The sequence below is a fragment of the Rhopilema esculentum genome, chromosome 15 (assembly GCF_057945365.1).
Source record: "Rhopilema esculentum isolate cy_ngs chromosome 15, ASM5794536v1, whole genome shotgun sequence".
NCBI lineage: Eukaryota > Metazoa > Cnidaria > Scyphozoa > Rhizostomeae > Rhizostomatidae > Rhopilema > Rhopilema esculentum.
Genome location: NC_142829.1, coordinates 5,917,969 through 6,206,326, shown reverse-complemented (window position 1 = coordinate 6,206,326; position 288,358 = coordinate 5,917,969). Strand labels below are relative to the sequence as shown.

The window sequence follows — 288,358 nt, the reverse complement described above, 5'->3', positions numbered from 1 at the left end:
AATTGACAGGATCAAAAAGTTTTTAATAGTGCTAAAAACCGGCATCAGAGAGAAAATGAAGACTATTGACTAGTGGAAAATTGTGTTTTAAACAGAATTGGGGAATTTTTGGGCAAAAATCTTTGCTGAAATATCGACCAATTTCCTAAGCCTATAGCCTTACTTTTTCCTTAAAAATTGACAGGATCAAAAAGTTCTTAATAGTGCTAAAAACCAGCATCAGAGAGATAATGAAGACTATTGACTAGTGGAAAATTGTGTTTTAAACAGGGTTGGGGAATTTTGGGGCAAAAATCTTTGCTGAAATATCGACCAATTTCCTAAGCCTATAGCCTTACTTTTTCCTTAAAAATTGACAGGATCAAAAAGTTCTTAATAGTGTAATAGACCGACATAAAAGAGATATTCAATACTATTGACTAGTGGAAAATTGTGTTTTAAACAGGGTTGGGGAATTTTGGGGCAAAAATCTTTGCTGAAATATCGACCAATTTCCTAAGCCTGTAGCCTTACTTTTTCTTAAAAAATTGACAGGATCAAAAAGTTCTTAATAGTGCTAAAACCGGCATCAGAGAGATAATGAAGACTATTGACAAGTGGAAATTCTGTTTTAAACAGGGTCGGGCAATTTTTGGGCAAAAAACTTTGCTGAAATATCGACCAATTTCCTAAGCCTATAGCCCTACTTTTTCCTTAAAAATTGACAGGATCAAAAAGTTCTTAATAGTGTAATAGACCGACATAAAAGAGATAGTGAATATTATTGACTAGTGGAAAATTGTATTTAAAACAGGGTTGGGGAAATTTGGGGCAAAAATCTTTGCTGGAATATCGACCAATTTCCTAAGCCTATAGCCTTACTTTTTCCTTAAAAATTGACAGGATCAAAAAGTTCTTAATAGTGCTAAAAACCAGCATGAGAGAGATAATGAAGACTATTGAATAGTGGGAAACTGTATTTTAAACAGGGTTGGGGAATTTTGGGGCAAGATTCTTTGCTGAAATATCGACCAATTTCCTAAGCCTATAGCCTTACTTTTTCTTAAAAAAATTGACAGGATCAAAAAGTTTTTAATAGTGCTAAAAACCGGCATCAGAGAGAAAATGAAGACTATTGACTAGTGGAAAATTGTGTTTTAAACAGAATTGGGGAATTTTTGGGCAAAAATCTTTGCTGAAATATCGACCAATTTCCTAAGCCTATAGCCTTACTTTTTCCTTAAAAATTGACAGGATCAAAAAGTTCTTAATAGTGCTAAAAACCAGCATCAGAGAGATAATGAAGACTATTGACTAGTGGAAAATTGTGTTTTAAACAGGGTTGGGGAATTTTGGGGCAAAAATCTTTGCTGAAATATCGACCAATTTCCTAAGCCTATAGCCTTACTTTTTCCTTAAAAATTGACAGGATCAAAAAGTTCTTAATAGTGTAATAGACCGACATAAAAGAGATATTCAATACTATTGACTAGTGGAAAATTGTGTTTTAAACAGGGTTGGGGAATTTTGGGGCAAAAATCTTTGCTGAAATATCGACCAATTTCCTAAGCCTGTAGCCTTACTTTTTCTTAAAAAATTGACAGGATCAAAAAGTTCTTAATAGTGCTAAAACCGGCATCAGAGAGATAATGAAGACTATTGACAAGTGGAAATTCTGTTTTAAACAGGGTCGGGCAATTTTTGGGCAAAAAACTTTGCTGAAATATCGACCAATTTCCTAAGCCTATAGCCCTACTTTTTCCTTAAAAATTGACAGGATCAAAAAGTTCTTAATAGTGTAATAGACCGACATAAAAGAGATAGTGAATATTATTGACTAGTGGAAAATTGTATTTAAAACAGGGTTGGGGAAATTTGGGGCAAAAATCTTTGCTGAAATAACGACCAATTTCCTAAGCCTATTGCCTTACTTTTTCCTAAAAAATTGACAGGATCAAAAATTTCTTAATAGTGCTAAAACCGGCATCAGAGAGATAATGAAGACTATTGACAAGTGGAAAATTGTGTTTTAAACAGGGTCGGGGAATTTTGGGGCAAAAAACTTTGCTGAAATATCGACCAATTTCCTAAGCCTATAGCCTTACTTTTTCTTTAAAAATTGACAGGATCAAAAAGTTCCTAATAGTGTAATAGAACGACATAAAAGAGATAGTCAATACTATTGACAAGTGGAAAATTGTGTTTTAAAGAGGGATGGGGAATTTTGGGGCAAAAATCTTTGCTGAAATATCGACCAATTTCCTAAGCCTATAGCCTTACTTTTTCTTAAAAAATTGACAGGATCAAAAAGTTCTTAATAGTGCTTTAAAAAAGGCATCAGAGATATTTTGAAGACTATTGACTAGTGGAAAATTGTGTTTTAAACAGGGTTGGGGAGATTTGGGGCAAAAATCTTTGCTGAAATATCGACCAATTTCCTAAGCCTATAGCCTTACTTTTTCTTAAAAAATTGACAGTATCATAAAGTTCTTAATAGTGCTTAAAAAAAGGCATCAGAGATATTTTGAAGACTATTGACTAGTGGAAAATTGTGTTTTAAACAGGGTTGGGGAGATTTGGGGCAAAAATCTTTGCTGAAATATCGACCAATTTCCTAAGCCTATAGCCTTACTTTTTCTTAAAAAATTGACAGGATCAAAAAATTCTTAATAGTACTAAAAACCGGCATCAGAGAGATAATGAAGATTATTGACTAGTGGAAAATTGTGTTTTAAACAGGTTTGGGGAATTTTGGGTCAAAAATCTTTGCTGAAATATCGACCAATTTCCTAAGCCTATAGCCTTACTTTTTCTTAAAAAATTGACAGGATCAAAAAATTCTTAATAGTACTAAAAACCGGCATCAGAGAGATAATGAAGTCTATTGACTAGTGGAAAATTGTGTTTTAAACAGGATTGGGGAATTTTTGGGCAAAAATCTTTGCTGAAATATCGACCAATTTCCTAAGCCTATAGCCTTACTTTTTCTTAAAAAATTGACAGGATCAAAAAGTTCTTAATAGTGCTAAAAACCAGCATCAGAGAGATAATGAAGACTATTGACTAGTGGAAAGTTGTGTTTTAAACAGGGTTGGGGAATTTTGGGGCAAAAATCTTTGCTGAAATATCGACCAATTTCCTAAGCCTATAACCTTACTTTTTCCTTAAAAATTGACAGGATCAAAAAGTTCTTAATAGTGCTAAAAACCAGCATCAGAGAGATAATGAAGTCTATTGACTAGTGGAAAATTGTGTTTTAAACAGGGTTGGGGAATTTTGGGGCAAAAACCTTTGCTGAAATATCGACCAATTTCCTAAGCCTATAGCCTTACTTTTTCTTAAAAAATTGACATAATCAAAAAGTTCTTGATAGTGTAATAGACCGACATAAAAGAGATAGTCAATACTATTGACTAGTGGAAAATTGTGTTTTAAAGAGGGTTGGGGAATTTTGGGGCAAAAATCTTTGCTGAAATGTCGACCAATTTCCTAAGCCTATAACCTTACTTTTTCTTAAAAAATTGACAGGATCAAAAATTTCTTAATAGTGCGATAGACCGACATAAAAAAGATAGTGAATATTACTGACTAGTGGGAAACTGTATTTTAAACAGGGTTGGGGAATTTTGGGTCAAAAATCTTTGCTGGAATATCGACCAATTTCCTAAGCCTATAGCCTTACTTTTTCCTTAAAAATTGACAGAATCAAAAAGTTCTTAATAGTGCTAAAAACCAGCATCAGAGAGATAATAAAGACTATTGACTAGTGGACATTTGTGTTTTTAACAGGGTTGGGGAATTTTGGGGCAAAAATCTTTGCTGAAATGTCGACCAATTTCCTAAGCCTATAACCTTACTTTTTCTTAAAAAATTTAAAGAATCAAAAAGTACTTAATAGTGTGATAGACCGACATAAAAAAGATAGTGAATATTACTGACTAGTGGGAAACTGTATTTTAAACAGGGTTGAGGAATTTTAGAGCAAAAATCTTTGCTGAAATATCGACCAATTTCCTAAGCCTATAGCCTTACTTTTTCTTAAAAAATTGACAGGATCAAAAAGCTCTTAAAAGTGCTAAAAACCAGCATCAGAGAAACAATGAAGACTATTGAATAGTGGGAAACTGTATTTTAAACAGGGTTGGGGAATTTTGGGGCAAGAATCTTTGCTGAAATATCGACCAATTTCCTAAGCCTATAGCCTTACTTTTTCTTAAAAAAATTGACAGGATCAAAAAGTTTTAAATAGTGCTAAAAACCGGCATCAGAGAGAAAATGAAGACTATTGACTAGTGGAAAGTTGTGTTTTAAACAGGATTGGGGAATTTTTGGGCAAAAATCTTTGCTGAAATATCGACCAATTTCCTAAGCCTATAGCCTTACTTTTTCTTAAAAAATTGACAGGATCAAAAAGTTCTTAATAGTGCTAAAAACCAGCATCAGAGAGATAATGAAGACTATTGACTAGTGGAACATTGTGTTTTAAAGAGGGTTGGGGAATTTTGGGGCAAAAATCTTTGCTGAAATATCGACCAATTTCCTAAGCCTATAGCCTTACTTTTTCCTTAAAAATTGACAGGATCAAAAAGTTCTTAATAGTGCTAAAAACCAGCATCAGAGAGATAATGAAGACTATTGACTAGTGGAAAATTGTGTTTTAAACAGGGTTGGGGAATTTTGGGGCAAAAATCTTTGCTGAAATATTGACCAATTTCCTAAGCCTATAGCCTTACTTTTTCTTAAAAAATTGACAGGATCAAAAAGTTCTTAATAGTGTAATAGACCGACATAAAAGAGATAGTCAATACTATTGACTAGTGGAAAATTGTGTTTTAAAGAGGGTTGGGGAATTTTGGGGCAAAAATCTTTTCTGAAATATCGACCAAATTCCTAAGCCTATAGCCTTACTTTTTCTTAAAAAATTGACAGGATCAAAAAGTTCTTGATAGTGTAATGGACCGACATAAAAGAGATAGTCAATACTATTGACTAGTGGAAAATTGTGTTTTAAAGAGGGTTGGGGAATATTGGGGCAAAAATCTTTGCTGAAATATCGACCAATTTCCTAAGCCTATAGCCTTACTTTTTCTTAAAAAATTGACAGGATCAAAAAGTTCTTAATAGTGTAATGGACCGACATAAAATAGATAGTCAATACTATTGATTGGTGGAAAATTGTGTTTTAAACAGGGTTGGGGAATTTTGGGGCAAAAATCTTTGCTGAAATATCGACCAATTTCCTAAGCCTATAGCCTTACTTTTTCTTAAAAAATTGACAGGATCAAAAAATTCTTAATAGTACTAAAAATCGGCATCAGAGAGATAATGAAGACTATTGACTAGTGGAAAATTGTGTTTTAAACAGGGTTGGGGAATTTTGGGGCAAAAATCTTTGCTGAAATGTCGACCAATTTCCTAAGCCTATAGCCTTACTTTTTCTTAAAAAATTGACAGGATCAAAAAATTCTTAATAGTACTAAAAACCGGCATCAGAGAGATAATGAAGATTATTGACTAGTGGAAAATTGTGTTTTAAAGAGGGTTGGGGAATTTTGGGGCAAAAATCTTTGCTGAAATATCGGCCAATTTCCTAAGCCTATAGCCTTACTTTTTCTTAAAAAATTGACAGGATCAAAAAGTTCTTGATAGTGTAATAGACCGACATAAAAGAGATAGTCAATACTATTGACTAGTGGAAAATTGTGTTTTAAAGAGGGTTGGGGAATTTTGGGGCAAAAATCTTTGCTGAAATATCGACCAATATCCTAAGCCTATAGCCTTACTTTTTCTTAAAAAATTGACAGGATCAAAGAATTCTTAATAGTACTAAAAACCGGCATCAGAGAAATAATGAAGACTATTGACTAGTGGAAAATTGTGTTTTAAACAGGGTTGGGGAATTTTGGGGCAAAAATCTTTGCTGAAATATCGACCAATTTCCTAAGCCTATAGCCTTACTTTTTCTTAAAAAATTGTAAAGGATCAAAAAATTCTTAATAGTTCTAAAAATCGGCATCAGAGAGATAATGAAGACTATTGACTAGTGGAAAATTGTGTTTTAAACAGGGTTGGGGAATTTTGGGGCAAAAATCTTTGCTGAAATATCGACCAATTTCCTAAGCCTATAGCCTTACTTTTTCTTAAAAAATTGACAGGATCAAAAAATTCTTAATAGTACTAAAAACCGGCATCAGAGAGATAATGAAGACTATTGACCAGTGGAAAATTGTGTTTTAAACAGGGTTGGGGAATTTTGGGGCAAAAATCTTTGCTGAAATATCGACGAATTTCCTAAGCCTATAGCCTTACTTTTTCTTAAAAAATTGACAGGATCAAAAAGTTCTTGCTAGTGTAATAGACCAACATAAAAGAGATAGTCAATACTATTGACTAGTGGAAAATTGTGTTTTAAAGAGGGTTGGGGAATTTTGGGGCAAAACTCTTTGCTGAAATGTCGACCAATTTCCTAAGCCTATAGCCTTACTTTTTCTTACAAAATTGACAGGATCAAAAAATTCTTAATAGTGCTAAAAACCGGCATCAAAGATATAATGAAGATTATTGACAAGTGGAAAATTGTGTTTTAAACAGGGTTGGGGAATTTTGGGGCAAAAATCTTTGCTGAGATATCGACCAATTTCCTAAGCCTATAGCCTTACTTTTTCTTAAAAAATTGATAGGATCAAAAAATTCTTAATAGTACTAAAAACCGGCATTAGAGAGATAATGAAGTCTATTGACTAGTGGAAAATTGTGTTTTAAACAGGGTTGGGGAATTTTGGGGCAAAAATCTTTGCTGAAATATCGAACAATTCCTTAAGCCTATAGCCTTACTTTTTCTTAAAAAATTGACAGGATCAAAAAATTCTTAATAGTACTAAAAACCGGCATCAGAGAGATAATGAAGACTATTGACTAGTGGAAAATAGTGTTTTAAACAGGGTTGGGGAATTTTGAGGCAAAAATCTTTCCTGAAATATCGACCAATTCCCAAAGCCAATAGCCTTACTTTTTCTTAAAAAATTGACAGGATCAAAAAGTTCTTAATAGTGTAATAGACCGACATAAAAGCGATAGTCAATACTATTGACTAGTAGAAAAATGTGTTTTAAACAGGGTTCGGGAATTATGGGGAAAAATCTTTGCTGAAATATCCACCAATTTCCTAAGCCTATAGCCTTACTTTTTCTTAAAAAATTGACAGGATCAAAAAGTTCTTAATAGTGTAATAGACCGATATTGAAGAGATAGTCAATACTATTGACTAGTGGAAAATTGTGTTTTAAACAGGGTGTGGGAATTTCGGGGCAAAATCTTTGCTGAAAAATTGACCAATTTCCTAAGCCTATAGCCTTACTTTTTCTTAAAAAATTGACAGGATCAAAAAGTTCTTGATAGTGTAATAGACAGACATAAAAGAGATAGTCAATACTATTGACTAGTGGAGAATTGTGTTTTAAACAGGGTTGGGGAATTTTGGGGCAAAAATCTTTGCTGAAATATTGACCAATTTCCTAAGCCTATAGCCTTACTTTTTCTGAAAAAATTGACAGGACCATAAAATTCTTAATAGTACTAAAAACCGGCATCAGAGAGATAATGAAGATTATTGACTAGTGGAAAATTGTGTTTTAAACAGGGTTGGGGAATTTTGGGGCAAAAATCTTTGCTAAAATATCGACCAATTTTTTAGGCCTATAACCTTACTTTTCCCAAAAAATTGACAGGATCATAAAGTTCTTAATAGTGTAGTAGACCGACATAAAAGTGATAGAGAATACTATTGACTAGTGGAAAATTGTGTTTTAAACAGAGTGTGAGAATTTTGGGGCAAAAATCTTTGCTGAAATATCCACCAATCACCTAAGCCTATAGCCTTACTTTTTCTTAAAAAACTGACAGGATCAAAAAGTTCTCAAAAGTGCTAAAAACCGGCATCAGAGAAATAATCAATAATATTGACTAGTGGAAAATTGTGTTTTAAACAGGGTTGGGGAATTTTGGGGCAAAAATCTTTGCTGAAATATCGACCAATTTCCTAAGCCTATAGCCTTACTTTTTCTTAAAAAATTGACAGGATCAAAAAGTTCTTAATAGTGTAATGGACCGACATAAAATAGATAGTCAATACTATTGATTGGTGGAAAATTGTGTTTTAAACAGGGTTGGGGAATTTTGGGGCAAAATCTTTGTCGAAAAATTGACCAATTTCTTAAGCCTATAGCCTTACTTTTTCCTAAAAAATTGAAAGGATCAAAAAGTTCTTAAGAGTGTTAAAAACCGGCATCAGAGAGATAATGAAAACTATTGACTAGTGGGAAATTGTATTTTAAACAGGGTTGGAGAATTTTGGGGCAAAAATCTTTGCATAAATATCGACTTATTTTTTAAGCCTATAGCCTTACTTTTTCTTAATAAATTGACAGGATCAAAAAGTTCTTAATAGTGTAATAGACCGACATAGAAGAGATAGTGAATACTATTGACTAGTGGAAAATTGTGTTTTAAACAGGGTATGGGAATTTTGGGACAAAAATCTTTGCTGAAATATCGACCAATTTTTTAAGCCTATAACCTTACTTTTTCCAAAAAATTGACAGGATCATAAAGTTCTTAATAGTGCTAAAAACCGAAATCAGGGAGAGAGTGAATGCTATTTACTAGTACAAAAATGTAATTAGAGCAGTGTTGGTAAATTTTAGGGCAAGAATTTTTGCTGAAATATCGACCAATTTCCTAAGCCTATAGCCTTACTTTTTCCTAAAAAATTGACAGGATCAAAAAGTTCTTAATAGTGTAAAAGACCGACATAAAAGAGATAATGAAGACTATTGACTAGTGGAAAATTGTGTTTCAAACAGGGTTGGGGAATTTTGGGGCAAAAATCTTTGCTGAAATATCCACGAATTTCCTATGCCTATAGCCTTACTTTTTCTTAAAAAATTGACAGGATCAAAAAGTTCTTCATAGTGTAATGGACCGACATAAAATAGATAGTCAATACTATTGACTAGTGGAAAATTGTGTTTTAAAGAGGGTTGGGGAATTTTGGGGCAAAACTCTTTGCTGAAATGTCGACCAATTTCCTAAGCCTATAGCCTTACTTTTTCTTACAAAATTGACAGGATCAAAAAATTCTTAATAGTGCTAAAAACCGGCATCAAAGATATAATGAAGATTATTGACAAGTGGAAAATTGTGTTTTAAACAGGGTTGGGGAATTTTGGGGCAAAAATCTTTGCTGAGATATCGACCAATTTCCTAAGCCTATAGCCTTACTTTTTCTTAAAAAATTGATAGGATCAAAAAATTCTTAATAGTACTAAAAACCGGCATTAGAGAGATAATGAAGTCTATTGACTAGTGGAAAATTGTGTTTTAAACAGGGTTGGGGAATTTTGGGGCAAAAATCTTTGCTGAAATATCGAACAATTCCTTAAGCCTATAGCCTTACTTTTTCTTAAAAAATTGACAGGATCAAAAAATTCTTAATAGTACTAAAAACCGGCATCAGAGAGATAATGAAGACTATTGACTAGTGGAAAATAGTGTTTTAAACAGGGTTGGGGAATTTTGAGGCAAAAATCTTTCCTGAAATATCGACCAATTCCCAAAGCCAATAGCCTTACTTTTTCTTAAAAAATTGACAGGATCAAAAAGTTCTTAATAGTGTAATAGACCGACATAAAAGCGATAGTCAATACTATTGACTAGTAGAAAAATGTGTTTTAAACAGGGTTCGGGAATTATGGGGAAAAATCTTTGCTGAAATATCCACCAATTTCCTAAGCCTATAGCCTTACTTTTTCTTAAAAAATTGACAGGATCAAAAAGTTCTTAATAGTGTAATAGACCGACATTGAAGAGATAGTCAATACTATTGACTAGTGGAAAATTGTGTTTTAAACAGGGTGTGGGAATTTCGGGGCAAAATCTTTGCTGAAAAATTGACCAATTTCCTAAGCCTATAGCCTTACTTTTTCTTAAAAAATTGACAGGATCAAAAAGTTCTTGATAGTGTAATAGACAGACATAAAAGAGATAGTCAATACTATTGACTAGTGGAGAATTGTGTTTTAAACAGGGTTGGGGAATTTTGGGGCAAAAATCTTTGCTGAAATATTGACCAATTTCCTAAGCCTATAGCCTTACTTTTTCTGAAAAAATTGACAGGACCATAAAATTCTTAATAGTACTAAAAACAGGCATCAGAGAGATAATGAAGATTATTGACTAGTGGAAAATTGTGTTTTAAACAGGGTTGGGGAATTTTGGGGCAAAAATCTTTGCTAAAATATCGACCAATTTTTTAGGCCTATAACCTTACTTTTCCCAAAAAATTGACAGGATCATAAAGTTCTTAATAGTGTAATAGACCGACATAAAAGTGATAGAGAATACTATTGACTAGTGGAAAATTGTGTTTTAAACAGAGTGTGAGAATTTTGGGGCAAAAATCTTTGCTGAAATATCCACCAATCACCTAAGCCTATAGCCTTACTTTTTCTTAAAAAACTGACAGGATCAAAAAGTTCTCAAAAGTGCTAAAAACCGGCATCAGAGAAATAGTCAATAATATTGACTAGTGGAAAATTGTGTTTTAAACAGGGTTGGGGAATTTTGGGGCAAAAATCTTTGCTGAAATATCGACCAATTTCCTAAGCCTATAGCCTTACTTTTTCTTAAAAAATTGACAGGATCAAAAAGTTCTTAATAGTGTAATGGACCGACATAAAAAAGATAGTCAATACTATTGATTGGTGGAAAATTGTGTTTTAAACAGGGTTGGGGAATTTTGGGGCAAAATCTTTGTCGAAAAATTGACCAATTTCTTAAGCCTATAGCCTTACTTTTTCCTAAAAAATTGAAAGGATCAAAAAGTTCTTAAGAGTGTTAAAAACCGGCATCAGAGAGATAATGAAAACTATTGACTAGTGGGAAATTGTATTTTAAACAGGGTTGGAGAATTTTGGGGCAAAAATCTTTGCATAAATATCGACTTATTTTTTAAGCCTATAGCCTTACTTTTTCTTAATAAATTGACAGGATCAAAAAGTTCTTAATAGTGTAATAGACCGACATAGAAGAGATAGTGAATACTATTGACTAGTGGAAAATTGTGTTTTAAACAGGGTATGGGAATTTTGGGACAAAAATCTTTGCTGAAATATCGACCAATTTTTTAAGCCTATAACCTTACTTTTTCCGAAAAATTGACAGGATCATAAAGTTCTTAATAGTGCTAAAAACCGAAATCAGGGAGAGAGTGAATGCTATTTACTAGTACAAAAATGTAATTAGAGCAGTGTTGGTAAATTTTAGGGCAAGAATTTTTGCTGAAATATCGTTCAATTTCCTAAGCCTATAGCCTTACTTTTTCCTAAAAAATTGACAGGATCAAAAAGTTCTTAATAGTGTAAAAGACCGACATAAAAGAGATAATGAAGACTATTGACTAGTGGAAAATTGTGTTTCAAACAGGGTTGGGGAATTTTGGGGCAAAAATCTTTGCTGAAATATCCACGAATTTCCTAAGCCTATAGCCTTACTTTTTCTTAAAAAATTGACAGGATCAAAAAGTTCTTCATAGTGTAATGAACCGACATAAAATAGATAGTCAATACTATTGATTGGTGGAATATTGTGTTTCGAACAGGGTTGGGGAATCTTGGGGCAAAAATCTTTGCTGAAATATCGACCAATTTCCTAAGCCTATAGCCTTACTTTTTCTTAAAAAATTGACAGGATCAAAAAGTTCTTAATAGTGTAATAGACCGACATAGAAGAGATAGTGAATACTATTGACTAGTGGAAAATTGTGTTTTAAACAGGGTATGGGAATTTTGGGACAAAAATCTTTGCTGAAATATCGACCAATTTTTTAAGCCTATAACCTTACTTTTTCCAAAAAATTGACAGGATCATAAAGTTCTTAATAGTGCTAAAAACCGAAATCAGGGAGAGAGTGAATGCTATTTACTAGTACAAAAATGTAATTAGAGCAGTGTTGGTAAATTTTAGGGCAAGAATTTTTGCTGAAATATCGACCAATTTCCTAAGCCTATAGCCTTACTTTTTCCTAAAAAATTGACAGGATCAAAAAGTTCTTAATAGTGTAAAAGACCGACATAAAAGAGATAATGAAGACTATTGACTAGTGGAAAATTGTGTTTCAAACAGGGTTGGGGAATTTTGGGGCAAAAATCTTTGCTGAAATATCCACGAATTTCCTAAGCCTATAGCCTTACTTTTTCTTAAAAAATTGACAGGATCAAAAAGTTCTTCATAGTGTAATGGACCGACATAAAATAGATAGTCAATACTATTGATTGGTGGAAAATTGTGTTTTAAACAGGGTTGGGGAATCTTGGGTAAAAAATCTTTGCTGAAATATCGACCAATTTCCTAAGCCTATAGCCTTAATTTTTCTTAAAAAATTGACAGGATCAAAAAGTTCTTAATAGTGTAATAGACCGACATAGAAGAGATAGTGAATACTATTGACTAGTGGAAAATTGTATTTTAAACAGGGTGTGGGAATTTTGGATCAAAATCTTTGCTGAAATATTGACCAATTTCCTAAGCCTATAGCCTTACTTTTTCTTAAAAAATTGACAGGATTAAAAAATTTTTAACAGTGCTAAATACCGGCATCAGAGAAATAGTCAATAGTATTGACTAGTGGAAAATTGTGTTTTAAACAGGGTTGGGGAATTTTGGGCAAAAATCTTTGCTGAAATATCCACCAATTTCCTAAGCCTATAGCCTTATTTTTTCTTTAATAATTGACAGGATCATAAAGCTCTTAATAGTGCTAAAAACCGACATCAGAGAGAGAGTGAATGCTATTAACTAGTACAAAAATGTGTTTGGAGCAGTGTTGGTGAATTTTAGGGCAAGAATTTTTGCTGAAATATCGACCAATTTTTTAAGCCTATAACCTTACTTTTTCCAAAAAATTGACAGGATCATAAAGTTCTTAATAGTGCTAAAAACCGAAATCAGGGAGAGAGTGAATGCTATTTACTAGTACAAAAATGTAGTTAGAGCAGTGTTGGTAAATTTTAGGGCAAGAATTTTTGCTGAAATATCGACCAATTTCCTAAGCCTATAGCCTTACTTTTTCCTAAAAAATTGACAGGATCAAAAAGTTCTTAATAGTGTAAAAGACCGACATAAAAGAGATAATGAAGACTATTGACTAGTGGAAAATTGTGTTTCAAACAGGGTTGGGGAATTTTGGGGCAAAAATCTTTGCTGAAATATCCACGAATTTCCTAAGCCTATAGCCTTACTTTTTCTTAAAAAATTGACAGGATCAAAAAGTTCTTCATAGTGTAATGGACCGACATAAAATAGATAGTCAATACTATTGATTGGTGGAAAATTGTGTTTTAAACAGGGTTGGGGAATCTTGGGTAAAAAATCTTTGCTGAAATATCGACCAATTTCCTAAGCCTATAGCCTTAATTTTTCTTAAAAAATTGACAGGATCAAAAAGTTCTTAATAGTGTAATAGACCGACATAGAAGAGATAGTGAATACTATTGACTAGTGGAAAATTGTATTTTAAACAGGGTGTGGGAATTTTGGATCAAAATCTTTGCTGAAATATTGACCAATTTCCTAAGCCTATAGCCTTACTTTTTCTTAAAAAATTGACAGGATTAAAAATTTTTTAACAGTGCTAAATACCGGCATCAGAGAAATAGTCAATAGTATTGACTAGTGGAAAATTGTGTTTTAAACAGGGTTGGGGAATTTTGGGCAAAAATCTTTGCTGAAATATCCACCAATTTCCTAAGCCTATAGCCTTATTTTTTCTTTAATAATTGACAGGATCATAAAGCTCTTAATAGTGCTAAAAACCGACATCAGAGAGAGAGTGAATGCTATTAACTAGTACAAAAATGTGTTTGGAGCAGTGTTGGTGAATTTTAGGGCAAGAATTTTTGCTGAAATACCGACCATTTTTCTAAACCTATAGCCTTACTTTTTCTTAAAAAATTGACAGGACCATAAAGTTCTTATTAGTACTAAAAATCGACATCAGAGAGATAGTCAATAGTATTGACTAGTGGAAAATTGTCTTTTAAACAGGGTTGGGGAATTTTGGGACAAAAATCTTTGCTGAAATATCGACCAATTTTTTAAGCCTATAACCTTACTTTTTCCAAAAAATTGACAGGATCATAAAGTTCTTAATAGTGCTAAAAACCGAAATCAGAGAGAGAGTGAATGCTATTTACTAGTACAAAAATGTAATTAGAGCAGTGTTGGTAAATTTTAGGGCAAGAATTTTTGCTGAAATATCGACCAATTTCCTAAGCCTATAGCCTTACTTTTTCTTAAAAAATTGACAGGATCAAAAAGTTCTTGATAGTGTAATAGACCGACATAAAAGAGATAATGAAAACTATTGACTAGTGGAAAATTGTGTTTTAAAGAGGGTTGGGGAATTTTGGGGCAAAAATCTTTGCTGAAATATCGACCAATTTCCTAAGCCTATAGCCTTACTTTTTCTTAAAAAATTGACAGGATCAAAAAGTTCTTGATAGTGTAATAGACCGACATAAAAGAGATAGTCAATACTATTGACTAGTGGAAAATTGTGTTTTAAAGAGGGTTGGGGAATTTTGGGGCAAAAATCTTTGCTGAAATATCGACCAATTTCCTAAGCCTATAGCCTTACTTTTTCTTAAAACATTGACAGGATCAAAGAATTCTTAATAGTACTAAAAACCGGCATCAGAGAAATAATGAAGACTATTGACTAGTGGAAAATTGTGTTTTAAACAGGGTTGGGGAATTTTGGGGCAAAAATCTTTGCTGAAATATCGACCAATTTCCTAAGCCTATAGCCTTACTTTTTCTTAAAAAATTGTAAAGGATCAAAAAATTCTTAATAGTACTAAAAATCGGCATCAGAGAGATAATGAAGACTATTGACTAGTGGAAAATTGTGTTTTAAACAGGGTTGGGGAATTTTGGGGCAAAAATCTTTGCTGAAATATCGACCAATTTCCTAAGCCTATAGCCTTACTTTTTCTTAAAAAATTGACAGGATCAAAAAATTCTTAATAGTACTAAAAACCGGCATCAGAGAGATAATGAAGACTATTGACTAGTGGAAAATTGTGTTTTAAACAGGGTTGGGGAATTTTGGGGCAAAAATCTTTGCTGAAATATCGACGAATTTCCTAAGCCTATAGCCTTACTTTTTCTTAAAAATTGACAGGATCAAAAAGTTCTTGATAGTGTAATAGACCAACATAAAAGAGATAGTCAATACTATTGACTAGTGGAAAATTGTGCTTTAAAGAGGGTTGGGGAATTTTGGGGCAAAAATCTTTGCTGAAATGTCGACCAATTTCCAAAGCCTATAGCCTTACTTTTTCTTACAAAATTGACAGGATCAAAAAATTCTTAATAGTGCTAAAAACCGGCATCAAAGATATAATGAAGATTATTGACAAGTGGAAAATTGTGTTTTAAACAGGGTTGGGGAATTTTGGGGCAAAAATCTTTGCTGAGATATCGACCAATTTCCTAAGCCTATAGCCTTACTTTTTCTTAAAAAATTGATAGGATCAAAAAATTCTTAATAGTACTAAAAACCGGCATTAGAGAGATAATGAAGACTATTGACTAGTGGAAAATTGTGTTTTAAACAGGGTTGGGGAATTTTGGGGCAAAAATCTTTGCTGAAATATCGAACAATTCCTTAAGCCTATAGCCTTACTTTTTCTTAAAAAATTGACAGGATCAAAAAATTCTTAATAGTACTAAAAACCGGCATCAGAGAGATAATGAAGACTATTGACTAGTGGAAAATAGTGTTTTAAACAGGGTTGGGGAATTTTGAGGCAAAAATCTTTCCTGAAATATCGAACAATTCCCAAAGCCTATAGCCTTACTTTTTCTTAAAAAATTGACAGGATCAAAAAATTCTTAATAGTACTAAAAACCGGCATTAGAGAGATAATGAAGACTATTGACTAGTGGAAAATTGTGTTTTAAACAGGGTTGGGGAATTTTGGGGCAAAAATCTTTGCTGAAATATCGAACAATTCCTTAAGCCTATAGCCTTACTTTTTCTTAAAAAATTGACAGGATCAAAAAATTCTTAATAGTACTAAAAACCGGCATCAGAGAGATAATGAAGACTATTGACTAGTGGAAAATAGTGTTTTAAACAGGGTTGGGGAATTTTGAGGCAAAAATCTTTCCTGAAATATCGACCAATTCCCAAAGCCTATAGCCTTACTTTTTCTTAAAAAATTGACAGGATCAAAAAGTTCTTAATAGTGTAATAGACCGACATAAAAGCGATAGTCAATACTATTGACTAGTAGAAAAATGTGTTTTAAACAGGGTTCGGGAATTATGGGGCAAAAATCTTTGCTGAAATATCCACCAATTTCCTAAGCCTATAGCCTTACTTTTTCTTAAAAAATTGACAGGATCAAAAAGTTCTTGATAGTGTAATAGACCAACATAAAAGAGATAGTCAATACTATTGACTAGTGGAAAATTGTGCTTTAAAGAGGGTTGGGGAATTTTGGGGCAAAAATCTTTGCTGAAATGTCGACCAATTTCCAAAGCCTATAGCCTTACTTTATCTTACAAAATTGACAGGATCAAAAAATTCTTAATAGTGCTAAAAACCGGCATCAAAGATATAATGAAGATTATTGACAAGTGGAAAATTGTGTTTTAAACAGGGTTGGGGAATTTTGGGGCAAAAATCTTTGCTGAGATATCGACCAATTTCCTAAGCCTATAGCCTTACTTTTTCTTAAAAAATTGATAGGATCAAAAAATTCTTAATAGTACTAAAAACCGGCATTAGAGAGATAATGAAGACTATTGACTAGTGGAAAATTGTGTTTTAAACAGGGTTGGGGAATTTTGGGGCAAAAATCTTTGCTGAAATATCGAACAATTCCTTAAGCCTATAGCCTTACTTTTTCTTAAAAAATTGACAGGATCAAAAAATTCTTAATAGTACTAAAAACCGGCATCAGAGAGATAATGAAGACTATTGACTAGTGGAAAATAGTGTTTTAAACAGGGTTGGGGAATTTTGAGGCAAAAATCTTTCCTGAAATATCGACCAATTCCCAAAGCCTATAGCCTTACTTTTTCTTAAAAAATTGACAGGATCAAAAAGTTCTTAATAGTGTAATAGACCGACATAAAAGCGATAGTCAATACTATTGACTAGTAGAAAAATGTGTTTTAAACAGGGTTCGGGAATTATGGGGCAAAAATCTTTGCTGAAATATCCACCAATTTCCTAAGCCTATAGCCTTACTTTTTCTTAAAAAATTGACAGGATCAAAAAGTTCTTAATAGTGTAATAGACCGACATTGAAGAGATAGTCAATACTATTGACTAGTGGAAAATTGTGTTTTAAACAGGGTGTGGGAATTTCGGGGCAAAATCTTTGCTGAAAAATTGACCAATTTCCTAAGCCTATAGCCTTACTTTTTCTTAAAAAATTGACAGGATCAAAAAGTTCTTGATAGTGTAATAGACAGACATAAAAGAGATAGTCAATACTATTGACTAGTGGAGAATTGTGTTTCAAACAGGGTTGGGGAATTTTGGGGCAAAAATCTTTGCTGAAATATTGACCAATTTCCTAAGCCTATAGCCTTACTTTTTCTGAAAAAATTGACAGGACCATAAAATTCTTAATAGTGCTAAAAACCGAAATCAGAGAGATGATGAAGATTATTGACTAGTGGAAAATTGTGTTTTAAACAGGGTTGGGGAATTTTGGGGCAAAAATCTTTGCTAAAATATCGACCAATTTTTTAGGCCTATAACCTTACTTTTCCCAAAAAATTGACAGGATCATAAAGTTCTAAATAGTGTAATAGACCGACATAAAAGTGATAGAGAATACTATTGACTAGTGGAAAATTGTGTTTTAAACAGAGTGTGAGAATTTTGGGGCAAAAATCTTTGCTGAAATATCCACCAATCACCTAAGCCTATAGCCTTACTTTTTCTTAAAAAACTGACAGGATCAAAAAGTTCTCAAAAGTGCTAAAAACCGGCATCAGAGAAATAGTCAATAATATTGACTAGTGGAAAATTGTGTTTTAAACAGGGTTGGGGAATTTTGGGGCAAAAATCTTTGCTGAAATATCGACCAATTTCCTAAGCCTATAGCCTTACTTTTTCTTAAAAAATTGACAGGATCAAAAAGTTCTTAATAGTGTAATGGACCGACATAAAAAAGATAGTCAATACTATTGATTGGTGGAAAATTGTGTTTTAAACAGGGTTGGGGAATTTTGGGGCAAAATCTTTGTCGAAAAATTGACCAATTTCTTAAGCCTATAGCCTTACTTTTTCCTAAAAAATTGAAAGGATCAAAAAGTTCTTAAGAGTGTTAAAAACCGGCACCAGAGAGATAATGAAAACTATTGACTAGTGGGAAATTGTATTTTAAACAGGGTTGGGGAATTTTGGGGCAAAAATCTTTGCTGAAATATCGACCAATTTCCTAAGCCTATAGCCTTACTTTTTCTTAAAAAATTGACAGGATCAAAAAGTTCTTAATAGTGTAATGGACCGACATAAAAAAGATAGTCAATACTATTGATTGGTGGAAAATTGTGTTTTAAACAGGGTTGGGGAATTTTGGGGCAAAATCTTTGTCGAAAAATTGACCAATTTCTTAAGCCTATAGCCTTACTTTTTCCTAAAAAATTGAAAGGATCAAAAAGTTCTTAAGAGTGTTAAAAACCGGCACCAGAGAGATAATGAAAACTATTGACTAGTGGGAAATTGTATTTTAAACAGGGTTGGGGAATTTTGGGGCAAAAATCTTTGCTGAAATATCGACCAATTTCCTAAGCCTATAGCCTTACTTTTTCTTAAAAAATTGACAGGATCAAAAAGTTCTTAATAGTGTAATGGACCGACATAAAATAGATAGTCAATACTATTGATTGGTGGAAAATTGTGTTTTAAACAGGGTTGGGGAATTTTGGGGCAAAATCTTTGTCGAAAAATTGACCAATTTCTTAAGCCTATAGCCTTACTTTTTCCTAAAAAATTGAAAGGATCAAAAAGTTCTTAAGAGTGTTAAAAACCGGCACCAGAGAGATAATGAAAACTATTGACTAGTGGGAAATTGTATTTTAAACAGGGTTGGAGAATTTTGGGGCAAAAATCTTTGCATAAATATCGACTTATTTTTTAAGCCTATAGCCTTACTTTTTCTTAATAAATTGACAGGATCAAAAAGTTCTTAATAGTGTAATAGACCGACATAGAAGAGATAGTGAATACTATTGACTAGTGGAAAATTGTGTTTTAAACAGGGTATGGGAATTTTGGGACAAAAATCTTTGCTGAAATATCGACCAATTTTTTAAGCCTATAACCTTACTTTTTCCAAAAAATTGAAAGGATCATAAAGTTCTTAATAGTGCTAAAAACCGAAATCAGGGAGAGAGTGAATGCTATTTACTAGTACAAAAATGTAATTAGAGCAGTGTTGGTAAATTTTAGGGCAAGAATTTTTGCTGAAATATCGACCAATTTCCTAAGCCTATAGCCTTACTTTTTCCTAAAAAATTGACAGGATCAAAAAGTTCTTAATACTGTAAAAGACCGACATAAAAGAGATAATGAAGACTATTGACTAGTGGAAAATTGTGTTTCAAACAGGGTTGGGGAATTTTGGGGCAAAAATCTTTGCTGAAATATCCACGAATTTCCTATGCCTATAGCCTTACTTTTTCTTAAAAAATTGACAGGATCAAAAAGTTCTTCATAGTGTAATGGACCGACATAAAATAGATAGTCAATACTATTGATTGGTGGAATATTGTGTTTCAAACAGGGTTGGGGAATCTTGGGGCAAAAATCTTTGCTGAAATATCGACCAATTTCCTAAGCCTATAGCCTTACTTTTTCTTAAAAAATTGACAGGATCAAAAAGTTCTTAATAGTGTAATAGACCGACATAGAAGAGATAGTGAATACTATTGACTAGTGGAAAATTGTGTTTTAAACAGGGTATGGGAATTTTGGGACAAAAATCTTTGCTGAAATATCGACCAATTTTTTAAGCCTATAACCTTACTTTTTCCAAAAAATTGACAGGATCATAAAGTTCTTAATAGTGCTAAAAACCGAAATCAGGGAGAGAGTGAATGCTATTTACTAGTACAAAAATGTAATTAGAGCAGTGTTGGTAAATTTTAGGGCAAGAATTTTTGCTGAAATATCGACCAATTTCCTAAGCCTATAGCCTTACTTTTTCCTAAAAAATTGACAGGATCAAAAAGTTCTTAATAGTGTAAAAGACCGACATAAAAGAGATAATGAAGACTATTGACTAGTGGAAAATTGTGTTTCAAACAGGGTTGGGGAATTTTGGGGCAAAAATCTTTGCTGAAATATCCACGAATTTCCTAAGCCTATAGCCTTACTTTTTCTTAAAAAATTGACAGGATCAAAAAGTTCTTCATAGTGTAATGGACCGACATAAAATAGATAGTCAATACTATTGATTGGTGGAAAATTGTGTTTTAAACAGGGTTGGGGAATCTTGGGTAAAAAATCTTTGCTGAAATATCGACCAATTTCCTAAGCCTATAGCCTTAATTTTTCTTAAAAAATTGACAGGATCAAAAAGTTCTTAATAGTGTAATAGACCGACATAGAAGAGATAGTGAATACTATTGACTAGTGGAAAATTGTATTTTAAACAGGGTGTGGGAATTTTGGATCAAAATCTTTGCTGAAATATTGACCAATTTCCTAAGCCTATAGCCTTACTTTTTCTTAAAAAATTGACAGGATCAAAAAGTTCTTCATAGTGTAATGGACCGACATAAAAGAGATAGTCAATACTATTGACTAGTGGAAAAATGTGTTTTAAACAGGGTTGGGGAATCTTGGGTAAAAAATCTTTGCTGAAATATCGACCAATTTCCTAAGCCTATAGCCTTAATTTTTCTTAAAAAATTGACAGGATCAAAAAGTTCTTAATAGTGTAATAGACCGACATAGAAGAGATAGTGAATACTATTGACTAGTGGAAAATTGTATTTTAAACAGGGTGTGGGAATTTTGGATCAAAATCTTTGCTGAAATATTGACCAATTTCCTAAGCCTATAGCCTTACTTTTTCTTAAAAAATTGACTGGATTAAAAATTTTTTAACAGTGCTAAATACCGGCATCAGAGAAATAGTCAATAGTATTGACTAGTGGAAAATTGTGTTTTAAACAGGGTTGGGGAATTTTGGGCAAAAATCTTTGCTGAAATATCCACCAATTTCCTAAGCCTATAGCCTTATTTTTTCTTTAATAATTGACAAGATCATAAAGCTCTTAATAGTGCTAAAAACCGACATCAGAGAGAGAGTGAATGCTATTAACTAGTACAAAAATGTGTTTGGAGCAGTGTTGGTGAATTTTAGGGCAAGAATTTTTGCTGAAATACCGACCATTTTTCTAAACCTATAGCCTTACTTTTTCTTAAAAAATTGACAGGACCATAAAGTTCTTATTAGTACTAAAAATCGACATCAGAGAGATAGTCAATAGTATTGACTAGTGGAAAATTGTCTTTTAAACAGGGTTGGGGAATTTTGGGACAAAAATCTTTGCTGAAATATCGACCAATTTTTTAAGCCTATAACTTTACTTTTTCCAAAAAATTGACAGGATCATAAAGTTCTTAATAGTGCTAAAAACCGAAATCAGAGAGAGAGTGAATGCTATTTACTAGTACAAAAATGTAATTAGAGCAGTGTTGGTAAATTGTAGGGCAAGAATTTTTGCTGAAATATCGACCAATTTCCTAAGCCTATAGCCTTACTTTTTCTTAAAAAATTGACAGGATCAAAAAGTTCTTGATAGTGTAATAGACCGACATAAAAGAGATAGTCAATACTATTGACTAGTGGAAAATTGTGTTTTAAAGAGGGTTGGGGAATTTTGGGGCAAAAATCTTTGCTGAAATATCGACCAATTTCCTAAGCCTATAGCCTTACTTTTTCTTAAAACATTGACAGGATCAAAAAGTTCTTAATAGTGTAATAGACCGACATAAAAGCGATAGTCAATACTATTGACTAGTGGAGAATTGTGTTTTAAACAGGGTTGGGGAATTTTGGGGCAAAAATCTTTGCTGAAATATTGACCAATTTCCTAAGCCTATAGCCTTACTTTTTCTGAAAAAATTGACAGGACCATAAAATTCTTAATAGTACTAAAAACCGGCATCAGAGAGATGATGAAGATTATTGACTAGTGGAAAATTGTGTTTTAAACAGGGTTGGGGAATTTTGGGGCAAAAATCTTTGCTAAAATATCGACCAATTTTTTAGGCCTATAACCTTACTTTTCCCAAAAAATTGACAGGATCATAAAGTTCTTAATAGTGTAATAGACCGACATAAAAGTGATAGAGAATACTATTGACTAGTGGAAAATTGTGTTTTAAACAGAGTGTGAGAATTTTGGGGCAAAAATCTTTGCTGAAATATCCACCAATCACCTAAGCCTATAGCCTTACTTTTTCTTAAAAAACTGACAGGATCAAAAAGTTCTCAAAAGTGCTAAAAACCGGCATCAGAGAAATAGTCAATAATATTGACTAGTGGAAAATTGTGTTTTAAACAGGGTTGGGGAATTTTGAGGCAAAAATCTTTGCTGAAATATCGACCAATTTCCTAAGCCTATAGCCTTACTTTTTCTTAAAAAATTGACAGGATCAAAAAATTCTTAATAGTACTAAAAACCGGCATCAGAGAGATAATGAAGACTATTGACTAGTGGAAAATTGTGTTTTAAACAGGTTTTAAACAGCCTTACTTTTTCTTAAAAAATTGACAGGATCAAAAAGTTCTTGATAGTGTAATAGACAGACATAAAAGAGATAGTCAATACTATTGACTAGTGGAGAATTGTGTTTTAAACAGGGTTGGGGAATTTTGGGGCAAAAATCTTTCCTGAAATATTGACCAATTTCCTAAGCCTATAGCCTTACTTTTTCTGAAAAAATTGACAGGACCATAAAATTCTTAATAGTACTAAAAACCGGCATCAGAGAGATGATGAAGATTATTGACTAGTGGAAAATTGTGTTTTAAACAGGGTTGGGGAATTTTGGGGCAAAAATCTTTGCTAAAATATCGACCAATTTTTTAGGCCTATAACCTTACTTTTCCCAAAAAATTGACAGGATCATAAAGTTCTTAATAGTGTAATAGACCGACATAAAAGTGATAGAGAATACTATTGACTAGTGGAAAATTTTGTTTTAAACAGAGTGTGAGAATTTTGGGGCAAAAATCTTTGCTGAAATATCCACCAATCACCTAAGCCTATAGCCTTACTTTTTCTTAAAAAACTGACAGGATCAAAAAGTTCTCAAAAGTGCTAAAAACCGGCATCAGAGAAATAGTCAATAATATTGACTAGTGGAAACTTGTGTTTTAAACAGGGTTGGGGAATTTTGGGGCAAAAATCTTTGCTGAAATATCGACCAATTTCCTAAGCCTATAGCCTTACTTTTTCTTAAAAAATTGACAGGATCAAAAAGTTCTTAATAGTGTAATGGACCGACATAAAATAGATAGTCAATACTATTGATTGGTGGAAAATTGTGTTTTAAACAGGGTTGGGGAATTTTGGGGCAAAATCTTTGTCGAAAAATTGACCAATTTCTTAAGCCTATAGCCTTACTTTTTCCTAAAAAATTGAAAGGATCAAAAAGTTCTTAAGAGTGTTAAAAACCGGCACCAGAGAGATAATGAAAACTATTGACTAGTGGGAAATTGTATTTTAAACAGGGTTGGAGAATTTTGGGGCAAAAATCTTTGCATAAATATCGACTTATTTTTTAAGCCTATAGCCTTACTTTTTCTAAATAAATTGACAGGATCAAAAAGTTCTTAATAGTGTAATAGACCGACATAGAAGAGATAGTGAATACTATTGACTAGTGGAAAATTGTGTTTTAAACAGGGTATGGGAATTTTGGGACAAAAATCTTTGCTGAAATATCGACCAATTTTTTAAGCCTATAACCTTACTTTTTCCAAAAAATTGAAAGGATCATAAAGTTCTTAATAGTGCTAAAAACCGAAATCAGGGAGAGAGTGAATGCTATTTACTAGTACAAAAATGTAATTAAAGCAGTGTTGGTAAATTTTAGGGCAAGAATTTTTGCTGAAATATCGACCAATTTCCTAAGCCTATAGCCTTACTTTTTCCTAAAAAATTGACAGGATCAAAAAGTTCTTCATAGTGTAATGGACCGACATAAAATAGATAGTCAATACTATTTATTGGTGGAATATTGTGTTTCAAACAGGGTTGGGGAATCTTGGGGCAAAAATCTTTGCTGAAATATCGACCAATTTCCTAAGCCTATAGCCTTACTTTTTCTTAAAAAATTGACAGGATCAAAAAGTTCTTAATAGTGTAATAGACCGACATAGAAGAGATAGTGAAAACTATTGACTAGTGGAAAATTGTGTTTTAAACAGGGTATGGGAATTTTGGGACAAAAATCTTTGCTGAAATATCGACCAATTTTTTAAGCCTATAACCTTACTTTTTCCAAAAAATTGACAGGATCATAAAGTTCTTAATAGTGCTAAAAACCGAAATCAGGGAGAGAGTGAATGCTATTTACTAGTACAAAAATGTAATTAGAGCAGTGTTGGTAAATTTTAGGGCAAGAATTTTTGCTGAAATATCGACCAATTTCCTAAGCCTATAGCCTTACTTTTTCCTAAAAAATTGACAGGATCAAAAAGTTCTTAATAGTGTAAAAGACCGACATAAAAGAGATAATGAAGACTATTGACTAGTGGAAAATTGTGTTTCAAACAGGGTTGGGGAATTTTGGGGCAAAAATCTTTGCTGAAATATCCACGAATTTCCTAAGCCTATAGCCTTACTTTTTCTTAAAAAATTGACAGGATCAAAAAGTTCTTGATAGTGTAATAGACAGACATAAAAGAGATAGTCAATACTATTGACTAGTGGAGAATTGTGTTTTAAACAGGGTTGGGGAATTTTGGGGCAAAAATCTTTGCTGAAATATTGACCAATTTCCTAAGCCTATAGCCTTACTTTTTCTGAAAAAATTGACAGGACCATAAAATTCTTAATAGTACTAAAAACCGGCATCAGAGAGATAATGAAGATTATTGACTAGTGGAAAATTGTGTTTTAAACAGGGTTGGGGAATTTTGGGGCAAAAATCTTTGCTAAAATATCGACCAATTTTTTAGGCCTATAACCTTACTTTTCCCAAAAAATTGACAGGATCATAAAGTTCTTAATAGTGTAATAGACCGACATAAAAGTGATAGAGAATACTATTGACTAGTGGAAAATTGTGTTTTAAACAGAGTGTAAGAATTTTGGGGCAAAAATCTTTGCTGAAATATCCACCAATCACCTAAGCCTATAGCCTTACTTTTTCTTAAAAAACTGACAGGATCAAAAAGTTCTCAAAAGTGCTAAAAACCGGCATCAGAGAAATAGTCAATAATATTGACTAGTGGAAAATTGTGTTTTAAACAGGGTTGGGTAATTTTAGGGCAAAAATCTTTGCTGAAATATCGACCAATTTCCTAAGCCTATAGCCTTACTTTTTCTTAAAAAATTGACAGGATCAAAAAGTTCTTAATAGTGTAATGGACCGACATAAAATAGATAGTCAATACTATTGATTGGTGGAAAATTGTGTTTTAAACAGGGTTGGGGAATTTTGGGGCAAAAATCTTTGCTGAAATATTGACCAATTTCCTAAGCCTATAGCCTTACTTTTTCTTAAAAAATTGACAGGATCAAAAAGTTCTTAATAGTGTAATAGACCGACATAGAAGAGATAGTGAATACTATTGACTAGTGGAAAATTGTGTTTTAAACAGGGTATGGGAATTTTGGGACAAAAATCTTTGCTGAAATATCGACCAATTTTTTAAGCCTATAGCCTTACTTTTTCCAAAAAATTGACAGGATCATAAAGTTCTTAATAGTGCTAAAAACCGAAATCAGAGAGAAGGTGAATGCTATTTACTACTACAAAATGTAATTAGAGCAGTGTTGGTAAATTTTAGGGCAAGAATTTTTGCTGAAATATCGACCAATTTCCTAAGCCTATAGCCTTACTTTTTCTTAAAAAATTGACAGGATCAAAAAGTTCTTAATAGTGTAATGGACCGACATAAAATAGATAGTCAATACTATTGATTGGTGGAAAATTGTGTTTTAAACAGGGTTGGGGAATTTTGGGGCAAAAATCTTTGCTGAAATATTGACCAATTTCCTAAGCCTATAGCCTTACTTTTTCTTAAAAAATTGACAGGATCAAAAAGTTCTTAATAGTGTAATAGACCGACATAGAAGAGATAGTGAATACTATTGACTAGTGGAAAATTGTGTTTTAAACAGGGTATGGGAATTTTGGGACAAAAATCTTTGCTGAAATATCGACCAATTTTTTAAGCCTATAGCCTTACTTTTTCCAAAAAATTGACAGGATCATAAAGTTCTTAATAGTGCTAAAAACCGAAATCAGAGAGAAGGTGAATGCTATTTACTACTACAAAATGTAATTAGAGCAGTGTTGGTAAATTTTAGGGCAAGAATTTTTGCTGAAATATCGACCAATTTCCTAAGCCTATAGCCATACTTTTTCCTAAAAAATTGACAGGATCAAAAAGTTCTTAATAGTGTAAAAGACCGACATAAAAGAGATAATGAAGACTATTGACTAGTGACAAATTGTGTTTCAAACAGGGTTGGGGAATTTTGGGGGAAAAATCTTTGCTGAAATATCCACGAATTTCCTAAGCCTATAGCCTTACTTTTTCTTAAAAAATTGACAGGATCAAAAAGTTCTTCATAGTGTAATGGACCGACATAAAATAGATAGTCAATACTATTGATTGGTGGAAAATTGTGTTTTAAACAGGGTTGGGGAATCTTGGGGCAAAAATCTTTGCTGAAATATCGACCAATTTCCTAAGCCTATAGCCTTACTTTTTCTTAAAAAATTGACAGGATCAAAAATATCTTAATAGTGTAATAGACCGACATAGAAGAGATAGTGAATACTATTGACTAGTGAAAATTTGTGTTTTAAACAGGGTTGGGGAATTTTGGGGCAAAAATCTTTGCTGAAATATCCACCAATTTCCTAAGCCTATAGCCTTACTTTTTCTTTAAAAATTGACAGGATCAAAAAGTTCCTAATAGTGTAATAGACCGACATAAAAGAGATAGTCAATACTATTGACGAGTGGAAAATTGTGTTTTAAACAGGGATGGGGAATTTTGGGGCAAATATCTTTGCTGAAATATCCACCAATTTCCTAAGCCTATAGCCTTACTTTTTCTTCAAAAATTGACAGGATCATAAAGTTCTTAATAGTACTAAAAACCGACGTCAGAGACATAGTCAATAGTATTGACTAGAGGAAAATTGTGTTTTAAACAGGGTTGGGGAATTTTGGGGCAAAAATCTTTGATGAATTATCCACCAATTTCTTAAGCCTATAGCCTTACTTTTTCTTTAAAAATTGACAGGATCAAAAAGTTCCTAATACTGTAATAGACCGACATAAAAGAAATACTCAATACTATTGACTAGTGGAAAATTGTTTTTTAAACAGGGATGGGGAATTTTGGGGCAAAAATCTTTGCTGAAACATCCACTAATTTCCTAAGCCTATAGCCTTACTTTTTCTTTGAAAATTGACAGGATCATAAAGCTGTTAATAGTGCTAAAAACCGACATCAGAGGGAGAGTGAATGCTATTTACTAGTACAAGAATGTAATTAGAGCAGTGTTGGTAAATTTTAGGGCAAGAATTTTTGCTGAAATATCGACCAATTTCCTAAGCCTATAGCCTTACTTTTTCCTAAAAAATTGACAGGATCAAAAAGTTCTTAATAGTGTAGTAGACCGACATAAAAGAGATAATGAAGACTATTGACTAGTGGAAAATTGTGTTTCAAACAGGGTTGGGGAATTTTGGGGCAAAAATCTTTGCTGAAATATCCACCAATTTCCTAAGCCTATAGCCTTACTTTTTCTTTAAAAATTGACAGGATCAAAAAGTTCCTAATAGTGTAATAGACCGACATAAAAGAGATAGTCAATACTATTGACGAGTGGAAAATTGTGTTTTAAACAGGGATGGGGAATTTTGGGGCAAAAATCTTTGCTGAAATATCCACCAATTTCCTAAGCCTATAGCCTTACTTTTTCTTCAAAAATTGACAGGATCAAAAAGTTCCTAATACTGTAATAGACCTACATAAAAGAGATACTCAATACTATTGACTAGTGGAAAATTGTGTTTTAAACAGGGATGGGGAATTTTGGGGCAAAAATCTTTGCTGAAATATCCACCAATTTCCTAAGCCTATAGCCTTACTTTTTCTTCAAAAATTGACAGGATCAAAAAGTTCCTAATACTGTAATAGACCTACATAAAAGAGATACTCAATACTATTGACTAGTGGAAAATTGTGTTTTAAACAGGGATGGGGAATTTTGGGGCAAAAATCTTTGCTGAAACATCCACTAATTTCCTAAGCCTATAGCCTTACTTTTTCTTTGAAAATTGACAGGATCATAAAGCTCTTAATAGTGCTAAAAACCGACATCAGAGAGAGAGTGAATGCTATTAACTAGTAGAAAAATGTGTTTGGAGCAGTGTTGGTGAATTTTAGGGCAATAATCTTTCCTGAAATATCGATCAATTTCCTAAGCCTATAGCCTTACTTTTTCTTTAAAAATTGACAGGATCAAAAAGTTCCTAATAGTGTAATAGACCGACATAAAAGAGATAGTCAACACTATTGACTAGTGGAAAATTGTGTTTTAAACAGGGTTGGAAAATTTTGGGGCAAGAATCTTTGCTGAAATATCCACCAATTTCCTAAGCCTATAGCCTTACTTTTTCTTCAAAAATTGACAGGATCATAATATTCTTAATAGTACTAAAAACCGACATCAGAGACATAGTCAATAGTATTGACTAGTGCAAAATTGTGTTTTAAACAGGGTTGGGGAATTTTGGGGCAAAATTCTTTGATGAATTATCCACCAATTTCTTAAGCCTATAGCTTTACTTTTTCTTTAAAAATTGACAGGATCAAAAAGTTCTTAATAGTGTAATAGACCGACATAAAAGCGATAGTCAATACTATTGACTAGTAGAAAAATGTGTTTTAAACAGGGTTCGGGAATTATGGGGCAAAAATCTTTGCTGAAATATCCACTAATTTCCAAAGCCTATAGCCTTACTTTTTCTTTAAAAATTTGCAGGATCATAAAGTTCTTAATAGTGCTGAAAACCGACATCAGAGAGAGAGTGAATGCTATTAACTAGTACAAAAATGTGTTTGGAGCAGTGTTGGTGAATTATAGGGCAAAAATCTTTGCTGAAATATCGACCAATTTCCTAAGCCTATAGCCTTACTTTTCTTCAAAAATTGACAGGATCATAAAGTTCTTAATAGTGCTAAAAAGCCGAAATCAGAGAGAGAGTGAATGCTATTAATTAGTTCAAAAATGTGTTTGGAGCAGTTTTGGTGAATTTTAGGGCAACAATCTTTGCTGAAATATCGACCAATTTCCTAAGCCTATAGCCTTTCTTTTTCTTTAAAAATTGACAGGGTCATAAAGTTCTTAATAGTGCTAAAAACCGACATCAGAGAGAGAGTGAATGCTATTAACTAGTACAAAAATGTGTTTGGAGCAGTGTTGGTGAATTTTAGGGCAATAATCTTTGCTGAAATATCGATCAATTTACTAAGCCTATAGCCTTACTTTTTCTTTAAAAATTGACAGGGTCATAAAGTTCTTAATAGTGCTAAAAACCGACATCAGAGAGAGAGTGAATGCTATTAACTAGTACAAAAATGTGTTTGGAGCAGTGTTGGTGAATTTTAGGGCAATAATCTTTGCTGAAATATCGACCAATTTCCTAAGCCTATAGCCTTACTTTTTCTTTAAAAATTGACAGGATCAAAAAGTTCCTAATAGTGTAATAGACCGACATAAAAGAGATACTCAATACTATTGACTAGTGGAAAATTGTGTTTTAAACAGGGATGGGGAATTTTGGGGCAAAAATCTTTGCTGAAATATCCACTAATTTCCTAAGCCTATAGCCTTACTTTTTCTTTGAAAATTGACAGGATCATAAAGTTCTTAATAGTACTAAAAACCGACATCAGAGACATAGTCAATAGTATTGACTAGTGGAAAATTGTGTTTTAAACAGGTTTGGGGAAATTTGAGGCAAAAATCTTTGCTGAAATATCCACCAATTTCCTAAGCCTATAGCCTTACTTTTTCTTTAAAAATTGACAGGATCAAAAAGTTCCTAATAGTGTAATAGACCGACATAATAGAGATAGTCAATACTATTGACTAGTGGAAAATTGTGTTTTAAACAGGGTTGGAAAATTTTGGGGCAAGAATCTTTGCTGAAATATCCACCAATTTCCTAAGCCTATAGCCTTACTTTTTCTTCAAAAATTGACAGGATCATAATATTCTTAATAGTACTAAAAACCGACATCAGAGACATAGTCAATAGTATTGACTAGTGCAAAATTGTGTTTTAAACAGGGTTGGGGAATTTTGGGGCAAAATTCTTTGATGAATTATCCACCAATTTCTTAAGCCTATAGCTTTACTTTTTCTTTAAAAATTGACAGGATCAAAAAGTTCCTAATAGTGTAATAGACCGACATAAAAAAGATACTCAATACTATTGACTAGTGGAAAATTGTGTTTTAAACAGGGATGGGGAATTTTGGGGCAAAAATCTTTGCTGAAATATCCACTAATTTCCTAAGCCTATAGCCTTACTTTTTCTTTGAAAATTGACAGGATCATAAAGCTCTTAATAGTGCTAAAAACCGACATCAGAGAAAGAGTGAATGCTATTAACTAGTACAAAAATGTGTTTGGAGCAGTGTTGGTGAATTTTAGGGCAAGAATTTTTGCTGAAATACCGACCATTTTTCTAAGCCTATAGCCTTACTTTTTCTTAAAAAATTGACAGGACCATAAAGTTCTTATTAGTACTAAAAATCGACATCAGAGAGATAGTCAATAGTATTGACTTGTGGAAAATTGTGTTTGGAGCAGTGTTGGTGAATTTTAGGGCAATAATCTTTGCTGAAATATCGATCAATTTACTAAGCCTATAGCCTTACTTTTTCTTTAAAAATTGACAGGGTCATAAAGTTCTTAATAGTGCTAAAAACCGACATCAGAGAGAGAGTGAATGCTATTAACTAGTACAAAAATGTGTTTGGAGCAGTGTTGGTGAATTTTAGGGCAATAATCTTTGCTGAAATATCGACCAATTTCCTAAGCCTATAGCCTTACTTTTTCTTTAAAAATTGACAGGATCAAAAAGTTCCTAATAGTGTAATAGACCGACATAAAAGAGATACTCAATACTATTGACTAGTGGAAAATTGTGTTTTAAACAGGGATGGGGAATTTTGGGGCAAAAATCTTTGCTGAAATATCCACTAATTTCCTAAGCCTATAGCCTTACTTTTTCTTTGAAAATTGACAGGATCATAAAGTTCTTAATAGTACTGAAAACCGACATCAGAGACATAGTCAATAGTATTGACTAGTGGAAAATTGTGTTTTAAACAGGTTTGGGGAAATTTGAGGCAAAAATCTTTGCTGAAATATCCACCAATTTCCTAAGCCTATAGCCTTACTTTTTCTTTAAAAATTGACAGGATCAAAAAGTTCCTAATAGTGTAATAGACCGACATTAAAGAGATAGTCAATACTATTGACTAGTGGAAAATTGTGTTTTAAACAGGGTTGGAAAATTTTGGGGCAAGAATCTTTGCTGAAATATCCACCAATTTCCTAAGCCTATAGCCTTACTTTTTCTTCAAAAATTGACAGGATCATAATATTCTTAATAGTACTAAAAACCGACATCAGAGACATAGTCAATAGTATTGACTAGTGCAAAATTGTGTTTTAAACAGGGTTGGGGAATTTTGGGGCAAAATTCTTTGATGAATTATCCACCAATTTCTTAAGCCTATAGCTTTACTTTTTCTTTAAAAATTGACAGGATCAAAAAGTTCCTAATAGTGTAATAGACCGACATAAAAAAGATACTCAATACTATTGACTAGTGGAAAATTGTGTTTTAAACAGGGATGGGGAATTTTGGGGCAAAAATCTTTGCTGAAATATCCACTAATTTCCTAAGCCTATAGCCTTACTTTTTCTTTGAAAATTGACAGGATCATAAAGCTCTTAATAGTGCTAAAAACCGACATCAGAGAAAGAGTGAATGCTATTAACTAGTACAAAAATGTGTTTGGAGCAGTGTTGGTGAATTTTAGGGCAAGAATTTTTGCTGAAATACCGACCATTTTTCTAAGCCTATAGCCTTACTTTTTCTTAAAAAATTGACAGGACCATAAAGTTCTTATTAGTACTAAAAATCGACATCAGAGAGATAGTCAATAGTATTGACTTGTGGAAAATTGTGTTTTAAACAGGGTTGGGGAATTTTGGAACCTTTGCTGAAATAACGACCAATTTTTTAAGCCTATAACCTTACTTTTTCCAAAAAATTGACAGGATCATAAAGTTTTTAATAGTGCTAAAAACCGAAATCAGAGAGAGAGTGAATGCTATTCACTAGTACAAAAATGTAATTAGAGCAGTGTTGGTAAATTTTAGGCCAAGAATTTTTGCTGAAATATCGACCAATTTCCTAAGCCTATAGCCTTACTTTCTCCTAAAAAATTGACAGGATCAAAAAGTTCTTAATAGTGTAGTAGACCGACATAAAAGAGATAATGAATACTATTGACTAGTGGAACATTGTGTTTCAAACAGGGTTGGGGAATTTTGGGGCAAAAATCTTTGCTGAAATATCCACCAATTTCCTAAGCCTATAGCCTTACTTTTTCTTCAAAAATTGACAGGATCATAATATTCTTAATAGTACTAAAAACCGACATCAGAGACATAGTCAATAGTATTGACTAGTGCAAAATTGTGTTTTAAACAGGGTTGGGGAATTTTGGGGCAAAATTCTTTGATGAATTATCCACCAATTTCTTAAGCCTATAGCTTTACTTTTTCTTTAAAAATTGACAGGATCAAAAAGTTCCTAATAGTGTAATAGACCGACATAAAAAAGATACTCAATACTATTGACTAGTGGAAAATTGTGTTTTAAACAGGGATGGGGAATTTTGGGGCAAAAATCTTTGCTGAAATATCCACTAATTTCCTAAGCCTATAGCCTTACTTTTTCTTTGAAAATTGACAGGATCATAAAGCTCTTAATAGTGCTAAAAACCGACATCAGAGAAAGAGTGAATGCTATTAACTAGTACAAAAATGTGTTTGGAGCAGTGTTGGTGAATTTTAGGGCAAGAATTTTTGCTGAAATACCGACCATTTTTCTAAGCCTATAGCCTTACTTTTTCTTAAAAAATTGACAGGACCATAAAGTTCTTATTAGTACTAAAAATCGACATCAGAGAGATAGTCAATAGTATTGACTTGTGGAAAATTGTGTTTTAAACAGGGTTGGGGAATTTTGGAACCTTTGCTGAAATATCGACCAATTTTTTAAGCCTATAACCTTACTTTTTCCAAAAAATTGACAGGATCATAAAGTTTTTAATAGTGCTAAAAACCGAAATCAGAGAGAGAGTGAATGCTATTCACTAGTACAAAAATGTAATTAGAGCAGTGTTGGTAAATTTTAGGCCAAGAATTTTTGCTGAAATATCGACCAATTTCCTAAGCCTATAGCCTTACTTTCTCCTAAAAAATTGACAGGATCAAAAAGTTCTTAATAGTGTAGTAGACCGACATAAAAGAGATAATGAATACTATTGACTAGTGGAACATTGTGTTTCAAACAGGGTTGGGGAATTTTGGGGCAAAAATCTTTGCTGAAATATCCACCAATTTCCTAAGCCTATAGCCTTACTTTTTCTTTAAAAACTAACAGGATCATAAAGTTCTCAATAGTACTGAAAACCGACATCAGAAAGAGAGTGAATGCTATTAACTAGTACAAAAATGTGTTTGGAGCAGTGTTGGTGAATTATAGGGCAAAAATCTTTGCTGAAATATCCACCAATTTCCTAAGCCTATAGCCTTACTTTTTCTTTAAAAACTAACAGGATCATAAAGTTCTCAATAGTACTGAAAACCGACATCAGAAAGAGAGTGAATGCTATTAACTAGTACAAAAATGTGTTTGGAGCAGTGTTGGTGAATTATAGGGCAAAAATCTTTGCTGAAATATCGACCAATTTCCTAAGCCTATAGCCTTACTTTTTCTTCAAAAATTGACAGGATCAAAAAGTTCTTAATAGTGTAATAGACCGACATAAAAGCGATAGTCAATACTATTGACTAGTAGAAAAATGTGTTTTAAACAGGGTTCGGGAATTATGGGGCAAAAATCTTTGCTGAAATATCCACTAATTTCCAAAGCCTATAGCCTTACTTTTTCTTTGAAAATTGACAGGATCATAAAGCTCTTAATAGTGCTAAAAACCGACATCAGAGAGAGAGTGAATGCTATTAACTAGTAGAAAAATGTGTTTGGAGCAGTGTTGGTGAATTTTAGGGCAATAATCTTTGCTGAAATATCGATCAATTTACTAAGCCTATAGCCTAACTTTTTCTTTAAAAATTGACAGGATCATAAAGTTCTTAATAGTGCTGAAAACCGACATCAGAGAGAGAGTGAATGCTATTAACTAGTACAAAAATGTGTTTGGAGCAGTGTTGGTGAATTATAGGGCAAAAATCTTTGCTGAAATATCGACCAATTTCCTAAGCCTATAGCCTTACTTTTTCTTTAAAAATTGACAGGATCATAAAGTTCTTAATAGTGCTGAAAACCGACTTCAGAGAGAGAGTGAATGCTATTAACTAGTACAAAAATGTGTTTGGAGCAGTGTTGGTGAATTATAGGGCAAAAATCTTTGCTGAAATATCGACCAATTTCCTAAGCCTATAGCCTTACTTTTTCTTCAAAAATTGACAGGATCAAAAAGTTCTTAATAGTGTAATAGACCGACATAAAAGCGATAGTCAATACTATTGACTAGTAGAAAAATGTGTTTTAAACAGGGTTCGGGAATTATGGGGCAAAAATCTTTGCTGAAATATCCACTAATTTCCAAAGCCTATAGCCTTACTTTTTCTTTGAAAATTGACAGGATCATAAAGCTCTTAATAGTGCTAAAAACCGACATCAGAGAGAGAGTGAATGCTATTAACTAGTAGAAAAATGTGTTTGGAGCAGTGTTGGTGAATTTTAGGGCAATAATCTTTGCTGAAATATCGATCAATTTACTAAGCCTATAGCCTTACTTTTTCTTTAAAAATTGACAGGATCATAAAGTTCTTAATAGTGCTGAAAACCGACATCAGAGAGAGAGTGAATGCTATTAACTAGTACAAAAATGTGTTTGGAGCAGTGTTGGTGAATTATAGGGTAAAAATCTTTGCTGAAATATCGACCAATTTCCTAAGCCTATAGCATTACTTTTTCTCAAAAATTGACAGGATCATAAAGTTCTTAATAGTACTAAAAACCGACATCAGAGAGATAGTCAATAGTATTGACTTGTGGAAAATTGTGTTTGGAGCAGTGTTGGTGAATTTTAGGGCAATAATCTTTGCTGAAATATCGATCAATTTACTAAGCCTATAGCCTTACTTTTTCTTTAAAAATTGACAGGGTCATAAAGTTCTTAATAGTGCTAAAAACCGACATCAGAGAGAGAGTGAATGCTATTAACTAGTACAAAAATGTGTTTGGAGCAGTGTTGGTGAATTTTAGGGCAATAATCTTTGCTGAAATATCGACCAATTTCCTAAGCCTATAGCCTTACTTTTTCTTTAAAAATTGACAGGATCAAAAAGTTCCTAATAGTGTAATAGACCGACATAAAAGAGATACTCAATACTATTGACTAGTGGAAAATTGTGTTTTAAACAGGGATGGGGAATTTTGGGGCAAAAATCTTTGCTGAAATATCCACTAATTTCCTAAGCCTATAGCCTTACTTTTTCTTTGAAAATTGACAGGATCATAAAGTTCTTAATAGTACTAAAAACCGACATCAGAGACATAGTCAATAGTATTGACTAGTGGAAAATTGTGTTTTAAACAGGTTTGGGGAAATTTGAGGCAAAAATCTTTGCTGAAATATCCACCAATTTCCTAAGCCTATAGCCTTACTTTTTCTTTAAAAATTGACAGGATCAAAAAGTTCCTAATAGTGTAATAGACCGACATAAAAGAGATAGTCAATACTATTGACTAGTGGAAAATTGTGTTTTAAACAGGGTTGGAAAATTTTGGGGCAAGAATCTTTGCTGAAATATCCACCAATTTCCTAAGCCTATAGCCTTACTTTTTCTTAAAAAATTGACAGGATCAAAAAGTTCTTAATAGTACTAAAAATCGACATCAGAGAGTAAGTGAATACTATTGACTAGTGGAAAATTGTGTTTTAAACAGGGTTGGGGAATTTTGGGGGAAGAATCTTTGCTGAAATATCGAACAATTTTCTAAGCCTATAGCCTTACTTCTTCTTAGAAAATTGACAGGATCAAAAAGTTCCTAATAGTGTTATAGACCGGCAAAAGAGAGATAGTGAATGGTATTGACTAGTGGAAAATCGTGTTTTAAACAGGGTTTTGGAATTTTGTGGCAAAAATCTTTGCTTAATTATCGACAAATTTCCCAAGCCAATAGCCTTAATTTTTCTTCAAATATTCATATAATCATAACTTTCTTAATAATGCTACAGACTGGCATAAGAACATTAATAGATACCTTTTGGTTGGTGTAAATATATGTTCCTTCCATAGCTTTTGTTTTTCCAATATATTTTACCTTGCCAGAATCTTTTGAAAACAGATCAAAATATATATCATTAACGTACTTATATACTTTAGACAATTTTCAGGAATTTTCGGAATCTTCTCTCAAAAATCAACCGATTCTTTACGCCTATAGTCCTACTTTTTCTTCAAAATATTACATGGTCAAAAGTTTCTAACAGTGCCGCAAATTAGCCTCAAAACCATTTTAAATACTTTCAGTTCGTGTAAAATTTACCTTTGAATCACAGTTAAGGAAAGTAGGGGGAAAAAGCTTTCCTAGAAAATCGACTAATTTCCTAAGCCTTACTTTTTCTTCAAATTCCACTTTGCAAGAAATTTTCTATAAAAGCGGTGAAGCGGCATCAAAACAGTACTAAAAACATTTTGATTAGTTTAAGTATACATTTTTGGGATCTTTATACATTTTTTCGGGGAAAAAGTTACTCTGGAAAGTTGAAAATTCTCTTTAGCCTATAGCCTTACTTTCTCTTTAAAGTATAACATTGTCAAAAACGTTTCAAAAGGGTTTACAAACCGGTATCCGAACAGTTCTAAACATCGTTAATCAATGTGAGAATATGTTTTCAGCATATTTTGTATGAATTGATGATGATTGGCTATTGGCATAAAAAAGAGCCAATCAAACGCTAAACTCTTTCTCTCGTGCTATTGCTTTAATCCGCTTCTGGATAAAAATCTTCACTTACCTTTCTAAGCGTTATCCGCCTTTTTTAGTCCGAGTAGTGTCACATGAAAAATGCTTCATTTATTGCATTTTTTCACTGTTTGTGCCTTTTCTGTGCTTTGCATCTTGTTCACGTTCTGAGGTCTTTTAGGAGAATGAAATCAGCCTTGCTTCTGTAATTGAAATCGTTTTGTAAATTAATTTGACAGTTTACGAACTTGAAACAGTCTAGAGTGAATCAGATAACAAATAAATGACAATTTTGTTCTTAAAACGCTTATTTTAAAGATTGGAAAGAACGGGAGGTAGAATAAAACAGCATGTTGATTCAGACATAAACTGTTCAAAACAAAATCTTCTGTTATTGTCATTATGCAGCTCTAACTAGAAAACCCAGATTGTTTCAGAGGATTGGCCCATTTCAATCCCCAACATGGCCTATTTCAATATTGGCTTCTTTTAAAAGCCATTCCAAGAGGCCTTTCATCTGAGAAATTTTAGGCCGGTTTGAGACTCACGCCTGCCTGAGTTTAATTCGATGTTTGGTCAAATCCCTTTGAGTGTTCACAAGAGTAGGTCGAATTGAAAATCGCACCGCCCTGAGATTCAATTCGGTTTTTCAAACCGGTTTGAATTTTCAAGCCGGCGTGAAATATTCATTTGAAAACGATATTTTCAAACTGGGGAGATCTGAACTTGCAAAATCAAAACTATACGGTCCGAACATTTGTGCTAGGTTTGCGAAGTCTTCCGTTGACATTCTAAAGGTCGCTACCCATTCCCCTGGTAACATTACACCATCCCACATATATGTTCATCATTTCTCTGTGCGTCCAGTGTTTTTCCAGTGTTGTCCCTTCTTTAAAAACCTATTCCTGAGTTGCCTGTACCCTTTTTTTACCCTAAATTTCTTGAGAAACTTCCTGTCACAGCGCCTGATCCTTGAATGCGTGAAAACGCAGTATTCATACATTCATTCCAACCAGTTTGAAATATCCATAATGGCCTCTAATGATATGTGAATTTTCTTTTTAGGGCCATTTTTCTATGGCAATGCATTAATGCTTTGGTTATATGTAAAAAGCCTAAATGTCCGAGGGCGATAACATCATCACTGAATTGTGTCGATGTCAGCAAATGTGCATTTTGATGCAAAATTTAGAAGCTCGGCTAAAGATTATTGGCACCTAAAGATTATTGGCACCTAAAGATTATTGGCACCTAAAGATTATTGGCACCTAAAGATTATTGGCACCTATCACACGATTATGTAAGCTATGATTTAAATAGATATTCCATTATATTAGCTAAAAATACAATTAAGCACTAAGGCTCGGAATAAAAAACTTTCTATTTGCTGTAGATGTTGCATAAAACATACTATTCCAAACAATAGAGAGTCGAACAAATCTCTACACGACTTTGAAAAAACTGTTAATATTGACACAGTGGTCCCTCATCAAGTGTTGCCCTCTTTTTGCACTCTAAAATCTAATCACATCTCTGCAACTTTTTAAATGAATGGCAAACCCAGCCCCTCCTCCTTTATCAAGCCTATGTAGGAGTTCTAAAGGTGGGTTCAATGTAAGGGCGCAACATTTACGTGGATAATGGGCTCTTGTGGGTGCTAGGGAGGGCTTTGTGAGATCCAGGGGTGAGGCTACGAGAGCTGTCACGATTTTGAACCTGCATCTGGTGATACCTTTCTCCAAACAACTCGAATTTTTAAAGAAACTTATCAAATATGCCAAAGAAAAAAGGGTCAATTGCCCCCAATCGACTCTGTATCTACACCCCTGTCTGTTAATATGTATAAACTCGAAGTGCGAAACATCTTGTGAGGTATCAAAGGCTACAAGGTCAGAATTATTTGATTTAAGACTGTTTATCTAACTAACACAGTGTCAGAGAAATTTACCAGTATCTTTTCTACCTGTTTAGAGCATCAACTGTGTAAATACAAGCCCTGTTGAAACCATTCTGGAAACACCCTGTTTATAATTCTGAAGCCATTTTAGTCAACATTACAAATGGCTTAGAAACAACTCAAAAGTGTGGTTAGTGAATCATACTACATAAATCATATTATTTGATGGAATCATCCCAGTTAATAACGAATTTAAAAAAAACCCCTTGGAAAAACCGCAGCCTAACATAATAATGGCATATCTCTTTTATAACACGAGAGACAGTAACATTATAATCACCCTTTATACAAAGAAATAGCTGAAGAATGAAATCGAGATCTTTATCCATATTAACAAAGAATCCGCTCAAATGGATATAACGTATTGATTTTGGGTGATATTTAAGCGAAGCAGTAGGGACACAAATCTGCCTAGAGATAAAATAAAACTATTTTAAAGGAAATGTTTGCAGATTTACCTACTTATGCCATGGCGCACCTAAAGAGAGTGAAGTGGGTCCTCCTGATTACTTTTCATAAGATAATTTTAAATTCATGCTACTTTCCATAGTTTCAAAACACCGTTTGGATTGTTGGTAACTATAACTAACGATATTTTGAGAACAGTCACTGTGTCAAAAATTCTTGTCTTGGGATATTCTTTTCTTCGATCGAAATACATTTGTAGGCCTTGAAAGGTTACAAAAAATGTCTTCAAACTTTGAATTGGCCTGCCTTTGACATTCGAATAGCTCTTAAAATAATAAAATCAATTGTTGAAAATGCAAGCATTCTTGAGTTGTCTTACAGGGCATGAAGCTGTGTTCTTGAATGTTATATTATGGAGAGATTCTGCAGCTTAGTTTCAGTAAACTTACTATGATTTTAGCCTTTTTGAGTTTGCTACTATCTCCTTATAAAATCCTCATGAAAATTCCCATGAAATGAAAGGCCTCTCCCATCAATCGTTCTTTCTTGTATGGTTTCAAGATTGTTTTTCGCTTGATATTTCACAAATAATCAACTCTAAGTATTTATTGTACTTTTGCCATCTCTAAATACAAGTGGCTTATCCAACAAAACCAATAAAATTAACGGTCTAGTTTAAAAAATACTTCGAGTGTCTCTTCTTTGAATCAAATTATTGACTTCTGATTCGGATTGACAATCAGAATTTTGAAATAAACTCGTTTTTTTATACGAAACTGGCTATAAGAAACGAGTACTGGACAGTTAGAAAAAATTAAGAAACTTCAATACTCAAAGCAAAACAAAATTAAGAAACTAATAAATCGTGATAAAACTGAGAACAACGAAATTTTGTAAAATCTAAGAACAAGATTGCCCTGTTGGCCTAGAACTTAAGACACAAGGGATAAAAATATACTTCCCACATCTAAATACAGTATCGGAACGGAAGTGAATCTCTTGACGTGATAAAAAGGGTCACGAACATTTCATAACATCATTCATGACATCATGAAACTCTTAAGAAACAATGAGTATTGAAATTTCCAGAACATTAAGAAACTGGAGTACTCAACATCGACCTTTGTTTCTTATAAAAAAATGAGTGTAGATTCAAGAAGCTAGTGGTAGTGCCATTGGTTTTTTGACGAATTAAAGCAAGAAATTGTATATAAGGTTTGACTGTGATTAGTGACATAGGCTCAATATGACGTCAAACTTTTTATTGTCATAAAGCCCAAGGTACATGCAGAGAAAATACGAAAGATTGTACAAAAAAATAAAAACATGGCTTATTCAAAGTTATTCTAGATTGAGTTTAAAAAAATATGCAAAGTCAGCAACATATGTCTAAAATCGGATGAGATATGGCCAATGAAAGATTTGCGAAGTTTGCTAACGGATTACTGTCATTTTGGCTCGTTCATAAAGTGATGAACCACGACTAAAGTACAAAGGATAGGCAAGAACAAAGCAATACAACGACGATAATCCAATGTAGCGAGAATTGTGCTCATGTGCCATATCTCAGCAAACTCGTAACATATTTACCTGATTTGGCATGTGTAGAGGTATTTCATAATGCTCTTCTAAGTTATAGAATCCAAATTCGAAAATTCTAAAAATAGATGATTGTGACGTCATCAATGAAGTTTGCAGTATCTTCCAAAACCCAGCCATAGATTTGTGTAGAAGTTTGAATATTACCATAAATTTTTGCATTCTTATAACTTTGTATTTAATTATAAAGCCCATCAGTTTTTTCCTCCACATTCGATAACTTACAAAACACATTAAGATTCTGGTGATCAGATTTGAGTTTTTGATTGATAGCAAGTTTAGGAATCATTGCAAAAATGTTTAATCGCGATAGAGTTTGCATATACAATTCTAAAGGCAATTTTCACGTACAAACACAAATGCTATAGCTTCTGTAGACCTAGTAAAATACTTGTTTTTGTTTTACAAGAAAAATGCCTGGTCACTGACAAAAGTCCAGCAATGTTAAAAAGTTTGCCATGCTACAGTATATACCACTCCAAATCTTCGTTCTAAAAAACTTCACAAGATTTCCACAAAATTCGCCATTTTTCTATTTTGAACAGCAGGCAACTCGCCAAGTAACCCCGGGTTTAAGGAATGTATCCTGCTTTCAAATACATTGAGTGAGTTGATAAACAGCCCATAATCCATATTATGCATAATCTAAGCCAGCACAATGATCGCCTGAAAAGAGTACGGCGATAACAAACCAAATATGTAGCAAATTTAGCTGGCCAAATTTGAGGAAATGTGGGTGAGATATCATATCATATGTGCATGGAAATAGCCGCAACTACGTCACCCACTATCGGCATTGGCCGGCGCAACGTGTTTGAAAGTTGAGGAGTCCAATTTTTGACTCGCTTCAGTGCTTTGTGACAGGTTAATTTTTCTTATAAAATATGATTTACCGATACCTAGCACTTTTTAATCAATTTCTAGAAGAAGCAAATGGATCATGTTTTGATAAAAGTGGGGAGGGGGTAATCCTTATGTTCTCAAAAAATTCCTTCCTAGCGGTTTCCTTGCACAAAATAGTTGATATTCTTTCTTTCCGTAACGAATTTGTTCTTCAACAAAAAGACATTTACTCTTGGTACCAGACTCACTCTGTATAAAATAAGTGTGAGTCTGGTATCCGGGGTAATAGACATTACAAGTGAGGTTCAGGACATAGAAAAATAAAGCTTGGTCATTTTGCTTTGGTACCTAGTTGTTTTGGGTCAGTCTTCTCCTTCTACATCCTAAGCCAAGCACGCATTTCCAAGGTCGCACAAACGATCAATATTTAACAAACTGTTACTTGCATAGTGCCACGTGTGACGCACGACTTTTACAATAATTAAGTTTCAAATTCTCATGTTTTGGTCTTTTAGATATTTAAATAATAAATCAATGGCGATGGAGCTTAAGCTTAGAGTATATTAGGGGTGATTATTAAGCACAGCAACTTCCAGAATGATCGATTAAAGTTTTTTCTTCTTTGCCTAAAAACTGCATGGTCCCCCGACCCCCCGGTTTCACCGACCATGGTTTTTCATATAGCACTGAGGTTTGAACTATGAATTGCTAAGTTTGATCACCTCATATCACCAAATATACGTAGACACAAACATATGAATATTTCCTAGAATCGCACAGAAGAAGAAAAGGGCGTCGCTGTTGGGAACGTGCACTCAACAGTTACGTAATTGCTGCGTTTGTAAGTAAACTAATGACCTTCGTAATTAGTAGCTAGTGTAGGACACGTGTTAGAGTAGATTGCTTGCTGCTCTATTGTCAGCTAATTAGAAGCTTCTAGAAAGTTCTAATGATCGCTGAGGTAGAACTTTTTAGCACGCGTCACGTAGAGTTTAGTCAGTTGCACGTTTCGCAGTGAACAAGTCGATAGAATCTCAAAACAACAGGTTATGGGCCCAGAACCAAACCACTGCACATGGCTGGAATTGGAGATAAATTCGAAATCGAAAAATTAGATAGGTCGAACTGGCCTACATGGAAGTTTCAAATGAAACATTTGTTGATGGCGAAAGATGTGTGGGATCACGTAGATGGAACGATTTCGTTACCTGACGATAATACAGCATCTAGAGCTACATACGAAAAGGCCAAGCAAAAGGCAATGGCGACGTTGGTAATGGGAATTCAGTCGAATCTTATCTACTTGGTGACATCATGCGAAACACCGAAGGACCTGTGGGATACTCTCAAAGCCTATTTCGAGAGGGATACGATAGCCAACAAGCTGTTTCTCAAGAGACAATATTTTACTTCAAAAATGCTTGAAGGGCAATCGGTCCAAGATCATTTGAAACGTATGAAGGAAATCGCTGATAAACTCCATGCACTCGGGTCTACAGTAGCTGAAGAAGAGCAAGTCGTGGCATTGCTCATAAGCCTTCCACCAAGCTATACAACACTCGTTACAGCTCTGGAAGCTAAAGGAGATGAACTATCACTGGCCTTCGTCCAGCAAGCCCTTATCAATGAAGAGCAAAAAACCAGGCCTTCAAAGCAACCGCAACGACTAAAATAAATCGAGACTCAACATTACACTTGGAAAAGGGCATCAGCAGGCCTTTCAAAGGCAAATGTTACAACTGTGGCAAGGAGTGTCATAAAAGCTTTGAATGTCACAAAAGGAAGCAAGTGAGGCCCAGCAATTCATTTAAAAATGAAACACATAATGCAAAGACTGCAGGAAAGGAGGAAGATGATGACTCAGACTCTCAACTCTTTCTAGCTGAAAATGAACAAACAGAAAATGAGACAAACAGACAATGGATTCTGGATTCGGGTGCCTCGCAGCATATGACCTCAAACAAACTGCTTTTGATTAACTACATAGAGTTCAACCAGCCTGAATTAGTCAAACTGGGTGACGGACATACAGTGGAAGCCCGTGGATCAGGACGAGCTCAAATAACCATGGAAACAAGCCACAACAAGCAGCTGACAATTGAAATGGATAATGTACTCTATGTTCCGAAACTAGCTTGCAACCTGTTCAGTGTGCGAGCTGTGACACAGAAGGGACTCATTGTTCAGTTTGGACATACTTGTTGCTGGATAAAGGACTCGGACGGTAAAGCTGTAGGCAAAGGAAGACTCGTTAAGCGAATGTACGTTCTGAGCTGCGAAACAGATATAACAGCAGCTTATCACCAATCTGAAAGGATGGAAAATAGCAACCCTAGCACGATGGATATTTGGCATCAACGGCTAGGACATATAAATAGAAAACAGCTATTGGAATCAGTCAAGAAGAAGCTCATCAAAGGAGTTGCCATCCAAGGAAATGACGAACTGAACTTTTGTACAGGGTGTGCGGAAAGTAAGATGAGCAGAAAACCTTTCAAGTCAACAGAGGGGATCAAGACTTCTAGAAAATTACAGATAGTTCACAGCGACGTATGTGGACCAATGTCAATACAGAGCTTTTCGGGAAAGCGTTATTTTGTCACATTCATTGATGACTACTCGAGATGTGTCAAAGTCTACTTCATTAAAAGGAAGTCTGAGGTACTAAAGAGGTTTAAAGAATTTGAAGCCTCTGCAACCAATGAAGCTGCATGTAAAATTGGAACCTTGCGTACAGATAATGGCGGAGAGTATGTATCAAATGACTTTGAAAATCTTCTGAAAAGGAAAGGTATCAAACACGAAACTTCTGTTCCTCACTCTCCACAACAGAATGGAGTGGCTGAGCGCATGAACCGGACTCTCGTTGAATCCGCAAAAGCAATGATGAACCATGCCGGACTCAGCAAGACCTTCTGGGCAGAAGCAGTCAACACTGCAGCCTACATAAGAAATCGTGTTATAACCAGCGCATCAGGTCAAACACCGTATGAAAAATGGTATGGAAAACCCCCTGATGTCTCCCACTTTCGTGTGTTCGGCTGCATAGCTTATGCTCATATTCCAGAGGCTGAGCGAAGAAAGTTGGACAAGAAAGCCAACAGACTTCGATTCTTGGGCTACAGTGCAAACCAGAAAGGATACCGACTCTTTGATATGCAGAGCAAGAGAATAGTGATCATAAGAGACGTTAACTTCAATGAAAATGATTTTGGATCTCAAAAACAGTATTTGAAGATGGGTCCAGAACCAGCAAAGGAAGATAAACGGCAAACAGAGCTTACGGAAAGGAACACGGATGCAGAAGAAAGCCATCCTCGACGATCTCAAAGATCCACAAAAGGGGTACCACCACCTCGATTTGGCTTGGATGAGTATGCTGACGTCACAGAAGCAAGACATGTTGTATTCTCAGCAATCATCGAAGAACCAGCTACCATCCAAGAAGCCTTCAATAGTGAATATTCCGCACAGTGGAAAGAAGCAACGGATTCAGAGTATCAGTCACTCATAGAGAACCAAACGTGGGAGTTAGTGAAGCCACCAAAAGACCGAAAGGCTATCGGGTGCAAGTGGGTCTTCAAAGTAAAGTATGACGAAAATGGACAAGTGGAACGTTTCAAAAGTCGTTTAGTAGCAAAAGGGTATTCTCAGAAGTACGGCGTCGATTTTGATGAAACTTTTTCTCCTGCCGTGCGGTTCAGTTCTATTCGAGCCTTACTGGCTTTTGCAGTCAAAACCGAATGCTGATTCATCATATGGATGTAACTACGGCATTTCTGAACGGAGATTTAACGGAAGAAATCTATATGGAGCAACCAGAGGGTTACGTGATACGTGGAAAAGAGAATCTGGTTTGCAGGCTCAAAAAATCCCTCTATGGACTCAAGCAATCACCACGTTGCTGGAATCGAAAATTTAGAAACGCGCTCGAATCACTAAATTTCAGACAAGGCCAAGCAGATCCGTGTATCTTCGTGAAAGGATCTCTTGAAAGAAACAATTTGACAATTATTGCTGTTTACGTAGATGATTTAATCATCATATCTTCTACCCAAGATGAAATGAAACAAATGAAAGTAAACCTGAGAAAGAATTTCAAGATGAAAGATTTGGGCAGCCTTCATTTCTGCCTTGGAGTCAGCGTTGAGCAAAGCGAAGAAGGAGTCAGTCTATCACAGAAGCAGTACGTTGAAAAATTACTGAAGCGCTATGGACTTCAAGATGCTAATCCAGTGTGTACACCTCTTGATCCAAATGTCAAACTTGTAGCAGATGATGGAAACAGTAAACCTGTTGATAACGTTCAATATCAGTCTATGATAGGGAGTTTACTCTATGCTGCCATCGCAACAAGGCCTGATATCGCTCAAGCAGTGGGAGCTCTTTCTCAATTCAATTCAGCACCAACAGAAGCGCATCTTACTGCAGTAAAAAGGGTATTTCGTTATCTGAAAGGAACAATCAATCTTTCGCTGGTTTACAAGAAATCAGAAAGCAAAGAAGTTGCGGGATTTAGTGATGCTAGTTGGGCTGACGATATGCAGAATCGCCACTCAACCACTGGAAATGTCTTCATGATGGCCGGAGGTGCGATTAGCTGGCTTAGTCAAAAACAATCAACAGTGGCTCTTTCAACCGCTGAGGCAGAGTACATTGCCTTGAGTAAAGCTGCCCAAGAGGTCGTATGGCTGAAGCAACTGTTTAGAGAAATAGGAGACAATGTGCAACCTATAACCATCATGGAAGACAACCAAGGAGCAATTTCGATGACAACAAATCCAGTCGGACATAAACGGACGAAACACATCGACATAAGGTATCATTTTGTTCGAGAACAAGTAGAAAAAGGGACTCTGCTACTAAAATATTGCAACACGAAAGAAATGCTGGCTGACTTACTTACTAAATCACTGAACAGAGGTCAATTTGAGTACCTACGCTGCAAGCTCGGAATGCAATAAAACCTGAAAAGAAACTGTTGATTGAGTGGGAGTGTTGGGAACGTGCACTCAACAGTTACGTAATTGCTGCGTTTGTAAGTAAACTAATGACCTTCGTAATTAGTAGCTAGTGTAGGACACGTGTTAGAGTAGATTGCTTGCTGCTCTATTGTCAGCTAATTAGAAGCTTCTAGAAAGTTCTAATGATCGCTGAGGTAGAACTTTTTAGCACGCGTCACGTAGAGTTTAGTCAGTTGCACGTTTCGCAGTGAACAAGTCATTTCATTTTTTCATTTTATAATATTTATACAGGTTAAAGGTTCATACATATGTTTTTCAACCTGACCTGTTTAAAAGAATAAAATAAGAGCTAATAACTATGTTAAAATACTAGTAACAAAAGAAATTTACCAATCAAACCTAATTTACAATATCTAATAATACTAAGGCTATAAAAAGTGAACGTAAAGATGAAATAAAAGTTGTCCCCGACTATAGTTGTTCTTTGAAGGTTTTCAGGGAGGGGGCCAATTTGGTAGCCCTTTCTAGATTATTCCACAGTTTTGGACCGCGATAAGAAAAAGCCTTTTGGCCATTTATTGTTCTTAGCAGCGGTATCTTAAGATCAGTTTCTGATGAACGCAGAAACCGTTCTCTATCATCCGAACATTTTTCGAATAATTTTCTCAAATAGTCTGGTGCAAGCATATTTAGAGATTTGTAAGTTAGCGTGGCTGTCTCCTTTCTTACAAGATTTCTGATGGTTAACCAGCCAAGATTCTGAATTATCGGAGCAGCAGATGCATCGTATGGGCTGCTAGTTACAATTCTGGCAGCTCTATTTTGGATTTTTTGCAACACGTCAAGCTTTGATTCATTACAGCAGCCCCAAACGGAACAACAGTAGCTCAAATGGGGCTCAACAATTCCTCTATACATTTTGTTGAGGATGTCAGATGGAAGATATTTCTTAGAATACTTAATAAGTCCAAGGGCTCGATTAGCCTTGGTCTTGATAGAATCTCAAAACAACAGTCGCAAGGCTAAAGGCTTGGGCCCCTTGCTTCCATTCAACATCAAATGGTAGAGCAGAGCAGACAATCACTAGGTATTATTTATAGGCCATAAATTCATAAAGTTGTTTTCCACAATTCGGATGACAGGGGTAAGTATGAAATACTAAACTAACGAAAGGAGAAAAATTGACGCCTGCCCTTAATTGAAAATTAGATTTGAAGGAAGATAATGATTTCAACTGAATTTGGAGGGACGAACGCAAACCTTTTGTGACAACAAGCCAGTATTGACTTAATCAACATCTTAGCGTTACCAAGTAAATCCTATGTAAAGACAAGACAAGCTTGAGCAAAGGCATCGAAATCCAGGAAGGGAAGTTTTGTAATTGATAAAGGGTGGAGCTGGAATGCCACTGGGTGGGAGCGCTGAGACACTAGTGGTAAATAAACGACTGAACAGTTATTTCTTTGTAGGTTTTGTTTGACTTCAACTGTGACCTTTTTTGAGAAGTTTCAGTGCTTTTCTTCGCTGTAGGACGCAAAATATTATTTACCTTATTTTTAATGTCTCGAGATACTGTGAACATGAGCTGGTGGTGGTAGGTAAACCAACATAGTGTAAAAAGGAGAACTCGCATTTAGGAAAGAGAAATAAAATCACTCGAAATCTTATACCAACAAATCTATATTTTTGAAAGGGGTCATAGCAAGAGGAAAGGAGGCTAGCAGCATTTATTAACAATTTTGCTTCCTAAATCATACAAATTCAAAGATTATATCTCATCAGAAGAAGCAGAAAGGGAGTAAGAGACCAGGTTGTTTAGTTTAACTGGTTGTGAGACACCAAATTTCCATCCGTCTGCCAACAAGGTCCCCTGGGTGCCAGAGCCACAAAATTTTCAGCGCGTACGCCATTGTTTTATAAGACCAGATTGGTTTTGCCGAGCCTCGATGTTTTTAACTTTTTGATAATTTTAGGCTCAAATGTTCTTAAAATTGTTCTTATTTTGAGAGTGATTTTTTTGCAAATATTTGAGAAGTTACATACTGTATATAGTTTTTAAGACGCTTTACTGGGTAAAGTTTAAAAATAAAGCAACGACTGCTAGTGTTTATGAACAAACTTGCATAGTTTTGTTCTGTTGACATGACATAATATAAATTTCAAAATGCGAATTGTTTTTTTGAATTTATTATTTGAAGCTGAGCATGCTCTAGCCTTGTTCTTATTTTTTGGGCAAATCGAGCCTCAGTGTTCTGATAAAGTGTGTTCTTATAAAAAAAGAGTGTTAACAGAAAGCCAAGTTTCGCCACTCCTATCTTCTATCTCCGCGATCCAATCTATGTTGCTCTGATACCCAGGGCACCAGCAAGGGAAACATTGATTGCATTGTGGTTGATATAATAAGAGGAAAATAAATAACAATGAGCAAAATTTTGGCAAATACAAACCAGCAAACCTGAGAAAGAAAACTTACACAAGCAGGGTTTCTAACTTTCGTTTATGTCATGCAACTATTGAAATTCTAATCTATCTTGCAAAAGAGGTTGTTCTATATCCATTACACCAAACCAAAATATTTTGAAACTGCAGCAAACAAACTCAAAGCGTAATTTTAAGAAATATAAAGAGGTTAATCAGTATATGTTAGATCATGGAATTATCTGGATTAAAATATGTTGAGAACGTGTTACAACTATACAAAACACGAGATTCTATGTCAGGTGATGGGAAAATAAAACCCAAATCCAAAGCTTGAATAATGAGTTTTTCATCTCATTTATTTTTTATTTTGCTTGCTTTTGACACATATGCTCAAACGTTTTAAAACGTACTATCTTGAAACGTTGGAAAGGGCGCTGTTTTATAGGCAAATTGTAGGAGCCACACCCATGAAGACGACCAATATATTTGCATTTGTCTTATATATCCTCTGTTGTATATTTGAAATCATTCAAACTAATCAACCAAAAATTGCCAACTCGCAAAAAATCTATACTCTATTTGATAAAACAATCTTTAAGAACCCAAGCTTTGCCAACACAGAATTTTTCCAACAAAAATGCACTCGCTGGCTTTGAGGGCTGCACTCCCCCAGCCCTCCCTCCACGACACCCCTGTTGCAAATTTAATATGGCCTCTTCGTATTCTATAAGCAATCTCGCCCCTTGGAAAATTACAGTTAGGCCCCGCAAATACGAATTGTTTTTTCTACTTATTCTTAGAAGTTTATAAGTATTCTTAGAAATTAAAAATGCCTTGTTAAGAATATTATATTTTAGACCCACATATAAGAAATTTTGTGTAATCTTTTAGGCTATAAAGTTTCTTATTAACCATGATTAAAAATAACTGTTGTAGCCCTCAGCTACAAGGGGTCGTTTCAACGCGTGCAAAGCCTGTAACTTCAGAAATCACAACATAAATGAATACTGGCCTTGTCGGAAGATTATCTTATACGGCTTGCTACAATGAATAATACAGATTAATAAATTAATTAGCGATATGGCAACTAAGCGAAAATTATGGTAACTTCAAGCAACACGAGGCATGGCCTATTCAAACACAAAATTAAGGATGCAACAAAAAAACAAAATCAAAGAACTTCTAAACTAATGCTTACAAACTGTTTGTCCTTGTTCACAGCAAGTTTTTGTCCATGTTTGATCTTCTTATTTGTCTTCTTTTTCAACTTGATACCTTTATCTTTCGTAAACGACGTTAGAAAAACCTTATCTGCTCGAACTGCTTCATCCTTCAGCCTCTCAATTGTGAAAACCACGGAACTCTCTGGAGACCAGAACACAAAAAATGAGACTGATCCTCGAAGCACAGAAAAAGTAAAAATGCAGCAATACTCCGAATGGGCATTGTACGAGCTGTCAAGGGAGCAGTTTGCACGATAAAGTAACTTATCTATTTCTATAAAAAGTTTTCATGTCTGCCAAAACTCTTGGAACACCAACAGTATTTTTGTCATTGACATTTTCAGTTTCCCCATTCCTTAGCAATATACAATTGGAACCTAGACTACCGAAGTGATGGTGTCACAAAACATATATTTTGTAGAATGTTTCAACTTTAACCATATAACCTAAGAAAACATTATGAAATACTTTTAAATGTGCAAACTCATTTTAAAGGCTGTTGCGCAACCGGCATGACAATATTTTGAGACAATATTTTCAAAACTGGCCTAACTTCGTACTGCATGAAAATGCAAAACACAATCCATTTCTCAAGACAGCTGTCGCTAGACATGCTGGTTGCGCAAGAGCCTTTAATGTTACAAATTGGCTAAGACATGGCTCATTAAGCACAGACTTTTCCCCATCAAACCTCTATAATCTGGTCTTGAACCAGATCAGAGTGACAGTAATCTGCTAGCAATTTGAAATCTTTTATTGGCCATATCTCGCCCAGTTTTGAACATAACTAGCTGATTTTGCATATTGAGGGATATTCCATGAAATCCTTTGAAACTATGTGGTCAAATTTAAATTCTAAAATTCTAAAAAAAGATTTTTGATGGTATTACACTTTGGTACTCTATTGCAACATTATTTTGAGGACAAGAGGACAACCTAGCTATTTCGTTAGTCGTGAATTGAAAATAAACAGAGCATCTTAGAAACAGCTCGTGTGTTCCAAGAGCTTTTGGCAAGCATTGATGATGCTTCCAGAAGGTTATAGCTCTAAGTGACAAGTGACACATAAGCCAGGATAATTTTACATGAGGAGACAGAAAGTCACAGGCGTAAAAAGAGCTTTCTTCATAATTGAAAGTATAAGTTATGTTTACTTTGCCAGTAATTGGGAAAACTCTATTTTGCACAAATGATTGGGATGAATTCAAAAAAATCAATGAAGTGTCAGATTTTTATTGGAGGTGTTTAAGTAGCTGTTCTATGCCCATTCAATCTAATGCTCGTTTACTTGCCTGATCATACAAGAAACCGGATTTTGCGACTGAGAATAAGCTAAGAAGATATTGCCAGTCTTTATTAAACTGGTCGAATTTTTAGAACTATCGAACAGTCCTTTGCCTCTCTCTCGTCCTTCTGACGTAGGGCTCATCATGGTATCTAGAGTACTCGCCATAAATACAGAGATAATTATTGTGGACATATTATAATAGGCTAGACCAAAGGAAAGAGAACTGTGCGATTAACACTGGTATTAAATCCAAGGACCAACGCTAACAATCTTCCAAGATATTTTATTGCCAGTAGCTATGACAATGTGCTTGAAAGGATCCTTGATGAAAAAATGTTCTACCCAGGGCTAATAACAAGGCAAGCCTAGTTTGGATTTATCAAAACCTTCTATCTGGATGCAAAATATTGAATAATATATGATAAGAATTAGCAGCCTTACGCAACTGAAATATAAAAGATTAAAAAACAATCGAGAGAGTTGTTGGACCTCACATTCACAACTTGCTGTTGCCTAACCAATCTCTTACAAAGGGACTTCTACGTATTTTAACGCACCCTAACTGTTGAGATTATGTACGACCCCCCCCCCCCCCCCCCCATTTCCATTTAATTGTTGATGTATTCTTTAATCAAAAGTAAATTTACCTCGCATTAAACAATTGGAAGTAGGTCCAACGTAGCATTTTTTACATCCAAGCCACCCTGCATGTATTTTAATGTCTTTTTCAGCAAATAATATTATCTAAAAATACAAATTACAAGATTAAATGGAGGAATTAAACCCTGAATTTTGGAAAGAGTCTTAAAAGAACCAAAGAAATATGTCTATTGGAACAGAGTGCTTCCAAAGAATGCGTTGTTCAATTTCTCCGAGGTTAAACATTTAGAGTTGTTGGAAACTACATTAAAGGAGGCTAATTCAAACTCGTGTGATTCGAACTTTCAAACTTTCTGCGAATTTAAAGAAATAACTCAGTGGTACAAGTACTTCATTTCATTAACTTCTCTTTGAATTGATGTTGTAATGTCATTTTGGCTGCTTTTTAAAGTCATCTCAGTCATATTGTGTTGGGGAGATGAGACGACAAAGTTGGATGAATGCTGGCCTCCCTAGTTGTCGGGCTCGGAACGACTAATGGTATTGCCTGATTTTGTAGTGCATCTTTATTAAAAAACCAATATAATTGAAGAACGTTGTCTTTCTTTGTTTACAACTGTTGTGCAAGTTGTGATAACATGGATAAAGGATATAATACCAGGTTTAAGGGATAACTGGCGAAATCCATCGCATAAATCAAACATTTAGTTATAAGAACCTTTTTACGATCCCACACAGAGTCACACAAAATTGACTGTATATATATGACATATTCTAGTTGATCTATAAAATCAATGTGAATAAAATGTATTCACCATAGAGATGTCTTTACAAATTCGACTAGAACTGATTCTTTCTAGGTAAAACTTCTTTCAAAGATCACTAAAGCGAATTTGTGATCACAAAATAACCTAGACATGCGATATTCAATTGACTTGAATTTTCACCACGAAAGTCGAAAATGGTTCTCTACAAAATTAACAAGATAATGCAATATTCAAGTAACTTTATATCACCACGCTCAAGGATAACTGTTTATCAAATCAATTAGGTGTGAAATATTCCACTAAATCTAGAAGATCACTAAGGAGGATGGGTGTTTCCAATATCAACTAGATATGCAATTATGGTATCACTACAGAAGATGGACATTTCAAAAATCACCCAGGTATTTAATATTCTACCAAACTTAGAATATCTCCACGAAGGTGGGTATTCACAGAATCAAATAGATATGCAAAATTCTGCTAACCTAGAACTCACCACGGTAGGTGTTTGCAAATATAAACTAGATATGCAATATTCTACTAAATTATAATGACACTAAGGAAGATTGCTTTCAAAATCATCTAGAAATGCAATATTCTATTTAATTTATCACTACGAAGGAATTATTTCTTAAAGAATCAGCTAGATATGCAATATTCCACCGACCTGGAATATCACCACGAAGGATTATGTTTGCATAATTAACAAGATATACAGTATTCCTCTAAAACTATAATATCACTACTGGAGATGAATATTTTCAAAATCACCCAGATGCGATCTCTACGAAGAATAGGTAACCACAAAAGCAACTAGATATACAATACTCCTCTAAAACCACACCTCTCGTCTGCAGAAAATCAAAATCATTTTTACAATCGGGCAAAAATTGCTGAGAGTGCTATTATATATCTTCGTTTTATACACACTGGTGACCTAAACTGCTCTACCCCGGGTAGGAGTCAATGTTGGCTGAGATATTTACAGAATCAGTGGGTGTTACCTATCCAATCGCAATATTTATTTGAGGGGAAGGGAAGTGGATGATTTTTGAATAGCTTATTTTTCAGTAAATGCCTTAGTATTTTTTGTCAAAATTGTAGTTTTATCCTGATTACAATATAACAATTTTCACATAAAGCAAATGCAAGGATTGCAAAAGACAGACTATTTACTGTTGGAAGAACAAGCACACTTATTTTCAAGAAACCAAGTTTTGATCAAATTTTTTAACTTTGCCGTATTTTGGGCTGTCTTTGTTAATTCTGGGAGTGAATTCCAAATTTTAGACCCTTGAAAACTTAATGATCTGGTACCATTATCGGTAAGTCTGGTACCACTGACTTCTGAAACATCAAGAGGGCTTTTGAGTCGAAGGCTGTGCGCTGTTTTTTTCAGGAAGAAAATAGTCTTTCATAAAAATAATAATGATTTGGCCGAAAAATGATTTTAGCCGTCGAAAAATGATTTGGCCGAAAAAGCGAAAGTTGGTCGAATTTTGGCCGCATGTTGAAAGCCACAAAAATACAAAGAAAACGACAAATTATTTTAGCATAGAAAATATTCAACATGTTGTTAAAATAATCTCAAAGTTACGAATAACGAATCAAGAAACAAAGTAAAAGATAGCAGAAAATTGAGACTTACAAAAAGTGGGAGCTTTTCTAACAAACAAAGCCATTTTTGATTACACTGTTATTCCACGAAATTAGCAAAAATATGGTTTTTTTATATATTTTGTATAGCTAGCCGAATTTGGCCGTCAAACGTAAAGTATTTGGCCGCCAACCATTCCAAGCATCTGGCAACCCTGCATTGGAGGGCTACTTCCCTTAATTCCTTGGTAAACAATATCCCTTTTCTTCTTCAAGAAATGCAATGAGGCCCCTGGTGAAAGATCGCTTAGACAATGGTTTGGCTTTTAATTTCTCGACAATAGCTTCGCCCTCATTCCCCCATGGCTGAAGCATCAGATCAAAGGAAATTTAACTGGGAAATTTCCAAATCTCCTAGGAAATAAATGCGCGTGAACTGCTATTTTATTTCATATTCGCAATTGTAGCAATATCATTACAGTCATATATGAATGTAACGATATCTTTGAATTAGCAATTAGAAGCTCCAAGGATGATCATTGCAAAAAGTCTCATTTCACGTTGTTAAGCAAGTATCAGTGTTACCTGCTAAAAATAGTTTCCCTTGTATTGCGTCATCCGGGCAAGCTCTATCAGGCCTGCAAATGAAAAAAACAAGTAGAGGATAAGCTCAGGCGATGCATGAGTAAGGGTAAAAAATTGGAAAAGGAAATGAAATGCAATGTAAGGCTTACAGGTTCCAGGAAATTGCAAGAGTGTCATTTTATGTCAAATAAGGGCTTCTTAATTGTTGCAAGCTCGTAATTCTTTGCTTTTTAGGGCAATTTTGCAAAACATTTATTTGGTATAATTTCCAGTTTTTATGAAAGTAAAGATGCAAAATTTCAACATATTATCAGACAACATATATGACTGAACGGATGTGTTAAAGATATCCTCGTTTTGCAGTGCTCCACTTTTCAAATTCTTCCGAAGTCAATGATCACTGGGCCTGGGGAGGGTCTCGCGGTACATCGATGTGCAAGTATATTTGTCTGTTCCCGGCGTCCCCCAATTTCTAGACAGGATTTATTTTCTATTTGGTTTAAATTCGATGACAAAATTTTGGGTGAGGGGTAACCTTTTGGCAACGTGTTCTTAATGGTATGGTTCTATGATTTTGAAACTGCCTTTAATAAGTTCCCAATTGGTAAAATTGGCGTTCCCTGTTGGTAAACAAGCTCTTTGACATTTCGCTTTGTCTCCCCACTGGCGGAGACAAAGAGTGTTTTAGGCCCTACTCCTACTTACTCCCCAATAATGACGGAAGATGACACACCTATTTTTCTTAAAAAAAATAAAATTCAGTGAGTAAGAGCATGCCATATTTTTCACGATTTCCCTAGAGAAAAAGCACTTACTCGGCTTGTATATCGCACTAAACCCCACAGAGCCCGGTGCCCCCACTCCCTGCAAAATAATTTCTGTAGGCCTGCATGCAGACGCTACGGTTCCAACAGAGTCTACAAAGCGGGGACTCCCGCACGATTTTGGGGCGGGTGGCGCAAATAGAATACCAATAAAAAAGATTTTGCATTAAGGTATTTTGTTTAGCAGAAAGAGAGGTGCCGTGGAGAATATCATTACACCTCAATCTCCAACTTTGGGCGAACATTAACTACCTGAAGGATTTATTGCTGAGATAAAGCCTTTTATGTTTAGAACACCCATTTAAAACTGTCATTTGCTGGGCCGTAATGAAACCAATTTTATCCAGAACCTTTTGAAAACCAAAAATGGTTTTTGTTAATACGTCATATTTGCCATTATGTTCGGTTTATCCTTCAGTTTGTGACAATTACAGTGTACGGATAGCTGGTTGAAAAATTTTTAGTCAAGTCAAATTAGTTTTGACAGTGTCGTGTCCTTGACAAAACAGGCCTTAAAAACATTTCTATTATTTTGTTCATAAGATAAAATAAGATAAAAACATAAGATTCACCAATTGTTTACATCCGATTATCCGGAATTCATTTTCCTGAATGCCAATTTAAAAACCGAACTAAGAATTTACGTATTTTAGCATACAAACTTTATTGGTGATGTCATGGGCAGCATTATCATAAGAAAGGAATTGTGGTGAACCCCTGGAAGCCACACAATATTGGGTATTTTCCCTCAACAGGAAGTTTTCAAAGCTCCAGAAATTGTCAAAGCCAGTAACTTTGAAATGCACAGCGCTAAATTATCAAAACCACAGAAAACACTGTACACGGAAAATTTTCCACAATCGATTCTCTAGAGCCAGACAACAGGAGATGAAGCTTTAAATAAATAAACAACAATTGAATCCCAAGGCTTAATAAAATCATTCTCTCCAAATTATTTCGACGCATTTACTGAAATTCTACCACAAAGTAGTAAAGAAACAAAACAATTAGCAAGGAAAGAACGGCCAAATTTCTTCTTCTTGGAAACCAATTCTACACACTGAAGACGGAGTGGTCAGAGGTGATTCCCCTTGGCACTCGACAAAAACGCAAAGATCGTTTGGTCCTTTAATAAAGACAAAGGTTAACTCCCCCAAGGAACGTTAAATCTATATCACAATACATGCTGAAGCATCAATTAACTTTCTTAACCTGAACAGTTAAAAATATCAATATTTATGAAAATACAACGACACATGTGTAAAAATACTAGATTGTTATCAAATTGTGTGTACCAAGCACGTATTAAAGCGGAAAACCCTGCATTTACATCATTCTAATCAAAAAACACAACAGAAAATTATTTGACAATAAGTTGAAGCAACTTACAGAAATAGGCGAATTTGAGTATTTATGCTGCGCTGCAAATGTTTTAGAATGCTTAAGCATAGTAACAAGTTATCTTCGTTCTATCTTATCAAATTTTGATTTCATGGTAAACTGCCTAAATACTCAAAATCGGGATAAAATTTTGTCAGCCAGCTAGATTAAGAAAAAGGCAACTGTGACAGCTACAAATTTAGGCCGAATAATTGATAATTTTATATGCTCTGGTAGATATTTATCTGGAAATATTTACAATGTCAAATACTACGTACAGAGCAATGTCAACAAAAATAGAAGTTAATCTTGGACCCACAAGAAGTTACGTATACTAAAATCCCTTGCCAGAGTCCTCCTCACCAGTAGGAGAGACTGTCACTCGAAAATTGCAGGGGTGTTCCTCAGTAACAAGAGACTGCTTTTGGCTCCTCGTTTGGGTTCGACTCCCATTTGCCAAGAACAACATACTCCTTGGATGTAGCTGCATTGTTTGATCCACAACCTGGGGCATACATGTAATTTGGTACAGAATAAAACACTGTTATTTGTTGGTACTTCGGTGGACTCCGCAGGCTGTTTGCCATGTTCGCAATCAGTTGCAATGTCTGGTTCCTCTCGTGCAACATCAGGCAAACAGTTGATTTTTCAACAACTTTGTACAGGGTTCGTAAATATTCGCATTTTTTATCATTTTGGTGAACGAAGTGACTGTTCAGGTAATTTTCAAGCTTTTGATGCTGACTATAGATGTCCTTAAAATCTATAAAAAATCGACTGCACATATACTTTTCCATCGTTTTAAAATCAGGATTTACAGGCTTAAACTGCTTAACAAGTAAGCTGCAGTATTTGAGCAACCCACCTCCACGAATTTCTTCGGGGTTTTTCGTTGCAATAAGTCTCTCAACCAAATGGTACTTCGCCTCCTCAAAATCGCCATATACTGACTCGGCACTAACTGTTGGATACGAATCTGGGGTTATTCCAACATCAGATGTATCATAGAATTTCAATAAAGAGTCGAGAATGATTTGAAATGAGTCAATGGAAAATTCAAACTGCCTTCTCATGCTGTCAACAAATTTAAGCTCGATATTTCGTCCATCTTTGTTTGCAAGTGCAATCAGAGACCAGTTGTCGGGTTTATTGGTAACTTTCACCATTTTTCTTACGTAAGCTTCTTTTAGGGTACAGCTACCCATCCTGTCCTTGCAAACCCCATCCGGGAGAAAGTCTTTCAGTGACTCAAGTACAGCTGATTTCACTTGATGGAAATGCGACTGACTCTTCAGTTCAACATTGAAAATCAAATCAAGGTCGTTGTAGGCCAAATCATTGGAATTGCAGTCCTCCTGTACATTCAAAACATAACTTGCTGTGCTGCCATTTAAGCGAACGTCGTGTACGATGATCTCTCGATCTGCAAGCTGAGACAGCAGCAGCCTAATAAGAGACTTCGGTTTAACCTCCAGTGTAGGAAAATTTCCACGTCCATGCACCAAAATTGTGGTTCCCAGAACCTCGTCTAATCTTGAAACTTCTTCGCAAGTAAGCATATGTTGACTATTTGCCATGGTTATTGCGTTTAGTAGTTGCACTGCAAGTAAGTTTTAACTTGTATACAGGAGCTTGTCTGTACTGTCAGGAAATCTTCCTGTCGAACACTTGAATCAAGTTTGGATTCTATTTGACAATATTGAGCATAAAAATGGCTGCGACAGAAGGCTTCTGATTGGTTCAATTCTTACGGTTTCTACGCAACGGAGGAAAAATGATATTGACAACTTACAACAAAACCACTAGTACTTTCTAGCCAATAGCGTTTGTGCTTGAAACAAGCAAAAACAAAGACATGCTCCCGGGATCTGTATTAGCACACAATAGAAGAAACAGATCTCTTTTGACTCATCTAATTTACATACAGTGACGTATCAGGGGGGCGTCATTCGCGCTACAGAATCAATGGACTGTGTTTTATTATTAGTCTCTGCATCAATAATTCATGCCGGAATAATTATTTTAGGGAATTTTTAATGCTTATCATCTGACAATCTGTGTACGAACAAGCAACTTAGGACACCACGTGGAAACGATGTGGTTGTGCTCACTCCCACAAATCTCCCACGCAAAACGAAAAATGCCAGAAAAGAGTGAAATTTTACACAGATTTCGTGTTAAGAATTTTAAATGAAAATACTTACGAAATAGCCAGATGTAGTTAAAACCTGACTGAATTTCAATAACCCGGTTCATGAGAAATGAAAGGGAACGCTCGTGGATGAGAGGGGGTGGTGTGTGTTTCTGCTCGGGAGGTGTGGCACATTTAGGGACAAGAAAAACCGGTTTAGCCAATCTACAATGCTACACCAAACAGGTAAATTGAAATTTCAACGATAGGCAGGAATACAAAAAGCAAATTTTAAGGTTTTAAATTTCAAACCAAAATTTAAAAGTGAATTAAAAGTTATTACCAGAGTCACACCGATTCACTTTTTTGACTTGTTTGTAAATATATATTTTTCTTGGGAATTGCTTTAGAGATCGACACAATAAATTTTAGACATAATTAGTTTGTCACATATAGGCTAGAACATATAGAAATAAGCTATTTAATTCAAAATTCGTCAGACGAGAAATTAATTTAGACGAGAGAGGAATTAGGAATATTTAGTCGACTACTTCAAACTCGAGGAACAATTATCAAATTTGATTTCTATGTTTTGAAAACATGAAGTGGTTTATAAGGCAAGTAACTCAGTGAATTAACTGCAGCTGCATAAGTCGAAAATTTGAACTGTGAAGCCTTTGATGCTTACGATTGAAGCAGCTTTGCACCAAAATTATGATGTAACATAGAGATTTCACTTCAATTTGTATATTTGAGTAAAGTATGTTGAATTGAAAATTCTAATGATTTTCAATATAGACGGACTTCATAATGGAGGATGAAGGATTAAGTAGGGAAGTCTGAAACGACGGGGCCCAGGGCGAAGAGCTCGTTGACTTTTTGAAGACTAGACTTGCAGACAGTTAAAAATTTGCAAAGCTTTTTATTTAATTGAGCGGCTTTGCAATGACTGCTTACTTGCATAGCATGAAAAAAGTTTTGAAAAAGTATGGAATATTTTACAAAGCATGAAACAAGTCTGACTCTGAAAATGGGCGTGGTCACAGTTTACTAAAATTCATGTAAAATGTACTCCCGTTAAGTTTTTAAGTGTACCTCCACTAAGATTTGATGTTTTACGGTAACTCAAAGATCTTCTTTAAAAAATATAACAAATTCACAAAGGTTTCTGTTGACACCTTGATGTCGGAATACATTTTGTGGAAAGCAGCATACTGTATCCGAAAGTTTTAGATGAGTGTGAAGCTTGGGGAAGCTGTCTTCTAAATGTGCTATGGATAACGGCATGATTCACGATTTCATACAAACATCTCTGTGAAAAACAGCGTTTTAAAATTTATAACTTCCTGTCATCCAGAGCTCAATAAAATACAGCCATGCGTAAAAATACATGTTTTGCTTTTTAAAGATAAAGGCTGCAGTATTTAAATTATAATATTTGTTATGGAGAAATAGAAAGCCTAAGCACACAAGGTAGAATCATTTTTTTCAGTGATGGCCTAACAAAACGCTAGCTCCACCTTCATCGTCACATAATGATCATCCAGAAACCCCCCGAAATTATCTACATTTGAATCTACTCTTCATTTTTATATTGTTAAGTCGATATGGATTTTTTGCGGGTGATACCTGTTGGATCATGTTACTGTTGCCCTGGAGAGAAAACCATTGATATCAGATAATGGAGGGGACAAACAATTTTGAAAAATCTGTGGCATGTCCACGAGTCAACAACTATCGGAGGAAAATTATAATGCCTGCATTGTGCAACCATCTAAGTTAATCCAATTCGCGGGTTTTTTTCGTCAAAATTTCGATTTCTTCGAACTAACAATGCAAATGAAACAGGTAATTTGCGTTGATCAAGGCCACATGAATCGCTGGTTGAATCATCTTCAGGTACCATCTTCTATAAGAAGGTGCCCCCCTCCCCCAACTATCATTGCATGCACAATGTTTTATTTCAGAAAAATTACAGTAGCTGCAATACAAACCAATAACTTTTTGCGCTTAAAAGCAACTTTTTGTAAACATTTTATACTGAAAAAATAATAGATGACCTAACCTAAAAAGTCGGACCATTGCATAAAATATCATTAGTCACACGAATAACAAGAAACCGAAATTTTCCTGCTTGCAAAACCGACCTGGTTTGTGATGAAGAATAGTGTTGTCACTGAGCTGCAGGGATGGACTTAAGCAATAATGATTGGGGGGGGGTGTTAGACACTAATTGGATTTTGGTGCCACGCCCTTGTCGCATCCCCCTCCCCCTTCCCCGCTAAATCCGTCCCTGCTGAGCTGGTTGATGCATCCAGCTTCAATATTTTTGAAAATTGTGATTCTAAATCCATAATTTTCAAACCTGTGCCTATGCCTTTCGTCATCGCAAAAAATATTACAGGAAATGAAACATACTAGCACAATACAAGCTTGACAAATGTTCCTTGAACTTTTAGCGTGTAAGTACGTCACACGCTCATTGATTGCTCAGAAAACCATTTTTGATGAAAAGTTGAAATGTCAATAAAATTCAAATCTGGCTATTATTCTAAATGAATTTTTAATCTTCACCAATTTTCCAGTCATAATATTTTCACGGAATCTTATTCTTACAGAAATTGAGAACTAGGATATCCTACTGTAAGATGACGTCACAGCCATGCTTGTTAAGTTGAGCAAGTGTTTTTTGCAGAATGCCTCGCCCCCTCCCCGCGTCGTTGGAGGCGCTGCTTGTGAACTGTGAACTATCAACCTGGTTTTCAGTTGACCTTGACGTTGTTTTTTGCGAATATCACTGATAAAAAAACCGGTTAGGCCATGGTTCCAAAAATAGCAAACAATGCGGGATGCAACTGACGTAAACAAAAGGGATTACCTGCGTTGATGTAAATTCAGTCGGCGTGTGACGTAAGTTCTGCAAAATTAGGTAGCATGCGGATGCAGTACAATATGCATGAATAGGATGAGAAAGGATTACATCTATCTTCACAAAACATAGTGTATTCTATTCTTTCTACACAAAAAGGATGATTGCTATTTGCTAACAACAGTCATAGGTCGGAATCGTCTAGTTTCCATACTGCTCGACCTGATAAATAAGCATGATTAATAGTCATAAATTAGTATGATTAATTATTTCAAGTGAAGGGTTAGGGTTAGGCTAAGGGTTAGGGTAAACTAATTACGTCATCAGGTTGAGCAGTATAGAAACTAGACAGCTCCTCATAGGTCAATCCATCGACGAAGTGCATTTCCGCAAGTGGCTACCGCCGCTTCTTGAAAAAAATCATCGATTCTAAAGAAATCAGGAATAATATAATAAAGAAACCCTCTACGAAAATCTCTATAAACTCGTATTTTCTAAACTAAAGAAATTTGTTGTAAAAAATTTTTGAGAAAAAAGATTAGAAACTGCAAATAATAATAAAATTTTGTGTTTATGCAGCTTATAGTTTGTTTCGTAAATAAAATTAAAATTATCAATCAAAAACCTGTATGTTTTGGTGTTGTATTGTTTTTAATCTGACTTCCTGCCTTTTGATTTCTGACCAGGAATAAGTAAGCCACTTCGGATTTAACCAAAACTGTTACAAACTGTCGCATGAAACGGAAACAATTATTTATTACAGTATGGATTTTAGTTTTTCAAAACATATTTTGGTTTTTTGCTATACATTTTGTGATTTTATTTACCTGTTGACTCGAGGAGTGCTTATAGCGACTGGAAGTGCTTATAACTTAATCTTTTTATGTACATTTTACGTGATATTGGGAGCCTCGGATTGTTTTAGCCTCTGTCCCAGCCACTACGTCTCTGCGGAGCCATTTGTGTTTTGTTCAATGCGGTAAAAATTTACGAAACATTTCATGAGCCCTGCAGTCATTGGCGTAGAGTGGTGTAAGCAAAGGGGATCTGCCACCCCATTCCCAAATTGTAAACAACCTGCTGTCTAAAAAGTCGAAAATCAGCGATAGGTTAACGTAAACCCCATTTCGTTTCATTTCCCCCCATCTTAAAGTCTATGTGCAACAAAATTTCAGAGAAAAGCTGTCTGACCCCAAATGGCTAGGGTCACTCAATTCACCTTTCCCACCCTCAATTCACCTTTCCCACCCTCAATTCACCTTTCCCACCCTCTATCTCGCAATATATACCATTTAGTTAAAAGAAGATTTACCAAGTACTAAAATGGGAACTTGTAAGCAAGCCATCTTAATTGCTTGTAGAAAAGCGGAACGGAAACATACGTTAAAAGGCGCAAAAAAGTAGTGCCTATAACAATGACAGTTGCTATGTGCATCGCAACCTATGTTTATTTGAATATGGTGTTCAAACATAAAGAAATTTTGGTACAAAACAATTGGGCTATTTGTTATTTCCCCAAACATTTTTCCTGCGTCAGAAGCCTTGAGCAACATGATAACTGGAATTCCCTTCAAAGAACATTTTGAAAGGCAACAAGAGGAATTAAAATCACCTTTGTTAACCGGGTGTTTTTTGAAGAGTCCTATGAGGTACATTGAGAGACTGTTATGCATACATTTCGTGACCAGATACGGACGGCAGTCAACAATAGACAAAGTCTACTTGATTTAGGACATAGAAAATCGACTTAGAACCATTTCATTGAAAATCACAACAAAAATCTAGCAAGTAAGGTATTCTTGGACAATTTGATGACAATTTCATTGAGTCTTTTTTTCAGTGAGGAATTAATCATCTTCACAACGGGCATACAGGCAAAACGTCCGATATATATCACGAGAGTCGGCCACTGTCCGGTGTTGTAAGTAGTCATCCATGATTGAACGAGAAGTATGTATTCAGTCAGTTATTCCTTCGTTAGGGTCAGAGTCTGCACGCAGGCTAGTTAGTGACAAGCAGGGGTGTAGCCAGCGGAGGGTGTAGGGGTGTAACACCCCCCCCCCCCACCACCAATATTTCATGTATTTGTCGGTAAATCTTCAGTTTCTTTACAAAATCTTTAGTTTATCGGCAAAATCATCCATCAATAGGTCAAATGGACCTAAATTCTTCTCCAACTTTGTTTTCGTCGGTAAATTTTTTCCATTGATGACTCTCCACCCCCCTAGTCTGAAAGGTCAAGCGGCGCCACTGGTGACAAGGATTGCGACAAGACAATTGGCAAAACAGTACTTTCGCGCTCAATCTCCTCATCGCACCGCGTCTAAACATGCAAACACGAATTATTGTGATATTTGCATACACCTTCCCTTCTCCCCTTCATACCAACTCCTTCTCCTATCAGACAATTGGCACACTGCATTAACAAAATACCAAACAGGCAATCAAAAACAAGGTTTTTCCATTGAGAAAATTACCGCAAACAGAGATAAATTTATATTTAAATTTACTAATACCACGAAATTACAAAATTTACCAAAACAATTTTACATTTACAATTATATAAATAGAAAGACTATGCAAAAATGTTCACCAACATGCAATTACCTATCGCAAATGAGATGCGAAGTAATGGATTTCATTGCAATTAGTGAAATTGTGACAGTTGGTTATCAATAAATGATTAAATTGCCCTGTGTCAGGATCTAAGAATTACTTAATATCAAATTTTCTTGGTACCATCTTAAGAAAACCTTGAAGACTATCAAAAATATGCAACCATATTGCGTTTCTGATAAATCTAGAAAAGATTTCAGAAACCGCTTTAGCGTTATTTCCTAAATTTGACTTATTCCCTCCCCCCCCCCCCCCTAAAGATTCCTAAATACACAAAGCCATCTATTCCGCACCGTGTTTGTTACAAAACAACAAAATCAAAACTAAAACAATAACAGAAAAATCATAACAACAACAACACAACAACAATTTTCATAATTACCCTTAAAAGCAACAACAACAAAAACCGTGAAGCTCAGCAAGTATTACGTTGAAAATAAATATAACGTTGCATTAGATTATATTTAATCAACAACATTAACGCTCGAGGGAACACTGGGGGATGTTTAGGTCTGTAGGAAAATAAAAATATAGTTAAATTTCTTGGTTTTTTGGATTTTTTCGCATATTTCATTATCAGGTTCAAATGCTGCTACAGTTAAATCAAGATTACTGCCAGATCAAACAATAGAGGTGCCTTGTTATTTCAAATTGATGGCTCGCGGTTTAGTAACTCCATTCAAATATTTTGAACTTTTTCTACTAGAAGGCCCTGTATGGTTGAAAAACCAATCACGCAAACTAGCAGTACAAGCTACCGCTACAAACCTCTTCTCCTTGATTCTCATTTCGATAAGTTACTTTTTTCGGATAACCCACTGTACCGACACCGAAAAAAATGTGTTACATAAAAAAAGCCAAGAATCATAACGCCAAAAATAGCAGAGACTGAATAAAATGCATGCAACTTCCGTTTTTTTAGTCGTGGATTCAACGGAAATTTGTGGACATTAAAGTTGTCAAGAAGTCTCAAATGGAAAAGCAAAAAGGAATGACTCACACAACCGAGCTTTGGGTTGAACTTATTGCTGACTGTGGTTGGGAAACATTATCCCTTTATAATGGCCGACTAGTACTGGTGCAGTCAATTTGAATCCAACTGGCAGAGAACAGAACAAAAATGCGTATGCATGTGTCAATTTCAGTACGTACAGAAATAAATCCAATGCCCTCTTGTTCATGATCCAAATTGCAGTGATCTTCAGTTTGCAGATGCATCAGTAAGCTCCAACACGATAGGGGTTTCCTGGTGCGTAGTAATTAGGCCCATTTTCCTAAAAATCAAAAGCAGGGAATACATATGAGAACACAGGGTATCAGAGTCACCACAGTTATATCTCTGAAATATACTTTACATGAATTATCTGAGTATATATTTTTGATTTATTCTTTGACACCACATCGCATCGCATTATACGGTTCTTGAGGCTTTGGAACCAAGGGTAATAAACGCAGAAAGAAGCCTTTCGAAACTCATAAAAATTTGTCAAGGATGACGTATACAATTTTAAACAGGAAATCTCACAAAACTCGAATACAAGCAACAATTGTCGGAAAAGGTGCGCAGACGATGATACATGATGTCAATACGAAAATTCAAAACGGGCTACATCTTGATGAGCATACTTCAATTAACTCATGGCAAAATAGGAAGACCTAAGAAGATGATAAAAGATAATAACGACAGTTGCTTAATAAAAGACTTAGATTATAGGTTGAAAACATGGCCTGGCAAATAAGACGTGTTCGACTTCATTATCCCATCTAGAAAGAGTCCGTTTCTTGAAGAGAACCTCTACAACATACTAAAGGCGACTTGAGGGTAACAAATTGAGGCACCACTTGCCACTTCTGCTATTCCTCGATAGTCATGTCACGTTAACGTTTACATATTTTCAAAAAATTCTTTCAATCAAAAATATGGTAACAATACAGTCTGTGATACATCTTAGTTGCTTAATTATAGACGAGAATGTCTCAGTATAAAGCTGACGAAACGAGAATACACCCAAAAAAGCATAGCCAGGCAGACTTCTTGGCGGTGGGTAGGTCTCTTTCATTGCAAAAACTGTGTACCAAAGGCTTTGCCAGTACCTCGATCTGCATCATTTATGAGAACTTTGAAAAAGTGGGAAACTCCAGACAACACAAACAACAATTTGCTCGTTTTTGGTCGTATAAGTTACAGAAAACTATAATTTGCTTGTATTTGGTATATGCTTGACAAAAAACTAACTGGCTTTTTAAATATGTCTTGTGGCCAACTCTAAATTAGTAGTGTGTGCTAAACTGAAGGGAAATGTTGAAACTTTCTAAGATGAGCTAAGATTAATTACGCAACACTTAAGAGACAACAACTTGATTCTTTATTTTGTTGTCAATCAAAGCTTTAGAAAAGCATTAGAAAAGCATAAACCTAAAAACTTTTTAAAAGGAGCAGGGTTGATACCAATTAGAAGATTTAAAAGTATAAGAGCTTTGCTATTTCAATTACATCAACATGGATCTGACACTCTTTTTTGGCCACTAGGTTTTTGATTTTCCTTGCAATTCGAAACGATTTGATATATTCTACCAAACCTGTTTCCTTCCACCTTACTTGCTTCGAATCCGTATCGCAGTCCCTGCTTATTTGACAACACGTCAAGCTTTTTATACTTCCTTCGTTCTCTCCAAGGCTCGTGAATTTTCACGCACACAGGGAGGAACCGCGTAAAAGAAAGTGGAGGTAGGCAAAGGGGGCTTAATCTTTTCCAATGATTCTTTAAAAATACTTGAAACAAAAAAAAATCAATTTACTTTTGGCTTATAGCAGACTTAGCCCTCTAAGCCTCCCTTTAAGCCCTAACTACGTAATTTGCTCCGCAGTCTTTGAACATAGGTTGTCACTCGAAAAAGATTTTTCTTACATATTGCTTTCTAGCCTGTAACATTCAGAAAAATCCATCCTTCGTAAACATTCTATTTGCCTTGCCCTTATAGAAGCCAGATAAGATGATGTGGTAAATAACTTCGAGCCACAAGAAGGTGTTTATTACCGCTACCAATGGCTTGCAATAACCTTCAAGGGATACCCATTACTCTGCATTCTGTTTCTTGCTTGCTTTCTCTATGATACAGCACCTCGAGACTGAAAATTGCACGAAAATACTTTTTACTACTTGCGTGATGTCGTGCAAACATTTCCTTGAAGTGAGGGATTCTTATAAAAATTTCTGTTGCTAATCAAAATAAATTTCTAACAATTTAAGCAATTGCGAATACCTCCATGTTAAGAGACCAACTAGCTTGGCGGGACCAGTCCCTTCCCCTATTCCATTCTTCCATTAACTATGTCAACTTTCCATTGGCAAATCAAGCATAGGTAAAATGCAAATCTTCTACCCAATGTTACTTCATTTTCCTGACCCCTTTTGCTGACTTATAATAAGAGCACTAACGGCTCTTCCATTTGTGACTTTTCCTTATGTATCATCAAGGCAATAAGGAGGTTTAAATGTAACTGACATACAGCCTACTTGGTGTTTCTATCCAAATTTTCTTGATGATGCAGAAAAATATTACAAAATTTTAAAAATATCTGGAAATTTCTCCCGTCTGAAAGTCAGGTAGCTATTTGTCATTACTAAAAATATTATCTTATCTAATCTTATCCGATCTTATCTAGCATTAAAGTGCTTTTTGGCCAAATGTCATTTCCGAAAACACTCTTGGATGTACAGTATATTTTGTATGTACAGGATTGTATGTACACTCTTGGATGTACAGGATTTTAAGTTGCTTTGAAGTACAGTATATTTTCTAGCAAGTAATTGGCTGGGGGGGGGCCTAAAAGAGAGGATGGCTTAATAGGGAGGGGACTTGATATTTAATAAATGCTGCTTGGGGTTAACACCCACTGGGTTCAATGTATCAAGGAGACGTGCTTGTGGTCTCTCGACTCTTCAAAGTGATGCAAAATGAAAAGGCATTGGCAGATGTTTTAAGAACGGCCGACGAACAGAAGCATATGAAGCTAATGGAAGTTTAGTAAAGACCGCGAACAAAATATCAAATAATTGAAATACTGTAGTATTGATTATTGAGTGGACTTAATAGAGAAAGGGGGACTTATTTTTGTAACTTCTGATTAAAAAGAAAACTGCACCTACAACTAACATTTGTGTTACGGAATTTACTCTAAAGGTTAGGTGTTGATGTACCATATTGATTCTAGAAAGCTTCCATTGATTTTGTATTCCTGTTCAAGAGATGAAGGGGAACTTGAAAACTGAGAACTTGTGACATGTCATTGCATCCGTTTCTCTACTTACAAATAAGAACAAATCTTTACCTTTTTACAGTGGATTTTAAATGCATAACTAATATCGCATTCAAATCAACACAAATTAGCTTTAGCTGCTGTTCCAAACCTATTGGAATCATTCTCCAAACAAAGTCTTTCTTTTGTGAAAAGATAACGATGAGAGATAAACCCAGAACACAGGCTTTGCTTGAAGGTCTCGTCAAGTCAGGATTTAGGTTAGTTTATGGCTAAGTCTAAAGATTTCGAATAATATTTGGCCAAATGTAGCCATACAAAGGGCCTAGAAGCGACTAAGATCTTCAAATTGTTCACCAATGCAGATTAAACCAAAAGCAAAAGAGAATGAAACAAAAAAAGGGATTTTGGAATTGGTGCGTAAATGAGTGAACATAAAAATGGCAATTCCTGCATCTTGATAAATAAAGTGATTTTATGAAAGACTGATACCAAAAACTAAAATTATGTACATAAGAGATTAATCTGTAGTGTTGTGAGCGAGGAGCAAGAAGGAAATTCTTTCAGAAATACATTTGGTATGTGAGGTCGGCTCTTTCTGTATAGCATTTTGTGTGTAGCCTGCATTTAAATATCACAAACACTCATAGGAGTAAGTAGTACACTGTCACTTTTAACAAGGTTAACTGATCCCCTTGAGCTCCCCTAGCACAATATCACTGTGCTAAACATAGTTTTGATCCTTTTCAGCGTAATGAATTATTTTCCTGCGAGCATTTTGATTCCTTCCAAACTGTCTAACTTCTTGTGAAGTGTATAAAACTGTTAAATAATTTATCCATGGTTGAAACTGAACTGTGAGAAAAATGTTATAACTATTTTTTGAGACCAATGATCACAAAGTCAAGGGGAAAATAACACTCTGCCAATTACAAAGCTGGTTAGTTTCCTAATCCAAAGATTGGCAATATAATGAATTCATTTAACCTGAACCAGTGCCTATGGCAGGGCCATTTGAAAAACAATTTCCTTTAATCTCAGCCTGCAGGAAGACAATTTACTGGCTTCTCAGGAAAATATCTGGATCAGTGAAGACAAATCACTTTTTGATACAAGAATACGTAAGCACATTTTTAATATGCGATAAAGAGCACCAGACATCTACGCGGCGAAATTAAAAACATGGCTTGATCACGTGACTTTTAGGCAGACAACCGTGACTTAAAACCTTTTGCGTTTCTACCTAAATATTTGGTTAGGCCTTTAAAATTTTAATCGTTTTTCAGGCTAGTTTGTGTTTTGCTAATTCGTAAACTGGAGGCAAGAAAAACGGGCTATGTTCTCTTTATCAAGAACATAATGCCAATAGAAAGAAAACAATTTTGTAATCTTTCCCAAGAATATAATACCAATAAAGAAAAAAATACTTATTTGTTCTCCGTGGTCTAGGATGAACTCGTCTAATGTTCATCTTCTGATAATAAATATTCGTTATAAAAGGTCGCTTTGTAATTGATCTTAAAACTCTACCATCTGTTTGGAAGCTTCACCATTGATTTTAAAGCTAATAACAACAGCTTTGTTTGCTGGAAAGAGATTTCGTAGAAAACTACGACTATGCAGGATAATGCGAGCTTTCACGTACCTGTACATCGTACTCTAATACAAAAGGTGGTATTTGAAGTTGCTCAGGGTTGATGTAGTCATAAAGGTATTGAACACCACTTAGAAATTTAATTTGGTCCTTTATTGTAGCTGCAGAGAATACGGTGAAAAACCAGGTAATGATTCTGTCCCACAGTGATCCATGAACAACGAAAATACTTCGTAAATTAAGACGAAACCTGAAGCGAAATAGAAAAAAACAAACTTAGTATGGGAAAGCTATTGTACAACGGTGGTGGGTACTTAAAAGGCCTCTATTGTAATAAGCTTTAAAATGTCTTCCTGATTTTTTTAAACACCCTGCACTTCCTCTGGTGCAAAAAACCCGTTTCGGAAGATCCCTTTTTTCCTTTGAAAAGACGTTTTACAGGCTCAACTAAACGGACAATCAAACATGCATCAGGTCACTTTGGGCGAGAATGCGAGCGAAAGCAATTATTTGCTTGAGATCCCGTCTAAATGAGAAATGCAGAAAAATGTATGATGTTAATACTCTGTATTGATTTTATCCATGTTTCCTATTTATAAGACTCGACGTCTCTCACTGACTCATGATTGGAAACTTTTATGTTATTTCAAAGATTCCTAGAAATGACACGATAATTAGATAGTGTATATAGTATTTGTGGCTTAGTACAAAGAAAATCGACTAGGCCATGGATAACTAGACAATTTCATGGCTGTTGCTTGGCGTTAAACAATACAACTGTTATGTGAGTTTGTTACTAAAGCCACAAGGTTCCAAATGTTATAATTTGATGAATGTGTGTTTCCCTAGACACCATATAGGAAAGCCTTTAGCAAAATATCAGGAAACTGATTCATCTTACATACAAATGGGCGTGTAGTAAGCTATTACTTGCATTGTTAAACAACTAAAGGCAAAATGATAACATGTATCTGCTTGTCTCATCAACAGGTGTAAAGTTAGTTCCTTGTAGAATAAGACACCAGCATGGACTTCATCCCTAGACTTTTTACAAACTACAGACACTTCCTTTTTTTGTATCGTGACATAATTGATGGCTAACGTTAAAATAGGAAAGATGTCAAGACGATTTCAATAGAAACAACCACTATTCTCCAAATAAAAATGAAGTAGCAATTCGATTCGATGTGCAATCTGCAAGAAGATAATGTAAGGGAGGCGTTTTAGAAATGTCGCATGGCCTAAATGGTTCAAACACCTTTGCCTGCCAAAGCTAAACTATACAGCTGGTCTTGATCTGACTTGAGTTTCTCTTTTAAATATCACTAAATATATATTAAAGAACATAAAATGGAGCTGCAGTAGTCACCCAGTAACTGTATCCTGAACTGCCTGGACAATTCTCTAAAGGTTTAATTGACAATAAATGTGCAACATCTTGCTCAGTCTATCATCTGTCTGTTTTGTAAAAAAAAATGAGAATGTATGTAATAAAAACATCAGTAACGAAGAAAGAAAACTTGGCTGACATAGAGGTACTAACTTGATGTCCAGCATTTCATACATGTCTCGAAGAAATGACATTGACAAAGCGTTGTCCTCTGTCGCCAATGTGTGAAAATACACAACAACGTACTCCCTACTGGCGATTGCATCCATAATATGAACAAAGTAGGAAACAGCCTGCAAAAAAGTGAAATGACTATGCCATCAGGTCATTATGATAGGGCGTCAGAGGAGACACGTCGACAACGAAGACATCACCAATAAGGGTATACCTATACAAGGAGGCTCTTTGCTTAGCTAGCGCCAAAAATGCTACGAAGAAAGGGTTATTGGGCTCTGGTGTGGACCATGTTTCAGGAGTCATAATTTACCTCTTGTTTCTACTATTACATAATCCGACACCACAAGTTTCATAGAGTTCTAAAGTGATGACGTCACAAAAATCTTTTTTAGAATTTTTAAATTTGGATCTCATAACCTGAAAGAGCATCATGAAATAACTCTAAATTTGCAAAATCAGGCAAGTGTATTACGAAATGGCAGATATATGGCCACATGTTTATTGGTTCTCTCCCCTTAAAACCTCTGTATTTTGGTCTCTGTTCATAACTTTATGAACAGAGCCAAAATAACAGTGATTCGTTAGCAAACTTCAAATCTTCCATTAGCCATATCTCAACCGATTTTAGACATATTTGGCCAATTTTGCGTATTTGAAAGTATTTCATGGTGATCTTTTACGCTATGTGGTCAAAATTCAAAAATTCTAAAAGAAGGTTTTTGATGACGTCACACTTTAGAACTCTATTGGTACAATGAAAAGGGTCGAGTTATATTCGAAATATAAACAAATTCTAACAAAAATATTCTTTATTTGCTAATACAGTTTCTATAGCTGCCCCTTGCCCATGTTGAGTCTTATATCATTTTAGGTTTAATGGCGAGAAAAAAATAGGAAAACATTCGAAATAGAATCATTGCACTGAAAAGAGCATGCGCACTGTCTACCTTGTTCATGTCTATACTTTGAGCAGGGAAGTTCCTTGCGACGAAAACGACGATGGGTCGGCCCATAAAATCGACCCCTAGAAGAAAGGCAATAAGTACAAGCAACATTGGTAGAAGGGGATATGGCTTGACGATAAGGTCTACAAAGCAAAGCACGGCTTTTTGCAAGAAACAGGAGATACGCTTGATACTATAACGAGTCTCCGTTAATCAAGAATATCAAGCTTCAGACCCAACAGTTATTTCTCTGCTAGCTGTCAATGACAAGTGTCATCTAGACATGTATGAGAAACATCAGATCTAGATGTAAAATACTTTAGATACTGGGGCCTGATTACAGGAGACGGGCTGGACCTCCTACTTGACACGGATGATTTTTGTATAGACCTTGGTACTAATAGGAAAATACTTGCCCGCAGCCTTATAACCTATTGCGCAACTTGCTGCGCAGGGAGGTGTGATACACTTTCCCAGTGTAATTCAGTTTATTAACTTACAATGTCCATCTCGGGTACCAGGGCTGGCTCTCTTGACAGAGCTAGCCTTTTCCATGTAAGGAAATTATAAAGCTCCGTTTCGCAATTTATGGTACGAATGATTAAGTTACCTGACTGATACAAAAACTGGAGTTTGATCATATCCGAAAAATCCTCGGTTCTCGAGCGCTTCACCCATTTAGCGTACCTACAAAAAGGATATTACGTCACAGAAGTTAACCTCGGGCTTTCAACTAATCTTGAAAACGGAAGGGTTTACCTGGTTGACGTATCAAGGGCCAGACCTGCACATTTAGATATGTAGACAATATAAAATTATCGAGAGAAAAGCTAATTATTGATTAGCCTAAAACGTCATGGAAGAATGCACTACTTGATAATATAATGAACAATATCTATGGGTGGGTGAAGATACGGCTGATTCGTTTGGATAATGGGTCTTTCAAATTCTTTCAATAATCTTCCTGCTATTCCTATCAAGGCAATATCAAAGCGTTTTACCAAAAACAATATCGATAATATCGGACACCGCAGAGCACGGATAATGTCATATCAAGTAAACAACGCAGCAACATTTGCCAGGGAAGGGGGAAGGCCGGGAGGGCAGGGTTCTGTGTGCTAGTTACACTACCCCCCATATTTTAGGACATAAGAACATATAGGCTTGATTTCCAAAGAAAACAAGAACAACGCAAGAACATGCCCCAGAAGAAAAATAGAAGAAAAAAGCAAAACATTAGCAAATCTTCACTTCAATTTTTATCAAAACAGCAGGTTTTACCACTGTAAAGAGAGACAATAAAACGTCTTGCGAAACTGTTACTAAGTAGTGTCAGAAACAAATTATTGTATGTAATTGTAGAAATATCAGTTTTGAAATAAGAACAACAAAAGGGCCAAACACTTGAATCTTAAATCATCAAAAAATTAGAGCATTGAGCCTCTGTATAAAATATCTGGTTCAAAGAAAAGTGAGCGTAAACACTAACGAGCCATTGTCTACTGGAAATATCTGTAGGCATATCCCAGTGAAAACAAAGATTATTTTTATATCTTTCGAAGGAATTTTCTTCAGACTGTCAAATAATCTGTAAAAAATGTTGCTGTAGTGGTGTGACACCATTGGTGTGCTTCGGGCACTTGTGTTTCCATTCCCATTTTCCGATCTCTGTGCTCAAATCAGCTACGTTTGTATATTTACTGGTAATCATCTACTGTAGATTACCTTTCAATTCAAAAATCAGAAGCTAGCTGGTAAATGAGGTAACACTGCCAAGTAGGAAATGAAGCACAGGTTATTAAGGTTGTATGAGGACCCTTCTAGCTGTATTAACTATTGCACTCTGCGAAATGCAAGCTTCCAGTGTGCACATTATCATCATAATCATCATCATCATCCAAAATTAATTTTACGACACGATAGCTTTCTCCAGCCAGGAAAACGTAACCATCATCGAAACTTCATTTTACAACACGATATGTTCAGCCAGAAAACTTAACGTGAATTAGCTAAGATTGGGTCGTACATAAGCCACAGAACATAACCGAGGTTTTGGTCAACTACATCGTCTGGCAAACTATTCCATACTGGCATAAAAGAGAAAGGCATGAATTTTTAGCAACGTGGAAATGAGCAAATTTTGAACTCTTTTAGAATGGGCATTTCGCAAACTGCTATGGCATCGGACATTTGTTTACATACTAGAAAGTGAAAACCACGGCCACGTGTGATGATTCTAATTAATATGTTCAGCCTGTTACCTACTGCTCGAAAATTGTCCGGCCTTTTAATTACTTAATTTTCCGCTATGGCGAAGCTTTGATTTTCCTAAATAAAAGGACCGCAAGCCTCTTAATGCGGATGACGGCCGTGGCAAAGCGTTGCTAAAAATTCTGACCTCCGTTGCTGCTCAAGCACTTCCATTTCTTCTGGTGTTCTCCCATGCAACTTTGCGCGCCTGATCTGATCGTTATCAGCTGCCACTGACGCAAAAGGATGCCTTCCGACAAAAGAGTTGATCAAATCCACGCGTGATTCGCCTTCTTCAAGGATTTCTGCGTCTGAAATAGAACAGATTGTACTAAAAATGACCTCAAAATGATAGGCCAGAATTAAATGTGCAGATTAAACTCTAAATATTCTCTATTGCATTGAAAAAGAAAACGCACATACTACAAATAGACGATTTAAAGAAAGATTTATTTGCGCGTCAAAAAGAGCAGTTATATCAAGAAGATGAAAACACGCTTGAAAACAGGGTTTCAATACTAAAGGTTTCGTAAAATACTGAAGGAATAAGAAAATCCTCCGAGGGCTGATGTTGTCTGTACTTGTACAATGATAGGTTATCAAATAATTCCAGGACATCTTAATTGTTATAAAAAATGATTATGAAAAGCATACGTTTAGTAAAAGTTGACTCCTTGATATTTTTATCATATCACATTGATGTTTAGTTATGCACAGAAAATCTTAACCCTTCGTATACACTATACTGTCTAAGGCTGAAGTTTATTTTTTCAAATAATGATAGTTGTAGTGTTCTAACTGATTCTAACATGCATATGATTATCACACCGAATATTGTCTCAAAAGATTGCATAAATAAGGTGGAAACGATTCCCGAACAGTCTACGTGAATCCAGTAACAGTCGAAAATAATTCACCACAAACGGACACAACAAACTAAAGCCAACTAATGAAGTTAGGAATATTTCTTTGAAGAGTTGCATATTGTGTTTTCCGTTGCACGACGACAAAAAACGGAGAAAATTGGAAGCGTTTTAAAATGAAGATTGCTTTTTCATAAGGAATACTGAACTTCGATCAGTTAAACAGGATAAGAGAAATCCCATAGGAAATAGAAAAGCGCAAGATGAAGAAGCAGCGTCCTTATTGTCTCTCAAGCAATGGTCACAAATTGTATCAGGTTGGAAAAATGGAAGAGAGGAAGATAGAGGCAAATCAAAAGGTTATTTTGTCCACTATGATAAAAAGGGTATTTTGTTCAAAAGCTCATGTGAAGTGCCACAACTGAAGTTATAGAGAACTTACAATCTTAAAGATTCATTGAATTTCCAAAATTGAAATAAGATAGAGAAACAGAAATTGAAATTTAGGGCCGTTTCAACAAACGAATTTGAACAAACAATTATTTTCTTTTCAGTTTTTCAGTTTTTCAGTTTTCAGTTTTTTACTTATTTTGTTTCAGCAACAAATCGTCAACCAAAAAAGGATAGTGAACTTAGAAAAAGCAAGTTACACAATAAAAATGGGCAGTAAAAACAGATTATGATGTCATTCCTGAATTGGCACTTAGAAAAATGTACTACGCACAAAGAGGAATATCAACAAATGTACTTCAAAGAGAAGATGATTCAAACATGCTACTCAACAAATATGTGGAGATATGGGCCGTAAAGGGTGTGACAGGCAAAATCTATCTATTCATGAAAGCTTTGTTCTCGCAGCTTCGTTTCATACAAAAAACGGGGTTTTAAAAAACTGTTGGTGAAAAGAGATTAGAATAACGCCAAAATAAAAGTTTATCTTTAGCCTGAAACAAGCAAAATAGAGCTCAATAGACTCTTAGTGCTAATGCTAAAATAGCTGAGCAGGTTGGTGTAAAAAGATTTGATTGTCGTGGGTGTGTAGTGTTTTAGTTGACTCTTAACACCACTCTGCAACTTCTAACAGCACTTAACAGCGTGAACAGCATGCAGCGACTCCAGACGACTCCGTGAATATTTACAATTTCATTCGGTCTATTCTACACTTCATAAGAATAACGAGTTAAACTAAACAGGGGATTCAAAGAAACAATCAGCAAAAAGAGCATCTGCATTGATCACCGTTGCTATGAAAAACAGGATAAGAAACTTCTATAAGACAACACCAGTATGATTTCTCATTGTAAAAAGTACTTACAATGTTTAAAAGAAATTAGCACGGGTCGCTGTGTTTTCCATCACATATTATAACAAGATCTCAGTTTACAACAACGAAGTCTCTAGACCTTAAGCCATTTTAGGCAAAGAAAGTGGTCTTTTAACAATACTATTTATCTTCCCGAAAAGAAAGAAACTCAAAGACTTTATTTGCATTACGGACATGGCAAATCTAAAATTTCCTAATTCAACTTTCAAGTTATTTCTGTTATGTGCATCGTTTCTCCTAAAAAATCTCACTATAAAACGCTGTGCCAGCGCAAACCAAACTGAAACGGTGTCAATATGCTTTCTTCCATGCTTCTCGTGAGCACAATCAGAGCCCCTATACACTACCAAGCTAATTGACATATATACCGTATTTCCTCTAATGAGCGTCGCCCTCTGATTAACGCTGCCCTCTTTTTAAACGCATCAAAAATTCGGATTTTGTAATAAACGCTGTGGCCTTTAGAGGAAAAACGGTCAGACGATTTTATATTGGGCTTTATGATAACTGGATCACGGCAGCTTAGCTTACAAAACTGTTCACTATACCCTAAGTTATGGAACTTGGGCCTAAATCTTGAGCTACCTTATAAATCCAGACGTCTTTATGTCCAAGTACGTCTCAAGTACGTCTCAATAAGCCACTATCAGAAAGTAGAACAAGTTGGATTTCAAAGGAAATTTTAATGTAATACACCAATCAAGTACCGTAATATCCATTTTCTATCAATAATTGATTCAATAAAGCAGTTTACTTGTAAAAATTTGGAAAACCAAAACGATCCAGAGATAGCATTATTGGCCAAATAGATTCACCACAAGATTAAAAAAGAGTAAACTTTAACTGGTATTGGAGAAATGTAAACTCTAATCAAAAGGCTGATAGAAATGGAGTGATAAAAGATAGTGAACAACTAAATTAAATTAAACTGGGCAGCAAGTGGAACTTGAAAAACAAACTTCAACGTTAAGATAGAAATGTCTGATAAATATGGTTACCACGAAAAGATAGAAACGCGCAAAAGTGCCGGACCACCAAAATGGAATTTACTGTTAACAATTTGAAGAAATACATCCCTTCTCTTGAAATCAGATTTCCAATCTATAAAGGGGTGGATTCATTTACAGCAGGAATATTTCTGTTTTTAGAGAAAGTGTGATAATTATAGAAAATACTGTTCTACTGCATATCAAATGACGCAATAGATTTACCAATGACAACTAATTCAAAGTCTCATTTAGAGCTTTCTATTTTTCTTATTCACCTTTCGTAGTCTAGAACGTCCAATAGTGCTTTCCGACATTTTCAAATCGCACCAGATACAAAAATATCATAAGCTTAGTTGTTGCTCTATGGAAAGATTTCCTCTTAGTAAAACTTCTTAGAAAACCTTCTTAGTGAATTGATTTCAAAGAGATAAATGGTTCTGTCTAAATTGAACGAAAAATTGAAACGATGTAAATGCTTTACGAAATTCACAGTACTTTCTCAAGGCATGCAATTACATCTGAGGTGCAAAATAAAAGAGTAAGGTAGGTTTTAGAAGCTACAACAACCCTTATTTGGGGAATTTCAAACAAGAGTACAATTATTAATATAAAAAGGTATCCTTTCTTGTTAGCCGTTGTAATTCTCATGTAAAAGGAAAATAATCTGAATACGACGAGCAATTAAGTCTAGAGCAGTTCTGAATAAAGGCTTTAAAAATGCGCTATACGAATTACATGGGTAGAAATATAGGACTTAACGGCACACCACAGTAGCTCACGCCAGGGGAAGCATTCAAATAAAGAATAAATGCTTGTTTCAAGACAAAACAGTAGTCACTACGTATACCGTAATAAAACCAATCAATACTAATCAATCAAACCAATCAAAGTGCTTGAGAAAGTAAGCTGTTCTTTAGGCTAAGCCAGGCACAGTAAGATAAGTGTATACCTAGAAGAGACGAGCAAACAAAACGCTAAAAACCAACCTCGTTTTGTCAGTGGCTTTTCATTTATTCTTATTTGTCTATCGGCAATAAATGGCTCTCCATCTTCATTCCCTATAAAGAAAATGGCATATAATATGATATGATATGATATGATATGATATGATATGATATGGTATGATATGATATGATATGATATGATATGATATGATATAATATGATATAATATGATATGATATGATATATGACATGATCTGATGTGATATAATATAATATAATATAATATAATATAATATAATATAATATAATATAATATAATATAATATAATATAACATAACATAACATAACATAATATAATATAATATAATATAATATAATATAATATAATATAATATAATATAATATAATATAATATAATATAATATAATATAATATAATATAATATAATATAATATAATATAAATCAAGTAATATTTGATTTCAAACTAAAAATCAAAACCTTGTGAAGCATCTGATATTGATATCAGAGGACCAAAGAAACCTCATTCGAATCAACTCGCGTAATTTGTGCTTTGCAAAGAGGCAACTTACATGAGAAATTCCAGCCTGGGCTTTCTATAACACGGACTGAGTTTCAACTGGGTTGAGTATGTAAAGCTTAGATATCTAAATGATAAAATCTCGACACAAGCTGAACTCCAAAAGGCTTTGCAACATGGGCTGAGACTTCGACATATTTTCATATTTTATCATATTTTCATTTAAAGGGAGAAAATTTCAGCCCGAGGTGAAATATGAAATAGAAACAGATTGCAATCGGGAAAATCAATTACGATAATATAGAGCGACCTCATCTCGACCTAGTTGAACTTGCCATGCGAACACATAGCAGAGTAAGCAAGCGACGGATTAAAATATCAGCCAGTAAAATATCAAACTCTGCATGACCATGTCGTTCACTTGATTTCAAACAATCGATGAAATAAGCTAATTTCAGCGCCGTTGCTGTTCAAATCGTGATAGAGATCTAGAAGGTTTTTGTAGCTATACAAAGTCTGAGTACTTTTTTGTCTATCGGTGTCAGTTCTAGAGCAACTAACAGTGCGAAGTGAGTATCCAGCTAAGGACACCCATATGTTGTTTTTCAAAGTAAATGGTGTCAAGATGTTCTATTATATCAGGATGAGCCGCTTGAGAGTGCTTATCCTAAGATTATTTACTTATCCTCACAACAATAATGAGCAGGCGCAGGTGTATCTAGCTCTAAGCCAATCAAGTACTCAAAATGAGTTTTTTTCAAAGTGCTGTGTGACCTTTTCACAGAACACCGTCTTCTATGGAATCATTTTTGAATGTCAAAAGTAAAAAAACTCTTAAAAAACAATCCTTATCTTAAACCTAAATGGGAAGTGAGTAGTATTAGGAATACCTAGTGTTTTCTACGGTTTTCTTTGGACGATACCCAAAAGATTTCAACGATAAAAAGCTCCTTTTCCGCTAATATTTGCTATTTTCCACTGTGTTTCTGAGAGACTCTGACCAGCACGTTTTCAAACTTCAAATCAACAATCGAAAGTATTTGTTTGGCAAAAAATTTTTCGATAACATGAAAACCAGCTCGTTCTATCTGAAACGCTACCCTCGTTTGGTAGTTTGTTTCAACTAAGGATTGAAGGTTTCATGAACTTGTACGAAATTAAATTACACGGAGTAGCAAATAGCTCGCACAAAACATGCCAGCATAGCACAGGGCTCAAATCTGGATTGTCTGAGAGCTTACGATAAGTCACATGGCCTTTTTTGCTGCCAAGCTTATTGAAATAACCAATCACAAGCCTATCTTTCAATTTCATTCACTAGTTTACATCTGGGAAAGCCTTGATACATTAATACTTCATTTGCTTGCTCTTTTGAAAAAAATTAATTTTGGCAGCACTATATTGTTAAGATATGAAACATGAAAGAAACATTCTTGAAGGACGGAACATTCTCGAATTGAAATAAATCTGTGAAAAGGAAGTATCAGTTTTTCTTTCCTATTGAGATTTTAGTTTATTTACCTTTTGTTTGCATTTTTCATTTAATTTAGCAAATGATAATAGGCCTTAAGGCTTTCTTTGAGTTGAGTTGTTTTCTCTATTCAACTGAATTGGTCTATCATGTCTACTATATTATAGTGCCTTTTTCTGCAGTCTCTGTTTCATATGTTTTCCAGCCCTTTAATTCATTTTTATCATATCCATTCCCGCCCAGTTATGTAAATGTGAATACCGTATTAATTCGAATATAAGCCGCCCTTTTCTTATAAGCCACCCTCGATTCAAAACCGCATGAAATGGAGTTCTTAAAAAAATGTAAGCAACCCTTGATTAAGTTTCACCCGTAAAACCATGCAGAGGTTTGCAATGACGTACGCAAAAACTGCTAAAAACTTTATTGTGAACTTAAACCAAAAATGGACTAGAAGTTCAACCTCTGGACAAAGAATCTGGATATAGATAGAATAATGCAAGCCACCCTCGTTTATAAGCCGCCCTTCATAATAAGCCACAGCAAAACAGGACAAGAAATGATTATACATAAGCCTAGGCCTATAATCGAATATATACGGTAGCCAGTTGAGAGGTTCACGCTTTGCCACCGCAACAATAAATATATCTGCTTGACAACATACCAATGTCTTGTGGCAGCAGCGAGGCGGCATACTGTTCCTCACTTTTACTTCTTGGGAAATACAGCGGCATTAATCTCTTATAGATGCTCTAAAATCAAGATATTATTTCATTACATGCATGAACTTGATGATAATCCTGTTATACTATTCTAATTCACACGACTTCGTACACAGTTGCAGTTCACGTTACATGATCCTTAACATTCACAAGTAGGAACAATCAGTTGATGTATATGAAAGATTATGAGCTAGAGCCGTGCTGTTTCATACACACTTGAAAAACAGATTTCGAGTTTACTTAGTGAGAACATGAAGTAAAAGAGCTCATCAAAAACTCCTCGCTACGAGAACTGTGAAGCATTCGTAGCGGTTTTACGCTAAAATTTCGCTGATGAAAATTTTCCGATGGGCTCAAAGCAAGTTGGCAAATATCAGTGCTGTAGAAATTAGAAGCAAAAAAATGATTAGGTAATTTAGTTCAAAGACGTATCCCGATCAGGCCAAAAATATAGCAGTACGTATCAAACAAAAAATTGAATTTGAAATGACTGAAACGATTCTCTGAAAAATCTTTACAAAGCAGGTCAAACAAGAGCAGTTTAAATCAAAATGCCAGCAAAGCCATAACAAAGTAGGCTGTTCATTCATTCTATGCATAGGCCAACTTGCATGAAAGCAATTAATAGGCCAGATACGGTATCTAATTATCATAAATTATGCATGTAAAGTCAGTTCAGACGGCTGTCTTAATAAGGTTATCGAAATGCTGTATTGCATAACTTATGAAAACATTGTGACATCCCCTTTGAAAACCTTTGAATCATAGAGCACCCGTCTAGCAGCGAAGAAAATTTTTATTTCCTCATGTCAAACACGTTTGAATATGAGGCAGCTGGATAAGCAAAGCGTTGAAAGTGCCAGCTAATAACAGGTTGCTATCAAATAAAACTCAAATTTTTGCAAATGAGATCTTTGTTAGTTCGGTTGATGCATACAGTAAACAGCATGGGAAATGAATGGTCTTGCTTCCCATTCATTTTAACACGATGAGAAAAAGAACAGAGATCCAGTGAAAAAGGACTGTAAGGTGACAGATGGAATATAATGTTACAGCCTCCACGCTTTTGAAAGTAACTGTGAGCAGAAAATGCGCATCGGGCTGAGAAACACAATGCAAGGAGATAATAAAGACGACGCCTCTGGGCATAGATTCCCAACTGCCAGCAACGTTGAAGCTCCGTTCCCCGCTCCGTTAGAGATACGTTGAACAAAACCGGTTTTAAAAAACTGAAAAAGATGGAAAGAGTTCGCTAAACTGGTATCCCCCAAATGATGCCTTTTGAACTTCGAGCCTTCACAGCATAAATATTAATGCCGATAATGTTCTTACAAGTGTGGATAAAAAATGTTTTTGATTTCGCTGAATGAATGAACGAAAATGCGTTTCAAAGGCCTTACTGAAATGGGTCGTGCTAATGTTTCCTATTCACACATTCGAATGGCTTCTCTAATCAACTTTTGAAACTATTATTTTGACAAATAATAAATCTGCTAAATAAAAATCTGCTAAATACTGTTAAAAATATCAAGGAAGGCTTCTTTACCAGAGCAAAGGCCCACGCAAAAGGGGTCCAGTGGCAGTGGCGTAACGGACTAAAGTCACTTTTAGTAAGAAAACTAAGAGGTGGAGGCCAAGCAAACCTTCATGGGCCCCAAGCAAACATTACATCTGTTATTTTACTGTGAAGCTGGTATTCTGGGTGTCATGACACCTCAGTCTAAATGAATTGAAAGCCTCTTGATTAGCATTTCGTGTTTTGTCTATATTTTTTACTAATGCTTATTATTGGGAGGCCCGAGCTGAAAATCCCTAGAGGCACCGGCTGCCTCCGTAAAGGGGGCCTGTTCCCCGCACCTTTTTTGATACTCATTGTATCAACAAATTTAATAAAATGTTTTCAATTAAGGCTAAGTTTAGCTAACTTGGTTTTCTAAGAGAGACAGTCGCATCTATCAAATGAGAATTCAAATACCTTAATTGGGGGTAACAACTACATTATAGATGACATTATTAGAAGCGAAACAGCTACAACAATGTACAAATCGTTAAATGGGTTCATCCCAGAGTACCTTTCCAACTTGTTCGAAAAAAATTCGACTCGAAATATTAGAAAACTGAGAAATACCGATACCGATCTTTCGCTACCCTTGCGGAAAACAAACAATGGGCAGAGAGCTATTTCTTTTCATGGACCTAAGCTTAGGAACCAACTTGAACCTGATGCCAAACAGGCACCTTCCCTTGCCACCTTCAAGAGAAGAATCAAAAACTAACTATGAACGACCATTCTTATTTCGTAGTATCTATCTTCTTACTTATTCATGTATTTGTCACGGCCCCCTGAAAAGCAGTTCTCATGGACTGACGGGGTTACCTTGCCTAAATAACTAAAAATGTCAATGTAAATGTAACAAAAACGGCAGCCGTGGGTAGAGGCAATCAGAAGATGTCGATTTATATCGAAGGTTGAGATATCAGCTGCTTTTTATGCCTTTTGGTCCTCACATTTTTCTGGCAACAACAGGCAAAAAAATTTTCTCTGAGCATATGTCACTTGCAATCAATGTATACCTAATCAGTCCGAAAAGTCTGGAAATTCTTGCACTTGAGAATATTCCTTAAAACATGCTCCTTCTTGTTCCGAATGAAAAGAGCTTTTTATTGATGACATTGTAAAAAGAAATAACTCTTCAGGCCTGGGAAGGGCTATATACTTCACGTGAAAACATCTTCAACTTAGTAACTGACATTGTGACCGCACTGGTTTCGTGACACTTGATATGGGATATTTTGTTCTGTAAATTATCATATTCCTTACTGTAAGTGTGATCCAACAATATGACAGGGGTTGAGCGTGAATAATGGGCTCAGAATTTGGAAAAGTCGCGACTACCATGAGGTCTTTGGAATAAAAAATGATTTTTGCCAAAAATAAAAGAGACTTTGAGGGGGGGGGGATACACCATTAACTTACATGTTGCAGACGAGTAACGTGCCTAACAGCTACCCGTTTTAAGGTAACAGTCTCTCATTAGCGCCAAATGGCAGAAATACTGCCCGACACGCAATAGCCTAATGACTCGCAAAGTGGATTTCGAAACGGTTATAGCGAAACACGATCCTAGATTTACCACGTGGGTTGTGGTCGTTTAGGCCTCTGGTGACTCATGCCAATGCCATAGGCTTGAAACATAACAGATTATAAATCACTTTCAATAACCTTGCATACTTAGAAAATCTCATTTATAGGGTGAAAAAACGCCCAAAAAAGATTTTATTAACACTGGCGCATTAGCAAAGGGCAATCTTAATAAAAATGAAGGAATTGCTTCATAGCATGGATTTTTCGGAACCCTTTTTTGTTAAGATGGCAAGTTTTTTGGTGAAGTAAAAAGGATAGAAATGAAACTGCAACAAAAGCTAGTTAAAAACCCAAGATAAAAGTAGTTTGAGCGAGAATTTTGGAAAGCAGCAATTTGAACTGCAAGACATGCGTGTCATTTTTCATGACCCTATGCGTACCTCAAATCAGGGGTCGGATCCAAAAATATCGTTGTGACCGAGATCAGATCCAAAAATATCGTTGTGACCGAGATCGGATCCAAAAATATCGTTGTGACCGAGATCAGATCCAAAAATATCGTTGTGACAGAGATCGGATCCAAAAATATCGTTGTGACCAAGATCGGATCCAAAAATATCGTTGTAACAGAGATCGGATCCAAAAATATCGTTGTGACCGAGATCAGATCCAAAAATATCTTTGTGACAGAGATCAGATCCAAAAATATCGTTGTGACCGAGATCGGATCCAAAAATATCGTTGTAACAGAGATCGGATCCAAAAATATCGTTGTGACCGAGATCAGATCCAAAAATATCGTTGTGACAGAGATCAGATCCAAAAATATCGTTTTGACCGAGATCGGATCCAAAAATTGTCATTTAATAAAACAAAACAGCACTCCGGGATTTTTTCATTTCACAATTGAAGCAAAGTGTGAAAAATCCTATCTTGTATCCAGTGCGTAATTTGGTACAAAGTAAATTCGGTAACTTTTAATCAGGGCCATAAATACCTCATCAATAGGCTCAACGATGAAAACAACTACTTCAAAAGCATCGAAGTTTTTCTCAAGAAATCTTCTCACGGTCCCTGAAATAATGAAAAAGATTGCAATAAGGCAAGGAAAGAAACATAAAAAGAAAAAGGGTAAAGCTCACGAAACTCTGGGCTTAAATTCTTGGTTTTCATGATTCAATCGGGCAACGCCCGCGAAACTCCGGGTTTAAATTTTGGTTTTCATGATTCAATCGGGCAACGCCCGCGAAACTCCGGGTTCAAATTTTGGTTTTCACGATTCAATCGGGCAACGCTCACGAAACTCTGGGCTTAAAACCTTGGTTTTCATCGGGCGACGCTCAATAAACTCTGGGTATAAAACTTTGCAAATGAATTGTGGGCCCAACAGTGCAAATAAATTGTGCTGTGTTATCGATTTGATTTTGGTAAACGGCGAAAATAATACTATTAATCCACTAGCTTTTCAACGGATTAACTTTGAGCATACCCTACGATTGAAAGTTATCATAATTCAAGCTGATGATTCATGAAGCCACAACGACAGGCTTTAACAATATACGTCATTCTCCAGGCACATCAATTGATAAAAAAGTGCAGTACAAATGAAAATCAGTTCGACGTGGTTGTGTCTATCTTTAGAGTCAATCAAAAAAGCATAGGTCAAGGATTTATTTGTCTAATTCAGTAACAGAATAAAACGCTCAGTAATACAGCCTTAGCAGTGCGGTTGAATAAGGCCATGTAGTGTGGCGACGTTTATATTTAGTGCCAATAAGGCCGCAAAGACATGGTACTTCATCGTCTGGTTGCAGTAACAGAGAAAGGATTCTGACACGAGCCTATCAGCCAGCGCAAGGAACACCCGTGCTTAGCAAACTATCTAAGAAAATTGCCACAAACTTTTTGGGGGAACAAACTAGCGAAAGTTTGCTTTAGAACAAGCTACCCCCCCCCCCTCCCTCCCCAACTGTCAAAGAGCATACACAATAATGATTCAGTTTAACGCACATGCTCTGTATCTACAAGGAAGATTACAGCATTTTCGGCAGAACAATTATGTTTGTCGCTCTCCCCTACTAACGTGCACATTAATACCACAAAAAATCAATTAACGCAACAAAAAGAGACGGTCGCATTAACACGTCAGCGAGCAAACATGATTAATTCGTTAATATGGCATTTATAATTAGCATTTTGACATGAAAATGTATTTGTCAGACTTACTAAGGGCAATGTGGGCCCCTTCCTCAGGTGGATATCCCCTTCTTGTTGTGTGTATCACTGACAATCCGAGTGACTTTAAATGGTGCTCCCTTCAAATAAGACAAACTGATATTAAGCCTGCTTGCAGACATTACAAAAATGACCTAAACTTTTCAATTATTTCGTAAGTCTCTATTGAATCTACATTAATTCTCTCTTAATTAAAAATTCAATCTCCTTTCAAATAGTGGAATCCAAATGAAATCACAAGGCTAACCACGAATTAAAGTATGGCAAGCAACAGGCACCAGTATCGATGTTTGAAGCACATCCCGACATTACACCTCTCCAAAGGATTAAGAAGTATACGATACAAGTTGCGTCAATGAGAAGATCAATAATTTTAATCTGGAGTGATTTGCATCATAAATTGCGTTGACAGCTTGTCAGTACAAGACTGTTTTGCAGTTTGTTTCACAAGAATTAAAGCTGAACGATCATCAGGAATTAAATGCATTCCATTCCTTGGCATATCGAATACTTTTGTGATAGGCTTTCCGTCCCAGGAATTCGTAGGGTTGAGTCCCTCAGCCCCTTGTAAATAACTACATCTTTGGTAACTTGATATACAAGAGGGATCACAAGCAGAAAATTTATTCTGTAATGAGAAATTTCCAACTTGTTTTTAAGGGAAATGTCTTTTAACAGCTATGGAGAGAAAAGGTGAAGGAGAAAAGTCGAGAAGTAGCAGATCATTTTTTAAAAGCAAGAGGGAGACAAAGAGTGGTGTGTAAAGGACAAATAGAGATAGGGGATGTAGAAATGACAACTTCAAAGAAATTAGCAGATAACAGATTTGAGATGGCAGAAAGTTGCAAATTTACGTAGGTAGCAGATTTTAGCACTGTAATAACCAAGTTGTTTTGATATCCACGTCATGCAGCTAGTAAGTTCTTTACAAAAATATTGAGACTGTGCTTTACTAAATACTGAGATACTTAACCAAAGATTGCTATTGTAAGAGTACTTAGAAGTACTTGGCACAAAATATATACATATATATTTATGATACACATTTAATTTCCTCAAAGTCTTTTCTTTGCAGATGCATTTGTATACTTGTGTCATGTCCTTCATTCTTACCTCATTCTTACGTCAAGAAAACTCACTCTATCTAGTCTACCAGCAAAAATTATTTGTTCATCATCAAAGTATCAGATACAGCAAACCAAAGAGATGTGATTTGAATTTCAGCCAAAATAAACAAACTATTCATCCAGAAATAAGATGTCTTCGTTAGTCAAAAATTGATCAGTCTCATATGAATTGCATGCTTCGCACTAAATTTGCACAATGTGAAAAAGGTTGCTCCAACTAACCTTGCGTGTCCAAGAACATTTCTGTAGCACATGTACAACGCACTTTCTGCAGCTGTTTTATATTTCACATTATATCTAGGCCCAACTGTATGTGCAACATATCTGAGAAAAAAATGAAAATTGAAAAAAAATGTCAAAGTGATGTTGATAAAGAAAATAATTATCCTTGATTCCTATAACAAATCACACATAAAATTTCAGTAAAAATTGCACTGTGCATAGAACTAAAGCTCAAAAAAGCAGAAAAAAATGAGAGAAACATACCTAGCTGGGAGCTCATATCCTTTTGTAATTTTAGCTTGTCCTGTTCTGCAACCTGAATAGAATTTCCATAGGTTTTAAATTAGTTCACAAAAATTTTACATATTTTATTGCAAAATTTGAGAAATAACTTGGTTTTATAGTTTGTTCAGTCAGATATCAGAACAACAACAGGATTTCAATTTATGCAGCAATTGGTTCAAACACCTGGCATGCCCAAACTTTCACCAAGAGTGAGAAGAGTCGCCAGCTAACTGTAATTTCAGGCATAGGAATCACCAGGTGTGTTCACATCGAGAGGAAGGACCAGGACACTGCTTGATAAGCCTAAGTTTCTCAGTGTCCTAAGATCTACCTTCGTATACTAGGTAGAAACAACTACAAATACAAAATACGATATTACAATAATCAACATTCTAAGAGCCAAGCAAATAAATTCTAAATAGCTTTGAACAAGGCATTGCTCAAAAGTCTTACTGGATTACTTGATGCTGACATAATAATACACAATAAGCAATGTTCTTTAAGCAATATTGGCAATAAGAAATTAAAATGCATTTGATCTATATCATCTGAAGGAGAGTTACAAGCTGTTCTGAAAGGTCAGCAGTAACAAAGTTTACCAGCTAACTTTTTCTGCTTTTTATAGTGCTATTTCCTATCATCCTTTATAATATTCCAGCTATTCAATAAAAACTAGCTGTTCAATATAAAATACAGTAGAAACTTGCATAAAAGAACCTAGGTTTTTGTCTGGCAGCCAGAGTAGGTTCTTAATTAACAGGCTGCTATTCTAAATTCCAGTCTAAAAGGTTCAGGCTCTTATATACATATAGGCCTTGTATACATTAACAATGTTTTCCACCGCAAGAATTCTAATGGACACACTTAAACCAGCTTTTTTTAAGTTAAATTTCAACCAATTTAAAGAATTTGTGTTGTTAGGTTGTCCAATTAGAATGCAACAACCATAACCTAATATACTCTAAAAACCCTTTTTCTTATATATGCATATTTTCAGCCTCCTGGGGGTTCTCAATCATGGGGTTTTAAAGGTTAAATTTCAGCCTCAATGTTCTTATAAAAACAGGTTCTTTTCTGCGGGTTTCTTCTGTACTCAGACAAATTTTGCAAAACTTTCATTACTGTTATCCAGTTACCCCATTAAATACTGTAAATGATTTGAATAAAAATTACTCACTTATAAGATTACTTCTGCATTCCTCCTTAAGTAAAGGACCAGCTACTTTGTGTATTCTCTCACTAAGTGGATTCTTATCGGTCAGTGACTCATTGGTTGGGTTTACAATCAAATCTGTAATTAGCTTTGTAGCATCACCTTCCCTGTAATATAAAGAGCCATGCTGGCATTAAACATGCACAATTTACCCAAAATGTATCAAAAGACACAATTTGGAAAGATATACAATTTTAGTGATATACAAGTTGCCAATGATCAATTCCATTTATCAAAGAGTAACCGTCAATGTAATTTCACTACCTAAATCACCCCTTTTACTACCAAAATCCCCCCCCCCTCGGAAATGCCATTAAGACTTTCAGTCTTTGTTCTGAAATTGTATACTCTGAAAAGTGTCAGATGAAAAGCTTCAGTAAGATTCAAAATATTTGCTTTTTTCAAAGCCATTAAAAAGCAAATACATGCATATTCAAGGTTTATTGACATATCTTGATTAATTTTGCATGTAATTGCCATTCCTTCAAAACAAAGGCCTCCAAACATCTGTGTAAAACTTTTACTTATATAAAAAAAACATTCACAAAACGAGGTGTATTTCACTTCAGTTCATTTTGTGTTTATTTTTTTTAGTTCTGCTACTACAAATTAAAAATACAATAAAACAAATGTACCAGAACAATATTACTTTATAGTGACTAGTCTAAAAAGTCCTTTTAAGACATTTGAAAATCCCTCGGGGGAATCAAGAATGAGATTTGTTTGAAGACTAATGACATAAGAGCAGCCCCTGTGCTGAAGGCATATTCTGTTTAGAGTGCTATAATGTTACATATCAGGAACTTAATCATCTGCAGAGTACATATGGACTAATAATCTCCTGGTATAGTGCTTCCCAAATTTTCTTTAACAGTAATTTTATTATCAGGCCATAAAAATGATTATCAGGCCATGGTTGTCCATCTTACACTGTTAAACAAAGAACACTAGTCAGGAGGCCAGGGTAGCTTGAACCTTAATCAATTATCTACCATTTATAAATATTTTGTGTCAGTATATTCTGAGCCCCATCTCAAACTAAACGAAACAGTTTTTTGCATATCCATGTTCCCCACCCAGAAGTCTTTTGACTTGATGCCTACAATGGCCACTAAAAGTAGTTGGAACACTGATATGGGGCTTATACCAAATGCATGTTTACCCTTATTTTGATCTCCCTTTTCCTCCTTTTCCTTTAAAGAATGTTGCAAAGAAAGATGAACATTTTGCTAAACATCTGATACGCTGTTTTCATTCCCAGGGATGCCGGAGAAGGGGAGCACGGGGGTTCAACCACCCCTGTTGCCTTTTGAAAGAAGGGGAAAGGGGGCCAGAGTAACCTTTTCATTAGAGTGCCGTTGAAACCGGCCATTTATAATAATCAGGGAGATTCATATGAAATTCTGATTGTAGTGCCTAATTCATGACAACATTTCTCAAAATTTGTGAAATAATTTCTTATGCTAAAAGATAGCCAATGTTCAAGATACCTACAGAACATCGAAACAAAATGACAATTAGTAGAAGGAATACGTAGAAGCAGGGAGTTATTTTTCAAATGCCCTTTTACTCAAGCATGCCCCTTCTTGCCCTTTGGTGGTTCTGGCCTCCCTGTTCATTCCCACAATCATTTTTCATAATTTTTCTAGTTAGAATCCATTATACAGGTAAGGGGTGAACACTGATAAGAACACATATTAGGCTGGTGAAACACATTTGGCAGGTAAACCTTTTGGGTTCTTTCTTTACTAGGTAAATGAATTTTGAAAGGAATTTTTCTGTGTTGATGCATGGCTCTCCTCTACTATGTGGGTAAAATCTGTACTCAAATTGCTAAAAAATATTATCCACATCTTAATTACTGTGTGCGTTTTCCTGGCTTCGTTGCTGTATGGGGATGGGTTAAAAAAATGCGCTTTGTTGTGTCACGGCAGGAAAATGTGTTATCACTTGTCATTTCACGATTTTAAACTGGAAACTATCTTTCGATGGTTTTTAGAACAGCAGAATAAGTCTACTTGTTAAGGTTTTTATCTTACCATAATACTACTTTATCGTTGATTCCATAGCTGAAGGGAAACCTCGAAACCCTCTCTTCTTCAAGTTCAGGATAATATGGAGTGTCAGTTGTAGCCCACCTCTTCAGCGAAGTCGCCTCCACGATCCCTGTCAACGTACTAAGTGGGTCACGAAATGATTCCATTCTCTTTTTTATTATAAACCTTCGCAACACTGTAGTTTATAAAGAGTGCAAGGCTTGAAAGTTAAATTGTTCAGGTGTTTCAGACTTTCAGTCCTTAGGCCCACCCTCTCTGTGACCTCCACCAATGACAGTACCTGCGCATGTGCAAAACCAATTGTTTTTGTTAGGTGGTTCGACCTTCAATACCCTGGGTGACAGGAAAGAGAAAAAATTCTCCAATTTCCTAGGTGGAGAAGGAGACAAAGAACGCCTCCAACATCGGGTGCGGTGTGGACCCCCCTGCCCTCACGCAGCTTTTTTAAAGAAATTTTAAGTAGGGGGCAAGTTTTGAAAGAGACGGGATAAACAAGCAAAAACGGGAGATATGGGGTATTTTCTAGGAAGCTTTTATGATCCCATACTTCAAAGATGTACATTTCGTATTTCAAACGAAATGAAACAGCTTTGTGTTGACACTTAAAGTTATGATATTATTCAAAAATGAAAATATATGTCTGATCAGAGTCCCAGTACATGGGCTCCGACGCAGGTTGGAAAGTGGAGGGGCCAAGAGAAAGTGTAACAATCATAACATAAGTCTTTTTAAAAAAGCTCTTTTGTTTTGCAAAAAAGTGAGGGGGCCATGGCCCCCCGGCCCCCCCCTCGTCGGAGGCCCAGCAGTAAAAAAACTAAAAAACAAATTCTTTATTTTTATAAGTTTCTATAGTTGGCTTTGATTCACGACGACCTTTTTTCTGAAAAAATCCTGCAATGGCTGGCCATGTGTCAAACGTTGATGTTGGGACGCCATTCCTTGCAATGAACAGTTTATTTCTTAATATGTTGATTCCCTTAATTATGAATATATAATGTTGTATGCAGAAACACTTCTTTCAACGGTTAAACTGTTAGGTGATACGACGATAATGGCAGACAGCCATTCTTGGTTAACCTTTGGATGAAAATCTAAGTTGGAAGAGCCACGAGCTTACGGTATTGTCTTCAATGCATAATCTGTGTATCTAATAACCTCCTAACGTTCAATGCTCTACATATACCTCTCAAGAAATGAAGTCGTAAAAGGTTAACAAGGGGTCCAAAGGAAAATCGAGCCAATCTTGGGAAAAATTCATTGTTTCCTCTTGCCCTTGCAATAGTTGTGGTATGAACAGTGCTGGTCCTTGCCGGGTTGAATGGAAGACACTAACCAAAGTCACAGGAGAATGTGACTGTGTTATCCGTGACATGCCCAGAACTTGAAAGTTTGAAGCAAGGACCGAGATGCCGGGGGGCCTGGCCCCCCAAAATACTTAAGTAGTATAAGTAAAATACTATTATTTTGTAAAATATAGCTGTTTTTACACTTATTTATCAAGGCTGTCCCCCAAACAAAAAGTTGTATCTCGGTCTATGGTTAAGGGTGTGGTAAAGGAAATTTACCGGCAGGCTATGATCGAGAATTTTCATTATAATGTATGAAGTGAAACCTGCCTAAATTTCTGAAGTGAAACTTAGCCTTGAATTCAGCAACCTTTTTGTATATTTAAGCATATTCGCTATGATGAATGGCAGGCTTTAAAAGGCTTTACTTACCACGCAAGAAAACATCTTGCAATATGATGCATGGTCTCTAGATATGAAGGCACCAAATCTAGGAACAAAATTTTGCTTTTCGTCCAACAAATTTTGCCTTCGATTACGAAATTTTACTGTGAAATCGTTTTTCAACTAAATAACATGCCTAATGACGTCTACAGTCAGTATCGCCTTTATTCAAAAGTGTCTGTTGAAAGAGATCAGCGCCAAAAAGTAAAAACAGTAAAGAGAAAAGAATGACTGAGAATAAATAGGCGTATGGCGGAAATTTTGTGAAAAATTGGTATACCGTAGGTCCTCGAATTGCCCCCCCCCCCCCCTCGAAAGAGCCCCCCTCGAATAAGCACCCACCCTAACCCTAGAACAACAAATTGTCAATAAGCCCTCACTGCTACCGTCAATTCTCGTATTTGACCCCTCAATTTGATGATTTTTGCCATCTGACGTTGCCTATGGCGTTTTATTGAATTACCACAACAAATTCATACTTTTGGTAGTAATTAATTAAATGCTCATTGAGAAATTCCTACTAAAATAAACTTTTAATAATGTATTTTTATGTCTACAATTAGTCGGCCTACATGCCTTATGAAATGAATAAATAAATAAATAAATTATTCAAAATTTGAAGGTATTTGTTGTATGGATGCATGGCAGATCTATATCTGAACGCTTTAATACATACAAACTGTAACACCCATCTTCCAACTCCCCTGTAACTAAGATTCCGTTTGATTACACCCTTTTGTATTTCACATCGATGTAAAACAAAAATTCAAAAGTAACTGTCTTATAAGCTTAACAGCAACTGGATTATTAACGAAATTAATAACAACCCTAGAGGCTTTTACACCTGGTTTAGAGAAACCATAATCTGGCTACTAGAAGAAATGGTAAACATGATCTTCATAAAAGGTTACTGTGAGGTTTATCGATTGTACTTATTTATAGAAAGTTATTTATAAAAATATTCCGCTTTTTCTATTAACAAAGGGATATTGACTTGAAAACAGAGGATTTCTATAATTGTTGGAGAGGCATAAGCCCCCCCCCCCCCTCTCAAGGAACAATAATGTCTACAGTCCTAGGTAAATAAGTGGTAAAAAATAACAGCTTCAAAGTACAAATCAAACGTTTCACATCCTGATTGTCAGCCACACTTTTCTCAATTGAATACACCTATTTTACATACGGCCTCGTTTTGCAAGGAACTCTAAACTTCGTTGTGCGAATTCATTGACCGCAGATTCGGCTTTATCACCATACTTTTCGACCGGATACAATTTTTCATATTGTTTATGCTTGTATTTTAGATTATACGGAGAACTTAAGTTTGAAAGTTGTAAGAGATTTCTTCGCAAAAATCGTTCCGGGTGAAACTTCACCTCCTTAGTCGCCAATCAAGGTCAAATCCTCTACAAATTTTTTATCTTTATGTCATCTTGAAACCGATATCGAGAGGAATAACACAATGAAAACTTCCATCCAAATAGACTAAAACTCTTGCCCTCAATCCGAAACTTGGGTCAAAAATTCGAAGAATTTTTCAAAATGAGGCTGTAAGCTGAATTGGTGTATTGATAACATGTAATTTTTTTCTGAGGCACAAACAGTGCGCTGCCCTTCGACACTACATTTGATCTATATTTAGTTTTTTGTTGTTTGCATTTTATCATTTCATTAAATAAAGAGCAGAAAAAGATAATTCGTACTGAAAGCTACTTTCTTCTAACACTCAGCAAGTTATGAATGAAACGTCGGTTTGGTGATGACCTAAACTAACAAGAACCTGCCACAAACAGGCTTCATATATTTTATACAGGCAGGTCAAATTGAATCAAAAAAACATTACTTGGAAAAACAGCTCTGATGTAAAATTCAGGATGACTACCAGGAAAAAACAATTTTGAGAATCACTGCCAAGAAAAACCAATTTGGTAGCTAGGTACGTCAACTGAATGAAAAAATGAAATAACGGAGACACCTAAAGCAGTTAGGAACAAATGTGATAGTTCCCTTGCGAGCATGCTGCAAGAGGGTTTCCCCAAATGGTGTAGAGCTGGAAAATTGCAATAAAAGCTTTAAGGGGGCTGAGTTATATGCTTCAGTAAAAGAACATTCAAAATTTAAAAAAAAACAGCGTGATCTTATAATGGAACTTTTAAAGGAACAAAAGGGCACCTTTCGATCGGGAACCATTAATTACCGAACTTATATACCTTGGATTGAATTATGTCACCGATATTACAAGAGTTTTCTAAAGACTATGAAAATTTTTAATTTTTGTTGAGAAAATCATTGAATGAAAAAAACAATCGCTGAAGTTTGATACCCGTTTTGAGCATAGGTAGTCATCAAAGCTGTTCACCGTGTCTTGTTCTAACAACAGCTCATCATTTATTCGACTCATATACATTCATTTAGATTTATTGTCTTGACTAGTCAACTGTTGCTCTGAAGACCCATCAGCTACCCATCAATCTATATGAACGCCTTTTTTGCTGACCTGACCTTAACGAAAATATTGTGGATCCTTCAATATTCGCTCTAGTTGCATTAACGAAAGCGAATTAACACAGTAAACTGATACATTCACTTGACACTACTTGCTTCTTCTTTAAGAGATTGATTTCAGATTAGCAGTATTTCAAATACACCAGAAAACACAGACACGAGATCCATGTGACGTCATATGGCAAACCGCACTTGAGACCGTATTTATCTGGTCACATAAAGGCGAAAGAGCAGAAGGTCTCTAGGTGTCTCCACTGTGCTAAGATAGATTGATTATTATCCTACATCAATGTGCGATCAAAATGTCATAGTATTACTGGGATCCCCCAAATTTCTAAATTACTTTCGCATCAGGTCATTCCCTTTTCTGACTGTGGTACACCTATACTGGTTTATATTGTTCATTGAATAATCATTAAAATATATATGAAATATTCTTCACATCCTTACTCCAGTCATTTCTTGATTCATATTTCTAGAGCGGGATTATTCTTTAACTTTTTTCCCTGTGATAGCAAACTATTGATAAAACTATAGGTAATCTTATATTGCACCAAAATACAGAGCATCGATCTAAACTAATGAACCGTTATATGAAGCCATTATCAGAAGCGAATGTTTAGTTCAAGTCAAGAGACGTCATAGCTGAAACTGAGACTGGAAAACAAAATGGAAGTCTGCTGTCCTTGAACTGTTCGGCAAAGGAAGGCAAAACCTTATTAGGCCTATCGCCTATCTTTTCAATCATTCTAAAGGAATTGAACCACCAAATAACTTTAGACCCGATTAAAGCCTCCGAGATTTTGCCTCTTAACCACATTTGATGGATCTACAATTCTTGCCAAAAATGCCTTGAACACCTGATGAGATTCAGTCAATTCTTGATCAATTCACATCTCTAGAAATAGCTGGATAACCCCCCTCCCCACGTCCCCCCAACAATGCTGGAAATACACTTCAGCCATCATAGTTTCTAAAATACCAGTTAAGCTCGGATGGAAAAAAATCGATCAATAAAGGGGAGATGGGAAACTGTTGATGTGAATGATGAAAAAGCTGTTGGTCCTCCAAGTTCTTAGTGGGCATTGCAACAGGTTGCTTGGAGGAATAAAAGTGGATTACCGTTCTTCAGAAAGATATATTTGAGATATGAACAAGAAGGAATGGATATGATAAATTCTATTGAGATTTGCAAGTTTAGAGCTTAGCTCCAAAAACTGACCTACTACAATATCAACTGATTGTTGCATTTTGCAAAACTGCTGTAATTGGTCCATCTTTTGTTTTCATGGGACATCCTTTGTATTCTGCAATATTTTCGTCAGAAACCATTAAGTCAGTCTGTCAAGAAAAAAAGTTGATTGGTTATTAGACAACACATAAATACGGAAGAACTGATGTGGAAAGCTTGAATTAAAGACTTAAATGCATGGAAAAACATCTTGTGAAATGAACATGGTTAAAACAGAGCTAAGCACTAGGCTTGCGGAAAAGCCGGTTTCAGAAAGCATTGAAACAGCAAAGCTTATCATTAGAATTCATTCACGAGATCTCATGTAATATTAACCGTGACTTAATTGACCGAACAAATCACTATAACACAAGACAACGTTTATTCTTTGTTATTACGACATCAATATGTTACCAGATCAAATGCATTTTCCCTTGATATCATAGGTGTTCCATTTGAAAGATAGTAACAAAATAGCATCTGTTCAAAGTAGATATAAATGCATAGTTCGTGGGGAAATAGCACTCTTGAACACCGCGCAATTTTGCGCTTAAACACATATATTTACATATATTTCTTCGCTGAAATAATATCCTCCAAAACCGAAAATTTCTCTTTGGAGGGGTCTATAGGTTTAAATGCAATTTTTTCTCGGCTTACGTAATTTTTTTTGCTTTAACGAAAATCACAGCGATGCACTGCTGTGTACTAAACGTCTTTGGAAGAATTTTCTTTCTCCATGAACGCCAAAAAATTTTCAATAAACAATGTTTAAGAACAGGATAATAACAATACCTTGATTGTCTCAAATATTTTCTTCTTCGGATTTAAAGATTCGTCAGGTTCTGAAAAAAGAGAAAAGGGGAATCAAACAGAGTCAAATAGACAATCGCCCAATAAGTGACGACCATAAATAAGGAAAATGATAGGCACCACGGAGCGTTGAGAAAAGTGGGGGGAGGCTAAAAAAGAACAGGGGCTAAAAAAGAATAAAATGAGGCTCTACTAGCGGTTCATTTCTTAATATTTTGCATTTTTGCAAGATGTAGGGGGGGGGGAGCCTCCCTTTGTCCGCGGTGCCTGAATGACAATAACATGCATGAACTTTGCTTCGAATCATGTTCGACTCTATTACATTTTCGTCAAAGTTTAGAGCTCTATCTAGGCAGTATAGTTCAAGATGGAAAATCAAATCTAGACAAGGGGCTGTGTCGGTAGTAGAGAACCTCGGTTTTTTTGGACAAATGCCAGAGCTGTTTTGTATGTTAATTTTTCATATTGTAGAAAGGGGTTGCTATTCCACATAAATTGTTGAGTAAATATTACATGGATCAATATTTATGCTTTAAGCAAGAGAAAAAGACTAAGAAGGCTTACGTCTAGCCAGCTCACGTCTTAAATGCATAACATTTATATCTTCAGCCAGAAATGGGAGAAACGGTACCATTCAAGCGACTTTAAAGTACTGGGACAAGTGTTTGCAAAATCATTGGAACATGCCTTTTCGACTATAGTTGTTGTTCTGGCTTTGCCTCGTTATGATGTTTTCTATATACGGGACATTTTGGAACTGATTACTACTTTTTCATGGCCTAAATCAATCATGTATTATCTGTGAGCTTTCGGCAACTATTGTAAAACATTTACGAGCATGAGAGACTACTTGACAGACTAGCTACAGTTGTAAGTCACCACCAAAGGGCAGTGGTGTAGTGCTAGCTAAATAACAAGGGGGGCTCTTGCAGAAAATGTTGCGAAAAACAATAGCAAAAGTAGAAATTTGCCAATTTTCGGTCCCCCTGAGCCCCCTAGCACTACACCCCTGCCAAAGGTCTGTTACCATTACATAGTAAACTGAGTCTGTTTTTTATTCATAGTGAAATGTATCAGAAATGTTTACAAACCTCCATGCATTTCATGCTGATACCCCTCAACTTCGACTCGATCACCTGGTTTTGATGATGCCGGTGGTTCTAATGGCTTAACGATTCTTTTTCCGGTCATCCTTAATCAAATAAAAAAGACTTTATGACAGGGTACATTGAAGTTAATTCTAAAAATCTTTTTTACTGAAAAAATTGCTTTCAATTAATCTTTCTTTTACAAATCATTTTAAATCCATTCTGTTATTCACTGAGTTCTTTTATTGTTAGGAAATGTCCTAAAATGACATCGAAATAAATTTCCAGTTGAAAAATATTGACAATTTAGGCCGGATCCCAAAACACCAAAAAAGTTTTTGCTCGAGGTCTTTTGCAACAAATAAGCTTACACAAATTAATAATATTTTTCGAAGGTATCAAAATAAACTGGCTCTGAAAAAAGCAGAAACATTTTAAGAGACTCTCCTCATCTCAGTACAAAACGTCAGAACAATAATCGAAACTGTGACGTTAGAATGTTATTTTTCAAACCGAAACTTAACCATAGTTATCAACTTACTAAGCCGGGTGATATGAAGTAAGAAAGACTTTCACCCATTCAAACAAAAAGAAGCTTCATACCAATAAATTACAGCTTTTCAAAAACTAAAAGTGTTTAAAATGTATATGACAAACTCACTCAGTTTTTGAAGCTGCCAACAACATGGCTTCTGATTTAACACCTTGCAAAGAAAAAAGGTCGGTAAATGGCCTATGAATTTTTAAAACGTAAGGATTTTATGTAATTTTTTAACGCTTAGCGACGTCTTTAAAACTCTGGACTATGAGAGTTGATTTAGAACTAAAAAGAGACAGTTTAAGTGAAAAGTACGCCCCCTATAGGATACACAGAGCTTTTAATCGCCTGTCATATGTTTTCTTTAACTAATAGCAAAATAATTGTAGGCTATAATCAGCTTCTAGGGTGGACGTATTTTAGATAGTAGGCCTAATTTGGCAACGTATTCTGATATCAAAAGCCAATTTTTTTACTGATATTCCTAATATAACAGTTTTACTTGCAATTGAGGAAGCTTTTTAAATAATTGGTTTATAAGCAACCAAATTATGCACTGTTTTACGGCTTCTTCTGACCGCTGGAAGAATCGTAATGATTCTCAAGCTCGTGGTTTATTAGTACAAAACGTGAGGAAAACTGTCTGTGGTTTATATGATTGCATTAATCAATCAGACATAACGTTTGAAATTAATCAAGGGGAATTGTGGTGGCTAAAACACCAATCAACTGTAATGTTAATTGGGTGCGCTTTAGTGTGATTAAAACCACAATGTCAAGGGTAAAATTTGATAGTCCACATGAAAGTGAATCCTTACGAAGAAATGCATGCTTTTTTATGAGTCAGGCTCAGGGGCGTTGTGGCTAGGCGGGACACCGGGAAATCCCCGTTGGGCCCCTTAAAAGCAAGTTTGTAAAACCCCGGAAAATATTTAATATGAATAAAATCCTTGGTAAGAAAACCCCTCACTTACATGTAGACTCAAGTTCACAGTTCAGAATTAGAGGAGGTCAACATATACAAACAGGCCCATGTGAAAGAGATACGTGGAATGTGAACAGGGCCGCCAAGAGGGGGACGTTTAGGGGCAAATTGCCCCAGAGCCTTCAGGTTTAGGGGGCCTCCTAAAGCAAGGAACGCAAAAAAATATGCCTGAAAAATTGTAAAACGTGGTAAACGACTGCAAAAAACAATTTAAAGGGCATGGCCGCAAACATTTTCGCTCGCAGTGCCCTCAGGTGTTCTGTCGCGTTTGCGTTCAGGACTTAAATTCTCTCAATCAATCCAACATTTTGTTATTTACATCGATGTGCACTCTGAACCAAAGGTCACCCTTTCTTTCTTTCCTCCACGCATGAATCCTCCCCTCCCAAATTTTTTTAAAAATCAATAATCGATGTTTTCTGAGAATCCTCGAATGGTCTTTTCTGAGCAGTATGGTAATTTGTTAAATTTTAGGGGGGGGGGGTGCATTTTTAGCCATTCTAGAAGGCTTAATTTCAAAAAAACTTTTCGCGGCGCCGACTCTGGTTAAAGAGAATATAATTAGAGAAAAGGGGATACACCCCAAATAAAAATAGCGACGAGTCTTTAAAGATGATAAAAACTGGCGTCTTTGTAATTTTTCGTTGATGCATGGTTTCCAGGTACGCACCATTTTAGGTGACCTGTGGCTTGTGATTGGAAATGAAGAGCGGGACCCCTTATGATCATTTTCTCCCGGCCCTTTTCTAAGAGCCACAACGCCACTGCTCTGTAGCAATGTCGGAAGCGTCGCAGTAGTGAGCCCTTTATTGTAGAGACAAACTTTATAGTAATGTAGTAAACTGACAGCGCCTTTCAGCACCAAAAATTCGACAACTTTTGTTACAAAATAGTCAGAAAATTGATGTCAAGGTGGAGGCATGTTTAGATTTAAAAGACGGTTATGATCTTAGCATTTAAGAACAACATATTAGGACAATACGCAACTCAGTGTATGCAATACAACTCTTGTTGGGAGGGAGAAGAGGGTTGGCTTGGGGGAGGGGAGGGGGGGGGGGGGGTGAAAGAGTTGGCTTGGTAGTATGAAGCAAAGTCAGCCCATGTCAAATCAGCGTTAACAATGTCATTGGTCTCAACAACAAATAACTGCTTACCTCTCATATTAACTGGCTTCATATTGCATATCAAGACAACCAGTCTGCCATTTAGTTCCTCTTCCGTCACATACTCAACCAGACCGCTAACTACAGTTCTTGGGCCTAAAAGTAGCAGAAATTTTTAAGCTGAACAGACAGTCGGGGAATTTATCTAGTAAAAACATTTCTTGAGGATTCAAGTCCTTATTAGTACAATTCTTAGATTTTAAGAAAAGCTCTTTGATTCCGCTGTTTAGAAAAAATGTTTTGTAGATTCTCGACCTCTCCCTGGAAATCCGCAATGATTTGAAATTAAACCGAATTTTTGGAAATTTAGGAGGAGCTTTTCAAAATATTAGGGCTGCATCGAAAATTGTCTATTTCGCATAGGTTTTATCAAAATTTGTCGGGAAATCGGTATCTTTATTCTATCAGAATTTGATCGCCACGGCGAGTAAGGGCCAAAAGGTGCGTCATTAAAACAAAGAAGATATTCAAGACATTGTAGTTGACAGAAACTGACTGTGTTTACAAAACATTGAGACACAAAACGGTACTATTAACTCCTTAACAGCTTAAAGGCAATCTGTCTCGTTGTGGACTGGTTAAAGAGAACAATAGCTGGAGCAATAGCCTAAACACGATTCCAGCGCTCCGTCATATTTTTTACAATGCGATAAATTAAAGGGGGACTGGAAACAATAAAAAAACCCTTTGTTCTTATATTAAATCAACGTCGTGACAGATTGCCTTTAAACTATCCGTTTAAAAACCAAGCTGCTTCTGATTGATTTAAAATTTGGCTATAATATTAAATACCACTATAAAACAAAAAGGTGCCTTACGCTCTTCGCCAACGTCGATTTCTTCAATATACAAAGAATCGGCATCTGGATGCTAAAATTTAAAGAAAAGATGTTAAGAGGTTCTAGGTTCTTAATTCAATTAAGTCCTAGTTTAGCAGTTCGTCATCCACAGATAAATTGAATAAAGATTAAATAAAACCAATCAATATTGGATAACATGTTTTTGAATTAAGCAGTAAAATCTAGTAAACTATCTTTAATTGTTTCATTTGAGAACAAAAAAAAACCAGGAAAAAGGTTGATCTGGCCATTTGGTCACTTTGGCCAACAATGTTTCAAATTTTTCAAGAAACATTTGAGAAACAATGTTTCAAGAGCCATGATCACAATTAACAACTTCAGAACTGATGTTGCTAAATATCATAAATTGGAAATACTGCAGTTTCTTATTCTCTATGACGATGACCATAGTTGAAATAAACAGCGTTTGGTAAACTATTTTACAGAAACAGGTTACAATCCTTAATCTAGGGCGTCTTTTGTAATTATGTATGTGGATAATGATACAAAGACGTACTAATTAGAATTTTGCAATATTCATAAAGCTTGCAAAGTTTAAACAATTACGCAACGAGTTTTAATTCTCGGTTTGTTTTCGTCACAAGAGATACAATGTTTGTTTTTAGCAAACAGTGTTTTAAGCAAATAAAATTGAAAAAATAAACATTCGACAAAAATAGGAAACATTGTTCGTGACTTCAATTGTTGGACAAAAAAGTAACATTAAGTCAAAGTATTTCAGATAAAACTACCTAATAAAACTGAAGATCGAATGAACCCATAACCTGATTATAAAATAAGTCTTAATTTAATGCATGTGCTTTATGAAATGTAAAATGAAGCAAAAAGACTGATGTAAACGTGCCTTCTTCACAGAAATTATTTTGCCAATCCTGAGGTCAAGTCTCGATGGATTCACCTCCCGATTTTCACCTTTCCCTTCTGATAAAGAAAGAATAAAAGCTCAGATTAATGGGGTTTAGCGGAAATTTGTTCTTATACAGTTAAGAAAATTTTAATTATTTAAGTTCAAAATTGTATTTTAAAAAGCTATCCAGTCAAAATAAAATGGTTAGAAGAAAACTTTTCACATCCATAGCAACAATCAGATATATTTCATAGCAATCACAACAAAATTCTTTACTTTTTTATGAAATATAACGACATAGCAAGGACACAAAACAGGTGATACAATTTAGATACGATATTGTACAAGGCTAATAAATTAACATTTAATAATCATTGGCATTGTGAAAGTAACTGTAGATATTATAGTGCACTGCCACACATCAATAAGATTATTAGGTCCATGTGGAACAATAATTGTTCTATTAATAAGGTAGCCAACACTTATTTAACAATATTTAACAAAGACGCACAACAAATTAGATACAAATTAAGGGAATCGTCAAAGATCAATTTACTCACTTGCTTTCTTTTCAACTTTTGGATATGCTTTATTTATTAGTGCTTTCATTTCTTTCGTTTCAAATTTCTTTCTTATCGGATCTAACAACTGCAAAATGCACAAGTAATGAATATAGAATATGATGATCAAATAAAACAAAGACTCAAGAAAAAATTATAAGGGAAATACAAAAAAAGCTTTGAAACAAAAAAAGATGGTTGTGATTGAAAAATCTATGATTATAGAAGTCTCTTGAGACTTAAGCAGGACTTACTTCATTCATAAATTGTGACAAGCCATTTTTGAGGTCCAGCGGGTGAAGTTCCTAAGAAATAGATAAAAAGGTCGCATTTAAAACTTCATACTGTTTCAGAATAGGTAAAAAAGACAGAAGTCCTTCTGAATGACATGAAATGCAAGGAGCAGAATGCTGACAATTAAAGAATAATCGATAATCAAAAAAAATACTGAATATCGCTGAACGCCGTTACAAATATATATCATATTTTAAACAGGAAAACTTCCTAATGTAAACTGCTTTTAAATATATTAAATAGAAATCTTCAAAATTAATCTCAAGTGTTAATGTCAGTATTAGATAACATAAAAATACAAAATTACAAAAAGACCTTTGTAAATAACTGATGTTCGTTGAATTGATAGAAAAAAGCTTAATAACGCCATTCGCTGGATCGTAGAATTACAGACTAGCGGTTCAAATGGTTATAGCAGTTGATGATATGTTATGTTTACATTAAGTTATGATGCTATTTGAAATACTATAGTATACATTTGTGATACGTATACATGACTTATTTAATTTTAATGAATAATTTTCTAATTTTTTAATAATATAATAGCTTTGAAAAATATGATTTTACACAGGCCAGGGACGGCAGTGGCAAAAAATATACACCATTTAGAAATATAAACCAAGAATTAAAAAGATCCATCTTCAATTTCGTCTACAGAAAAATCATATGCAAACCTTTTTGGAAAATGTTTCTTCCAATGAGGGATAATCCTTGAATGTTACTGTTCCCCCATTATCAGCATCGCGTTCAATAACAAATCCTGAAAAAACAGTTCTTCAAAGTCTCACAAAATTACTATCAATTTGTTATTTTTTGTTGTTTCCCCTCCCTAGCTACCATGTCCGTCATGATCGTATATTTCCATGGCCTAAAACTGTCTACAATCTTTAGCAGCTCGCAACGTGGCATTTATGTTGATGAAAATAATCATTGTAACCTGTTTAAGCTCCAAAAAGAAGAAACTCGCAGCAGCCGAGGACCTTTAAAGCACCGGTAATTGCATAAGGAAGGAGAAGCTGCAAAAATTGTGAAATTATAAGGGATATTCTACTAGGCAGTGTTGAGAAAATTCAACCAAACCCCTCCCCTCCCCACCGCGCTAATGTCCATAAAATTGCTATCTTAATGTGATCTGGCAGGTGAGACTTGAGTTGTTCAATTTCAAATGGGCACTATCCAGCTTTTGTTCGACAGCTAGTCATAAGACTTCCTCGATTTTGGAGTCGTTGTGAAAAATTTTTACCTCGTTAAAAACTTTAAGGACCTGTAAAGGCGTCAAATATACTTCAAATGGGTATAAAGAAACTTTTTTCAACCTAGTTGTTTTCATTAAGCAGGTCTAGCGGAATTTGGCCTACTGCCCAGGTCATGTCAATCGCTCGCATTCTCTCTGAGTTTTATTCGTAAGCAAATGACCCCTAAAACCTATTAAACTAGAAAGTAAATTTCAAACTGTGTTTGTTTATTACTGATAGTGACTGCTATCTGCACCTATTCTCAATGAAGGACAGCCGAGATTGATAAAAACATCAAGTAACTCTGGCTCCAACAACAGTGAAAAAAACAAAGAAAAACTATTACAAGTTTATCAAGAAAAGTTGAGATAGTGCATCGAACAATTTCTGGGGCAGAATATGTACCTTTGCTGTTTTGCCTCAGGTCCAAAATCGGGAACATAACAAACTTGCAAAATGAGAGCACCCCGTTTTCCGTTATGTTACCTTCTTCACAAAACGCCTAGAGAGAAAACATAGCTAGGTTAACATCAGAAATTTACTTAAACCAAAACTAGTTAGAATCATATACCTGATAAATTATAATACATATACCAATAGGACAGATAATCGCTTGATGATCAATTTAAAATTTGGAGTAGCAATTTAGAATAGCCCTTTTCTATACACCAGAAGCGTGTGCAGCTCCACGTACACGGCATCAAGCACTTTATGAATAAAACTGAATATATGTCCTATTGTATTATCTGTCGTGATTTTTCATTACTGAAAGGAAAAATATAACGGTGAAAAACAGAGAGATATAGCCGAGTTACTAACTACTTAGGCTATTAACTATGTTTCAATTAAGAAAAGTCGTTCTTGAACATCAAAGCTTTTTTTTCTGCAACAATACTGTAGCAGATCTTTTATTCCATAAACATGTTCGTTGATTATAGAATTAATATTTGATGTTCATAAAAGGCGAACTAAAAATATATCTTATCAAGAGCATCTTTTGGCACAGTTGAGAGACAATCAAAGTCATGTTATATTCATCATGTCCATTAGCGGTGACATATGTTTCAAATTACTTGAATACCTTGTTTATCTTCTTTTTCACTGAAGCAGCGCTGTCGAGAATATCAATCTTTGAGTCCTGATTTGATCAAAACAAAAATGTGTTGTTTACGCGTTGAAGGACACACTGACCATTCATAAACAAAAGGAAGCGCAGATGGGAACTTACAAGAGGACTCCCCATACAAACTCTCTATAGAGGAAAAAATCAATTAAAGAACATACAAGCAACTAAATGTGTGATATAGGAGTGCAAATCCTTGTATTTTCTGCGTAAATTCAAATGATTTTTCCTCTATTGAATCTATGTAAGAGCACGAACAACTTTTTCTTCCTGCGACTGGACAAAATCTTGCATAAATTTCCTGCGAGAATTTAAAGAAAAAAGAAGAAAGGGTCCCTTTCCTAAAACCGAAATGATGTCTAACCAGTTTTATGAAAGTATAAGCTTTATTTAAGTATAAGCTTAAGTATAAGCTATATGAAAGTATAAGCTTTATGAAAGTATAAGATTTAAGCAGGTTTGCTACCACTTCAAAATCATTTTCTGCTTTGGTGACTGAAAATTATTCTTTTTTCATGAAAGCCCAAATTGATCTGGAATAGGGGCTTAGCTGTAATATTTACATCCTAACTGATGAGAATATTTACAATGATCAGAATATTAAAATCTGCTAGAATGCAGGTGAAAAGTACAAATGGAGATCACATTGGAGTAGATGCTATCTTTGGGAGATTAAGATTGATCTTTTGATGTCCTTGTATCCATTGAAGTTTTTTACAAACTATTTGATGCAGGTATAGGTCAGAGCTTGGAGACGAAATCAAATGCGAAAAGCATAAGAGAAAATTTGTTTTAATCAGTAAAAATCACTGTGATAGGCAATGTACGGTAGAGGCCTTCGATGCATCAACACAGCAACAATTTGTAAGAGTTTGCGAGAACTCTGCGAATTATAGCAAAGATTCTTGAACCAGACGAAAAGCTGTAAAGTAAATCAATTTTGCTAAATACATACAATTGTCTAATCCCATGCCATGACAATATTCACAACCATTAATTAAATCACATACCTCTTCGGATGCACTCATTTTTGTACCAGTTAGCCCAGGGACTAGAAAAAGTAGAAGATTTACAACTAGCCAAGAACAACAAGTAAGATATCCTTTCCTTAGCTTTTGTTAAGACACTATGGTGGTGGTCAGGTTTTACTACTTAAAACATATTCTCTTGACTATACTTAAACCTACTACATGCACTAAATGGCAAAGTTAAACTTTCAAACTGTTTTGGCTAAATATATTTCAACAAATAAGGTAGGTACAGAGGTAATTACAGACTTCTACTGCTTCGCCAAAATCTGTTCTTCTGATAACAACCATAACATAAACATTCAAAACATATACAGCTATTAGCAAAATAGCTTGTTTGATTGAATCTCTATTCATCACATGCACGGGCCACCTGGAGGAAATGCGTGAAAATAGTGCTTTTGATGCACGACTATCATCATTTAGCTTCCTAGGGTCCCAAAATGTCATCAAAATCCCAAAGTATTGACACATCGTGTTAATCATTTTTTCTCTTAATGTAGAATCAAAAAGTTAAACTCACCCATAGGATTCATCAAATGGATCCTCTTTTTATACCCAAGTTGCGGCATATACTAATGAAATGAATATCATATAAGGAAGGGCAGAGAATATAACAAAACAGTAATTGGAATGAAACGAAGAGCTTTTTTTTCTTGTTTTGAAAATGAGAAAATCTGAAGACAAAATGAGTGAGTGACACGAACGACCAAGGGAGAACTAGAGATCTTCCTACAGTGTAGCTGGTCACCGAACTTCGATCCTGCCCTGGTCGTTTAACTAAGTCATATCTCCTTTTAGCATACATACACAAACAATCAAGTATCTGCAAACCTTTTCTGCATAAGTAAAAATCTTCCGTTGATCAACACCACCAAATTGAGCATCCACTTTCAAATATTCTTCATCTAACGCCTGGAATGAAAGGGAGCCATTAATGGCATTGACAAATCATGGCCAGATTATGAAACCTATATACGATAATCATTTGACGACAAGGCAGAAAACTTCGACCTTCAAGAATGAGAAACAACAACAGACTAAAACCAAAACAATTCTGAAAAGGCGATAGTCTCAAAAAAAGTTGTACTAAAAAATATATCTTATACGTGATTAAAAAAAGCGACATTAAAAATATTACGATTTTTAAAAGTAAATACGATGTAATGTGGCACTTTATTGATCAAGAAACCAAAGGAAGAGAATTGAAGAGTGAATATTTTGCATTCTGTAAGTAGGAACAGGCAAAAGCAGACTAATTAATATACAAAAATATTTTAGATCCTGTCACTGTCTTTGATGTAGGACATATGTTTTTATTTATGCGAATTTCAAAGAAATTATGACAGCAAAGAATTGCTACGATATAAAGATTAAAATGAATTCAGCAAAATACTGGAATCTCACCTGCAAGCCAGGATACAATAGACCACTGAGTAAAGGATGCTGGACTTGTTTGACAACTTCAGACCCAGCTTTCTTGCAGTCGTGCTACAACAAAGTGAACAAGGGCATAGCTGAAAATAGTGCTTTATTACTATGCTATACATAACACAATATAACTATTACATGAGCACCTAACTCCAGCTTTAACTCATGCCTTGGCTACGGTGAAATCGTGGTTTTGGAGATTCTTCGCTTATTTCATTGGGCCGTTCGGCTCAGTGTAATGAGCGTTGATTTTTGGAGCAGCAAGCTGGAGATCGATTCCGACTAAAAGTGGTTCGATGCAATGGGGCAGCACCCTTGTGGAAAGAATTTTTCTCCTGTCAGACTTTATATATTATATAGATGTATTATAATTAGAGAATTACAAGGCCCGTCACGAAAATGAGCAATTAATGAAGCAAAACACGAAAAATGCCATGGAAATTCAAGTTCAATATTGTAGAAAATCTATTAGTGCTATTAGTGGGGTTTCAGTATCCTTATCTGATCAAGTATGTAAAAATTCTGTATAATTCAATAAAATCTATTTCAGGATTAGCAAAAATCTCTTTCAAGACAGACAACTGCCTTAGGATTGACAAAAATCTTTTTCAGGATTGAAAAAGAATTCTCTCAGGAATGACAAAAATAAGTCTTCGGATCTAAAGAAGCTATTTCAGTGTTAACAAAAACCTATTTAAGGACTAACAAGATCCATCTTCATTAGGATTTGCAAAAGATTAATACTGAATCAGTCAATAAAAAGCTATGTTCAGATACACCAAACTAATAAAAACAACGTTCAAAAGAAAATTTGAAATCAACTTTGATTATCTTTGCAAAAGCCAAATAGGACAACTACAAAAATTACTTTGACCTATTTCAATCAAGGTAAAAGGCCTTATTTTTCACATCTCATAGAAATTATGATAGTCCACCTCATGCGAGGAAAAGAATAAATGCAAATTCAGGCTGCAAATCAATATAAAGTGTACAATTACAATGAAAATGACGTCAATGCTTTCATACCTCCGTAGCAACAGTTGACATCTTGAAAACATCAAGAATATACTCCCTATGAGAAAATTTCAACATAGATTATGGTTTAGACAGACCTCACCACATCATATAAGAAACTCTGATTATATCATATATAATAACATTTAGAAATACACAAATGTCTTCCAAAACTAAGAACTGGTTTTCAGGTAAGTCTAACAACTCTCCTTCGTGTCATCAGCACTTTCACATTGCTGCTACCCTCAGAGCCCCCCCACCCTCCCCCGTGGTTGCCCATAAAAATTACTCAAGATAATTTAGAAAAGACATTGCTCAATTTTAAAGTCAAATGCACCCTGTCACCCTGTCGTATTAACAAGGCTTAGAAACATAAAATCGTTGACAGGCGCAATCACCTAGCTACATTTACGCAAAAACATAACATGACTAAGCTTCAAAAGAAAAGGGGAAACAATTTAGTCATGCGTCACTCATTCGTTTCAATTTTCAACTACCTGTGAATGCCAAAAATTCCTTTTTAGTCTTCAAACATCGATCAATCTACACAACAGCAGGAAAATTTACTTAGCAAATACTTCTAATGCACGATATTTCTTGTAGATTTTTCAGCAGAATCGAAAAAGGGCAAGTAAGTCGTTTCCTTGAATAGAAGGGTTTTTAGACAGCAGCGATGTTCAATGAATGTAGTTAACAGTCAAACTTTCCTTCAGACAAACTTTTAAAAAACAATCTTAAATATCTAACAAGAAATAGGTATGAAAGTTGTGGTATATACTGACTTGGTAGAATATTTTACAAAAAATAAAGATATTTTACCAGTTGAGTTTAAAAATTGAGCTCAAAGTAAGAAAAAAATGACTTCTTTGTATTATCTTTCAAAATGAATATCTTCCTTCAATTTTTGAGTACATTTTTTAATGCAATACTTTCATTCAGTAGAAAAAGTTTTCTGGCATTATAGGTTTCTAGAAAAAAAAATTTTACGAGGGAAATTCCATGCAGTCAGTAACCAAAAGTGTATGCTTTCATAAGAAAAATAAAGACATTCCTTTTCATCTGAAGAGTTTTGTTGGTAAGTTGCTCATGTAGTTGAATGGAATAAAAAAAAATTCCAAAGACATGTTACGTAAAGTTCTTCACTCTCCTGTAAAAGTATTGACAGTCTGTCAGCCGATAATCTACAAAAAGCTTAAAAATAGTAGATGTGTCCCATTTTTTTAATTTGCTTCTTTGATTTGCTTAAAACAGCCTATTACAATTCTCTTTGAGGATTTTCCACGCCTCTCTTATGGTATCCAGATTGAAATCAGTTCAATGTAACTCAACATTTTCAAGCTACTTTGATACAAACGTTTTGAAGCTACAAAGCGTGGAAATATTTCCGCATGGATTGCATTTTGCTATTTTGCATGATCAGTCTATATGTGAAGTTTTTAAACGTCTCTTGAATCTGTTAAAATGGTCAAGGGAAGAGACATTGCATTCTATGCATTTAGTTTTATTGATAGCACTTTGAACCTTTATTTGGCGGTACAGAACTTGAAAATGGCGATGAAAAAAGCAAACATTTTACAGCATATTGAATAAAAGCCTTTTACGTCGGACACACAAGGAAGTGTAACCAATCCAGTTTATTTAAAACTACCATGGATTGGTAACAATTCCTTGCAATTCGATAGTTGGATTAGGCAAGCCACCACCAGATGTTTCTTTGCTGTCAATCCCCGTATTGTTTACAGCACTAGGAGAGCCCTTCCACCTATTCAAAAGAATGGCGTTCCTACCAACCCAAAAAATTCCGTTGTTCATGAATTTACGCGCCCTGGCTACGTAGGACGCACAACCCAAAGACTGGGGGATAGGATAAAACTGCCCCTAAAAGAGAGCCTCATCGATCTTGTAGGTCTAGAAACACCGTTAAAAAAAGTGATTCTGCCATTTTTTAGACAACCCAGATTGTGCTAAACTCTACAATGACGACATGCTTCGAATAATTGGAAGAGCCCGGTCGTCTTTCCATCTAGCAGTTTTGAAATGGATCTACATGCAAACGAAAAAGCCGCCATTTTGTAGACAGAAGGAGTTCGTTTTCTCTCGTGGACTCCAGTGGTAATTTTTCTTTAGGCACACGGCACTGATTGGTCAACTATACCCGTCTTGTGCTTGCGTTTTTCTGATTGGCCTATTTCGATCCACAACTGGGTATATATTTTTCATCGTGTTCTTTCGGACTCTTATTCTGACATTCTATGCTCTGAGGAGTGTCAGACGAACAAGCTTCTAGCCAATATGTTGTAAAATGTTTGCTTTTTTCAAAGCCATGATAATAATTTGTTTACTTGGACTGAAATCGTTGAGAGAAGCCGTTAAGTTGAGAGAACAAATTTCAGCGGTTGTCAAATAGTTACCATCTTTAACAATGGCAATCCTTCTTGGATATGCAACATTATAAACTCAAAGCAACTCTAAAAATAATTGGCAAAATGAAAGAAAGAGGAAGAGCTAAATTAGAAATTAGTTCAAAACTTGATGAAAAACAGAGACAGCCAAGCATACTTGTTCCATTTATGAGTACCAATAGAAACAAATACTTCCTATATAAAGCAATAAATATCATAGGGTGTGACTTGTGTTTGTCACTTGGTTTCAACCGCATATTAAATTCAGTTTTCCTTTATTGCACATAGGTTATTGTTAACCAAATAGCTGAAACGAATTTTTCACCAAATCCCTTTAGTGTTCTGGCCTGTCAGACAACACTGGGTTATGGCCAAGTACAGAATTGAGGAAAATATGCACAGTTGAAAAATATCCTTTAACAGCAACGAAGTTGGTCATACATAGAATAATATCATACATAGAATAATTATAAGTGATTAAAAATATGATTTGATGCAGCCCACCTGCTAAGTTGGTATTCAGTTCCTTTGACAAATTTTAGTTTCTCTAGTGGCACTTCAATTGACTCAAGCACTGACTACAAAATGAACCATAATTATTATGTCTACATTAACACTGTTATAATGAAGCAACATATAAACTGATATAGGTAAAAGATAAAGGTGGCAGTTTAAAGTCTGTTGTTACAGTAAGGACACAAGATTCCCTCACGGCAGTCCTTAAAAGATAAACGCTTGATTGTGCAGCCCTTGTTCTGAAACTGAACGCAAATATGGGCTTTAAACATCGCTTTGTAGCCTGGTTAAAATGTTCATCTTTTTAAACCTTACTCATATACCTTCGCCTCGACTCTCTATTTAAACAAAAAAGGTATTAATGCCGCATTACAAATCAAGAAAAAATCATGAAAAGATTAAGCTTTGTGGCAATTAAAACTGAGTCAACTAGTGACTTTTTCTATCCCTGACATACATCATTCAACTTCTCAAGCTTTTGAAAGCAAAAGCATCTATAACAATACAAAATTCTATCTTTTTGGCAACATCACTTCAATATGATTCAAAGCCAAGTCATCTAGTCTTCCCTGGCGGTGGCGGAAATTATGGGGGTATGGGGGGGCACGGCCCCCCAATCGGCGACCTCGTCGGAAAATTCGGACTTTCGTCGAAAAATTGACAACCGTTTGACGTCTCAAAATTACTGCAAGAAATCTTTCTGAAATGTATGCTAAGCTAATCTAAGGGCGTTATTGCCATTTTTTTCCTCGCTTCACTCGCAGGTTTTCCCTTTTTAATCATTACAATTACAATCACAATCATGTCAAAAGTGTAATCGGTCGACCTCTTGTATCATCAATTGTCTTAGATGAGATATCGATCTTGACATCAAAAATCACAAATGGATTGTTCTTCTTGCTACTTAATTATGGCGTGGTCAGCAAAGATTTCTTAAGGGCCCCAACAAAAATCATCTCTTTTCATCAAAATGTGCAGTTTCCTTAAAATTAGACATGATATCTTGTCGGAAAATCGTTGGCCTGGGCCCCCCAAATGAAAGCCTGAATTTCCGCCACTGTTTCTTGCCTAATTTTAAAACCACCAATGACATGTTGAAGCAATGACTCGTTGTTAGTTTTATGGACCCACATTGCTAGCCAGAGTCCAAAATTGTCAAAAATTGTTTTGAAGATAAGCAAAGCAAAATGCCTTTCAAATCGCTTAACATTTAATTTCCGGCCTTTCAGGGTCTTTGTGGGAGAAGGGCTTACCAAAAATGATGCATTATCGTTAAAGAATGAAAAAACCTTAGTTTTAAGCATGGATAGCTGGGCACAGCCTTGACTGAAACCCCTGCAAGTGCTACTGTCTACAATAAAAGGGCCACCACAAATATCTCATAAATTCAAATGTACATGGCTTTGGGATTGGAAGAAAAAACAGCTGGAGCTATGGAACAGGTGTCACAGCCTTCTGAACATATATGGTGCTAGGGCAACAGCCTCAAATCAGAGACAATCTCAAAAAGGGTTTAAAAAAGTCAGAGAGGAGTGGCTTTCGGAAGATATGGCTTATTGTTTAAAATGTCAGCATATTCACAATTAATATTCCATGTCTTCATACCTTAATGATTTCTTGATAGTATGTTACTCGATACTGGAGTAATTCCCAAGGAGCTTTGAGATTGTCTAGGTAGGCATGCAAATCAGCAAATAAAATGGTGACCTGTAGAAGAAGCAACATCAATTCATATTGAGTGTTATTGCAAATGAGTATATGGTTATTTGTGTATAGTTTTCTTCTAGCATCAAAACATGATCTCAATATGGTGGATAACAAGTGACAGGGAGAAGAAAATACCAATAAGCTAGGGCTGACAAATGTTGCATGCCAACTTTAAATTCCTGGACAAAAGCTAATTGAAATTAAGTCAAATCATTTTAAGGATAAGCTTTTTAAAGCCATTATTTACATAAAGAAGGGTTTACAAATGAAAGTATATGTCACTACATCATGATATCAATTACAAAGTTTCTCTATTATCTGATCAATTTGATTAAATACTCCTTCAAAATATTACAGACCTCGCATCCAGCATGGAGAAAATCAGCAATTTTTGTCATTGGCACAAAATAAGCAATATGGGGCTTGCCAGTTGTTGCAGTACCCCAGTAGAGTGACAATGGCCTCTCTTCTATGATTGGTATAATTCTCTCCATCCCTATGACTTCCTAAAAACACAAACATTTCAATGTCTTCATTGCAACTATCGATCAAAGTAACAAGAAACAAACATTATTTATGAATAATTATTATCATCATATCATAAGGGTAGTTAGGACTTTGACATTGGGGAGCCTAAAACTTTTTTCTTTCCAATATATAGAAATGACTATACTAAAAATAACGTACAGAGGTAAGGCATAAACATGTACAAACTCTACAAAGTCAAGAGAGAGGGGGTTAAGAGACAATATATGCACATGCACATTTTCAAACTCACTAGGATCTGCAAACGCTTTGGTTCAAGGACCCTCTAGAATACGGCCCCTCTAGAATAGGGACCCTCTAGAATTGGGCCCCTTTGCCCCCCTTGCTACTCCTTGCTTCATATTGCTTGAACTTGCCAGCAGAAGGTATTTAGTTGTCCTTATTGAATGTATTTGTATTTTTATTTGCTACCTAACATCTGATTGTAGTCTTTATGGCACAGTGAAGCTATCTGCTTATTGAGCAGTGTCCTGGTCCCTCTTCTCAATGTGATAACACCTAATGATTCCTACACATAGAATTATAGAGAGCTGGTGACTTTCATCACAGTGAATCTGTGTGAAAATCTGATCATACCAAGGACTGGAACCAATGTTCTTGGATCTGTAGTAAGCACCTCAAGCCATTAAGCTATCCTCATACCAACATTATGTCATTTGAAATCATCCTTTTGGCCATGTCACTTGAAGCCATCCTTTCATGATTGATTCACATCGGCAAGAATTATAATTGGAAAATTTGATTTGATTTATGGTATTTGAATGAAAAATTTGAATTCATTACACACCAGATGAGAATTTGCAATAAACCTCAATAAACCTCTTAGTGAATTTTAATCTCTCTGTTACCCTTGGAATGTACCCTTTGACCCTATTTTCTGCTATAGGCAAAAAAACACAACTCTCATTTAATGGATTATAGATATGTGGCAGCAAACCATATCTTACCAAATCAGGGGCGGCTTATAGCATTATTAGTGTTATTAGTCTAATAACAGTTTTTTTCCACAGCCATAGGCTTGTTGTGGCCCTCATTGTTTATTTTCATACACCCTGACTTGGATTGGCGCTCAAGGCTCCGCATGACAATATACTTTTATTGAAATTCTTTCGCCTTCAATCTCCTTTAGAAAATGTCAACAATATAGCCCTTGCTAACATCTCTGTTATTAGGATTGCGTTTCTAATAACACAAATCACCATTTCCTTTGTTTTTACTCTGTGTATATGACGTATCATCATAGAAAACAGCGCATTTATTAAGTCATTGTATATTACTCACATGTTGTTAGCCACCTCTGGCTAATAACATTGTGAAACAAATCGCAAACAAAATAACTACCATAATTCAAGCTGGTTCTGTGCACTGGGTTGTTTCTCAAGACTTTTTCCGTAATTTCAGCTGGTAAAATTCTAATGCATGAATAACTTTTTCCCTTATAAACGATGGCTTACCTAAAGACTTCCCTTCTTTAATAAAGATCGATACAGAGTTAATTAGACATTTCCATGGATTTGCAGGGAAGAAGTAAAAATAATACCTATTTCTGTTGCCCGGGTCTCGTGATGGGCGATTTTCAGAAAGTAAAGTTATCAAGTCTTTTTAAAAATAATGTTTAGAGCTCTATTATATCCAGGATGGTCTGTTATTTCTGTCTTCTGGCCCCGCTATTAGAAAGCCATTTCTAATAGCGCAGTAGCCGAAATGTTGCTGGGGCCACATTGATAAAGCCCATGAAGCATCGAAGGTCAGCAGTGCCCTTAGAACGCATTGCTGTAGCAGCCCATTACCGTGCCGGTATCATATGCGTTTCGGTAACCTTATGCATTTCGGTCCGGGTACTCAAACTCATGGCAATTTAGGTTATGCAAAATCGCACCCAAGCACTTAAACAATAGGGTACCAAAACGAATGGTGGAATTTAGCATGCAAAATGGTCCGGGTACACAAACGCATGGCAATTTTGTTTATACAAAAACGTACCCAAGCACTTAAACAATAGGGTACCCAAACAAACGTGGAATTTCGCATATAAAATGGTCCCGGTACACAAACGCATGACAATTTTGCTTATACAAAAACGTACCCAAGCTTTTAAAAAACAGGGAACCGAAACGAATTTGGCATGCGAACCGGTCTGGGAACACAATTGTTCTGGTTCATATTGATCAGAATGTAAAGAACAATCGAACTTTTTCTAACAAGTGGGTACTAACAAGAAGCTGTGCTGTGATCTCCCTTATTAAGTTTATGCAAGAGAGTACAACATTAATGGCTACTCCAAAGTTTTCTTGATTGAAAAGTGTTCAATTTGTTAATTATAACGTGTCATAATATCGCACTACGATGAAATCACATGATTTGAAACACATTGCGTTTCACAATGTTACACATTTGCATAGGGTACCAAAACGCATATTACACCGGCAATGGAGACGCTGTTTTTGAGGTTGGCCTGAAATGAGCTGGGGATTGTAGTTTTGAATTAAATTTTACATGGCTACATTATTTTCTTTTTTCCACAAGAAAACAGACTCAATACATCAGGTGTTTGAAAAACAAAATTCCCTGAAAAAACGCGAGTTCAGGGGGGGGGGCGGTGGAGCCCTCCATGCCCCCACTGCTTGGCTGACTAATAACAGTTTATTTCTGGTGCCAGCCACCCCTGCACCAAATTTTACATACCCTTGACCTTAAAAGATTTGAATAAATAGGCCTTTGAAAAATTTTCTGACTACTGAACAGGAACTATGCCCTTATTCGATGATAATGATTGATACATCCCCTCCTAGAAAATTATAACATTATATTCTGTAACCATTTAAACAGACTTCTTGAAAGAACTGAACGATTTTTGAAATGATGGGTTCAAACATCGGTTTAGCTTTAAAATTTTTTGTTTTTTGCCACAATAACACTCATTTACCTGAAGATTTTTCGTGATTAATTTTATCTTTTCATCTGTGGACATAGACTTTTCCTGTCCTGCGCAACCAACATCGGTAGTGTTTTGATCGAGTGAACCCATGTTCCTGTCGTCGATCCTCCGGGTAAGAAGATTCTTACAACGGTTGTTTTTGATGCAGTTTAAATTCCAGTTGCTTTTTTTCCTTAAAATACTAACTCCTCGATACAAGTTACCTCGAACCGCTGATAACATTTGAGTGCACCCGTGCGTGTACTTAGGCCTATTTGCTACTAATCAGAAACGAGGCTCAGAAGAGGAAATATAGTTGCAGCACAGAAGTTCACCGTCCTCTCCCCCAAACCTGTTGAAGGAGGGGCAGTCGGTAGTGGGGACGCTGAAAAATTCCCAAGAATTGTTGACGAGAGTACGCTGTATACACAATTTCAGATCCATTTTCAGCGCCCCCATAAACAACTTAACTTTGAGGTAATCCTTGAAGGAAATTAACCTATCGGTCTCAGAAACTTCTACCTGATTCTTATTCTTCAAAAGGGTCGCATAATTTCCAAAAAGGGGCGCCAGACTTGCTTCACCAGCGTGAAATGAGTTGAGGCCATGGTGCATTCGTGTTATATTTTTAGAGTCAAAGAGAAATAGAACCCCCGAGGAAGAGCTTTGCGATCAAATTTCAAAACTTCAAAAAACATTATTTTGGCCATCAGCATTTGTCGCCTTATCAAAGATAGCTTGTGAATTTTAACAGTGTTCATTTTAGACTCAAAGTAGAGCTATACAAGCATTTTTTGGCCCTAGGCCGAAGCAGAGATAAGGCTCTTAATTATGAAATTCTGAACACATCATTTGCAAAAACTGAGATAAAAAGGTTTTAGAAAATGGTTCAATAGTTGTGTAAAGCTTATGTTTTTGTCAGAGAAGCGACACGTCATATATTATAAGAAACTGGTTTATAAAAAACTGGTACTAAGATGGCCAAAAACTTTAGTTTTAGGCTCAAGAAAAATTAAGAAACTGTAAAACTTTCACTTTTAAAAAAGAGTCAGTGATGAGTTTCAAGTTCTATTAAGAGACGGTTTCGAGGACTTTATAACCCTTATTAATTTTGATGTTTTAGAGTTGATTTCAGATAATATTAATTTTTACGCCCATAGTCTTAATAGGTTCTGTTTCTTATTTTTCTTTGGAGCATGGGTCTTTTCTTGATAATCTGCATATACTTTCTTCTCAAAATGTTCCACTTCAAAAAGAAACAAATTAGGAAACTTTTAGTACAAAATTTGGATGCCAAATTAAGAAACTTTTATTACTTAGTGCTGATCCAAGTTTTCGTGTCAAAAATGTGTATTTACATGTTAAGAGCATAGTTGAGAACTCAAATTTGTATCGGCAAAAATCTTTCCGTAAACATAATATAGCAAATTTCTCTTAAATCTAGATTTTTCTGGTGAGAAAACCTACGTTGACAATCAGAGATAAATCAATGTTTTTATATTTAATGTCCTGTAAAGGCCTTTTACTCTTTTCAGAGCTTCTTTTTCCACGAGCTCCAATACAAAGCAATGTTAGTCTTGAGACCATCCTAACATTTTGTCATTACAGAAGACATTATGTTGGCGACATTACCTTTCTTGATACTTTGCTTATTCTTGCTGTCTTTTGCTGAATGTTCTATGTCAATTATTTTCGCACTTTTTAAAGGTTATTCGTACAACTTGTAAATTTTTTTTCAATACCCTCATCAAAGTGATCAGAGTGCGTCCCTGCTAATATCTATCCTTTTGAATCGTCACTTTCTTGTGGCCAACAAAAAGACTTAAACCTTTTTTTATAGTTCAATAGCTAGAAATTCCTCTATGACTTACAAAACTTTCTCTCATACATCTCTAAATGAGAATTACATTAAAAATTTCCAATTATTATATCAAATTGAAGAATTATGAATTAACCGAGATTGATCACCACCGTCTAGTGAAAAATATTTCCTGAAACATTTTTATACATAATAACAAGAAATTGATGATAATAAAGGTCAGGACCCGCATCATCGATTCAAAAGTGGATGGGGGGCAGGGACAAGTAGAAATTGTCCCCTTTACCTGTAAACATGTATCTTTTGTAATATAAACATCTGTAAATATGAATGTATTTATGCAAATATATTTTGCAATTTACAAACAGTTTTGCTAATCTAAATTTTTAATTAGCAAAAAAGAGTTGCCTGGGTTCCCGAAGATGACAATTGCGAAGATGTTTTATAAAGACATATGAATTTCAAGACTTTTTTAAGCAATGTCAAATTATATATCGATTTACAAATTAAGTTTCCAAAAAGCAATTCATCCAGCTCCACATATATATAAATTCCCATTTTACAGAATATTTGTTTGTAAACATCCACCTATCTCTAGATCGATGCTTTATTTGTAATTTTACTTTTTACTGCAGTTAATAACAACCTTGATTGCCCCATCCTGGGCAGTTCTTGATGCTTCAAATGCTTTCAGTGAATCCTCAAGGGTAAATCGATGAGTAACCAGTGGTTTCACATCCACTCTTCCACAGGAGATCATTTCTAAGGCAGTAGGGTAGCTAAAAAAAACACAAGCATTAATTAAGGTAACCTTTTGTCTGTTTAAGAAAAAAACGTTCGAGGTTCCAAAAGAATAATCCTATAATTTCAGTCCTCTTTCGAGATTCCAAGTATGAAAGAGTGGTAAATGTGCCCCAACAACGGTTAAAAAAGGTTAATGCGAGTTTCACATCACATTGCCATTTACTCCCTATTTCAGTTCATCAAAATCTTTCTACATCACCTCAGATTATAAAGGGGAGGGGGGGGGATGACAGGCTCTCTTCGATTAGTTAATCTATCGAGAGAGCTCATCCTTTTAAGTAATTCTCTACTGGGCCAGCCTCGGTCAGAGGCGGATCCAAACTGCAGCAACTTATGCAGAAGCATAAGTCAGATTTTTACAACATCAAAATAAAATGGAAACTATCAAAAAATTTTAATCAATAGTTTCTTTAGCAACGTCCGTCCTAGATCTGCCCCCGTTGATACTAACAACCTACAGATGACAGGACATGTATTTTGCTGACTATCTTTCGGCCTCTGCACAGAATGGTCGAGAGGCGATTCTAGGCATTTATTTGGTCCGTATTTTCTAAACCCAGAAACTTGTTTGTCCCTCGAGAACCAATCACCGCTTGCTTGACCTCTGCAAACGTCTTGTAAGCCAATCAGAGTGTACTTCACCTCTGCAATATTTGGCGCGAGCATAGTTGAGATCTGATTTATCAAATCAGAAGCTGAGCTTGCCTCTGCAGCGGTACAGCCAACCAATAGGAATCAGAGTTGATTTATGCTATTGTTTACCGTGAACCATTGCAATTGTTTTTGCAACCAATGAAATGTGAAATGACCATGTGTGGTATGACCACTGCGTTCCGAATGTGGGGGGCCCTGGTTTGAATCCTACCGGGATCGGCCTACTCAAGCTTTTTCCCTCCGAATTGCAGGTAAATTTAGTCTTCTCTTTGCAAGTCGTTTCCTTAGAATTCTTTTAAAATCCCCCTATTCGATATCAGCGATACTGATTTTATTCAGAAAAATTTGGGCGTTTCCAACACACAAGGGCGTGGCTTCTCTTTCTGACATTTCTCATTCAGGCTGGATCCGTGCCTGCTCGATGACAACTCTCTTTCGTACGTCTGCGTCATCTTTAGGTCTACTGTGAGACATATCAACAAGGCAAATTTTCCCTTCTCAATATAAGCATCGTGCCCTTCCCTACCACCGGATTACCCAATATTCTCAAATATATTTCAATCTCTCTCATTTAAGCTGATCTATTCTATCTATATATATCACATTTATCTTCTATTTCATTCTATTAAATTCATGTTTAAAATGATGCTCTTGCAGTTTGGTTATTCGCTATATGTTTAGTTCGAATTTGATGGAATAAATGTGTAACGTAGAACTAAAAACAAAACAAAAAATGATCTGAACTCAAAATAAAAAGACAATGTTGAGTACAGTAAACAATCGAGGTCTTGGGAAGGCATTTCAAAGAGGACTTTACAGCTGACAGTATGACCGGTCAGGTTGACCAAAAAATACAATGTGTAAAGTTTTATATTACAAAACAGTTGGTTCTCTGTAGACGCCTGATGGAACGCTGCTAAACCAACATGCAATACGGCAGGAGAAATCCTTGCGAAGAAAAGGTTTGCATAAAGGCTTACAGCTCGTTCTCACGATGACGAATTTATTATCATTTGAATGTAATGCTCAATCGTAAACATACCAATTGGCATATCTGAAGATCCCTCTGATGTCAACCTCTCTTATCAAAGCATTGACAATAGGCAGTTGAATCTCTGCTTTGCCCATTCCGACAATAACGAGGACTCCGCCTGATTTTGTGGCCTGTTCAAATAAGAGATAAAGATAAAACAAAACTTTGCCTGACAAGAGTGGACAAGTAATATAGAATAGTAATGTAGTGTTTAAAAGTATATATCTAAAATTGTTTTTACTTTATTCGTTTTCGGGAAAAAATTTTAAATAAACATTTTTTTTAAAAAGCAGCTGAATATGAAAAGTAGCCAAATGAGCACGAGATCCTTCCTATCGCATAAAAAAACTTAGTCTCGCTGTCAACAGTAATTCTTTCTGATAGAAGTGTAGACCTGAAGGGAGAGGGTCAGGGCAGGCAACTTCTTTGTTAGTGCCAAAAGCCCTTCCCTTCCTTTTTGGTATAGTTTTTGGCACAACTCTGCTCTTTTCATAGCACTACACCCCTGACTTTAGGTACTTCAATACTTACACCTCAGCTAATGCTACAGATTTTTGTCAACTAGTGTATTATAAGACATATTCAAGACTCGTGACTAAAGATTCGTCAGTTTTTCTGTTTCAAAAATTAACTTTATAACACAATTCAGAATAATCCCTGTAAACCATCGCCTAAACTTGAGTGCCAAAGACGAATGTTTCCTTGTTTTGTGAAAGCCACAGTAGAGTCTCGTTCTTACACATGAAATTGTTTTATAAACGCGACCATTCAGTACTTACATAGATAGCACTGTGAATACTTGGCTCAGCCCCAGTACACTCTATTGTTCGATCAGCGAATCCAAATTCTTTAGTAATCTTTTCAGCCATAGCTTTGCCGTCACTTATATCGACTTTGAAGACAGCATCAGCCCCAAGACTTTTTGCCATTTTCAAACGGTTTTCGTCAAGATCTAGGACCAAGCACCACAACATAAATAAGTAGGCACTTGATCAAGAAAACTTATTTGTGTCTCGTCTTATTAAATATGGATTTTAAAGTTCAGGAGAGTTATTACCAAAGCAAAATAAAGTATAATTTATCTGTAAAAACAATTCACATAGTTTCATTTTCAATCTTGTCAAGGAGACCAGTAATGTTAGTCTTTGATGGCTTGAGTTATCCACAACCCTGAAGTAAAAAACAAACAACAGCTAAAAAGTCTGGATAGCTTTGTCAGTTGCTCCCATAAAACCGAGCTAATGGAACTGAATTATACAAACATTTTAACCTGCAAATACTACCTGTGATTGCGACTCTGCTTGCACCACATGCTTTTGCAGTTAGCAAATTCACTAAACCAATAGGACCTAGAATAAAGGCAATGAAAGTAGTGATCCAACGAAGAAAAATTTTACTAATTCCAAATACCATTGGAATGAGCTAGCCTATTCTTGCTGCATGGTGATGACATTACCCACGAAGTTTAGAGTAGTGATTTTAAAAATGTTTGGCTTTAGACAATTAGCAGTACAGAAAAATGCAGAAATAAGAAAGAAAAAACAAAATAGCAAGGAATAATCATCATTGAATAAGGATATAATGATAAAAGAAGTGCAATCTTACATAAAAGAAAACTGCATAAAAGAATAGTCTATAAATGTTAAATATTTCTTATTACAAACAAGGTATCGAAAATAAACAAACAAATAGTCGGTTGTCAAATCAATCAAGAGAAATCAACAATTATTAGGCTAGACTAAATCAGATGTTTAAAAATTTGTTATACCTGCTCCACACACTAAAACATGATCACCATTTGAAACCCCAGCTCTCCTGCATGCATGGACAGCCACTGATAATGGTTCCAGCAATGCACCTTCTTCAAAGGACACATGATCTGGCAGTTTGTAGCAAAAGTCTGCAGCATGGACGTAATATCTACAAAGTGTTCCATCATATGGTGGTGTTGCACAAAACTTCATATCAGGGCAAAGGTTGTATTTCCCTGTTTTACAGAAATCACAAAGACGGCATGGAACCCCTGGCTCTATTGCAACTCTGTCACCTATTTGTTTAAAAGGAATAAAGTGGTTAAAAATGAAAGTAAGACTATGGTAGAAGAAATAAAATATTGAAATAAATACATTCCAAACAATGGCAGCAAAAGCAGCTTTTTCTAGACCAGGCTGATTATCTACACAACACAAAACAGAATCCAATATCTCTCTCTCTAAGTGAGGAAAAAGAAATGTATGTTGGCTAAAAGTGTCTTTGTAAAGGGGAATAGAAAAGACACCCTCCTTGGACGGCATGTGCTCACATTTCTGATTGGCCTGTTTTGATCAACAACTGGATGATCAACAATCAGATCTATCAGTCTGAGTGAATGAAGAAAAGGTCACTGTAGCAGGCTGCTCGACGGGCTTCAAGGAGTTCTTGCGGCGAAAAGTCGATAAAAATGTAGCAAATATGAAACACTGCAATACGCCGAGAATAAACAACAATAAATACACGTAAATCAGTGAAGGCAAATATTTCGCCCCGGCATACGGGGCTTCATCAGAGCAAAAGTTAATGGGCTAAAAATCTACACATTTAAAAGAGGCGATGATGGTGTCGGATTGGCTGATGTGTAATGGTGTGAATGCAGCGCAGTGGTAGAGGAGGGAAGGGTAGCGAATGAGAGAGGGTGGGTGGGTGGTGGTGGAATAAAAACGTAATGGGGATGAAGTACTATAATATGAAATAATGATTATGTTGCTGTAAGGTTAACGGTCAGTGGTTCTGTTATCCGTTCGGTGTGAGAGTGTTTGCCAGGCCAATGAGGTATTGCTCTTTGGCTCGTCGGACACTCTCTCGTTTGTCGTTGAGTTTCAGTAATGGTGTTACAGTAAGGTCATTGATAGTATGTTCTGGGCTACAGATATGTTCTGCAACACCAGATTTGTCTACTTTTTTGTTGATAATGTCTCGTCTGTGTTCGTTAAATCTGTCTTTCAGCTGCTTGTTTGTCCGATGTATTGGCAGTTCTTGTGTCCTTTAGTTAAACAGCGTTTGCACTGTAATGCGTTAAGAACGTTAGTAGAGTTGCAGTCCAGTCTTTGTTTTATGTCGTAGTTTTTGTCAGTGTTAGTAAAGTTAATAGATGTAGTACTGTCTGTGATGTGTTGGCATTTTATGCAGTTACGTCGCGAGTGGCATTTGTGAGTGCCTTTTTTTATAAAACCACAAAACCACGTTTTATTCTTGCACGAACCAATATATCCCGGAGGTTTTTAGGTCTACGGTTTTTAGGTCTACGGGAAGAGTTCTTTGCATGTTTTGGAGTTCTGTAATATGTTGATGTTTTTGATAGCTGTGGCTCGTCGATTGTAGATAGCTGTGGCAAAGAGGGGTGATAGGTGACAACAAATGGTGTTCTGTGATTTTTACGTTGTTTTGTGGTTTTCAGGCAGTCCTGTCTGGTATTTTTAGAAGCCTTCCGTATTTGTTTGCGTGTCTGTTTTGTTTTGTAACCTCGTTTTGTCAAGTATTTTAGTAGTTGTTTTTTTCGGAATTTGTAGGTTTCGTCTTCCGAGCATTTACGTCGTAGTCGTAGGGCAAGACTGTATGGGATTGACTGTTTTGTGTGTTTGGGGTGTGGGGAGGTGCTGAGGAGATACTGGTGTGTGTATGTGGGTTTGACATGGAGATCTGTGGAGAGGGTGTTGTTTTTATTGATAGAAATTGTGACGTCAAGAAAATGCATGGATCGTTTGGATTGTTCTGTGGTGAATTTGATGGTGGGATGGGTGTTGTTGAGTGTATCGATGAAGTTGGTGAGTTTGTCTTGTCCGTGTGTCCATATCATAAAAATATCGTCGATGAAACGCCACCATACAAGAGGTTTGTAAGGGGCTTTCTCCAGGGCATCAGATTCAAAGGTCCCCATGAAAAGGTTTGCATAGGGTGGTGCCATCCTTGTTTCCATTGCTGTACCCTGTTTCTGTAAAAAGTGTTGTCCTTACAGCAACTTTATCATTATTTCATATTATAGTACTTCATCCCCATTAGGTTTTCATTACACCACCACCACCCACCCTCTCTCATTTGCCACCCTTCCCTCCTCTACTACTGCGCTGCATTCACACCATTCCACATCAGCCAATCCGACACCACCATCGCCTCTTTTAAATGTGTAAATTTTTAGCCCATTAACTTTTGCTCTGATGAAGCCACGTATGCCGGGGCGAAATATTAGCCTTTACTGTTTTGCGTGTATTTATTGTTGTTTATTCTCGGCGTATTGCAGTGTTTCATATTTGCTACATTTCTATCAGTCTGAGGCTTGTGTTTGCACACCTGGGTCTAAGCCAGGCAAGGTGCTTATTTTTTCATGCAGCTACTTCTCAAAAACAAGCCAATTCATGCACCTTAGCCAGGTGCAATTTGTAAAGATTACTTAGTTATCAGAAGCTTTGTCCTGTTGCCTCGGGAATCATTTTTCAATGGAACATTAGTTGCATAATCTTTTGGTACCACAAAGCTTAAAAATTACAAGCAAAAGCTGTAACATTAATATTAGTGATATTTCTGCTTTTCTGTACAATTTAGACCAGAAGTTATGCAGGACGTGCCTCAATGAGAAGATTGTTTGCAGATGTCTAATCAGCCATGCACCTGCTAAAATCTTTGCAAGGAACCAAAAAGACAATTAACCAAAAGGATGATTGTTATTTTTAAACTAAATAGAGTATTCTATCACTTTCACAAACCACACCTCATATATTTTAGATTAAATTGTAAAATCAAATCATAACTATAGCCAGACTTCTGAGAGGGTATATGTTAGGATGTCAGCTTTTTCAAGGTCTTGCTAGGATTGAGGAATTTCATATCATATTTCACAAGTGCTTTAGTATGGAAAGTGATATACAGCCCGCCTATCTAAGGTCTTGCCAAGCTTTTTTTAATAGGATGAAAATTTTTCTTATAAACAAAATCAAGCAGATTAACTTGGTTATACTAGGTGAGCAATATGTTCAGTCTTCATCAAACAACCACCATTTAACTGAGGAAGAATACCCAATTTATGTAATATATTACCAGCTTTCAAGTGCTTGACACTTTCTCCAACTTCAGTTACTGTTCCACTGGATTCATGGCCCAGGATCATAGGTGCTTTTACTATGAAATCCCCAATTGCACCTTTCTTCCAGTAATGAACATCTGAACCACATATACCAACAGAATTTATTGCAATTAGGACCTCTATAAAGGAATTAAAAATTAATTAAAAAGGTTAATTAGTAAACATTCTTTGCAATTCTTTGTACTTTTTCTCTAGTTCAAACAGTGAAACAATTATTGCCTCCATAGAATTTTTAATTTTTTCCAAATTTTTATCATAGACTTGAGAGTACATAAGTCTATGATGAGAGTTTTTAATGAGATCTTGAAAGAGCACAAGCCATTACCCATCATTGAAAGGGTGTTCTTGTGATATATGCTCACATTTGAGTGTGCACCAAGTTTCCCAGTGATTCTTGAGTTTGTCAATGTTTTGTCTTTCAGTATTCATCCAGTTTATATCAATTTTCCCTTGCAGGGAAGTTAAATGAATGAAGGTTGAAACTAAGCTTTCCTATTAACATTAGTGGCTGTTATTCAAATTCCTATAGGTATTGCAAGCAAAAGAATAAACTTAGAAAGAATTCTTAAAAAGCTTAAAAATTGTCATAACAATCCTAGCTGATGATCTCAAACTGGGTCAAAAAGATGAGACAGGGGCACATTGCCAAGGACCTTATGTCTATGGGGCCTCAAAGGGGCCTAAAATGGTAAATTGTTTTAAACGAATGCAAGAAAATGACTGTGAAAATTATTTTGAAATGTAATTTTAAAAAACTAAAGTTAAGGGTGTGGTTGCAAAAATCTTCTGCTTCCATTGCTTGAAGGTCCACATCTCTCAGTTTTGCCCTTGGCCAAAGAAAATTCTTGGCAGCACTGATCTCAAGAAGGTCAATCAATCAGTTATAGGAATCTCTTTTGCAAACAAATTTAGAAATTCATTTTGCAATCTTTTGAAAGGACCGGTAAATTTAAGCCACTCCCTAAACCATACCCAAGCCATGCTCATCACTCCAGTGTGCCAGACTGCACTCTTTATTGAACATAAATTTATAGGGGGTGCAACTGCTATGGAATCCATACTATATCAAAGAGAGGATAACCAGTGGATATTATAGAGAAAACCTGCAGATCAAATAACAAGTCAATAAAAATCTTACCATTTTTACCAGGCTTTGAGATTGGGGTTTGTTCCTAAAATAAAGGAAACACTGGTAATTAAACAACATGAAACAATGGGAAACAATAACTAGTAAACATAATGGTAAGCTGAAGTATGCTGTTAATGTTTAAGGTAGACTTACTCTTTGTTTGGTATAAATATTTTCATCAATTGTATTTTTACAAGCCTTTAAGTATTTTTGGACAGGAAGCATCAAGAAATAATTTACCAGTACCCAAATTAGACAATATTTTTAGCTTTTATTTTGTCTGTTGTCTGCCATTATTCCACAAATTTAGCTCCATCCACAATTTTTGCAAACGTATACATGACTAAACTGGGTGCATCTAAGCAAATAGGTATCAAAAAATATGGATGTAGGTGTCGGGGGCTTGACTGTATCAAATAGGAATGCATGCAGAAGCACTGCTGCTCCAAAGAAAATTGAGAGTTTCATGCGCATAGAACATAGCCCCAAATCCTTCTCTGCTAACTGAAAATAAATGTGGAAAAAAGCAAATGTTCTTACCAATCTCAAGTCATCAACTCCATGCAAAACAGCAGAAAGATTATCTTCCATGTTGAGGCTTGACGAGTGACAACAATAATGCTGAAACCTTCATGTGATAAACCACCCACTTATTGGGGCCTCTTGTTTCCCTGTGTGCTTAAGCAACTGCAACAACAATTTCAGGTGGGCCTAGGCCTTTGTGGTGTGTCATCGTTACCCACTGGACTGGTAAAAAGTTTATTATAAGTACTACCGAAGAGATGGAAATGAGTGAAGTAACATTCCTGTTTTTGGTTATAATAGCCGTATCTTTTTCTGATGCAGCAAGGGATAAAGACTTCTACTGTGCTGCATGTGAAGTGATCGCCGATGAAGTGGAATATGCAATTTCTAAAGTTGACCCGAAGAAGACAATTGAAATAGAGGGCTTTCGGGTTGATCCACAAGGAAACCAAAAGAGTAAAAGTATTTTATATGCAAGGTCAGAAACTCATTTGACTGAAGTGAGTGAAAATCTATGCAGCGGAATGAATAATTATGCACAGTTAAAAGACAAAGATACTGGGAGAGTAAAATTCGTGCGTACAAAATCGAGAGATGGCGAAGCAATTACCTTAGAAAATGTCTCATTGAGCGGCGATATATCAGATAAACTTCGCTTTACATGTGAAAACATTATCGAAGAGCATGAAGAAGACATTATTAAGTATTTTAAGAAAAGTAGAAACAATTATATTAAGGGTTTTTGTACTAAAGTCACTAAGCTTTGCAGCAACAAAAAAGATGAAAATAAAAGTGAACTTTGATAAAGTTGAAGGAAGTTTGTTTTCAAGGACATTTATGAATAAACTTAAAATAATTGCAAGAAATATTTTTGCAAAAAATAGCATTAGGAACGGTAGTTTATTCTTTTGAAAGTGATTTTTACAGACCTGTTGTATTTTGTGTTGTCTATATGTTGCAAAGCATTTCAGAATGTTTTTTGGTCAGTCAAAATGGTTGGTTGGGGGTACCTGTTTTGTTTTTACTGACCACATTAAACTGGATCTCAAAACTAGTTCAGCATAAACTTTTAACTACAAAAAAGATTATACATACTTGTCAGAGATTATTATGAATTTTTCTAGATCACAAAGCTTTTGAATGGCCAATATTAGACTCTTCCTTGATATCCCATAACACTGTGAATTCCATGTTTAAATAACAACCAAAAAGGTAGTTGCCAAATGTTCATAATTTGCAAACAAGTTTTTTCAATGCTATAGGATCTTTTAAAAGTGAATGGGACACTCTCTTCCAATTCATGAATGCCAACAAAAATGCCAAAAATATATATTTTTTGGAATCACCTTTTTGAAACACTTTGTTGGCCTTTATACCTATTTAGAGTCTAAGGAGTGTGACATATACATGAACGAAGCAAATAATCATTTCCCAGATTAATCATTTTGGAAAGATTCTAAAAAATGCTGAGGATGTCTGATCCCAGTGAATAAAGGTCAGCAATCTTATTTGAAGACAAAGTTTTAAGAACTGTTTTAATCATATGGTCTATTTTGTCAAGTAATATTATTATGTGACATAAAAGGAATGAATTTCCCTAAAGCCTGGTTCTCACTGCACAATGTAGAATCTTTGTCAGCACTGAGGATTCATCACCTGTAATGTTGGTCACTTTTACATTGATTTTCAACTCATCGCACACACGTCCCGCATGTGTCCATTGCTTGAATTGACACATCGCAACATTAACAAAACCGATAAATGATTTTTTGTCTAGCTTCAAGGTATTTGCTTCTGCAACAAACATCACAGAATTGAAGGACAAAAGTGTTTGGGTGAGAGAAATGTACAATCAAGTAAGAGTTAGAAGAGGGTATTGAAAATAATGCAGAAATGCAACTTTGTGGCAGGAAGATTATTTCAACTGCTTTCTGAGCGTTGCAACACCTACCCCTTCTTTTTGTACCCCTTGTAACAATAATGATACTGCCCATAAACCTTTTTAAATTTTCACTGGAAGTTTCTACTTGCAGCCATCTTGCCCATCTCTGCAGAAACTTCCTTAATTTGTCATGTGCTTCTGTCAAAATTTGATTGAAACAAGACAGATTTCATCAAGGATTAAGTTAAGCTATAGTAAAAGCAAAATTATATATATAGACAAAATTTATATTCATCGCCTTATTTGTCACTTTGATTTTTGGACAATTATGGGTTGAAATGTCATCGCTGTGACGCTCCCATTGTGCAATAAATTTTCATGGCTGGTAAAAAATTAACAATGAGCAAAGTGATGACTTTTTATCAGGCAGTGGGAACCAGACCTAAAATATCCTCAAAATCAATGTTTAGGTGCCTTTGTGTATAGTGCTATAAACTTGATAAGAAAGACACCATGGAACATTACACCAGTGACAACAGCAATAATTTCATAAGTTCCTTGTCATCATCAGAAAGACATCTTAAGTGCAGTTTCTACCAGTGACAGATAAAAATTTACAAAATGAAATATCATACATAACAATAATATTTAAATAATGCTTACTAGTAGCATGACTCTATCTAACACATTTTATAGTTCAATGTCTTCTCTATAATCAAAATCATTGGCACTTATTTGTGACACAGTTTGATCAGTTGTGAAGATGTCATCACCCTGCAAACCAAAATAATTCACAAAATTCAAATGAGAATTATGTCAGAAATCCTTTATCCTAATAAAGCTTTAAACAATTGAAGCTTCATGGTGCAACTGTTATGAAGCACATCTTTGCTATAAACTTTAAACCTAGATTTTAAAAGAACTTTAACACTTACTTAGAAGAAAGGACAAATAGCTAACACTGATACAAAAACATCTCAGCTATCAAAGGTTATATCCAGGCGTAGATTAACTGTCAAAAAAGGGTCAGGAGATCTCTCTTAGAGCCTCCTATTCACCAAAGTCAATCATGCAGCCTCTTTCTAGGGACCACATTTCAATGTTTGGGGTTGGTGTCTGTAGTGTAGAGCCAAATAATGTAGAGGGGGGAGGGCATATAATTTCCTCTATTGTTTTATCTATAATAAATGTTTCCGTTTGGTTTCGCACGCTTTCACTTCAATGGCTGGTAAGGAATGAAGTGCTGGCTAAGCAAAGACTATTATTGGTTTAATCAAATATGATCATTTAAGGCAAAAATTAGTCATATCATTTTCAAATTGCCCAGAAAAGAGGGGGCCCAGCCATTCTTCGAGCATCATCAAAGCTGACAGGGTTTATTGTCAAGAAGACCACATCATTCACTTGATACAAACTTAAAGAGAAAGTACATACTTCAAGATGAGGGCTTACCACTAAAGGCCCGTTTACACAATCATATTCAGGTAAGATTTCCATCACATTTTTTATGTGATCACAGACTGTGATTGTGTAAACGACCTTGAAAGTTACTTGAAGCTGCACGAAGCAGCAGGAATTAATCCCTTTTATTTGCCTGATAATTTGCCATCTTATGAATTATGAATCGGGTCTATATCACATATCACATCTTTTTTGTCTAGTTAAACTGTCTTTTTATTGTGAATTTCAACTTTCTATGGCCTGGCATTCCCCATTTATGACCAAAGGTACAATTAGGGGTCTTGACCGGAGTACCCCAGTCTAAAAATAGATCTTATGGGCAAGATATGATTCCGGTCTATATCACATCTTTTTCAGCAAATCAAACTTGGTGTTTTCTGAAGTTTTGGTGCTTGTATCACAATTTGCACAATTCTTCTTCATATCTCCCTAACTAGAACCCATTCTGTACAACCGCAGTTTCCTGATTGCTGTCGACCAGACTCATCACTGTGACCTCACAAACTGGCCTTGATTTTCGCAAGCACTACCTAATTTCAAACTCATTTCAAATGATTAAACACATTTTTGCTGGTCAAATATGACAATTTTGGTGTCAAACAAATCGGAAAAGATAGCAAAATTTAACTCTTAAAAAAAGCAGGACATAAAATTTCACTGCATTGACACTTTAACTGACTAAAACTTTCAAATTTCTTACTTTACTTCCAGCAAAACTTCCAATTGAAATATCCTCTTCGATTTCTTCTGTAATACTGAGTCCTTCTTCACTTTTCTTTGAGCTAAAGTTTAAGAATTTATTAGTTATAAAACTTGGAACAATGAGAAAATGCAAAAAATGCTTTCATTTCACAAGAAAGTAGATGTTCTCATTGCTGCATACAAGAGAAATTTCAATAAAATGTTATAATACTGTATTATAACATTTTATTGAAAATTCTCTTGTATGCAGCAATGTATTACATTATCATAAATAACATTATATCAATGAAATATTACAATTGAGAATGTTTTCAATTTTACATAATTTTATTGTATTACTTAAAAAATGCCAGGGTGTTCTTCAATTATAATGCTTTTTGGAGGGGATTCATTCGAAGAGCCATTTGAAACAGAGGATTTTCTTTCATTACATTTAAGAAAATTTCCAGTTAAAATGAAATTTTATAAAAGATGATGGCATAGAAAACCTCCTTTTAAATAGAAATGGAAATTTCTGTTTTATCTCTATATCTTCTGAAAAAGCACCTTTTCCAATTCAAAGTAGCATGATAGCATATCTAAACAAACTAAAAGGGACAAGAAATAAAGCTTACTCGCCTTGAGTTTACAAAGTCATCTTCATACCCATAATTATCATCTTTTGGCACGTCTGAAAACAGTAAATGTTTCTAATGAAACCTTGTAAGCATGTTTAATATTGCTTAAGGTGCAATTAGCAAACCTAGAAATTTGGTTATTTGATTATAAAAAGATCTCAGCACTTGTCTGAACACCATTTGAAGTGAAAACTCCCCAAATGTATTACAGACTATTATAAAAGATGTCTCAGCAAATTAGAAACTGCTGTTGAATCCTAAATTTGCAGTTAATCTGCACGCTATAGGAGTCAATATACTCTGCAAAAGTTTTATAGCAAAAAAACAGGATTACAAATACAATAAATCCTAAGGAACATACCAAAACCAAGTTTATTTATCTTTGCTTCAATAGCTGCCAAATCAGTCCAGTTGCCAGATGAACTTAAATCTAAAAATGATTGAAACAAATTAGAAAAAATTTTGGTTGCCTGCTGGGGTTGAAAAATTTCAAATCAACTCTGTACTGATAGTGACAATGTCTACCAAAGTTATTTTGAACAAGCAAAAGGTTGAGTATTTTTTCTAATAAACTCTTTCAATTCTTTTTCCAAATACTATCATTTCTGCTTCCCTTTACCTCCAGAAAAATCTTTGTAGTTAACCTAAAATTCATTTAACGCACAATGACTGTTTCTGTGTGACTTTGCACCAAACTAATTTTGCTAAAGGGAATAGGAAAGTTCAATTTTAGAATCCGAAGAGAAGTCAGCACTGCAACCAGTGCTTCTAGTTGAAAAAGTATAGGTTAACCAAATTAACAAAAGTTGCATCTGAAAAACGACTCTACCTAGTGGTGAATCATCTTTCTTCTTGCCAATTCCAGGAATAGGTGGAGCATCATGCAATGATCCTAGAGCCATTTTGTTATTGTTTTCCTTATCAACGGGTTTTTTTTTCATATCTGAGTTGGTCCAGCCACCACTGTAAAAGCAATTACTTTATAAAGTAAGATATATCCAGTTTTTGGGTTTTTTCCAAAGATTCCCAGGTTGACCATGGACTTCTCAGAGTTAAACATACAAGGGCAACTCCCTTTTTAAGTACTTTTCATATGCTGCTATTGTGTATTTTGTGTTTACTTAATTAAAAGATTTTAGTATTTCAGTAATAGTTTAGAAGTCATCTACTCCTGTAAACTCGTCAACTACTTAACAAGTCACGCGAAAAACAAACAAAGCATTTTTAAATGCAATAGGGAAGAAAATCATTTGAATGGTTTCATTTCAACCAGAATGCTATTTTGAAGGCCAATTGAATATTCCTAACATGTGAAACCCGAATCATTTCAACATGGCGAGTAACCAGAAAGAATCGACTGTTGAGCTAAGAACTTTCAACAAATACGACCATGGGGCTGTTCTTGGAAGAAAAATTGAGGAGATAGATGGAAAGAAGATGGTGATGTTCGTTTGGTGCAAACTTTGTGCTAAAGATAAAGCTTCTATTTTTATGAACCCGCTTTGCAAAGGCAGCTGTTGAAGCCTACATCAATGGAACGAATTTTCAATGTTGTTGATTTGCGATTATATGAAACTATCGTTTTATTTTTGTCAGAGAATCGCCATCTTGTTTTGTAAACTTAGCTGTTAAAGAATGTTGTTTATTCATATACTTTTATTGACGATTTTCAAGAGACTAAAAATCTCCCCCCTGACTTTACCGAGGAGAGGGACGTACAATGCGCCTGCTGAAAATGCTCACGGCCAGGCCTGATTTTAATGTGAAAAAAGGGGCTAAATTTTGAGCCAGGCTTAAAAGGCATATGGATGTATGATTGTACCTAAATGAAGCTATGGTACAAGAAAAGATCCCCATTCTCAAAATACACACCTTCTTTAACAATACTGTGGCTCAAAATTTTTGAAATTAAAGAAAAAATTAGGAATAATTGCCCGGCTCCAATTTCATTGACAGTATGACTTTTATTTATTTGAGCATTTTGTGCAAAAAATTGAGCAACAAATTTGAGGTACACACAGGAAGCTTGAGATACTTGTCTCAGCCTGTATATGGGCTCATAACTCCCTGGAAACTTTTGAGCCCTGTGTAGGCAATCTTTTTTTCTAATTTCCTTATGCTGAATACCAATCCAGACTTGTTGTTGCAGTTGGACACTTTATGCATAATTTATGCTCAAATCCAATATGCTTTTTGCATTTTCAAGCCTTTGTACTTATTCAAAAAGTAAACAGGATTACCTTTTGGTAGAACTCTTTTTGCTGTCACCTAGAAGCCCAAGTTCAGCAAGCAACTCATCATCCTCATCCTCATAATGTGACTTTTTGTTTGCTTTTCGACTCAGACTAGAAAATACATTAAATGTTAAATTACATTAATTTACTAGAAATTACTAGAAAATACATTAATTTGCATTTTATAAAAAGTGCTGTAATGGCAACATTTTTAAGGATAAATGGTTAATGAAGTTTTGAGCCTAGGTTTTGATCAAGGGTATTTATGGATTTTTTTACTTGTTTTATATTTTCTTTTCTATACTGTCTGTAAGAAAAACAACAGCAAAATATTAATCATTTTTATCTCGCAATATGAAAAAGTCTTCAAGCTATTCATATTCAAATATTGATTGCAATTTTTCAGTACATTGATAAATCCCATTCTCTTTAAACCAAGGAAATGCAATTGGAAAACTTAATACATACTCAGATCTCTGATTTGATGGTTTATCTTTGCTGCTAAAGCTGAGGTCAACAGAATGGTCATTTGTATCTCCTCCAACTGAAGTTTCAGATTTAGATTTTGGTTCCTGCCCTACTCTCTGGGGTATTCTACTTGGAGACTAAATAAGAAAAGACACAAGTTTTAACTCAAAACAACAAAATGCCTATACACAGTGTCATAACAAGGAGGAGGCAAGAGAGGGCAGACACCTCCAATGCCAACTTTTTTAAGGGCATTTTTAGAAAATCCATACTGTTGAACTGCTGATAACTTTCTCCTGGTAATTTATTCCAAAATTATATTATTCTCTGACAGAAGGAATTTTGTCTTTATGAAATGATAAGCTATTTCAGGTGAATTATCTGAAGCTATCAAAGCAAATAATTTTAACAAAAATTTTGAATGCAAATCACAACCTAGATTAGTGGCATAACTAGTTTAACTGAAATTTTTTTATTAAATAATATACATAAAACAAATCTACTCTATAAAATAAATGGAGCTGAACATGTAAGGAAACCTTCCCATGATATGTGTTAAAACCTATATGTGTAAATAAGGCTTTCAAACAAATAGACAAAAATTTTGAATAGTAGTACCCTGAAAACAATTTCAAAGAAAAATAAGGAAGATCTTTAGCTACCCTTGGAGAGCCAGGCTGAATATCTTCAGTTTTTCCCTTTGCAGACACCTTTCCAACTGATCTTGTTCCATTCTTTGAAAATCAAAATTATGGACCATTCAAAAAATAGGATATAATTCTAAGCTTCTTATAAGTATGTACCCAAATTGTGTCTCTAAATTTAAGACAATAGGCTAAGCAGATCATTTAAAATCATGATTGCATTGGTCCTTACAAATGCAATACAATTGGTAACAACAATTTTTTTCAATTTATATTACTTTCTGTATTACACAAAACAAAAAATTCTTTATCATAATTACATTTAGATATATATAATTAATTTTGTTGGTCTTTAGATACAAAAATTAATAACTTCTATAAGACCCGCAGTTTACCAGACCTGCAGCAACTTCTTTAAGACCTGCAGCAACTTCTACAAGACCTGCATATCCCAGCAAAAACAAAATATCAAGAAAAACTATAGTTGCCTTTAGGAACTAATTTTAAAGGTTTCATAGCCCATTAGATAGGAAATGACTTTAAATGTAAAAGGTGAATAAAAACAGAAACACTTTAAGTGTTAAAGGTATTATAGAAAAAACATACACTTTGTGCATGGCATATTAAGATATCGAGAACAATATAAATTCTAAAAGTAGAGAGATATCGCAGTGCAAGCGTGAGGATCACAAGACCTGAACTACGCAATAGGCATAATATAACAGAACAATAGTAAACAGTGTGATTAGCGATAAGTATATAGCGATGATCATAATAGGTAATAATGAGTTCTTAACATTCAATTCTTTGAAAATAAAAAAATAGATTGGTCTAGAGATAAAAATTAGCAAAATCCTTCAGCCCAGAAGAAACTAAGTTTACAAAAAATTATGCCCAAATTTTCTTATAATCCTACCTTCTCGTGCATGTTCTTATTCAAAAGCTCAATCAGGAGAGGTGTATCCTTTGATGAAGGTGATAAGTCCAACGATCTAGTCAACTCATCTCTTGTATCAAATTTGCCATTCTAGGAAAGGTACAAAACAGTTGGAATACTTTTCCAAATGTAGTCAAGGGCACTAATAAAGCAAAGCTCTGTAATTTGACAAAAATGGTAAACAATGAATGATAAATGTTACTGATAGTCTAGTCGCAGTGAAGCTATTGTATAGTTAACTGTCTACCTATTAATATACTGTTACCTACAAACAAGCACATTATTGCCAATAGTTTAACCAATAATATCACTTATAGTTTAACATTTTTTGCATGCTCAATATTTCCATCAGAACAGGTTACAAAAGAGTACTTCAAACACACTTATATCCAACTTGAATATAGATACAAAATTTGCTAAAGCCAAATTTTATCTTACCGAACCTATGCAAGAGTGAGATTCTACTGAACTTATATTACTGAGCTTGTGCATGAGTGAGACTTTATATATGCATCTTTACTTTGACTAATTCAAAAAATTGAACACATTGGCTGGAATTGACAAGCCTGTATATAAGCTTCGCTTTCTCCCAAATTCTTTTTATTGATTTGCAGTGCTGTCTGCTTTTATGAGTACCATGAGTATTCAAAAATTGCTATCGCACTAATTCTACTCACATGCGATGTTTCTGGGTCAAAAACAGCCATCGTAAAGTCCAAATGGAAACAGGAAAGAAAGTCTTGAACCAGACTTGCTGCCATGACACCTGAAATAATAACATTGCTAGGTCATGATAAACCAGGAATTATTAAGTTATGAAAATTGGTTAGAAATAAAGATAAAACAACAAGAATCATATAGAAAGACAATTCACAATTTAAGAGCAAACAATACCTTAGAACACCCTTAAGGCTGATTTCCACTAGGCAAATTCTTTCGCACGAATCGAATTTTTGCCAATGTGAGCATGCATGGTGTCATGTTCTCAGATTTCTCAGCAAAAAGATTCAATTCGCAGAAAGTAGATCTCGGTCCTACTCTATCGCTACAAAAATTTATTCGCTTCGCACGAAAGAATTCGCCTAGTGGAAATGGGCCTTTAGTTTACATCATTGAGCATTGAAAAATTTATTTTTTAAGTTTATAAAATAGTCATACTGATAAACACAAGTTTGTGAGAAACTTTTTTGCAAATAAAATGAGCCTATTAAATAGAATAAGCTTAGAGAAAATGAAAAAAAAATCATACAACAAAGCAGTGAAAAATAAAAAAATGAATTTCTTTAACATTATACCAGAATCTTACCTTCCTTGGTACTTAAAAAGTTCTTCAGTCTGTGATTAACCATATTGCTGTTCTACACAATAGAAATGCACAAAATAGGATAAGTGGATTGTAAATCGGTTTGAATTCTTCAAAAAAGTGTTAGTTTATTTCTATGCAAACATAAAGGAGACCTCTTGCTCTATGGCCTTCTTTTTGTTCTATCAAGAGATAAAAACTTTAATCATTTATTAAGACTTGACAATGCAGAAAGGTATACAAAAAACTTTATTCAAAATCACTTAGTTAGCTGCAATTAACAAAATAATGGAAATTAAAGTTACAAAATCTAACAACTTATTATTGAACTACAGATCCATAAGTGAATGTGACAAGCATAAGAAAAAATATGTTAGATAACCATCATCATCAATAATTTTACTTGTAAAATGCATCAAATTACATGAAGTTTGCAAGAAAAAAATGAAACAGTGCCACTACCTTTAGAGAGTCTTGTTCTTCGAGGGCCAAGAAAACACTGGCCCTTAACTCTGCCTACAAATATTAAATGCCAAGATTTTTACAACTTTTATATAACAAATTTGGATAAAGATAACAAAAAGGTTTGTCAAATATAAAATGATTTCGAATTCATGACGGGCCATGAGGGGACTACTTTAGTGGTTGACAACTAAGAAGGTCAAAGCTTTTCTAGACATTCTTTTTTAATAGACTTGAGCTCAGAAGTGCTACCAGAAAGAATGAAAAAGTATAGTTTGAATGGATGTGCATATGAACTTATCAAAAAAAGCATTAATATTACCAAGTGAATTCTGCTGGAAAGAGCTGTAAGATTCCGAAACAGCTGTAAATTTTTTGCATATTTTCAATTTTTTATCAAACATAATTTGAAACATTTATTGCAAGAGAACTCTGCAAAACTTATAATTTAATGACAGGGTCAATATCTTGAGAAATCGTAAGAGCAGTGCAGTGGCGGACACTGGGTGGGGGGCGAGGGGGGGCAACTGCCCCCCAATACTTTAGAGGACAATGGTCTTTTGTTCTAAAACAATGGGAAATGTGATGTCATCTTATTAAAACAATAGGCTTGCCCCCCCAATATTTGAAAAAAGTGTCCACCCCTGGAGCAGTGAATCAAAATCTCTGGGTACAACTACACAAAATAAAGTCTGAAGGGCACACAAATTCTTGTGTTGCAGGTGCAATCATTACGCAACTGAAAGACCTGCATTTTTATGTTTTTAATCTAAGAAGACTTCATTGAAGAAAAAAGCCAAATTGCACATCTTTCTATTAGAAACCTCAATTGCAGAGAAATAAACTTCAATATTTGTATTCATTTGTTCAGTTTCTAAGATCCCTCTGATACACATTTTCATACAAGGTGATAAGCTAATTTTGATGTGCATCAAGGAAATTTGGTTTCTCATCATAATTTTTGTCATTAACTGTTTGCACAACATTCTGTTTACAGGTATCTTTTTAAACAATTCAATAAATTCCTGTGATCTCCAGTGGCAAAGCCAAAGGTCCTGCTTGTCCTGCCGGGCAGGACCACGAATTTCCAAAGATAACAATTTTTAAAATATTAAAATTTGATTCACTTTATGAAATCATTATATGCCTGATTCAAAGGCATTTCTTGTCTTATTCTACACTCATACTTCGTGGCTGTGCCCTTTTTCAATTTTAAGACACAGGGTGACTGAAATGGAATTTTGAGTATCCCGTTCGTAAATTGATATCGTCAAAAATTTAGCCCTGTGGTCAGTCCTGCCCAATACTCGTAGGCAGGACTAAACCCTATGTTTGGTCCTGCCCAACAATGGGCAAATGCCTCGTAGCCCTGTTTTTGGTCCTGCCTCGTAATAGAAGTAAACAATGGCACTCCTGCCCTTCAGAAATGGCAGGACCTCAGGTCCTGCTCGTTCATGAAGGCAGGACCTAGACTTTTGAAGCCCTATGTTTCTGTATAATTTGTTGATTTTCTGCGCCGTGGTCAAAGGTCACAAAGAATTTTCACTCAGGCCATAGTCAGGCTTAACTATTTTGATATCATGGATAAAACTAACTGTAACGAAGACATCATGATTCTGCTGCTGAAGAAGTTTTTGCTGCTAGAAGCTTTGGCCCTACACTGTCGTCAATTGATTTATACAAGAATCGATCGTTTCAAGAGGAGTGGTACTTATGGAAATCAAATTGTTTAGGATCGTTCTGTTGCTCCTATTTACTGTTAAAGTCGGGAATATCACAGACATCGCGAGAAACCTGATATGCATATAGTTTTCTCTCAGACTGCAGAGAGCGAAGGAAGTCATATTCAAAGGCCTATTTTAAAAAGTAGAAAAAGTTTGCCGCCGCTGCCGAGAGAGAATCTTCTTTTTTTTGTACCAGGAAAGTCGAGATCGAGGGGAGATGGAGTGTTCATGACAGAAAAAGGGCTTGCTTAAATTTAATTTCAGCAGTTCGTCCTACTGCCTTAAACAGGAACTACCATACAATACAGAGGTCCCGATGAAAAGGACGCTTTGAAAAGGATGAAAAGGAAAACAATGGTAATTACTGGGAGCTTTTGTACTCGGTGACTCAGATTGTATTGTACTGGCAAAATGTCAGGGGTCTCCTCTGATATTCAAAACAAATTGATTCAAGACCCTATCTACCGTTCATCAGACATATCCATGTTGTGACAAAATATTTTTACTTTTTTAAATAATTTGAATCAATTATGTTTCCAGTATGTATTACAACTGTATATGCCTATCTGTACAAGCAATTTCTTTTTAGTCCATGATTTCAAAATTTTCAATCAATGAAAACATTTTCAAATCTAACTTATTTTAGAAAGAATTTTTGTGATGCTCTTTGACTTCTTCAATGTAAGGCAGGAGGAACTTGAAAGGATCCGAACCTTCATCCCCTTTTTTCCAAAATGTGACAGTGAAAATGTTTCACTGCAATCTTGATTTCAACATATCCAGAAGGGCGTTTCCCCCTTTTCCGAGGGTCTCTAGGGCGTGGCTTCACGCGAGCCCCAGACCCCCTTTGAGCAGGACCACCTGTTCTTGGTTAGCTTCGCCACTGGTGATCTCTCTGATTTTGGTCGATTCTCCCTAGGAGAAAGTCAAATATCCCTAGGTTTTGAAAATTTCCGTTTGACAGCTCTGATGATGAGAGAGAAAACTAAACTGGTGTTGTCATCTATTGGCTACACATTTTGTAAGTTACAAGCTATTCTACTTGCACCAGATCTAAAAAGCATCTTTGTGCATCCAAACAAAACAATATCAATATATGAAAGTAAAGGATTACAACATTTAATGTGCTGGGTTCTTGATGCTATCGCGGCGACACAATAACACGAGGTATTTATACCAATAAAACACAAACCCTTATTTTGTTGAGAACTCCATTGGCTTCCAAGGACTGTGCAACAAGGTCCCTCAACTCTGTATCTTCCTCAGCTGACATATCGACCATCGAAAAGGCATCGATTAAAAAAATATTATTTCTTCAAACTGCAGGAAAGCCCGCCATTTATTATTGCCTTCGTTCTTTCTCGTTTTCATGTCGAGGCATGCGGCATTTTTGGTCGGTTAGTTTCCATACTGCTCGACCTGATAGTCATAAATAAGCATGATTAATAGTCATAAATCAGCATGATTAATTATTTCAAGTAAAGGGTTTGGGTTAGGGTAAACTAATTAAGGCCCCGTTTACACGAGAGAAAAAGGAACGGATCCAAAAGATCCGGACCTTTTAGGTACGATATGGGTACGATCCACAAGCGTTTACACGAGATCGGATCCTAAACTATAAAGCGTTTACACGGGAACGGACCAAAATCGAATCGCTTTTTTTAATGCGCAATGACAAGAAAATGCAAAATGAAAAAAACTTAGAGACTGTTAGGTCGAAATACGAAGACATTCTCCTTCAATTTATCGAGGCCTATCTAGAAATAACAACAGAGAACTTTCCAAATACCCAGGATAAAAAAAATAACAAAAGAAAAGGTGAAAAAAATTAAACCATGATGAAGACAGGGTTCAGAAAGGCTTTCGACTGTGGAAGAAAGAGCGGGGGTGGGAGAGTAATTTCTTTGTTGTATGATGAGTGCTGCGTACAATTGAAATGGCCTCCACTGACCCCAGCAACAGTCTCGTTTTACTGCCGTGCCTTTGCGGATCCGTATCTTCCTGTTTACACGGCGCCGATGAAGGTACGGATCCAAATGGATTCGCTTTCGAATCGTATCCAAAAAGGTACGGATCTCTCCCAGAAAAGATACGGATCCTACCGTGCCCGTGTAAACGCAAGGCCTATCGTAGCCAGTTTGGGCACGGATCTATGCGGATCCGTTCCCGTGTAAACGGGGCCTAAATCATCAGGTCGAGCAGTGTGGAAACTAGACAACTCCGTAGAGTCTGGTGTAGCCAGCCTGACCTAGTTTCAAACCGTTTAGTCTTTGAAACTTTCGGCGCAGAGTGTTGCATCACTTAAAATCTCTGGCATTTTATAAAAAATATTGTTTTTAGATCATTCAACGGATATTATAAATCCTGTAATCCCAGTGAAAAGACAAAATGTTGGCAAATTTTACTGTTTACTTTTGGAATTAAAACAGCCAAGGCCGCAATGCATTATTTTCCAAATAGACAAGATTGTATGTATTTGTGAATGGTCAAATATCTTCAAGTTTTGAATTGCTACCAAGTAAGATAAGAAATTAAGAAAAGTGAAAAGAAAGTTTCATTGATAAACAATATACTTCGGTCACATATCTAGGCTATATGCTTGAAGAGGACCTGTCCTTTGTAGTTGCGCATTGTTCACGTCTCTCTTTCGTGGAAGTCAATTTATAGATCTCGTCTTCAAGCATACAGCCTAGATATGTGACCGAAGTATATTGTTTAATCTTGATGTCACCTCTTCTGGTGTCCAGCTTTTTTCTTTCTGTATGTTTATTTTTCCTACCCAAAAGTATCGATTTTGTTTTGTACCCTCCAATCGCAAAGAGAATTGAAATTTCCATTGTGTTTATACAATATTTGTGTTTTTGCATTGTAACTTTCTTTCTAATACCGTTAGAAATATTACTGTTAAATCATGTTTTATTTAAGCCATAATTAATATTATATTGTATTGTGCTGCGTTGTGCTTCATTTAGAATCAAATGAAATAAAAATCATAAACTATGTTTTCAACCATGGTAGTTTTATCATCTTTGCAATAATTGATACTGTACTTTGAATAATTCCCAAGTCAAAGAATGATGGGATTTCAAAAAAGGGAAATAAACTCAATGCAGAGTTTCTTATTTAATGAAAATTTTTGTTTACTGGTCTGTCATACAGTGCTCCGAATAATAACGGCTATGAGAATTCGAATTCCCGATACCTCCAGGAACGTTTATGTTATAACAACTTATTATAATAACAACCATAGAAAGAGTAGTTTTCAACAGTTGCCTGACGATCGCATTGTGCGTGAAACTCGGAGTAGCAACTTAGAACTGTCCTGTTCTTTACACCAATAGCGCGATTCTTATTAATGTCAAAAGGCAGTTCAGGCTTATAGGAGAAATCAATTTCTATCAATGTCTGAAAGGAAAAATAAACGCTACTTTGGCAAACGTTTCTGAAAGGGGCTTGCATTCCCCACTTCTTTGTTGGGAAAAGGGGCGTTGCCATGATTCGCCCAACAGAGGGCTAGGCCCTCCAACAATGGGGCTAGGATCTGCAACATGGGGTGGAGTAATTTTTGTGCCACCTCCAGAGTGTAGTGATTTCCATGACGATAGTTGGAACGTTTCGTGCTAAAAATCTTTGGCATGATGTGAGCAGAAACCTGATATGAAAATCAAGACGCAACGATAGGCATCCAGGGGGTGTCAAAGGTTGGTTCAGAGGCCACATATTGGCCTAATCAGCGTAACCATAGCATTGTTACCTGTTCATAATTCCATGTTTTTCTTTGCATTACTGAAAAGTGTGAACAGACAACAAGCTATTACAAGAAGCTGTCAACCTTCACCATAGCATACCAACAGAGCCTACCATATATTTTTATAGCTTTTTGTTAAAAACTTCCCAAACAGTATTTCAGATATACCCTAGAGAAGACCTAGAGAGGTGGAAAAAGCTTGCCAAAAGTTGATATGGCGCCAATCAGGCGAATTATAACATGGGCGTGGCTATTTATCTATTAAAGATTTGTGGTCTTGAACTTCCTTACGAGGGGCAAATCACTCTTGAAAAAGGTGTACGAGATTAATAATCACTAGTGATTAATTTGTGATTAAATCAATTTTGTGTGTAATTAGTTCGATTTTTAGTAATAAAAAGTGATTAATTTTTTTTATTAATTTTTGATTCTTTAGAAACTGAATCATAGATTCAAAAGTGCTCTCAAAAAATTCCATGCTCAATAAACGTCGTCAACGATTTTGTAACATACTAAATGAAATTGAAAAAGAAAGATTGGCAGTTCAGCACAGGGGTGGATCAAGAAAAGAATTGACCGTTGCAGATTTGCAAACGAAAAAGGTGGACAAGTTTAATAACATTAACAACTAAAAACAGAGATATATTTTCTGAACAACAGCATAAGCAAAATTTAAATCAGTATTATAGGTTGATGACAGTAGCCTGAAGTGAAAAACAGTGAAAAGTTGTTGATCACTTTGAATGAGACATTAAGACAAATGCATGTGCTCTGTTCTCTGCCCTCGCAAATGATGTCGCTATTGGAAAATTAAACTTTCATTCCTGAAACTTTCATCGATGTGAAAAACTATAAGTTCCAGAAATATGGAACTTGATTATGAAACTTTATCTGTGGAAATTACAAGAATCTGAGATAAATTTTTCCCCATAAATGTAACAGCTGCAACTGCGAAATCCGGAACTGTCTTGATCCGCCCCTGTAGCAATGGATGAAAAATGACTGCTATCAGGCGTGGTTTTCGGTCAGATCAACTTCAGTGGAATTTGGGCCACAAAAACAGCAATGGTTGCTTCAGTGACCCCGGCATCATAACGAGGCCTTTATTATTGCTCCATTTCAGGGTACTTATAAAAGCTTGTTGTTCTCGAGCGTGTGTTTGCAGATTTTCCAACGAGTTCATGAAAAGGTTGGAAAAGTGTGAAAGGGGATAAAAGTGAGCAAGGATTCTAATATTTGTTTTTAAGTAACTTTTGTGATTAATGTTATACTTAACAGTTAATTTGATTTTTTATTCATGTGAATAATTTGTGATTAAAATGTGATTATTCTTGAGAGCGTACGTGATTTTAAGCAGTGCTTTACCCTTCGCTTCCTTACACCCAACCTTTAACTGTTTTTCTTTAGCTAATTCAATGACGATAAACATAAAAATAAATAATGAGTTAACAATCTCCCGGTCAATAAGTGGACGAGACATCAGTTATTGAGAACCTTGCCCCGTTTTTGAATGGCAAAATCCCAAAGCCAGCAGCCAAGACTGCCTTGTACTTGAAAATCTTGCTATTATAAAGTCGACAGAAGGAAGAGAATAACGGTTAACCTTTTTGTATTTGCTAATTCAGTTGTGAGAAGTGGTTTGTCATCTCATTTGCCTTGAGTTGCAAATAGACAATATTCTATACTGATCCTATTTTCAAAGCAAGTAAGACGGCGCTGTGAGGACAAAAACATTACCAGTTGAACAGGGTATAACACGATATAAAGAACAGCCCACTAGAAATATGCTAACAACGACCAAGCCGAAAAGGACAATCAAAAATCAGTCTGTACTACCCGCTAATATCGTTCCTTATATGGAGAGTTATGGATTGGCGGAAGTTGCCCAAGACTCGTATTTTCCAGAGAGTCGGTCTCAACTGATCACGTGATGAGTACACCCACTTCTCCCATTATATCTTTAACAGAGAAAGTTTGCCGTTACTTCTCACGTAGTATACTGCAGATAGCAACCTATTAGCAAGTCTCTTGTTCTCGAAAGAAGATTTTAAAAGAACAAAATGGCGGAACCACTGAGACCAAAGGGCTATGGGATGACTGCAGCAATAAAAAACAAGGTTAGTTGAAATATTCTATGACGTAAAATAAGAATAAGATCGATATCGATGATTAGTGTTTTAAGCTGTAAAAAATGTTTATTTTGAATTTTCTGAAATTAATACTTGTAAATTATATCAAATAAAACTAGATAACTGTCCACAATATCAGAATTCTGAAGTGTTAAAAAGATAAAAAAAGCTTAGAGCAGTCAATAATAACTTGAAGGGGGCATCAAAATTTTGCTTTCATTAAACTACTTTCGTTAATTATGTCTACAACCCTGCAAAATCGCAGATCATTTGTTAGGTTAACTTTTTTTATAAGAAACAAATAATTTTTTCGCCGAGGCTTGATCTTCTTATTTTTTCATATTTTGAGACTGGAATGCTTTTAAAATCTTTCTTGGCTCAACATGAATATTTCTTCAACTTCATGACATCAAAATTGTTTCTAAGACCATTTAATAACAGTTCTGCATGACTTTTCTAAATCACAGCTGATTTGCTGACAAAATCAGCTTATTTTGTTGACATCAGGGAAAATTTTAAAAACACTTTTTCCCCTCTTATTTTTCATTGAAGGCTAGACACGTTCTTAGGATATGGATTAGCAAATCCAGCTTCGGTGCTCTTATAAAACGTGTCCTTATGAAAACCATGCATTTTCATAAATATTATTCTAGCAAAGTGAGCATACAGCTCGGATAATGCCTTTTCCGAACGAAAACATTTTAAAACTCTTTCCTTTGCTATGGGTGTAGCAACTAGTATGAAGTTCACAAAGAGCACCGTAGTCTGGAAAACAACGGGAAGTTGAGATAACAGGAATAAACAAACAAATCTCGCAGTTGGTTTGAATTCAAGACAACCCGATCCTCTATCCAGACACTATGCATCCATCAGTAATCCTGTTTTCGATGTCATACATCAAAAGGTCTGCCTGCATCTGTTTCTCTATTAGCAAAAACTGTTTCTCACAACTAGCTAAAAACAAGGCAGTTTCATCGATATAGCATTCTGTAAGTGACAGCAAAAGAAAAGGGGAATTTTGCTTGTATACACTTGACAAATTAATACTTTATTTCAACTATATAGAGTCTATATTGATAAACGGGATCCACGCCTTCAGATATCTGTGGAATGGCTCATTGAACTAAAGGATAAAAGATGAGTCCCTCAAGAATAGCTGACCCGTGGATAAAGACGCTCAATGCAAGCTGTTTAACCGATTAATTTTGTTATACTATCACGAATAAAACCTGGATGGTAATTAAACGAACAAGTGATCGGATAAAACCTGGATGGCAATTGAACAATATCAAAACTATCCCGCAGCTTCCCTTGTGAAGCACAGCTACTAGTTGAACAAAGTTAGCCATATGCTTTCCTTCTCATAATCATTGACCAACATAAACAAAGTGAATGAAGCGCAGGGATATTCTTTGTGTGCTGGAGGCAGGAGTCTGCTACAGCTGATATTGATATGGAAAAGTCAACAAAATTTGGAATCATTATGAATTTGTCTAAATTGTTATTAAAACAACTATAAGATTCCCCATGAAGCCACAGAAAGCTTCTAATAAACCTCGCAGTAGAATGGAATGCCCGGTTAGCCACTTCTTATTACAAATTTTATAGGCCTCTAGACCCGTTTGAGGCAATTAATGAGTTGACTTTGTTCCCAGGGGGTCAGTCAATTATATCATTACTTTTTTGGGTTCATCAAATTTTTTGGATCTCGAGTATGAGAAAAGTTTAAAAAATAGAGAAAAACTGCAAACTATCCTGTGCAGGACGATAAAAATGATTTTTTGGGCCAATTATATTGCTAGAAATTATTTTTTTGGGTTGATGGATTGTACCCCAGCCCGAGCAACTCTATCCTAAATATGCCTTCCACCCCCCGCCCCCCCCAATGGGAGGTACTTGTATACCTTTGCAATGTAGCAATTGATTCCGCAGCAATGTAGAAAAACAATTTGAGGGCAAAAATATCACCTTTGATGGCTTTCCTTAAGACGTAAGAGTTCCATTAATTCCTATGAGAAAATTAGCAGTTAGTTCTGGTAGATACTACAGCTTTTACCAGAAAGAGATTCAATACCTACATAAAAGGCTAAAAAACGACAAATGTCAATATAGTACTGAATGACTCCAGACAATTCACGTTTCTGGAGCGGACGCTACATGTAACACGCGTTAGATAAACTCAGTTGTTGGGCGGTTCCTGGAAAAAGTCGATTATAAATAAGACGACTTAGGAGAGATCCTTGAGGGAGCCCATAGGCTTGATTCTGTGAAGTGTCTCAAAAGATCCTAGAAAATACACCAAAGTTGTTTGTTGACACTGATGATATCAATGCAATAAATTATAGAGAAACGCCTTTGACAACTATTTTAAAATTTTTTCTGAATCTTTGCGTATACTTTTTTTCCATAGATTGCAGGGAAGTACGATCCAAAATTAGAAGAGGATTCAATACAATGGATTGAAGCGATCCTTGGCGAGGGTACAATGCAAGGGGCAAAAGGTGCTGATGCAGTGCAAAAAGTTTTAAAAGACGGCAGCATTTTATGCAAGTAGGTTTTGCAAATATTTGATGTGTATGGTAAATGGTTGATTTGTTGAACAGAAGTAGATAGAGTGAAAAATACATAGAAATACCGTATAGTTGATAGGCTGGATGTTTAGGCCTGAGCAAAGCTACTGGATGGTGTTGATATCATTCTCCAATATTTTCTAACCATCACAGAAGTTATAGGAAGTCTTGCAAAGGGATCTGCACTATTGTAAACTGGCCTCAGCTAATGTTCAACTCAAGCCATTACTGGGACCTGACTATGCTTTAAATCTGCCACGAAATTGTATCATACAATCAAAAACTTTCACCCACTACCGATTGAAAAACTGCGCATATTTTTTTAAGGACCTTTGAAATAATATCTTGGTCTCACATATACCATATTCGCGTGTTGTATCCTGTGTTCCAGGTCACATAGAAAGGTATTAAATGGAAGTCTATTTCCATGTGGAGTACAGATATGCTCAGTGAACAAAAAGGATCTCTTGTCATGAGGCTCCAAATGTCAAATAAAACTCTGCAAACATTACAAAGACTTTGAGATGAGATGTCGCCTGTCAAATTTCGAATTTCGCCAAATAATTGTTTTGGAACTTCAAGCATTAAGATTTGGAAAAAATTACTTCGAGGGACGATACACTCCAGCCTAACAAAACTGCTTTTTATTGACATGAAAGGAAACTCCACCCAGGCTTCCACTTATTTTGTTCATGATTCGTATTCTTGCATTTCAAAGACATTAGGGAAAAGCAATCTTTTGAAACAACGGAAAGTGGACCATAGCACATCATACTACATCATTAGACGCTAAACTCTACTTTCAATGTCATCTAGACAATCCACTTTGATTTATTTAATTATATCACCATACCTGGAATAAGCTTTACAGTAGTATAATATTATTTCAAACGAAAATAAAATCTTCTTGTGTCTAGACTTATCAACGTACTCCAACCAGGAAGCGTCAAAAAGATTAATACTGGCACCCAACCAATGATTCTGGTAAGATTTGCAATACAGTTATTGTTCAAACTCCTAAATATAAGAAAATATATCATTTTCAAATACTGATCAACGTTTGATTGGTGATTCCAACGAGGCATATCAACAATCACAAATATTGATTTCAAGGGTAAACTAGGTTCGCCAAATGGTGTACTCTTGACATGGGCAAGGGGTTTTGGGAGTTTTACTTAACGGGCGCCTTTAAATGTTTCCAGAACCTTATTACCATTGGAGGGGGTAATTTCATGTAAAGAAATGTTTGGGAACCAGTTTCTAGTAAGATATTTTTACATTTCTATAAAAGATTTTAGGGGCATTTTCCCAAAAGCACCCCTCCCTAGTCCCCACTACGTTTATTTCTGTGGAATTCCTGACGGTTTAATATACAGATTGCTACACAAACGCTACTAATTTATTGATGAATGATGTTGTCTTACAGATGGAAAACACTGGAAAATTCCTGCAAGGATGTGAAAAATATGGAGTGAAAAAGGCAGATCTGTTTCAGTCTGTTGACTTATTTGAGAACCAAAACATGGATGCAGTAATCAAAGGGATAGTGGCTTTAGGGAGAATGGTAAGTGAGCTGTTAAGTCTGTTAACTCAGCACCGATCAGTGCTGTTAAGTCTTATCTTAAGAGCCTGTTTGGTTGGTCTTTTGAAAGAATGATTAGTCTTATGGGTGTGTTGTTTTATGACTTGTCTAAGACGACATGATTGATGTTTAGGTTGCAAAATCCGTCTGAACTGACAAAGATATAATCTTTCTTTCAAACAACGTGATTGAACAGTTTAAAGAAGAAATACCGCCTTGGAATTAGAGGCCATTAACCAAATAATGACAAAAGGAGTTTTGAAGTTTCCCATCAAATTGTTCGTTGAAATGCTTTGAATGACCTCGAGAAAATAGATTTGACTGATTACAACTCTTTTGGTAAAAACCAGAACTTTGGTCAGAAAATCACTGACTGGAAAAAATTCTTCTCAACTACACCAAGTGCACAATAGACTTATTTTCTCATGGAAAGGAATATTTAGATTTTGGTAGCAAGTATATGCCTCGCCTTATTGTCATACCAACTAGCACTTAATATATTTCTAGAATAAAAAACAGCAGTAAATAATTGAATCTAAAAAAAACTTACATTTTTTCAAAACTTTGATAATTTATTTCCAGGCACAAATAAAAGGATTTGATGGACCAACACTTGGACCAAAACAAGCAGAAGGGGAAAAGCGAGAGTGGTCAGAAGAGCAGCTGAAAGCAGGCCAGGGAATAATTGGGTTACAAATGGGAACCAACAAAGGTGCATCACAAGCTGGAATGACCATGGGTAAAAGCAGAGCTATCATCGACTAGGGAAGAAATTTCACATGAACAATTCGGAAAATATAAATTTTGGAAGTACAAAATGTACCACGTTCGAGCAGTGTAACAATTCTCTTCTATTTAATTTTGGATAACATGTAGACTTTTTATACTGGTTGAAGGAGTCTTAATGTTTCATTATCCCTGTTAAATTGCTCTACGACAGGCTTTTGACGCACCTCGTGTCGTGCATTCTCTGGTTTTCATATGAATCCATTTATGTCTTCACTGCATTATATCGAAGGCTTTACTTGTCTCTGCAAATCAAACATAAAAGCAACGTATTCAATACTTCAAGCCATTTTTAACAGGAAAAATGATTATTTGAAAATGCAAAAGAAGCCAGGCAAAATTAAAATCTGAGAAGAATATTTTCCTGAGGAAGTTCACTCTCTAAGGCTTAGTTTTTTGGAAACTTTTTGTGTGGAACAAAATTTGGACTGGAGATTATCTACATTGATTCGAAGGGGGGAGGATAAATCACTAAAAGTTTCACTTATAATGTTATTTGAAAGCATAAAATTCAAGGCATTCAAGGAAATTAGAGTGTGGAAGAAGGCTTTATTCATATGAAATAGAAAAGGTAATTAAACAAGGTTGAAATAAATGTCACAAAATCAAGGTTAGTGTTGGAAATGAAAGGAGTTAGTTAGATTGTATATACCTGATAAAAGAAACGGCTTTGTAGTTTTTACTTCAAAAGAGAAGAGAGTAGCATACTGGCTTAAAATGCACGGTAATGCATAAAAAACAGAATAGATTCATTCGCCAACATTGATTCAGGTGAAAGCAATAGGGAAATTGTGATACCTGGCAAATTTGATGACATAGTCGTTCCAACTTCTTTCCAATCAAAGTGATACCTATAAGTAAGAGCAATTATTACACACGCTTAAAATGAACAATTATGTTAACTCTAATCATAAAAAATAAGAATTAAAATAGTATCAAATCTTTTAATGATCTCAAATGGCAGTTGTAAAATTTTCAATTAACGACACGTTAACATTAAGAGACAGGAACGGGATTTTTGGGACAGGTACGGGGCAAACGTTTTGGGACAGGTACAGGGACAGGGACAGGAACGGGGCAAAACCTTAAAAAGATGTCCATCTCACGAACATATTCTAAAAAAACAAAACGGACTCTCGAACCACCAATAGTTGGGAGAACAGCAATTCGGTGGAGGATGAGCATGCTCGGTCAGGTAGGGCAGTTTCCCTGGGCAGGAATATTTTATACAAGCATTTAAAGTGATTTTAACTCAAACATGATAAGGCGAAGGCTTTGATTGGAGCTCCAACTACAATGAAATATCCATTATGATTTGACAATGATAAAGTTTCATGTGGAAAACTCATCCAATTAGTGATCGATCAATCATTGAATTGATTAGACATACTGGCAAATTAAAAAGAGGATTAGAACGACAATGGTCCCAATTCCTCTGACTTACTGATCGAAGTTCAATCCATTGGTCCATTCTAAAAGCTCATCGACCTCCCAGTCCTCAATGGACAAATCAAAGCCTCCTTCTGATGCATGAATGATTCCTTTCGCTGTGGATTCCACTAGTGATTTAACGTTGCTATCTCCCTCCTTCGCTGCACCGTCTCGATACCTGCGTCCATTATACATACTCTATAAACTTTACTAATAATTATCAACAACTAATGCTAAGAATATTCCTAAAGTATATACTTAAAGTAATTCATTGAAGAAAAAAGCACCTAAGGCTTTTTATAACAGGTTTTGCAATGAAAGACAGACGTGATAGATTCTTGAAAAATTAAAAATGGTAAGCATCGAAAGGCTCAGAATGCAGTGAAAGAAAAACAGAATAGAGCCTTCGCAACCCTTTCAGTGATGATGTTTCATGGCAGTGTAATTAATAGTTTAGAGTTATGGAATGGGTAAGGGCACAGGACCAAAAATGTTTTGGCATATGTCAAAAGTCAATCTGGTTACAGCTTTAAAAACTCAGCCCAGATCAATTTTGCAGAGATTGCTTGTGGATATATTATTGAAAACTCGGGAAACACCCAATAACTATTGTAACTTATTTGTTGCCAGGTGCATTCAACATGTTTGTAGAATATTCCGCGTTGGGTCTATGTTTACAACAGGCGATGCCGGAGAAAATTTCTAAATAAGCACCTCAGTGCATATGAGAGCAAAAAAGAGCATTAACAAAACATCGGTCTTGGAATGACAATTTCCTGCTAGAAATTTGACACATAAATTAATCCATTACGGAATGTGACTTAAACAGACTGAACCTTTATAAAGATCTTGAAATTCTACATTTAAGATTTATTTCAGAACAAGCTTTGCAGGACTAAAGTCACACCCATGTCTGGTCTTAGTGGATATTCCAAAAATGAAATATAATCGGTCGGGTTGCAGACAGTATAAACTAAGTGATAGGACATGATCAAATCAATAGAAGCACTTGTCAATCAAAAGTCACTGAAATAGTTGAGGTTCTTCGGCAGAAATAGCTAAGGTTCTTATATGGGATGATGCTGAACAACGAGAGTGATTGCATGCAGGCTATCAAAGGCCTAAAGAAAGTTAGTAAAAAGCAGGAAAGATGAAGAAATTTCAATATGAGAATTATTTATATACGTAAAGATGGGAAATACAACGTATTAAGATAAAGCCTTAGCAATTCCTACAGTTGTTAAATTATATTGTCACATACATTTTTCTCATCCATTCGATTTTTTTCTGCTTTCTTTTCCTTTCAACATCTTCTTTTCGTATAAGCTACGAAGGAATTGTTAAAATTTTTATTGAGGAAAAACTTTGATACGGTAATAGATATGTACCAAATAGTGTCCGTGAAAGGGGTCAATTTTTTCTATTAAGCAGGCACGACGTGAAATACACTGGTGTTGTACTGTAATTCAGCTTAATGACACGCTTTGGAAATTATTCCATCGTTGTATGATATTTTAAACTCAAATTAGAATTTACTACCATAATTTAAGTACGAAAGCAATTTTTCATATGTTGTGCCTGTATTGTGGATTTTATGATGATTTGAAAGCTGAAAATTTTCAAAGATTTTCCAGAAAAACAACCAGGGTTAAACTTTTCACCCTCCGTGTTTAGCTAAACACGGAAAAATCTGTTAGAAAAACTTTAATCTTACGTCATCATAAAATCAATATCAGGACCAATAGCAACTTCGGGCCTTAATCCGAATCTGAAGTAAAAAATTTGGCATAATAAACTTTAAACGTACATTAAACGAGTGTATTGAATTGTTTTGTCTGACGGCGTAACATACACATTATCAAATTATCAATTTATCAAGATGATACTAAACTAAGGGGTTATCAAATCCTACAGTCAATAACAGTGTTCTCACTTTGCGTTATGTTAATTTCCTAAAACTCGCACGAAAATTTCCTCAGACTTTCCTCAGGCACGAAAATTTCCTTTGATTTACGAAAACCTGCCTTTTTGTAAAAGATATGGTCAACACAACTTTGACCATATAAAAAATGCCAAATCGAGTCACTTGCTTGCATAAAATCCGAGAATTTCGCACCAAAATACGTTTGTAACTTTATTTGTCTGTAAATTTTTTTGTTCGAAAGTTTCTTCGTCCAAAAGTCTCGTCTAAATGCTATGCTTTTAATTCAATGTTGTGTTTGGTTGGAAATGTTTAATTTTCCTTTATAATGAAAGTGTAAACAAAATTTTATTTCCTTTATCATAGAAGAGAAAGTTTTTTCAAAATTTTGAAAATTCCTTAAAATTTCCTTAGCAACTGAAATTCCTTGAAACGTTCCTTAAAAAGTTAAAGAATTCCTTATTTTAAGGAAATTAAAAACACTGGTCAATATGATTATTATTATTACAATCAGCAGTCATAATAGCAAAGTTTAGAAACATTTTTACTGTTTACAGTTTTAGTCTAGAAAGTAACACCTTCTTTGCTACGATATTGACAAATGTTTTGAGTCTCATGGAGTTGACAATGTAATTGGAAAAGAGTTGTACGAATTTTGCCTTTCAGTAAGCAAGCAATAGCTGACCAGTCGGTACATACCTTTGAATGATGAAATTTAGTTTTCTTGTGTGAAGTTGAAAAAGTTATAGGATCTTGGTATAAATGCTTGATCATCTAAGAAAGAATGGAAATAGAGGAATTAGAAAGGAGAAAAAGCAGGAACTTTGAAATTAAAAACAGCATGACATAGCGAAATTAGGATATAACTTATAGCAGTTTTATATAACTCATATATTGATATAGCTCATAGCGAGTTAACGTAAAACACATATTTTCATAATTAATTAAGATTTATGAAAAACACGTATTGACAAATAGAAAAATATAGCAAATACACAAACGGGCAATTTATAGAAGAGTACACAAGTGCCGTTGTGTTATGTTGTTAAGTTGTGCCCAAAAACTGAACCCATATTTGAATCAGGAATTCAGCTCATAGAAGCATCTCCATAAACAAGACAACTACTATAAGAAAAACCACGATCTTTATTTAATAACAAGATGAGATTAAAAAGGAAAAAAGCAACTTACTTTGTCCGATACTAATCTCCAACCATTATTTTCCCACCTTTGGTACCAGTCACCCTCATCAACGTTGCTATTGTCTGTTGGGAAAAAGAGAACTTGGTCACAAGTAGAAAAGCACCAAGTATCGAAGCTGAAAGATGATGCCCGAGAATCAATTGACCCATGGCCAGCGCATCACTTCTAGCCTTGTATTTAATACGTCGCATGTAGCTTTAATTCTTAATCTGTACCCACTAGGAAACATAATTTTAGGAATTGAGTGAATTTGGTTATAATAAGGTGTAAACAAGTATAGTTGAAGATTCCAGAGTCCTTCACAAGCTTTATATGTGTTCATCTATAGAGAATCAACTTGAGACACAAATGTTAAGGGAAACTAAGATACTTTCAAGGTAAAATTTAAAAAAAATTCATCAAGCCATTAGATATTTAATAACTGTTACATCGCAGAATAATTTATTTCGTTAAATTAGCTCCCTTGCTTTGATTAAATTACAAGAGGAATAAAAAACTTTCCTTTCAACATACCCTTGACCAACTCTGATTTGTTGTGAACGTACTTCATTGGGAGCTTTTTGAGCTGGCTTTTGGTATAATCTCTCGGAGCAAATGCACCAATATCAGCGATACTTCGATTTGTGAATATCTTGTAGTAAATGTTGGGAGGAAAATTTTCCTGTGAAAAGCAACACAGTGCATTGAGACACAATGCCACTTGACACGACAACATTATTCCTGGGATGAAAATACTGGCAGATCAGACTTAGAGAGACGACAGCTCCCCGTCTAAGGCTGCCAGAAAATCATCGTCAGTTCACCGCTCATTTTTGCTTCTAGATTGCAACTATTTAGAAAGGGACGCTTTTTGATATAGGTTTGCTGATCTTTTTCAATTGTAAGCTAAAACATTGACTTTGACTTTGTAGCGAACTTTGCAAATCTTCGCTTTAAAGGATAATATCAAGTTGGCCTCTTGTACAAGAAGCCCGACAAGATTGGGACAAGAGAATTAAACTTTCCCAACACCGACAAAGATGAGCCCTGAGAGATATGCAATTATTTGCCTTCCATAAACTTTGCACTTTGCTTAATATTTTCTGACCTTAACTGTCTTATTCCGGGCTATAGAGGACATGTTTCGTTTTCGATGTACACGACACGATATGACACAGGACAAAACACGATATGAAAAGACCCAAAAAACAATGAAGAGCAGTTTAAATATTAATTTTACCAAACATTACAGCCAGATAAATACGAGGGAGAAAATAAAGTCAGATTGAATGGCAGAAACTCAATCAAACGTAAGGATAAATTTAACATGAGATTTCATAATATGAACCGGGATTGTAATGTTCACATAATTAATATCCCGTATGTACACTAAGTCCCGTATGTAATCCGCCCATGTAATCTTGTACACACGTGTTTTGTTACTGCGTTGGAGTTAGATATGTATGGAATTCATATACAGTTGGTATTTTAGTAATTATATTATCATGGACATTTCTCTAAGATCAGCTCCTAAAACATTATAGGGATGATTTAAAGCTGCAGAACAATTTTTGTCTTTAAGAATTTTCAATAACTTTTAACTAAATCTTTTCATAAAAGAACGTTTATCATAAATCTTACTCAAAAGGAGAAGAGGGTGTTAATTCGCTGAAATTCGAAAATTTAACATATCAATTTGATATGAAGATACTCACACCGCCTAGTCTGAATCGCACATGGCCTCCAGCAGCAGAATCGAGAAGGTCACTCTGAAATTGAAACTTAATGTCAGAGTTCATATACATTTTGATAACACCAAAGCAATGTTTGCCAAATATTTGTTAAGACAGAGATAGTAGAAGTGAACTGGATTTGCAATTCTTAGCGTCGCTATAATAACGAATTTATAACAGTTTTGCTAAGTTATGACAATAAACTTCACGAGAACACGTCAAGGGCGAGGACTTTGAAGCGGTAGAGGGTGCAATATAAGGGCTGTAAAAGAAGACGTTAGTGGAAGGTTGTTTATAAACAGCCCTCTTTCAAAAATCATTATCATTCAAAAGTGAAAACTCCTTTTCGTAGACAAGTTAGGAACATTCTAGCCTCTTTAAATCTCTGTATCCCCTTTTGGTGCAATTTTCTGCCGTGAAATGTGCAGCCATGACACTACTATAATTAAGTTCAACCATAAATAGATCTAACAAACTTTGACTCGTTGGGTAACTACTCGCCTCGTATGTAAAGGGTCGCAGTATCGAACCACTTACAGGGAAGAACAGCCAAATGAGAAAGAAGAAATAAAATCACTATAATTAACGTTAAACCAACCTCTCGTGGATTTATACATTTGAGCATTATTCTTGGATCTCCGATGGACTTAAAGCTGATGAGATCTTTGTAATATCTGTAGACCTGCATGTCCTTTGGAGGAAAAAAGACTTCATCAGATCAAATTTATCTTAATAAAGCACAGATATCAATCGAATATCCAAAAAGTCAAGTCATCATCAAGAATTTTGACCATTAAAGTTTTACATTACTGTGTGAAAGGTGGATAGAAAAGCAGCTTTATCAACGACGTTTTGAGCTGAAATAAACTTAAGGTTGAGGATGATTATAGAATTTCATCATTCATTTAGTCCAAGTCACATTTTATATAAAGCCGTTAGTAAACAACACAGCATCATGTCATCTGTATGACAAGAGATAAACAACCTAGCAATAATTATGAATGATAATTAATTTTAAAAATTTTGCATCCAGCATTATCAAAAATTTGTTCAGAAGAGCTGATAGATACATTAAAGGGGGGTGCTGTGTTTACAAAACTGACATCTTCGTCTATCGAAGAGACACTGGATTTTCTGCAACAATGCAGCTCGCAAAAGAACAACCAATTTCATCAAGAAATCATTATTTACGAATATGAATACATTTAACAATTACAAAGGAACTCATGTTGTATTGGACTGTTGATCTGGGTTTGCGCTTTTCTTGCTCACTGCTAAAACTTTGTATTTCGTCCTTAGATTTAGAAAATATGATGAATTCGCACAATAACCTTTCATTTGGCAAAGCACAACAAAATATTCCTATTTCATAGCCTGTGAAATCAATTTGAACACCATTTACCTCTCCAGCAAAATTTGTAAGAAACAACAATTCTCTACCGAAAACATTTCAAGATATCAATGACAACAAACTGCATACCACGTGTCTTCTCCACCCTCTTTGTATGATTGATACAGCGGCATCTTCAGTTAATTTTGCTTCAGAAGAGCTTTTCCCATATTCAATTCTCACACTCGAATTTCGGACGAAATTTTCATCAAATGACGACTGCCGACTAGAATCCTCTTGTTTCTTTTCAACTGACAAAAGTTGTTCCCTCCCTTTTTTCTTCAATTTATCTCTCCACCATTTTTGAATAACAGTTGCACAAAATTCTTTGAACGGTCTGGAAATGAAAAGTGATTCTATAATAGTTGCAAGTGAAAAAATTGCAAGAAAATACTATTTAGTGATAAAGTTTATAACAAGAAGATTTGTTTTATGGCAATAGATTTTTCGCTCTTTCAAAATACAGGTTACAACTCGAAAAATACAACTTGTCCTAAATTACGATCAATAGATTCCCATATCTCATTTCTACGTATAGCACTGCAAGATCTTCAAGGCTTATTTGCTGTCTCTCTAGTCTAACTTCATTATGAAAAAACCTATTGTACATTAAAAAACCGCATGTGGGTACTTGATTTCTATAGAGTATATATTGTTATTGATTATCAGAATAAATCTGGTCTGTTATTCATTCTGAATATCTATTAGTGTACAATGTTGCCAAAAGCCCACCAACAATAATTGATCAATGATATAGTATTGTATATGAAATGGTTCCATAATTGTTTCATAATGACAGTTAAAATTGAAAATACATTGTGTATTTTCATTGTTATTTCAAAAATTCAATTTTTTGTCAAATTTTTTGTTTTGGTAATAAAGTATATAATTTGTTTGGCTAAACAGGTTCTTAAATTTGGAGTATTAAAAAAATAAAAATTTCTGCAAGAAGGTTCTTAAATCCCTAGGTTCTTACATATTAATTTTTACTATTACTCCATTTCATGATAGCCCTTTCTTACACTTATATTCAAGCGTTTTATTTTGTTAGTATGTGGTATTCCTTTATAGCATCGATTTCACCACTATGAAGACCTTAAATTAGACTGAAAGGATTAAGCTCATTTTTCTTACTTTTTTGGCTATTGAAAAATGTTTTTCCCTTTTTTAGATTATAGAAAGGCAATAGTGGCAAGTGGAAGGTGGATGATCTACATCTAGAAATGCTCTTGGATCATCAAAACAATAATGATCTAAATGCTTCCTGATTAAAAATCATCACATAGCCATTCACATTGACTGCAAAACTAATTTTTGTAGTCTAAGTATTAATTGAATTATTCAGTTATCTTCTACCTTTCCGAATACTTGGTTAAAAGCCTTAATTTTCTATCAATTCAAACATCAAAGGTTTTAACTTGCAGTATCCCTTGTTTACTTCAACTGGTTACATGTATTAAAATTGATACCTACAATGGAATATTGCTGTTTGAAAGAGCAGCACCCTTGTGAATACTGTAGCTCGAATTCAGTCTTGATGAACTCTAATGTAAAAAAGGTGCAAAATAATGAGAAACGTTCTATATTACAACCATTTAAACACTTTTAAAAGAACAGCTTGATTTTTGCTGAGTTTCAATACGCTTGAAAATTTCCTCCCCAAACTTTTGAAAGTCGTTGTTGTCTTGTTTGTTTTTAAAAAGATAAAAAGTCAAACAACAAATTAAATTTGAGCCTGGTTGTCAGCTTTAATGATTCCTAAATTTTACTTACTTAGAATCTCAATATTCTTCGAAAATTTACTCTTTTATATAACAGCTTTATCAGCTCCAGGTTCAAAGAAGCAACAGCATTCAAATGTGCATTACTGTATTCAAAAAGTGCCAATATTACAAAATATTGTATTTTAGAAATTTAGCACTTATCATGTTTGATAAAATGCACAATAACAAGAGGAAAATTAATCTATTAAATCCAACAACTTGTTTTGTTTTCCCAACCAACAGGAACAAAATGATAATCATTAAAGTATTATACTTATGCCATTAAGTCAATAAACCGAATACAAAGCTAGGAAGATCAATCAAAAGCTACCTTTTGTGAAAGAACAGCACTTTGAGATTGAATAGTTGTTTTTGAAGACAGCTGGCTGATTTGGCAATCACTACTATCTCCCAAAGTTGACTTTGCACTTGCACGGGAATGGGTAATACCAAAAACAGCTGACCTAATGGAAACCAGATATAACCAAATTCCTTCATTCTATTTACATCATTTCAGACAATGTAACCTTGGAAACTAAATGTCCTAAATTTCCTTCATTCACTTATACATTATCCATGTTTTCCAATATATATAGGATTATATGATGCTTCTGTATCACAAACTTTCTTTGTGATAATCAGTATTCAGCAAACATCAAATTCCTTTCAAGCAAAAGCCAAAAGGCAATATTTTACTGGGATCTGAAATTGCAGTTTTGGTAGCTAAAATCTCATTTAAAACATTGCCTAGCAAGTAGTAATTGTAATGAGAAAAAGATCAGACAAAATCAGTGTAATAATATTACTTTGACATGAGAAATTTTCAATTTAAACTTAAGCCAGCTTACTTGTGGATCATTTTCATGTTGCACAAGGTTCACAAGTTTAAAAAATTCAGATAAAAGGGTCTATCACTGCCTATCTTGAAAAATTAACATTAAGTTTGTTTTTTAGCAAAGATCAAATATAAATTTTACAGCTAACCTATTTCAGCAACCATAACAAAGTGATCAAATGGCTACCTTGTTTTGTACCCCTTCCAAATTCTTTGAATTTCTACAGCAGCTGCAGCTGTTCTTTTTGTTGTGTCTTCACCTTTTGATATAATTTCCTACAAGATTGGAAAGCAATTACAGTTTAATAAAGATTCAATTGGCACAGTCTATATAGAGTATTACCACAGTCTTCACCAGAGTCTTGTTAGACCTGATCTAGGAGAATAAATCATTGATTTTATGAAAAGCCAAAAGTTGATGAAAAGGCAAATAATATCCTCATATGATGTTTGTGATTGGGAGCATTTTATGATAACATAGAGAAACAGGTGTAGACAGTTATAACAGAAATGTAATACATGGTGCATCATACCAAATTTTTTTGAAGGCAAGAGCCCTCCTGCTGCTAGCAATTAATTCATCAACAACAAATATCTTCTAACCTGCATGCAGACTTTACAAATAGAGGAAATTGTTAAGTCTCGTATCCACTTATTATTTTTTCCAAGATTAGTGCCTTATGCTAATCTCTTTGTCTTTAGAGAAAATGAGATGTGTTTCCACAATTTTAAGGAATAAATCATAACAATGCATATTTTGTTGTATGCCTTCGGAACGTCTTTGTATGCTAGTAATTGAATCAGTTTGATCATGCAAGACATGTTTTACCATTATTCTGTTGATATCATAGTGCCAAAGATAAAAGATTGCAAAAAGATTTGTTTCACTTGCTTGTTTCATTTGTACTCTGATGAAGCCCTGTATGCCAGGGCGAAATATCAGTATTCCTTTAATTTAATTTATTTTGAAAATTTTATCTCATTACATTGTATTATCGTCGTCCTATTGCTTTGTTCCTGAATATCTTACGCGTAATACTCATTGCAAGATTCACAGAATCCGGCGGACAGCCTATCCTGCAGTTCTTCCTTCTTACACACAAAAAGATGATTTCCTAAAGAAGTGTTGACGTACTGGATACAAGAAAGTAAGCATCAATGAGAAGACTTTACAATTTCCTCTATTTATGAAGTCTGCATGAAGGCTAATATCACCCTGATCTCAAGCTTCCCCATACAACTATCCATTAGCACAAATGGAATAGGCAACCCTAGTTTGAAGATTTGTAGATCTCTTGCTCTATTTCTAGAAAGTCTCTATCAAGAAGTGCAACATAGGCATCTGATTTCAGTCTTTTGCCTGTATCAGTAACTTTCTTGCAGGAAATTTGGGGTTTTTCATTGGGAATTAAAGATACTTACCCATCTTTCCTTTTTAGACAATGTTGCTATGTCTTGCACTTCTTCATAACCTATAACAAAGCAAAAGTACTGAATACAATTTGTATAAAACATATAACCAAGTATGCTATGTTTCAACTTTTCCATGCTACCTACAGAAAACAATTGTTTTCTTAGACTCTTCTTCTTACTCAAGCTCTTAACCACAGTCTCTGAAGGACACAGCCAATGCACACATTGGACAATGGGCATAGCCATAGAAATAGTAGCGCTAGAATGCGTGGTCTATCACGTGACGCGTGCGAACTATGGTGAACCAAAATGGTAGCAACAAGTTGGCAAAAAAATACGCGGGAAATCACAGCGGACAGTATAGCCTACCCCTATCACCGTATACGCGCTTGAATTTCTAATTAATCTAATACACTGTTGCTAACATTGAATGATAATTGAACTTTGATAAAAGAAATGGTAGTGTCGCGTGCTGCTTTCGGCTGCCAGAATCGATGGAATCCTAAAAAAGACTTGCTTCCCGGTCAAACAAACACAAGTAAGTAGGCCCGTTGTGTGTACTGTATTTCTCGTTATTCTTGATAGGAATTTGAATATAATAAAATATCTTCCAAAAATTCTATGATACTTTTATTAAGTATTCGAAATGATTTTCATTAATGATATTTCTACTATGTTCACAAACAGACAGTAGGTACATAAAATCGGGAGAGCAGTAAACCAAATTAAAAGTCATCTTATGGTTCGTGGCATTAATTCTTCAAAGAGGGTGCAATAGGTGAATTTACTACTGACTGCGAAAAACTACTGACTTGAAGAAATACCATGGTATGTCCCTATTGGGTACTTTTTAACAAATAACCTAAATGCAAAAATATTGAAACAGCTCATAAGTGAAGCAATTAACCTCCTTGCTGAGAGAGGAGCTAAAGTTCATGCAGTCATCTTTGATGGTGCTCTTAAGAATGTTAGCATGGCTGAGAAACTTGGATGTGATATAAAAAACCTTTGCACATTATTTCCATATCCATCAAACCCTAATGAAAATATCTTTGTAATTCTTGATATCTGCCACATGCTGAAGCTTGCAAAAAATGCCTTTTCCACCATCAAGATCTTTTGTACCCCAGGTGGACAAAGAATATCTTGGATGTATGTTCTTGCACTCTATAGAACACAAAAAATGACATACTAAATCTTGCAAATAAACTTAAGGCAAAGGATTTTCAGTGGCAGAATCACAAAATGAAGGTCAGTGTTGCAGCACAGACTTTAAGCCATTCTGTGGCATCTGCAATAACTTTTTTGAGAAATCTGGGGTTGAAGGAATTTAAGGACAGCAAAGCAACCTGCGACTTTATCCTTCTGATGAACAATATCTTTGATATGCTTAACGCAAAAAGTGAATTTGGAAAGCATACAAAGAGACCTGAAAACAACAACGCTGTTTACATATATTAATTTGAACTGGAAAAAGTTGATTCAAAACTTCGAAATTTTATCAGAGACCTAACGGCTGGGATTTGATTTCAAGGTAATTTAAGCAAATTTTGTTCCAAGTCTTGAATGCATCAAGTTTCAACAAGACTTTCTAGACACTGAATCACGCTGTTGTTGACACTTTTGTTTACCAGTAACTTCCGCGTTTCTGCTGGCCAAAAACTTGAGGAATTTATTAAGTACTACTCAAAAATAATATCGCATACCCATTTATAATGGTTAAAGGTTGTCTAATAATAATGAACTTGAACTGAATAAAGCCATAATTAATTACTAAGCTGCCCTAGGAAAGGAAATTTGGTAAAGAAAGGAGTCCAAACAAAATACGAAGAAAAACCGTAAAACGACTCGCTGTGGCGTATGGAAAAAGTAAAAACGTCCTTTACCTTCTTCTATTTTGGCGCTGGAAAGGTTTCATGAAATTTTTCTCCTCATATCACCACGCAGAATCGGTAAGTCCATAACTTCTTATTTGTGTACAACGTACGCCACAAAAGCTTTTTGCCAACATGTTGCTACCATCTTTGCTGCCCATTGGTATTACGCAGAAAACAATAGGCGAACAATAGAGCGCGCATTCTAGCTCTACTATTTCTATGGGCATAGCCAACTTCCTATTGATATGGACACTCTTTCAACTGTCGTTATAAAGCTTTAGAACTTTCGCTATGTGAATAAACAGTAGTACAGCATCAAACTAAAGGAAGAAAAAAATAACTATTGTTCTAGGAACGGTACCAACCACGCACCAAGTTAATCAAAAATTTAAAAGCCAAAATATTTTTCGAAACGATTACTAATTACTTATTCGAGTGAGAAATCAATATAGCCTACTTACCAGCATAACCGGCAGCTTTGGCAATATCTCGTAACTCTTTCTCGCTGAACATAACTGTTTGTGACGAGCCAATTTGTCACCAAATATGTTTACAAGTGCTGCTTTTTAGTGAGTTGATCATTTGGGCCTAGGCGCGCCTGATTTCACATTCTCGGCAAAAAGAATCATTTAATCGATCCACTAGTTCAAACATAAAGACGAATCCACACGTCTATATAATAAATTTGGGCCAGAAAGCATAGCAGAAATATGCATTTTACGGTGCCAAAGTTGACAGGCTTGAAAATTCAAGATTGCTTGGTATCCGCCATTTTTCTAAGCCTTTTGCTATGGAAACGCGCAATGATTGGAAACGAGAAATGTCGATGAAAGCGAGGCCTTTGACGTCAAAAACTCTCGTAGAAAGTTATTGGATTTGGAAGAGGAACACTATGAAATGCTCTAAGCTTGTAAAAGCAACCAGAACTGTTACAAACATACAGATTAATGGCTGGTGAAAGGACTGAACAGTGGCAGTCACCCAGAGGAACCCCTTTATGAAAACAGCCAGCCTCGCTAAATAATTATCGCCAACATATTTCGAAAATATAAGCACAAAATGTGTTTTGTCAACATTAATACACTTACGTTCAAAAAGTATTGGGACACCCTTCGAAACTTCGAAGAAATTTTATGCAACAAATTCGGAAAGACTTTTTTAAAATCTTTCTCATTAAAAAAGTACGGCAGTTATTTCCATGAAATTTTCACAAGACATTGTTGATATTTTGAAGCCTTTTATGTACGCCAAAAAATTAAAAATACATCTACCATAAAATTTCTATAGGTCTCGAGACGAAAACATGGAAGCTCTGAAAACTCAAGAACTGAGTTAAGAGAAGCGCTTAAAAATTGCTTTCTACTATAATAAAGTAAATGGATTTTGCGATATTGCATTAATTCTCGGCTGCTCAATGAGTGCAGCTTTTCTGGTGCGTAAAAAGTTTTTCCGTACAAGAACAGAAAAAAATTTACCAAGGGTTTGCAGACCAAAGAAGTTTACGACGCCTAGGGACGACAGGTCTTTACTGAGGGAACTGGAAGTAATAGGTTTGAATCCTTACTAGATATTATGTTGTCGTATAAAAGGAAGCTAATTTTTGGAACATAAGCAAAAACATGGCTATAGAAGTCATGAAAAATACAAATTTTCCAGCGTTATAAGAAGAAAATGCTCTCTCAAAGCAAAAATTACTCATCGACGATGAGTACAATGGCTTTTCCTTTAATGTTACGCAATTTTAAAAGTAGCTTGAATAAATGCAATAATTTAATAAATTTGTAGCATTTTCGTCGATGAAGTAAATTTTTTTTGAAGCTTAAAAGTTTGATTTTATAATTTCTTTAATATTTTTTTTTGTTATGCAAAGGTGAAATTAAAAAGTTGTATTTGTTTGGACAGCTCTAAAATTTTTGGAAGGTCATGTGACTTTGCCATTGTTAGGCCATTCAGCCCTTCTGCATATTTTGCTGTTATAATCAGGAAAATCGAAAGAATCCTGTGTTTTCTTGGTTATTCTTCATAAGTTGAAGCATTTTGTTAACTTTTTATTCCATTTTGGGGAAACTTGGGCCTAGATTATTTGTATAAAGACTTGCCAAATCTGAAAAAGTTTCCGTTGCAAAACCAAATCCAACGCAACGCCATAGTTCGTTTATCGAATTCGTCCCAATACTTTTTGAACGTAAGTGTAGAAAGTCCATTGTCTTGTAGCCGGATATACACTTGGCTATGACTGATATTAAACAACTGACTCCGCTTACAGTCACTTCGCTTAAAGTCACACAACCTACTTCAGTCACAAAATTGTTGACCCACACAAATATGCAAAACTATTCAATTTAGCTCCGCTTACAGAGACACTCCGTTTACAATCACAAATTTTCAAGCAACATTTGGTGCGACTATAGCCAGAGTCTACATTAGGCGGCTATGGGCACAAATAATTTTTGGGTATACGTCCTGAGGAGACTATAGTCAAACTTATATGGACCACAAAAGCACGAGGCTGTGAACTGAAGCACTCAGAAAATATAAAAAATGTACTTAAAACGGTACGAAAGCAAACTTGCCTTTGGTCTTTTGAATGTCTTGCCCCCCCACTTTCAAACTATCAATTTGATCCTTTATATATTTGCGAAGAGAAGTAGGTCAAGGCAGGGACAAGGAATTGTGCTTGTCGAACTCCAAAATTTTTGTCTCAAATTAACTTGGCTAACCCTAAAAACTGCTTCTGGTCAGACAAGTAAGAGCTACCCAAGAAGCTGTCACTGCCGCAAGAAAGGAACCAAAGATTAAGATCTTTTTAGTTTCATAGAACAAGTCGTAATCAACTGTCTCGGACGCCTTTTCAGATACCGTAAATCCTCAAATTGGCCTCCCACTCGAAAAAGCTCCCCCTTCGAATAAGCCCCCACCCTAGAACTACAAATTGTCAATAGCCCCCCCCCTCTCGAATAAGCCCCCACTGCTACTGTAAATTCTCGAACTGGACCCCTCCATTTTATGATTTCTGCCACCTGAGGTTGCCTATGGCGTTTTATTGAATTACCACAACAAATTCATGTCTACAATAATTTTATAAGCCCCCCATTCATATAAGCCCCCCTCGAATAAGCCCCCATCCAAAAATATCAAAAATAAACAAGCCCCCAGGGGGCTAATTCGAGGATTTGCGGTATATGTACAATGTAATTGAAGTGAATCTTGCACTTCAAATGCAAACAGGGTAAGCTTCTGACAGCTCTTTAGATTACAGAAAAAAAAATTTGTAGGGGGTTTAAGTGCATCCAAACTTGTAGAAAACGGGAGAAGACCCCACATGAAAAATTTTGCTTTAAGAACAAAGGGTTTATAGCACGAATAATAGGCATGTTTCCTAATTTTGTAAGGCCTAAAACTTGCCTATAAGCCCTGATTGACTAGTTTACATATAACAAAAAACAAACAAACAATCTTTTGGTGGTACAAAACTTGTAAATAGCTTTAAAAAAAGCAAACATTTAGTAAACTAAAGCTTTAGTTTACTAAATGTTTGTTTTTTTCAAAGCTATTTAAAAAACAAACACTTAAAGAATATTCATCACTTACATTAGCTTATGCGTTTAAAAAACGTCATTTACAAAATTGAAAGTCTAGCATTTGAACCTACAGGTCAGAATGAACTTGATTCAACTACTTGATTGTTTTGAGCAATCAGGCACTTGTTCTTTAACAGCGAAGGCTGGGGTTACAGGGGCAAAACTGGGTCTTAAAACAAATAATCTATTCTGACTTCTGGGCCTGACCTGTTGCTATGAAATAAAATGTACTTTATGGTGCGCAATACAGAGCTAAGTATTGTGATTCATAAGAAGAGATAAAGATTCAATAAATAAGCAGAGACAGACTTTAAAATCAAACTGGGTTTGATTGACAATAAGTTGTACGAATTCACTTACACTGATTGTGGTCATTTTAAACTAGTTGCAAATTGTCAGCATATCAATACATTTTTTCCACATACATAGATGAGCTCGACTTACAAAAGAAAAGGTAACTTTTTAGTGCATATGGTAAATTCCATTTCGAGTTTGGCTGAAGAAGTTCCTTGATGGTAGCAAATAAAGTTGCTTATTACACTGCAAGCTTCAAATCTAGCCCTTGGCATCCATCCCTTAAAATATCCCATTAAAACTGCTTCTGTTTGACTGGCACCTTCTACTTATATACAATATACTGTCATAAAGCGTAGTCTATATTAAATTCTTTAAGATGGGGATTTGCAATATCATGCCTTATAGCTACAGATCTAAAAAAATACAACTTTTGGCTAATGACGCTAACTGTCTTTGAACCTTTCAACCAATAGTCACAGAGACAATAGTGTTTTTTCTAGAAGCATCAGGGTGATGGTACGGTACCTAAAAAGCTATGGTATCTGAATTTATGAAAAAAATCTTTGTATTATCTCAAATATTGGAATCATTCTGAGAGGCTGTCAAGTGAATTTTCTGGTATACAATGAACTTGTTCCAACGATGCCCTTCTTTGTCATTTAAATAAGTTTCTATTATTTTGAACTAAAGAAAGATCACTTTAGATGAAATCCTAAAGTCTTAATTACACATGATTAAATATCTAATCTAATAATACAAAATTCTAACCTCTCCAGAAACAAAGCTTACTGTATAAAGCGTTACCAATCTATAAGTCGAAAGCTCCATATTTCTTAACTGGATGTCGCATAGTTAAGAGTTTGTAATAAACTAGAGGAATCACTTCCCAAATCTTTGTTCACATTTGGAAAATCTCCTCAGGCATGTAACAAAATCATCAACATGAATATTTCTGCAGCTTTCCAAGGATCTAAAAAGTACATGGCTATATTAGCTTGAGGGTTTAAACTTATATTATAACAATTGGCAAGGAAGATAAGAGTAACTGCTAGTCTAATATTGTATTGCAGCATAAAGGGCTGCAATCCTTATCCACCGGGCATGAAACAACTTTATGACTTATTTAACTAAAAAAACTTTCTTGACATTGTTCATTACAATACTGATTATAAGTTCATGAAATCTGATTACATTATTTCACACTAGAACAGGTGAGAAACTGTATAGGCCTAGATGAAAGGGGCCAGGCGTTTTTTGGTGTGAACTTTCGAAAGGCCAAAGATAGACCATCTACACAGAACAATTTCACAGCCCTATGCAAATGCAAAACTGAGGTAAATACAATGGAATGGAATCTAAGCACATAGCATCACGTGTTTTATGGCTAGCAGATATTGGCTTTGGCACACTAACACTACTGTCAGCATCCAAAGGTCTGTGTGACTTAAAGCATAGGAGTACAGGCATCAATAGTTTGCAAACAGATACTAAGACTAGTACCTTTAGCACCACTATGCCTCGCCACTGCAAGATTGTTCATACATGACATGATAAGAGTCACTGTCCAACTGATAAATTTGTTGAAAATAATATATTTCTATGTTATGTTGTGACATGCTTTAGCTCTAGAGGTATTGGTTCTTTAGAGTGTTTGACATTATCTTCAAAAAAAGTTGTCTGTCAATTTGACAGTCCAGTCTGCATTCCTTGTAGTGCCAGGGGAAGATCTCCTCTTCACCACTATATCACCTTCCACCTCCACTTGTGCTATATCTTTGTGAAAGCTTCTCTGGTGTCAGTTTTTTATCAAATCATTGATCAAGTTTTTAAAATATCACTATGTGTTGCAAAGAAATCTCTAAAAAAGAGGGGGTATTAAGCATTGTAGCCCCTATCCCTCCCTCCTGCTCCTGAGGGTGTAGCTCCTATCCTCCCTCCTGCTCCAGCCAGATTTTTCTCTGGACCCACACCTCAAATACCCCAGAATTTACAGCATAATGGACTTCTGTACCAAATCAAGTAATGCAAACTGGCTGTCAGTTTCAATATGAAAACCTTTTTAATTAATATACTTAATTCAATTTCTTCAAAGAGGAGTATTGAATAGTTATGACTAAGTTGAAATAAAGTAAAACTCTTACACGATTTCTGTTAATCTCATTTGCCATGGAAGGCAGCCATCAAGAAACTGTATTGAACCAAACTGGATTGCTAAATCTGGGTCAGGAAGACCTTTGATGGCTGTAAAGTTGGTTAGAAAAAGTCTTTATAAGTAAAATTATACATGTACATAAAATGTTTGCTTTTTTCAAAGCCATTTTCAAATTCTGTACTGCAAAAAATTGTAGACATATACAAATAGCAATACAGAAATAACAAATAGAAAAGAACAGTTTAGCAGGTCTTAAAATAAGGTAAGTGATAGTTGCATATCTGTCATTGAGAATAATACAGGAAAATTCAATATAAAGCATCTGAAAATTCCAAGTGGCTTGATTGCTTTCCAGATATTATGAATGAATATCAGAAAAACCTACTGCTGGCATATAATCTTTTCCAACAAGAAAATGGGGAACTATAAACAACTTTCTATTGAAAAATATCCTACACAACAAAAGGAATGACCTTGAAGGTGACCTGTATAATGAGGTCAGAATTTCCTCTCAGTATCCAGCAGAACATATATTGACCGTTACTAAAACAGTTCTCTCAGCATCAAAATATACATATAAAATAGGGATATTTTCAAAATAAGAATAGTGGAGCAATTTTGCTAAAATATGAATATTTTCAAAAAAATATGAACTTAGGGAAAATTGGTTCATAAAATGCTGCTACACACCATTCAACTTTGAATTAATTAGTGAAGAATCTATGTCGCTATCATCTATCAGCTGTGAGTCAATTTGCTCAAGGATTTGCTTTGAAACATCTACTATATCTTTTCGACAGTCATCTTCTGAAATGACTTGAACACAAACTCCAGTTGTGTGAACTAAAAACAGAAACACAATCACATATCAGATGCTCAATTATCGAATGCAAACAAAACAATGCTTAAAACAAAACAAATAACATAACAGGCACAAGGATGCCTCAATGGTTAGGGTCTGTGCTTCAAGTCCCTAACATCAACAAACTTTTTTTCAGAGTGAGGAGAGTCACCAGCTCTTTATGGAATAGGTCACCAGCTGGTATAGGAATCAGGAGGTGGAAGGACCAGGACCCTGCCAAATAAACATAGCTTTTCAGTGTCCTAAAACTATCTTTGGCAGCTAGCTAGCAAAAATACCATACAATACAATGCTAACCCAAAGTAGCAAAAAGCAACTCGGTTTTCAATCACAAATATAAAAATCATAGCAGAGTTAAAAATCAAAGTTAAATTGCGTGGCTGCTCCTTATTACAAACTTTGTGATACAATTTGCAATATGACATAAATACATACAGTTATTTGCATTTGTTCTTCTATATTTCAACTCTCAAAAGTACAAGAAACAATACAAAACAGACTTTAATACATACCATATCCATTGCCATATGATGAGGAACTATCTTTGAATATCAAACTATATTTTACAAAATCATCTCCCAGTAATGTCTTCAACTTCCGCAATACTTGGCTTTTTATTTCATCTTGGCAGAGCAGCAGATTGCCTAAAAAATAAAAAACATGAAAAATAGCAACAGCCGAGAAGCTTAACTATTTGCCAGTTGGCAGAAGATGGACAATTTTGACAAGATCAACAGATTTGCAGATTACCTCTGATGCAGATTTGCAAAAATTAATCACAGTTGTACCAGGTATACATCTTGGGTGCAGAATTGCTATGCTCTGTAGACTGGGCTATTTGCTTCAAAAATTTCATGTACTAGACTGGAAAGTGTAAACTTCTTGTCAAGATTTTTAGCACACCATACATCTTTCATGATAATTGCCTGCACAGAAACTCATTCTCCTGATTGTTTCAACTAATGGGACTGGTAAAAAAACAAGTTTATACTTCAACTGTATTTTTCATCTTTAAATGATATTGCTAGTTATGTTGACCATTTGCCCAGACTGGAAACTTTGTTTCTTGCCCAGGCAAGTTCATGCGACTTACTGCATGACGGCGCACCTGAAATCATGCACTTTCAAGAAATTTTTATGATTAATAATGTGAAATGTATTCAAGAGGGACTTTGCACGGCCAATATGCAAAAGTGCACGGATGGAAAATTTGAGTGCGCAGGCAATATATCGAGGGCGTGCAACAAAGTTTTCAGTCTGGCCTAGCAGAAATTGAGTTTTCTGGTTGTGGGGCAAGCACTGTGAATGGAAAAATTCTAGGACTAATTAGCTTTAAGAAGATTGTAATATTTGCATAATTAGATAAGCAGAGGATATCTTACCAACAACATTTTGTAAAATACACAGCAGTTGAAATATATGCTTCATAGTTCACCATTATGACAATGCTCACAGCTTTGCCAAGGATTTAAGTTATATTAACTGGCGAAAACTGTAAAATAATCTTTATTATCAACATAAATATGTATTTTCTGTGAACATCGGTCAGGATAACAAATAAAATCCTTCACTTTTTTGTATGTCAGTACGTCAAATTGTGCTGATGATAAAAGCAAATTTATCCCTTATTAATAACATACTGACCAATTCATTATGTCGTGCTTCAAACAATTCGTGACGTATCTAGCACATAACATATTTTGATTTAACAAAAACGAAAGAGAAAATATACTAACCTTTCTTGTCATACAAAGTGACGTATAATGTCCCGCAGCAGACACTCCAGGTCACAAAATTTGCTAAACTTTCTGTTGAAATATCATTTTCATTCGTAAGTACGATTACTGTATGCTTTGGGATTTTCGTCAACATTCTAGCTGCATGACGCAATGTTTTGACTTCCCTCCAACAGTTGTTATATCTATTGGCGAGAGGGCCTAACTCTGTTGCTGCCACGTACCACCTTTTTACACTGCTCCAGAATGACACTGATTTTGACATCAACCATAATACATTGTGAATAAAGAATAAAATAATTCTATAAAACAGTTTTGGGCACAACTCTAGTATGACATAGCTTCCCATCTTTGTTTTTTCATCATACAGAGTTACAAAGTTTTTCGAGGTCGGGTGGTGCGGAGCGCCGTAATATAGGGCAGCGGTAATATGGAGCAGTGACTGTTGCCGTAAAATGGGGAAGTCATCAGAAAAGGCTTTAAACGCGTGTTTTAGTCTTTTTCCACTACATTTAACGATAGATCTTCGAAATAAAGTCTATCAAATGAAATATCTCCCAGAGTTTTATCGATTTACTCCTTTAAACTTTCAAAAAATCTATCTTCGACACTCTAGCTCATTTAGGCCCATCTTTCTTTTGTTTCCTCCACGAATATGAGGTTCATCCGCGCGTCTTACTAACACATTCGCGCGAATATATGACTTCAGTGCAGTAAGATGGAGAAGTACTTTATAAAACACGTAAAACCTTTCAAAATAAAAGCAACAGTAGCAAATTTATTAGCCTGCCACATAATTACGATACTTGTTGCAAAATTTCAACCAATATATGCGTCTTCTTCGTGTGTTTTGGTAATGGTTCTCCCAGCGCCGTAATATGGGGCAGTCGGTTGCAACACCCCCTGTTAGAATCCAAACTTGATTCATTTTACGCAAAATTTGTCAAAACACAGATTTCATTGCCATTCCATGCATGATATTGGCCAAAATCACTATATTTTCAATGGGAGAGTCATGTTCTCCCAGCGCCGTAATATGGGGCAGTCGGTTGCAACGCCCCCTGTTAGAATCCAAACTTGATTCATTTTTATAATTTTGAGTCCTTGCTAGCTCATCAGCCAATCCACCAGGTAGAGCATTTCGGGGCTTATGATCAGTATGATCAATACGGTTTCAAACAAGCACCCAGGTGTAAAGGAGCATACTGATCATAAGCCCCGAAATGCTCTACCTGGTGGATTGGCTGATGAGCTAGCAAGGACTCAAAATTATAAAAAAGACAACATGTATGTATATGTTATATATAGCAGTAAAGTATATCTATACTGACACACGCCCCTTTCAAGTTGGGCACCCTATTCTAACAACAAACTGGATCCAAGATCTCCTATAGACACAAGATTTTGTGAGAGGGCCCAATGTGATCTGGTTGAGGTTGGTATTACACTGTTTTTTCTTAGTTTTAGCTGTGCTTGTCCTTTTTTATGGTTTAAAACAAACATTTTGGCCAATATCATGCATGGAATGGCAATGAAATCTGTATTTTGACAAATTTTGCGTAAAATGAATCAAGTTTGGATTCTAACAGGGGGCGTTGCAACCGACTGCCCCATTTTACGGCGCTGGGAGAACATGACTCTCCCATTGAAAATATAGTGATTTTGGCCAATATCATGCATGGAATGGCAATGAAATCTGTGTTTTGACAAATTTTGCGTAAAATGAATCAAGTTTGGATTCTAACAGGGGGTGTTGCAACCGACTGCCCCATATTACGGCGCTGGGAGAACCATTACCAAAACACACGAAGAAGACGCATATATTGGTTGAAATTTTGCAACAAGTATCGTAATTATGTGGCAGGCTAATAAATTTGCTACTGTTGCTTTTATTTTGAAAGGTTTTACGTGTTTTATAAAGTACTTCTCCATCTTACTGCACTGAAGTCATATATTCGCGCGAATGTGTTAGTAAGACGCGCGGATGAACCTCATATTCGTGGAGGAAACAAAAGAAAGATGGGCCTAAATGAGCTAGAGTGTCGAAGATAGATTTTTTGAAAGTTTTAAGGAGTAAATCGATAAAACTCTGGGAGATATTTCATTTGATAGACTTTATTTCGAAGATCTATCGTTAAATGTAGTGGAAAAAGACTAAAACACGCGTTTAAAGCCTTTTCTGATGACTTCCCCATTTTACGGCAACAGTCACTTCTCCATATTACCGCTGCCCTATATTACGGCGCTCCGCACCACGGCGGTTGAGTTTTTCTGCACCGTACTTTGAGCTTTTGCCCCACTCTACCATTGTTTTGTTCAAGGAGGCTATAAATGATAACGAGACTAACACGTGAATCGTCATGAAAACAATAGTAAACAATCAGCACTTTATCAACACGTGAAGCAAAATGGTAGAAACCATTCATTTATCTGTACCGAAGGGCAGATAATCTATATCATTTGTCTACATGCTCTGTATTGACCAGGGGTAAGGCAGGGGTGGCTGACAGGGAGAAAAAATTGGTCATAGGAGTCTGGAATCGCCCTCCAAACCCGAAATGGTTCACAAGCTAATACTGTTAGATAATATGAAAACAGAAGTGATTTGTGGACATGAAATTGAGCTCTTGTATAAAAAAATTCTTTAACATTAACTGTATTTTTAACTCAACTTCAAACTTCTTTTGCAAAATTTAAGAAAAATTTACAACACCAAAAATTCAAGTGCTGGACAAGAGCAACTGCAACAACGGGAATTCGAGAACCACTAAGGACACTGTTTTTTTCAACAATTGTGCGGTGGCAAACTGGTCTGCCGTGAGAAATCTTCTGATGTACCGTGAGAAATCTTCAATTTCACGTCATTGGTCTAAAGAGAGACCCAGGTTTAACACTGAGTGAATAAAAATATTTTGCTTTATTCTTTAAACACTTTTTTCTTTGTGTTAATATAGCTATTCAGATAGCTATTCAGGACACTTCGATGAGATCGAATTTAAATTGTGCAAAGGCCATGAAGTTTCATTTTTTAACATATTTTCGATGAGAAATGCGCCGTGGATCTAAAGGTTGAAGAATACTGGCACGGAAGGGAAGACCGGCACGGTGTTTTATCCCATGCACATTTCCACACGCCAGGTGTACCGCGAAGTGTACGGGCATGAGAGCGAAGAAAAGTTGTGGAAGATCAAAAGCCAGCGGTCAAGAGATACAAGAGATACAAAAGCAGCAATTCTTTCAAGTGAGCTTCACAGAGTTTCTTTAAGAGTTTGTTGGTTCGCATTTGACAACTTGGAACGCTACAGCCGTCTATTTCAAAACCCATTCGAAAGCAAAAAGATGAAGGCTATCTCAAGTCCTTGACAGAGAAGAACAACCTTTCCTATCAAGAGATATTTGAGTTAATTCAAAGCGACACTATTTGTAAATAGACAGTTCACTTAAACAATCGCTTATATGCTGTTGCTGTTGTTTTTGTTCGATAATCGATTTTGCTGCATGACACGTGACGTCTACATACCAGCATTGCATCAGACATCAGATCAGACGTTGTACTTTGTGCCGGGTGCATGTACATTGCATCAGATATTTTTCTATCGCTTCCCTGATTGGCCAGGAACATGAAATACATTTCTGTTAACCATATTTAGTAAAGACATTATTTTCCTAATTTTAACCTTTGCCCCTAGATATATATATCGTGTAGCGTAGTTGTCGAAATCATTTGCTGTTTTGGACGAGACGTGTCTTCATTCGAGTTCTTCTGCTCAAGGTCGTAAGTTAATTCTACTTATTATTTAGAACTCACGCGTTTATGATAGATCAAACTAGTGATTTAACATATTACTATCCTTGATATCGAAGCGAGAACCAATGTCTTCTACTCTAGTGTCTCTAATAGAAGGGGGAGGTAATAGAAGGGGAGGTAATAGAAGGGGGGTTGTTCATTCCGGCCAATTTTCAATAGAAGGGGGGTGCTAATAGAAGGGGGTGTTCATGTCGACCAGTTTTCAATAGAAGGGGGGTGCTAATAGAAGGGGGTGTTCATGTCGACCGGTTTTCAATAGAAGGGCGTTGCTAATAGAAGGGGGTGTTCAGGTTGGCTAATTTTCAATAAAATGTCAGCAAATTTCAATAGCAAAGGGGAGCTAATAGAAGGAGTGGATGTGGGTAAATCTTTTTAATTTAAAGGCAATGGAATTAGTAGGATGGTGACACTGGTTACTTGATAATGGATAGATGGTTAGAGATGAAGATAGACAAACATAACAAGGGGAATTATTGACAAGTGAAAATTGCGGGTTCTGGTCATGACAGATTTGTAAAATTTAATAGAAAGGGGGTGTTAATAAGCGACGAGGGAGGGTAAATTCTTCTGAAATTAATACACGGGGGGCGCGTCTATTAGAGACACTAGAGTTACTAAAAGTTTTTGGCTTGATTGGTTGAGGGATTGGAAATGAAACTGACACATCTCAAGATTAACTAAAGGGGATCGCAGTTCACGAGGATGCGAATAGTGTATTCCTCATTAAAATTTATACAGATGCAGTTACAAATAAAAAGCAAGATCGCTTTTGTCACATAGAATTTGAGCCTTGTTGTGTATTTTGATGTGCCAGTAGTCGAAATGTTCATTAGTTTCATCAAGATGGATTTAGTTTGACTGGAGACAAAACTGAGTTGATGTAGCATGTCAGAGAGAGAGATAGATGAGATTCCCAGAATGCCAAGGGCACTTATAGAAAGGTTAACAAAGATAACACGTTTATAGGCAGGGCTCAGTTCCTTGATAAGATCACTGTATTTCTTAGCTTTTCGAGTACTGTTTTCGTCGATGTTGCTTTCGAACCCAACAGTAAGCTCTATCATGTGAAGGGTTTGAGCTTCTGTTACGAAGACAAGATCTGGTTGACAGGAGTCGCCTGTGATAAAAGAAGGTGATTAAGGCAGGTCCGCGAGAAGTGAGCTGTTTCTCGGTGTTGAAAAGGTTTTTGCCGGATAGACGGTTTAACAGAAGCAAGAGGCCTGCATCTTAGTTTCGTGTTTTGGGTTTTTGATCTAAAACTTATTAGTGAGTAAGTTTTAATTATATGTAGAAAACAACCCGATTTCAGTTATATAGAAAATAATATAGTTATATAGAGTTTCAGTTATATAGAGAACAAAGTTTTCAGTAGATGATTTGAAAAATTGCTTTGAAAAAAGCAAGGATTTTGAAATATGTTAATAAAGCTTTTCATCTGACACCCTTAAAGGTATAAAACGTCAGAACGAAAATTGTACGCTAGGAAATATATACACCTAATTGTGGATCGAAATAGATGAAATATATAAACAAACAGAAACGCTAGCACATGAATGTTGAGGTTGCCGAATCAGTGCTGTTTGCCTATTAATGTTTTCAGTTGACAATTTGAGAGGGTAATATCGCCAATTTATAATTATCTAAAAAATTTGTATTTTCACTTCAATTTTTCTAAAAGTCATATAATTCTATGCCTAGACGATTAGCAAAAAAATGGTCTACCGGGTAATTCAAGATAATATTTTTTCAACTTTCTTACAAGAAGACTGTCTTACAAAAGAACAATTGCGATTTGAAATAACACGACTCAAGCTCAAACTACGTGATTATTTCAGTAATAATCATTAAGTGCCGTTACAACACAGATAAATGGATATAACGCAAAATTTACTGAAATATCACCACACCAGGTCAGTTTTGAATAAATTTCCATTCTGAAAAATCTTCGCATCTAGAAGCAAAAGTGAACAAAAATATAGCTTGAAAGTTTCATTTTTCAATGCAATTTAAATTTTTTAAAACTTAGCTGCTGCAAAAACGATAGTGTATCCATTAGATTATTTTTGATTTTTACTACGATTTCGCAAATAAATGGAATACAGAGTTACATATCTTCGTCATCCTTCGTCAGGTTGTATAAATTTGTATAAAGTAAGTTCAAGTGATCTTATTTTTTGCAATATAAATATCTATGATTTGTTTCTGATGTTCTTTGGTTCAACAGGAAAGGGGATGTTCTCAAAAATATTTTTCATATTAAAAACTCTTACTGACTATCTGCAATTTTTCTAAAGGCTGATTTCCACGAGGCGAAATTCGCTTCGAAATTGTCTTTGATTTCCACGAGACTGCGAATTCGCTGCGAAGTTATATAATAATTTCCTCCAAAACTCAACTTTAAGGCGCCTATTTTAAGAACTGCACGCATGACGAGTGTTCCAAGATTGTTTTCTTACAAATCAAGCAAATTTACCATGCTTTGACTGGTTATTAGGTGCTGCGAAATATTCCGCCGAGAAAAAGTAGAACTCTTTTCTACTTTCTTGCGAATTCGCTGCGAAATCAAAAATCAAAACTGCGCATGCCTTGATGCCTTCATCAGCGATTTCGCCGCGAATTCGCTGCGAAATTCGCCTCGTAGAAATCAGCAGTAATGGGAGAGCGTTCTTTAAAGTGCTTAGGGTATCGATTTCAGGTCCTCTAATAGCTATGGGCAGAGAATAGAGATGGTTTTAATGTCTTTGTTGCGAAGTTCAGACTTTGCTATTTGGGAATCTGACCTTCGAAATCAATTCCAGGAAAAATCCCTAGTCGAAAACGAGTGCAAAAGTCAAAACGAGACCAGTGGCCTGACTGAAGCCACAGTTTCAAGTGGAAACGAAGACAAAATCAACAGACAAAATGCTCGTAAGCAAATTCGCAAGCCTATGATTGTGGAAAAGAAAATGCATCAATCAAACGACCCTCTAAATATCCTTCTTGTAGTTGCTGGCAGTAGAGGCTACAGACTGCTTTTTAGATACCCTTACCAAGATACCGAAGTCGAAGATGATACTGGAACAATATTAGTCACTGGTCGAAATCCTTTTGGCGTTGATAGAAGTTTTAAACAAACTGAAAGCCGATCAGATGCAATTTTGAAAGATGGAAAACTATTTGGCTATCCAGATGATATCTTAGCCAATATTTTGGCACCGACATCGAGTCTTTGTGAAACGAATTTTGAGCTCAAGATCGACGAGGCTCTGTTCGTGGGGCATCCAGTGCTTGTGCAAAGACCCAATGGATTCAATGTGGGGAAAGAAAAGGACCCAGAAGATGATGTTCTGTTGAAGATTTTTAACATTGTTCTTGTTGTTAGAACAGGATGCAGTCAGTCCGTTATTGGATGCTACCAGATGTTGTGTAAGATGCTGGTGAATGCAATAAGGCATGAAGAGAATAGGTATGTATCAAGAGCCAATAGTGAACTTCCATAGTTTTCATATTAAAATCAGTTCTGTTTGAGCATGATCTTGAAAATCAAAATTTTAGTTCTTTATACCCACTTTACTTTTCTTCAAGAGTTTGAGTTATGAAGCATTCAATGCACTCGAATCTTTCAAAACAGTGATGTGAAATCAACCAAGATAAATTTCTATGATTTACAGTGGTATCCCCACCTAATGATTAATATAACCCATTTCAAACAACTTACTTAAAATCTAGGGAACTTGTATTGATAGAAGACATAGGTCAACAGTGATGAAATTTTATTTGAAATGTAACATGATTTGAGTACACTGATGAATGATTCTTGAAAAAACAATGTAAGATGGTAGTGAATTGTGCCTAGTGAATTGAAAATAGCTTCTGTTTTGCTAGATCTCATAGAAATTTGCCAAAATTGAATCTGTGCAAAGACGAGCTACAAAAATGATCCATGGAACAAAGAACCTATTAGAATTCCACAGAGAGTATCTTGAAAGATAAACTACGGTTGAATGAACATAAGGAAACAACTTATACGATCAGGGTATAATACCAGGCCACATTACGTATTCAGCGTAAGAGCAGAAAAGCGTGTTCATAGCATGACTAAGCAAGTCAAAACATGATAATAGTAAATGTCTTGTCAGAACCTAAATTATCCCGAACGTCTTAAGGCTGTCAATTTACGAATTTTAGCATTTCGACCCTTAAGAGAAGATATGATTCAAGTATATCTAAATGGAAAGGATGATGTTGACATCACTCAGTTATTCAGCTTAGATCAAAGATAATTTCACCACATGTGGACATTAATTGAAACTAGTAAAATCTGGCTCAAGGTTAAACATTCAGAAGAACTTTTTCAAAGAGAGATGCATTAGTACCTGGAATAGTTTGCTGAAAAAAGTAGTCCAGACGCAAAATTTGAACATCTTTAAGAACAGGCTTGATAAGCATTGAAAAGACCAGAAATCGAAACTGGAATTTTTTGTTGAAAGTGCATTTTTTAAATAGGAAACTAACTGCATCCTTCCTTAGGACACAAAAAACTTTGAAAAAAGTACCTCTACCTAGGCTGCTGGGACATTTTAAAAGCTAATAAAGTTGAGAAATATCTTGCAGCACCTTAATGGCTGAAACTAACTATATCTATTTAAAATAATTACAAGTATATATGAAAAATCATGCTTTGTTGCAAGTTTCTATAAAGCTGAAGTCTGTATCTTTTTTCTATAGAAACTGCTCAAATAAATCAAAAGAAAGCACTGGTTTTCGATGTTAATCCAACATCTATGCATTTTTTGCAGGTCCAGGTACTTAACAAAAGAAAGAGGATTGATTGTGGCAATTCAAGATGAAGTTAGTGGAATGCCGGAAGACTGTCATCAATCACAATTCGAGGTTGTTCTAAGCAAAAGCAAATTAGCCAAAGATCTGAAGCTGATCTTTGATGAGTTGTGCACCACTGGGATAATAAATGTCTATATTAACAAATGGATAAATGTTAGCTTTTGTTTACCTCATAAAGTACATGAAAATGAAGAAGGACAGCTAAGAATTGATCCAGGATTGCTGAGTACATATGTCTCAAGAATAAGGCCTTATCACACAATTTTGCTTCTTGATGATGAAAGAAACTTGCTGAATACCCTTCCAGATGATTGTGCTCCAACTCTTAAAAGGGTTATAAAAATGTGCAGTTTGAAGAAAAGCTTTCAAACATTGTCACAAGATGCAGATATATCATTATCACAAATATTTAATGTTGTGTCCCATTTGGTGTACTGGGGTAAAGCAATGGTTATTTATCCACTTGCGGAGAATAATGTTTACATGATTGTCAAAGATACACCAGCTAACATTGACTCAAAGGTTGCAAGAAAATTTGAAAGGGAGTTTCAGAGAAAATCAAGTCTTGAATTGGTTTCTATTCTTGCAAGATTTTCTTTTCCAACAACACTTGGTGAATATAAAAATCCAATTGATTCTATTCACCAACAGAGAGAGCATTTGATGATTGTCACCTGGCTTTTGAAACAACAGCTTCTTAAGCAATTACATACCTATGTTTATTTTATGCCTCCTGACGATATTGAGGCAAACATTTTAACTCATTCTGGTACCAGTTTTGAGCTAAATGAATTAGCAGGTCCAGAAATTACATCTAAGGAGATCTGGCATACCCTTACTAACCAAGAAAAAGCTGGCATTTTAAGCATGCAGCAATATGTTGAGGCTGAGGATATTGACTTGTTTTTACAAATCTGTCCATATTTTAAAGGCCAGCATCATCTAGAGGAAATCATGTATTATGAGAACATGCGTCGATCAGAACTGGTGACATTAATTGACAAATTTAGGAGCATATTGGTAACAACACAGCATGAAGATCCTGCTACAGCCTACAAAGCCTAAAACCTAATATTTAAAAGTTCATTAATAACAGAAATATTTATTTTTAACCAAATTATCTTGCATGCAAGGAAGGTGTTATTGGTTAAAGGTGCTAATTAACACAAGGTAGAGATGTATGTGTTAACACCCTCATTTATGGTATGGCTTTCTTAGTAACCTAAAGAAAGCCAGAAAGTCAATTTGTATTTGTAAACAAGCAGTAATAGAGCTGTCATGTCATATGGAAGATACTGCTTATCCTTAGAAACCTGGATGTGACTGATGACATTGGACTCTGGTTGCGATTTGGTTGGCATATCCACCCTTGCTTTGAGGATTGAGCTTTGAATCTGCTTTTCAACTCTTAAAAAAAGTAGGATTATGTTCTATAATCCAGCAAATCACAACTCTTTTTAAAAAGCAATGCATTCTGTTGTTTATGGCCTTCTGTACTCAGCTTTTATATGGATGAACAAAACTTGTGTTTTGAATATGTAGAAACTTATGTGGGACTGCAAGAATTTAATGAAACAACATTTTGGAGATTGTGGTTTTGTAATTTCTGCACTTTCACTGCTCAGAAAATCGTATCAGAAAAAGTTATTCTCTTATTCTCGTTATTATTTTTATGTTGATGTATTTCATTAATACGTACATCACATAAATATATATTTCATTTCTATGCTTAAGGAACAGCAAAAATTATAAAATAATGTTTACACAAGCCTTAAAAATGTACCTTGAATATAAATAAAATGTTTCCTACTTTACAGAATTAAAATTGAAACTGAATAAATTTTAATATGTTCATAAATTTGTTCAAAGAATTATAGCACAGTTCCAATCCACTCTGTCTTGCAATTAAAATACATCCTAAAGTTGTGCATTTACATCATAAAGTTGTGCATTTAACATAAAAAACTAGCTCAAATTTACCTGTATTTACAACTGTTTTAAACCAGCCATTGTCAAGCTTAATTTAGCAATACAGCTTCTGTAATTTCAATTTGTTGTTGAGAGCTTATTATTCAATTTTTGGGTTATTCACTTGCAAATATTTTGTGGCAGAAAATTGAGGCGGGGATAAACGTATTCCAGGAGTGACCAAATCCTTATCACTTGACTAGAAATTTAAATAATTAGCTAGCAGTGAGGCAGATCACATTACTTATGTCTGAAATTATGTTGGCATAGCACAAGCTGATTTAGCATGAAACCACTCCGGTGTTGTTGGAGATTTCCGTTTAACTATGATCAAATATTTGGAGTATTGTTCTCAAACTGTGACTGTGATACAAAATTTAGCTCAAATAATGAAGTGAACAAAACAATTTGAATAAATAGAGGGGATTACAGCAATCTTTTAAAAAATGTATGTAAAGTAGCTACCACATTCTGTATAAACCAAAAATTCAACTTGTTGCATGTGTCTTTATTGGTAATAGTGCTGAGTAGAGAAAAATTGAAATATTTGAATATAAAAACAGTTTGCAATTGACATTTGATTGAATAATTGATCTAATTGGAAAAAATTCTTCTTAAAAAATAGAAATTACAAAATTCAAAATTAGAATATTAAGCAAATGACTAGTATCAGGCCTGGCGATTTGAGGAAAGCTGAAGCTCTTGCCCTCCCCCCTCCATGCTTCCCTCAAATGCTCAAGAGGAGCTACAGATTGCTTTCCTAAACTGTTCAAAACAAGCAAATTGCTCTTGCCCTCCCCCCTCCATGCTTCCCTCAAATGCTCAAGAGGAGCTACAGATTGCTTTCTTAAACTGTTCAAAACAAGCAAATTGCTCTTGCCTTCCCCCCTCCAGCTTCCCTCAAATGCTCAAGAGGATTGCTCTCCTAAACTGCTCAAAACAAGCAAATTGCTCTCCTTGAAAGCAATCTTTCCTTTATTCCTTTTGATGTATATATCTGTGAATAGATCACATGGAAATTACTAGGAGGGTTGTTTGCTACTCCTCTGCTTAAAGTCTTATGGCCAGGCCTGCTAGTAGCCTGTTTTTTTGTATAATATAATTTTTTTTACAAAAACGAGGTACTTAAGACTATACTCTACAAACTACTGGACTACATAACAAGGATGATGACCCCGGGAAGCAAGAAACCACCACTATCCCAAAGGTCATTACTTAAAACACTAAACTAACTTACTGACAAATATGATTAAATACGATTAAATAAAGATACATACTAGAATCTGTTCCACATTGGATGTTGGGCCAGCACAGACGACAATGCTGTGACGTAGAGGCCCCGGTAGAAAGTACACCACTGACAACCACAGTCACTGCAACTGTCCTCCCCCAAAAGCCCCCACCATCCAAAAACCCTGCACCTGTGCTGTCACAATATTACAGATTCGATGGATGGGCTGTCAATCACATTTAAGTCGCCATACATCCAATGTGAAACAGACTTACAAAAATTTTAAGAGAAAACAAAGAGGAGTGGCACTTGACATAAGTAGCCTGTTTTATTCAAGGAATATAATTATCTGATTGTTTACTTCAATTGACTCTTAAAATGAGGTCAATACTTCACGAATACACTGATAACAAAATAGTGATCATTCTATGATTTTCAAGTTTACATCTTGATTTCTTAAAGCTGTAAAAAATTGAAGTTAAAAAAGGGAACCTGATTTCTACAAAATATTTTGTGCAATCAGTACTGAAAGCTATTGTAATAGGAATAAAATTTTATTGGAAACATTACCAGTATATTGATTGTGAAACAGGTTTTGATAAAACTATCAATACAAACCATGTATGCCTTAAAAATCTCAAACAGAAGTGGGACTTGAGCGAAGTTTGAGGATAGCACTCCAAATTCTACTTCTTGGGCCAATGCTGCAATAAGAAATTAACAGAACTTGTGATTCTGAGCTGTCTGTCTGCTTAAAATATTAGCAAGAAAATGTATTTTGCTACAGAATACAAAAAGAAAACTTAATCAACATGGTTTCTTCAAATGTAATAACAGGCAAAACCTTACATCACAAACACGTTTCTTGTAATTACGGCTTTTGAAAGAATGAAAATTTAACTTAAAGTATTTTAAAACTGCTTTCATCAAAAACAGTCATCATTGCCCAAAACATTGACCAACAAATGTGGTCATAACAAATCTAACTTTTGCCTTCAATGAACAATCTTTGTCAGAAATAAAACTCAACATGCTTTTCATTAAATTAAAAGCGATCGAAAAATTTTCAAAAATTGGTGATGAGAGTACTTTGTATACAACAATTTCGGGTCCATTTTGAATAAACAAGAACATAACTTTGAGGTAATCTTGGAAGGAAATTAACCTAACGGTTTCCGAAACTTTTTCACCAGATTCTCATTTCAAAAGGGGCGCACAATTTCCTCAACTCGTTAAGGGAGGGGCAACTGTTCCTAGTTGCCCCCCTTAAATCCGCCACTACTCTTGCTTGCAGACATTGTTTTGAAAAACAGGTAACTCCTGATATTTGATGAATGACAAAAAGAAATTCATTGTAAGCAAACCCAAGCCAACTGAACCTAAGTGTACTTAAACACAATTTGGCATTTCTAGCTCCTGCTCAAAGAATAAATTTCAGCATAACACGAAATTAACTCACCTAAGGCCAACATCTTTTAGATCTTCAAATGAGAAGTTGCAAACTACATCATTATAAGTGCAATGATGATTTGCAAACTGCAACGCAAAATATATAGAGCTTATCGATTTTATCTGAACACCTGTGTAGCCTAATGCACATTGATTGCAGAAGGCTAGAGAGTTTTCCCAACCCTACCAACCTGTACTATCCAACCTCTCAGATTTATTGTTAAAAAGGGAATAGGGAACTGTGATGCATTTCCGATGGTTGTAAACAGTACAGAAACCCCCCCCCCACCGGGGGAACTCCCATTAAGGCCTGACAGGGGGGTCCAGTCCGTTGAGGGTCTTACCAAATGGCTACCAAATGGCCCATTTTCGATAATAACTGAACTGCTCAGTTTAGCTTGCGATTTGTTATAGATAATGAACAAGATTTATCTTTCCCGAAACAACAACAATCAATTATGAAGAAAGTTGTCAAAAAAGGACCAGGAGAGCACAAAGAAATGGATGCTAGCAAGGATATATTTTCGGTTTTATGCTATCGTTTGAGGGGTTTTGTCAAAAAGTACTACCATTTGAGGGTAATTTTCTAAAATTTTAGCGTTGGCTCTCTTTGACCCTGACCGGACTCCCTTGTCAGGCCATAATGGGAGTACCCCCCACCCCCCACTGGGGTAAAACCACAACTGACGGACACATTCCAAAGATCAATACATTTAAAAAAAAGGACAACATCAAGCAGTATTGTAATGATAAGAAAAGATTAAGAAGGGTAATTTTAAAATAACTCTCTTAAACCAAAAGCAAAAAGTTGAAAAACTACTTTCTTGGCATAAACTCAATTTTCTACACCCTAACTTCCCAACTGTGGACAAATAATTCTGTCTCAAATTGTTCCTCCTGTGGTGTTAGCCTTATTACCTCGTTACTTCATAACCTCAAGACAACTGACATCTCACTATTACAGACAATAATTGTGGTTCTACAAGCATCTGATGTTAAGAGCACTGTAAACTCAAGTCCAAACGCTTTTAGGAACGGTGAGAAACATTCCCAGAAAGACCTCAAATTACTCTGTGTTAAGACACATTAATTTTGGCTTCTGTGGTAATTTTTACATATTGTTTCTTAAACACTGTAAAGACGATGTGAAAATTAGAGAATATCATGCAGCCCTAACTCACTTTAAGCAATAATCAAAGCCAAAATAGGGTATAACAAAGACACTGCAATACAAGCACAAATGAAAGAACAGGCAATCGTTGTAGGACAGCTGTTCACAGAATAGATCTGAAAAATCAAACAAAGCACTAGAAAAAACGTCCCTTTAAAATTTCATACCTTAGTTATTTCAGAGTTTGGTATTCCTGAATCCTGAAGAAAACTTTCTAACTTCAGATCACCAATCTGATCATTAATCTTTAAACCTGAGGAAATACTGAATGATAAATTATGCTGTGACAACAAACAGCAAGCATCGTTATCTAATTTCTATCGTAAACTGAGAAAGAGACATTAACTCATAGTAGTCCTAATGAGCATGATTCTTTTTGCATTCATTTATTGCAATCCTTAGCCATCATTGGTACGTGTTTACAATAGCATTAGCCCTTAAATTCTTGATTAAACCATCCCCTCCAATAAGCCTCCCCCTCCAGAGGATGTTGATTTTGCTGCACTGCCCAAATTTTTAGTAAACTATTTCAACCCAAAAAATAAAACAATAAATTAAACTTTTTATTTCAAAATAAGTGTCCAAGATGTATATTGCTTGTAGCTTTGATTCTTGATAAACAATTTTTATATCTCTACATAAATTTCTGATTTCTTCTTTCAAGAAATCTCACTTTGAAAAAGGAACACAAAATTATGAATGGAAAAAGAGCCAATGCACCAAAACGCACTTACCAGCTAGTGATCTTCGTCTTTCTCTAACTTTTGTGTTAGATCTAAAACCAGAAACATCCCAATGAATACAGCACATATTTTAGACAAAGTATAATAGACAGTGATATAATAGACAAAGACTTGTACGTCTAGACCTCCTTTGCCATCTGCTAATTTAGAAAAATACCTAAACTCCTCAGTAAGATGACCACTTCTCGCATTCCAAGCTACCTTACTTAATACTTCTAAACATCTGAGGTTTCAAATTGCAACATTTAGCTCTTTGTGCAATCAGCTGCTCATTTTTCGGCGAGGTTACCCAGTAAGAAGACCATTATCCACAGAATGTTGAGTCATTTTAGCTTAATTTCCTCTGTAAGATGCTTGATTTCCTCTGCTTAATTTCCTCATGGCTGCCCTCTATTACTTTCGAAACCTTCACCTATCCTACCCATTCTCAAATACGAAGACTAAACTCTCCATACTACCAAAGATCCATAATCAAAACAACCCTGCCATTTAAATCAACCCCCACCCACCCACATCATTTCTACTACACAATCTCTTCGCTAATACCAACTCCAACAGAATTGAAAAACTTTGTCAGGGAATGACATAAAGTTCTAGAAAATATCTTGTAAATTATGATCTCTCATGTTTAGGCCATTAAGTAACATGCTGTATTGATCAAGCTAAGAAGATATGTGCACAATTGGGACTTCATTGGGATTTAATTTTACATTGGGCGATTAAGAAGGCTTAACAATACGAAAAGCAAGTACCAATAAAAAAAACAGGCACAGGCTGAGTATATAGGTAAACTCACTTATAAGAATCTATAAGGCTTTTGTGAGAGCCAATATTTTGAGTGAGGACTCTCTTTAATGTCTCCTGAACATCGATAAGCTCATTCATCAACCTGCAAAAAATGCATAGTCAACAATAAGAAACCATGCAAAATGACAATTCAGCTATTAATTCAAAATGGTAATTAATTCAAAAGACTGTCAACGCTTTTATGTCATCATGTGCAAAGTCATTTTTTCAATATATTTTCGAAATATTTGACAATCTTATGTTTTTTATATATGTGGGATCTGTAGTTCTACCTTAGAATATGTTGCTTATGTTGCTTTTATTGTTGTTTCTGTACTCTTAAATGAACAAGACTTGGTAAATCTATTCAATATCTTGAATGGTTATCAAATCGTTTTGTTGAAGAAACCTGTTACACTGAAGGATATTAAGCAAAACATTGTTTAAAGGCACTATGTTCCCTTCAGTCAACCATTCAGAGCTAACAACAGGCTCTGCAGCACGTTTATGACTGATAAAATGGTTGAGAATTAAAGTTACATTGCCGAATAGATACGTAACAATAGGTCTATTGTGTAGTCCAACCAATGGGAAAATGAAATGGTCAGCGAAATGTGTCAGGACATAGTGCCTTTAAGCTTGCTAGGATGCATACAAAAATGAAAGATCTGCACACAACTTACCCAATATTTTCCTGAGATAATTTTTCAATTTTAGCCAAAAGTGCGGGTCTGTCATCAGTCACCTTGTCAGCAAATGTTACTGTCTTAACTTCTATTTCTGTATCCTGACTGTTGTTGGTTGAAATATTGTATTCACTTTCATCGATGGAGCTGATTGATTTCAAGTTGTCTCTCATTTCTGTGGAATACAAGAGGTATTTGTGGTCTAAAAAAACTAAAAAATACAGCCGAGCAAAGTTCTCTTAATTTGTGGATGATATGTGACTAGGAAAAAGCCTCTCAACTAATTGTTGCTTCAAAGATTCCTGCATGAAACTAAGTAATTTACCCTTTGATATTAAGAAATTCCTACTCGGGTTGACAAAGGACAAATTTAAGAGAACGCATAATCTGAATAAAATTTCAATAATGGTCTCTGGGTGATGGTTCGCGTTATATCTACCATGAAATTCGACATACGAAGCAATACCCCTGTCAGGTAGATGAAAACAGACCTCAGAGGTTCTTAGATTTTAGTTTACCTCTTGTTAAGTGCTCCAAGGTTTTTGAAACCGCCATTCGAACCATGTTGTCAACAGCAAACATCCAATGAGGTAGAACCTTTTTGTGCTTACTTATAACTTCTGACACCTGCAAATGTTATTATTAGGATGAAAATATCGTTCAATTGATGTTCGACAAGCCTTAAGACTCAGAAAGTCCCGTAATTAATGATGAAAAGGTAAGTTTTTAGACAGAGACCATCACGAACAGTTGATTTTAAAAAGTTTTTGTAATCGCCAGATTCCTGGAAAGGCCACTTTCCTGTAAATGCTAGTTATTTCAAATTTAATCCAGCAACAAACGACACGCTCACCAACACTGCTTATTTCAAACAAACTAGCCTTTAATGCAAAGGTGCAAAATCTGATTTAGACAAACCTTAAAAAATCTAGAAAAAATTCACATGCAAAAGAAGCAATAAGTTAAGTTAAGTTAAGAAGTTAAGCAAAGCAAATAATAAGTTAAGCAAAGGTAAGTTAGCTGTGTACTTCTAGATGACGCAGTACCACAAAGAAAGGTAATTTAGGCAGCTGTAAAATGTCCCATATATATATCTTAAACTACAAACTCTAATCAAAGCTCACAGCTAAGCATTAGACTTTTGGTTTTCCACTTCTAGAGAAACTGAACTGGTAGGCTAAACATGAATGTCTTGAGCCCATTGATATCAATTAAGCAATCGTAGAAAATAACTACACCTGATGATGCAAAGCATTCGACAACAAAGTCTCGTTTCTCTTAAAACTGAAAATTCAAAGAAGGGCATCTACGACCAATGCAATTTCAATGAATTGCAAAATTGTCGAGTTCCCTAGTGAAAAACAAATCATTCTTACAGATCAGTCTTGATTTTAATTTTGACTAGATTGGCGATTGAACAGCCAGATGGGTCTAAACACGTTGGAACATGAGAAACCACAAATGCTACTCACTGCTTCATTAAACATGTGAAGAGCAATTTGAATTTCTTGGTAAATTTTTGGGTGGTTTCCGTGTGCATTCTCGATTGGCTCTGCAAAAAAGTGAGAAATTATTCAACTAGACAAAACCAACTAGGCAAGCAATCGTAACATTTTAAGAAATAAAACAGAAACAAAATATATATCCTAAAATTGGCATTCAATTTTAAAATGAATTTTGCTCGCAGACTTCTAAAAGAAACTTTGAAGCTTGTGTATACTTATCAAAGTAAACATTTATTGTAGATTTTCTTAATTTTGATACGCAAAATCTGAATTACTTCAAGTTGAGCGTAGAAATAAAGTGTTTTAGCAGGCAAATTATAGATTTTTTCAGAACTGAGTTTCATTGTAATAGTTTTAAAGGTTAATTGTCTATACAAAAATCATGCAATTAATAACTTTGTTTCTTATTACCAAAGACAGCCTGTAATTGTTGTACAGAAAATGTTTTGAAAAGGGGAAAGTTGCTGTCAGTCTAACCATAAATCTTTTTTTATACACGTAAATGTGTAGGGTTCTGTCGCTGAACCTCCTTTAATAAACGATAAGAGAGCAAACAAGATAGTGTCGTAACACTACAAACTAGTCTCACGATCTTCAAGATTGAGAACTGTAATCCAACCTTGTGTTTTAAATCATTAAAGGCTTTATAATCGCTTGCTGCTAAAGTGCTTTAAGTTTTGCGTTAGTTGATTTTTAGTCATGTTTAGAATAAACGAAGTGTCTTCGTGTGTTCGAACCTGTATTGCATAAGTTAGACATTGGCTATGTGTACCTAGAAGTATTTGTATTTGTTGCTACCTAGCATCCGAAGGTAGTTTTTTAGGACACTGAGAAGCTATGCTTATCGAGCAGTGTCCTGGTCCTTCCTCTCGATGTGACCACACCTCGTGATTCCTACGCCTTGAATTACAGAGAGCTGGCGACTCTCCCCATTCTGGGTGAAAGTTTGGTCATGCCAGAGACTCGAAACACGAACCCTTGGGTCTTTAGTCAGCGCCTCTAGCAACTGAGCCATCCTCGCACATACCCAGAAGTCATAAATGCTCCAGCACACGTCTAGTTCTGGTAAGAATAAAACATCAAAATTCATAGCTTTAAACCCAGTCATGTAAATAGCAAAGCTTAAACATACCAAGATACTTTTCGACTTGAACATCCTCCTTCTCTTCAATAAATTCCTTCACACAGTTTACAAGTACTTTCAAATCGCTCTAAAAGATAGCAAAATGACATGTGACACATTCGATCGAATGCCATATTGAATAAACATAGCACTTGATGATTAAACAAGCATCCACATACGAAGAAAAAGGGATATAAAGAGGTGAAAAATAAGAAAAATAAAATGATACGTACAATTTGTAGAACAGATACGCTACTCATGTGCTCCAGCTTTGTCACCCAGCCATAACAGATCTACAAAATAAACCAAGGTATCAGCAATTTGAAAGCACAATCAATGTGTCTGTAGTAATAGTGAGCCTAAAAACACCATAATTGCCACAAATGAAGGGATATTGCACCTACTAGTCTACTTACATTGCAAACGAAGTTTAAAAACATAAAAGGGTGCAATGCCAGTTCAGAAAAATATTCTCCATAGATACTAAGAAAGAGGTTAAAACAATCTTAATAAAGCAAGAGAACTTTGGGATGCCTCTTTTGATGAATGTGTAATTCATTCGACACTCATTCGATCTTACTGTGTTCAATTTTCTTTATTTCTCATCGACCGTTATCAAAATAAGTCTTAATATTAAAACCTTAATTAAAACTATTTTGTCAGGATGTGGTTAAATATATTGCAAAGACGATGAAAATCATTTGATAGATTGGGAATGCATACTTGAAAATGATTCTTTTGTCCTAACTGAATTCTACTGAAATAAGGTATGTTCCATAAGCAATCGTAATAAAACATACCATTGTTTCTTATTGTAGCTGTCAATGAACGATAATCAACTTTATTATGACGTCTTAAGTACCTGTTCCATTTTTTCATTCATGACGTCGATAACCAACTTCCGCCTTTCGCTCTCTTGCTTTACCTGGAAAAACACATCCCTCCCACCTTGCTTTGCGTGGGAACCATCCAACGAGTTTGTTGAACTGGTTGGTGAAAGAGATCCAGCGGATGACAAAGATTCGTCACTTTAAACGAAAAGAAGTTGATTTTGAATAGGAAAAAAACGATTGTTGAAGAAGGAAATGCGATCATAGAATTTCGGATACTACGGGTTTGTCTCAGCAACTTTGTGCAAGGTTGTAGATAGGTAGTAGGCCGGGAAATCCATTTGCAGACACAAACTGACTTGTATTATCAAGGCTGCCCGAGGCGGCAGTATTTGGTACCTTCACGGTACCTTAATCACGTCCATTTTCAAACAGAAAGCTGATCAACCATGCCCATTATCTTCATTAGGACACTGCAGCTAGTCACAAATAAACTTTTATAATGAAAAGCATTGTTCAAAATTACACGTTTGTTCGAGCATTGAGGAAGAAGACAAATGAAAGATAAAGTAAGGTAAAAAATGAAAGAAAAATGAAAATATACTAAACTATACCTTTTCCTTGCAGGCAACGTCAAAGACCGAGTCATTCGTTTGGTTTTCGGTTCAACAGCAAAGTTATCATGCACGTGTCTAAAAGTTGTGAGAGTAGAAAAACCTTCTTACGAATAATTTCAACGTATGCATATTATTTCATAACAATAAACGTTGAACGTAAACTGGTGTAAAATCACTCGATGCAATATGCAAAATATAAAAAACGCAGAACATCAAAATTCTTTACGGGTTCAGAGTTCTCAGGAACTAGTCAATCAAAACTTTCATTTCATCGAATATACAAGATACAAGAATAAAAAAGACAAACCCAGTTTCTGACTGAGGTGATCTTGGTGGACTCCCTTGATCGGGGCTCATCATAGGTGCAGCTTGAAAGAAATCTTTTGGAGTGCTTACGTCACTGCTCGTGGTAATTTCAATTCCAGAGTCCGATGTAATTATTGAACCTAAGACAAAACAGTTCTTGCTAAAACTATGATGAAGTAGACTCCGATTAAAGTCACACCAAATGTTGCTTGAAAAGCTGTGGCAGTAAGTCACTGTATAAAGGGTTTGCCTGAGCGGTTTTGCGTATTTGGGTCTAAATTTTACGCGACTGTGACCAGTAGTGTGACTTCCAGCAAAGTGACTATAAGCGGAGAGAGTATAAAGGGAGAGGAAAGACTATACGCAGCTTTTTTCATTTGAGAAACATACTTGTGAAAAATGTAAGCTTTGAAATGTGGCAACAAATACCGAATTTATCGGGATTTTTAGCTGCAAAACAATACAGACACTATTAATAATGGTAGATAAGTCAATACGTCCATGTTATATGAAGTGAAAATATAATGACAAAGTTATATTTCTAAAAAATGATAAAATACCAGATGTACTGTGATTTCCATGTTTCGGAATGACAAGTTTCATATCGCCAAGCCTTCTTCGATCTTTTCTGTTAAAGAAATTGCAATTCATAATATGATCACAGGTTGTAAGCCATTTCATTATAAGTCTTGCGCAGAAATACTTTACTTTTTATTGCAACCGGCAAGCTCTGTTTAAGAACAATGAGTTTACATGACTCAAAGATTTTCTTTCTCAACTGAAACTAATGAATCACAAAAACCTTTCTTCTGTACCAAAAATTAGGATACATAAATTACAATTTTCTTACAAGCAGGTTATACTCATTTCACAATTGCTGTCTCTTTGAAAATGTTTACATTTCAGCTGTTGACAGTTGCATATTTGAATATTTGAAACATTGGAGATCTATAAGATGTTCAGTGATTTTTAATCTAATTTTGAAAAGGAGAGAATGAAAGAGCAGAACCAAACCTTGCAAGAAAAACATGCTTGAGCAGTTCCTCCGCTGCTGCTCTTGGGACTGGATCAGGTTCAAAACATCTAGAAAAACATCCAAGTTATCGAGATTAGTAATCAAAATATTTGAATGTGGTAGTCGTGTCAGGTGGTACCAGGTGTCTGTCAGGTGCCAGGTGGTTCTGGGGGCCCATCTCTACTATTAGCCCCTTAGTTTTATCTATGACCATGAGAACAAAGCAAAACTCAGATTTAGGGATAGTTGGAGGGACCTTCTGTTAGAAGATGGTACCTGATGATGATGAGGTATAAACAGTAAAGGGCAGATCTAACAAATCAGTTCACGAAGGGTTATGAAAAAAATTTTAAGCATTAAAGCTCTTGTATACAAAATTGTTTTAATCTTGAATTCAACAAAATTGAACGTAGTGTTGTCAAAAGGCATTTGAAAAGAACCAGAGTTGGAAATTTAGCGCAGAAAGCCGCGTGTTTGAAAACAACCGTCAGTGCTTTTAAATATATTGAAAAAGAACGTGGAAAGAGAGTTTTTAACACAAACAGACATGGCAACTTTTCCTAAATGAGCCTCTTGCAAACTAAATTTTGACTCTTAGATGGAAAAAATGGGTTCAATCGTTTGCATAAATCTTCCAAATGTTCATCTTAAAATACACTGGGATCCCCTTTCTTCCGACTTTTCGCACGCAACGATGAAAAATCTTGCCAAATAATAAAGAAAGACAAATATGTAACAAAGTCATAGGGATTTTGAGTATTCAGTTGGTTATATTTTCGATTGGGATGTACGCCATATGCTGGACACTTCAAAGCAACAACGTAAAGCAGATAATATAACCTTTCTTACCGCTTCAGGAAATCTTTTGCTCCTTTCGATAACGTTTCAGGAATATCCGGATGGGTTTTGAACATACCAACTTTAAAAATGGCGGCAGCTGGCTCGAGCTAATGATATTAAAACAAAAAGGTCGATTTCAACAAAAGCTATAGATAGTGAGTTTTAACATTTTACGATTGCCAAATGTTATCGTCAGTAAAAGAAAGAATTGTACTGCTCTTATAAGGATGGTACTGTTGAACAAGCGAGTAAATATTAGTCAAAATTACATTCGAGAGGAAAGCTGACAAGTTAGCTTTGTTTTATTGCCATGTCGGGTAACATTTCGAATAAAAGAAAATGATGCGTCCGGTATGGAGAACAAGGTTCATAATCGTCATGGCGTGCAACTTAGAGTTGCAACTTCAAGCCACCTAGTTCTTAAAAGAATATATATAATGCTGACCTCAAAGAAGGGTGGCTTTCCAGTTATCATTTCGATTACGGTGCAACCAACAGACCATATATCTGCCTAAAATTAAAAAATTTCAAAAGCATTTACTTCCAACAATGATAGGGAAAACTTGAGAGAAAACAGAAAATTCTTTCTTATAGCAATTGCCCCAAATTCTATCAACAAACAGGACTGCGAGAGCAATACAGTTTTAAACATTGAAATTGACTGCAAATTTGAGGGTATTTGCAAATTTGAGGGCAAACTTGAGAGTATGATTCGTATTCTTATATAAAGTTACATTTATCGCAATACTTTTACCTCTCAAGTTAATACAGTAGGATACAATGAAGTCGAGTACCGTACGATGCAATGCATCACAACACAGTAGAATACACTGGAATACAATCCTGCAGAAAACTGCTATTGAACATAATAAAGCAGCAAGCATGATAGTACAATACTTGATAGTTTCGATAAAGTAACACATGATAATTTCAATAATACAATTCATAAAACTTTCAATAAGACGATAGATTCAATTACCGGTGGTCCGTAGCCTCTCTGACCGTGGTCAATTACCTCCGGAGCCATAAACTGCATCGTCCCTAAAAGTGGTTTTCAGATATTACAGCCCCTATTCGATAATTTTTCGGTTAACTGGAGGGATTACTCTAATTCTTTGGTCTACGATTGTGCTAGCAGCCTCATGGTAGAACATAGGCCTGACCAAACCTAGGCAGGCGGTGACGGTTATTATGCACTTCCACATTTTGCAACGACTTTAATAAGATAACAAGACTTTAATAAAGGCCTCAGCTAAACAAATGACTTTGCCAATAGTGAAGATTCAAAATACAACTGCATACCTGTGAATGTCTTTGTGACTGGATTGATCCCTGCGAGTCTTTTGCATGTTCCAAAGTCAGAAAGTTTACAAGCACCGCTATACGTATTCACCAACACATTGTCACCTTAAAGGAATGAAAATCAATGATTATGGCGTACTAGTTTTAAAAGAAATGAAAACCAACTCATATGTTCACTTACAAGACAAGATTTAACAAAAAATTTTTTAGCGTACCTTTGATATCTCGATGGACAATTTTCTGGGTATGCTAAAACAGAGAAGGCAAAAAGACACCAATAAGAACTTCAATTTTCAAATCCCGTTTGAACAAATTATTACAAGGAATGTGAGGGATCAATGCCTTCATAACAACACAACTGAAAGAAACAAAGTGCAGGAATACGAGTCAGGTACTGCAAATAAAATGATTAACAGGAACAGAGTCAACCTAAAGTAATCCAAACAACTATCAACTATTCTTCATATCATCTAAAGTTCGAACTTTCAAAGGCTAGATTGAGAATGATTGATTATGAGAGAGAAATATTTTATCTCCGGTAGGAAAAATTCAAATAGTTTGTCTGATTTTCACAGTATTGACGATTCTTTGTTAGATATAGCAAACATGCAGAAAATTGGATTTACAAAATAAAAATACCGAAAACACAAAGTTTGAAAAGCTACATTCCAAAATGAATCAAAAGCTAATATCGCAAATTTTTTGCTTTAATCCTAAAAATGAGAAAAATTTACAAAATTAATGGGGCCAGCACTTACCAAATACTTGACGCCTTCAAGTATTTGCTTCGTATAGAAAGCAACTGTTCCTTCGTTGTTTAATAAAGGACCCCATTTTGATCTGATTAACGATGACAAACTCCCTGCAAAGATGATTTCGTTGATGCTAACTTAAAGCTAGCTGACATATTTGTGGCTTTTCAACAAACATTGCAGTTACTTACTTTCACATTCAAACGACACATTAAAGCTAAGCAGGGTCTTTTGCAATCAAATATGTCATTTTTAGAAGATCTAGCATATGCACCAAACGTGTTTTAAAAGCAATTAAGTTTTCAATTTCTTCTTTTCAACATGATTTGAAGCCTAAAAATCAACGCAATGGTTGACGCTAATTCTGAGGAAAATTGAAGATTTTTGTATTGAAGTCACTCTGATCAACAGAAAATGCTTAGAGATGAAAGCGTACAAACAAATTAAAAAAGCTGCCTCCTTAACCAGTTATGACTCTATAAACATATTCCGGCTGACTTCAAAGTTTTTAACACATATACATCAACAAACTAAGCCTGACAATAATTCTATGTGCCATGAGGCGATTTTTCCAAGTTTTTCATAAAATAAAATCAGTTCAATTGAGTATAATTTCGATAAAAATGAAAAAGAAACTTTCATACGCTATTAAAAAGTATGACTGACCTCCAGGAACTTGCTCCATGAAAATTTTGAAAATTCCATCTTCACTTCTGGACCCAAGATACTCTACTATATTCGGATGTCTGAACTGTCGATGGAGGGATATTTCTTCATGTAACGGTTGGACGTGGCTTTTGGGAAAAACAAAAACAAATTAACATGGTTGATGATTAGAAATTACGATGAAACAATAATAAAGTGATCTGCAATACATGGTCATAAAAAGGAATTGTCTGGTCACTGGAATTTAAAAAACAAACAGCTTGAATGGGCCTATTCATGCTTCAAAAGTTTCGAAGCAGCAGTTGACTCTCCTTAGGAAAATAATAAAATGAAGGGTTCTCAAAGTCACATGAAAAACATTGGACACGAAATAGTTTTAGTTGTTAAGACGTTTCTAAAAGTTTAATCCAGCATCTAGCTGAAGGGGACAATTTCAACTAGAGGAAATATTGTCTTAAATTTGGGTAAGATTCTAGATACTTTTCGATATGATTTAGTCATAAATTCATGACGTAATACAACAAACTGTTAGCTTCTAAATAATCTTCGATAGGACTCATGGCAAACCAACCCTTTTAGAATCTAAAACTTTCCGCTTCCTGAAGTCAAATCACAAACATCAGCATACAAATTGGTCATACCTTTTATCACGTTCAGGAATTTCCTTCACTGCAATTTTAACCTGCGTAATAAGTTCCCGGGCAGCATACACAATACCAAATGTCCCTCTTCCCAAAACAATTCTTTCTCCTCTCTCGTCATACTCATATTCATACTGGAAGGAAATAACAACGAATGATATTATGCTCTGATCTCCATAAATCAATAACCTCATATATATTATTTTGCGTTATATTTCATACTCTCAACTCTTACTCCACCCCAACTTCTGCTTAGTTATCTGATATGCTCACAAACAGTCTTCCAAGTTGAAATTAGAGGGTGTTTATATAAGAAATTCTAATACTTGCTGTCTGCTGTGATTTACAATCTTTTTTAAACGTTTCCCTTCTTTAGGCATCTCTTAAACTTCTATCAACTTCCAACTCTGCTAATTGCAGTCCATTATACGTAAAGCATTACTTCTCTAGCAATATAGCAAATCGTTACTATTAAAGGGAAAATCCTATAAATATGGCTATCCGCTTTGGTGTTTAGAATAGGACGGTTCTAAGATGAAACTTCGAGTTTCACGCTTAATCTGATTATAACGTAACTTTCAATATTGCTATCGTAAATTTGGCGTAAATTCGAAATACTTATATTGATTTCAGTGTTGTCTCAGCTATTTTTCTCTATATATTTGAAGTCTTGATCTTGTTTCCATGAATTTTGTCAAATATCGTTAGAGACAATTTTTAAAGACTAACTTGTACACAAAAAATGGCGATGTAGCTTTCGTGGAACCTATCGAAACCAAAACTAATTGGAGAAATAATTTACCTGTATGTCATCATATGATTCGTTGTCACCACCAGCCTCTGAGAGACAACTACAGTCCTTCGACATCTGCAAAACGACATCGTGAAACCTACAATAGGAACCATACTCATCGTGTAATAAATGAAAAAAAATTGATTAGAACAAACGTTTTTAGATTGTTTTCTAGGAATAGAGGCATCAGAAAGTTATCGCCACTACATTGGCTTTGTTAGGCGGGATAAAATTTGTTTTGTTTTGGAGCAGGACGCTTCTTTCCTGGGATATTTCCTAAAATGGGGGCAGGACGCTTTCCCTGAGATATTTGAAGGTACCATTAAATTCTTGTGTCCATTGTTGCTTGTTCTTGGCGCATTATCCTTATTTTCCACATTTTTATCGACTTTTCTCCGCAAGCATTCCATTGGAGCCCGTCGAGCAGCCTGCTACCGTGGCCTCTCCTTCATTTGCATATTTGAAGTTCTTGCTACCATTGACACATGATTTCTTAGAAGTTGACTAAAAGTGCATCATACCCTGCTGAACTTTAAAAATACTTTAAAAGGGTTAATATGGAATAACTACAGTGGAACCTCCATATAACGGACACCAGTGGGACCAATGTTATTGTCCGTTGTAGAGAGGTGTCTGCTGTATGGAGGTGTCATCTTTTGATAACTTTTGCTTTGGGACTCAAAAATCTGTCCGTTGTTTTGAGGTGTCCGTTGTATAGAGGTGTCCGTTGATGGAGGTTCCACTGTACAACATCTTGGTACACACTGGCTTTTGAAGGATTTTCTTCCCACAACTTTACAAACCAATGAACAAATACCTTCCAAACAGTTATTTTTAAAGATACTAGATATGGTAAAAACCCATTCATTTATGCTCATTTTTCATACTACGTTACTTTAAGTACGTTTTCATTTGCAGATAAAGAATCCCAAAATGATAAAATTACCGTTTTCTTTGATGTGATGAGCTAAAGAAGAACTGGAAATCATCTGAATTTTCAGTAACATATAGGAACAATGACCGGTCGTCCAGCTTGTATGAGCTGTATAAAGAACAAAAAAATTCTTAACATGCAACCCCAACATAGTCTCTTAAACAAGTAAAAAATATAGCTGGACAACATTGAAAACATGACAGTGTTGCCAAAAATCTCTTCGGAGCATGACCAAATTTCCAAAGCTTTTAAAGATTTAAAGATAATGTGATGTTGCACCAAAACAATGCATTCTATAAAAAGTGTCAAGGAAATAGAATAAAAAGAAAAAAACATAACAATGCATACCTGAGGCCTTTTATTGAGTCGCGATTGAATACCCAATGATCTATTTTCTGTATTAAAAGAAACACTTTTATCAAAATGCTCATGCGAAAATTACAGATTTCATTATAGGCCGTTCTATTTTAGTCACTTAAGAGAATCAAAAGCATTTAAAGAAAGTATGAACTTAAAAGGCTCTAACTGCATCAATACATTGTTAAAAACACGAAATCATGGAAGAGCACGAAAAAACAAAAACACTGCGACTTGGCCATACCTCAATATTTATCCAGAGTATATCAAAATTTATAGTGGCGAAAACCATTTGTCGCCTTTTGATGGTTCGTTCGCGTTTTCCTTTAGGTGTTTTAAATCAGTCTACGTCAAAACAAAAGTTTACAATTTGTGCAGACAGAAATACTTCATTATTTCTCTTGGACTATTCAACTAGGTGAGATGTTAGCAGCCGCCGATTGGTCAAAACTTTAAACCAACCCCACGTGCTATTCTTCCTCTCACGTTACCTTAGTTCGAAACGTGGAAACAGGTCTTTGCATAATTCTTGGTTATTACCCGACGTTAATACTTTGAGGGGTATCGGACAAAAAAATATGTAAATGCGCTGTTTCCGCTTTTCCGTGCTATTTTGAATTGTAAATTCTTGTCTATTTGAGTCTTGTAAGGCTGAGAGACTTTTATGGCCGAGAACTTACCTTGCTACCTTTCTTTGCTCCGACATTAAATATGGTAATGGCCTAAAAGACAAATTGCTAAAATATAAGGGATGTTATACTGCATAAAAAACAACAATATACCCCTTTGGCCTGAAATTGAAACAGGTACAACGAAGCAGCAATAAAATGATGCTAAGCAACTGTGTAGTACGTCAATTCAGGAAACAAAAACGTTGGTTGAGCTGGTTCGCAAATCAACTTTGCTCGAAGGAAGGTCATAAAAACAAGAAGAGAAATGAATAAAGTCCAACATAGCAGAATTCAGAATCACTTGCTGAGTGATTTGAATCCTTGAGGGCGATTTCTGCAAGCAATTATCTATGAAACTAATTAAGCTTATAAAATGGACTGAAAGTTCGTATGACCACATACGCTAAATGAAGGTTCAGAGAAAATAGCTTGGTAAAAACGACAGGATCAAATATTCTTTATAATTTTTAGCATCTGGATTTCAAACTGAAGGTTAGCAACTAAAATACTTTTTCCCAAAAGATAAAAGGTAATACACGAGTAATACGTAAAAAACTGCAAGCATGAGAAAGAAATGCTTTCTCAAATAACCCTAAGAGAAATAATAAAACAAAACCTCTTCGTTCTTTTCCAACGAGACTGACACGTAGCTGGGTACGTAATCATTTCCAACTTCCAAAATGAGGACCTGGAATGACAGATAAATAGAATTTGTCAAAAAGAACATATACTTAGAATCAGCTAAGAAACTGCTCCAGGTTTTAGATTTATGTACAGCAAAGTCAAATAAAGGTCTCAAGTTATGAAATCATAATTTTTAAAAACAAGAGACAATCCAATTTTCACACAAAAAGTAACGGCAAGTATCCTGCCAATTTCTAAAAACATCTAGAGACAAAATAAAACCAATAATTATACGCTTTTATGGGCACACAGATAAATGCATGTCGCAAAATCTCAGTGTAGGGTATACGACAAAGCAGATTTTCCCATAACAAATTTTTCAGAAAGAATATGAATTCTCCAAATAGTCCTACTGGTGACCATGATATAAACTGAATGGGTTTAGCACTGAATACAACAATACATGAAAAATTAGCTTATAGATATGTCTTTCTTCTTTGTGCACTGGCCAAACCGTTTCAACAAACACGTATTTTTATGTAAATGACTAGGTAGTCAAATCAAGTAAAATATAAGCATATCCATAAGTAACAACAACTCACCGGGAATCTTAAACTTTCCACATCTTCCTGCGATGCCTCAACAAGGTAATCCATCCAAAAGTCGTAGAGCTAAAAATTGATCAACAAACTCGCCAAAAGAACTCAAAAATCATGTGAAAAGGATTGAGGATACTGATCAGTCAAAACAAAAATTATCCGCCTATTTTCCCATTGGCAAGCTTTAACCCATAACCAGACATGTTTATTCTAACAAGTCTAATAATAGACGAACAAAACTTTTTCTTTAAGAAAGTGCTTTTCGTGTTTTCCAAGACTGGATATTTTTTTGGGAAAAAAGGGATATCGTTTAAATAAGCCACATCCATCGTTTCAGTCAACGAACATGCGCGTTTAACTTAATTGCTGTCACGAATGTGACTTGATTGCAAGCGGGAAGAAACTCAATAATACCCCTTCGCTTTGTGCACCCCCTTGAATAACGGCGAATACTGATTATATATAAAAATCCTGGAAATTGCTTCTAGCAGCACTGATAACTTTTTTATTGGAAAGCTTCATTTTTCAACACACTACATTATTTGCAATTGCAAAGACATGTACGTGGAAATACATGCTTTTGGAGACATCTATTTGATACAAGTGAATAATTCTCATTTGCCACATCACTTCATGTTAAATATTATGAGGGTTGAAACTGAGCAATGTTTTGCGTCAAAATCCCATTCTGTCTTTAAGTCAAGCAAAGAGGTAATGCAGCAAAGAACGTACCTCATCAACCGAACTTCTACTGGATTCGTCACGTGGGTGGAATTCGTCAATTATTTTGATATCCGTCAATAAAGACTTTAAGTACCTATGATAGAGAAGCAACTAGTTTTTAGAACAGTCTGCAAGTCACAAAATGAGAACAAGCATAAATAGCCGCTCCAAATCGTGTTAGTTTAATACACAATATAACACAGTGAAACAAACAGTGGAAATTTTAGGGAGAATTTAATTACGTACCAGGCGGGTGGTTGTAGTTTGAACATGCACTCTGCAGCCTGACAGGCCTTCCCATAATCCTCAGCGAGAATACTAACACTAAAAAATACAGCCACGTCCCAGAAATTCTTTAAGGAAACCAGGCTGCCTTTGCGTCCAATTATGCTGTTCAGCATCATGCCTGTTTAAAAGATGACAAAAAATTTGTGATTTTAAAATAATCAACATTAAAAATATGGATTTTCTTCGCAGTTAAAATAATATGGAAAGAATAGAAAGAGAATATGAAATAGAATGAAATGATGAATAAAAAACAGAGACAGAAGAATAATAGCTGGATATGGGTGTTATCTTCAATTGCTTAAGCTGCATAAATTATAATTATGTATTACTCGTTACCAGCTCTCCAGATGATTGATGTAAGGATGTAGTTAGAGATGGAGGGCGGATAATGTTATGTTTCGTTAATAAATAAAGATATAGCAAACGATGTTGTGCTTTAATGTTTTCAACCTGAACAACAATATAATAATGGGAACATCAACAAACGTTTTTTGTAAAACAAGCAATGTCCAAAATAACTACATTTTACTCACAAACTCTTTGAAGCTCCTCTGATTTGTGTAAATCTTGACCAGACGATACAAGAAGGATGGCAAGATTCATCCCTGAGTATTGGTTAGGCTGCACTTCAAATGCCTTGCGATACCTACGCAAAATAATTGGTGTCAAACACAGCCCTGTTAGGCCATGTTAAAAAAAACCTGGACTTAATATCTGAAATAGATAAGCTAATGGTTGAATTTGATTGATTTAACAATTTCAAATTTTTCTAAATGTCAGGTGGTATTTTGGGTCAACACACACAAGTATAAAATTCTTAAATTGCTGCATTTGTGTAATGCTGCAGCCTATCAAAAACTATAGTTGCCATTCACCTATTGGGTAACATACATAACATGGCCTTGACTGATTCAAATGTTTGACCATTAAAAATAAAATACTGAAAAGATCGTCTTTTTCAAGCTGTTTTCAAATATATCTGCATAATAACAAGAGACATATCTATGTACCCAGGAAAGGTTCATTGTAAGTGGAGCTTCTTGTAATCTTTAGCATTGATTTAATATTATAAAAAGCGAAACAGCTGATTAAATGCATGTTGTGCCTTTTAACTTATCTTGAGAAATATCAACCAACATGAATCGCTAAATTATACAAACAAATATTATTATTATTACCATTTTATAGCTTCATCACGGCTTTCACAATCTCGAAACTCAGAGTCAATGAACTTATCTTTATGAATTCTTCCACACAAACCAAGGGTATCTGGTGCATGATTTTCTTTCGTTTGTAACAACTTTGAAACACAAAAACAAGTAAACTTTAATAAGCACTAGTAAAAATCAAATATATTGCAAATAATGCAGCAAGATTAGACAAAAATCTAATGGTTATGTAAACGCAAAGGAATTGGCTTTAGAATGTTAAACACTGTGAACTCAAAACAGCAATGAGCCATGGCGAGGCCTTTTCCCAAATCCTTTCCTATCCCAATTTCAGGGGAAGTAACTTGCTGAAATGACACCCCTATTGTTTGAAAAGCTGACTGGAGAATTGGTAGTTTGTTGACAAAAGCACAGTCTCAGTGCAGGTTTTTGTTGCTGGATTTCACTTTTCTTATATCCACCCCAAGCTCCCCCTCTATAGGAAAGTAGAGGTATGGTACAGGCTGTTGACAAAATCAATATTCAAAATGGCCAAGTAACAAAAATAGAAGTAATAAAGTGAATGAAATCCAAGAAAATGACTTACTAAGTTAACAACTTTCACAGCCTTGTCTCTGTCACCACTGTTATTTCTCCTGGAGAGTTGATTAAATAAATTGTAAATTAATGATCAAAGAGAGAAATTCCAGTCTTCTAAATAAGAAATTTCTATAAAGTTGTTTGCATTTTTTTTGAATCAATATAAAGAAAAATCCTGAGAATGAAAGCAAAAATACTGAAAAATGATAGGATTTTAGTTAAAAATACCTGTTTAGAGCAAAAGCATATTGTTGCTGAATGGCTTTGTTCCTTGTCTCCTTGTGACTTGGGGGCAGTTCTTCTATCAGCTCTACCATTGATGAATAATCCTGTAATCATGACAAACAAAATAAGGAATTATGACTAGCCAAAAAAAATTGAACTATTATAACATCAATAGAGTCAAATATAAAGTCAATAATATTTGAAGCAATTGTGATCATGCAACAGGATCTAAAGCATAGAAACCTACACAGGTTAAACAGAAACCTCAGAGTCCTCAGAAACAAGTGATTCTTGGATAAGACAGACAATGGCATGTGAACTTGAGACAAAAACTTGCTTTGTGACTTTAAAAATTGCTTGATTGAAATCTTGGATATGAGAGGGAATAAATTTTGTTGCAAGATGACAAAAATTTCCCACCTTTCTTTTCTAAAGAGGTCAATAAACCTTTTCCATTTGTAAAATTTAAAAAGTCAGAACTGATTATGAAACATTTCATTGAAATCTGCAAAGGTGTACAAACAATGTCCTGCTAAATAACTCAATGTGGTTATCGCTAAGTATGTCTAAGTTTTCAAGAGCTACCATTTTTTGTCAAGGCAGAAATACCTACCTTTATAAATAATTCAAAAGATACATCTCAATTCATACCTGAATGTCTCGATAAGATAGCAACAAGTTGATAATAATGTCTGCTGAAAACAATGAAGGGTCTCCAAGCAGTAACTTCATTCGATTCAGCTCCTTAAAAGAGAAATTGCTTACAAAATCAAAGGGAGAAGATTAAATTCATTTTCAATGGAACTCCTTATCAAAAGAAGTTAAAGCAGTCTACACAGACATGGATAATAAGTGGGCAATGATTCAGCACATTCTGAAACTGGCATGAAATTAAGCAAAAAATTCATTCTCAAGAGAATTCCTTATCAAAGGAAGTTAAAGCAGTCTACACAGAGATGGATAATAAGTGGGCAGTGATTTAGCACATTCGGAAACTAGCATGAAATTAAGCAAAAAAGAAAGTTAAGGAGTAGACAAAATACCAAAATATTTTAGTGAAAATGATTGACAGCTTCTGATCATTTGATAAACAATGATCAAAAACCATTTCTGGCTATATTTAGAAAAGCAGCATGTGATCTGCAAGCATTCATATAAATATAAAAATAAACTCAGATTACGTGAATAATTCACTTATCATCTAATTTGAGTGCTAATCAATTATTAACAGTGGAATGCAATAAAATGCCTATATGACTTACAAAAGTTTAAAAGGATTATAACAAAGGGAAGCCAATAAGACTATTTTAATCTCCTTGCTGTGTTTTTCAATAGAGGCTGATTCATAATGAATGAGGCAGACTTTTTCCAACAACCAACCTTTTGAAGATCTTGTCCACCAAGTTTCTCTCTTGTATTCCTCAAATCCCGCAAGAAATATTCTTTGCACATTGCTCTCTTACAACCTTCAATATTTGTCAAAAGTTTCCTGAACATCATCACCAAAGGCTTGCATGTCTTCATCTCCTTTACGCTACGATGACCATTACGGGTAACAAAACATCGACCTTGGGTGTTCAAAACGTAAGCCAAAAAATTGTAGTTTGAGCTTGAAATCTAAAAAGGATATTAGGATTGATATACAGGATGCAGTATCAAAGGGTTCGGCAGTATTAACAGGGGTTTCAAGAAGGCCTAGTTCAAAATTATTTATTTCCAAGAAAGTAATCTGAGTTTGGTAGTTTACAAAGAACAGTCACATCTCTTTCCTGGCGCAAAAAAATAATTTTTTGCTTTTAAGTCAGAGGGGAACATAGTTTGCCTAGAGTATTTTGATTCCTGAATTTGTTTGATTTGTTTTTATAAAGCCAACTTTATAAAAACAAAAAAATTTCAAATAAAATTTAACTCAAAACATATCATTTATTTACAGGTTTATATACATTCACTGTTTTAATGAGAAAAGACCTCCTTTGTTGTTACAAAATAAAACTACAATACGAGATTGTGCTATAAATAAATTTATATCCACCACAAATCCCATGGAGAAAAATTATGCTGCTAGGTTCCCGGTCTGAGCGAATGTAATAATAAGATTGATAATAGCAAAATACCATTGAATAATGCGTAACTGCTTTCGGAATATTATCTGGTCATAACCTGAGATTTTGATTGATTATTAAAATAGTTTATCAACCTGTATCGAAGATGTTTTGGCGTGATCTTCGTCATTCACAACAACAACATTGTCTTTCATTCCAAAACTTTCTCTTATTCCCAAATGATAAAATAGAGTTGCCTGCTCTTTCACTTGCGAGGCGTCGACAATAACAATATCAGCCGTATAAAACTGATCAAGTGCTGACAGTTCACCAAAATCCAGTCGATGAAAGGAAATTTGCTCCAGTTGTGCTTCGATTGACTTGCATACTGAGACCAGATCCAAAACTGCCTTGAAAGATGCTTCGTTCCTAGGAAAGACAGACACCACTCGCAGCGCCTTTCTTTGCTGTTTAAAACTTGCTTCCAATGAGGTAGATGGAAGATTCAGTGACTTTCCTAGGTTATTTGACAGAGGTTCATTTTCATCGTCCTCACTTATTCCACTACTCACTTCGGAGTCCATCTTTGGAAATGGGGAATCTGATGTGAGAAATGTTGTTGTTCCGCTACTCACCAGCTCCTCCACAGCTACTGTCGAAAGGTGGAAAAAGTACTTTTTTGAAGGGTACATAATTTATGAGAACACCTTAATGGGATTTCAAACGTCGTTGACTTCATGAAAGAGTGCTGTGTCCAAAAATATTCTCCTATGATATGTTTAAAAGATATCCCGACTCGATCGAAGAAAAAAAATCAAACGAAATTCACACCAGCCTACCCATGACTGCTCAACACGATAAATGAGTATTAATTAGCGGCACATTATCTTCACTTTTGACTAAATGAAGTGTCTTAGGAATTTCTACTTAGTCAGAGGTCGCTTGGTATATTCCAGATAGCTAAGGAGACATCAAAGCGCTGTTCCCCACAAAAAGCTGTTATGATTCCGTTGTTGCGCATTTGTGCGCAGGTGGTGTACTACAGTTACTGCAAGGAAATCTACGTAGGTCACAATATAAATCAAATTAATTCTTTTCTAGAACGTCTATGGGGCAACCTGTCATGCATGGAGATATGTCCAATTTCCCTTGACATGAGAAAAACTTATAATTAAAACAACAAATACTTCACTTATACAAATCCTCACAAGAGTTGCATGGACAAAGATGTAAAGAAGTTCTTTTTTCAACGATGGATAAGCATCTTGTGCAGATGAATAACTCTGTCCGTCATATTTTAATTTATATACAGGTGAATTATTCTGTTTACAAGTGCTCTAACGTACCTCTCTAGCTACAAAATCTAGTAGGAGAAATTGTGTTATGAGATTGATAATGGGGTACCTCAGGGATCGTACTCGGGATTATTTTGATTTCTCATTTACATGAACGTGCCCTGCATCTGGTGGAACCTACTGATGGTAAAAACCTTTCTTACAAAGCAAAGGCTGCTATCCATTTAGAAATGATTCTATCTTAAAGACTCATTGCTAACAATGAGCCATTGCGCTACGCAAGCATCCCATAATGCATTTTCAGACAGTCTGAAATCAATTCTGGTTAATCCGTAGAAGTTTACTGCCATTGTTTGGGTCGTCACCAGGACAATTTGTCACGCTCGCAAAGGCTCATTGTTAGCAATGAGTCTTTAATGACATTCTTTTATTGGATAACAGTTTACAAAAACAAGTGTCTACTCTAAACTTCAGAAAAAGCAGTGCAGATACTCACTTTTAAATTTAAAAACACAGCAACCTGTCCACGTAGACTGTGTTCCACGTAGATTGCTTAGGCCTGCACGAACAGCTAGTTAATGGATTGCACGACTCTAGCTGTTCGGTAATTTGATTGGCTTAGAACAATCAAGTACTTAACTGTTTGGAGTCCTGCTTTGAGAAAGTTTGATAACTTGATCATAGACATTTAGGGCGAATCAGCAAAAAGCCTTGCAGGTAATCGTCTGGGAGAGCCTTTCAAGAAGAATCTGACATAAAGTTTCAACAATGTGGGTAAAACACCCTTTAAAATTCAAGGATTACATTGAAATTCTTTAACTTCTCGATAGCTTTGTTGACTGCATGTATATTCCAATACAATTGCGGAATCTTTAGGACAATGAAAAAATCGAAACGTGGGTAACAAGTTCTCTCTGTCCAAAATTTGTGAGGAAGTTCGATGAAACCACAGTTCTAGTTTCTCATCTCAAGTTGAATCCTCATACTGCAAGTTAACTTCAGTCATCTGCAGCCAAAAATCTTTCTTAATTATAAGGAAACGAACTTCACTTGTTAATATTTTCTTCGCCTCAGTGGTTTTTGGATTGATGATCCAGTGTCAAATAAGAAAAATCTGGAGAAATTAAACTAAACTGCAAAAAGCGCGGAGCATATAACGGACTGAAGGGGCTAAACGTTTTTGGGAGGGGTAAACGAAAAATTTAGTATCCTGATTGATGGAGCAAGGATGTTTATGTTTTCTTATGTACATTGCCCAAGGCGTGAAATCCGAAATCGTTCGAACCTGCTGGTGATTTTTTAGAGAACTTTATCTACTGGGAGATTCTTTCCCATCTCTATTTGTCTGCAATTGTTCCCAAAAATAAAACTAGCTACGAGGGGACCTCTATTAACTGACATCTCTATACAAAGGGCACCTCTTTACCTTTAATCAGCAGACACTTGTGGACAATGGACAGTTACACAGGTTCACGTTGTGCCCGTCAAAGGAAGGCTCTACTGTACTGGTTTTAAATGATTGTAAGCTATAGTTAGACCCTTCTTTGTCATTATGGTTATTGCAAAATTCATGCATTTAAAGGTATTGTTATTATCAGAGAACACGGTAGAGGCTGCTGATCCTGTAGAGCCGTTCATCGAGCCTAACCTTCCATGTCTATTGCAAAAACTGTACATTTGAAGGTATTGTTATCAATATACAATGAGCCACTGATTCAAAAGACCGTTGTTAGACTTTTTTGTGCTCTTCGAAGCTTCTAGTATTATCCAGAGCTAGATTGTCTCTTACATCTAGAACTCAATTGCAAAAATGGGGAGTTCAGGGTACTTTTACCGCAGTAGAGTTTAATCAACTAGGATTACACCACAGAAAGAGTATTTGCTCGTTAACTACAGAATCTCATACATAAATATAACATTTAGGCTAACGAGTAAAACCTCGATGTAAAAAGACTTCTGTCAGCTAAATACACGAATCACCAAAAAGATCATTTCTAGCTTGCGTTTTCTCAAGTCAAAAATATTCTTTCAATATGAATCGAATACTTCAAAGCAATGGCAAATACGAGCTTAAACCTTCGCCTGGCTCTTAGACAAGAGCTCAGAATATAAAAAATTGATGATATCTACAATCAAGAGAAAAAGATCAACATTTAAAATGTTTTTATTACGGACCTATAAAATCATATTGTGGTCCTATAACAGCTACTCTGACAAATAAGAGCGTTAATTTTTGGCCTACTTTCAGTGAGCGCAAATTGTGTTTATCAACTACCATGCTTGTGTGCAACACAAATTTCAATTTTAAAAGCGATATCACTTGTTCTATAAGGAAATTAAAAGGTATATCGGTTTAGACAATAACACATATAAAAATTAAATAAAGCAACAACAAACCTACAAATTTTCAAGCAAACTATGGCAGAGTTCTGTTCTTAGAAAAGATAACCTGTAGCATGTCATCCACGAAACTCTCGCTGGAAGCCTCTATCCTTTCCACCGAACATTCTACGAAGCTACAAATGGGTAGTTTATTCACTACAATTCACGTATCCGATCATATTTGTTCTTATTAGGAAATGAGCGTAGTTCCACAGTCTAGTTCGCCAGTTGTTCCGTGCACTAACGTACCAAGCCTGTTCGCAATTAGCTTTAGCGTAAGCTCTTTCAATCTGATTCAATGCATTTCTCGCAGACAAGAAGGACCTCGTCACCTTCTTGGACAAAAGATGAGTTTGCAAGTGCCTCTCCGCATTTGGTGCATCGAAAACAATCCTTGTGCCAGGTATCATCATCAAGAGTGTAATACTCGCCAGATAATATATAATCTGAACAGGCCTTGCATTTCTTCGCGAATAAGTTACTATAACACTGTACGCAAAATCTATCATCGTCTTTGACTGAAAACGATTGACTGGCAATGGAAGCATTGCATTTTACACAGACAAAACATTCTTTATGATAGGCCTCGCCATTGTAGCTTATACCGCCTTGCGTCAGAGGCAAGTTGCACGTGACACATTTCTTAACGAACGTATCTTCGTAGCATCTGACGCAAACAGTCAAGTCTTGATGTCGCATGAAACGCTTTGAGCTTATTGGTTCTTTACACAGCTCGCAAATGAAACACGTATCGTGCCAGTAAATTCCATTTAGCTCCAATCTGAGGTGATGAAAATGTACAAAAAGATTATGAACAACAAAATATATAAAAAATTACAGAAAAGTAACAAAAATCAAGTGCAACGGTAAATTCCAAAAAGTGAGGTTGTAACAGGGATTTCAATTGTAGCAATGACTTCGATGCTTGGGGAGGAATGTACCAACACTTTTAAGGGGTGTAGAGGGGGTTGCGCCGTACCTAAAGTTGTCTGATACCAGTGCCGGAGAAGTTAAAATTGGTAAGACATCTTTTGTATTTGATGTCACTAATTCATATCGTCCAAATGAAAGCAAGGTTAAAACCCTATGCCAGAATTCCTAGGCGAAAACATCATCTTGCAAAAGGCCAAGCCCCGTACCATTAATGGGTTAACCGCCCCCATCGAGGTTGTATTTTAGAAAGTGCTACGCAATTCACCAAAGAACGCTATTTCACACTATGTTCATCCGGGCTACAATATGTACTTTAAACTCTAATTTTAAATTGTTCTTTAACTTCAAAGATTGTAGTTCAGCAGGGGAACCAAGAAGAACATTCATTTTTGCTTTATTAGCAAACAGTTTCTGTGACTATAAAAATTATGTATTAGACTATGCTCCCGTAGTATCCTCCTGGAAATTGCCATTTGCTGTTTCTAACAAAATCAAATCTAGATTGCTTACATAATTTGTAAGCATATTTGAACTTTTGATATCATTAGAAAAATAATGGTAAAAGTGGTAAAGAAAGAAATGGAGTAAACAAAAACTACTTTCAGAAAATTTGACCAAACAAGCTGAAAGAATGCTGTTTAAAGGTATTTATACGATTAAAGGTTTAAATGATGGAAATCAAAACAGTTAAAAAGCAATGGGGCATTTAAAAAATTACCTTTTCATTCCAGGCTCAAAGCCTTCTCCGCATGTTTTGCATCGTCTCTCATCAGTTTTTCTATGACAGTCCGTACAAATAAATTCTTCATTTTCCCTCGTAAGGAACGATCTACCGCTCAGGGTTTCATTGCAGACAACGCACTTTAAACATGTATCATGCCAGTGGTGGTTCTCATACAGTATGTCCTTGTCATCCATTGAGATACGCTTGTTGCATTTGTAGCACGTGTTTGCGAATTTGTTGTTGTAGCAATCAATGCAGATGGGTTGTTGAGCCTCGATTAGGTGCTGTTTACCACTCAATTCTTTGTCACAAATCCAGCAACAGAAATGCTGAACGTGGTACGCATTTTCCGAAGCTTTGACGTATTCACCAAAAAGAATCACCTGTGAACCAACAAAATAACGGCTGTTAATATGCAATTCATTTCATTTGATCTAAAATTGGCAGTAGTATGGGCAGGGAGGCAATGGACAGGCAATAAAGTAATGGACAGGCAAGCAAGATTAAGAAGAAATAAGGCTTGCTTCCCGACCCTAATATGCATCATGGCAACATGAGGATGATGTTTCATTGTAAGGCATTTTCTGCCACAGACTAAATATATAACTCAAAATAATTGCAAAGGCCAAACGTGCGTCAAAACATTACGATGATCTGTGCATCACTTCGGAGATGATGCCTTTCTAGAAATGCATTTTCAATTTTTGAAGGTCGACTCCACGTCTCTTAAATCCTTTCCTCTTTTATAAAATCTTGGTCACGAACCCCCCCCCCCCAAATTCCCATTTTTTTCAACTTTCCCCTTTCTCTCGACCTCAGTATACCATGGGAGAAAGCCTTTTATTGAAATAGTCAAATTCGGCAATTGAACTTACGGACTTATAACAGCATAATAAAGTAAATCAAATCTGTCAGTTTCAAATTTATTCACTTTACTAGCTTTTCTTTAAAAAGAACCTGTTATTTGCTATTTAACAAAAACATTTTTATCTTTTAGTGAGAAATGGCAAATTTTCCATGGGCAAAAACAGCTGGACACAAGGCCTGAGAGGAATAAGCAAAGCTTATTTATAAATAAATTTGTAAGTTAACATGACGATCAGCTTTAAGGTCATAAAAAGTGAATAACAAAATTCACTAACTTAAACAAGAGAGAACAATATCAGAACAAAACAAATCTCAGAGCAAATGAGATGATACGAACCTCATCGCAGGCATCACATCTGGGTTTACTGATCTCAGCATAATGTCTACCACAAAATATGTCATCATCAGAATGAAAGAAAATCAAATTCATGAGCAGCTCGTTGCATTTACTGCACTGAAAGCATGCTGGGTGCCATGATGCCTCTTCTCCTAAAGAAAATGCCAAAACGTATGCACTTCCGATTTCGATGTTCTGGTGGCACTTTTGGCATTCCTGAAACAGAAAGAGTGTCCATAAGTTCTTGGGCTATTGCAATAGTAAATATAACTTTCTCGAAGGCAGTCAAGAAGAATTGAAGCAAAACTGCTCAATGCAATTCCGCATAAAGAAACAATGCTTCAATTTCCGGTTACTTCCACAGATAGCACGTAGCCAAAACTGGGCATGTCGTCAATCAAAACATAATTTTGCAGATGAATCTGGATAAGGCATCTACTAGAGAACTGAAAATAGCATTGGAAAGAAGAATGTGATCAGACTGAAAATTTACTGTTTTTCGTTCCTTAGCTTGGGGCATAAGAGATACACGCTGAATTTGTTGGTAGATAAATAGAGAAACTAGAGCCTGGTATCGTATCAAATATCAAAGAAATACTAGGAAGCGTTAAATTTCTACCGCCTGAAACTCCCTTTGCTCTAGGGTTTTCTGGATACTGGTAAACAGTATCTTTGAGTTTAGTTTGTAGATTTCATTTGGTTAGTAGATTCTATCACGAGTTAGCATTTAGGAAACTGGACTTGATTTTCAAATATCTGTGACAAGTTCGTTTTCTAAGCAGCTTTGGTCAATGATTGCCAATTTACAATCTCTTATTCATTTATACGTAACAAGCTAAGTGTAATCTTAAGTATAATTTACGATACTTTACTAAACTTATAAATATTTGAATTATTAATTCAGTTTTATAAATCGAAATAAAATGATCCTGATTATCATTATGTTTGTTGTACAACAAACAAAATTCGATAATTCTACAAACGTAACTCACTTAATCATCATACTTAAAAACACAATTTTTATTTTGCTAGATTTTTGCCAAAAAGAAACAATAACGGTACCTTGACTCTGAAAGCCTTTTCCACGTGACCTGTTCCTATATCAGCCTCTTTAGCTTTGGTAAACTGATCAAACACGTGTTTGGCCGCCTGAGGAATATGGTTGCAACGATCAAAGCTGGAATCTTGCACTGGAAACTGTAACAGCAGCTGCTTATTTCTGTATTTCATAGCCTCTGTATTTTCGTATTTTGGCACTTGGTTGTCGGGCAACGAGCTCATGTAAGACTCCACCTAGACCAAAAGGAAAAAACATTATGATAAGCGACAAGAACATTAGAAATAGCTTCAAATTGTTATAAAAAAGGTTTAGGAGGATCGCATTTTAAATAAGCATAAGGGGGGGGGGGTGTAATTAAAAGAGTGGGAAAGGGCATACTTTAAAAAGTTGGCCCTCGCTAAGAAGCATTTTGAGCTCAAAAAGTACACCGATAGAAAGAATATTCCGATGCAAGTTTAAGAAATACCTGTCAAAGAGAAAGGAACAGTATTAAACATAAATTAAAGCTGCTTCACATTCTAATGTGAAAGGGTACTTTAAGTACACAGTCCTTATTTCCTTCTTGCTCTAGCGCCTCTCATTGACATTGCGGAAGACAAAATACACAGGCATGCATCGACTGTATTTTCTTTCTAAATATAGTGAGTTCGACACTGATGTTTTCCGATGATATACTTACATGCTACCTTAGCAGACATAAGGGTTTTAAAATAGTGATGCATGATTCTAATTAATATAAAATTCATGTATGTGAACGTAATTTGCTTTACGACAGATAGCAGGGATGTTGATAATTTAAGACGAGAAAGATCACAAGTGATATCTTACATCACTAGTTTAATAGAATCTTCTGATTGAAGGGATGTTTCAAAAGATGAGACATTTTCATTGCAAATTCTGGCAAAATTCTTTGTAACTCGCTCATAGAAAAATCGAGTCATCAATAGGGGCTAGAAAGATACATAATTGCATTTGTAAGCTTAGTTTGCCTTCTCTGGACATTTCAAATATCCATCAATTCTTATACCCCCGTATTTAGCCAACCCTTCATTTAAGAAGTAATGCTGCTTTAGTACGACGCAGACAGGGTGGTACTAAAGAGATTTTAAAGTCCTAGGTCAAAGCCCGTCGTGGTAAATTAGGGCTTAGCATAACAAGTAAAACAAACCTAAGCCTCTAGGGTAGAACAGCGTTCATTTAATAAAAATCAGGAACGATAGAATTCATAAGCCGATCATGGAATTGGAAGATTTAGCTGCAAAAGAGCTTTTTATTGCAACAAACCTCTATAAGATTCCCCAACAATAGAGACATTATCTTTCAAGCCACGTGCTGTTGAAAAGGTCTGGCAATATGGTAATTCTAAAGACCACAGAAAGAATTTCTCTTGTTAGAGTACACCTAAACTTGAGATTAGTTTTGGATATTAACAATACATGCAGATATTGGTTATGTTACATTATTAATTGATGTCTGTCTAGAATGAAAATAAGCACTTCAAACGGCTTGGGGAGGTCTCTCATAGTCATTCATTTGTAAATGATTGGAATTATATCTCGATTCTTTGACATTGAGAAATTTCAAATTATTTTTATGATTAAATCAACACCATCTGCTTGATAAAGGAAAAAGATACGAAATAACTTTAAAAAAAAGTTAAGGTTACGTTTAATTTTGAGCAACTTGAGGATATTTTTATACTTAAAAGGCAGTTCCAAGACTTGCCACTGTTTTATATAAGCACCAGATAATTCAATGCAAAAGCTTAACGCTCTTATTTGTTTGATAATTTGAGACTCGATGAGACATGATGCTGTTTTTTGTCAACCATAATTTTTCTACATCTACAATCCCGGACAAAAATGTTGAGACAAAATGCAATTTTTGTAATTTTCTACTTTACCTTGCCCCTTCAAATTCGAATCCCCCCTTTGCCGAATCAACATTGGATTTGTAGTTCTATCATTTCTCCTTCAAATCATGCATTCAACATTGAATTGGGGGAGGGGGTAAAGTTATTTTCAAAAGGAGAGTGAAAATATAAGCCTTCCTTGAAGCTATTTTTGTCCGCGATTGTAGATACTATAAAATTTTTCTAAGAAAATTGGTTTCTAAGACATTGTAATAGCAAGGTTAATTTGTTGATAGAATCTCATAGTTCTAACACGATAGAAAATTTCCATTTCATCTTCATGAGAGAGAAAACCAAGTTTTACTGCACATATTGTTTTATAGCCACAAAATTTATCTTTGAATTCAATACAAAAATTCTCGAGGCAACATTAAATTATATTCAGACCTCTGGAAGTTTTCAATAAGTAGTTTTAGAAATCTTCTCTCCTATGTAATTTGTCATTATTTTTGTTTTATTTTGTCAATGTAATTTTTTGTGTAATTTGATCTTTTTTATGTGTTATTTCTTATCAGAAATCTGTAACATGTAACTTGTAACATTTAATGTAATTCAAATTTGAAGTAAATATGTTTGGTGTAATGGTCACAGAGTTGCTATGTATTTCCATGCTCTCTGAGGCGTCGTCTTGTAGTTTGTTTGTATTGTAAAAATTTCACGAGAATATAAAAAATACAGTGTTTCAGCTTTCAATTTTAAAAGGAGTTTTAAATGCTGGGCATGTTCCTTATGTTGTTCTTACATTTTCAGCAAATCGAGCCTCGGTGTTCTGATAAAAGTACATTCTTACACAAAAAGGAGTGTAATACATAAAATAAGTCGAAAACGGTACCAATATAAAATCTCCCTATTAAAAAAAGAATGACTTTATGATGGCATGTTACAGAGCCCGAAAACCCGATCCTCCTTTTTCTAAAGCCGACTGTTAATGAAACTAAATAAGGAAAAACAGCGAGTCCAGCACTGGGCGTGGCACTCGATACTGTTTGTTGCAGTGTTTTTTTAACGTGCAGTTCTACACGAAACGTGCAGTTCTAAAAGTTTTTTGTGCAGTTCTAAAGAAAAGTCTGTGCAGTTCTGAAATTTTACTTTAATAAACAAAATAATCAGGAAAACTTTTGCAGAAAATAACAAACAAAAGTTTAAACGATGAAACTAAAAAAATATAATTAAGATGGCACTCAAATTAAACAAAGACCAATTGGGATATAGAAATTATAGATATAGAAAGACCTTCAATGTAGAGGAAATATAACTTTTACGAAACTTCATAGCCGCTATATCGAATATGAGTCACACATACACGAAGCACGAAAATGATAAATCACAGCAAGAGGCTGTTTTACTTCTTAAATCAGAGAACATTAAAAATTCAGAACAAAAAATATATCGTGTCACCAGTTTTGAATTTAAATTTACAGTTGTATGGTCAAACAAAACAGACTGACAACTAAATTGGAGACAATTTAACATTTACTGCTCAAGCTGCTGTGCAAATGCTAGTTATACTTTGCTTTATCGTCATCATTTTCGTCCGTCAAATTGGCATAGCTCGAAATAAGACGAAATTGAAGTTTCTTAAAAATATATATATTATATATATTACATTGCTATTAAATGTCGCTCTACAAACACTTTTTTGTTTTCCAAGATTCTATATAGTTGACTTTGGTTTCTTCTGTGACTCTATATAACCAAGAACTCACAATGGTTATCATAAGCTCGAAAATTTGGTTTTCTATTATAATTTACTTTATAATTTTGCTTGCAAGTTGAGTTAGAATCTACTCGCTTTTCTGCAAATTGATATTCCATTATAAATGTATTTCGAAAGATTTTCTTTACAATGGAGTGTTATATATAGGCCTAAATAATATTGCCGATTAGTATGGCGATTGAACATGCTTATTAACAGTGTCCAAACCTTTACTTTCAAGAAATGGGTCTGGAGCAGTAGCGTAGCGAGGGAGGCTGAAGAAAGGTAGAAAGGTGCAAATCTGCAATAAAATTAGTACCTCAGAGGGGGGGGGGGGGAGAGCTAATATCTTAGACAAAATAAAGACTGCAAGCAAATGACTGTAAGAAAAATGCTGAAATTTTAAGCTAATCTAAAGGGCGTGGTCGCAAAAATTTCCTCGTCTCTACTAAATAGTATACACTTTCCCCTCCTTTTAGAGTTTATGTAGAAAAGTCTTTCACGTTCTCTAGAAATTCCCGATGAAATAGAAATTGAAATGCTAAAGCGCTTTAATCCATACAAAACCTGGATTCTGAAATGCTTGTCAGGGATTTTGCAGATTTGGCTCTAAGGAAAACGGACTTAGATTGAAACTTGTGCATACTGCTAATTATTATTAGAAATTTGCTTACAACTTTTAATCAGTTTTTAAACGTAGCGCTTTCCCACCTTACACTATTCAGAATGAGGGGGCAAATCACTCTAAGAAAATCTCGTACACCTTTTGTGAAAATCCTATTGTTTTATCTGAAAATCCCCAGAAACCCTTTTGTTTTAGACAAAATCTCGTATGATATTTGCATCAATAAATTGTCCCTCGATTCAGAACTTAGACGTTAGAGGAGTTGCGAAGAAATAGACAGATGTAGAACGGGGGTCAGCCACAAAAAGTTACATATGACGGTTATTGTGTTTGATTAGCCAATCATTTTCGGTTTAGTAATGTATGATTAGGTGGTGGAACTTGAAGCCTGGGGCAAAAAGGAAAAGATCTCTCTTGATCTCCCTGTGGCTGGGCCTGGGGGCTTGTACCATAATATGCATATCAGCTATGACTAAAGTAAATCAACCGCACCAAATTGATAAAATCCATACCACTGGCGCTTGTAGGAGTTTGTAACTATATGCAATGTGCAAGTGTTGACTGCTAAACATACACTTCTTCAGGCGCCAGTGGTGGGGGTTTTATTAATATGTTGCAGTTGTGCGGTTTCAAAGAGGTTATTTTGTGAATAAACGGAAAGGTACGAAGCACTTATAGATTGATGGGCTATCTAAATTTGAGTATATTTGACCACATCAATTTGCAATTGAAGAGTAGCTTGACCTCACACATCCTCTATTTCGTATACATTTCAGGGGCTCCGATGCAAGTTGTAAACTGGAAGGCCAAGGATAGATTAAAAGGTTTGGCAAACAAAACAACAACAAATTTTGCAAAAAACTGTTTTTATTTGCAAAGAACAACCGCTCTTCTGTGACATGTACCAATTGGTAGCTTTTTATAGCGACTTTTCTGGCCAAATAACGCTATATGTAGTGGATTAGGTGAAGTAATAAGCTATGGGAATACAACAATCCAACCATGTTTGGTTTCAATGTTATCAAATTGATGGCACTTTGATAAAAAAATGTAAGATCTCAATTCTTTTTCCAGTTGTTGCATGGAAGACCGAAATGTTGAGCATAATTTGGATTGGACGTGGGAGGACCTAAAATGTTCCCAATATGTTAAGAGTGAAATACAAAATTATTCAGCGGATAATAAAAAGTACTTTTGGTGGATTACTTGGGAGTTAAGGCATCACAGCACCCAAGTTTTCGCAATACATCCAATAGAAGTATTAAAGAAAAGCAAGGATCAATCGTTAATAGTAATATTGGCTCATAGCCTGAAGACATTTCTCAAAAGTACCTCTAAAGAGAAACCAGCTGGGCACTTAGCCTGACTTTGGACCTTACATTCGCATAACGGTGAACTGGCTGTTATATAAACATAAACTGCCCACAATGACTTTCAAATTACTTATCAGGAAGCAACTGGTTTTTGACGATCAGCTTTTTATGAAGAAACCTCAATCATCGTTTTTGAATCACTGTAGAATGGCCACAAACAGGAATCGGAAGCCTTTTAGTTTCCTGGGTAACTGTTTTGTGAATAGACCAACAAGAACTTATACTATTCTATCAGCTCTGAATTTAGTATTATAGTTACCCTTAATCGTTGTTCGGGAGCAGGATCAAAGAAGGCAACTGCTGACATGTAAAATAGATACTTAACGAAATATTTTATATATAACCTAGCTTTTTTATATTTGTTCTTACTATAATGGCATTTTTCATTCCCTTGCACCGATCTTTGTACAATCCCAGCATTTATCTCTATAAGATTCGGCGAATCACTCTCACAGCCCAGTAGTCTCTTTCTACGGATGTTACACTCTTTTTAATAAAACAATTTTATACGAACACGAGCCTCAAAACTGGTCAAAAGTTAAGAACAAATTAAGAACAAGCTGAGGCTGAGCCTCTGCAAAATGCAATTTTGAACAACGTTTTTTGTCAAAATCGAGGATTTTTAGCGATGTGTGGGTGCTTTTTCGGTGAATATTTAAACTTCTCAGCAAATTAAGGCTGTCTCACTCACTTTGTTGGCAAATGAGGCCTGAACACCTCCTTAGAGCGAAAAAACTGGCAATAGCACTGCTTACACCCTCTTAATTTAAGAACAAATTAAGAATAATCCAGCCTCAGATTTTCGAAAAAATTATGAATAGTCAGCCTGAACTTAAATTTACTGGTTCTTATAAAAAAGAGTGTATTCTGCTTAGACTGGGCAGTGTTTACCTACGAATTTACCTCAATGTTTCGATTCCACATTGAAAAAAATTAACGTTGAAAAAGTAGTCGTAGATGAATGAAGCCGTAATGTTATAAGTGAAAAGATTTACTGAGACAGTTGTCATCAGTAGTCAAAAACTTCCCAGTGAATTGAACAAAATGTCTTTTGATTGAAAATACGTTGGTTGGTTGTTCAAATGGTTGGTTGAAAAGATTTTGCGAATTGGTGTAAAAAGATACTTGGTTGACTTTTGGATCTGTGAAAAAGGTGGCATCAACCATTTTACATAACCACGGCTTGCGAGCAGCCTTTGTATTGCACGGTTGGAGCACAAAATCAAGAATAATAAGATTATCAGATACGTAAGTATTCAGTAGGAAGATGAAATTACATTTGATTTTTCTTTTGATCTCATTACTGCAGGTCATGGTTTTAAAGGCAATGTCAGTCATGGCATTACTAGCGTAAACTCCCCCCTTACATCAAAATATCGCAGATAAGGGGGCCGAGCCCCACCCACAATTTATCAGTGAAAACCAAGCAATGGATCATCATGCATCCTTTTTAGAAAATTGAAAACCCAATTCATATTATATTCCGCACTCCCTGGTTCCAATGTTCTATTTCGAGGGAAACCCCCACTACGCCATTTACAACCCTTTTGTTATCTCGTTTATCTTTCGAACTGAACTTGTTCGTACCCTATTCTACCGTCTTAATTATAACTGCCTCCAATAAAAAAAATGCTTTAACACAAAAACGTAGACTCTCATAGGCGTAACAAACTTAGTAGACTATCATAGGCGTAACAAACTTCGTAGACTCTCATAGGCGTAACAAACTTCGTAGACTCTCATAGGCGTAACAAACTTCGTAGACTCTCATAGGCGTAACAAACTTCGTAGACTCTCATAGGCGTAACAAACTTCGTAGACTCTCATAGGCGTAACAAACTTCGTAGACTCTCATAGGCGTAACAAACTTCGTAGACTATCATAGGCGTAACAAACGTCGGAGCTCATAAACCGGCCTAAATGAAGATAAGTTGGGGAAAGAAACATCTAAAACATACCAGGGTAGCATCCAAGCCAGGCGGTACCCAAGCGTATTGACTAAGGATTTTCTCATTCATCAAGTCTTCATTTTCATTTCTATCAGTTATGTTCAACTGGTTCATTTTCTCGTCCATTCCTTGTCCAATCTCGTGATCCTCCTTCGTGCATTTGCAGTTGTTGCAAACTCGCCTGAAATTATAAAAAGATACTTGCATAAATAAAAACAGCAGGTTGAAACAGTTCGACAGGAAATTTGAATCTTGTGGAAAAACATCGGTTAGAAGGCTAAAACATGCTTTATTGTTTTTATCCTTCTACAAACAATGCTAATTCCTTACAATGGCTCCATGCATTGGCTCATCAGCTATTCAAGCGATATTTTCACATGACAGAAGACAGGTTATCCTCAACCTTCTTGGAGTGATAACTACGAACGAGCAGTAATGATATCTTATGCTATTGTCTGCTGCTTGTTGTTCAAACCGTGAAATAGGATCAAGGCGCGCACAAAAGATACTTTTAGAAATATGCAACAAGATTGTGGAAGAATCAACAGAATGAAGGTGGGGTACAGAGCTGAGTTGAAGAAGGTTTCATTGGAAACATAGGTTAAAATTTTCTTTGCAAAACTCTAAAAAACGATTTAGTAGAATCAGGATTCAGAGATCGAAGTAATGAATAACTTCAACAAGAAATAAAAGAAGAGTAAACACACTGATATTTGCAGAGTCTTTTTCAATATAGTAACTAGGGGGTGGAGGGGAGGGGGGGTAATTGCCCCTCTAGCCATTGTTTAAAGCAATCGGTTATTATCCTTCTCTTAATATAAAGAAACGCTTGGCCCCCTATGCTGATTTACCTTAGAAATGGCTATGGATTTTTGCGAAGATATAAAAGTGTTTGGGCTTTGCATTTTGATCCTTTTATACGGACAGATAATTTGGATAAAAGAAGGAGACGAGGGTCGTGAACTCTGCCTGAGATGTTTAGCTTCCTACAAAACATTTTATCATAATTACGACAAAAACCTATTATGATTAGAATCATGAAATAGGATTTACTTTCCGGTTTTAGGTCTTTAATGAAAATTCCATGAAGTTTGGGGTTCTTAAATTAATAACTCTGTAGGATTTCCATGCGTCTTAGAAACCACACCCCTGTAAATGGATGGCCTAAATAACTATTTTACTTTGCCTCGCGTTCTGCCAGGTAGCAAAGCTCCACTGATTTTAAGCTGTGGAATTATGGACGATAAAACAAGTTAGTACAGTATTTCGAGGTTTTTTCAAGCTTTGGAGACATTTACGATGAAACAACAATACACTCCTTTTTTATAAGAACCAGTGAATTTAAGTTCAGACTGACTGTTCTACATTTTTTCGAAAATCTGAGGCTGAATTTTCTTAACTTGTTCGTAAATTAATAGGGTGTAAGCAGTGCAACTGCTAGCTTTTTCGCTCTAGGGAGTTGACAGGAAAGCGAGTGAGACAACCTTCATTTGCCGACAAGTTTGAATGTTCACCGAAAAAGCACCAACACAAGGCTTAAAATCCTTGTTTTTAGATGAAACGTTGTTCAAAATTGCATATCATGGTAGCTCAGCCCAGTTTGTACTTAATTTGTTTCAACTTTTGTCCAATTTTGAGGCTCTTGTTCTTACAAAATTGTTCTTATAAAAAAAGTGTATAATAAGAAATGTAAATTGCTGCTCACGTTTCTGGCACCTCTTGTGGTCTACAAATGGAGGTTTACAAAAGACCCTTTCAGAATAAACTGTGGAGAAAGCAATTTACAAGTTTCTCTGCCGCAAACAAGCTCCGAAATCATTATTCGACTTTCAAGTTTCCAATCAAAGAGTCTCTTCAAAATTGTGCTTTCCGTCAAATAAGGCAGGAAATAGCCGGCAGCTTTTATGACAGCTAATACGGGAAAAAAGCAAAGGAAATAGCTGCGGATGAATGTAAACAAGACTTTGGGGTTGAAGGTTGCAGCGTAAATAACATTATACAGAATAAATTATGTACTTCAAGCATGTGGTACGTTTTAAGATCAAAGAAACGATTGCTGATGATGTGGAAATGAAATAAACGTTTTTTGAAATAGAAACATCAGCGCTCACTGGAAATGTCGTTGCTTGACCGATAAAAACTTGTTTTAGGCCTATCAAGCTTGAAGAACTCTTGCAAGCAAGTTGTTGGCCACTTAACATGACAGATTACAGAGGGCCTTTTATCCCTGAACTGAATTGTCAAGGAAAAACTCAAGATAAGGTGGCGCAATTAGCTTGTGATTTCTGTACTTGGTTACAAAAGCGGTTCTTTAGCAAGTGATAAGCGGTTCTTGTATGTGATAAAACGAAATACTGATCAGTAGTGGTTTGGAATTTCTACAGTTGATGAACATGAGAGCTTCGCTTATCATTAAAAATTAAACAGATCTTGGAAATTCTCTGCGAAATGCGACTGTTAATTTATTCATGACTCATTCGTCTGATTCCTTAACCGAACAACAGTCTTAAGTCTCGTCATCTTTCTGTGTGATGAAAAGACTTGGGTGGAGGACTTTGATGAAAGGCTTCGTTGAGACTAGGCCCTAACGAAGCCTTTCATTGAATTGATTTTGCTTTTAAATCTTTATCACCTCCAGTTCAACATGGACGGTTTTCTGCTACTTTAAAACTTGTAACAAATGAGGCCCCCAGGAGGGAACATGTTTCCATGGCCCTAAAAACCACCTTTGTTTCCATCCCAAAAAAAAATTTAAAATGTTCCCCAGTACCTCAAAACCCCAAAGTTTCCTAAGAAAGTTTTTGTGATCCCTGTTTGAAGACGGCACCGTCTAAAATTTCTAACAGTGCCTTGAGATAGATTTACTTATTGTATACGAACTTTCAAATTCAGATTTTTCAATAGGAAATTCAGATTCGATTTACGTGTCTCTCGAAAAGATTTCTAGGCTGTGCTTTTATCGTCTCCAGGGTGTGTCTCCGTTTATTTCCGTTCATGAATGGGACCGACAACGACGGGATCTTGAAGTGACTGTTTCGGAAATGAATTTGGAAATTCTGCTGTAGATATCGTATCAATAGCTTTTTGAGCCAACGTTATAGCCCCAAGGCCTGCCTATCATCCGATAAATTCTTACCTGGAAAAATCCGGTAAAAACCGCGGTCACATATAACTGTCCGTGTGGGTTTTTAAACGACAGCCGTTACATAGGATGTACAAGGGTGCAGGTTGGCTTAAATTAACAATTAGCAAGGGGGTGCACAATGAGAGAAGATAATTGGTAAATGTTTGTAGGATGCCGTGGTACAACGATAATTATATATTACAAGAATTCTTACTCAAGTTGAGCGATTAGAAAGTAGCAGTAATTGTAAGAAAGAAGCTACGTTTAGGAAAAAGGTCACAATATCATTCAAGGTTGTTTAATTGTTAGCCTACGCGCAGACTCGACTGGTTTCCCAGAGACGAGTTCAGTTGAATGGAAAATTTAGAGTTTCTCTCTTCATTCAACTAGTAATTGTCCACTATGCCAGAACCTCTTTAGACGCTCTTATTTACAAGAAAAGAGAATCTTACCACAGATTCCAGAAGTTGCTACACTACATAACATCAGAAATGCACCTATGTTGTAAATAAAAGTTGCCAGCATATTTTGAACGTAGTGAACGCTTAATGCGCCTTTTCAGGGAACTGTGTTAAGAAAGGGCTAGTAAGAATTTCCTCTGAACAGGTGCAGAACACGCTGTGCAATTCTACATTTTGATATACTAAATCAAAAATTATTGTGAACACTGGAACCTATCGCCTTATCTTACAAACAATGGAAACGCCCTTTGGGTAGCAGAAAAAAAGAGTTGATTTTTAGAAAGTTCCTTTCGTCTTCGCTTGTTTTAACTCAAAAAATTGATGACAATAATTTGATAATATTCGATAAAAAACAAAGGGGAGAGTAAAATCAGGCGATAAGGGGAAATATGTTAAATTTGGGGAATAAATAAGGGGAAATAGCTATGTCAAATTTGAGAAAATTTTCAGATTGAAGAGTTAAAATTTTATTATTATTCAAAAATCCGTTCCCATGGCCGTTAAATCTTAACTGCATGGGTCATAGCTAAAAGGTTTTGTTTGAATTATAATTATAAAACTGTTTATGGATATTAAACGAGAACTATAATTGATAACCATCAGAGATTAATCCTATCATTTCGAAACTACAGTAAATAAATGCAAGATATAAACAACACTGATGAAAAATAATGGTTGACTGAAGCAAATGTCTGTGTCAGCTTTGAGGAATGTTGCAATTTTTAATAATGAACAATCGAGCAGATAAGAGAAAAGCCAATATATTGTAAAGGTTATTATACTACACAGAGTTACTTTATGTAATCGATCATACCTTGGCGGCTTTCTGGGCGGCGTACGCTTCAACTCTCCGTTCATCACGATCCGTTCATTAGTTGTAAGCATGCCTACTTTGATGACATTTTAAACAACGAAACTTTGTGATCTCAGAATCCAGCTACGTTGCTCACAAATTTCAGCTATCTAGTACGGCAAGCCCAAACTCAATGATTGTTAAGAAAGATTTAACTTCAAAGCATTTGCAGTGCAATGAATTGACAATGGCATCAAATATTAACGAGTCACAATGGGCGAACAGTGGACTAACCCAGGACAACAATGCTGATCGACGGTGTGCTCATCAACAACATGCCCGGTACGTCATCTTCTCCAGGAAACAGGTGACGTGTAGATTTCCCACGTGAGAAAATTGCAGTAATAAAAAGCCTTCCACTCTGTGGCTCCGATTCACTTTTTAGGATGTTTTTAAACTGATCCTAGTTAAAAAAATAACTTGATTGGTCAACCAATATTTATTTCCGACATTCTGAAAAGGAACCCGAATCATAACATTGCTCCGTGGATCTTACACGTCATCCGTAATCAAGGAAGCATTGTGGTCGAAGTAAAAACATGGTCAAAATGTTAGGTTTTTTATTTACCCGAAATCTTAAGTGCAAAACCTCGCTTCCTTTTTTGATGCCTGACATCTCCCTATGAAAATTTGAAGTGGGCGAGTTAATATAAAGTGTTTCTCCTTCACGAAGTTTGCGGGCTTAAATGTACACTCTTTCTTTATAAGGGCAATTGTATAGAAACATGAGCCTCAAAACTTGCCAAACGTAAAGAACAAATCTGGCCAAAAGTTGAGGCTGAGCTACTGTAAAATGCAATTTGAATAACATTTTATTTCAAAAACGATCATAGTGTGACTTCGAGCATTGTTGTACCCCCCCCCCCGCCCCCTTTAAAAAATTCATCTAAAAAAGAGATTTCTGCCATCTAGCGTTGCTTTTTCCGAGGAGAAAATCACTCCAAGAAAATATCGTACCCCTTTTGTGAAAATCCTTTTGTTTTAGGGAAAATCTCGTACGCTATTTGCAAGAGTGAATTGTCCCCCGGCTTTTTCGGTGAATTTTCAAACCTGTTGGCAAATAAATGATTTGTCATTCACTTTGTTGGCAAATGAGACCTGAAAACCTTTCTAGAGCACACTGCTTACACCCTAATAATTTAAGAACAATTAAGAAATATCGAGAGTTAAATTTTCGGAAAAAAGGAACAGTCAGCCTGAACTTCCAGTTAATGGTCCTTTAAGAAAAAGTGTAGATATGAGATTGGTGACAAGATAGAAGAAAACGAGCTTCTTCAAAAAACACTTATTGCCATATCTACACTATACATTAATTTTGGCATAATCCTGCATATGTTATCTTAAGCAGGCAACTGTTTTTTAATCGTATTTGATCTATGCGCTGATCAAGTCAATTTACTTTGCCCAGCATATTTAACCATCCAGCACTAAATGACAAGAAACAATATACGATAAAGGAGAAACTGCACACTTTCATAACGATATAGTGCCATGAGCTCAGTGCTCAAATAGAGAGAAATTTTGATGCAAGATTGGGTAATTTAGGCTTATTTTCCACAAAAATTAGCTAAACAGAGAAAGAAAATAAGTTATTTTAGTTCAATTCTAAACGCTTTGTGTTGATAAAAGTAGCATGCGTTCATATGTATTATTTTCTCGTCAGTTTGTTTAAGACATGCCCACTTTGTTTTTTGACAATAACCTTAAACAAACATTTATAAAAAATGAGACTCAATAGTAGATAAAAAATTTTAATTGAATGAAAAGTGCGATTTAAAACTGAAAGCACATTTGTGACATTGAATAATTAATATTGCCATTATTCTATAAAGGAAGACTTTAAATGGCTTTTCAAGTTATCGTACAGTTTTCGAGTACAGTATAAATTTTCGGACACAAATGATAATAGACCAATTCGACTTACGGCCTCGTTTTGGAATTTTTTCCAAATTTAATTACACGACTTTTTTAAGCTCAGATTTGGTTTTATCACAATAGATTTAGGCTGGATACAATTTTTCATTTTGTTTGTTCTTGTAATTTAGATTTTATGGAGAAATGCAGTTTGAAAACTTGCAAGGGATTTGACCGCAAAAATCATTCCGGGTGAAACTTTACCCCCCTAGTCGCCAATCACGGTCAAATCTTTTATAAAATTTTTATCTTTATGTCGTCATAAAATCAATATCGTGAGCAATGTCATAATAAAAATTTCCAAGTATACTAAAATCATTGCTCTTAATTCGAATCTGAGGTTAAAAATTTTGTATAAAAGAATTTGAAGATTTTTTTAAAACGAGGCCGTAAGTCGAATTGGTTTATATGGCTGTAGCAAAGGAACAAATAGTCGGACAGCAGCAAAATAACCAGACCATAATTTGCGATGACGTAATGCATAGTAATTCTTTCGAAGGACTGAGACTAGTAAGGGAACGTAAAAGAGGAAAGCTGTTGGACTTTGTTGAGGATTGGAAGAAAATAGTAGGGAAAAAGAGACTTTCGTCTCGATTGTTTCGACGTTGTTTAGCTGCTTTCTGACAAGTATCAGATAGCAGCAAGATGATCAACCAGCAATTACATATTATGTAGTAATAAAATCGTCGGACAGTGATAAATTCATCCGACAGTGATAAAATCATCGGACAGTGACAAAATCATCGGACAGTGAACAATGTACAGTAACAAACTATTTGGCATCATGAAATGAAGGGGCAACATAGAAGTGGACAATGAAAATAGCCATATATCTGCCATAAAATTTGTGATAAAATCAGAGCTGGCGAAAAAACACGATATGTAGAAAACGGATTAGATTGACTTTTAAATCCATTTCCAATGCATTTCCCATTTACTAAAATAACAAAAACTTAGCCACTGTCACTTTTGCAAGCAAAATATGTGATGGAAAAGGTATTCGTCAACATAATTGTCGTATATCTATTCATTTTTACACTGAAAAGCAGAGATCTTCGGAACTTTCAATTAAGAATTGAATCAGCCATTGTCACCATTATTTCTTTAATCCAAAAAATATGTAAAGATAGTTTAAGTTTAATTAAACCGTAATCTGTCTACAAAACGTGTGCCTCGTAGTATGTTGATAATTGTCATTAATTATCAAATTTAAATTTGACATTCAGAACGAATCGAAGCCTTTCTTTTTTTAATGAAAGTTAGATGCGTTTCTTTCGTGCTAGATCTGGCTCGCATATATACTTAGACGAAACTTCTCAGAAACACTTTTCTTGTTGAAACTTTCAAACGACCTTCAAATATTGCAGTAAATTTTGGGCTTCCAAGATTTTAGGACAAGCTAATGGCATAACAACAAGTATTTTTTACTATACTTGTATTCTTTCTTTCAAAGATTGACTTGTATTCTTTCATTACTTTCAGAGTTAAGATTACAGTGTTTGCTACACACTCGACCTACTGAAGATATACAAACAGGAAGCTCCTGATTGAATTTTGTCTGTCGAAAAATGATTGTCTTAATGACGCAGGGCGGACACAAGGAAGGCCGTAAAACTAGCTCAACCTTGCTAATACGTATTATTCACCGTGTGTTGTAGCAAATCTAGCTGGTGTTTAGATCAAGCTTTTCAGGAAAGAGAAAAGAAGATACCGGCCTAAGAGAGGGATAAGAGCAGCAAATTAGCTCGATCTTTACAAAGAGATCCCGTTGACTAATGGCTTTGGTGTTCTTACTTGTTTTTAAATGAAGAAACAAGTAAGGTTGTGGTTTGTGATTTTCTATGCACGTCTCAAAATGATGAGGAAAGTTGGGAAAAACAAAGGGATTATCCGAAAGAGCGTCAAGGTAGTTTAATTGGAGTAAAGTTGGATTAAAAGAGGGTGTGTATTGCAGCTAGTTATGGGAATGTGGTCAAGGGTTGGTTAAAGAAAAAGAATGCGAAAAATAAAAGGGGCTCGATGAAAGGTTGTACAATGAAGGATGTGAAAATAACGAAAAGCTACGATGATAGATTGTATAGCTTGGGTAGCCTAGCGTAAAAATAAAAGGAAAAGCAATGAAGAAATACGGTAAAAAATTGTATGGCATATGAAGCCTACGCTAAAGAGCAAAGAAAAAAATATGGTGAAACGCTGTATGGCTTGAAACCCGGAGGGTATTCCCATTATGGCCTAACAGGGGGTCCAGTCAGGGTCAAAGAGGCTCAACGCTAAAGTTCTAAAAAATAACCCTCAAATGGTAGTATTTTTGACAGTAACCCTCAAATGGTAGCACAAAAACCGAAATTATGTCCTTGGTAGCATCCACTTTTTTGTGCTCCCCTGGACTTTTTTTGACAAATTTCTTCACAACTGACTGCTGTTGTTTTCGGAAAAACAAAACCTTGTTCGTTATCTATAATAAAGATAACCATTGCCATAAATGTTCTAAGTTTTCTTCATGTAATCCACACTTTCTGCAACTTATATTATCTTATTTTCCTTTGTAATTAGCTTTTAAATCGGTCATGTTTAGTTTCAATTTTAGTAACGTTTGTTCCTTTTTATGTTTTATATATTCCTTTATTCCAAAATTGCATTTCTTAATGAACCTCATCTTTGATTTATCGCTAATCTTAACTTGCTGCTCTATCCTCTTTATGATTTTGCTTTTTACTATTTTTTTCAATCTTTCCTTGATAGATCTGAAATTTGTATTTTTGAGTATTGTATATTTAGTTCAATCAAGTCATTCATTATTTCATAATACCAACGATTTCTTAGGTTGAGGTGCTTTTGTTCTTGGTATACTTGTTTTGTTGAAGGTGTTTCTTTCATGTTTATTAGTTTATGTAGATACAATAGTCTTCTTAGTTTTATTCGATAAACCATTGGCATAAGTCCACATTCATATAGTGGACTTATGCCAATGCCCCTGTCAGGCCTTAATGGGAGGCCTCCCCCCCCCTTGAAGCTTAAAAGAGCCTAATCAATGTAAAATTGTGCATATAAGAGAATTTGTAGTTCTTGTTGCAAATAGGATTTATCAAGAGGTTTTCACAGAGCCTCTCAGATTCTCCACTTTTAAATCTATTTCGTAAGAATAGCTTGAAACATTTTTGAGTTTCCTGCCCCAGGCATTTTTTGGTAGCACACCTTTTGGAAGCTGGTCCGGACCGGCCAGAAGTAGCTCGGAAAACGGGAAGCCACGAACTAGTCACGAGCCCTGACATACTTGTTAAGAAGACGAAGCAGCATTTGTCAGAAAGTCTGCTGGATTTTAAACTTTGCATCATTTGTACATGCGCAGTTAAAATCGACAACGTTGTTTTCACATCGCGAATTGTAATCTGTCACATTCTGTGGTAGGAACACTCGTGGCACTAATGGGAATCGAATCAAAAGACGAAGAAAACTTGAGAAAAGGGATTCATGTAAAGAGTGAAATTTGGTTTCTATGATGCAACTATATAAACCGTTTTGGTTAAATGCTGTGAAGCGCCAAGAGATGTAAATTTCGTCTATAAGTTTTCGCCTTAATGCGCATGTGCAAACGATGAATATTCTCATTGGTTCAGACAAATTGATGTAATAATAGCCCTAGACAACAGGAATTTAGACTCGTCTCCTCAAAAAATACTAATTCTAAATAAAATAAGAAAATCAGCATTTCAAACGTACTGACTAAAACGTTATATTAGTTTCAAGCTTAAGCAATAAAAAGAGAGCGAAAGTAAATAGGGTATATTCCTAAAATCTAAGAATCGTTATAAGATAAAGCATTATGGTCATATTTTTATTCAGATTGTGCAATATTATTAAGTTTCAAATAAAGAAATTTTAATGAAACAGTATTACATACCTCCATGTGTGATTTTCATATCCTTCGCAGCGGTCACAATTGAAGCACTTGCCACCGTCAACAATAACTCCAGTTACAGGGTCATCGATATCGTTATTGGCCTGAAAAGGTTAAATGGAAACTAAAAACATTTACTGAAAGATATTTAGAAAATGATTGGAGTTATCTAGCAACCTTGTATCTGAAAACTGTCTCTTTCTTTGCAATTTATTAATTGATAGATTTAGACCTGCAAATACACTCTGAAAAAGGGACTCGTGTGGTTGCCGAACCAGCTGATCTATGTAGCACAATTTCTTACCTATATATCCAACATCAAATGTTATTTAGGGCTTTTGACCTGGGTGAATATCGTTGCAAGGCACTTAACGTAATGATAAAATGTTCACCAAAAATGTTTAATACTCGGAATATTTTTTAACCCATTTTATCCATTTTGACCCTTACTCAATTCTTACTTACTCAAATTATTACTCACTCAAATTCTTACTCAAAGAATTGAAACCAAACCATGTGTCATACTCATTTATAATTGAAATTTCTCTCTAAATCTATAATTGAAACTGATTCAAACTAAAACTTATAATGGAAACTGACTCAAAGAATTGGAACCAAACCATGTGTCATACTCATTTATAATTGAAACTTCTCTCTAAAAATATCAAAATTAAAGTTTCTTACAGAAAAACTTAAATTCAGCTGTGCACATAAAATTCAGCAGTTGTTTAAGCAGAACATGTGCAGTTTTTCCCGCTACATTCCGTATAATAGCTTCTAAGGTTGTTTTTGGAGATTTTGAACCTACAAAAATCTTGAATTAACAAAACGGAAATAGTTGTGAGGCTATTGATTACACTTGTGAGGCTTATGACCGCAGGTCCATCAAAAAAGAGTTTCATGATTTCTGAGGAAAGTATGTAGTGTATTAAACAACCCGTCCCCCATACAGCCAAATTTGTTAGATAAACGCCCACTTTATAATAAATGTCCTGGACTTTTATAAGAAATATTGCAAAAAGCAATCCAGTGTTTTTATGTCGTTTTTATAAACGGGCTTTTACTATTTTGACCAAGATGAATTAAAGAACTAAGTCTTTAAATAAAGAACTGGAGTCTAACAGGGGCCGCGCACCAGTCTAAAAGTGAAGGGGCTGAAATGGTTATGCTCGAAAAAATTTTGAGGCCGCGCCCTCTAGAACGCAGGAAAAGCCCCCTTTAGAAAATATTTGCTTGTTTCTACTGAATTTTTATAAACCGTTTGGTTCAGAGAAGATATCAATAACTATAAAAATAGATAAAATTAGCTTGAGGGTAATAAAACACCAAGCTAACCAAGTTAGACATGATATCATTATCATCATATATATCATTAAACAAGATAAAATACCTATAAAAATGAACAAAAAGATTCCCAGCCAAGAAGAACTGCTATTACATAGGAGTGAACTATCCAAAGTTGCGTTAGAGTAAATCTTTCAAAAAATTTCCTAGCCTATTATTGCAAAAATGCGAGGAGGGCTATAGCCCCTGCTAGCCCAATGGCTGCGCGGTGCCTGGAGTCTAACTAAAATTCCTCGACTTACCCCCCTTTTCGAAACCCCATTTTCGGCGGAACGGGCTCTGTTGTCCGAAACAAGAGACCTTGAAAAGGCGAATGAGCCGTTGCTCTTATATTTCCATTCATTTTTCAACTATGATTATTTTCCTATGGGAAGTCATCTCAAGTTTCTTTGTTAAATCTCCCAAACATATTGTAGTTCCTTGTCTTCGTTTCGACATTACATAAAATTTCCCAGAAACTAGTCATTGTTCCAGTTTTCTTACAGCTGTGTTACCACAGCAGAGATTCTGCCACCGACCCTTGCAATAAACTTACAAAAAATGAATGAAAACTCGATAGGATGATTTCCTGACAATTGATTAAATTTGCACTTTTCAGTTTTTAAGCGTGAACTGATTTGAAAATAATAAATTTATCTCACAATAATTCTTTTAAAATAAACGCTCTTCTCCAATGGCCGCTTAACCCTGACAGTCGATTTTTAATAATCGCCCAGGCGCTTAACAGATCAAACACAGTAGACGTAGGACGCCTTTCACAATTAGAGGCACATAAAGGTATAAAAGAGGCACTCCACCAGCTACAAATAGGTACATTTTCTCTGTTTCTAAATTAGACTGAGGTCGGGAAGCAAATAATTTTTTAGTTGGAATTGTATTAATCTATCTGGAAGTGTCTATTATCTGGTGACTAACAAGACAACTATTGCCTGAATGTTAAATAATTTCACTTGACTAGGACACAAAGGCTGATACAGCCAAGTATGATGTCAAAGGACAACAAAACGGAAATTACACTGACATATAGAAACGATTTATCTTGAATGGAATGGAATTTTGCTATATGACGAGAGCAAACCCACAGTCATAACTCATTCTTCGACACCATCCTATCTATCTTTAAAATCAAATTCTAAAGAAACCAGGAAATTGAAACTTCACTTGTAATGTCACCAATTTCATTGTTTATCCTTTAAATGAGATTTGCTTAATTGCGGTAGCGGTATCAGAATGGAAGTATTTGAAAAATGAAAGTAATCATCTTTTATCAGTAAGCTCCATTAGTGCGTCACAGGGGGTCTTTATTGGAGGCGATCATGCATCTGTTGTTGCTGTTGTTGTACAAGAAAGTGACAGGATATTGTCAAATGCCTTTCCAGGTAATTCTTGATAAAATGTTGTCGATTAATATCAGGTAGATAAATGGTTACTGGGTTTGTTCACCCGGTTTCTCTGATATATATCCAAATGTCTGTCTTAAGATTTGTCATGCGTTTTAGGACAGAGGGCTGCCGTCCTAAAAAGTATGGAAAGGGGCTGGACTGTAGGGAATCTCTTGAAGCCACACCTAAGACCACACCCATTAAAACACCCTATTAAGACTGATAGTAAAATTGCTAATTGACTGAAACCACTGGCATAATAAAGGGTGAATTCATATTTCAAGGAAGGAATTCGCCAAACTAAACAAATTCTGGCTTGTAGGGGGGGGGGGGGTGAGCCCCCGAAAATCTCTCACGTTAAACTTCTAGTAAGTACGATTTTTAGCAAACATGAATATATCAAAATACGCATCTTAAAATGATAAATTAGTAGATCGTATGATTATGTTTGCTTGATAGGGGTAAGAAGGGCCATATACCATTGCTGTTGATAGAACTCATCGTACGACTAAAATAAAAGTAACCCTCTTCGCTTTCCAAGGCCTACTCCATAAAATCCCTAATGGGATTGCGCCTCCCACGTGACGCCTCATTGACAACACCCACTATTATATCAAAAGACAACTAAAGTTCAAATTGATACCATAAAAATATAACGAGTACCCACCTTGTTAGACATTTCAATGCTGAAAATCTTCGATTGAATTTTCTGCTTTTTTGCTAACTCAGTGTTCAGAATATCTAGAACTCGCTCTTCTTCTTCACTTTCGCTGTCAGTGCTAGAATTCAATCTTTCATCCTCAAAATACACTTCCGGGGGGCTTTCTTTTTCGAAAATTTCATCAGAAACAACTGTGAGTTGGCCTTCCCCATCACCTTCACCTTGGCCTAATTCAAAATCGAGCATATTGTTCGGTGGTAGTTCTGGAAACTCGTTATCACTGTCATCTTGCGCGTTATTGTCCATTTTGAAAGCAAATGGCTTGATCCTAACCTTTCAGTTCACTCCTGGCTTGTTATCGTTGAAATGTAAATCGCTTCTGGGCGAAGGCAAGCGACAAGTGTTTCTTCGCCTCGCGAATTGACGTTTTTCTCGAAACGCCCACGTATTTCGCCAGAAGACGCGAAGATCCTCAAATATATCGAATTCTTGTTGCCGTGGATAAGAAAACTAGCGATGAAAAGGGTACAAAAGCCAGACAACCACGTCAGTTTTCTCAATTGGAAGTTAATTGTCTTACATCATCAGGGGGTACTGATCGTTTTGTTTAATTACTTTGCAAGCGAAGTTCTTTGCGGCGCCAAACAAAGGGTTTGATCCTTGAATTCAAAGGAACATCAAATCTTTTTTCCCAGCCGTGACATTAGGTGTGTTTGTTTATCTGCATTAAGCAATCTTTATTTTTATAACAAATCATGTCGCAAGTCACATCATAATAGGACGGGCAAACACAACAACAGTCTGCTTTATAGAAAACTCAAATAAATGATTTATTGCTTTAACAATATTGTAGCCAGTCTCTGAGAAAAGATAAAGGCTGTTATCTCAGGCACAGCAAAAAGAACAACGCAACTGGCTACATCGGCTCTCGTGCGGTGCCAAGAAATGAAACGATATATTTACTTTGCTTGATAATGTCCATAAGGCAAACTTTCTATACACGACAAAGAAATCGAGGCAAAGTTTTTATACAGCAAACCTTCATTATACTTTTCAAGACTCATGCTTTTCTTAAGGTGCATGAAGGAGCTGCCGAGGATAAAATGTTGTTACACTGGCTTGGTACTCGTCAAAGGTGTATTTTGATTTTGAGTTCGACAATCCGAAAAAGTTCCCTCGTGAATGGTGCAGGGCGAGGGACATACCACTTCACAAAAATCTCGGATGCCTTAGGCAAAAATATTTTTCTTTTCAGAAAAACCCCCCAAAATAATCAAAAATCCCATTGTTCTAGAAAGCTTCTACGCTGTTTGGAAAGATGAAAAAACCTTATTCTGTACTCTGGTTCAGGGTACAAGGCTTCCTAAAACCTCATGATTGTTGAAGCAAAAATGAGCTTTCAAAAACAAGATGCTCAGCCAAAGCAAGATATCCATTAGACTCTTAAAAACTGCAAGGTCATCTAACTCGAGGGGCGATTCACTCTTGCAAATAGCGTACGAGATTTCGCCTAAAACAAGAGGATTTCTGGGGATTTTCAGCTAAAATAACAAGAATTTCACAAAAGGTGTACGAGATTTTCTTAGAGTGATTTGCCCCTCGATCTAACTATAGGAAAAGCCATTTGAGCCCAAAAGGCCTCACCAAAATAAACTTATACTATTCATCTTTTTATTTTTCAACCATTTTGAATCTTCTCTCTAAATATGAGTTTACAAGAAAAGAAATTTTTCTTTTCTCATATAATAATCATAGAGTGCTATATCATATTCTTCAAAGTATGTAGCTGGCCAAAAATTTTGCATCTCAAACATGTTTGCTTAAACGTAAGTAAATTTGTTGGCTAAGGTAGCCGGAGCTTTGAAAGTTCTTCAGGAAACCTAGTTTAGCTCTCCCTGGAACGTGCCAACGAGCCTCTTTGCCCCTTATAAGAGACTTGACAAAAATCATGCCTTGAAAAGCTAAACAACTTTAGGTACAACAGCCTGGCCATTCTATCTTCTAAGGAGAAGTAATACAACCTTTCGATAGCAAGAAAATAACTTTTTGGATGTGGATAGGGAGGGGTAAAACGAACAAAAATGGGAAAATGTAACTTTTTATATGTATTGTATGCAAAAAGTGAAAAATCGGTGGAATATTTTTCTCTTAGGAAATTTTTAACATATAAGACTGATTTTCACGATTGAGAGAGGTAGGACTTCATCAAAACCTCACTAGAGGCAAATTTGTTATTGCTCAAAAAGCTTAGAACCACTAATGTAGTCGCAGCGAAGCCGGGTGCTCTTTTGCAGGGAACCTGAAGTAGATCATAATTGACATAACATCATGATAGGATAACAAACATGGATAGCTCTGTGGCTTAAAATATAATCTGTCACAGACAGCGAAGCGTCGATGTGATTCAGCCATGGTTTGATTCAAACCTTTGGAATGAATTTGTTCATCTAATTTTCAGCTTCTCTTTGGTCTGGTTAACAGGGGGCTCATCCAGTCTCCAAAGAGCCCGATCCAATCAACAGTCTTGTCTTGACTAGAATTCGACTCTTGATTGATGGTAAATTTGATTGGCATGGTTGCAAGCTGGAAAATTTGAGAAACGAAAGTGTTTTTAACAGAGTATTGCTTCTCTGATTCTGAAAAAACCTTCAGCATCGTCAAGAAACAAACATGGAATAATGTTACGCTCTTTTTTATAAAAGCCACTAAATTTAAGTTTAGGCTGACTGTTCTTATATTTTTCGAAAATCTGAGGCTTTATTGTTGTTAATATGTTCTTATATTAATAGGGTGTAAGCAGTGCAATTGCTAGCTTTTTCACTTTAGGGAGGTGTTCAGGCCTCATTTGCCAACAAAGTGAGTGACACAGCCTTAATTTGCTGACAAATTTGAATATTCACCGAAAAAGCACCCACACATCGCTGAAAATCCTCGATTTTGAGGAAAACGTTGTTCAAAATTGCAATTTGCAGAAGCTCAGCCTCAGCTTGTTCTTAATTTGTTCTTAACTTTTGTGGCTTTTGCTTGCTCAAAGAAATATAAAACCAAGATCAAACTGTATGGATTTGATGAGGAGTGCTCATTTCGGTATATTCACAACAATGATCAGCCTAGGTAAAGCCCTAAATAATACCTCCTCAAAAAATATCCAATTCTCGAAAATGAGGATAGGGTTGTGGACGGAGATTTTGCCTTGTATCAGCGACCCGGTCCAACTCACAGTAAGAGAACTTTTGCAACAGAGTGCTCTTAATCATTGTGAACGAAATGGACCAATAATTATGATACGATATGCGTGGAATCACATTCCAATGGATATGTCCCCCTTCCCAGTTGTTTCTTAATCGTTTGCAAATCCAGGTTTAGCTCTATTGTCAAAAAAATATAATTTCCCCTAAAAGCCACTAGTCGATACGTCTCAGCCACGAGAATCAGTCTGTTATTTAAGACTGTCTTTTCATGATTAGTCCATGGAACCAAGAATCTGTTGTCAGGCCTCCCTTTTGATTTCCCTACTTATCAGTGGCGTTTCTACAGGGGGGCCAGGGGGCCCCCAGAAATTTTCTTTTCCCCTTGTTTGGCCTCCCAGTTTTTTCACAAGTTTGTACAAAAAATTCAACGTTGTCTTCAGTTTGTTGACTTTGTTAGGGTTGCTCTCTTCATTTTGCTCAATGCGATCTTTATTGCATTTATTTGACAGGCTAAAGGCCCTGATTAGCGTTTTGGTTTTGTAACCGAGGTGAACATTAATGAAATTATGGCTCCTTTCTGTAATTTCCAAGAAAAATTCATTTTTGACAATCATTTAGATTTTATATTTGTTATATATTATCACGAAGATACACCTTCTTGGGGTGGGGTGCGCAGGGTAAGCCCAAACCAAGATTCTTCGCATCCCGTTGAAAACCCTTTTCGCTCTGGAACCCAGCGCAAGGAAATACCAATACCATCCCAGTATACCTTGGCAATCTACTATTGCTTATTGAAATTCTATGATTTGAAATTCTGTGTAACAGAATGATTTGCTTGATCTCATGGAGGTTGGATATAACTGCTATGAAAAATTTTACCAATCAACTTTACAAAGCTATCACACTTTTATTTTTTAGAAGTTTAGTTCTTCTGTTGAAAACCATGATCATGATGCATTATTGTTAAACAGATAAAGCTCAGTGGAGTAACAGAACAAATTTACTTTTCGTCAAATAACAAACGGTCCCGAACCTTTAGGGGCCCCCAGCAATAATTTTTCTTTGTTATTTCTCCTAGGGGACACAGCTGCTTGTTACGCTACTAATAAAACTATTTGGCATAATGACAACAGCCTTGATAGAGCTGTACCAAGGACATAGCTACTTATCTAGAGGGCGCTAAGAATCGGTACCTTGTAGCTAATTTTGAGCCACCACGCCACTGCTTTACATTCTACTAGTTCGCAAAGTAATGGCTAGCGTTGGCCCCTATAACTAAAAGTTTGGCCCCCGGCAACCCCCCCCCCCAGAATTTTAAGGCTAGATTCGCCACTGCTACTTATGTTTCGAGGTAGAATTCCCCTGTTTAAAACTCCTATTTTCCAATGCTTTGTCGGATGTTAATTATATAAAAACGATGGCTTTTCGTTGCTTTCATTTTCCAACCAAGGAAACACTGGTTTCCAAACAATATTGTGATATTTCTAAACAAACATAACAATATTTATAAACAATACTCAAAACAAATTAGATGTCGCAATTAAAGGAAAGGCTTAAAAAGAGGAGAGACAAATACGGTGGAAAGTTCACTAATGGACATGTCACAACAGACAGCCCAGACAGCAAAAAATTGACCTCGTCTCAAAAACACTTTCTTCGTCAAAGCCTTTAAGAACCAAATTTCTAGACAACGGACACCAAACTGAGCCGGACACCTTCCAATATCGGGCAGTAAGTAAAGTAGAATCCCGATAAAACGAACTCTGAGAACCAGAAAATACTTCTTTATATCGAGAGTTCGTTAAACAGGGAGAAAATGTTTTTAGGTCTTTTCGCAGTTCACACCTAAAAAAATTTCGGTGGGCTTGTTTGGGCTATCTCCAACTTCTGTGCACATTAAACTAAAAAAACCAAGCTAAATTAAAAAAATACTACTGGTTGGTCATTGAAATGAAAATCTTTATGTTCTTCTTATGATTTCGGACCAAGAGATTGGCAAAGCTGATATCACTTCACTTTTTGTTGGCGGCTGAATGACGTATTCGATTACTCTCATCGACCTACATTTTTGTTTGTCTTTTATCTGCTTCTCCATCCGGGTCTCTCAATATAATTTTGTCGTCGCTCATGGCCAATGTCTCATATGTAAGAAGGTATTTGTTAGTTTCAATGTACTCATTCGCAGTAATTCCTTACGCAATTTAAACTTTCATCTCGTGCTCTGAGCCTATCAGCCAGTGCTTGAAATTTATCATCAGCATGTTTCGCTGATGACCATCATGATCTCCCCCAAGAGAAAGTGATAAATGAACACCGGAAATAAACAAAAAATAAAAATAACAGAAAACAATTCATGAAAAGTTAGTTATATCGAGGGTAATTATGATGAAGAAACAACAAATTTGGTTCGTGATAATGAGAGTTTGTTATATCCGGGGTTCGAGCATGATTAAGGGTAATGCTGTGAAGAAGAAAGTAAAGTAAGTAGAAAAAATGTTCAAAATGAAGACGGGAACAAATGAAGTAAAAGAAGAAGAAGATGACGAAGAAAGTGATAAAGGCAAAGAAATAATTAATGTAGAAATAAATTAAGATGAAGAAGAAGAATAAATGAAGCTGAAGGGCATACAAAGGAAGCAGAATAAAAAGTAGAAAAATTTAAGAATAAATAAGAAGAATAAGTATTAGTAACAGATCAAGACGATAAAGAAGAAGCAGGCAAAAGAGGAAAAGAAGGAGCGATGATAAAGAAGGTGAAAAGGAAAAAAAAGTGGAATTGGCTGGTGATGAAGAAAAATAATGAGAATAAGAAGCAGACGAAGTAGAAAAAGAAGTGTAAGTAGACGTAGAAAAAGAAGATACAGAAAAAGAAGGAAAATAAAAATGAAAGAGAAAGAAAAGAGGCTGAAGCTATCAAGTATAGATGAAAGAGTTACTCGATATTGTTATAAAACAAGGAGTTGATTTGTGATTTAGATCCGTATGATAGAAAGACGTTGTCAATGTTGCTTAAATTTTTTTTTATTTCTGTTTTTTTATTAATTCTGCATATATATTGGTACAAGGATACGGCACGTCTGTGCCTAAGCTAAGCCCATGGTTTGGGAATTTCTAGTGCATAGCAACTCAACGCAGCCTTGCCCTCATTGTTAAAATACAATCAAAAGGGTATGCTAAATTATGCGAAACTAGAATGAAAATGTGATGATTAGTGTGTATTCAAAAACGCAAAAACATTGCTCGACAGGAGTGCAATGTGGAGAGGCGTAGCTACAAAAATGATGATAAATGATGTAGAACATTCGACACCGCTACAATTTTGAAGAGTGCAAGGAGCAAACATGTTTTTCCAGTTATGCAAGCGACCTATTACCAGGCTGCTTGGTCTAGCCCCGAGTCTAGTTCGGGATTGAGAGAGCAGTTTAATTTGTTTTCCTCCTGTGTACCTTTGTGAAGGAAACGGGAGGAGAAGGGAAAAAGAGATTTTGCAGATCTGCAGGTTGTTATACAGGATTTCCTATCCGAAGATACAAAGAAAGATATTTGGCAACGGCCAGATAATTTTTGATGAATTCAACATAAGAGCTTGAGACACTGGACCTTGCGAAGCTATGGCATGCAAGGTGACGCTTTTATGGATTGTCACGAATGGTCTATAGTTTCTAGCTGCCTTGAAAAATTTGTCCACTACAGTCAGGATCTTTTTAGGGATTCTTTGCCTCAGGAAGAGTGTCTTTCTTCTCGTGGAAGGTGTCGAGGCTAATCTATTGTTACATAAAGGACAAGACTCTTGATATAAATGGTTTTCTTTGGCTACAAACTAACAGTAGAAGAAAGGCATTCTGATGTTAAGGTCAATGGCCCGGCCATGTATCGACGTTGTCGCTGAAACTTATTAGCTCCAAATACCCTTTTTCGGCAGTCCATGAATTTCGCCAGTCATATGGCATTTTCAAGATTGCCACCGTCATACACTAGCCAGAATAATCTTGCTAGTTCTGTTATCAAAATGAATACATCTTACATTTGAAATGGAGGGGGAGAGGGTGAGTGACACTATGTAGCATGTGACACACCACGTGCTTACGAATTTCTCTTAACAGCTGTGTCCAGAATTGTAGGCCTAGTTTAGTGCAAAGCTGTACTTGGGTTTATTGCAGAAAAAAGGGAACTGGAGAAAAGGACAGGTAAATTTATAAATATGACGCTTATACAAGGCAACCTTATAATTTTAGTAATTAAAAACGATTAAAAAGTCTGTTTAGTTAACAATATATCCCTATTTTACAATCATTTCTCGCAAAAAATCCAAATTATTTTCTTGTCATCGAGATATAAAATGTTAAATCAGTACTAGCTAAAAACAATCTACCCGATAAACTCCATATTGCTACCCATTTATCAAAAATCTAATGAAAAATTTTCATAATCCACGTCTCTTAACAAAGAGATATTAAAGTGCAATAAAGTATAATATAAACAAGAAAAGGATGATAATATTCCATAATCTTGAGCAATGAGGGCCTGGAATTCCCACTTATCAATAACATTTACTTCCCTCGAAATCTGCTAAAAAATTGACATTGGCAGGGGTTTAGGCTGATCCATCACATTAGATTTCGACGTCATTGAAAAAGTGACGACGTCATAAAGACGAAAAAATACACGATTCCAAAAAATTCAAAAGCGCGTAATCCCATTTTCCAGTAGCTTTTATTTTCCCTGAGGGCTATGCCTCCAGACTCCTTCTCTCTATATTCCAACAGCTACATTCATGACTAACTTCCTTCCTTTATAAATATCTCTCAAAGAACAACAGTTGCAGTTGCAATCCAGGTCGCGTCTGGGGCTCGCAGTACGGGGAGATCCATCATAGACGGCAAAGTGTTTGCGGTGCAATGTGTTAAGCATCTTTAATAGTGGCTTGTGTTGCTTTATGTCTTAGGTAAGGAAGGCGATTTGGGGAAAAATTAAACAAAAAGGTAACGTTCTTGCTGGACTCGATCTCTTGTAAATGTTCGATCGAGATGGAATGAAAAATTCAAAATGTACTTGTTCTCGGTTTAAAACTAAACCACTGGTTCTTCTAGGAAAAACGCAGCGGAGACTGGACCTAGCCAGCACCCGTTCTACTTGAAAACACTTTGCATTTTGGTAATCATTCTCAATCAAGCCACATTTCAACACATAATCCGTGCCAGGGATATAACGCCATTTAAGATTTACTGAAACAAAATGTTATTTTCTGTTCCATGTGATGGACAGGAATTTATGTTTCGGATCGATATTTTTGCTAAAAAGATCTGAAGAAAATCAGTTCCTTAAATTTAATCTTCTGCTTTAGTTTGGTGTTTGAAACGGGATGACTTCAGATTAAAAGATTTTGCATTGAATCTTGCATACCCTACTGCATTTGAGCTGGGGCACGCCTTTTACAAATTTTGATTAAATCCGGTATAAAATTTCTAAAGAATCAAGATGCACCGATTGTAGATAAAACAATGCTAGACTACTGGTTTTGCAAAACGGATACTTTCTTCTTTAATCTATCGACCTCTATCTGCAAGTTCGCGCGAAGCTTTCTCTCTTCGTCTAAATCGTTCGTTAAAACTTCTATATGCTTCATCAATTTTTTCTCCATACCTGTCATCTTATCCATTACTTGATTTAATTGGTTTTTCATACCCTTAATGACGTCATCATCATAAGTGGGCTGCGTTGCTTGCTCCTTAGAGGGTGCCTTGTCTCCTTCTGAAGTCGAATCTGGGGTTGGGACTTTCACAAGCTGCGTTGGTTTTGACTTTTCCTATGAGAAACCGCGAAAGGAGCACATGTAATACGTTGTCAATAAAATTCAGAACATGCGAATCTTGTTCATAAAACCAAAACACAAGATAAAGTTAGGACGATGACACACGAATGAAAGTAGCAATAGCTTGGGTTGCAGAATTTTGTTAGAACCTACAAGTTGTAATTCAGGATTGTCGCTAAGGCAAGCCTCCGACAGTGGCGTAAAGATTGTGGAACCAGGAGCCGAAAGGGCAAGCGGTCCTCACACTGATTTGACAAAGTAAACTCTAAAGATGCAAATTAGGCATAAAACTATAAAAACACCGTGAGTACGCCACACCCCCCTAAAGTTGGATTAACGCCACACCCCCGTCCTAAAGTTGGATTAATTGAAGTCTGAGGTTTGTTGATACTGCTTAAATATTTACCTTTTGGGCGAGCTCTGTTTTCCAAGGGGGCTGCTCTGTAACTCCATTTTGTTGTTCCTAAGCAGTAAAAAAGGGTTATGAAGGAAGTTAAAAAGGGAAGTGATGTATACGAATGATAAGATTAATATGCTTTAAGTAACAAAGCACAAAATTTAACGCAACATTATCACAAGAACTGAACGTTTAATGCACGATTCATTTCTTGTAAACTTCGCATAATTATAATACCAAATATATAAGATAACTGGACTGCATTTTTAATTACCGAAGAAAATAGAATCTATTCAGGAGCTATTTTTAAGAACTTCGAAAATAATTTAATTTTCTATTATCTTTGTTTCAAAGATCATATCATAGCTTGTCCCTCAAATTTAGGGGCTTAAAAAAGTATGTTCTCTTGATAAATTATGCATGATCTGTTTATAAGATTGCAATTTTGGACGTTATGAGCAAAAGCCACGATTGGACTCTATCTACGATTTCTGAAAAACTGTTAAATTTCTGTTTCAAGCTAGAATTCACTTGCTTTTCAATCCAACTTGTCTTATTATTCCGCCATTGTGTAGACAAAAGGAGTTCGTTTTCTCTCTTGGACTCCATTGGTAATTTTTCTTTAGGCTCGCGGCACTGATTGGTCAACTATACCGGTCTTGTGCTTGCGTTTTTCTGATTGGCCTATTTCGATCCACAACTGGGTATATATTTTTCAAACATGTTTTTCGGAACCTATTCTGACGTTTTATGCTCTGAGGAGTGTCAGACGAAAAAGCTTTAAGTATGTTGTAAAATGTTTGCTTTTTTCAAAGCCATTTTCAACTTGTCTTAGTAAAACTATTTACTGAGAGGCAGTTTAGCTGAAAATATCGTATGGTGCATTTCTTGTTTAAGTGCAGTAACTCAAACTGCATAACTCGTGATTAAACGACTACAGTCCGATACAGAAAATTTATGTTAATTAATTTTCATTATCAAAGAAGTGACGACCACATTCGAAAGAGTCTTTATATATAATATTCTGCAAACATGAATGACACTAAGGTTACTAAAAATGATATGAGAAATGGAGTGGGAAATTAAAGCTGAGCAATAAAATCCAAATTTACCGCAAAAGGGAAAAGATTTCACATCGGTAAATGCTGTCTTCAGTGTTTAAATAAACGTCAACAAAAAATATTAGAATTCAAGATGACAAAATTTTAGCGGCTAAAGCAGAATTAAAGAATAAATAAAATAATAAAAAAAACCAAAAATTGCTTTGTACCTTGTTTTGTGTATATTTTGCAGGAAGTGCTTTTCCTGGCCCCTTTACTCTGTTTTTATTCACATTTGACAAGACAGGAGTTACTGAAGGTGCTTCCCAATCGACTCCTTGACCTTAAAAGGAAAAAATAAACTGTAACTTTATTATGGTGTCAAGGCATGCGTGCGTCACAGCGCCATTCTTGTGATACAATCATTATTGTCACTGTCGTGTTCTACAACCAAACAGTGCCACATGTCTTGTCACAAATTCAACCAAACAGTGCCACAAGACTCCTATGCTGAGCGGCAATAGCTAGCTAAAACTAAGCTCTACTTTAGAACTGTAAATGCATATTATCTATATATAGGTTAGATAAAACAAAGGGCAAAGTGGCCATTTGCATAAAGCACATAAGGTGCTATGCTTTGAACGCTCGAACTTAACTCCCATGCAACCAGCAGCGCATTGGTGCAAAAGGAAAGACTGGGGAGGCGTAAAGCAAGAGTGTTGCCATTGAAGGGACTTCTCTTTTCTAACAAACAAAAATCTTGCGTATGAGAACCTCATGAGTCCTCAAGAAAAACAATGCCATTTCAGGCTTTACGTTAGAGTGGTGGTGAATCCCTTATACACATACCGTGTGCAAGAGTCTTTCAAAAATTGACAACATACTTTGCTGTGTTATTTTCTTGCTAATAAATTTGCTCTACATCCTCTATATGCAAAAATTTCCAAAAGCGCTGGAACTTGATGAGGAACATGATTGAATCTTTATCACTAGAGACAGCAAAACATTATTGAGTATCCATCGTATTGTGTTATTTTATGGCTTATGAAAATGTACCCATATCGTCAATCATTCTGCATAAATGGTTACCGTCTCAGACTATGAAACAACGGTATGTGAGTATTACGTTTATAAAATTCAATTTTATCGCCACGAAATTCACGTGCTTCAGCAAACTGTATAGATTATGTCAGCAATACTTCAAAAACTTGTAACAGTTTACCTTCCTTATCTTTTTCACTTGAGACATCATCGTATCTCTCCTCCACTTCAGGTTTACTGGGCACTAGCTTTAATTCCGGTTCTGGCGTTGGCTTTGGTTCCGGTTTTGGCGTTGGCTTTTGCTCTGGTTCTGGCGTTGGCTTTGGAACAGCTCTCTTAAGACTTTGAGAGAATGTCCTACCAAATCCGTTAGGTTGTGGTACAGGTTTCTTTCCAACTGACGGGAATTTTGAAATTCCGGCCCCTAAAGTTGCATTTAATTTGTTCTTTATCGAATTTCCTGATGAATTTTCTTCTCCTAAAGGTTTTTCAGTTGGTCTCGGGGGCACTGGTTTGTTCTTTGTGACAGGAGGTGGTGGTTTCTTCACGTCCGGTTTCTTTTGCTCTGGAACAACAGGTCTGGCTGATTCTGGCAAGGATGGCTTTCTTGGCTCTGTTGATACCGGAGGAGGAACCGTCTTGAGATCCTTCTTCTGCTCAGTGGCAGGTGGAGGGACGTGTCTGACTGGCTCGGGGACCAGCGGTTTCTTTTGGTCCGATACAGAAGGAGGTATGGGTCTCGCTACTTCCGGTAACAATGGTTTCTTTTGCTCAGTTGATACAGGTCTCCTTCCCAGCGGTGGTTGCGATGGGGTTGGTTCAGAGGCTTCCTTTGCTTCTTCTTTCGTTTCTCTCGCTAGAACAAACATTCTCTCGTTAAATAGGCACAGCTAATATTAATTTAAAACTGCATTAAATAGACAGCTCTGGACAAAAAAATGAGGTCAGCCAGCTATGAGAATTTATCAATATTGTTTCGTTTCTTTCTATATGGATGTTTATTAGGCCTGTTTCGATTGACACAGACAGACATCAAGTCTAGATTTCGAATCGCTTAGATAAATAAACAAACTTCTGAGACAATTTGGTTTTCAAATTAAACCTGTACCAAATAATAAATCCATTTTGTGAGCAAGAAGCGAACTTTTCGATCCTATGCCAGAAGTTCAATAGCAAAGTTTGACATTTCGTCCTTCTTTCGTTCTTTTCAAGACTAAAGATTGGCAAACCCCATCACACGATCAAAAGATCTTTGGAGATGGACCATTTGAAAAGGCGCTGCCACGGAAAAATGGCCAGCACAAATACAAAATTCATATAACATCAACTAAATAATAGATCAAACAATACGAATAAATTTAATGGTGCAGATATATCGTATGTCGAATTTAAAGTTTGTTCTTGAAACATGGTTTTTCAAAACAAATGACCGATAAGAATGAGAAAATGGTCCATCCAATTACTTACCAGGTAGAGCAGGTGCTTTGCTGACAGGTGGCACGAGTGGTAACCTTGGTAACTGCTATAAAGATATTAATAGTATGGGGTGTCAATTCAAAAACAAAAACGGTGGTAATTGTAACAAAATGACATACGAGAAATGGTTGTGAAATATGTGAATGCATGAACAGCTTGGAAAATGAAAATAACAAGTAACGAAAATTATAGTTAACCAGCCACAAAAAAATCGATAAATAACAACAGTCTTATAATAGAAAAAAACACCAATAATTCAGATTTCTTTATTGAGATAATTTTTCTAAAAAACAAATCCCATTTATACATGACTATTTGAATGTTTTTATCTGACAGCTTGAAATAGTGAGGCCGGAAACTGAACATACGAGCTTTTCCCAGGTATGTCGTAACCACAGAAAGAAGTGACAAGGGTTATAGGCAAAGAGCAAGGAGAGGAATTTAAAAGCTTCCGTAGGAAAAGGCTTTCTTTGAATACATATTAAAGTTTGGAGCTGAAAAAATTTTTGGAAGCTTGTTACGTGCAGTGAACCACAGCAGAGACAGTTTTTATAAAAAAATCCAACCGTTCGAATATAAAGCAGACCTAAGTCAAGAAGAAGTTGAGCATTTCACCGTGCTCGTCTCTGAAAGCTTCTAGACTTTTTTCACTCTTTTATATTATTATCTTTGTGTGTTTGTTTCAAAATTGATGTTATATCACTGGATGTGTTTGACGCGTCCAGGAATTACTTCTATTGTGATTAGAAATAAACCTGGGATTGATGAAGATTGAAAGGAGCGTTTCGAAACTCAGCTGGTTGTTCTGACGTTGGTAGGAAGGAAATGGTAGGCCTGGTATCTATAGAATAATCTAGCCATTCTTATACGATCTGACAGACGTGGTGATATAAATTTTAACAAATACCTATCTATGATAAATACGTTGTATTTCGATGTATGATATTTTAAAGAAAATTAGAAATTACAGTTCATTCTAACTAGACAAAGTTTTTCGCAACCGACCGTAAATCTCAGATAAGACAATGTCCTAATAAATGCAAACTTAAAATTTGTTCTTTTCAATCAGATATTCTAAGTAAATATTGTCGCATAATCCATTGCTCCTTATATATTCTTGATCAAAATAATAGATTAGTTTTTTATTTTCCGAGTCCCTCAACAAGATCCTGCTGTTTGCAGAATCCAATAAAAATTTTAATATCAAACCTTTGCAAATTTACTCAAAGTATGATTGATAAATAGAAAAATTACAAACCTTTGTGATCTCTTCAGTTTTCGGTGGACAAAGCTCGACGAAATTATTTGGGAAAACGCCTTTCTTGCCATGGCATGTCCCTTCCCACCAGCCATCACAAACATCTTTATTTGTCACGATAACAATATCATCTTTTTCAAGTCCTAATTCATCGCTGTTTTCGGGGTCGTAATCGAATAAAACACGATAACGCTCGTCTGAAGCTTTCGAAAGAGCTGCGAACAAAGTTGATTAATCTAAGAAAAGTAATACTTCAGACAAATCATAAGAATTAAACGGGCAGGGGTGCAAGGCTGCCGAGATGAAGGTGCAGCAGATATGGTTGATGTATTGAGCCAAATTAATAGATTATCGAATTATAATCATTCCTTCTTTTCGTAATTAGCTACATAAGCAAAAGAAGTGGAACACTCTTGCAGTTGAAAATTTTAGACCAAATTACATTGGAACTTCATAAAAAAAGATCATCAAAAAGCAGCTGGGGTGTTCTAATGAGCTGGTTGGGACTATTAATGGAAAAACAACAAAGCCAACTATGAATTTTGAAACCAGGCACTAAACTATGCAGAGAAAAAACATTTCAATACATACCGTCTTCTTTTGGAGGCGCAGGAGCATTCCTTTTAGTCTGTCCACCCTAAGAATGAAAACTGCAAATTAACACGATAGCAGCTATTGAAGAGATGGTATACATTTACGACACAAAGTAATACAATGATCTCGTCAAAGCAAAATGTTGCTAACCCTTTGCTCAAAGAGCAACATAGAAAACAGTAAAGCATGACGAGATTGTTGGCTGAAATTTTCGATTGCAATTTGATTCCAATTGTAAAAATAAACATAAATTGAACAAACTTTAAATATATCAACTTTTAAGACAAGTACAACTTTTTCTGTTTTATATTTTGTTGGGAAACCTCCAGGTTTCTAGACAGCCACCATTGCAGTGGAATTGACTAAAATAACTTTGCAAGGAAATATCTTTGAGTATAGACTGAAATCTCAAGAAAATTTTAAGGAAGCTCATTTTTGTATTTAGAACATTGCATTTGTTTGAATTTTTATGAAGAACCAGTTGTTTTCAATAACATCAAGGCTTTGACTTGACAGGGTTATTTAACATTTACTTCTAAAAGATCAAACAATGTTAATTGTGTTCCTGAATATCATTATTCAACATTTAATTTGAAACTGTTATCTGCATTATTTGTTATGGTGAGAATTTAAAAGCTGCCATTGGCCTATTCTACTTGAAATTTAGTTGAACGCAAAATTAATTGGCTACATTTTCGAAGGCAGGGCCAAACAGCAATTAGAGAATGTCACAAATAACTAGTGTTGATAGGAATAAAAGTTTTCCCATAGCTTGAGCTAACAATTACACAGACTAGAACAGCGTGGGATTACTACAGCTGATAAAATAAAAAATCCAAATAGAAACTTGGCATTCACTGTTTGTATTGTGCTACGAATGTGTGTTTGTACTGTGGATAAAAATCTCTGAAAGTTTACTTACTTTCAGAGCTTCTTAGAGCAGCTTTGAAACCTTGATTAACATTTTTTAATAATTTATTCGCTGATTATGTTTCTGCGTTTTATGTAGACTTATTCCCTTCATTATAAATTTCAAGCAACTTTCAGTTTTCCATTGTGTGACAATAGCTTTCAAGAAAATGTGAAGGGAGATTCTTATATCAGGTCTGGAAATGTTAATCCTAATAGGGAAACAAGTTATCATTATCCTGATCAACTGGTTGCAGAAATAACAAAACCATGAAAATGATGTTGCTTTGTAACTATGTTTTGATTGCTAAAAGTTTGGAAAATTTAAAACTTTTTTCATAACTGATCCAAAGCCAATATTAAGAGAATAGACCTAGAAGGCAACATAAATCAAAGTGGTGAAATTGTAACTATCATAATTTGTTTCTTAGAAATGCTCTCTTGTAACTCTCATTTAGAGCTTACTGAATTCCACGGTAGCAAACTTGATGTGGAGACAGTTTTGACTAACAGCTGAAAGTCTTAAGCCTAACTGGTAGCATATTGGAACTTTCTGGCCCAGTCTAAAGTAGATTCTAACCTCGAGTTAAAAGCCCACCTTCATTCGCTTTCATTGGATATAAATTATATTTATACATCCAGAAATGTTTTAAAAATATAAGTCTCTGAAGCCATAAATTTAGATTGATTTAGACCCTGCTGTGGCCATTTTTGAAAAAAGACAATTTAAAGAATAATTAATTAAAGTTTTAAAAATTTACAGATAAAAATATAAATGTTCTTTTTTTAAAATTTCCTTTATAAAATATTCATAGAAATTTTAATATGCTCTGGGTTACAAAGATTAAAAGGAGGGGCACTGCCACAGGGTGAAATGGACAGTTTTTCAAGAGGTCCATTTTCTAATATCTTGAAATCCATTGAAAAACCTATGGAGGGGGAGGGAGGTTGAACATTTTTTATTTCAATTTTCGTTCGTGAAAGAAAACCCCTGTCACCAAAACAGCAGTTTGAGAAAGTTGCTTTTCCAAAATATTTGAAATAGATCATATACTAACAAATATGTTTCCCTTGTTTTCCACGAGTCTGAAGGGCATGGTGTGGTGAAGATTTGTTTGTCCACCCTGATTTTTACAGACTGGCCACACAGCTAATTAAAAGTACCCTGTAGTGACCATTTATCATACATGATTTACTGCATTCATAGGTCATTATGTATACCTTTCAATTGAAAAATACATAAACACAGTAAACATTTGTCACAGGTAACACAGGTGCCCAGGTAACACTACAAAGAATGGTTGACATGGCTTTGATGATTTCAGAAATAAGTTAGAAAATGATACTCACATCTGGGGGATCTCGGTTCTTTGAACTAAGTTCAGGGGCAGTTTTTGGAAGTGGGGTAACTGTTTGTGTTGGCTTCTTAGGTTCTTCATTTTTACTCCCAGATTTTTTGCCACCATCTACCATAGAAACTGGTCTTAACTTTGCTTTAAAGAGATCAGCACTGGATATAGCAAACCCCATACCTCCAGATGGCTTTGTCTTCTTTGTATCACCTAAGACAAAATGAAATAATCAGTGGGCTTGGATCGCTGCAGAGATCCAATTAACAGGCACTGTATGATATAACCAGTGATTTGTATTACATACAGGGTCAAATTCTGACAATAAATCTTAAAAAAACAAATGACACATTACATCACAGATGCTTCTTAATTAATGGCAGAAATGAGAACCACCCTTAACAAAGGAATTTCTATATAAAGAGGTTTACGGGTGCTATTGTGTGAGCAAGAAAGGTCTCTGAGTTGCAATTATTCATACATAAATTGCCAGAATAATGTAGGGGACATCAAGTTCTTTTCAGTCAACAAAAATACTTTATAAATATTTGCAACAGAACAACATATCTGTAATCTGCAAAGGGTCTTACAAAAACTATTTTCATTACAATGTATTCAATGCCTCATTGCTATTAACTCAAAATAGAACTTTTGATATCTTGCTATGAAATCATAACAAAGTAAATTTTCATACCTTCATCTGCAAGGGCACTGTGTGATGTAGCATTTGTTGATGACTTTGAGTCATCCAGCAGAACTCTTAAATCACTGCCTGCATCAAATACCTCATTTTGTAGGACAACTAATTTCTCATCAGTAGCTTCAGTTTCGAAAGGAATCATCTCCACAAAGTTTGATGGAAATATTCCCTTTTTGCCTTTGTAGATACCCTGCCACCATCCCTCCTCTTCTTGATCTAGAATTTCCACAATTTCACCTTCAACCAAGTCAAGCTCATCCTCTTCTGAAGCTTTATAGTCAAAAGTAACTCTTGCCTTTGGCAGCAAGGGTGTTGATTTATCTGGTGCTACAAAAATTAAAAAAATCATGACATATCATAATATACATATCATGAGATGCTTTTTAGATTATATATAAATGCAGTTTTTATCTTAACTTTTGCATCAAAAGCAAACCAATCATTACATATAACATATATCATAATTTTTGCAACAGACATGGCAATAAAATCTTCTTGGAAAAACACTGAAGGTCCTATAATATATAGATGCCATAAATCAAGGTCAGGGTCTAAAGGTCCTTGTTAGTCAATAATGAATAATATTAGAATGCTTGAACTGGTCTAGAGTACTATTGCCCAATTACATAAAGAGCTGGCAATAAACACCCCTAGACTAAACATAATTACCTGAGCACAAAAGTCCTGCAAACCTTTGTGACCTGCAAACTTCCAAAGTCCAAGCATTTCAAGGCTCATATTTTAACTGGGAAAGAAGTCTTTACCTGTTATCTAAAATCTTAAAGTCTACCTGGCCTGATGTCGGGTTGTTTGTTTAATGTACTGAAATACTGACCTCAATTCTAAAAAGCTAAATAATGTCTTTTCATTGCCCATCATACAAAAAATTTTGATTGTGGGAGCTTCAACAAGTAGTTTACTTCCATTAAATTTGCATTAGTGCAGACTTAAAATTTTAAAATATAATGAAAGAGGCTAAAAGTTTAATGGAAAAGATGCAAAAGAATTTTCTGGACTCTGACAGTGAAGATTTTTAAAAAATCTCATGAAAAGGACATTAATACTGGAAGGGATAAGATTACAGTAAGAACCATTAGCAGTAGAAAAATAAGATCTTAAAAATATATTGTTTTTATTAACCAGGGGCGGATTCAGGGTGTCGCACAGGTCGCACAGAAGACCGTCAGATTTTCAGAATTTAGTTTTAGTCTTCAGTCATTTAAATAAGGCAATCATGTTTACCACAAGCTTTTATTTCCCTCCTTACAGATAACACATTTACCTCTCTTTACACAATAAACACAGACCGAACCTTGGTCGATCTTACACACAATGCCACAAAATTCAATATAGAAGAAATTCAAAGACCATCCTAGACCGTAAACAGTATGATTTTTAGGCATGTCGTCCGTGCCGCACAAATATGCAGGGCTCTTTGTTATGCAAATATTTTACCAAATCTCACCAATCAAAATTTGAGTTTTCACATATTTGTGCGGCACGAAAAGTCTGTAAACACTATGCTGGATTACTGTGCCGCACAACTGCTGGCAAAGGCAGAAAGTGGATGAGGTTGAAAGTTGTGAAGGAGAAGAATCCCAATTTTTTTATGCATACGGAAGAGGTGCACAGGAAGTGTACACTTCTGAATCTCAAGATATTTTGTCTTAACTGCGTGTTGGGATTTGCTGAAAAATTTTGAAAACCTTTTAAAAGGAAAAAGTGTTTGACCGAACAATTTGAACGTTTCAGGGCCCCAGTCCCGTCGCCACCCTCAAAACTACTGCAAGGCCTGCAAACCTTGTTGGTGAGGCAACTTCCACTCCTAAAGATAAAGCCGTCTATTAAGGCGTTCCATCAATCAAAGTGTATCAGTCCTGCTTAGCGGGACAAATCGCAGTTAGAAAGTAAACGCTTACAAGACATTAAAATAATATTCTAGACAAAAAATCAAGATGAATTTCTTGAAAAAAGGTGAAATTCCTTTTATTTATAGTGGTTGCAATAATCGACATTGTGAGCTTTAGGGTTTTTGCCTTTGAAATTAAACCTTGTTGCTCTGGTTCCGGGGGGGGGGGGGGGGAGGGGGGCTGGGTTCCTATCATGGCTCTACCCTTGAGCAAGAGGGACGCCCCCTAGACCGCCTGCTAGGTAGTGTATATGTGCGACCGTCAACTTTTATTCTGTATCCGCCCCTGTTATTAACATAACTTGATAAACTTTCTCTTCTATCAATGTTTTGAAAAAACATGAGGAAATGAAGCCAAATTTGTATCTATTATGCATCATTTCAGCTAACTCCATTAAAATCTTGCCTTTCAAATCTTGCTTGAACAAAAGAATCTGAAAGGTGCCTGTATTTCCATTTGAGGGTGTGAATACTCTTCACTGTTATTCTCTGTCAGGAAAATAAAGAAAGCAAGCCAGAGTATTTATCATCACAAGTTTGGGATGTGTGGCAGCTTATGATTGCCAAAAACTGTACAACCTCTGTTGACTTACATGGTATTGGCTCTTCCTTTATGACTTCAACAAAATTTTCAGGAAATACACCATGTTTGCCATGGAGTTCTCCCTCCCACCAACCTCCATCCAGTTGTTGAATATTTGTAACTACATCTCCAATATTCAATGTCAGCTCATCATCTTCAGTTGCAGTATATTCAAAAGTAACTCTCGCTTTTACAACAGCTGTAAGAAAAAAACAATAAATAAATCATTATTTTCTCCTAATCCAATAGAAAAATTATCAATTATGACTTATTAGCATAAAACAATCATCATTCTGCTTTTGAAATCCACTGCAATACCTACAATCCAAACATTAACTTATTTACTTAAAAAAAATTTAATATTAACCTACTTTTAAACAAAGATCGTGCAGCAAAAACCCGAAAAAATGCAGTGTTTAAACTTCCAGGCTGATATTTTGCCCATCAAATCAAACACATTCAAGAACAAGGTCTACTGTGTAAAAGTGAAGGGTCGTAAAAGTGAAAAATGTAAAGGGTCTTAAATCCAGGCTTTTACTGTCTCTTCAAAATTGCTATCCATAAATTCGCATAAATTCGCTGAAAAAAGAATTTCGCTCCTTGACGACATAAAGGTCTGAAGGACTTGTCGCTTCGTCTGTATCAAACAGGGATCCCTCCCATTTGACAAAATAAACGTGTTTAATGTTTCTTCCTTCTTCCTCATTCCGCCTAGCCTTTCTATAAATACCCAGCTCGCACCTCTTTTAACAAATATGATTTCAAAGAAGGTACTAATCAAGGCCAATATTCCTTACCCATTCCTGGGAAATTCTTGAACGATGTTTAGGAGATCAGTAGCGGGTTAAATGGCCTAAGCGGTACAATTCGCGCCTCTGATTTCTCTTTTTCGGCGTCTACTTCGGCAGGTCAATATTGTGTGCTTGGCAACATAAATGTCACAAAATACACCATTTACACCTTAGAATTTTGCATTATTGCGTTGAAAATCGAGTTTGAAGCAGTATCGCACCAAACACAGGCGTTTGCTTACTTCCTTGTAAATAACTTTCCTGAAGGCAGGGGGTGTCAGATTGAAATTTCCCTTATTCATAGCTCCCAATTTTTAAGTAAAATGAGCAAAAAAATAGCAAAAAATCCTAAAGCAGTATGTAGATTAGAATGCAAACAAATGTAACAAATTTTTTCCATATTACGGAAATATTTCAAGCTACAAAGTCAAATTAAAAACATTTATCACCCCCTGCTCAATCGAAATGATTCATTTCAGCAGCCTCTTTGTAAATTTTCACAAACCTCGACAAGAAGTTGCGGAAGGTACTAATAATGAAAGAATTCGGAATAAAATTCGATAGAGTCCACTGGCAACAACACCATAAATTGACCTGTGGGAAGAATATATAGAAAATGTGCCAAAATACAAGTGCACATGCAAGGCCATCGCTACGGGAGGGGGTAAATTTGGAGAGGGTGTATGGGGTAGTGTGACACCCCTTCCGATAAAAAATTTCTAGGGGTAGTTCGTCGGCAAATTTTCAGATTTGCTGGCAAATAAAGGATGGTTCATCAACTTGTCGGCAATGGGATCGAAGGACCTCCTTTAGCACAAAAGCAAGCGACAGTCCTGTGTCCATACTTGCTTGTCCAGAGAGACGCAGTTTTTCGAAGACCTAAAGGGTATGACTAATGAAGTTAATTGGTGCTTTGATACATAGTGGGGTTCTGAACTTAGTCCCCTTCCAATTTTATCTTATTCGATAAGAGGCCATTCATTGGCAGTGTAGGCCGCACTGATTTTTGAAATAAATGAAGATGCAGCTGAACACTCAAGAATTCAGTCAAAACACTCATCTAAATTTGACATGACTGTGTCACTGCTGCTGCTTTAACACATCTCTGGTTAGATCTTTCCTACGTAAAACCCAACAAACAATTATATGCCCAAGGATGCCGGGACGACCAAGGGACAAGGGGGGGGGGCTTGAGTAAAAGGGCATTTGAAAGATAATTCCCAGCGTCCACAAATTCGTTTGTAACTGCTATTTTATTTTAATCTTCTCGAGAATCTTGAAAACTGGCTAACTTTTGGCATAAGGAGCTATTTTAAAAGATTTGAGAAATATCGTCATGAATTAAGCACTACAATCAGAATTTTATATCAATGCTTATGATTATTAAAAATGACCCGTTTCAGGGGCACTTTAATGAAAAGGCACTCTGGTCCCTGTTGCTTCTCTCCTATCAAAAGGCAACAGGGGCAGTTGAATCCCCGCCCCCTTCTCCGGCGTCCCTTCACATGCACCCTGCTTTGGATACAAATATAAAAGTTGCGGGCATTTTATATCTCTATTTTCATACTTGGTAGTCATTTAAAGTAGCATTACCAGATCTGAACCATGTGCTAGATACTTGATCGCGTTCTTAATAACACTCGATTAATTTGTTCCACATGTGCCATTATTCTAAAAAAAATTGCCGTATCACAAAGTTGTGTCCTGAGCATTCTGTTTCTCATTATAAGACAAGGAGAAAATGCATCTAGTTCTTTCCAGAGCCTGGTTAACAAGACAAAAATGTGTCTGACTGATGAAAACAATTTCAGTTCCTTCAAAATACACTAATCGACTAAATCCATACACTGCTCGATGCGTTTCTACGTTAACAATAAATAAACAATTCATTAATTAAATACAGAAAAATGTATTCCACCTTTTTCAAAGAACTGCATAATTCTCTACATTAACACATGAAACTATAAACTGTTTATTTATGCAATTTTAAGAAAATGTTTAAAAATATTGCAAGCTGGAATTTATAAGCAACCAAAATTGAATTATTAAAGGACGTCTTTTGAAACGGTATAGATATCCATTTGGTATCTTAAACCATATATATTAGGCATAAATATTTTAATATGCGTGTGAAATCTGCTTGTAGAGTTGAATTTCTTATAAGGCAACTATGATATGAGGAAAAATCATTTTCAAATTAATAACTACAACGTATATTTATCAATGGAAATATTTATAAATTAAGCCTTTCTTTACTGCACAGTAATAATCTGAAATGGTTTCGAAAATTAATTTTTTTGAGAAATTCCCTAATTCATCTTGGAAGGACAGTTATACTCTGCGCAAATTCTCAAATATTTCGACCAAGTCAACTCCAATCTCTAAAACCAGACTAACTGCTAATTAAATACTAAAATCACATTCATGGAAAAAACTAAAAAAATCCGAACAAAACACAAATATAAACAAAAAGGCACAAATATCTTGCACCATTGAAAGCTTAATTCTACACTGCTACACTGGCTACTTTACTGTCTCTAAACACAACAATTTGTGACCTGTATTCACCATTACAGTTGCAGTTGCATTGACTACAGTTCTGGGCAATGTCTTCTTCTGGTTCCCTTTTTATTTTCAACAAATCTTTTAACAATTCAGGAGACGTTTGCGTGCCAGCATTGACCATTCTTTTACGGGGTAAATAGGCATAGCTTTCTTCGACATGGGCAGCTGTGACCGGGTAGCTTTGTGGAGGAGGCAACACTTGTAGATGACGAGGGAGACGTGGCATTGTAATGAAGACTGCGTTGGTTGGCGATCTTTCACTCGAAATCGCGTACGGACAGCTACTGCCTGGGCAATCCTTTCCCAGAATGCATCTTTCTTCAGTAACCTCTCGTCGAATCATACAAGGAGCAATCCCAGGGCTGACTCTGCCATCACGTAAACAGCGAGAATCGATTTCACAATTCCCTCCACATTGGTTTGAATTGCAAACAGAACGTTCCACTTCATGATACCTAAAGAAAAGTAAAATTAACGATTGCAATGTTTATATCTGCCAGTGAAAATACAAGTATTGCTTTTTTTCAACTTAGTTCAATTTGGAAACATCTACTGAACACTTTTGATGAATTCTACAACTTTATGAAACCTGGCGAAGACATTAAAGTAGCTGCGAGAATATCTCAAATGTTATGATATATAAAAAGAGGTTGTAGCATTCTAACTAACGCCAAGATAACGCATTATCGGAAATAAGCTGTCAATCACTATGTTTGCTAATACTTTCTAGAGCCTACTCAAAGGTGACTTTTTAAAAATTAGATACAATTTTAAAATATTAAAAAGAGAAATTTTCATTCACAGTCGACCTTCACTGGGAATTAATTGCACAAAAATTTGCCAAATGTGATGTAGGAGGCAATGCTAGTTCTATACATACCGCCGCTCCTGATAAGCTGTTCTCTCTGGGAACATTGGCGACAGTTTTGCTCGCTTTGGAGATTGATCCTCTGTCGTCATGATTGGTGAAGGTCGAAAGATCCTGTAATGTTTTTCTTTGAGGTCTGGTGAAGATTCAGCAGCCATGGGTGGGCTCAAGTCAGGGTCGTAAACAGGGACAGATCTTCGAATCTTTTCATTACGCATGCTTGATAGTGCTGCTCGAATCTCATTTGTTGGTACAAATTTGTAAACAAATCGCTTGCCATTCACCTGTGGAGCCAAAGAAAGGTTTTTTTCTTCAGAGAGAAATCATTAGTTTGCGTTGCTTTAATCTTTACTTGTGAACTTTCATTCACTCCATGTTAGTTGTCAACTGTTTGCAGCATTGACAATAATTCAGTTCGACAAGAGGTGTATTCTTTTCATCCTCTCTAAACGGGAACAACACCGTTCAACTGGTCTAACGCTTATAGCTTTATTTCACACTGTTTATCTAAGTTAACATAACCTTTCCCGATTTCACAAATAATGTAACTACTGAAAATTTCGTTAATCTAAGTTTCGTCTTGTCACTGTCAGGTACTATTCTGAATATTTCCCCTATTGCCAATCTTTGTCCTAAAAAATTGTGGCAGTTCAATATAATGGGAAAAAATCATCTGCTTAAGTATTTTTGTTACCTAGTAGAAAATACGAGTGAAAAGAATCGAAAGCATATTTCAAATGTATTCACTTGCTTGCAACAAATGTTTTTGCAACAACTTACAACAACTTGCTACAAGTTTTTTTAATTATTACAACTAATTTTTGTGATATTTGGGGCCCCAGGTTCTTCGAAGAAACTTTACCAATGTAAGCCAAATGAAGTTTTATTTTACATGACGACTAGTTGCAAAGACACCTTCAACCTAGACAGGCTTCAACTACTAATTTTCTGGCTTAGTCCCAATACTGCAATTATGAAAACATCAAATCTTTACTGCTTTCTTGGGCAATTGCAAGGTCCGTACAGTGCGATTAGAGCGAGGTGTGCATGTTTAATGATTTGAAGAGCGCGCCGAGCCGATTGTCTTGTGGTGGTTAACTACAAGTACCAGAATGCATTGCACTCGGAACGAATAAGGAAAACTGTGAATTCTAAAAAAGCTTATCAGTCTAAGAATATAATGCGAATATCGGAAAAAGAGGGAATACGCCCAGCGTAGGGTATACAGAAATAAACCGTCAACAAACTACATCCAAAAAATCGTAACCAAATAATTTAATCGCACCCTTTGACCAGCTGAAAACAAACCAGTCAAGTGTGTAACGTCACTGGCTACAGTCCGTAAAATGTTTTATTACACTTAAACATAAGCAGGTGGCATATGTTTAGTTTTCAAGTCATTCGCCTAGGAACGACGGTTTTGCCACGTGTAGAATGATTGAAATTCACCAGCAGAGCAAACAATGTGCAGTCAAAGAGCTAATTATCTAGATCCCACAACGTTTTAGAGAAAACTGTGTTTACTTAAAAAACCCTTTTGGGCATGAAACCCCCTTCCCCAGTTCTGTAAGGTCGTCCTCTTGAGAGTTATGTTCCTAAATTGACTAACAACAGCCACATCCTTGACAAACAAAAGTAAATCGCAATGAATGTTGACTAAGTTGTGTATATGTCTTACCTTCTTGATGATGTTTTTACTATAATAATATCTTAGGGCGCGACTGAGTTTGTCGTAGTTCATGCCTTCCTTGTGCTTACGATGTCCCCATCGACGAGCAACCTCTTCGCTGTCGTTTAATTTAAATTCTCCATTTGATTCATCTGTCCACTCGATTAATGAGATGCAAGTATCGTCCATTAGTAACTCTAAAAGAAACTCCCACAGATGAACTGATCGTCTTGCCCCTAAAACAAAAAGCAAATGTAAAAACCTCAATACGTTTTGCTGCTTTATGATGGCATAGCAATTTACACTGTATCAAGTGTGCAAACTAAAACAACATTGGAACAGCTTATAAAAGTTTCAAGCTTTGTTAAGATTAGGAAAAAATAGTCTCAAATCATGGGAAAATAGAAAGAGCAACCTGAGAGAGAAAACTGAAAAACAAAATTCCGAAACAAAGGAAAAAGTTGTGCCAGTTCTGTCTCAATCTGTAATACCAATTCCATTGCACAACAACTGCACAAACGAGATCTAAAATGTTAGAGCAGCTGGGACAGCCAGCTGAACGATGGGGTACTTTTGTTATTGTGGAAAGTTTCATAGACACATCTTTCCTTTTCAATTCAGTAATAGTTTAATTGCTTGAAATAGGCATTTCATCGCTACAAGCCGGCTTCACACCAATATTTCTGCTGAGAAACATCAAACCCGGTAGACATTCTTTTGCCATCATTTTTCAACAGAGCTTTAAATAGCAAATGGGGTTTCAAAAACACACGGAGTGAAAGACAGAAAGGAAAAAGTTAGCATTGCCATTAAAGACGCTGATCCAAACCAAATACTACAAGCCTTGGTTTTTCGAATTGTCATATATTTTCAGACTCATGTATTTGAGTATATTTTCGCACTGTATTGTACTGTTCTTTATCGATTAGCATGGTCAGGGTTGCCAGATGCTTGGGATGGTTGGCGGCCAAATACTTTACGTTTGACGGCCAAATTCGGCCAGCCAAACAAAATATACAAAAAGCTATATTTTTGCTAGTTTTCTGCTGTCTTTTACTTTGTTTCTTGATTAGCTATTAGCAACTTTGAGATTATTTTATCGACATGTTGAATATTTTCTATGATAAAGTTGTCGTTTTCTTTGTATTTTTCTGGCTTTAACATGCGGCCAAAATTCGGCCAACTTTCGCTTTTTCGGCCAAATTAATTTTTGACGGCCAACAACATTGAAAAACAGCCAGAATAGAGCAACTTGGCCGTCAAAACGGCCAAGTGGCATTCCTGAGCGTGGTGTATCTCTTATACTCGGCAAGCTCATCATATTTCACTTAAAAAAGGCAAAATTCCAAAGTATTGTGCACCAATAGCTATTTTTTAAGATACAAGTCACAATAAATTATGCATCGCAGCTTTTAATATGAATAAAAACACAATACATAACTTCAGCAGAACACTAAAACACCTAGAAATTAGAACTTACAAGAAGCAGGTCTGATCTTGCTCTTTTCTTTCTCAACAGCCATTCCTAATTATCTTATTCACAAGTTTGTTAAAAATCAAATGCATTAACCAAAATTGTACAAAGAAAACAGGATGTGAATCATCTCAGTTTCGGATTCCATACGTCATTCTTCACCAGTCTCCAGGTAGCGAAGCTCCGCTAATTGCATCCAAATCGGAGGCGTCAAGTTACGAAAAGAGCCAGGGAGGCATGTTAAAAATTTTTCCAATAAAAATAACAACAAGTAGAAAACTGATACTCTTTAGCATTAACCCACTGAAGCACCGAAAACTGTAGCAATAGAGTTTTACTTTGATAATACTTTTTCGCGCAAAGTCGGGTCTTGCTTATGTTTTGGCGAAATAAAACTGTGTTCACCTATCCTCATTCTAAAACCCAGACTATGAAAGATCACATTTTCATAGTGCAAAACTCTGGTTGTTACGCCGACAGAACAAGTTTCATGTTTTTTTACGACTTTTAGCGAGCAATGGATTGCATTGCGAAGTTTCTTGGAAAGAATTAATTCATTTGCGTAGGCTAAGCTTTAAGCTAGAAATAAATTCCTGGCCAACACTGCATTTTGTGTTTTCACAAAAACAATGAACATGAAATGGTTGGGAATTACGCCAGCCAGTCCGCTAATTTGCGTGACCGACCACCACTTTAAAAAAAACTTCCATCGCCATGAGAATTATTTTGATGTGTTTGATGTTGATTTTTTTTCAGAACAGTTAAAGCTAAAGTAAGGTTCTTTGGCTACAATATTCTCGTCCCTTGATGTTTAGCGAAAAATGAACCGCACCGCGTAAAACATGTTTTTTTGATATTGTATACAACCTCGCTGAAACTAAAGTCTTTTCTGGGGGCCTAAAAATCTGAAGAAATGACTGCGACCAACATCTTAGTTGTTGACTCGTCTTATCAAAGGCTATTTATAAAAACCATACGTTCTAATGAACATGGATAAGCTTAGAACATATGGTGTTGCAGTACACGACAGGTGAAGGAGATCTCAGTGTTCGGCTTACTTTATGGGCATTTTCGGAAAATGAATCCAATGCGCTTTGACAAAAGCTCTCCAAATCAGATATCAAAATATTGAAAATCTTCTGAAGCAGTTTGACCACGTATTTTCCTGCAATAGCGAAAATCATGAACCTGGTCCGCAAACAGCCTCTGTTATACGTCATTTACTTGACGGAAACAAAAACCATTCGTATAATCTTTGCTGAAACTCTTTCATAATGATCGTTGATACGTTTATCTAGACTTAAGTTATTAAAAGATAGATCACGAACGACGCCCGATAACAAAGAATGGTTGTATATTCCATATCCCAAAAAATTTACCCGAGGCAAAGATACCACCCGAAGGCATTCTCGTAAAGAACTTGATATCTACAGCTTTCGGTGCGTGGATATCTTGGCAAATATCAGGTTTTTAGATGTGAAGCCGCTTATTATGACATATGCACGGATCGAGCAATGATTGTTAAACGTTTCGGGACCTCGAGATAGGTCAAGGATGGAAGGCAAAGGAATCTTATATCTTATATTTGAATGGTAACTTAAAACGACCACACCCAAACCACGCCCTGTTCCCGTTGTTTCGCTTGAGAGGATTGTCAGCTGGGACATAGCCAATAAAAAACACAGATTTCTATTGACTATAGCTGAAGGAACTAGAAATATATTCCCAGGAGGCTGGAACATGTTTCACACATGTTAAACGAGGCTTGTTTCTTCCTCTTCCTGACTGGCCTAAATTAAACTTGTTAGAGAAAAAATACAGAGAACTGAGGACTTCCCAAAATAAAGAGCTATTCGAAGTAAAATATATTCAAGATGTAAGTCTTAAGAAACATGCAACAACGTTTTTAAAGATTTATCGTTTTTAAATTAAGGATTAAATCCGTAACTTCCTAGAATCTGATCATTGGTGGATTTTATCATTCATCGAAAACAAATTTGATCAAAAAAATACGAAGCGAAATTGTGGAAAGCTTCTTACCTGTCATAGCTATTTCAAGAGAGAATGTCGAATTTACTCCTCTTTTTCCTCAACTTAAAGTGTGTATCTTCTTCGTGTCGTCTACAAGAAAAAACAATGAACTAAAACCGTTACTACTTATAAACGAGAAATATAAGAAGCAAAGTAGCAAAAAACTTAGACAAGAATAAAAAGAAGATGATCTACATGGCACGTCATTCTATTCAGGTCTGATCTAAGGATCCAAACACTGCGCGAACATTTGACTACGAATCACTGACGACCAGTGATTATTATTTTCGTTTTTAATGAGCCAGGTATCAATGAAAACGAATAAAAAATTATGGAAATCCACCTTGCGTTTCACGGCAGTGTAATCTTAAGAACGGAACGGATAACAGAACAATCTTGAGTGCATTCTTAGTGGACGGATAATCGTAAAAGCGAATCATTTCAATGAAAACGCCAATTTTGCTATCCTGGGTGTTACGCAGCAACAACAACAACATTTTGCAAAGATTTTGGCGCTGAATTTCAATACTAGTTTTGACAGAGCTGAAAAATATAGAAGATGGAAAGACTGAGGCATTTTTTAGTTGCTGTAAATCTAAGTGAGTCTGGTTATGACAACATATACCTATTTCATTGAGGGTTTCCATGGCTCCATTGCAAAATGGATAATTGTCTTTCCGATTTTACTTTCAGCTAGGTCAGTAGAACAGGGCCTCAGTGTGAAGAAAAAGCTTTCGAAAGTGTGTTCGGAAAGACTCTGTACCCAGAGTACTGTGCTGGGTACGGCGAAATAGGAAAACCGCCTTCCCTTCTCCGCACCGCGCCACTCTCTGGAGAAGTTCTCAAATCACGTAAACTGTTGTCTGCTCGGAGGTAAAGGCAACTGCTAACAGGCTAATTGAAATTGTGTTCCTTGCCAAAGACTTCATCTTTTGATACGCTAGCTCAAAGCAAGTATTAAAGCATATGGTTCTATGAAAGAATACACTGTTGTAACATCCTCCCCACAATTTTCTTCGGATAGACTTCGAAGATTCTGGGACGAAAATCGTTTCGTTTGCAAGGGGGGGCGGGCGTATTTATAGCACCTCTTTTAGTTCTAGCAACTTATCACGCAATGCTATGAGAATTGAATTTCACAGTACGATTGTTACTTACAACATATATATATATATATATCAACTAGGGTTATATAGTCCTTCTCCATTGGCATGCCATTAGATGGGATTCTTCATCATGGAGAGAGCATTCGTTAAAGTACGAATCGTTCTTTAAATAGCTTTAGCTCGAAAAAGCCCCTTTCAATATTCAACCCGATAAAAATCCAGTTGAGAGCTGAAAAGGGAAACGCAACTGAGCCTAATCAAGATTTAAAAAGAATTTCGTCCTATTAAAAAGACCAACCACTATGAGTATTAAGATACCATACATGCCGTCGATGTACGAAGCAGATATTGCTTGTTTGTGATTTCATTTAGCAGACGAACAATACAAAGGAAGCCTTTTGTGCAGAACCAGGATCTTTCAAAGAAATTGGACAGTGACAGGCACTTTAAAAATCAGTAATCAACTTATGGGCAAAAGCCAAGAGAATCTTGTTCCGACACGAACCTCAAAGTGGCTGATTGAAAAGATATATAACACGCTCAACCCCCGAAAAGGACGGTAGGCCTAAGTTTAACAAACATTTGGTTAATGATGGACAGTACAAGCGGTTAAAATCTTAAACAAGACAGGTCGAATGAAATTAGGCCTAGCTTTAATAAACAACGGAGTAATAGTATACCTCAAAAATAAGTTTGCACGCTTAACACTATGGGAAAGAAATACACAAAAACTTTGAAAAAAATGGAAACGGAACAATACAGCTGTGGACGGAACAATACATGTACGCGTTAGTCATACGTAGCAATAAAACGAGTGACGTCAGTTCAAAAAAATGCTATGTAAGCAATAACTCCTTTACCTTGATTGAGAGAAGTTAATTACTAGTCTTAGAATATTCACAAAGAAATAATCCCAAAATATTTTCATACGCAAAGCTCAAACCCGGAAAAATTTTCATAATTTGTTTGCTGAAAATAAAGATGCACTGGTTTGCCTTCCCCACCTTAAAATGGTCTAAGATATCTGAAATGCGAGTCTAAGAAAACCTAAACACGACAAAGAGATTTGAAGATATTCTCAATCAAGCACATAAATGAAGGAAGGTAATTCTAAGTGAAATTTTTGAAACAACCCAATGGGCTTCCTAGCAACATTATGTACCGGCCTATCAAAACCTTATGGCAATGCAACGTTCAATACCAAAGAGCTGAAATCGCAGGGATGTTAGGAACAATACCAAGCATTTACTGTTACTTAGAAAAGTCCGAGGAGCGTAAAAGTTAGGGTTGAAGGGGGGCAGGTTTCACGCAACGTCACACCTCTTGTTTCGAAGGGGTAAAGTATTTAAACTGAGGGTAAAATATTGTGGCAACTGCTGTGGCTAGAATACAATGTATGCTAATTATCCATGACGTAATGAAATCAATAGAGCGAGGCACGTTCTGTCCAAGATAAACTCTGCAAGAAACATTGTTGAGATGCGAGAGAACTGAAACCTAGTTATTTTAATCTCGAGTTATCAGAGAAAGGGAAGAAAAACGCGAGAGGAAGTGACGGTGGTAGAGATTGAGAACTGAAGTGCAAGAAGTTACTGAATAAATGATTTGTAACAGAAACATAAACGCTATTCTATTTGTAAGACACTAGGATAAGCACTAAATACTAAACGTTTCTTAATTAGGATCCAAATTTTGGCGCTTTAGTACTCAAAGTTTCTTATTTAGTTTTTCATTTTAGGGACATAAATTTGCCTTATTGTTCGACGTTAAGCATTTTTGGAAGAATGTAAACGCGGATCGTCACGAGAAAACAAGATGAAACTTTTTGAATCTTTTTTTAAAAATGGAAATTTTACAATTTCTTAATTTTTACTGAGCCTAGTACTAAAGTTTCCTAAATTTTTGGCCATCCTAGTAATGAAAAAGGAAAACTGCAAAATCGTTACTCTGCTCGGCATTCTCGTTAGTAGTGTGTATTATTGGATTCTGTGCTTCTGTGGCTTTATAAAATGAAAAAACAATGTTCTTCCAAGGTTTTGTAAATCTATTTAGCTTTTAAAAATTCCGCTCTGTTCTTCGAGTGGCAGCTCATCCCGTGAAAGGTTGATTGTCTAGAGAAACAGACAGAACTCAAAACGCTCTCTCCATTTACTGCAACCAAAATTCAGAAATTAACTTTCTGTAAAACCAATGAGCGGAGAATATAACATGTCTGGTGGTCTAAAAATTATATGTAAGCAGGCGGGCGAAAGAGAGTGGTCAAGCGGACGGACAATTGAGAACGGAAGTTCATGAACAGCTCAAGATAACATTCCAGGCTAAAGGTGAAAACGAAAGTAATAATGACATATATTCAACCTGCTAGATATGGAGCTAGAGCTGAAATTATATTGGAGAATTGAAAGTTGCGGGCGTTATGGCCCGTCCAGACGTGGTTACCCGGCCGCAGCGGCTACAGTGCAAAGAGAAGGTCAGCCGGTTCAAATACGAACACGCTTTGCAAAAACCAATCAAATTCATCAAATGCCGGGGTAAAAACCCTATTGCAGCCAATGACGTGGCCAAGGAAGGGATCAAAAATGTGTTCCCAAGCTTTGGTTATGGTTAAGGTCGTGGTACCAGAAATATTTCTGAAACCCCTAATCGGAGTCCGTGCAGAAAAATTTAATTTAATACGAGGTAGTAAATGACAAGGAGGACATTTTGTGGAATTAGTGAATTACGAGTGGCCTAGGGCCACAGTCAGCTTCACCCTCAATTTTTCGCAGCCAATTTACCCCCTTGCTGTAAACAAATTGGCGCAACAGTTCAACGAGAAACATTAGCGCCTCGCGAACGTCAACCCCACCCCCGCATGGTTACTATCAATGCATTGTACATTCTGGTGGAGATGGAAACAGCGAAACAGCGAAACAGGAAACTTTTCCAGAGCAAATATTTCCTTCTAGAATGAAACTTGGTTCAAGTCATTCATAATGTGTTAAGATAGTTTTCTTTTCCCGCCAGTTTTCAGCTTTCGCTTTAAAACAAGGTGATGGGCCTGGCAATGTGCGATTTCCGTTAAAGTCTCCTGGGGCTTCTGGGGGCCTAAAATGCATTTTCAGGTTCCCTTTATTGCTTTTTAAAATCCCCAAATTCATTACGATGTTTATGAGCTGTTTTTTAGGTACAGACAAAATGTGCAAAAACACTAGATCTTGAATTGTTGGCAATAGCAACAGTGACCTATTTTTGATGGGGACAGGCGGGATCTTCCGGCGACAAATGGCGCGAAATATTTGAGTAATTTCGGTGACTTGTTAAGAAAAAGTTGTACTCAAATTAACATCGAAAAAATAAATTCCAAATTTATTCGTTATTGGGCAGATTTGATCTTAAGTTTGAAGGTGCTTGTCAAAGTAAAATTTGTGTGTAAGAGTTTAAAAATTAAGAAGGAAGTTGGAGTAAAACAGTGCCGAACACCGCCCGAAAGTTCTTCCGTTAAATTCCTGCTTCTGGATTGAAAGCCTGAAAGCGCATTGAATTTATGGAAATGTTTAATAAATCATTAGACATTTCAATTGCATTGGAAAGCGCGTAAGTATTGAAACACAAATGGCAATTAGAAAAACGAAAACAAGGGCAGGACATGGCATATGTTTTGGAAGGTTGCGGCAGTTAACTTCCTGAGTGGCAGGTCTGCACAAGACGTTCGGTTTTAGCGTTGACGAGAGCACCTGAGAGCGAAATCACAATGAGAATAATATTGGTCTAGACAGGTACTTATGGGTAGATGTGTTAAATCTAACCGTTCGAACAAAGACGATTTTTTTCAACGCAAATCACCTGTAAGTTTATATTACCATAAAAATAAAGTTTAAAATGCGACCTTACCTTTGAAAAATTGTTGTATGAATATTTGACAGTGCAGATAGTTTCGAAGCGATCTTTGCCTAACCAGTACCTCGAGACGAAATGTTTTCCCAGATATGTGAAGACATATAAGACCTTCCGGTAGCATTTACCATAGATTGTACACTTATCTTCGTAATGCTGTTCCGCTCGGAAACTTCCAATTGTTGACAGCTTGGCAACGTACAAAAGAAATTTGCATGCCATTCAAGCTTCCGCGCTGAGCCAATCATCCGGAAGTATGTTTGATAAAAACATGTGCCGCCGAACGTTGACCTTAAACCGCAGCATTTATATAACCGCACCGCCAACAGGAAGCAATTTCACGTGGGCCCGCGATGTCTTCGACAAGCACAGGTGTCGCCCAAAGGCTATTCATAATCCTCAGGGGGGTTATCCGAGTTCAATTCATTGCCACTGATCGAATGTTTCCGATCGCATTAGACTAGATCAGGCGTCTTTTCATAGATGTATCCATCCCGGTTCCAAAGCCTCCAAACGCTATTGTGTATTTATGTGGAGTACGATAAACACCTTGAAAATTAAATTTCTGAAATGGTAAATCGCAAAGTTATTGCATTAGAAGCTACAAAAGACCTTCCTCCAAACTGAAAACAGAGCACTGTGAACGGAACTCTGAAATAACGACGAAGCGCTTAACTGATCAACCCCTATTAGAAAAACTTCTGGCATAAGGTCTTTAGACTTCTCAAATCCTGCATCTTATAATCAAGTCAAAATGACAAATTGTAGAGGCCAAGTTGGTTATTACGTATTACGTTCACAAGAAAAATATGTACAATCACTGTCAAAATTACTTGGAACACCTAACACTTTGCGCTGTGCTTTTCTATTTTTCATTTGTTTTCTTGAATACTACCACTTCCGCCCCCATTTCCCCCCAAAACAATGTTGAAAGTATAGAAAAATATCAAACAATCCACAAGAAAAAGCGTACTCCATAACCCCTTTCTTTTTTCTATAGTAAATCAACATTGTTCCTAGGTGGAGAGGGGGATGGCTGAATTTTCCTTTGAAAATCTACGTTAGTGTTCCAAGACTTTTGGCAGTGATTGTAAGCTTGAACAAGTAAATATGGAGGTGGAGAACACATTTACCACGATGAACTGTCGTTTTGGGACTCAAGTTGTCAAATCAATACAAAATTATAGAAATAGAACTTGTAATGGCATTTTGAAAAGACCTATATTTTTCAATTAAATAATATGATTAAATAGCTTAATTAGCACATTTTTAAAATTGTAAGTGTAATTGTAAATGAACGACTCGGCGTTCTTTCTGAATTCTGCCCGCACGGGGCACTTTTCTTCTCTTTGTTCGGACACAGCTGTTCCCAAAAGAAGATTGTTCAGCTCATAGATTTTGTTGTTATAGACCGGAAGTCACGTGAATAATTTCAATGGATTTGCATAATTTTTTTTAAGGCTCATTAACGTACTGTACAACCGAAATTGAACGATAGGGGCCTAAATACTTTAGAAGTTTTGAATTACAGTCTTATGAGCTCATGGGAACGGGAGGAAGTATTTTGGCAACAAAATCCTCGCAGTACCAAATCACCAGGAATACTCGTGGCGTTAATTGCCTTTATCGGCAACAACGTGAAGTCGGTTCCCAGTTCACAAAAAAAAATTCGTCACAATAATCTATAAATAGATGATGTTGCAAGAATCTATTTTTAGAACCTTTTTGTTTGGACTGAATATACAAGAGCTGGATCAACTATCTTCAAATGTGAAAAGTAAGCAACCAAAGAACTGTTTACATTTACAGCTACTTGACTGGCAAGAGGAACATTTTCTAAAAAAATTTTAAGATAGAATTTGAAGAATAAAAACTATTAAAACAAATTAAAAATGACAAGTAATAGAGAGGAAATGAATACAGAGAACAAGCCGATCTTACTCGCTCGTGTAGACTATGCACACCATATAATTCTAATATTGGTTACTTGTAAGCATCACGTATATGTATTGTTACTGCTACAAGTTGGTGTTGATTAGCTGTTTATAAACTATTATTGTGTATAACAACATTAAAAAAATGAATAAATCTAAAAAATAAAGAAAAAGAATGTCTACCTAGGAAATCAGAACAAAAATTGAAAGAAAGTGATTGGAAATAAAATTTACAAAGGCAGGAAGAAGTAGCCACCATTCAGGATTATATGGTAAATAAAGATCATTATAAAACTAATAAAGGTAAGAAACATTCATGTAAACATCTTTTGCAACTCAAGCAAAACAAATTTCAACAACAAAAAAGGCTATCACTGAAGCTGCATGAACGACAATAAGTACGAGATAAGAAATGGATTCAAGGTTCTGGAGAATAAAAATATTTTTTGTAATTTGAAAAATTCACTCAGCATCATATGTTTCTCAAATTTTTTGACTCAATCAAGGTATTGAGCCGAGAAAAGGAGAGGTGAGAAATGGAGATCAAAAACGAGGAAAGATAACAATATCGACATGTGTGCTGTCCCAAATTTTTCCATGAATTGCAAAAACGCTCCTTTTTTAAAAAGTACACTCTTTTGCGCAATTTTTAACATAGAAAAACAGCTTCTTTTATTACTGTTATGGGCGCAGCATTTAAAAAAGGGTTCGTCTGAGTAGCCTTTATGCTTCAGCCTCCCATTTCTGTTCCCTGCCTATGTTGCTGCTTAACAAAAGCATTTGGCTGTTCTAATATGCATTAATATATGAAGGCATGAAAGGGGTGAGGAGTAAATCTATAGTTATAAATTAGGTCAAATTGAGATGCCTCACTTGGCTTTCCTGATTGTCTTTTGATTGCTGTTCCAAAAAGCAGTTTTTTAGCATTTTACATACAACCAAGGTCGCATAAAGAGTTTCCAGAATACATATGGACCAGGTATGCATACATTCTAAGTCAAAACATTTGTGAGCTCTACCAGAGAAAATTTAGGGTACCAAATTATACCAACTTCAAACCATGATATCATTTCAATTTTATTTTTTATAGATTCAGATTTAGGCCTGGCAAAGGGACACGAAATCAGCAACGAAGCCATAATTATTTAACCTAACACGGTAACTTCTTTAGCACTCACATCAACTGATCTTATGATGAGAGTAGCATCCTTGGAAATAGATATGCTTTGTATGAAAAACAATGTTGAAAACTCCTGTCCAGCATCTGAATCAAAACTACCAAAAATGGAGAAACGACGAAAAATTTAATAAGTGCGCATGGATCAATAAATGTTTCAGCTTCTGTACAACATAAAATGCCCCAAGGTAACAAAAATATGGGACTTATTCAAAATCATTGTTTAAGGAAAACGTTTTACAAATTATCAAAAAACCATTATCTTTCTGTGTGTTTTTTAACGACTTTCACAGGTTAAGTCAACTGATTTTGAACTTTTTAGAAATGTCAATGGTTTACCTCAAGGGCACCTTCTATCAACATTACTTTTTATCAGTAGGAAATGAGATCGATTCGTGACGTAATTTATAACCGCAAAAATTCTGTCTGTATCAATGCATTTCCCGGAGGTGGATTTGTGAATGAGAAAAATATAATGAAAGCTACACCATGTGAAACTGGCTAGTAGTAATGGACTCATACGAAGGAGGGGAAATGGCTGGAGGTAATTTTAATAATGTTAATGTAAAATTGTTTCCAATGTATAAATCATTTGGCCCAGGGGCGGATCCAGAGCAAATTTGAAGGAGGGACAGTTGGTAGGGGGGGGGGGGGGGGCGCTAAAAAATTTTCAAAAATTAGTCACGAGAATACGCTGTATACAACAATTTCAGATCCATTTTCGGAGTAAACATCCTAACTTGAGGTAATCCTTGAAGCAAATTAACCTATCGGTCTCAAAAACGTGTTCACCTGATTCCAATTCTTCAAAAGGGGCGCACAATTTCCAAAAAAGGGGCGCCAGACTTGCTTCGACTCGTTGAGGGAGTGGCAACTGCCCCTAGTTGCCCCCTAAATCCGCCACTGATTTGGCCTAAGTCAAAAACGGCATGCCCGTTTTTGGTTTTGTCCTGCATCTGTTATTAGAAAATTCATTTCATTAAAAATAATACAATAATTATTCAAGATGACCTTAAAAGAAAATAATGAGATTCAAACTGTCTAAAATGCAACTTTTTTCTTTGCAGGATAAAAGTGAAACATTACAAAAGGTAAACAATAAAAAACCGTAGAAGAAGTTACATTCAACCAGAAAATGACCTGTCAAATGGTCAATCTCTTGAAACAAAAGCCAGGAACAGTTCTAAGGAACAAAGGTTCTTCAATGGTTTGGCAACATTGAAAGTATCCCCAGACTTCTTTGGCATGGCATGTCGTTACTGTAAAATCTTTAATTTTCTGCCTCAAGCAAGTCGATTACACTGTTCATTGTCACTTTCATGTGGGGACATCGGATGCAATTGAATGTTGGAGGGACGAAAGTAGAAAGGGGCACAATGTCTAAAAAGGACACTTTCCCAGACTTCTAAAGAGAGTGCTTTAAAAGGTGGCATTTTCCGCATAGGGTACGTGTCCCTGGCCCTAATATTCCTGCTAGCCTTAAAGTGTTACCAAATTCAGGAGATCAGTTTTTGAAAGTCCAGTTTCTTGTAAACAATGAAGAGTTCATGGTTCTTAATAGCTAAAATGTATGCCAGTATACCCTACGTAATGTTAACAATTAATGTTTTAGATAAACATTACTTTAATTCCTAAGATTCAGAAATAAAAATTACGACAATAACAAGCTTATATTGCTCAATTATGAAAATCTCCATGTCAATCCTTTCAAATGCCATGTATTTCTCAAAATTTCTTAATCCTAATAAGATCAATGTTATTCTTTTTGCCTGTTTCTGAAATTTATCATATATAATACGTTTTATTAATTTTTATCTCATCAAAAATATAATAAATCGGCCATTTTGCTGGTTTAAAAAAGTTAAGGCCATTAAAAGTTCCGGATTTTACAAACCAAGAAAAACTTCCTTTCCTTTTAATAACTTATCAAAACCTTCAAAGTTTCATACAGACGAAAACATTTGAAATTCTGGATTTATCTATCAGTGGAAAATTATGGTCATCATACCCTGCTAACTAACAAAAAAAACCTTGTCTTTACACTGTACTGTACAAAGTATATCTTTCTTTTGTAAGACTGTTAAGATCAAGAGCTACTTGGTAATTGCAGGTAAGCACGTGTGCCTTAAAGGTAGCACGAGGCATCGTGCCAGGTATTATATCTATCTGATTGTACCACCTGCATAATTTACCTTTAAATAGAGTTGTGATGTAAAGAAATATAGGGGAAAAGAAAGATGGCAGTGTAGAAGTCGAAGAGCACATGTGGCGGCCTTTGAGTCTGCCGTGTCCTGGGCACTGCAATGTAGCTTTCTACAATAGATAAAAAAGAACGAAGAAACAACAAGAAGTGTCATCTCTGGCTCATCACTGTTATGTTGTCTTCTACCACAACCGTATGGTTGTCGGGAAACCACTACCACGATTACTCTTCAACCAAGCACCACGATTACTCTTCAACCAAGCACCACGATTATTCTTCAACCAAGCACCACGATTATTCTTCAACCAACAACCAATAGCTCTACCAATCAATGAACGAACCTCAACCAAATTCCTCGCAAGTTAAAAGTAGTACGCCTAAAACATTTCTTAAGCGATAATATAATGCTTTTGGCACTTTTGGAGCTGAAAACAGGAGAAAACATTCCAAAACAGACAAATATAATGAAGTTGAAATAAACATCACGAGCTCGTATCAAGATGAGCGAGGTGTTCTGAATTATATAAACATTAAAGTCACAGATCTATAAAAAAGACCGGATCGAGCTTCTATTGTGGCCAGAGTGTCGCCAGTCGTGAAGAGCGCCCCAGAACAGCCCCCCAGAACATCCCCCCAGAACAGCCCACGCGACTAGAGGGTCTTCACTCTCACTCCTAGCAATGTTTTCAGCTGCCCTGACCTTGTTCCATTTCCAAGTCATACACAACACAGCATTGCAGCTCTCGCATATCCATATCATTCAAGGGTTGGTTTTGAGAAATGACCTCCCGCTTTTGTTTGGGGCTCTCTTCCTTTTGAAAATGAGTGCTTAAAACACAAACACATTTTGGTAGAAAAATGCGGAAAAAAATTATAGAGAATCAATGAAACTTCATGTAAGCAATGGAATTCAATTAGGATATGGTAAGAGACGAGGGGCAAATCACTCTAAGAAAATCTCGTACACCTTTCGTGAAAATCCTATTGTTTTATCTGGAAATCCCCAGAAATCTTTTTGTTTTAGGCAAAATCTTGTACGATATTTGCAAGAGTGAATCGCCCCTCGGTAAGAGACATCTATCAGCTGAATGATGAATTAATGAAAAATGAAACCGAAAAAATGAATTTAGTGAAAAGTGCAATAGGGAAGATTTTGATGGTCATTGCTTACAGGAGAGGTGATTAAAGACTAATAACATATTTGGAACAATTTTCTCAATAAGTTCGATGACAGCTTCCATAAACGGATTTATGTATAAACATTAATCCTTAAGGTTTTAGTTGGAGACCGTAGTCGAGGGGCAAATCACTCCAAAAAATCTCCGAGGGGCAAATCACCTCCCCGTAGCCGAGGGGGGAAATCACTCCAAAAAATCTTGTACACCTTTGGTGGAAATCCTATTGTTTTATTTGGAAATCCCCCAAAATCCTTTTGTTTTAGAGCAAATCTCGTACGCTTTTTGAAAGAGTGAATTGCCCCTCGACCGTAGAAGATAAAGACCGAGATACAACCGTTGGAAGGCGCCAACCCTGATAAATAAGGGCAACAACAGCCATATTTTACAAAATAAAAGTATTTCATCCATGCTTCTTTAGTTTTTTTTGGGGGGGGGGGTCAAGGCCCCCCGGCGCCCTCGGTATCTCGGTCCTTGGTAGCAGATGATCAAACATTGCACCTCAAATCTTCTTGACGTCTAGAGAGCCTAGGGTGAATGCTTTTTATTGATTTTTTTGCAAAAATTAGTATTTCTTCTTCGCTTTTGTTCTTTATCGAACCATTTCACTTCAGAGTGGCTGTTTAAACGAAATACGTGTTCACCAAATTGAACAGCTTTGTTGATAACCAAACATTGATAGAGGCATAACATTTAATATCAAGGCAAAGGATTTCAAATAATACAAACATATACACACATATGCTTATTCTCATGACGAGGAGAGTTTTATTTACACTTGCTTTAAAACACGAATAAAACACAAAGGAAAAAGATTAGAATAGTTTTCTGTTACATTATATATATATTAAATAAATTTGAGAGAAACAAACAAATTTAGATTTATGGTTTTCTCCATATTTCCAGAATTTTCGGTCTGCAGCAAAGTGACTAAAGCAGTAGATTTTGTTAGGTTACATCTACGACTGTTACAGAGATTCGCCTTACATATAGGTGGATACATTAAGAAAAGTTTCTGAGATTTCATTCAAATTACCATTCTACAAATTTAATCTTTCATTTTGCAAGCAATTGGGCGTGGGGGGAGTCATTTCCTAAATTTTCTTCAGATTAAAATACAGCAGAGAAGTTCATATTATAACACAACACTGGTTAAAAAATTATGCTGCGACGTTCATTTTAATGTTACTCGACACACCTATGATAAGGACAAAAGTATTTTTAGAGTTCAGTGTAACCAACCAATTTGAGCCAACATAATTTGGCTGATTTGAAAAAAAATGCTCACCCTCAGATGATTTGGACACATGGAATGTTGTAGTCTTGGTAAATGTTACGCTGACAATAAAGATATCCCCAAAAAAAACGATAACCCGTGAGACTGTAGGGGCAAGCAAGACTAGACAAATTCGATGTCGGTATTAGGACAGAAACTTTCCAATTCACGCTACAGTCATGGTTTATTGAAAATACTAAATGACTCAAAACCAGTGGTGGCGCTAGGTTTCCTCCGACAAAGGGGCTAGCACTTCCGACGGAGGGGCTAATTTTTTTAGAGAACGATAGGCTAGGGGGCGACAAGGAATTGTAAGGGTACTGGAGACCGAAGGCGAGCGTTGCGAGCCGAAAATTCGGGGGGTCCGGGGGTACTCCCCCGGGAAAATTTTGGTGGCTACACCCATTAGATTGGCTAAAAATGCTATCAAAATGGTGTAATCGTGTTTTTTACTACGTTTTTTGACATATTACTAAGGGCACGTTTGCCCCCTCCCTTGCCCCTCCTAGCAAAGGGCAGGAGGGGCGCTTGCCCCCCCGCGCCCCCCTTCTCCGGCGTCCCTGGAAATTTTTTTTGAAAGCTGCCTCTAGATAAGCTTAAAACTACTCTAAATCTTTACAACTCATCAAACGTTGCCAATTCAAGTAGGGCCTATCTTTGGAAAGTATGAATTTAAATAAAAAGCAACCAACTGAACTTAAGGAAAACTGGAACACAACGTAACTTTATAGGAACAGACCTAAGCGGTGGAATACGCACTTCTACATATCGAAAATTCAAGTCCAAGAATCAAAATTGTTTCACAGAGCAATTCTACTCTTCGGGAACTTAGCCTTAAATCTGTCTACTACTGAGTCCAAGTCAAGAGCACTTCCACGGGCACGATGAATACCTAGCATCATCAGACTGTCTAGACGCTCGTCCTTCATAAGTGAGCGCAGATCACTCTTGATGAGGCGCATAGAGCTGAAGCTGCGTTCACATTCGGCTGAAGAGACTGGCAAAGTGCATGCGATGGATACAAGCCGGTGCAGCTCAAAGAAAGCTTCATTTAGCTTTTCCAAGTGTGCCTCTAGTTGCAGAAGTGTGCTTGGGCGGTGTTTTTCTTCTTTTCTTGAGAGCATATATTTAAATGTGGCAATTTCACTGCGTAGTGCACCAATTTCAGACTGAAAAAGCTCAGCAAAATTGACAAGAGTTGTTGGGTCCAAGTAGCTTTTCGACTTGGGGGCCAATGCAGTTATGCCTTTCATGATCTTTATGTTTTTTTCGTCAAACCGCTTGCAAAGTTCTGCAGTTGTTCTGTTTAGTATTTCTTTGACATTTTGTACGTAGCCATCAAACCCGCTTGCTACTTGAGGCTCTGAAGATGCTTCCACAACAAACTCTCGAAGAGAAGCAGGCGTTGCCCTCTTTCTTGGTGGTCTTTTTTCTTCCGGCAATTCCAAGCGATCCGCTGCTTCTTCGGCAGTATCCCAGAACTCTTGAATCTTATCCCTGCTTTGACAGTCATCCAGTTCATCTTTCAATGTTGCAATGAGATCAATGGCTTGACTCAAATCATTGGAGGGTTTCTGCAACATGTCAGACGCAAATTTGGCTTTGTTCAAGACGTGTCGGATGGCAAACAGGTATCTCACAAATTTCCTGTCAATCTGCAGAAGATAACCAGTAGCTTCTGTTCTGCGACCGGGGTTCGTATCTGTGTCAATCACATCCTGCAGGACTTCCACCAAGATATCCAACCGCTCCCAGAAAACATTGAATTGCTTCGCCTGGCAAGACCATCTCGTGTCAGAAACTTTTCCAATTTCCATCACATGAACCTTGTGATCCTCTTGGACCTTTACCCATCGTACATGAACGGTGCTGCTGCTCAGAAAAGAATGCAGGCTTCTGAATAGCGATATCATGTCTGCCACACAACTGATTGATTTCACAACATCGACGATCACAAGGTTCAATCGATGACAAAAGCAATGGACGTAGTAAGCCATTTCAGCACCGGTTTTCAGAGGAAGTTTCCTTTGAACGCCATTCAGGTGACCAGAAACAACAGAAGCTCCATCGTAGCCTTGCCCCACGCATGCTTTCATGTTGGCTTCGATGCGTTGCAATCGTTCAATTATTGTGTCTGAAAGACCATCTGCATCTAAACTTTGCGCCTCAGCAATGCCAATAAATTCCTCATGTATGGCATTCTCGTAGCAGTAACGGACTGCAACAACAAGCTGCTCTTTTTTGCTTCTATCTTTAGACTCATCTGAAAGGACGGTAAAATACTGAGCCTTATTGAGCTCACTTTTTATTTGCTCAAGAACCATGTCTTTCATAATGTCTAAGATGGCATTCTGTACGCTGTGGTGAGTATACTTTGCATTTTTCGGGCCAGTGCGGATTTTGTCAGCAACAACTGGGTCATGCCTTGCAAGAAGACCAAGTATCGCAAGAAAATTACCACAAGAAGGTCCATAGTCTAGAGCTTCTTTATTTATATCGGCAACACGAAATGAACCTCCAGTCTCACGTTGGGCAATCTTCCGCTGAGCAGTGAGAAGCAGGACTTCGCAAATCACTCGCATGTAATGCCTGTTGTCTTTAACCAGTTTCGAATAAGCGGCATCATGAAGTGTGGCAATGGTCTGAAAATTTCCAGACTTAACGTTTTCATAGTGCGCTTTAGCAGCTACACTTTGGGCATGAAGATGGCTGGTTTGATGTTGCAAGAGTTTGTTATCATTCACTTTGGTGCCATAGCATCTTTTCCAATTGCGCAAGCCTTGACTAACAAACGCTGGATCCTTCCGATTCTCTGAAAAATTACGACAGTGGAAACAGAAGATGGCATCCTCCATTTGCGAATACTCAATCCAGGGATACTTTTCATACAGCAAAGGTGTGAATGCGCGATGCTGATTGCCAATCAAATGTGTAGGGAAGGAAATATTACGAGGCTGCACAGGTCCGCCGTCTTTGGTTGAGGATATGTCCTTGGGGCCAGCGACGGATAGTGTAAGTTGCGGTCCTCTCGAATCTCCTTGAAGTGCTAAAACGAAAAAAATTATCCATCACACTTTGCAAACTTTTTTCCTGTTAAGTTCTTGGCAGTGCCCTATTTTATATCTGAGAAGTGCCTCTTTTCATTGTTTTAGACTTTTCTTTGAGCTTTAGTGCGAAAGAGGCTATGGGAGCCAAAGTGGCTGCTTATATGCAAAACTTTTCCGGGCGAGCATGCCCCCGTGCCCTTCTAGCAGGGTTTGCCTTCGTCTTAATTACATACCAAGGTGCCCTTTTTTCACGCGCCCTTCCACTTTTTAGTACCCCCCTACGCCGCTGGTTAATGGAGAGTTACGATTATATCTGATAGCTAGTTAGTATACCTTCGGCTGATAATCCTGCAGGATCAACTTCATCTTCCAACTCGAGTTCCAACTGTTCCAAATTTTCCTCGATATCCTCGTTGCTGTCGCTTTCATTTGCTGCTTCCACAATGTCCGACATCGACTGTTCGGCTTCCGAAATGGTGACGTAGTTGTCAGCATCTACATTCGTGACTTCGGGGTCCAAGCTAGAAGTTGTACCTGGAAGTTTAAACAAATGATTTACTACCCTGTTTTACATGTGTGAAAAAGATTATAATATCTCCTGGGAGATGGACAAAAAGGCATTTTTACTAATCAATCTTTTGTGACTCTTAATATCAAAATCATCCAAAAAATTATTTTTATTTGTAAATAAAACGAAGAAATTTATACGTCTAACAAGGTTTATTCCTCATCCAGTCATAGCCAGGTATATTTGTTTAAATATGTCGCAGTCGCAGTGAAATCCCATATTATATAGGTCCGAAAATAAGAAACTTTTAATTTCTGGAGAGCTAGGTTTCCTATAAAAATACACGTTTTTTTCTTAATAAGGAACTTGTTTATAAAAAAAACTAGAAGGATTTATCGTAAATAGTAATAGATGGTTTCCCTTAAAAATAGTAAAAAATAAGAAATTTGGAAACTATTAGTACTCTGGGCTTGAGTCAAGTTTCTTATAAATAAAAAAACGTGTACGTAGAAGCAAAACACTACAAATATGTATGGTTGGGATGGGGTAAAATGGCTTAGCTACTACGTAAATGAGTTTGATTGTTTTTATGGCTGAAGCCCTTTGCTAAGTGTTTTTCCTCGTATTAAAAGGACTTAAATATTAAAACGTATAACATACCACGTTCGATTTGCTCTTCGTCTTGAATTTTCGAAATTTCAACTTCTTGTTCTTCGGGGTCTTCTGTTGTTCTTTCAGTTTCAAAATCATTAACCTTTCGTTTCTTTGGAAAAGTACCGCCTTTTGATTGAAAAAATGTTTTTATTTTTCTCTGCTGCGAGTCCGTTTCAACTATTGCCGTCGTAGGAGCAGTCCTTCCCATTGCAGCCAAATCTTTGTGCTTGGACTTCGTGTGGCGGGCAGCGTAATCATTGTTAAATACGTCATTACATATACTACATCTAACACTGAAACGGGTAACATTTGTTGCCATATCGCTATCGCACAAAAATATTCCGATGTTGTAGGTTGGTTATAGCAAGCAAGATTTGGACGAACTGCACTATCCATAACATAAGATCAAATTTAACAGCATGCGGAAAACACCTGGTACTGAACATCTAAACAACCAATTCAAACTTCTTATAACAGATTATTATTTACCATGAAATTGATGTGTCGATGAGTTGTTTTGGGATGAGCTTCCTGAATTCTGATAACAGTCCTTTTAGAAATTTCTATTTCCGCCAAAACTTAAAAAATTCGCTCCGACAAAAAAAATTCAAGCATAATTTATCTTCCGACGGAGGGGCTAGCCTCCTCCGACGGGGGGGCTGTAGCCCCCCCTGCCCCCCCTCTGGCGCCACCACTGCTCAAAACATGACCTTTTCCCCCAGCCAAGAAACTTTGTCATGCGGACGGGCAGGTTTAGGCGAATATTTAAGTTGAAATCCAGATGGAGTTGTAAGAATAGTTTTAAATTAAAAAGCCTTTATCAGCCTTTATGAAAGTCCAAATGTAAAAAATTTGGGCAGCTTTTGCCTTCATTTTAAATTTCTCACGGTATAAATAAAAACCCGTAGATAATGTTGCGCGCGGAGCAACCTTGCGGAAAATGAAAATATTAAATAAAATCAGATACAGTGAATTATAGAGGGACTGCCTACCGAAGAAATGGAGTGAAGGGAAAAGAAAGAGAAAAGACTGTTCCGGAAGCGCTTTGAAAATAAAGTACAATGATTCAAGCGGTAATGGGTGTCAAATAACAAACAGCCAGGCACTTCCTTTCAGTTATTCAACCTATAAAATATTAATGCTAAAACAAAATTATTCACGTCTCATTAACGCAGAACTGCATGGTTTAATTCATGGCGGCCGTCTACCCGTACAAACTAAGCCGTCGCTATGGACAGCCCCCGTGCCTTTAGAATGCAGCTGTAACAAGAGAAACGGAAGGACGCCATAAATACCATTTACACTC

General features: G+C 35.7%; 16 protein-coding genes and 1 long non-coding RNA gene across 22 annotated transcripts; 3 read left to right on the top strand and 14 right to left on the bottom strand.

Annotated features, from left to right (window-relative positions):
- Positions 1-36,602: 36,602 nt before the first annotated feature.
- LOC135685438 (uncharacterized) lies at positions 36,603-51,511 on the bottom strand. Of its 2 annotated transcripts, XR_010516002.2 has the most exons (4): positions 50,980-51,511; positions 41,545-41,611; positions 37,642-37,792; positions 36,603-36,955 (listed from the first exon to the last, which is right to left on the bottom strand). It is a non-coding gene; the product is annotated as an uncharacterized LOC135685438 (long non-coding RNA). The 2 variants fall into 2 exon arrangements; XR_010516003.2 differs by lacking the exon at positions 41,545-41,611.
- Positions 51,512-57,579: 6,068 nt separating this feature from the next.
- Positions 57,580-59,727, bottom strand: LOC135685347 (terminal nucleotidyltransferase 5A). The gene has a single exon (XM_065201261.2). The coding sequence runs from the start codon at positions 59,619-59,621 to the stop codon at positions 58,449-58,451; it is 1,173 nt and encodes a 390-aa protein (XP_065057333.2). The 5' UTR covers positions 59,622-59,727; the 3' UTR covers positions 57,580-58,448.
- A 5,773-nt stretch (positions 59,728-65,500) lies between these two features.
- On the bottom strand, positions 65,501-93,640 carry LOC135685812 (protein GDAP2 homolog). Its single transcript, XM_065201889.2, has 14 exons — positions 93,336-93,640; positions 91,261-91,403; positions 90,063-90,114; positions 89,799-89,900; positions 88,441-88,529; positions 87,212-87,288; positions 83,072-83,159; positions 80,439-80,510; positions 76,425-76,587; positions 74,637-74,713; positions 74,030-74,106; positions 73,059-73,198; positions 71,567-71,765; positions 65,501-66,934 (listed from the first exon to the last, which is right to left on the bottom strand). The coding sequence occupies exons 1-14, from the start codon at positions 93,497-93,499 to the stop codon at positions 66,878-66,880; spliced, it is 1,500 nt and encodes a 499-aa protein (XP_065057961.1). The 5' UTR covers positions 93,500-93,640; the 3' UTR covers positions 65,501-66,877.
- Positions 93,641-98,738: 5,098 nt separating this feature from the next.
- LOC135685811 (tyrosine--tRNA ligase, cytoplasmic) lies at positions 98,739-120,179 on the bottom strand. The gene is made up of 21 exons (XM_065201888.2): positions 119,896-120,179; positions 116,783-116,929; positions 116,322-116,423; positions 114,705-114,778; positions 111,811-111,856; positions 110,761-110,844; positions 110,188-110,268; positions 109,877-109,928; positions 109,336-109,376; positions 108,284-108,340; positions 107,608-107,704; positions 106,642-106,727; positions 105,928-105,978; positions 105,674-105,761; positions 105,111-105,187; positions 104,225-104,276; positions 103,398-103,502; positions 101,382-101,424; positions 100,724-100,824; positions 99,615-99,664; positions 98,739-98,929 (listed from the first exon to the last, which is right to left on the bottom strand). The coding sequence occupies exons 1-21, from the start codon at positions 120,127-120,129 to the stop codon at positions 98,822-98,824; spliced, it is 1,776 nt and encodes a 591-aa protein (XP_065057960.2). The 5' UTR covers positions 120,130-120,179; the 3' UTR covers positions 98,739-98,821.
- Positions 120,180-122,234: 2,055 nt separating this feature from the next.
- Positions 122,235-131,182, bottom strand: LOC135685816 (sorbitol dehydrogenase). Its single transcript, XM_065201891.2, has 8 exons — positions 130,979-131,182; positions 130,448-130,481; positions 129,264-129,428; positions 125,965-126,243; positions 125,480-125,545; positions 124,976-125,148; positions 124,206-124,327; positions 122,235-122,484 (listed from the first exon to the last, which is right to left on the bottom strand). Exons 1-8 carry the CDS (start codon positions 131,027-131,029, stop codon positions 122,325-122,327), a joined length of 1,050 nt encoding a protein of 349 aa, XP_065057963.2. The 5' UTR covers positions 131,030-131,182; the 3' UTR covers positions 122,235-122,324.
- LOC148958453 (uncharacterized) lies at positions 127,396-128,347 on the bottom strand. Its single transcript, XM_089112831.1, has one exon. The coding sequence runs from the start codon at positions 128,146-128,148 to the stop codon at positions 127,396-127,398; it is 753 nt and encodes a 250-aa protein (XP_088968957.1). The 5' UTR covers positions 128,149-128,347.
- A 38-nt stretch (positions 131,183-131,220) lies between the features above and the next one.
- Positions 131,221-131,891, top strand: LOC135685591 (protein canopy homolog 2-like). Its single transcript, XM_065201573.2, has one exon. The coding sequence runs from the start codon at positions 131,221-131,223 to the stop codon at positions 131,764-131,766; it is 546 nt and encodes a 181-aa protein (XP_065057645.2). The 3' UTR covers positions 131,767-131,891.
- A 1,499-nt stretch (positions 131,892-133,390) lies between these two features.
- Positions 133,391-144,773, bottom strand: LOC135685813 (centrosomal protein 43). The gene is made up of 13 exons (XM_065201890.2): positions 144,590-144,773; positions 141,674-141,727; positions 141,215-141,266; positions 140,586-140,674; positions 139,888-139,998; positions 138,990-139,061; positions 138,328-138,464; positions 137,866-137,970; positions 136,455-136,588; positions 135,987-136,055; positions 135,627-135,678; positions 135,007-135,088; positions 133,391-133,619 (listed from the first exon to the last, which is right to left on the bottom strand). Exons 1-13 carry the CDS (start codon positions 144,677-144,679, stop codon positions 133,536-133,538), a joined length of 1,131 nt encoding a protein of 376 aa, XP_065057962.2. The 5' UTR covers positions 144,680-144,773; the 3' UTR covers positions 133,391-133,535.
- A 4,347-nt stretch (positions 144,774-149,120) lies between these two features.
- On the top strand, positions 149,121-154,317 carry LOC135685699 (myophilin-like). The gene is made up of 5 exons (XM_065201711.2): positions 149,121-149,262; positions 151,685-151,824; positions 152,762-152,828; positions 153,271-153,408; positions 154,009-154,317. Exons 1-5 carry the CDS (start codon positions 149,206-149,208, stop codon positions 154,189-154,191), a joined length of 585 nt encoding a protein of 194 aa, XP_065057783.1. The 5' UTR covers positions 149,121-149,205; the 3' UTR covers positions 154,192-154,317.
- On the bottom strand, positions 152,670-169,139 carry LOC135685687 (protein MFI). Its single transcript, XM_065201693.2, has 15 exons — positions 168,219-169,139; positions 165,890-165,939; positions 164,655-164,743; positions 163,964-164,096; positions 163,343-163,413; positions 161,960-162,206; positions 161,078-161,170; positions 160,462-160,515; positions 159,281-159,428; positions 158,756-158,829; positions 158,264-158,338; positions 156,905-156,969; positions 155,657-155,821; positions 155,011-155,063; positions 152,670-154,457 (listed from the first exon to the last, which is right to left on the bottom strand). The coding sequence occupies exons 1-15, from the start codon at positions 168,268-168,270 to the stop codon at positions 154,426-154,428; spliced, it is 1,401 nt and encodes a 466-aa protein (XP_065057765.2). The 5' UTR covers positions 168,271-169,139; the 3' UTR covers positions 152,670-154,425.
- A 2,508-nt stretch (positions 169,140-171,647) lies between these two features.
- Positions 171,648-176,802, bottom strand: LOC135685697 (dehydrodolichyl diphosphate synthase complex subunit nus1). The gene is made up of 5 exons (XM_065201709.2): positions 176,386-176,802; positions 175,162-175,293; positions 174,478-174,630; positions 173,777-173,876; positions 171,648-172,605 (listed from the first exon to the last, which is right to left on the bottom strand). Exons 1-5 carry the CDS (start codon positions 176,732-176,734, stop codon positions 172,515-172,517), a joined length of 825 nt encoding a protein of 274 aa, XP_065057781.2. The 5' UTR covers positions 176,735-176,802; the 3' UTR covers positions 171,648-172,514.
- Positions 176,803-180,134: 3,332 nt separating this feature from the next.
- On the top strand, positions 180,135-186,624 carry LOC135685685 (GATOR1 complex protein NPRL3). 3 transcript variants are annotated; one of them, XM_089112760.1, is made up of 3 exons: positions 180,135-180,160; positions 182,992-183,638; positions 184,972-186,624. In XM_089112760.1, the coding sequence occupies exons 2-3, from the start codon at positions 183,121-183,123 to the stop codon at positions 186,077-186,079; spliced, it is 1,626 nt and encodes a 541-aa protein (XP_088968886.1). In that variant the 5' UTR covers positions 180,135-180,160; positions 182,992-183,120; the 3' UTR covers positions 186,080-186,624. The 3 variants fall into 3 exon arrangements, with proteins under 3 accessions (XP_088968886.1, XP_088968885.1, XP_065057761.1); XM_089112759.1 differs by lacking the exon at positions 180,135-180,160 and adding an exon at positions 180,383-182,103; XM_065201689.2 differs by lacking the exon at positions 180,135-180,160 and having other exon boundaries at positions 180,383-183,638.
- A 28-nt stretch (positions 186,625-186,652) lies between these two features.
- On the bottom strand, positions 186,653-214,686 carry LOC135685680 (mitogen-activated protein kinase kinase kinase 15). Its single transcript, XM_065201682.2, has 39 exons — positions 211,805-214,686; positions 210,988-211,224; positions 210,259-210,351; positions 209,611-209,711; positions 209,390-209,438; positions 208,813-208,934; positions 208,168-208,280; positions 207,593-207,752; positions 207,356-207,440; positions 206,627-206,695; positions 206,017-206,088; positions 205,410-205,451; positions 204,721-204,767; positions 204,385-204,480; positions 203,448-203,535; positions 202,646-202,779; positions 202,005-202,132; positions 201,345-201,448; positions 200,802-200,835; positions 200,587-200,691; positions 200,264-200,325; positions 199,730-199,795; positions 199,294-199,391; positions 198,444-198,512; positions 197,990-198,057; positions 197,431-197,569; positions 197,121-197,198; positions 196,539-196,704; positions 195,910-195,969; positions 195,686-195,764; positions 194,521-194,600; positions 193,567-193,675; positions 193,046-193,223; positions 192,373-192,465; positions 191,568-191,608; positions 191,001-191,086; positions 189,673-189,749; positions 188,832-188,917; positions 186,653-187,505 (listed from the first exon to the last, which is right to left on the bottom strand). Exons 1-38 carry the CDS (start codon positions 212,339-212,341, stop codon positions 188,851-188,853), a joined length of 4,032 nt encoding a protein of 1,343 aa, XP_065057754.2. The 5' UTR covers positions 212,342-214,686; the 3' UTR covers positions 186,653-187,505; positions 188,832-188,850.
- A 144-nt stretch (positions 214,687-214,830) lies between these two features.
- On the bottom strand, positions 214,831-241,106 carry LOC135685684 (four and a half LIM domains protein 2). Of its 2 annotated transcripts, XM_065201686.2 has the most exons (7): positions 240,446-241,106; positions 237,056-237,156; positions 226,812-226,983; positions 219,250-219,480; positions 218,188-218,403; positions 216,978-217,366; positions 214,831-216,107 (listed from the first exon to the last, which is right to left on the bottom strand). In XM_065201686.2, exons 1-7 carry the CDS (start codon positions 240,743-240,745, stop codon positions 215,612-215,614), a joined length of 1,905 nt encoding a protein of 634 aa, XP_065057758.2. In that variant the 5' UTR covers positions 240,746-241,106; the 3' UTR covers positions 214,831-215,611. The 2 variants fall into 2 exon arrangements, with proteins under 2 accessions (XP_065057758.2, XP_065057760.2); XM_065201688.2 differs by lacking the exons at positions 237,056-237,156; positions 240,446-241,106 and adding an exon at positions 231,202-232,086.
- A 6,716-nt stretch (positions 241,107-247,822) lies between these two features.
- Positions 247,823-261,920, bottom strand: LOC135685683 (uncharacterized). Its single transcript, XM_065201685.2, has 11 exons — positions 261,496-261,920; positions 260,709-260,897; positions 258,201-258,533; positions 257,508-257,719; positions 255,246-255,291; positions 254,655-254,869; positions 253,388-253,442; positions 252,102-252,776; positions 251,110-251,222; positions 249,849-249,905; positions 247,823-249,436 (listed from the first exon to the last, which is right to left on the bottom strand). Exons 1-11 carry the CDS (start codon positions 261,497-261,499, stop codon positions 249,140-249,142), a joined length of 2,196 nt encoding a protein of 731 aa, XP_065057757.2. The 5' UTR covers positions 261,500-261,920; the 3' UTR covers positions 247,823-249,139.
- A 1,356-nt stretch (positions 261,921-263,276) lies between these two features.
- Positions 263,277-275,960, bottom strand: LOC135685693 (uncharacterized). 2 transcript variants are annotated; one of them, XM_065201705.2, is made up of 5 exons: positions 275,076-275,960; positions 270,106-270,186; positions 266,601-266,827; positions 264,935-265,206; positions 263,277-264,509 (listed from the first exon to the last, which is right to left on the bottom strand). In XM_065201705.2, the coding sequence occupies exons 2-5, from the start codon at positions 270,110-270,112 to the stop codon at positions 263,996-263,998; spliced, it is 1,020 nt and encodes a 339-aa protein (XP_065057777.1). In that variant the 5' UTR covers positions 270,113-270,186; positions 275,076-275,960; the 3' UTR covers positions 263,277-263,995. The 2 variants fall into 2 exon arrangements, with proteins under 2 accessions (XP_065057777.1, XP_065057778.1); XM_065201706.2 differs by lacking the exon at positions 275,076-275,960 and adding an exon at positions 270,292-275,065.
- Positions 275,961-283,116: 7,156 nt separating this feature from the next.
- On the bottom strand, positions 283,117-287,758 carry LOC135687148 (zinc finger MYM-type protein 1-like). Its single transcript, XM_065203640.2, has 3 exons — positions 287,059-287,758; positions 286,224-286,424; positions 283,117-285,889 (listed from the first exon to the last, which is right to left on the bottom strand). The coding sequence occupies exons 1-3, from the start codon at positions 287,369-287,371 to the stop codon at positions 283,644-283,646; spliced, it is 2,760 nt and encodes a 919-aa protein (XP_065059712.1). The 5' UTR covers positions 287,372-287,758; the 3' UTR covers positions 283,117-283,643.
- Between the last annotated feature and the right edge of the window lie 600 nt (positions 287,759-288,358).

Excerpts from the sequence above, each read along its gene's own strand:
- LOC135685347 (XM_065201261.2), bottom strand. The coding sequence starts at position 59,621 with ATGGCAAATAGTCAACATATGCTTACTTGCGAAGAAGTTTCAAGATTA.
- LOC135685812 (XM_065201889.2), bottom strand. The coding sequence starts at position 93,499 with ATGGAATCATTTCGTGACCCACTTAGTACGTTGACAGGGATCGTGGAG. Across the intron at positions 90,115-91,260 it reads ATGCAGAAGTAATCTTATAA|GTTGCAGAACAGGACAAGCT; the intron begins GTGAGTAATTTT and ends AATTCTATTCAG. Across the intron at positions 80,511-83,071 it reads GCTGCTGCCACAAGACATTG|GGAATGAAGATGGAGAGCCA; the intron begins GTATGTTGTCAA and ends TTTTCTTTATAG.
- LOC135685811 (XM_065201888.2), bottom strand. The coding sequence starts at position 120,129 with ATGTTATCAGCGGTTCGAGGTAACTTGTATCGAGGAGTTAGTATTTTA. Across the intron at positions 110,269-110,760 it reads TATTGTATCCTGGCTTGCAG|GCGTTAGATGAAGAATATTT; the intron begins GTGAGATTCCAG and ends CTTTCATTCCAG. Across the intron at positions 105,979-106,641 it reads AAGAAACATTTTCCAAAAAG|GAACTTCACCCGCTGGACCT; the intron begins GTTTGCATATGA and ends TCTATTTCTTAG.
- LOC148958453 (XM_089112831.1), bottom strand. The coding sequence starts at position 128,148 with ATGGAAACAAGGATGGCACCACCCTATGCAAACCTTTTCATGGGGACC.
- LOC135685816 (XM_065201891.2), bottom strand. The coding sequence starts at position 131,029 with ATGGAAGATAATCTTTCTGCTGTTTTGCATGGAGTTGATGACTTGAGA. Across the intron at positions 129,429-130,447 it reads CTCAAAGCCTGGTAAAAATG|AGGTCCTAATTGCAATAAAT; the intron begins GTAAGATTTTTA and ends ATTCCTTTATAG. Across the intron at positions 125,546-125,964 it reads TGTTTTAGTGTGTGGAGCAG|GTCCTATTGGTTTAGTGAAT; the intron begins GTATAACAAATT and ends CCTTTATTCTAG.
- LOC135685591 (XM_065201573.2), top strand. The coding sequence starts at position 131,221 with ATGGAAATGAGTGAAGTAACATTCCTGTTTTTGGTTATAATAGCCGTA.
- LOC135685813 (XM_065201890.2), bottom strand. The coding sequence starts at position 144,679 with ATGGTCGATATGTCAGCTGAGGAAGATACAGAGTTGAGGGACCTTGTT. Across the intron at positions 139,999-140,585 it reads TTGACCCAGAAACATCGCAT|AATGGCAAATTTGATACAAG; the intron begins GTGAGTAGAATT and ends TACCTTTCCTAG. Across the intron at positions 136,589-137,865 it reads AAAAAGAGTTCTACCAAAAG|TGGTGGCTGGACCAACTCAG; the intron begins GTAATCCTGTTT and ends TTGCTTTTACAG.
- LOC135685699 (XM_065201711.2), top strand. The coding sequence starts at position 149,206 with ATGGCGGAACCACTGAGACCAAAGGGCTATGGGATGACTGCAGCAATA. Across the intron at positions 152,829-153,270 it reads GCACCCAACCAATGATTCTG|ATGGAAAACACTGGAAAATT; the intron begins GTAAGATTTGCA and ends GTTGTCTTACAG. Across the intron at positions 153,409-154,008 it reads TAGTGGCTTTAGGGAGAATG|GCACAAATAAAAGGATTTGA; the intron begins GTAAGTGAGCTG and ends ATTTATTTCCAG.
- LOC135685687 (XM_065201693.2), bottom strand. The coding sequence starts at position 168,270 with ATGTTCAGCGAGAAAGAGTTACGAGATATTGCCAAAGCTGCCGGTTAT. Across the intron at positions 165,940-168,218 it reads CAAAGCTGCCGGTTATGCTG|GTTATGAAGAAGTGCAAGAC; the intron begins GTAAGTAGGCTA and ends GCTTTGTTATAG. Across the intron at positions 158,830-159,280 it reads CAAATCAGAGTTGGTCAAGG|ACAATAGCAACGTTGATGAG; the intron begins GTATGTTGAAAG and ends TTTTCCCAACAG.
- LOC135685697 (XM_065201709.2), bottom strand. The coding sequence starts at position 176,734 with ATGGGAAGCTATGTCATACTAGAGTTGTGCCCAAAACTGTTTTATAGA. Across the intron at positions 174,631-175,161 it reads ATCATATGGCAATGGATATG|TTCACACAACTGGAGTTTGT; the intron begins GTATGTATTAAA and ends TTCTGTTTTTAG. Across the intron at positions 172,606-173,776 it reads ATGAGATTAACAGAAATCGT|ATCCTTGGAAAGCTGCAGAA; the intron begins GTAAGAGTTTTA and ends TGTACTTTTTAG.
- LOC135685685 (XM_065201689.2), top strand. The coding sequence starts at position 182,920 with ATGGTTTTAATGTCTTTGTTGCGAAGTTCAGACTTTGCTATTTGGGAA. Across the intron at positions 183,639-184,971 it reads ATAAGGCATGAAGAGAATAG|GTCCAGGTACTTAACAAAAG; the intron begins GTATGTATCAAG and ends CATTTTTTGCAG.
- LOC135685680 (XM_065201682.2), bottom strand. The coding sequence starts at position 212,341 with ATGTACCCTTCAAAAAAGTACTTTTTCCACCTTTCGACAGTAGCTGTG. Across the intron at positions 209,439-209,610 it reads TATGCTTTTGCTCTAAACAG|GAGAAATAACAGTGGTGACA; the intron begins GTATTTTTAACT and ends TCAACTCTCCAG. Across the intron at positions 203,536-204,384 it reads TCATCACATCAAAGAAAACG|GTTTCACGATGTCGTTTTGC; the intron begins GTAATTTTATCA and ends TTCCTATTGTAG.
- LOC135685684 (XM_065201686.2), bottom strand. The coding sequence starts at position 240,745 with ATGGACAATAACGCGCAAGATGACAGTGATAACGAGTTTCCAGAACTA. Across the intron at positions 226,984-237,055 it reads TATGAAAATCACACATGGAG|GCGAGTTTGCAACAACTGCA; the intron begins GTATGTAATACT and ends TTATAATTTCAG. Across the intron at positions 219,481-226,811 it reads CTGGCTTGGATGCTACCCTG|GTGGAGTCTTACATGAGCTC; the intron begins GTATGTTTTAGA and ends CTTTTGGTCTAG.
- LOC135685683 (XM_065201685.2), bottom strand. Across the intron at positions 257,720-258,200 it reads CAGTGCCCTTGCAGATGAAG|GTGATACAAAGAAGACAAAG; the intron begins GTATGAAAATTT and ends ATTTTGTCTTAG. Across the intron at positions 249,906-251,109 it reads CAAAATATACACAAAACAAG|GAACAACAAAATGGAGTTAC; the intron begins GTACAAAGCAAT and ends TTTACTGCTTAG.
- LOC135685693 (XM_065201705.2), bottom strand. Across the intron at positions 265,207-266,600 it reads GTAAAAACATCATCAAGAAG|GTGAATGGCAAGCGATTTGT; the intron begins GTAAGACATATA and ends TTGGCTCCACAG. Across the intron at positions 264,510-264,934 it reads ACAGCTTATCAGGAGCGGCG|GTATCATGAAGTGGAACGTT; the intron begins GTATGTATAGAA and ends ACTTTTCTTTAG.
- LOC135687148 (XM_065203640.2), bottom strand. The coding sequence starts at position 287,371 with ATGGCAACAAATGTTACCCGTTTCAGTGTTAGATGTAGTATATGTAAT. Across the intron at positions 286,425-287,058 it reads CGAAGAGCAAATCGAACGTG|GTACAACTTCTAGCTTGGAC; the intron begins GTATGTTATACG and ends TTAAACTTCCAG. Across the intron at positions 285,890-286,223 it reads TGCAGGATTATCAGCCGAAG|CACTTCAAGGAGATTCGAGA; the intron begins GTATACTAACTA and ends TTTTCGTTTTAG.